This window comes from Oncorhynchus clarkii, chromosome 5, assembly GCF_045791955.1.
Source record: "Oncorhynchus clarkii lewisi isolate Uvic-CL-2024 chromosome 5, UVic_Ocla_1.0, whole genome shotgun sequence".
NCBI classification, from domain to species: Eukaryota; Metazoa; Chordata; class Actinopteri; order Salmoniformes; family Salmonidae; genus Oncorhynchus; species Oncorhynchus clarkii.
Genome location: NC_092151.1, coordinates 50827369 through 51115726, shown reverse-complemented (window position 1 = coordinate 51115726; position 288358 = coordinate 50827369). Strand labels below are relative to the sequence as shown.

Here is a 288358-nt window from a genome sequence, read left to right as displayed (position 1 = left end):
TCCAAACCATGAAATAACACATATGGAATCATGTAATAACAAAAGGTGTTAAACTAATCTAAATATATTTTAGATTCTTCAAAGTAGGCACCCTTTACCTTCATGACAGCTTTGCATACTCTTGGGATTCTCTCAACCAGCTTCATCTGGAATGCTTTTCCAACAATCTTGAAGGAGTTCCCACATATGCTGAGCACTTGTTGGCTGCTTTTCTTTCCCTCTGCGGCCCAACTCATCTCAATCCATCTCAATTGTGTTGAGGTCGGGTGATTGTGGAGGCCAGGTCATCTGATGCAGCACTCCATCACTCTCCTTCTTGGTCAAATAACCCTTACATAGCCTGGAGGTGTGTTTTTGGGTCATTGTCCTGTTGAAAAGCAAATAATAGTTCCACTAAGTGCAAACCAGATGGGATGGCTTATCGCTGCAGAATGCTGTGGTAGCCATGCTGGTTAAGTGTGCCATGAATTCACCCCCACACCATCACATCTCATCCTCCATCTTTCACGGTGGGAACCACATATGCGGAGATCATCCGTTCACCTACTCTGCGTCTCACAAAGACATGGCGGTTGGAACCAATCTCAAATTTGGACTCATCCGACCAAAGGACAGATTTCCACCAGTCCAACATCCATTGTTTGTGTTTCTTGGCCCAAGCAAGTCTTTTCTTCTTATTGGTGTCCTTTAGTAGTGGTTTCTTTGCAGTAATTCAACTATGAAGGCCTGATTCACACAGTCTCCTCTGAATAGTTGACATTGAGATGCATCTGATGCTTGAACTCTGTGAAGCATTTATTTGGGCTGAAATCTGAGGTGCAGTTATTCTAATAAACTTATCCTCTGCAGCAGAGGTAACTCTGGGACTTCCTTTCCTGTGGCGGTCCTCATGGGAGCCAGTTTCATCATAGCGCTTGATGGTTTTTGCGACTGCACTTCAAGGAACTTTCAAAGTTCTTGACATTTTCCGCATTGACTATCCTTCATGTCTTAAAGTAATGATGAACTGTCGTTTCTCTTTGCTAATTTGAGCTGTTCTTGCCATAATATGGACTTGGTCTTTTACCAAATAGGGCTATCTTCTGTATACCACCCCTACCTTGTCACAACGCAACTGTTTGTCTCAAACGCATTAAGAAAGAAAGAAATTCCACAAATTAACTTTTAACAAGGCTAATTTGAAGAATCTCAAATATAAAATATTTTGATTTGTTTAAGTTTTTGGTTACTACATGATCCCATATGTGTTATTTCGTAGTTTTGACATCTTCACTTTTAATTCTACAACGTAAAGAATAAGAAATAGCCTTGAATGAGTAGGTGTGTCAACTTTTGACTGGTACTGTATATATTCTTTAATAGAAACACCATGGTGGCCGCGGTGTAACTTAGAAATAGCCCAAAATCCTGCAACCAATACGTTTTTAAAGTAGCCCGATTTAACAGGAAAACCACGAACATGGCAACAGTGCCGCCCCTCTAGAATTGCATTTTCTCACCAGTAGTGTTTTGCTGGTGACATTGTCAGTGATTTATTTAGAATTCAAGGCACACTTAACCAGCATGGCTACCACAGCATTTTGCAGCGATAAGCCATCCCATCTGGTTTGCGCTTAGTGGGACGATTTGTTTTTCAACAGGACAATGACCCAAAACACACCTCCAGGCTGTGTAAGGGATATTTGACCAAAAATGAGAGTGATGGTGCTGCATCAAATGACCTGGCCTCCACAATCACCTGACCTCAACCCAATTGAGATGGTTTGGGATGAGTTGGACCACAGAGTGAAGAAAAATCAGCCAACAAGTGCTCAGTATATGTGGAAACTACTTTAACACTGTTGTAAAAACATTCCAGGTGAAGCTGTTTGAGGGAATGCCAAGAGTGTGCAAAGCTGTCATCAAGACAAAATTTGTTTAACACTTTTTTGGTTACTACATGATTCCATATGTGTTATTACATAGTTTTGATGTCTTCACTATTATTCTGCAATGTAGAAAATAGTAACAATAAAGAAAAACCCTTGAAACACGACCACGACTGAATAAGATTCACAAAGAAATACAGATTTTTCAAAGGTTTTATGGACAGATTAAATGAGAGTGACTCTTGATGGACCAGATGGATGGGCCCGTGTGTCACGACTTTCACCGAAGTCGGTTCCTCTCCTTGTTCGGGCGGCGTTCGGCGGTCGGCGTCACCGGTCTTCTAGCCATCGTCAATCCACTTTTCATTTTCCATTTGTTTTGTCTTGTTTTCCTACACAGCTGGTTCTCATTTCCCTCATTAAGTGCTGTGTATTTAACCCTCTGTTCCATCCCATGTCTTTGTGTGGAATTGTTTGTTGTAAGTGCTTGTGCACATGTTTCTGGTGCGCGTCGGGTTTTGTACCCATGTTGGGAAATTCTTTATGCCGTTGGATTTGAAATTAAACTGCACTGGCTATTACCTAGTTCTGCTCTCGTGCGTCTGAATTCACGGCCACCAGTTACGCACCCCATTACACCGTGGCATTTGAGAGGCTGTGGTTGCTGCTTCAGCAAAAGTTGATCGTGAACAGATGTTGAAGGAATTTCATTCCTCTGTTTTAATTCCCAATTAAAATTAAACACTCTGTCAATTCATAGGGATTTGTAAGACCCTCATTTTATAGGAATGGACAGAGTCCCGGTCTTAAAGTCAAGTAACAGTCTTTATTTCAAGAGAGTACTGAGTTCATACACATTTTACCACAGGTTATAAACTGAAAATGACATCAGCGTTTTCTAAATGTTCTGTCTCTTCTTGACACTGGTAGAAAGGCCCTATAGCTCTCAAGCCTTCCCTCCTTGCCTAGAGCCAAGGTCAGTCAGGGTAGATAAGCATTCTAGACAGTCTGGAGATAGTACATTCATTTGTACCAAGGAACAGACCGTCATTGTTCTAACTTTTGCCCACGTTCACAGACACACATTATTTTCAGTACTGAGATCAACAATGAAAACTCATACATATACAGTAACATTTAGTATTCTGATTAGTACATGTATAGTAACATAATAGTATTCGGATTAGTCAGTCCTGATTGAAATGTATACATAATTAGTCATCATTGATAAAAATTCCCTTAACAACAGATTAAGAAACTGACAGACTCCATGGATGGAAGGCTCATGGAAGTTTTTGAAAAGAAGGGTGGCTATATTGGTCACTGAATATTTTGGAAAGGCCAAAAATGTTATTTAATTGTCATTTTGTGTTACTTATTTGTTACACTTATTCTAACAATTGAGAATAAACAGTTGGGAGAAATTACTTTTGTAATTTAGTTGCCTAATAATTGTGCACACTAATAGTTGCCTAATAATTATGCACACTTATATATTCCCCTGAGAAAGACAAAACTCACTTTTCCTTTGTTAAACATTCAGGTTTGAGGTTCAATAACATTTGGGATTGACTGAGAGCATTGTGTTTGTTCAACAATAAAATTAATCCTGAGGAATACAATTTGCCTATTAATTGTGCACGCAGTGTAGTTTCTCTTTTATGAGGCAAATCTAGTGGGCATCCATGGTGGGTGTCTTTTAGGTCCCTTTCTAGTTGCTTTGCCGACATTCAGTGGAACCCCCCCATGAGTGTCTTTCAGAACCCGTTTTTAAATGCAGGTTGATGTTTGTTGTCATGAATCTTGCCCTGGAATCAGAAGTGAGCGATTTTCGCTACATGGGCCAGCTGCTAAGTCAAAATTGTATATATCGTATATATATATATATATCGTACTGTATATATCGTGATACACATTTCAAACATGGACAATGCAGGGGCCTCATTTATCAAACATTCACAAATCTGCGTGGGTTAACTTCCACACAAAGTTTGAGATTCATCAATATGAATGTTTAATTGAGAGAGTGCATAAATGCAGGGGTCAGCTTTGGTTATAGTAGTAGGGGGGACATTATCCAGTCGGATAAACACTCCAAACAAGCCTACCTGAAGCCCGGAGGTGTCCGCAGAGTCCTAAAGCACACTGTTGCCTCGTTTTGTAACAGCGAAAGTTGCGCCCCTGCATAAGTGTAACAGCAAAAGTAACAGTGCCCCTGCGTAAATGTATACACAGCCATGACCATGCACATGCATAGTCCAAAGTGGTGTAAGGGAACTGCTTGTCAAGCCTAGAATGGAAAAAATAATGTTGAAAATGTCTGCAATTGTGAGAGCAGTAATTCAATCATTTTCGATTTCATTGTATTTCCATTGTGAATTCATGCAATATATCTTGACGGGCATATCATTTGACCACATCAGTGCATTTTTTTAATGATAATAATCCATATAAAGTACAGTTAGAGGCACGCACGTGGGAAAGTGAAACGGTTGTTGAAATACTATAACATATAATGGGAAATCGAATGAGGTGGATCTTGCTCTGTTGTAAGATTTGGCACATGCTCCATTTGGCAGAGAGCACATTTTTTGAGACAGATGGGACTTATGGGGTGCAGAAAGTACAGTTTGGGTCATCAGATATCGTTTCCCAAAACCAATCTGATGGGATTTTTGCATGGATTTCAGACCTACTTTAAAAAGGCAAACATTCCGGTCCAGTGCTATCCAACCTCATGTATTTGTCAACAGGCACTTTTCAGCTGGGCACTTTTCAGCGGGAGCTTGCAGATCGGCATCTCCCAGCCCTCGATGAGACAATGTTTTGGATCCAATCATCAGCAAAACAAACTGTAACATACAATTTCCATGCACCATCGCACAATGAGTGTAGGTCCCAAGTTTCATGAGCTGAAATACAAGATCCCAGAAATGTTCCATACGCACAAAAAACGTATTTCTCCCAAATTTTGTGCGCATTTCTCCTTTTCCAAGATAATCCATCCACCTAAAGTATATTGTTTTGTCACACAACATAATGCCACAGATGTCTCAAGTTTTGTCAGCAAATGCTGACTGCAGGAATATCCACCAGAGCTGTTACCAGAAAATTGATTGTTTATTTCTCTACCATAAGCTGCCTCCATTGTTTTAGAGAATTTGAGAATATGTCCAACCGGCCTCATAACGCCAGCCCAGGACCTCCATATCCGGCTTCTTCACCTTCACTGACAGCAATTGGCTGTCAGAAACCATCTCAGTGAGCTCATCTGCGTGCTCATCGTCCTCACCAGGGTCTTGACCTTACTGCAGGTAGATGTTGTAATCGACTTCAGTGGGCAAATGCTGACCTTCGATGGCCACTGACATGCTAGAGAAGTGTGCTCTTCACTGATGAATCCTGGTTTCAGCTGTACCAGGCATAGGGCAGACAGAGTGTATGGCATCGTGTGGGCAAGCAGTGTGCTGATGTCAATGTTGTGAACAGTGCCCCATGGTGGTGGTGGGGTTATGGTATGGGCAGGCATAAGCTACGGACAATGAAGACATTTGCATTTTATCGATGGCAATTTGAATGCACAGAGATACCGCGATGAGATCCTAAGGCCCATTGTTGTACCATTAATCTGCTGCCATCACCTCATGTTTCAGCATGATAACACATGGCCCCATGTCGCAAGGATGTGTACACAATTCCTGTAAGCTGAAAATGTCCCAGTTCCTCCATGGCCTGCATACTCACCAGACATATCACCCACTGAGCATGTTTGTGATTCTCTGGATCACCAATATCCAGAAACTTTGCACAGCCATTGAAGAGGAGTTAGACAACATTCCACAGGCCACAATCAACAGCCTGATCATCTCTATGCGAAAGAGATGTGTCGCACTGTGTAAGGCAAATGGTGGTCACACCAGATACTGACTGGTTTTCTGATAAGGTATATGTGACCAACAGTTGCATATCTGTATTCCCAGTCATGTGAAATCTATAGATTAGGGCCTAATGAATTTATTTCAATTGACTGATTTCCTTATATGAATTCTAACTCAGTAAAATATTTGAAATTGTTGCATGTTGCCTTTATATTTGAGGTGGCAGGTAGCCTAGTGGTTAGAGCAATGGGCCAGTAACCGAAAGGTTGCTATATTGAATCCCCGAGCTGACAAGGTAAAAGTCTGTTGTTCTGCCCCTGAACAAGGCACTGTTCCTAGGCTGTCATTGTAAATAATTTTTTTTTTTTTAACTGACTTGCCTGGTTAAATAAACAAATATTTGATCTCCAACCGATGTGCGTATGACACTCATAGTATTTGATAAATCACACTTTTTCTATGCCTATGAACATTTTAAATTCCGTTTGTGTGCGTGTGTATATATATATATATATATATGTTTTTATATATAAGAATAGCCTACGCCAATAGTAGTTTTCCAATCATAAAAGGTGTCATGTAAATTGGCTAAGTAGATGTGTTGTGGTGAACTAGGAAATACTTTATTTCAGTTGTACTGAATGACTGTCAAATAGACAAATCGGCCTTAGTCAGATCAAATTGCAGGATGAAATTGTTCAGTTGAATATATCCATCAGAGGGCGAAATTGTCGTGAAAAATGTTGGTTGCAATGAGGACAAAAAAATCAGTGGCCAATACTAGTTGCAATTGAGATCAGTTTAGCGGGTGATTTTAGTGCGTATTGATGGTTTAACAAAAGTTGATGGTTTAACCAGTTTTTAAAAAAGTTATCTTGCTTTTGCTTTTCGGATAGGATTAAATGCATAAAAATTGAATAAATAGAACGGAAGTCCCCATTCAAGTCAATGATTCATCCGTTCTATAAATGTTATTTCAATGTATTTAATCCTATCCAATAGGCAAAATCCAGATAACCTTTTTTTTAAACTGGGCCCTGCCAATAATCTGATGGCTTTCGATGGTTGCAATTGGCCCTTTATGTTTGACCATGCATCCAGAGATAAATGGGGGAAAGTTGTGTCCTGTCTTCTAAGCAAATGTAACACGAAACCCTGGGGGACAAAATAACTGGAATGAAACATCTCATGAAGAGTAAAAGACAAAAATATTTTTTTCCTTCTCATAACTGGTGATTAAGATCAGATTGTAAAGGACTGAAAATGTTGTGGATTGATAAGGCACTACTTCTATTGTGAACGTTTGTAAAGGAGATCCAACATCAGGTGTAGGTATTCCACTTGATTGTAGTGCATTGTGCTGCTCTATGCCATCTTGTCTGTGGGATATCTGTATTTGGGGTATTGGAAAACTGTAGAATATTGTAAATAATACAGTAACTGTTTCTCTGACAGATTTGGTTTTTAAAATCTATCTATAATTCACATAATAAGTAATAATATGTAAATATTACTGTGTATTGAAGTAGAGTCAGCCGTCATTGGTTCATATTTAAATATCAGTGTCAGCTATTGCGTGCCCATATCCACTAACATTTTAGTGACACTCCTTCAATTATGGACGTTTTAGAAAAGAGTCCAAAATGCGAAGTCTACCAGATCACACAAATCCCCCAAAACAAAATAACATGTAACTTTCAGAACAGAACAATGCAAAAACACCTTTTCACAAAGAACTGACGTGCAATCATGTTTCCGTTATGAAAATAGCTCCCTCGAAGTTTCCCTCTCTGAAGATTTACACAGTGACGGTTCACACTGAATTAGATTGATAAGACCTCCGTTTGGCTGTCAGCAGCAGTAATTCTCGTCTCGAATTAGAAGAGGGAGAACTGTAAAACTAGACACAGCTATTTTCCTGACAAAATATTTTGCTCCCTTTTGCTAATGCAGATCTCATCCAAAGAACAATTATTTCCTGTCACGGCCGCTCTCCCGCTTTGGCGCCCGAGGGTGCCTGACTGCCTTCATAACGCACACCTGTCACCATCGTACGCGCACCTGCACTTCATCACCGGTCACCGTCACGTGCAGCAGTGGATCATTGGACTCACCTGGACTCCTTTAATTTGTTAATTGCCCCTCCTATATCTGTTTGTTTCTTTGGTTAGATCCCTGTGTCAGCGTTGTTGTCATTGTTTGATCCGGTCCAGACGCTGTCCTGTTCCATGTCCGTGGTTAATTAAATGTTCACTCCCTGTACCTGCTTCTCATCTCCAGCATCATTCCTTACAGAATTCTGACACCAAAATAGGTAGCATCAGGGAGGCCTGTTTTTTTGTTGGTGACGTCGGGTCCGTGTGCCGTCGTCAATGGAACCGGGGGGGGGTGCCTCAGCTAGCTCGCCGGGCTTCCATGCCCTAGCTGGCTCTAGATGTTTTTCTTGCCCCGGTGGGCTCGGCAGGCGCCCACCCCACATCATGCTTCGGCCGGCCATCGGTCTCCCAAGCCTCAGCCGGTTCGTCAGGCTCCCACGTCTCAGCGGGATCATCAGGCTCCCATGCCTCAGCCAGTTCGCCAGGCTTTCCACACCCCAGCCGCATTGTGCAGTGCCCATGCCTTGGCCGGCCCTTCAGGCTCGCCCAGGTGGGACGCCTGGTGGCGCCTCTGGGGGGGTACTGTCACGCCCGCTCTCCTGCTCTGCCGCTCGAGGGCGCCATACTGCCTTCATTGCGCAAACCTATCACCATTATTACTCGCACCCACGCTTCATTCCCGGTCACCATAACACGCAGCAGAGCATCATTGGACTCACCTGGACTCCTTATATTTGTTGATTGCCCCTCCTATATCTGTCTGTTTCTTTGGTTAGAGCCATGTGTCAGCATTGTTGTCATTGTGTGTTCCTATCCAGACGCTGTCCTGTCCTGTTCCGTGTCCGTGGTTAATTAAATGTTCACTCCCTGTACCTGCTTCTCGTCCCCTCAACCAGGGGGGAGATGGCAGCTCTGAGAGCTGGCTTCCAAATCATCAGTCAGCAGCTGCAGAGGAGCTCTCTGAGAGCTGGAGGGCAGCAGTGGCATGGTTTTCTTGGCTGGAGGATGGTGGGTGGCAGGAGGACAGAGCCAGTAGTGGGAAATAATGTCGTTGAGTCAGATTGCCTATACCCCTGAGTCTAGTAGGACAACACACTTAAATTGAGGTTTCAATTGTGTTTCTTCCTTTGTCTATTCATCTGCTATTTGTTACACATGTTTGTTTATAATTAAAGATTTTGGAATAGATTTTGGAACAGAATTTTCAGCGATATTTAATATAGAAGGTTCTTTATTCGCATTCCATGCATTTTTTTTCACTTCACAGCACAGGGCTTTCCATAGAGCTTGTATTAAAATTATAAGACAGCTGCATAACCCTTCTTGAGGAAAGACAACAATTAAGATTGGGTAAACATTTCTGAAAAGTGCCACTTTAACATGATCTAATAGGAATAATAAAAGTTGTGCACATTGATCTGCAGCTGCAGGTTACTTGGCCCTTGCAGCTGAGAAGACGTTTCTGGTCAAGTTTCCAGTCCAATCACTTACAGTGGCATGTATTCATGGATACCAAGGGAAGCCAGGCTTCCCAGAAAAAAATGATAAAAAACAACAAAAAAACATAAAATAATGTATCTTTTGTCTCTCTGTGTTTCATGATTTTCCTTCAATTCACAAGAGGCTGGATGTCATTCCTATCAAATCCCATTGAGAGCATTCATCATTGACAGAAAAGTTGAATTGTTGCATGTTGTTGTCCTCCGGTGGCTAGCTTGCTAAAATTGTCCCTTTCCTAAATTAGCCATGGATGGAGATAGGGATTTGAACTTGTGGTTTTACTTAACTCTCTGGCTGGCTAATGATTATAACAGGGATTCTGATCCAACCATTAATTCATACATTGTTGTGCCCCTGACCTGAGACGATGGATGTTCCATAAATAGCTAGAAGTCGAATGCTAATTTTAATTAGCTAATGTTGCCCATGAATGTAAGTTAGGCTAGGATAAAGTATTTTAACCAGGTAACCTAGGACAACAAAAAATAAAAGCGTGTACTGTATGACAGAGTGATAGACCATTTCGTCAACATGAAAGAAAGGAGGATGGCAATTGGCATTGTTCTACAAGTAGGGTGAGTCAACCTGTTTTCTACTTGCACGAACGGGCACGCACATAGAAATCAGAACCATGGACAGCTAAATCATATGTTGCTTACGCTGATTAGGCTAAATTGTTTTGGGCATATTTTAGTTGTCATTTTATTAGACTAAGCAGAGGTGATTTCATCAAATCATGTGGAAATGTTGAAGTTGAAATGGTGCTGGAATAGTGGAGGCAGCTCCAGTTTTCTTTGCGACTTGCAGTAACTCTCTGTGGTTCTAAATCAATAGTTGTTTAGTGGTCCAAAAATTTCAAAAACATTAACTTCCTTGACCATGCTGTAGGTCATGTAACAAACAGTCTTACTGTACATGCAATATGCTTTGTGGACTTAATCTGGAGAAAGGTTGCTATCCGCTTTTGTGATAAAACAGGTGTATAAATAAAATAGGTGTATAAACAATGTCCTTGTACTATACTAATTTAATATGTTTGTTATATACTTGGATTAAATTAGAACATATCATGATGTAAATAAATGTCCTAAATTTGGAGACTTAAAGTAGAAGTTTGCTTTTTTCAATCAAATCTCAATTTTTTTATGTAAGTTGCATGTTATAGAAGGGTACAATTTCCCTTGTTTTTGAGAAACTTACCCCAACAGGAGAGGCTATACGGACACGCTTGGTTCCCAAATGATGACTTATGTTGCACAGCTGAGAGTCGAGACGAATGGAAACAGTTCAGTCAGTCATCCTGATGAACCCTTCCCAGCAAGCTAATTTATGCTGGCTAGCTGGGAGTAACAGCAGCATGGCGCTAGTTAAAAGAAAGTGGTGTTTATTTCGATGGGCGAGGGAAAAAATACTTGTAGTATTGGTCACCATCTGGATGTCACTGTGACATGCCAATTAGCTAACATAACGACAAGCCGCTGTGAATGATCAGTGCAACGGTGTTGTTTCAAGGTGCTTGTTAGCCTCTCTGCTCCTGCCGACAGGTCGACTAGTGGTTTGCCGATCTGAGTTGCTTTCCACTGGGCAGCAGTTGCTTCCCACCACGAAGCTGTATCACATGTCGCCAGTGTCCCATTTGTTCCATACCATTTCATTTTAGGATAACAGCCTACACAAGAAATAACTTGTAATATTGGTATTTTGTACTAGTAACCATCTGGATGTCACCGTGATACAGTATACTCCTTTGCGCTGCAAGCCGGCAACACAACAACACAGCGCAGTGTCCTTCACTGCCGCTTGCCGCAGTAAGGAGAGGGAAGTAGCTAGACAGGGTACCTACTATCAGGCCAGGGTGAGAGCGAAAGCACATTTATTGTAGTGATTTTCCCAGAAAATGTACAGCTATGGCATTAACGTCAACATGTTTCTAAAAAGAAAATGAACAATTATTCCTATACAAATTTAATGATTCTGAACATGCTCCCGGGCCACATCTATAAACTAGCTAGCTGGGAAGGGCTCATCAGGATGACTGACTGAACCAAATCCGTTTGTTGCCACTCGACTCTCGCTGCGCAACATGCAGTATGTCATCAATTTGGGCACCAGGCATGTCCATATAGTCTCTCTCTATCCCAACCAGCAATTTACTTATTTATCCTCGTTGTGCAGTACGGGGCTCTGAAAAAACATTTTTTTTAAATGTTTCATATTGTAATGCAGGTTTTTAGATATTGTACGCATCAGCTGTTTCCCCCTATCCAGCTGTTGCAATATCTGTGTAACCTGCTGCTGCGATACCTGAGAGGTATCGCTCGATTCGCAACAAAATGGAATATAACTTTGCAGATAAAATTTGGAATGACAAAATTACGTGTACAACATCTAAAGACCTGCATCACTATATTGAGAGCTTGTCTGTTTCTAAAATTATTTATTTGTGTGTTTTTGGAGTAGTTGGTCATGTTTTTTCAGAGCCACTGTACTGCACAACGAGGAAGTGTTGATAATGGGATATGTAGGAGGGTGAGCCGGTCAAGGATCGATTCAGACAAGGTGGTAAATTGTATGACAAGTGACAGTTTAATTATGAGTAAAGATATCTGGTACAACGTATACGGGCCCATTTCATTCAGTTCATAAGGAACCAGCAGAAAAGAAGCCCCGCTAACAGTTTGCACATGTCTCATATACAGAACAGAAAGTAGGTTGATTCTAGAAGATCGGGTCTTCGGGTTGGTTCAGGCTGAGGTGTAGTCTTCTTGGATTGGCCCTGTTGGGCCGTCCGTCATCCCTCTGAGTCTTGTCGTGCCGTTCCTTGTCACACAATGTTCAGCTAAAAAAGGAGATTTGGTGTGTGCGCTGGTTTCTGCAAGTCAAGGCTGTCTCTTCCTCCCAATGTGTGGGTGTATGTCTTATCTGTGTGTCCTCGGCAGTTAGTGTGTGTAATGTGTGTGTGCTGTGTGTGTGGGTGTGGGAGCTATCCTGTATGGGACCTAACATGTTTTACTGTGAAAATACGTTGTCTCAGTTATAGCAATGTAATAGCAGTAGGCTGGTCACCTGCATAAGAAATAGCACTTCCTTACAGAAGGGAATCGGTGTTTGGAGTAAGTTTCTCAAAAACAAGTGAAATCACACAAAAAACTTATATAACATGCCATTTACATAAAAAAATTGATTTGGTTGTAAAAAAGCTCAATTCTCTTTTAAAGACCCACCTCTGAGGAAGTTTGGACATATTTGGACATGCACACGGACATTATCAAATAGCTATATTCTTTGTTATCGCTGTTATTTTTTGTTCTCTCTGTTGTCATTTCAGCAAGCTAGCTAGCTATATATCAATGCATTATCTAAATTGCGGCCGCGAATCCGCCATAGAAGTAGAAAGAATATAAGCTCTGGTAATATGGATAGCCTGACTATTAAAGCAATGGCCGAGTTCGTTTTGCATGGCCCGGTGTCCTGGGTGAGTAGAGATTTATTTTTAGGATCGCTGAGGTGAGCCGGCACCATTCTCCCCCAGAGCCTTCTGTTGCACATATGTTTGTGTCTGTCACGTTTCCTGAGTATTCCCCGCATTCCCAGCATAAGGCGCTCGTCGATTCAGGGCCTACCCTGGTTAGCTTGTCATGACCCCACTCTTTCTTGGCCACAGAGGGCTCTCACGGGGTGGTGGCGAGAGTGCTCAGGTAGGTGTTTAGGGGTTTCCGTTGGTGCTACTACGGTGGAGAGTCCAGACCAGGTCTCCACCGTGTGCATTCCCCCTGAAAATGCCGATTTGGCTCTCACCTTCTCCAAAAAGAAGGCGACTCAATTACCACCGCATCGACGGGGCGATTGTGCGATAGATCTCCTGGTAGACGCTGCACTTCCCAGGAGTCATGTGTATCCCCTCTCACAGATGGAGACAGGCTATGGAAACATGTCTCCGTATCCCTGCTTCAGGGGTACATTCGGTCCTCCACTTCACCTGCCTCTTCAAGTTTCTTTTTTGTGAAGAAGGGAGGTCTGCGCCCATCTATTGACTATCGGGGTCTGAATCAGATCACTGTGAGGTATAGTTAGCCGCTACCGCTCATAGCCACAGGGATAGAGTCAACACACAAGGCGCGCTTCTTCACCAAATTAGATCTCAGGAGCGCTTACACCCTGGTGCGTATCCGAGAGGGAGACGAGTGGAAGACGGTTTTCAGTACCACCTCTGGGCACTATGAGTACCTCATCATGCTGTACGGGTTGATGAATGCGCCATCAGTCTTCCAAGCCTTTGCAGACGAGATTTTCAGGGATCTGCACGGGCAGGGTGTAGTGGTGTATATTGATGACATTTTGATATACTCCGCTACACGCGCTGAGCATGTTTTCCTGGTGTGCAGAGTGCTTGGTCGCCTGTTGGAGCATGACCTGTAAGTCAAGGCTGAGAAATGCCTATTCTTCCAACAGTCCGTCTCCTTCCTAGGGTATCGCATTTCCACTACAGGGGTGGAGATGGAGAGTGACCGCATTGCAGCCGTGCGTAATTGGCCGACTCCTACCACGGTAAAAGATGTGCAGCGGTTCTTAGGGTTTGCCAACTACTACCAGAGGTTTATCCGGGGTTTTGGTCAGGTAGCGGATCCAATTACCTCACTGCTGAAAGGGGGTCCGGTGCGGTTGCAGTGGTCAGCTGAGGCGGACAGGGCTTTTAGTCACCTGAGGGCTCTGTTTACCTCGACTCCTGTGTTGGCCCATCCGGATCCCTCTTTGGCGTTCATAGTGGAGGTGGATGCGTCCGAGGCTGGGTAGGAGCTGTGCTCTCTCAGCGCTCGGGTACGCCACCGAAGCTCCGCCCCGTGCCTTCTTCTCGAAGATGCTCAGCCCAGCGGAGCGAAACTATGATGTGGGGGACCGTGAGCTGTTGGCTGTCATCAAGGCCTTGAAGGCCTGGAGACATTGGCTTGAGGGGGCTAGACACCGTTTTCTCATCTGGACCGACCACCGCAATCTGGAGTACATCCGGGCAGCGAGGAGACTGAACCCTCGCCAGGCAAGGTGGGCCATGTTTTTCACCTGTTTTGTGTTTACCCTTTCCTACAGACCAGGCTCCCAGAACGTTAAGGCAGACGCATTGTCCCGGCTGTATGACACAGAGGAGCGGCCCATGGATCCTACTCCCATACTCCCCGCCTCTTGCCTGGTGGCGCCGGTAGTGTGGGAGCTGGACGCGGACATTGAGCAGGCATTACGCGTAGAGCCCGCTCCCCTCCAGTGATTTATTGGGCCCACACGTCACCCTCCTCTGGTCATCCTGGGATCGGTCAGACGGTGCACTGTCTTAGTGGGAAGTACTGGTTGCCCACTTTGGCTAAGGATGTGAGGGTTTATGTTTCCTCCTGCTCGGTGTGCGCCCAGTGTAAGGCTCCTAGGCACCTGCCCAGAGGTAAGTTACAACCTTTACCCATTCCACAGCGGCTGTGGTCGCACCTGTTGGTAGATTTCCTGACCGATCTTCCTCCTTCACAGGGTAACACCTCAATCCTGGTCGTTGTGGATCGTTTTTTAAAGTCCTGTCATCTCCTCCCTTTGCCCGGTCTCCCTACGACCCTACAGACTGCAGAGGCCCTGTTTACACACGTCTTCCGGCACTACGGGGTGCCTGAGGATATAGTGTCTCATCGGGGTCCCCAGTTCACGTCGAGGATCTGGAGGGAGTTCATGGACCGTCTGGGGTTCTCGGTCAGCCTTACCTCAGGTTTTCACCCCGTGAGTAACGGGCAGGTGGGGAGAGTTAACCAGGATGTGGGTAGGTTTCTGAGGTCCTATTGCCAGGACCGGCTGGGGGAGTGGGCAGCGTTAGTGCCCTGGGCAGAGATGGCCCAGAACTCGTTCCACCACTCCTCCACTAACCTTTCTCCCTTCCAGTGTGTATTGGGGTATCAGCCGGTTCTGGCTCCTTGGGATCAGAGTCAGACCGAGGCTCCTGCGGTGGACGACTGCTTCAGCGCGCCTTGCTGTGCCAGAAAGTGAGGCCCCGGTGTTCGCACTGGTGGACCGGGTCTGGCTCTCGACCCAACACCTGCCCCTCCGCCTGCCCTGTTGGATGCTGGGTCCGCGGTTTGTGGGGCCATTTAAAGTCCTGAGGAGAGTGAACGAGGTGTGTTACAGGTTACAGCTTCCACCCAATTACCGCATTAACCCCTCGTTCCATGTGTCTTTTCTCAGACCGGTGGTGGCTGGCCTGCTCCAGGAGTCCGAGGTGTGGGAAGTTCCTCCACCCCTCTGGACATCGAGGGGGCCCCGGCGTACATCATTCGTACCATACTGGATTCGAGACGTCGGGCGAGGGGCCTTCAGTACCTCGTGGACTGTGGGGGGTATGGTCCGGAGGAGAGATGCTGGGTTCCGGTGGAGTGTTGGACGTGTTGGATCCTTCAAATGCTGCGAGACTTCCACTGTCTCCATCTTGATCGCCCTGCGCCTCACCCTTCGGTCGTCCCCGAGGTTGGTGTCAACGCGCGGCTGGAGGCGCGTGTCGAGGGGGGGGGGGGGGGGGGGTACTGTCACGACTTCCGCCGAAGTCGGTCCCTCTCCTTGTTCGGGTGGTGTTTGGCCGTCGACGTCACCGACCTTCTAGCCATCGCAATCACATTTTTCATTGGTTTTGTCTTGTCTTCCTACACACCTGGTTCCATTCCCATCAATTACATGTTGTGTATTTAACCCTCTGTTTCCCCTCATGTCCTTTTCGGTGATTGTTAGATTGTATGTTATGTGCAAGTTATGTTCTCATGTGCGACGGGTTTTATACCCACTTATTATTTTGTATATTTTGGTTGTCGGAGTTATGTGAGCACTTATTAACTTCTTATGGCTGCAATCCCGTTAACGGGAGCGATTTGACAACAGCCAGTCAAAGTGTAGGGCGCCATTTTCAAAACATCAAAAATCTCTTAATTAACATTCCTCAAACATGTATCTCATACCATTTTAAAGCTATTCTCGTTGTTAATCCCACCACAGTGTCCGATTTCAAATATGCTTTACAGCTAAATATATATAGAGTTTACATTGGCACGTTACATTCACTAGTTCCAAAAACATCCAGTGATTTTGCATAGCCACATCATTCAACATAAATACTCATCATAAATGTGGATGATAATACAAGTTATACACATGGAATTATAGATATACCTCTCCTTAATGCAACCGCTGTGTCTGATTTCAAAAAAACTTTACGGAATAAACCAGCTATGCAATAATCTGAGACGGCGCTCAGAAAAATCTGTCACAATAGCCGCCTTGTTGACGTCAACATAAACAACGAATTACATGATAAATATTCCCTTACCTTTGATGATCTACATCAGAAAGCACTCCAGGAATCCCAGGTCCACAAGAAATGTTTGTTTTGTTCGAAAATGTCCGTTATTTATGTCCAAATACCTTGTTAGCGCGTTTGGTATACATATCCAAACGCTCATTCTGGTCAGCGTTATATCGGACAAAAACTTCAAAAAGTTATATTACCGGTCAAAGAAACATTTCAAACTAAGAACAGACTCAATCATTAGGATGTGTTTAACATATAGCTTCAATAACGTTCCAACCGGAGTACTCCTTCTTGTCTTTGTGAGCAATGGAACGCAAGTGACTACCATGAGGAATAAGCATGATCAGAAAATGGCTGACTGCCAGACACCTGACTGATTCTGCTATCATTCACTCCCACAACATCATAGAAGTCTCATTATAATTTCTATTGATGGTTGACATCTAGTGGAACCCCTAGGCAGTGCAACATCATTAATATCTCAAGGGGATTTCATTGGGGACTCTGGTGAATACATACAAAGCTCAGATTTCTCACTTCCTGTTTTGATTTCAAATCAGGATTTTGCCTGCCATATGAGTTCTGTTATACTCACAGACATCATTTTAGAAACTTTAGAGTGTTTTCTATCCAATACTAATAATAATATGCATATACTAGCAACTGAGACTGAGGAGCAGGCCGTTTACTTTAGGCACCTTAATCATCTAAGCTACTCAATACTGCCCCCCAAGTTCGTTCTCCTGCGCCTGACTTCCCTGCCACCAGCACGCACCCATTACAGTATTGATTTTAAGAAAGGCATTGATGTTTATGGTTAGGTACACATTGGTGCAATGACAGTGCTTTTTTCGCGAATGCGCTTGTTAAATTACCCTTTTGGCGAATTAGGCTGTGATTCAATGATAAATTAACAGGCACCGCATCGATTATATGCTACACAGGACAAGCTAGATAAACTAGCAATATTATCAACTATGTTTAGTTAACTAGTGATTATGTTAAGATTGATAGTTTTTTTATAAGATCAGTTTAATGCTAGCTAGCACCTTACCTTGGCTACTTGCTGCACTCGCATAACAGGTAGTCAGCCTGTCACGCAGTCTCCTTGTGGAGTGCAATTTAATTGGTCATAATCGTATGTCCAAAAATGCAGATTACCGATTATGAAAACTTGAAATCGGCCTTAATTAATCGCCATTCCGATTAATCGGTCAACCTTTAAACAGTACCCAGCAACTCTTTTTTTTCTAGATTTACAACTGAAGTCAGCTATGCTGGCCTATGGAGTCCCTTGGGAAACCCAACTACCGAACTATCCAATGATGGGATTTATAAATAAAGGATCTGGACTCACAAAAGGATTTCTATAATATATAAATTACTAAATTACATTTTCTGAGCTGGCTATTAAACAAGTATGGTCCCCAGATCTAAGTGAATCTGAACAACCCTTTATTTTGTATTTTTATTTAACCTTTATTTAACTAGGCAAGTCAGTTATTTACAATGACGGAATAGAGTACAGAAATATATGACCTTGGCATTCCATAATCGGAACCGTCCACTTACACATTTAACGTTTGTCCAAAGACACCAAGGAAAGGTTTTACGATGAAATTGGCCCCAACTACTACAGGAAAAGGTGGGCCGTACAGGCACCCATTAACATCAACATGGCTTTAGTGTAGCGGGTCGTGAGTTTAAAATTCCTTGGTGTCCACATCACCAACTAACTATCATGGTCCAAACACCCAAACACACTAAGACAGTCATGAAGAGGGCATGACAAAACCTTTCCCCCTCAGGAGACTGAAAAGATTTGGCATGGGTCCCTAGATCCTCAAAAAGTTCTACAGCTGCACCATCGAGAGCATCCTGACCGGTTACATTACTGCCTGGTATGGAAACTGCTCGGCATCTGACCGTATAAGGCGTTACAGAGGGTAGTGCGTACGGCCCGATACATCATTGGGGCCAAGCTTCCTGCCATCATGGACCTCTATACCAGGCGGTGTTAGAGGAAGGCCCTAAAAATTGTCAAAGACAACAGCCACCCTAGTCATAGACTGTTCTCTCTGCTACCTTTAGGCAAGCGGTACCAGAGCGCAGTTGTGTAAAATATTTAAGTAAAAATAGTCTAAAGTACTACTTTAGTAGTTTTATGGGGTTTCTGTACTTTACTATTTATATTTTTGACAACTTCACTTTACTTCACTACATTTCTAAAGACAATAATGTACTTTTTACTCCATATGTTTTTCCTGACACCCAAAAGTTCTCATTACATTTTTAATGCTTAGCAGGACAGAAAAACTGTACAATTCATGCACTAATCAAGAGAACATCACTGGTAATCCCTTCTGCCTCTGTTCTGGCAGATTCACAGACTCACGAAACACAAATTCTTCATTTGTAAATTATGTCTGAGTGTTGGAGTGTGCCCCTGGCTATCTGAAAAATGTGTGTAATATAAAGAATTTGAAATTATTTATACTTTTACTTTTGATACTTAAGTATATTCCTATTACATTTACTTATGATACTTAAGTATATTTAAAACCATATACTTTTAGACTTTTACTCAAGTAGTATTGTCACGTTCGGAGTTGACCAAGGCGCAGCGTGAATAGAGTTCCACATATTTTGATAAACTGAAACGCACTGAAGAAAACAAAAAACAACAAACAAACAAACAAACAAACAAACAAACAAACAAACAAACAAACAAACAAACAGTGACGCTACTTGTGTGCACACAGGCACCTAACTGTAGACAAGATCCCACACCAGAAAGTGGGGAAAAGGGCTGCCTAAATACGATCCCCAATCAGAGACAACGATAAACAGCTGTCTCTGGTTGGGAACCATATCATGCCAACATAGAAATACAAGACATAGAATGTACAAAACCCCTAGACATACAAAAACCCTAGACATACAAAACTAGAGTACCCACCCTAGTCACACCCTGACCAAACCAAAATATATAGAAAAACAGAGATATCTAAGGTCAGGGCGTGACAAGTATTTTAATGGGTGACTTTCTCTTTTACTTGACTTTTCTTTTAAGGTATCTTTACTTTTACTCAAGTATGATGATTGGATACTTCTTCCACCACTGCTGGAGCACCAAATCTAGGTCCAAAAGGCTTCTTAACAGCTTCTACCCCCAAGCCATAAGACTCCTGAACAGTTAATCAAATGGCTACCCAGACTATTTGCATTGTCGTTGCCTCCCCCCACCGCTCCCCACCCCTTTTTTACTTTGCTGCTTCTCTCTGTTTATTATCTATGCATAATCACTTTAACTCTAAATACATGTACATATTACCTCAACTTCCTCAACTAACCTGTACCGCTGCAAATTGATTCTGTACCGGTACCCAATGTATTTTACTGCTGCTCTTTATTTGTTATTTTTATTTTTATTTTTTACTTATCTATTTTTTTTTACTTAATACTTATTTTTCTTAAAACTGCATTTTTGGTTAAGGGCTTGTAAGTAAGCATTTCACTGTAAGGTGAACCTGTTGTATTCAGTGTTTGTTGCAAATGCAATTTTATATGATTTGATGAAGAATGCTTTTCCAACAGTCTTGAAGGAGTTCACACATATGCTGAGCACTTGTTGGCTGCTTTTCCTTCACTCTGCGGTCCAACTCATCCCAAACCATCTCAATTGGGTTGAGGTTGGGTGATTGTGGAGGCCAGGTCATCTGATGCAGCACCATCACTCTCCTTCTTGATCAAATAGCCCTTACACAGCCTGGAGGTGTGTTTTGGGTCATTGTCCTGTTGAAAAACAAATGATAGTCCCACTAAGCGCAAACCAGATGGGATGTCGTATCACTGCAGAATGCTGTGGTAGCCATGCTAGTTAAGTGTGCCTTAAATTCTAAATAAATCACAAACAGTGTCACCAGCAAAGCACCCCCACACCATCACACCTCCTCAAAGTTTCACGGTGGGAACCACACATGTGGAGATCATCCGTTCACCTACTCTGCATCTCAAAGACACGGTGGTTGCAACCAAAAATCTCCAATTTGGACTCATTAGACCAAGGGACAGATTTCCACCAGTCCAACATCCATTGTTTGTGTTTCTTGGCCCAAGCAAGTCTTTTCTTCTTATTGGTGTCCTTTAGTAGTGGTTTCTTTGCAACAATTCGAGCAAGAAAGCCTGATTCACGCAGTCTCCTCTGAACAGTTGATGTTGAGATGTGTCTGTTACTTGAACTCTGTGAAGCATTTATTTGGGCTGCAATTTCTGAGGCTCGTAACTCAAATTAACTTATCCTCTGCAGCAGAGGTAACTCTGGGCCTTTCTTTCCTGTGGCAGTCCTCATGAGAGCCAGTTTCATCATAGCGCTTGATGGTTTTTGCGACTGCACCTGTAGAAACTTGAAAAGTTCATGAAATTTTCCGCATTGACTGACCTTCATGTCTTAAAGCATTGATGGACAGTCATTTCTATTTGCTTATTTGAGTTGTTTTTGCCATAATATGGACTTGGTCTTTTCCAAAATCTTCTGTATACCACCCCTATATTGCCCACCTCTAACCCTACCTGATTGGCTCATACGCATTAAGATGGAAAGAAATTCCACAAATGTACTTTTAACAATGCAGACCGGTTAATTGAAATGTATTCCAGGTGACTACCTCATGAAGTTGGTTGAGAGAATTCCAAGAGTGTGCAAAGCTGTCATTAAGGAAAAGGGTGGCTACTTTGAAGAATCGCAAATATAAAATATATTTTGATTTGTTTAACACTTTTTTGGTTACTACATGATTCCATATGTGTTATTTCATTGTTTGATCTCTTCACTATTATTCTACAATGTAAAAAATTGTAAAACATAAAGAAAAACCCTTGTATGAGTAGGTGTATCCAAACTTTTGACTGGTACTGTACATCGTCCTGTTTTGTACGTATTTTAATGTTGTTTTTTTGTTTCAGTTTATACTTCAATTAACATTTAGCCACTGATAGTTAGTTTGAGAAACATTGTTCTTTCACTCAGGCTACCCATGCTTTTCATTATTTTAATTGTCACAATAAAAAGGTGTTAAAAACAATGAGAAACCAAGAAATATGTAAAAATGTTGTGCCTTAGTTCAGTCTAAAAATAATAGCAATTGCACTAATCCAACCATTTATGGGTTATGGGTTTACTCTAACTTGTATTTATGATTTTAAACTAATGGTTGTATAATTGCATATTCATCCAATATTAAATAAAAATATACTGAATTTAGTTGTTGGATTCTACTCTGTCTTTCATGATTCATTCATTGTTTTCAGGCAATTCATTCATAGTTTTGAAGCCGCTGCTTGTTAACCAATTACAATAACCAAATCCTTCAGTTAACCAACTACAATAGACTTATCAAACATATTTTATTTTGAAAGAGCAACAATGTAAGTCACACACATCAATTTTCATTTAAAAGACGTACTAATGATGATACAAAACTCGTCTAAAATAAACATTCACTGTCATTATTTCTGACTGATGATTACTAATATTTTTTTTCTCTCCAGCGCTAGGGTTGCATAAAAACGTGTGTATGACATGAAAAATAACTGATTCATGCGAGACTGGCAGAATAGAAGCCGGTTTGTGGAAACAAAATCATACTGAAATGATGCATTACATTTTTATAAGATTCGAAATATGCAGTCTTTTGACACTGATTTAAATCATAATTTTTCTTCGCCCTTTTCAAGAATCAGCCAATTTGACAACGATGAGCAGTAATTTCACCAGGCACTAACTATATATACCTAACTATGGGTCTTTCGGATGGGGGCTTTCATTATTGAGAAAAACAATTATTTTCAAGAGACAAGTGTCCCTCTTGAGAACAACGGACACTTTTACGGTCCTTTCAAGATTTAGATTTTCCATAAGTTCATTGTTGCTAACAAACGGTACCTGGGTTCTTGGAGTTGAGGGGGAGAATAAAGAACCAAACATGATAACATCTGCCGGTAAGCAGTAACGTTAGCAAATGTGAGCATGGAATACGGGAAAGATGCCGAGTCACATAGCTGGCTACCTATTTTACAAACTTTTCAAGCGAACTAACGTTACCAAACTAACTAGCTAGAAACGGACAAATGTATTCCAAAACATTATTGTTAGTTAGCGTTAGCTAAATTGTTTCCTGACTATAGTCGGCATTAGCTGTTGGACAACAATTTAGCTAACGTTACCTAGCTAGTTGGTTAACGTTAACTAATGTTAGCTGGCTGGCTATCCAAACTTGGCTACCTAAACTCAGCAAAAAAGAAACGTCCTCTCACTGTCAACTGCGTTTATTTTCAGCAAACTTAACATGTGTAAATATTTGTATGAACATACGATTCAATAACTGAGACATAAACTGAACAAGTTCCACAAACATGTGACTTAACATAAATGGAATAATGTGTCCCTCAACAAAGGGGGGGTCAAAATCAATAGTAACAGTCAGTATCTGGTGTGGCCACCAGCTGCATTAAGTACTGCAGTGCATCTCCTCCTCATGAACTGCACCAGATTTGCCAGTTCTTGCTGTAAGATGTTACCCCACTCTTCCACCAAGGCAACTGCAAGTTCTCAGACATTTCTGGGGTAATTGCCCTAGCCCTCACCCTCCGATCCAGCAGGTCCCAGACGTGCTCAGTGGGATTGAGATCCGGGCTCTTCGCTGGCCATGGCAGACCACTGACATTCCTGTCTTGCAGGAAATCACGAGCAGTATGGCTGGTGGCATTGTCATGCTGGAGGGTCATGTCAGGATGAGCCTGCAGGAGGGTACCACATGAGGGAGGAGGATGTCTTCCCTGTAATGCACAGCATTGAGATTGCCTTCAGTGACAACAAGCTCAGTCCGATGATGCTCTGACACCGCCCCAGACGGACCATCCACCTCCAAATTGATCCCGCTCCAGAGTACAGGCCTCGGTGTAACGGTCAATCCTTTGACGATAAACGTGAATCCGACCATCACCGCTGGTGAGACAAAACCGCGACTTGTCAGTGAAGAGCACTTTTTGCCAGTCCTGTCTGGTCCAGGGACGGTGTGTTTGTGCCCATAGGTGACGTTGTTGCTGGTGAGGACCTGCCTTTACAACAGGCCTACACGCCCTCAGTCCAGCCTCTCTCAGCCTATTGAGGACAGTCTGAGCACTGATGGAGTGATTGTGCGTTCCTGGTGTAACTCAGGCATTTATTGTTGCCATCCTGTACCTGTCCCGCAGGTTTGATTTTGTGTTGTGACACGTGGTCTGCCACTGCGAGGATGATCAGCTGTCCGTCCTGTCTCTCTGTAGTGCTGTCCTAGGCGCCTCCTTGCAGCATGCCTAAGGCACGTTCACGCAGATGAGCAAGGACCCTGGTCATCTTTCTTTTGGTGTTTTTCAGATTCAGTAGAAAAGCCTCTTTAGTGTCCTATGTTTTCATAACTGTGACCTTAATTGTCTACCGTCATTAAGCTGTTAGTGTCTTAACGACCGTTCCACAGGTGCATGTTCATTAATTGTTTATAGTTCATTGAACAAGCATGGGGAACAGTGTTTAAACCCTTTACAATGAAGATCTGTGAAGTTATTTGGATTTTTACTAATTATCTTTGAAAGACAGGGTCCTGAAAAAGAGACGTTTCTTTTTTTGCTGTCTTAAACCCTTTAGACACTAGGCCCTCCATGGAATGAATTTGACAGCCCTGTGTTAGAAGAGCTGTCCACATTTACTTTACCTTAGCCAACAAGATGAGTAACGAACAACAAAAGCACTAGCTTATGTCAAGTTACTATCTACCGTAGTACAAAAGTTTAGCTGGCCAACTTGACGTTTTGTGCCAGAAATAAATATTCCAAACAGATCCCTAATTCATACAACCACTGTACAAACTATTAATAACAGCAACGAGGCTGATGCAACAGATCAAAACATATAACTTAAAATGTTGACAAACTATTCCTTCTTCACATAAGCGCAGCAATGCGCACACGGCATTATGTGCAAATATGTGCAAATGTTCCAAAATCAAATTAGCAGGAAAACACCATTCTCAAAAGCCCACCGCAAATACGAGCTGTTGCATGTGACAGAGATGAAAATATCCTTTAGAAATTTAGAAAGAGGGAAGACCTAAAGATGTTACAACTAGCATATGTTGCTAATATGACTAGGATTGTGTCCATGGCTGCTGGACAATGGAAGAAAGTGATTTGAAAATCAATAGAACATGAGATAAATAGCCTACTGGTTTCAATGGCATATGAAGAAGTGTTCATTTAATAATTCACTCAATATCCCTACATTTGGAATTTGGCTAATATACTTTGAACAAGGTAAGACATGCCTCATGAAATGACGAAATAGTTTCAAAATGTTGACTGCATCCGCTCAGATTACACGGTGTGTGATTTTGCGGTTTGAAACAAGCAATGTCCTTTCTCTACTAACTAACAGTGCCTCCAGTAGGCCCATGCAGACGCGTTGGCATGGGTGGGTCTGGGGGGGCACAGGCCCACCCAATCAGATTGAGCAAAAATACTCTGTTGGCCCATCCAAATTTCTGCAGACCCACCCACCAACAAATTTCTGGCTACACCCCTGCAGCTATGTCAACAGAATCCAACCTTTAGAAGTTATTATCCTATATTATATTTGCGAAACATGACTGGCTTTAAGCCGATTTGTAAATTAAGTCTCATTAAAGTTAGGTTACATTTTCTGGTGCCTCCCTCATGTCAGCATCAGTGAAGCTGTAGCCAACATGCATACATCACCTACACTTTGACAGGCAAATGATTTATCAACATTTACATAAAGTTTTTTCATAAAAGAATAGCTAGTGTTTTTCAAATAAATATAATTGGCTATTTTGGTTAATGGGCTTGGTGCCATAGAACATGGCCTTGGTGCCCTGGCAGATTGGGTACCTCTTGAAGGCTAAATTACCTTGTCCCTAAAATCTCGAAATATATGCATGCATACAACGACCGGACATGTTTCATTAAGCACTTAATGGAAAAATGCAACAATAGCAAGCCTATCATCTTAAAGTCAAAAGGCTATAAACTATTATTGAACATGTAATGAAGCAACTAATAAAAACGTCATTTTCAAACATTTTGCCAAAAGGCATTTTGGGGAAAATACCATTCTAAACAGCGCACCTAATAGGAGAAGTTGTGACAGATGAAAATCTCAGTTAGAAACCTAGAAAAGGGGGAATCTAATAGCAACAACTATAATGGGTTGCTAGTACGACTAGGATTGTGACTTTAGCTTTTTGACGACGAAAGATTGAGGGTTGATATGAAAACCAATAGAACAGGAGAGAAATGCTGGTTAATGGCATAAAATAATTGCCTCCAGTACGAAATGTCTCATTATTTGAAGTAAAGTAAAACATTCAGGTTTCAAAGAATTATACTGCCTGAAGCTCACATTGCAAAGTGGTGGATGATGCGGTAGGTAGACTATATATAGCCTATGCACCCGAAAGGTCAATGGGAGGAGCGCTTTAATTGTGAGTTGAGATTGAGAAATAAAAATCTCCTTTGTCGTTGTCATCACCAAAGTTAACACGCGATTGCATTTAGAATTGTTATTTGTTGCGTAATGACTGTGATTATAAAAGTAGGTTCACTCCAGTAGCCTACAAGCTTTAAGAGGAGCTACTCTTGCGCAGTCTGACAGCTGGTAGGCTATTCCTCTCCTCACATTAGGCTCTGTATGCTGTGCGTGTGAAAAAAAAGATGCATGATGACTAACGAACACACACACAGCAATTTCATTACATACAATTATGCAAATGAACCTTTAGACCGATAAGCCTGAACCATCAAATGTATTTGCAGCTAACCGATTAACCATTAACATACTTACATGTTAGGTTGGAGAGGATTGGCTCATTATTCATTTGAAACATTAGCGCACTACAGGCCTTAGAGCCTGAACAACCTTTTCGACTGCTATTGAATAATTTATAAATAGTCAGACCGATTTACTAGCAAGCAATGAAGACTTTTATACAATGCAGGTTCACACATCAAACGGAATCGGAATGGCCGATTAATTAGGGCCGATTTCAAGTGTTCATAACAATCGGAAATCTGTATTTTTGGACACCGATTTGGCAGATATTTTTTTTTTTTTACACCTTTATTTAACTAGGCAAGTCAGTTAAGAACACATTCTTATTTTCAATGACAGCCTAGGAAGGGTGGGTTAACTGCCTTGTTCAGGGGCAGAACGACTGATTTTTACCTTGTCAGCTCAGGGATTCAATCTTGCAACCTTACGGTTAACTAGTCCAATGCTCTAACCACCTGATTACATTGCACTCCACGAGGAGCCTGCCTGTGATGCGAATGCAGTAAGAAGCCAAGGTAAGTTGCTAGCTAGCATTAAAATTATTTTATTAAAAAACAAATCAAACAATCGATCATAATCACTAGTTAAAACCTCTTGCGACGAGCAATCCCGGATCCGGGATCGTAATCATAGCCTCAAACGAATTAGCATAACGCAGCGGACATAAATACCCCTAGAAACTTTTCCTATTCATGAAAATCGCAAATTAAATGAATTAAATATATTCAAACACAAGCTTAGCCTTTTGTTAATAACACTGTCATCTCAGTTTTTCAAAATATGCGTTACAGCCAACGCTAGACAAGCATTTGTGTAAGTTTATCATGGCATAATGCTATGCTAGGCTCTGCTGCAGCAGGCAACATTTTCACGAAAATAAGAAAAGCAACCAAATTAAATCATTTACCTTTGAAGAACTTCGGATGCTTTCACTCAGGAGACTCCCAGTTAGATAGCAAATGTTCCTTTTTTCCAAAAATATTATTTTTGTAGGCGAAATAGCTCTCGTTTGTTCATCATGCTTGGCTGAGAAATCGACCGGAAAATGCTACCACTACAACGCTGAACTTTTTTCAAAATGAACTCCATAATATCGACAGAAACACGGCAAATGTTGTTTAGGATCCATCCTCAAGGTTTTTTAAACATATATATTCGATAATATATCCGTCGAGGCAATTGGTTTCTCATAAGAAGCGATTGGAAAAATGGCTACCTCAGTATTTTACGCAAGATTTTCTGCGGGAGACACCATGTGACCACTTGCTATATATGGTCCCTTACGGCTAATCTTCAATGGAAATGCGTAAAAAGACGTCACAATGCTGTAGACACCTTGGGGAATACGTGGAAAACGTAAGCTCATTCGTAGCTCATGCACAGCCATATAAGGAGTCATTGGCATGAGGCGGTTTAAAAAAATGCGGCACTTCCTGGTTGGATTTGTATCTGGGTTTCGCCTGTAACATCAGTTCTGTGGCACTCACAGACAATATCTTTGCAGTTTTGGAAACGTCAGTGTTTTCTTTCCAAAGCTGTCAATTATATGCATAGTCGAGCATCTTTTCGTGACAAAATATCTTGTTTAAAACGGGAACGTTTTTCATGCAAAAACTTTAATAGCGCCCCCTAATGCATAACTGGTTTTAACTACACATGGTTGATGATATTACTAGTTTATCTAGCGTGTCCTGCTTTGCATATAATTAATGCGGTGCGTATTCGCAAAAAGGACTGTCGTTGCTCCTAACCATAAACAGCAATGCCTTTCTTAAAATCAATACACAGAAGTATATATTTTAAACCTGCATATTTAGCTAAAATAAATCCAGGTTAGCAGGCAATATTAACCAGGTGAAATTGTGTCACTTCTTGCGTTCATTGCATACAGAGTCAGTGTATATGCAACAGTTTGGGCTGCCTGGCTCGTTGCGAACTAATTTGCCAGAATTTTACGTAATTATGACATAACATTTAAGGTTTTGCAATGTAACATGATTATTTAGACTTATGAATTCCACCCGTTAGATAAAATACGGAACAGTTCCGTATTTCACTGAAAGAATAAACGTCTTGTTTTCGAGATGATAGTTTCTGAATTTGACCATATTAATGACCAAAGGCTCGTATTTCTGTGTGTTATTATGTTATAATTAAGTCTATGATTTTATATTTGATAGCGCAGTCTGACTGAGCGATGGTAGGCACCAGCAGGCTCGTAAGCATTCATTCAAACAGCAATTTTGTGCGTTTGACAGCAGCTCTTCGCAATGCTTCAAGCCTTGCGCTGTTTATGACTTCACGCCTATCAACTCCCGAGATTAGGCTGGTGTAACCGATGTGAAATGGCTAGCTAGTTAGCGGGGTGTGCGCTAATAGCGTTTCAAACGTCACTTGCTCTGAGACTTGGAGTAGTTGTTCCCCTTGCTCTGCATGGGTAACGCTGCTTCGAGTGTGGCTGTTGTCGATGTGTTCCTGGTTCGAGCCCAGGTAGGAGCGAGGAGAGGGACGGAAGCTATACTGTTACACAAAGTGCCTATAAGAACATCCAATAGTCATAGGTATATGAAATACAAATGGTATAGAGAGAAACAGTCCTATATTTCCTATAATAACTACAACTAAAGACTCATGTTGGGGCGGCAGGGTAGCCTAGTGGTTAGAGCGTTGGACTAGTAACCGGAAGGTTGCGAGTTCAAACCCCCGAGCCGACAAGGTACAAATCTGTCGTTCTGCCCCTGAACAGGCAGTTAACCCACTGTTCCCAGGCCGTCATTGAAAATAAGAATTTGTTCTTAACTGACTTGCCTGGCTAAATAAAGGTAAAATAAAAAATAAATAAAATGTTAAAAGGAACCACCAGCTTTCATATGTTCTCATGTTCTGAGGAAGGATTTTTTTTTTTTTTTTTTACATTTTACATTTTTTTTATTGCACTTTCTTTTCCAACACTTTGTTTTTGCATTATTTAAACCAAATTGAACATGTTTCATAATTTATTTGAGGCTAAATTTATTTTATTGATGTATTATATTAAGTTAAAATAAGTGTTCATTCAGTATTGTTGTAATTGTCAATATTACAAATAATTAATAAAAAAATAGTCTGGTTAATCGGTATCGGCTTTTTTGGTCCTCCAATAACCGGTGTCGGCGTTGAAAAATCATAAGCGGTCGACCTCTACCAGGAACTTGCAGGTGCCTTGGTGGAAGAGTGGGGTAACATCTCACAGCAAGAACTGGCATTTCTGGTGCAGTCCATGAGGAGGAGCAGGTGGTGGTGGCCACACCAGACACTGACTGTTACTTTTAAATTTTGACCCCCCCTTTGTTCAGGGACACATTATTCCATTTCTGTTAGTCACATGTCTGTGGAACTTGTTCAGTTTGTCTGAGTTGTTGAATCTTATGTTCATACAAATATTTACATTTGTTAAGTTTGCTGAAATCAACACAGTTGACAGTGCGAGGACATTTATTTTTTTGCTGAGTTAGGTAGCCGGGGGAGTTCTTTACTAATTAGTTGACTTATTTCATCAGTCAAGTAAAAGGGATAAGCGAAAACCCGTAGACACTATGCCCGCCATGGAATGAGTTTGACAGATCTTAAATGTGCGCTTCGGAATTCGATAAGAAGTACATGCCCAGTTGCATCCTTACCTGTCTGTCTTCAATTGTACTTCGGCGCTGTGATGCTTGAGAAGGATCCGATCACGTGACTGGCATTGGCTTATAGGAAATTAGATATCTGAGCGAGCCATGTGAGTGAGAGATGGCTTCGGAGCACTGCAATTGGCAGCTAGGAGAAAGGATGTACAGTGCCTTGCGAAAGTATTCGGCTCCCTTGAACTTTGCGACCTTTTGCCACATTTCAGGCTTCAAACATAAAGATATAAAACTGTATTTTTTGTGAAGAATCAACAACAAGTGGGACACAATCATGAAGTGGAATGACATTTATTGGATATTTCAAACTTTTTTAACAAATCAAAAACTGAAAAATTGGGCGTGCAAAATTACTCAGCCCCCTTAAGTTAATACTTTGTAGCGCCACCTTTTGCTGCGATTACAGCTGTAAGTCGCTTGGGGTATGTCTCTATCAGTTTTGCACATCGAGAGACTGACATTTTTTCCCATTCCTCCTTGCAAAACAGCTCGAGCTCAGTAAGGTTGGATGGAGAGCATTTGTGAACAGCAGTTTTCAGTTATTTCCACAGATTCTCGATTGGATTCAGGTCTGGACTTTGACTTGGCCATTCTAACACCTGGATATGTTTATTTTTGAACCATTCCATTGTAGATTTTGCTTTATGTTTTGGATCATTGCCTTGTTGGAAGACAAATCTCCGTCCCAGTCTCAGGTCTTTTGCAGACTCCATCAGGTTTTCTTCCAGAATGGTCCTGTATTTGGCTCCATCCATCTTCCCATCAATTTTAACCATCTTCCCTGTCCCTGCTGAAGAAAAGCAGGCCCAAACCATGATGCTGCCACCACCATGTTTGACAGTGGGGATGGTGTGTTCAGGGTGATTAGCTGTGTTGCTTTTACGCCAAACATAACGTTTTGCATTGTTGCCAAAAAGTTCAATTTTGGTTTCATCTGACCAGAGCACCTTCTTCCACATGTTTGGTGTGTCTCCCAGGTGGTTTGTGGCAAACTTTAAACGACACTTTTTATGGATATCTTTAAGAAATGGCTTTCTTCTTGCCACTCTTCCATAAAGGCCAGATTTGTGCAATATACGACTGATTGTTGTCCTATGGACAGAGTCTCCCACCTCAGCTGTAGATCTCTGCAGTTCATCCAGAGTGATCATGGGCCTCTTGGCTGCATCTCTGATCAGTCTTCTCCTTGTATGAGCTGAAAGTTTAGAGGGACGCCCAATTTTTCAGCTTTTGATTTGTTAAAAAGTTTGAAATATCCAATAAATGTCGTTCCACTTCATGATTGTGTCCCACTTGCTGTTGATTCTTCACAAAAAAATACAGTTTTATATCTTTATGTTTGAAGCCTGAAATGTGGCAAAAGGTCGCAAAGTTCAAGGGGGCCGAATACTTTCGCAAGGCACTGTATAATGATTATGTTCAGCCCAAGGGCATAATGTCCAATTTGGCCGCAAGGCATGGAAATTCAAAGCCCTAAATTGCAGCCCTCCTATCCTCGTGAAGTAGAATAGTAGCCTAGGCTATACAGTGTCGCCCGGCACTACACTTTTATAAATGCCCATGTGGTAACCTACCGTTTGTATAACAGGCAATTTACCGTTAATCACGGTCATTTGGTTACATTAATTTCTGTTAATGCATGTATTAAGTACAGTCATTTACTGTTCTCATTCTCGGGGTGGAAATGTTATTTGCAGAGTTCACAACCTGCTATACTTATGAGAAATACGTTTTGGTTTGTTTCATATCATTTATGTGCTCCTTGTGGGTATATCTGTCCTGTTGATGGAGTGCACGCACCTGAAATGCTGTACACACCACTTGCGTGCGCTGCAAAATAAATGTACACATGTTATTCAATTATTGCACCCACACTGCTTGCGTGCGACAGCGAGCGCCTGCGTGGCCAGGCACTGAAATAGAAGTTGGTTCTATTTGTGACGTTTAAGTCCTGCCTCAAATCTCCTCATTGTTTTTTTAGAAGGATATATGCACGTGCCATCTCCTCCATTGGTTTTTAGGAGCATATAGACACGTTGGTGATTTGAAAGATGAACTGACGTCCATACTCCAGTCGGTTGTACTAATGCACCGTAAAGTTGGTTGGCAACCACCATATAAAGTCCAAAGAAGAAAAAGAAGCCTGTAGGAAGGTTCGGTGTACTGTTTTATCTGTGGGTTAATTGTTGGAGTAGAGGACCTTGTGCATTTCAGGTAAAATAACAACCCAATGTTTATATTCCAGGACAAATTATCTAATTAATATAATTAGTTGAGTTTGTTTTGATATTTCAACCTGTGTGTCCTGATCACTTCTGGTGTGGGTGAACAAAAAAAAGTGCGCGCAATGGCGGACGCATGTGCGTGTCCAGTTTGGTCAGCATGTGAGCATTGAAGAACCTGGCCTTGCAAATGTCAAATGTAGGGATGTGCCCAGTTGGGCTTCTGTCCTTTTTTTCCTTCTTCACCTCACACAGTAAGCCAACAAAGTCAGTTTCTTTTTACTTCCATTTAAATTATAATAGTTCTTCACAATGTTTTAAAAATGTTTCCAACAACCTCCCCCTCGATAATCAGCATTGCTGATCAATAGGCTATGGACATGTTACGTGTATTTGTTTCAATTTTAGTGATGGTCAATTTCATCTTCATATTATAGCATAGCTGTCCCTTTCATGCTTTCCTTGTCAATTCATTATCTTCTAGGCTACATTCGGAAACTCTAAGGTATGCCTAGGTTTTTTAATACGTTTTAAAGAAAAAAATATTTGCTATTGTATCCGACATAGGCTGGTGGCTTTTGATCCTCTCCAACCTGGCATTTCTTAATTTGTTCATTAATATTTATAAGTAATAACTTGAATAATAATAGTAATGAAATGCCATAATGGTAACAAAGTGTAATGGCTTGTTTCAAATAGGTTTTATTAAGAAGCATATCCATGTAAACAAGTGTACAAACAGAATTTTGACCTCCCCTTTTTTGACCTCCCTTATTCTGTTGCCGCAGAGGGAGGAAATGGCTCAGGGATTTCCCCATAATGCCAATGGTGACTTTAAAACAGAGTTTATAGGTTGTGATGGGAGATAACTGATGATGGATCAACAACATTGTAGTTACTCCACAATAGTAACCTAAATGAGAGTGGGAGGAAAAAAGGAAGCCTGTAGAGAATATTCCAAAACATGCATCCTGTTTGCAATAAGGCACTAAAGAATAACTGAAAAAATGTGTCAAAGAAATTACCTTTATGTCCTGAATCCAAAGCCTTATGTTTGGGGCAAATCCAACACAACTCTTCACTGAGTACCACTCTTCATATTTTCAAGCATGGTGGTGGCTTCATTATGTTATCGGTATGCTTGTCATCAAGGACTAGCTTGTCCCGTCATACACAGGAAGACTTAAGGCTGTAATTGCTGCCAAAGGTGCTTTAACAAAGTACTGAGTAAAGGGTCTGAATACTTATGTAAATGTAATATTTATTTGTTAAATCTGAACCTGTTTTTGCTTTGTTATTATGGGGTATTGTGTGTAGATTATTTTTTTCATTTGGTTGGTTTAACATTTTCGAACAAACAAAATTCCTAAACAAAACCACGTGACCATGCAAGTCATTTGTTTATTGGACAAAAATGCTCACGTTAAATCCATTGATGACTATCATCACTTGTGTCCCAATCTTCATATTACTTTCGCTTTGGAAACTGCACAATAGTCGCTCTAACTGCGATGTGAATAGGCTATATTCAGTAGCCTATATCCCCGGGATATAGCTCTGTCTTCCCTAATCTGCATCAGATGCTCTCATAAATGCACCGCAACTCATAATGTTTCAGAGACGGGGCCTAAAACGAACACCCCCCACCACCAAATGCGGTTAGATTTTGGCATTGGCAGGTAAGAATGTTTAATATACCAGCCACGTTGACGGGTGGTCACACTCAGGGCTCTACAGTAAGCATTTCATAAAAATGGTCAAAAGTCAAGTATGAGCACGTGAGTTGTGTAGTTAAATAAATGCTACAGTAACTGTTTTCAAAGTATGTCTGTTAGGGGTGTGCGCGCAACTCAATGTTCCTAATGTTTGGTATATGCAATGAAATTATACAGAATTGCAAGGAATTATACGTTTATAGACTATTTTAATGTATTGTTTTCTCTTTATTCAACCCACCCTCCCTTCATCTACACAATATTTCATGACCCTAAGCCCGCCCATCCCGTGGATTGGGACAAAGGGGACATCGGCTGTGCTGGTACGCACTTGATCAATGAGACACATTTGACATAAGTTCCGAAAGTAACAATTCTCCTACCTAGCAGTTTTTCATGTTCTATTATTAAAAAAGTACCGAAGTTTCGGGATACGGTGCAGCACTAAGTTAGTACTTCGGTAAAATTGACTGAATGCTTCCAGAAACGTTTATTTTGATGATGTACCAGTAGTCACCAAAACTGGTTTGCCCTTCCTACATGTAGTATTTTAGTATTAAGCTAACCCACTGAATGATTCATAACATAAATAATCATATGTGTCTTGGTGAAATGTATTTTTATAACATAAGTGAAATGTCATCACCTAAGCCTGTTTTCACCACGCTGGGCAGAGTGGGTGGACACCCTACTAGTTGTCAACAGTTGTGCCCTGCTCATCTAGCTAGTAGGCAAACTAGATAATGTAAAACAACATGCTGTATAATTTGTTTTCAAAGCCTGGTTAACGTTGCTACCATTTGACCTGTTTGGGCTTCACATGTAGCTGATTTAACTAGCTAGGAAACTATGACAAACGTTAACTAGCTAGGTACACATATGTATCAGGTTTTATCCATGATGTTGAAACTGACTAGCTACATATTCTTTGATTTCAGCTGGAATCATTTCACTCCTGGATGAGGAGGAGCCCCAGCTAAAGGTATCATAAACACAGCTTGTTATCCAGTGAGAATACACCAGGGGTCACCAATCCTGGACCTAGAGTACCTAAAATCCTATTAGACCATGATCTTTACATTTTATTCTAACGTTGGGATTGTTTTGCTTGTAGGAGTTTGCTCTGCACAAGCTGAACTCCATTGTCAATGACTTCTGGGCTGAGATATCAGGATCTGTTGATAAAATGTACGTATTTATTTTTTTTGATAAGGAAATGATGCACAAAGTTGTCAGTTTTATTGGAAGAGACGCATGACAAGGTAAAGTTCTTCATGATAAATGGGTTTATTTCTAAATGATGTTCTCTCCTCACAGCGAAGTCCTGTATGAAGATGAGACGTTTCGGAGCAGGGCGTTTGCTGCCTTGGTGGCTTCTAAAGATGTTCCTGCGGTGCCTGGGCGACCACAAGTACAAGCAGGCCATCGGCATTGCTCTGGAGACGCGGCGCCTGGACATCTTTGAGAAGACCATCCTCGAATCGGTCAGTGGTTCCCCTGGTCGTCTTCTGAAACAATTCTGTTTTGGTTACACAAATTAAGTTTAATTAGACTACTTAATGTAATAAAAAATGATTAGCTTCATGAAAATCCACAGATCATTATCTTTTTGGTTTTGCCTACATTTGAATGGAATGTTGTGGTGTAAATTTATTTCTTCCAGTAACAACTTGCAATCCTAACCCTCTTCCTTTTTTTCGTCTTCAACAGAATGACGTTAGTGGCCTACTGGCCTACAGCTTGAAGGTCTGCATGTCACTGATGCAAATTAAGAAGTTTCGCAATAAGGTACTCCGAGTGCTAGTCAAGCTCTACATGAATCTGGAGAAGCCTGACTTCATCAACGTTTGCCAGGTAACAGGAAGAAAGGACACTTCGATTTGGGCTCAGATTTTTTTGTGTATCCATTCAGCTTCCCACAGTTTGGTGGTAGGATGGTGGTTCTCTGATTTCACCATCTGAAACTAACATCTTGACCCAGTGGAATTAGTCATTCAATGACAAATTACTTTGAAAATTAACATTATCACATGCACACCTTATTGTTAGGGGGGTTTGTGAGAAACTGCACGAGGAAACGAGAAGACAAACACTACAAAGAGAAGACAAACACATAAACCACTTTTATTTGTAGCAATGTTTTGGTCTGAGGTGGGTCTTTATCAGGACAAACAGGTTGCATGTGCCCATACTCACATGTATTGCCAGCAGACTCAGTCGCTTTGAGGCTGACTAGAGATTACCGGTCTTCATTCCCCCACCTAAATCTCTTTTTGTTTTGGTTACTGCAATTCAGGTTTTAGCTGCAAATGTGTTCAATGTCAAATAAATACACTTTACTAATACAAGGAAGTAACCACTTGACCACCATGCATCACACTCAAACTTTGTCTCGCTCCTCCACAGTGCCTGATCTTCCTGGATGACCCACAGGCGGTGAGTGACATCCTGGAGAAGCTGGTGAAGGAAGACAACCTGTTGATGGCCTACCAGATCTGCTTCGACCTGTATGAAAGCGCCAGCCAGCAGTTCCTCTCCTCGGTCATCCAGAACCTGCGCACTGTGGGCACGCCCATCCCTGCCGTGCCCGGCTCTACCAACACGGGCACCGTGCCCACCCTGGACAAAGACAGGTAGGCGAGGTGGAGGGTACAGCCTCAAGGTCTGAAGGGTAGGTAAAGGAAAGAAAAAAAGGTTACGGAAAGATTGAGGGAGCAGGGAAAATGGGTAGAAAATGTAGTAAGATGTGTTAAAATTGAACGTTGGTGTTGGCAGAATATCTTGACATTTCACAGATAATTTACTGTGAAACTAAGTTGATTTTGCCAAGTTTATTCAATCAGGATTGTATTTTATCTTTGAAGTTGCATGGAAGTTATCATATTTTCTCCTTGGTCTCAGTGATGCTATGGAGACGGACGATAAGGCCGGCAGCTCCCCTGCAGGAAAAGCAGCAGACGTGAGTACGAAAGACCCAATGTTACCCCCACCTCTACCAGATGGTTGTCTTTTGCAATTTTAAATGGTTGTTGTCACCCAAAATAATTGGTCAGCCCTGCCTCTGTTTGCATAGAACGATGAGCCAAAGGACCAGAATGCAAAGATGACAAAAATTCTCAGCGGCGAAATGGCCATCGAATTGCATCTACAGTTCCTCATCCGGAACAACAACACAGACCTAATGATTCTCAAGAACACAAAGGTAAAGGATGCCAGTATGAGTATTAGACATACAGTACCAGTCTCAAGTTTGGACATCTACTCACTCAAGGGTTTTTCTTTACTTTTTACTATTTTCTACATTGTAGAATACTGGGGTAGACATCAAAACTATGAAATAACACATGGAATTACGTAGTAGCCAAAAAAGTGTTGAACAAATAAAAATATATTTTAGATGCTTCAAAGTCCAACTCAACCCAAACCATCTCAATTGGGTTGAGGATGGCTGATTGTGGAGGCCAGGTCATCTGATGCAGCCCTCCACCACTCTACTTCTTGGTCAAATAGCCCTTACACAGAATGGAGTTGTGTTGGGTCATTGTCCTGTTAAAAAACAAATGATAGTCCCACTAAGCGCAAACCAGATGGGATGGCGTATCACTGCAGAATGCTGTGGTAGCCATGCTGGTTAAGTGTGCCTTGAATTCTAAATAAATCCGCAACAGTGTCACCAGCAAAGCACCATCACACCACCACCTACATGCTTCACGGTGGGAACCACACTTGCAGAGATCATCAGTTCACCTACTCTGTGTCCGACAAAGACACGCCGGTTGAAACCAAAAATCTCCAATTTGGATTCATCAGACCAAGGGACAGAGTTCCACCGGTTTAATGTCCATTGCTCGTGTTTCTTGGCCCAAGCAAGTCTCATTTTCTTATTGGTGTCCTTTAGTGGTTTCTTTGCAGCAATTCGACCATGAAGGCCTGATTTACATAGTCTCCTCTGAACAGTTGATGTTTAGATGTGTCTGTTACTTGAACTTAGTGAAGCATTTATTTGGGCTGCAATTTCTGATGCTGGTAGCTCTAATGAACTTATCCTCTGCAGCAGAGGTAACTCTGGGTCTTCCTTTCCTGTGGCAGTCCTCATGAGAGCCAGTTTCATCATAGTGCTTGATGTTTTTTGCAGCTGCACTTGAATAAACTCAGTTGTTCAACTTTTCTTCATTGACTGACCTTCATGTCTTAAGTATTGATGGACTATCGTTTCTCTTTGCTTATTTGAGCTGTTCTTGCCATAATATGGACTTGGCCGTTTACCAAATAGGGCTTTCTTCTGTATGCACAACTGATTGGCTCAAACACAATAAGAAGGGAAAGAAATTCCACAAATGTACTTTTAAGAAGGCACACCTGTTAATTGAAATGTATTCCAGGTGACTACCTCATGAAGCTGGTTGAGAGAATGCCAAGAGTGTGCAACACTGTGAAGGCAATGGGTGGCTACTTTTTAGAATCTCAAATATAAAATATATTTTGATTTGTTCAACACTTTTTTTTTTTGTTGCTTACTACATGATTCCATATGTATTATTTCATAGTTTTGATGTCTTCACTATTATTATAATACAATGTAGACAATAGTGAAAATCAAGAAACTCTTGAATGAGTAGGTGTTCACACTTTTGACTGGTACTGTATATATTGGATATATACAGGATTTTTTTTAACCTCTACCTATTCCAGGATGCAGTTCGAAATTCAGTGTGCCACACAGCCACGGTCATAGCCAACTCCTTCATGCATACGGGAACCACAAGTGACCAGTTCCTCAGGTATAGCCACTATGCTTTAACATCAACAGCTATAACATTAACAAATGGAGACTATCATCTTCTGTTTTGCCAGTCCAGTTTTACATTTCTCTTTTATTGTGAGGGTGGTAGTGGGGTACATTTACCTAGTGGTGTGAGGACATAAAGGAACAACGCTGTGTTTAAATGTGTGACGTGATTTTATTCATTATTTTAACAGAGAGAACTTGGAGTGGCTTGCAAGAGCCACCAACTGGGCCAAGTTCACAGCCACTGCCAGTCTTGGCGTCATTCACAAGGTAAACTTTTGCTGAAACAATTTTAACCTAAATGGATATCTGAGACCTCTTTTGGTTTTCTGATTTTTATATAAAGAACCACATTTCACCCACATCTCTGTTTCAGGGCCACGAGAAAGAGGCGCTGCAGTTGATGGCCACATATCTGCCCAAAGACACCTCCCCTGGATCGGCCTACCAGGAGGGAGGTGGCCTGTACGCCCTCGGGCTGATCCACGCCAACCACGGGGGGGACATTATCGACTACCTGCTCAGCCAGCTCAAGAACGCCAGCAACGACGTGAGTGGCAACATGCAGATGCGTGACATTTATTGTGCCCAATTCCAAATCAACCCATAGCCTCCCTACCCCTTTGGTCACTTAGATTTGATCTTGTGTGTAAGCAGTATAGAAATAATTATCCGAAGCCCATCAGAGGGATATCATATCACATTTGAGTTGAATACAAAGTTGTCTTCGTGTCTGTGGTTTGCTTTGTTTACTTCCACAGATTGTCCGTCACGGCGGAGGTCTAGGCCTGGGATTGGCTGCCTTGGGTACGGCCAGGCAGGATGTTTACGACCTGCTCAAGTCTAACCTGTACCAGGATGATGCAGTAACAGGTACATGAACCTGAACAGACAATAGGGAATTCAGTGCTATTCAAGTTTAAATGTAGCCAACTAGCATCTCTATGTAGCCTTTATAGAGTGTAACATGGGATGTCAAATCCCCATCGGTAGTGAATTCAGAAAAACATTTTGATAAGAGTTCAGTGATACTAGAAAAAACAACATAGGAGCACCGTGTTGTCCTATTGTATATCCTATAGGAGCACTGTGTTCTATATGTAGAGGGCAGAGATCATTGCGGCGTGGTCTGCATTTTTCATACAGACAAATATGGAAACAGTCATCTTTCTGTTTTGTATGCGTTCTCCAATATATTGTATTAAAAGCACATTTTTGTTGCACTATTCTCACACACACAAACACTCATCATTCGCTGCTTCAAGTTCAGTAGCCTATACCTCTCCTCTCCTAGTTGGGCATGCAAGATCGTGTGTGACAATAGGCTAAATGTGTGATCTCAATTAAATGCATGGGCAGAGAAGCATGGTACAGTTTCTTTCCAAGGAAATTCACTTTAATACGATTAGGCTACAGTTTACTACAGTATCTTGAAATAAATATTGATAATGGAAAGAAGTGGAGGGCGCTCAACCAACGTGAATTGAGGTGCTATTGATAACCCATTTATTTGACTCTGGCTGCAAATTGTCCTGCTCCTATAAGGTAGGATATAGGCCAGGGGTATTCAACTCTTACCCTACGAGGTCCGCAGCCTGCTGGTTTTCTCTTCCACCTGATAATTCATTGGTTTCCCAGGTATAAGTCAGTCCCTGATTAGAGGGGAACAATTAAAAAAACGCAGTGTGACTGGCTTCGACGTCCAGAGTTTAGTTTGATGGCTATAGTCTGGCTATGCAAAACGTTAGACAAAGTTTCTTCATTTTTGCTGCCTTAAGTTTCAGTAGCCTTCCTCTACTAGTTGGGCATGCGAGATCAGGTGCATATGTGATCTCTATTAAATAAATGATCCAACCCCCCCCAAAAAACAAAACTCCTTATCAATTTGGTGAAAGCCTATGTTCTATCAGTGGGTAAAATAAGTGTTCACCATGATTTAATTTATAAGTGGTCCATCTGTAAAATCAGGAAATCGTGTAGGAATTTAGCTTAGATGTGCTCAGTCTGACCGGTGTACTAAATTATTCAACTCAGTTTCTCCTTCAAGTACCATCTCACAATGCGCCCTGTGTCTGTTGTTGCCATAGCAATGCACCCTGCACTCGCTCTGGGCAGAGAGGAACTGCAAGCTGAACTCTGTGAGATGAACTCTTAAATTGATAGTACAGTTTGTTTAGGCAATTTTACAACTAGCTCCTTCACATGATGATATTGACTTTGGTATTATTGTGTACAGCCATTTTAATCCTCGGGTAGCCTTTTATTTTGTTTAAATATATTTCTGGGATGGAAAACACTTAAGTGTAAACTTAAACGACTAAAACCCAGATATAAAGTATGTAGAAAAGATAATGGACCTATTTAAAAAAAAAAAAAAATATATATATATATATATATATATATATATATCTATATATATCTTTGTGAACTAACAATCACCAAAAGCTAGACTGCGAATTGGCAATTCCAAAAACAATGAATTTAGCAGTATTTTATGTTTGAGCAAAATAACACATTCATGGATAAATTCATAGAATTGCCAATTAGCTTTAAAACTGCTAAATGTTCTCTCAGCTGCATGGAAAAATGTGTAGAATTGCAGGAAACTTGCTTTAAAACTGAAGGAGTTGCAGGAAATTGGCTTAAAAATAGGAACTATCCACCCAAAACCACTCATTCCTTTAATTGACAGTGTTAAATAACACTGAGAACAATATATATATATATATATATTTTTTTTTCTTCTTTAATTTTAGCGTTTATAATAAGGTTGGTTCATGGAAAATTGTTATGGAAATCTGTTTCAGCTCAAGTCGACTCATCTGTAATGCTTTCTCTATGGGCTGGCAACCTAGCAAACGTAGCTACACAGAATAATACCAAAGACAATATCAGCATGCAATGTAGCAAGTTAACTTTAAAATTGCCTAAACAAACTGAAATATCAATTTAAGAGTCTACAATCTCACCATGTTCAACCTGCAGATCGATGTGCCTCAGAGAGGAAGGAGTCTAACGTTCGCAATGGCAGATATACTTTTGAGAAGTTGGGGAAATGTTGCCCATGCTCTGTCAATGGGTTGCGCAGTGCATTCTGGGCAATTCTGGGAAAAGGAGCGCTCTCCTTCAAGGGGTGAAGGGGAGTTTATTGGGCGCTAGCTCAAAAACCCAACATAAGCACGAATTTCGTCAACAAGAAGTACAACATTACAAATCTTTTCAAAGATGTGAGATAGTAAGTTGATTATCTGTAGTATCGTATAGCTTTATAATCGTGACATTACGTACTTTTGAGGAAAATAGGCACGTTTATCGACATATACACTGACTTTGAGAAGGGGATTGTGTGACAATTAGCTTAACGACTACGTGACTCAGCATGACAACTTGAACGCGATTGGTTGATAATCTGCTGCGTGGGGCGTTATACATTTCTTTATTCATTGTATTCCTATCTGCTTTCTATAATATATCTGGCAACAGCACCATGCAAAGCACCCTGGACTAAAAAGGCAGACACAAATAGGAAAAATTAAGTTCAATTACACATTTCTCAAGGTAGGAATATCGCAAAAATATGATGGCTCATTCGAGAGAAGAAATCCTTCTGAGTAAAGACATCGGCCAGTATTGAAATTTGACATGTATGATACATGTTTTTGCGATCTAAAAGTTGTATTCCTGTTATCTTCCAGTGTAGTCAATGACTTCATCATGGTGCTACGTCATACCGGATGGATTTCTGGCTGCTTAAACGCTGTTAACTCAAATACAGATGAAAACATGAAATGACCCAGGGAATTGATAGAACATCACTCAGAGATGCACAAAAACAATATAACATTCAAAATGGGTGAACCTTTCCTTTAAGGTAGGCTAGATTATGGAAAACGTAGCTGAAGTAAAAGCGCAAGTGTCCGTTCTCTTTCCAACTCTGGCTCTTTCAAGCTGTCAAGCCTATTGGCTGATATAGCCCAGTAATACCGATAGCTTAATATAATTGGCCACAGTCCCGCACAGACCTCTACCATCATGCGGTGCTCATGTCTGCGTCTGCCCTCTGTTCCCAGGTGAAGCTGTGGGGCTGGCCCTGGGGCTGGTCATGCTGGGCTCGAAGTCGGCACAGGCCATTGAGGACATGGTGGGCTACGCCCAGGAGACGCAGCACGAGAAGATCCTGCGCGGCCTGGCCGTTGGAATCGCCATGGTCATGTACGGACGCATGGAGGAGGCAGACACGCTCATCGAGAGCCTCTGCAGAGACAAGGTAACAGTCACACGCACACACTCTTCTTCCATTATGCCTGGTGATGATGGGTATATGCATTCTCAGCACTTTGCATTGTAATTTATTCACATTTATTCCTTGACAGTTAACCCTTTTGCCTATTGTTGCCAAATGTGGTTGCTTTTGCTTTTTTCCTGCCCGTATTCATCTGTATCAATTTACTGTGACCATGAATACCTCTCTTGAACTGTACAGCTCTGGAAAAAATTAAGAGACTGCTGGATATTTTTCTTAAATCAGCATCTCTAAATGTATGGCTTCCATTCCAGTGTCTGTTGAATTCCAACACAGGCACACCTCATTCTACTGAATGAGGTACTAATTAGGTGATCATCTGAACCTTATTTAACTAGGAAAAGTATAAAAAACACTGCTGTGGTCATCACTCTCCTCTTGCAATAGGACCAGCTGGATGGCAAAAGCAGTGCTAGTAGTACCTCAAGTAATTGGAATTAAAAATAACAATTGACCATGCCAAAAGAGTTGAAAAGGAATGTTTTGAGTGAGCGAAATAAGGGTTCAATTCTGGCTTTACTGGCAGAGGGATACAGTGAGTGTCAGGTTGCTTCCATCCTTACAATTTCAAAGACGGCGGTTCATAAGGACAAGGTCAAGCAGCAGACATTGGGGACAACAAAGCTACAGACTGGCAGAGGGCGAAAATAACTCCACTGACGGGGATGACCGACAACTCATTTGAATGTCACTCAACAACCGTAGGATGATATCAAGTGACCTACAAAAAGAATGTCAAAAGGCAGCTGGGGTGAAGTGCATGGCGAGGACGGTTCGAAACAGGCTCTTAGGGGCGGGGCTGAAGTCGTGCAAAGCTAGAAAAAAGACCAATGAGAAGAAAAGAGCCAGGCTGAGGTTTGCAAAAGACCATAAGGATTGGACTGTAGTAAGGATTAAGGTCATCTTCTCGGGTCTTCTCGAGTCCAATTTTCAGCTTTGCCAAACACCTGGTTGTCTAATGGTTAGACAGAGACCTGGAGAGGCCTACAAGCCACATTGTCTCGCACCCACTGTGCAATTTTGGAGGATCTGTGATGTTCAGGGGGTGCTTCAGCATGGCTGGAATCGGGCAGATTTGTCTTTGTGAAGGACGCATGAATCAAGCCATGTACAAGGTTGTCCTGAAAGAGAACATGCTTCCTTCTGCTCTGACAATGTTCCCCAACTCTGAGGATTGTTTTTTCCAGCAGGACAATGCCACACAGCCAAGGTGTGGATGGAGAACCACCAGATCAGGACCCTGTCATGACCAACCCTGTCAGGGCCTGAACTCCATTGAAAACCTCTGGAATGTGATCAAGAGGAAGATGGATGGTCACAAGCCATCGAACAAAGCCGAGCTGCTTGAATTTTTGCGCCAGGAGTTGCATAAAGTCACCCAACATCAATGTGAAAGACTGGCGGAGAGCATGCCAAGAAAATCCAGGTTATTCCACCAAATATTGATTTCTGAACTCTTCCTAAGTTAAAACATTATTGTGTTTTAAAAATGAATATGAACTTATTTTCTTTGCATTATTCGAGATCTGACAACACTGCATCTTTTTTTGTTGTTTTGACCATTTTCTGAAAATAAATGCTCTAAATGACTATTTTTATTTGGATTTGGGAGAAATGTTGTCAGTAATTTATAGAATCAAACCAAAATGTTCATTTTACCCAAACACATACCTATAAATAGTAAAACTAGAGAAACTGATCATTTTGCAGTGGTCTCTTCATTTTTTTCCCAATGCTGATGATGCCCTTTTAGTGTAAAAGCTGTTCAATTGAAATAACAGCCTGTTTTGGTGGGTGTCGGCCTGCCCGGTGACGACATCAGACGGTAAATTAGTTAATAGACCAATAAGAGAGTTCCATACCTCTGCCAATAACAGCTAAATTTCAGTTTTCCCCTCCCCATTTAGACCACTCCCTGACAGTTCTACCAAATGCTTGCTTGAGAAATGACTCTTTGCTAAGAAGTTTTTTTTCTTTCTTCTTTTTGGCTATTTTGATTGAAAACGATCACCGTAAGGTTCTTAATTGTTACCCAGAAATGATTTGATATTGAGATGAAAATGTCTGCAATGGACCTTTTAAAAAAAAAAAAAATGTGCTAGATGTCAAATAAGATGTAGATGTTGTTGACCACACATTGTTGCCATGGCTAGACTTACTGCTGCAGACTCGTCTCTTAACTAAGGCTTTGTGTTCTGTCACTGTGTCTGCTCTAGGACCCGATCCTGCGACGCTCCGGAATGTACACAGTGGGCATGGCCTACTGCGGCTCCGGAAACAACAAGGCCATCAGACGTCTGCTGCATGTGGCTGTAAGTATCCTCCTTCCCCTTTCTCACGCAAGACACCGACAACCAGGTAACAGAGCACGCCATGGATAGCCAAGCTATTAAGTATTGTAATTGTGAGGATGGTTATGACAGTGTGTTGGTATACTATATACAAAAGTATGTGGACACCCCTTCAAATTATTGGATTCCAAACTGCCTCTGGAAGCAACTGAGAAAGCCCTTTCCTGTTTCAGCATTACAATGCCCCTGTGCACAAAGCGAGGTCCATACAGAAATGGTTTGGTGTGAAAGAACTTGACTGGCCTGCACAGAGTCCTGACCTAATCCCCATCTAACACCTTTGGGATGAATTGGAACGCCGATTGCGAGACAGGCCTAATCGCCCAACATCGGTGCCCAACTTCACAAATGCTCTTGTGGCTGAATAGAAGCAAGTCCCCGCAGCAATGTTCCAACATCTAGTGGAAAGCCTTCCCAGAAGAGTGGAGGCTGTTATCACAGCAAAGGGGAGACCAACTCCATATTAATGGCCATGATTTTGTAATGAGATGTTTGACGAGCAGATGTCCACATACATTTGGTCATCTAGTGTATATTTTTCACGATAATTAAATCCTTTGGTAGTACAGAAAGCCCAAATAGATTAATTAATGTTATTGTTACTGGGTCAGATGGTTGTTCCTACAGATGGCAGCCTGCATAAGTGAAAGTTGTGATTAAGCTTTGATATGAGCTGTTTATGAACAAAAGTATGGACTTCTCCCAAATCTTTGATATTTTGGCTGATTGGGAGTTTTTCATTTTTGCTTTTGTGCAGCAAAATTATTAGTAGTGGATGTTAAATTATCATCTTGCCCCAACGCATTCTTCCTGCTGTTAATTCATCATTCTCTACCTTTTCAGGTGAGCGACGTGAACGATGATGTCAGAAGGGCAGCGGTGGAATCCATTGGATTCATCATGTTCAGGTAAGGCCTTGGCCCTATACAAACCTGTATACCTCTATGTAATCCCCTTTTTGCCCAGCTGAGGTCCCCCTACTTTCAGCCTCTTAGTCCACTGTGAGTCTCAGCCAAGCGAACTCTGATTAATCAGCCCCTACTTGTATACACATAGATGGCATTCTTCCCATATCCCGGGAATACTTTCCAAATGCGTTTGGAGTATGTCCTCGAATGGGTATTGTTGGCCGTTTATGTAGCCTCCTTCCCCTCATCCCGACCGTTAAAACATCCAAAGCAAACAGTGAGATAGATATCTTCCGCCCAGACCTCAGATTAATAGATGGGGCTTTTCCACTTGTGAATGCCACTGGGGCTGTTACCCACCTTCTGCCCAGAGGTTAATCCATGTTCTCCCGTCAAGTATTAGGTTTTCACATGTCTTCACCACAGCCTGTGGAATTGTCATCTTGCTTGGCTAGAGAGTTAATGTTGTCTGAACACTTGTTTTGGGTTTTAAGTAACCAAGGGCATGCAGTATAGTTAAATTTAAGCCCAGTTGGAGCTCTGGGTTGATCTGTTTTCTTATAAACTGAATTGTTTATGTAAGTGATGGGTGTTAAATGTTTTGAAAGTGTGATTAAGTTTCTGAAATGTGAGAACTTGTTTGATGTTCAAGTTAAATCTATTGAGCATGAAAACCCTTTGAACCACCCTTGTGTTGGTCCGTGCAATGGTTTTCGGTAGTCTTATCCAATAATACTTAATAAATCATGATCAAAGATATGACACATTTTGAAGTGATTTTACTCTTAAAGTATTTCATTGCATCGTTGTAGCTTAGCCTACCTCAAGGAGCTGAAACTATCCCTCACTTTCCTACAGGGTTGGCACTCTTAAGTGATCCCCATGTGATTGGTTTTCATGCGGAATATCAACATGACGTAATGACCAACATCTCCCCTGTCAAATCAAAGACAGAATTTAGATGCACTTTTAGCTGAGAGGTTATAATTACTTCCTGGCTCTCCTTACAGGTAGTTCAGTGTCTGAGGACATTGTTTTTCATGTCGTCCTCTTGAGTCACACATTCTTCTTTTCTGTTTACGGAGACTCATCACTCATTCTCTGACGTGAATTTACCCATCAGGCAGCACTGCAGCATTAAACAGTGCGCTGGGCCAAGTGGAGGAACATGGCGGTCTATTTTAAGCCCAAAAAAGGTTATGCGATATTCCCATGATCAATTGGCTGTTAGATAAACCGTGTGTAAATCCTTCCTGTGTTTAGAGAGCCTCCCGAGCAGCAACAATCCCCCCCCCCCCTCCCCACACACACACACTCCTTTCTCTGTCTTGGGAAGCCAGGATGTGGTGCTCAGAGCCACTGTCTCTGAGTGGGCCTGAAGTCAAAGGTCAGCTCCAAAAGACCATGGGTATATTCTTCCCCATTGGCTGATCTCAGAACTTTCAATGCATATATCTGCAAAGGTTCTGTATGAATCAAATGTGGGCTTATTGCATTACATTTCAATGCAGGGTGGTACACCCTGTGTACTTAATAATATTATTATAGATTTTATGCTATGGACTCCAGAATTAGTTAAACTCACCCAAAAATAATACCCTTTTTGTTTTATTATGTCAATTCCTTCGTTGTTTTTGCTTAGTGACGTCACTTCATTCACTGGTATGGATTTTGTAATGGAGAATTTGTCAAAATGCCCTCTTTTATGGCCACTCCTAAAGTGATCATGACACTAGGCACTTAACTTCAGGATTTGGCCTCCCTGTAGTCGTTGTTTGGGATTATGAACTCCAGAGTTAGCGTGGGGGTTTATGGTGGGATTATTTTGGCTCCCCTATCCATTTAGCGAAATGTCCTTTCATAGGGTAGCCGGAGGCAAAGTCATTAATATTCCTGAGTTACTTTGGTTGATTGGTTGAGCCTTCTTGGATGTGAAGTCACACAGATGCCCTGAAGAGCCATCTGTTTAGTTTGCTTACGGGTATGACCAGTCAGCACCGAACAACTTGGGAAACCCAGCTTCAGCTGAATTAATGAACTGGGAAATAAATGAAAGCCCCACCAGATAGCTACCAATCTATTTTAGTTTCATTGTCCGACCTTTCATAGAGTCCACTAATTGCTATTTGTACCTTCCCACAAACTGTTGGCTAGTATCTTCCCACAAACTGTTGGCACAAACTGTTGATTAGTTGGCTAGTAGCTTACTGGCCTGTCAGTAGCCACTATCTAACGTTAGCTACATTTCAGACAGTAGCTATCCTTCTAAATACGGTGGTCACTGGATAAACTAACTATGAATTGAACATTAACTACCAGTCAAAAGTTTTAGAACACCTACTCATTCAAGGGTTTTTCTTTATTTGTACTATTTTCTACATTGTAGAATAATAGTGACAACATTAAAACTATTAAATGACACATGGAATAATGTAGTAACCAAAAAGTATTAAACAAATCAAAATATATTTGAGATGCTTCAAATAGCCACAATTTGCCTTGATGACCGCTTTGCACACTCTTGGCATTCTCTCAACCGGCTTCACCTGGAATAGTTTTCCAACAGTCTTGAAGGGGTTCCCACATATGCTGAGCACTTGTTGGCTGCTTTTCCTTCACTCTGCGGTCCAACTCATCCCAAACCATCTCAATTTGGTTAAGGTCGGGTATTGTGGAGGCCAAGTCATCTGATGCAGCACACCATCACTCTCCTTCTTGGTAAAATAGCCCTTACACAGCCTGGAGGTGCGTTTGGTCATTGTCCTTTTGAAAAACAAATGATAGTCCCACTAAGTGCAGACCAGATGGGATGGCATATCCCTGCAGAATGCTGTGGTAGCCATACTGGTTAACTGTGCCTTGATTTCTAAATAAATCAGACTGTCACCAGCAAAGTACCATAACACCACCTCCTCCATGCTTTACGGTGGGAAATACACATGACAAGATCATCAGTTCACCCACTTTGCGTCTCACAAAGACACGCCGGTTGGAACCAAAAATCTCCAATTTGGACTCCAGACCAAAGGACAAATTGCTTGTGTTTCTTGGCCCAAGTAAGTCTCTTCTTCTAATTGGTGTCCTTTAGTAGTGGTTTCTTTGCAGCAATTCAACCATGAAGGCCTGATTCATGCAGTCTCCTCTGAACAGTTGATGTTGAGATGTCTGTTTAACTTTTTGAAGCATTTATTTGGGCTGCAATCTGAGGTGCAGTTAACTCTAATGAACTTATCCTCTGCAGCAGCGGTAACTCTGAGTCTTCCATTTTTGTGGCGGTCCTCATGGGAGCCAGTTTCATCATAGTGCTTGATGGTTTTTGCGACTGCACTTGAAGAAACTTTAAAAGTTCTTGACATTTTCCATCTTGACTGACATTCACGTCTTAAATTATTGATGGACTGTCATTTATCTTTGCTTATTTGAGCTGTTCTTGTCATTATATGGACTTGGTGTTTTACCAAATAGCCCTATCTTCTGTATACCACCCCTACCATGTCACAACACAACTGATTGGCTCAAACGCAATAAGAAGGAAAGAAGTTCCACAAATTAACTTTTAACAAGGCACACCTGTTAATTGAAATCTATTCCAGGTGACAACCTCATGAAGCTGGTTGAGAGAATGCCAAGAGTGTGCAAAGCTGTCATCGGGGCAATGGGTGGCCATTTGAAGAATTTGATGATTTAACACTTTTGGTTACTACATGATTCCATATGTGTTATTTCATAGTTTTGATGTCTTCACTATTATTCTACAATGTAGAAAATAGTCAGAATAAACAAAAACCCTTTTGAATGAGTAGGTGTTCTTAAACCTTTGACCAGTAGTGTATTTTGGTGAATACTAACTAGTAGCCAGTTTGTTGTTGCCCATGGTGGAGTCATATCTAACTAGCTGGCTCCTGAAACCTGTTGTCGTGTTCCCCTGCTCAGATGTTGCATGCATCAAATCAAATCAAATCCAATTTTATTTGTCACATACACATGGTTAGCAGATGTTAATGCGAGTGTAGCGAAATGCTTGTGCTTCTAGTTCCGACAATGCAGTAATAACCAACAAGTAATCTAACTAACAATTCCAAAACTACTGTCTTATACACAGTGTAAGGGGATAAAGAATATGTACATAAGGATATATGAATGAGTGATGGTACAGAGCAGCATAGGCAAGATACAGTAGATGATATCGAGTACAGTATATACATATGAGATGAGTATGTAAACAAAGTGGCATAGTTAAAGTGGCTAGTGGTACATGTATTACATAAGGATGCAGTCGATGATATAGAGTACAGTATATACGTATGCATATGAGATGAATAATGTAGGGTAAGTAACATTATATAAGGTAGCGTTGTTTAAAGTGGCTAGTGATATATTTACATCATTTCCTATCAATTCCCATTATTAAAGTGGCTGGAGTGAGTCAGTGTCATTGTCAGTGTGTTGGCAGCAGCCACTCAATGTTAGTGGTGGCTGTTTAACAGTCTGATGGCCTTGAGATAGAAGCTGTTTTTCAGTCTCTCGGTCCCAGCTTTGATGCACCTGTACTGACCTCTCCTTCTGGATGATAGCGGGGTGAACAGGCAGTGGCTCGGGTGGTTGATGTCCTTGATGATCTTTATGGCCTTCCTGTAACATTGGGTGGTGTAGGTGTCCTGGAGGGCAGGTAGTTTGCCCCCGGTGATGCGTTGTGCAGACCTCACTACCCTCTGGAGAGCCTTATGGTTGAGGGCGGAGCAGTTGCCGTACCAGGCTGTGATACAGCCCGACAGGATGCTCTCGATTGTGCATCTGTAGAAGTTTGTGAGTGCTTTTGGTGACAAGCCGAATTTCTTCAGCCTCCTGAGGTTGAAGAGGCGCTGCTGCGCCTTCTTCACGATGCTGTCTGTGTGAGTGGACCAATTCAGTTTGTCTGTGATGTGTATGCCGAGGAACTTAAAACTTGCTACCCTCTCCACTACTGTTCCATCAATGTTTATTCTGGGGGTGTTCCCTCTGCTGTTTCCTGTCCACAATCATCTCCTTAGTTTTGTTGACGTTGAGTGTGAGGTTATTTTCCTGACACCACACTCCGAGGGCCCTCACCTCCTCCCTGTAGGCCGTCTCGTCGTTGTTGGTAATCAAGCCTACCACTGTTGTGTCGTCCGCAAACTTGATGATTGAGTTGGAGGCGTGCGTGGCCACGCAGTCGTGGGTAAACAGGGAGTACAGGAGAGGGCTCAGAACGCACCCTTGTGGGGCCCCAGTGTTGAGGATCAGCGGGGAGGAGATGTTGTTGCCTACCCTCACCACCTGGGGGCGGCCCGTCAGGAAGTCCAGTACCCAGTTGCACAGGGCGGGGTCGAGACCCAGGGTCTCGAGCTTGATGACGAGCTTGGAGGGTACTATGGTGTTGAATGCCGAGCTGTATTCGATGAACAGCATTCTCACATAGGTATTCCTCTTGTCCAGATGGGTTAGGGCAGTGTGCAGTGTGGTTGAGATTGCATCGTCTGTGGACCTATTTGGGCGGTAAGCAAATTGGAGTGGGTCTAGGGTGTCAGGTAGGGTGGAGGTGATATGGTCCTTGACTAGTCTCTCAAAGCACTTCATGATGACGGATGTGAGTGCTACGGGGCGGTAGTCGTTTAGCTCAGTTACCTTAGCTTTCTTGGGAACAGGAACAATGGTGGCCCTCTTGAAGCATGTGGGAACAGCAGACTGGTATAGGGATTGATTGAATATGTCCGTAAACACACCGGCCAGCTGGTCTGCGCATGCTCTGAGGGCGCGGCTGGGGATGCCGTCTGGGCCTGCAGCCTTGCGAGGGTTAACACGTTTAAATGTTTTACTCACCTCGGCTGCAGTGAAGGAGAGACCGCATGTTTTCGTTGCAGGCCGTGTCAGTGGCACTGTATTGTCCTCAAAGCGGGCAAAAAAGTTATTTAGTCTGCCTGGGAGCAAGACATCCTGGTCCGTGACTGGGCTGGATTTCTTCCTGTAGTCCGTGATTGACTGTAGACCCTGCCACATGCCTCTTGTGTCTGAGCCGTTGAATTGAGATTCTACTTTGTCTCTGTACTGACGCTTAGCTTGTTTGATAGCCTTGCGGAGGGAATAGCTGCACTGTTTGTATTCGGTCATGTTACCAGACACCTTGCCCTGATTAAAAGCAGTGGTTCGCGCTTTCAGTTCCACACGAATGCTGCCATCAATCCACGATTTCTGGTTAGGGAATGTTTTAATCGTTGCTATGGGAACGACATCTTCAACGCACGTTCTAATGAACTCGCACACCGAATCAGCGTATTCGTCAATATTGTTATCTGACGCAATACGAAACATGTCCCAGTCCACGTGATGGAAGCAGTCTTGGAGTGTGGAGTCAGCTTGGTCGGACCAGCGTTGGACGGACCTCAGCGTGGGAGCCTCTTGTTTTAGTTTCTGTCTGTAGGCAGGGATCAACAAAATGGAGTCGTGGTCAGCTTTTCCGAAAGGGGGGCGGGGCAGGGCCTTATATGCGTCGCGGAAGTTAGAGTAACAATGATCCAAGGTCTTTCCACCCCTGGTTGCGCAATCGATATGCTGATAAAATTTAGGGAGCCTTGTTTTCAGATTAGCCTTGTTAAAATCCCCAGCTACAATGAATGCAGCCTCCGGATAAATCGTTTCCAGAGAGTTAAATAAAGTTCGTTCAGAGCCATCGATGTGTCTGCTTGGGGGGGGATATATACGGCTGTGATTATAATCGAAGAGAATTCCCTTGGTAGATAATGCGGTCTACATTTGATTGTGAGGAATTCTAAATCAGGTGAACAGAAGGATTTGAGTTCCTGTATGTTTCTTTCATCACACCATGTCACGTTAGCCATAAGGCATACGCCCCCGCCCCTCTTCTTACCAGAAAGATGTTTGTTTCTGTCTGCGCGATGCGTGGAGAAACCCGTTGGCTGCACCGCCTCGGATAGTGTGTCTCCAGTGAGCCATGTTTCCGTGAAGCAAAGAACGTTGCAGTCTCTGATGTCCCTCTGGAATGCTACCCTTGCTCGGATTTCATCAACCTTGTTGTCAAGAGACTGGACATTGGCAAGAAGTATGCTAGGGAGTGGTGCACGGTGTGCCCGTCTCCGGAGTCTGACCAGAAGACCGCCTCGTTTCCCTCTTTTTCGGAGTCGTTTTTTTGGGTCGCTACATGGAATCCACTCCGTTGTCCTGTTTGTAAGGCAGAACACAGACGAAAAACATATTCTTGGTCGTACTGATGGTGAGTTGACGCTGATCTTATATTCAGTAGTTCTTCTCGACTGTATGTAATGAAACCTAAGATGACCTGGGGTACTAATGTAAGAAATAACACGTAAAAAAACAAAAAACTGCATATTTTCCTAGGAACGCGAAGCGAGGCGGCCATCTCTGTCGGCGCCGGAAGTAGCTGCATCAACCAATGTTTGCGTGCCATGTCATGGACTGTCATCGAATGACCGATAGCATTAACTAACATATATGATGTGTTTAGCTGTTACTTAAAATACCTAAGTCTGTGTCCATGCATGAGCTCTTGAGTATACCTAACATTATGGTACAGACACACCAATAGATCTGACTGCCAATAAGGACTTTGCACAGTAGGAGGCCATTTCTTCTCTTGCTAGAACAAAATGTCTCTGCTGTGTACCGACCTGGTACCGACGAACCTGCCGTTTCTACTTAGAAGCTATAGAAGCTGCTGATGTGTACCTTTGGAACATATTTAATAACAAAAAAAAAGTTATACATCTGTTTAATATACACCATCACAATAAATCAATTTATATTAGGCAGGTCTAAAGAAACAATATGATTTTTTTTTTTCTCAGAACAGAATATGAGTTGGCCTATTGTATGTTATCTGGCTATTTGCCGTATGTTCGTTCATTTAGTGGACTAAATATGCTTACGTGCCATTATTTCATATTTTATAGTAAGAACAATATAATTGAACTTTGCTGAAATAAAATAGAAAGGATATTTTTCCCCATTCTGGAGCGAGTGCATATGATGTGTCTGTCATAATTTCAAACAAGTCCTATATGCTAGATTTAGTTATTTGGGAATGATACAAACCGTAGTGTCTTAGAACTCCAAAACAAATATGGGCTGCATGATGCGACTATAAGCTTTTGATGATTTGTCGCAAAAAAGCTTGCACTCTGTTCTTGCCTCAGGCTACACACGCTGTTCTCTCATCAAGTGATCATACTTTCACACATCAGACTATTCTCAACTGAATCTTGTCTTTACTAGTATGTGAAATTTGTTTTGATTTAGAAAAGCCCATACCATTATCAAATTTGCAGTGGAATAAAGACATGTAATCCGTATGCAACTCGAATAGCGAATGAAGACCGCTTTCTCGCAGTTAGTTTTTCAATCATGCCGGGTAGACTACTCCAGTTTTATAGCTGAGCATGTGCTTAATATGAGCAGCTGAGAAATAAATATAGTAGCCGGTAGGATCCTCCTTTTTAGTGGCAACTATCAAAGCTTTGCTTTAACACAGGATTGCAGATAGAAATGTCTGGGTTTATAAGAACCCTTACAGTACATGGCCAAAGTATGTGGACACCTGCTCGTCGTACCCCATTTGCTGCTATAACAGCTTCCACTCTACTGGAAAGGCTTTCCACTACGATGGAACATTGCTGCGGGGACTTGCTTCCATTCAGCCACGAGCATTAGGGCGGTCGTGCACAGATTTTGGGGGCGATTTAAGCCTGGCTCGCAGTCGGCGTTCCAATTAATTCCCATAGGTGTTCGAGGTCGGTTCTCTCAGCAGACCAGTTCATTTCTTCCACACCAATCTCGCCAAACAGTTTCTGTATAGACCTCGCTTTTGCACAGGGGCATTGTCATGCTGAAACAGGAAAGAGCATTCCCTAAACTTTTGCCACAAAATTGGAAGCATAGAGTTGTCTAGAATGTCATTGTATGCTGTAGCGTTAAGATTTCCCTTCACTGGAACTAAGGGGCCTAGCCCGAACCATGAAAAATAGCCTCGGACCATTATTCCTCTTCCACCAATCTTTACAGTTGGCACTATGCATTGGGACAGGTAGCATTCTCCTGGCATCCCCCAAATCCCAGATTAGTCTTGTCGGACTGCCAGATGGTGAAGCGTGATTCATCACTCCAAAGAATGCGTTTCCACTGCTCCAGAGTCCAATGGACTTTACACCACTCTAGCTGCTTGGCATTGGTCATGGTGATCTTAGGTTTGTGTGTGTCTCCTCGGCCATAGAAATCCATTTTGTGAAGCTCCTGACGAATACTTCTTGTTCTGACGTTGCTTCCAGAGGTAGTTTGGAGCTCGTGTGTTGCAATTGAGGACAGAATTTTTTACGCGCTTCAGCACTTGGCGGTCCCATTCTATGAGCTTGCATGGCCAACCACGTCACGAGTGAGCCGTTGTTGCTCCTAGATGTTTTCACTTCACAATTACAGCACTTACAGTTGACCGGGGCAGCTCTAGCAAGGCAGAAATTTGACGAACTTATTTCGTTGGAAAGGTGGCATGCTATGACAGTGCCACGTTGAAAGTCACTGAGGTCTTCCTTGCGGGCCGTTCTACCGGAAATGTTTGGCTATGGAGATTGCATGGCTGTGTGCTCGATTTTATACGGGTTAAACGGGTGTGGCTGAAATGGCCGAATCCACAAATTTGAAGATGTTTCCACATACTTTTGTCCAACCACTGTTTTGAGGAGCATGTATGTAGTCTCTCTGAATGACCATTAATATATTCCGCCCAAGCTTTGTATTCCATGGGCTCTCCAACCCTGTTCCTGCAGCTACCGATAGTAATGTAAGCCGCCCTGCAAAATCAATGAGGCAATAGCGTTGCCTCGGCCTATACGTTCTCTCCCAGACTCATGCTACACTCCAAACATTCTATTCAACCAGCCCATCCAGTATGGATAATAATACAGTCCACACTCAAAAGAGATTACTAGAATTTGTTTACCAAGGACATTTAAAATATTTTATCAGCAACCATCACCCCTGTGTTCCAATGGCACGTTGTGTTAGCTAATCCAAGTTTATAATTTTAAAAGGCTAATTGATCATTAGAAAATCCTTTTGCAATTATGTTAACACAGCTGAAAACTGTTGTGCTTATTAAAGAAGCAGTAAACTGGCCTTCTTTAGACTAGTTGAGTATCTGGAGGATCAGATGTGCTACATGTCCCAGACCTGCTGTTTTCAACTCTCTAGAGACAGCAGGAGCTGTAGAGATACTCTCAATGATCGGCTATGAAAAGCCAACTGACATTTACTCCTGAGGTGCACCCTCGACAACTACCGTGATTATTATTATTTGACCATGCTGGTCATTTATGAACATTTGAACATCTTGGCCATGTTCTGTTATAATCTCCACCCGGCACAGCCAGTAGAGGACTGGCCACCCCTCATAGCCTGGTTCCTCTCTATGTTTCTTCCTAGTTTTTGGCCTTTCTAGGGAGTTTTTCCTAGCCACTGTGCTTCTACACCTGCATTGCTTGCTGTTTGGAGTTTTAGGCTGGGTTTCTGTACAGCACTTTGAGATATCAGCTGATGTAAAAAGGGCTATATAATTTTTTTTGATTTGATCAGCATTTGTGGGTTTGATTACAGGCTCAAAATGGCCAGAAACAAAGAACTTTCTTCTGAAACTTGTCAGTCTATTCATGTTCTGAGAAATTAAGGCTATTCCATGCCAGAAATTGCCAAGAAACTGAAGATCTCGCTGTGTATAACACCCTTCACAGAACAGCCCAAACTGTCTCTAACCAGAATAGAAAGAGTGGGAGGCCCCGGTGCACAACTGAGCAAGAGGACAAGTACATTAGTGTGTCTAGTTTGAGAAACAGACACCTCACAAGTCCTCAACTGGCAGCTTCATTAAATAGTACCCGCAAAACACCAGTCTCCATGCCAACAGTGAAGAGGCGACTCCGGGTTGCAGGCCTTCTATGTTTAGAAGAGAACCAAGAATTTTTCCCAACATTCATGCAATGCACTTTGGGTTTTTAACATTAGCAGGACAAGCCATTCCATCAATGTGTTATCAGACAGCTATACTGAACAAAAATATAAACGCAACAATTTAAAAGATTTTACTGAGTTACAGTTCATAAGGAAATTAGTCACTTTAAATAAATTATGCCCTAATTTAGGGATTTCACATGACTGGGCAGGGGGGCAGCCATGTGTGGGCCTGGTGGGGCACAGGCCCACCTACTTGGGAGGTAGGCCCACCAACTGGGGAGCCAGACCTAGCCAATAAGAATGATTGATTATTTTATTTTTTTCCCCTCAAAAGGGCTTTATTACAGACATAAATACTACTCAGTTTCATCAGCTCTCCGGATGGCTGGTCTCTCCAACGATCCCGGATGTAGAGGTCCTGGGCTGGTGTGGTTACACAGGTTGGACATACCTGCCAAATTCTCTAAAACGATGTTGGAGGCGGCTTATGGTAGAGAAAATAACACTAAATTATCTGGCAACAGCTCTGGTGGACATTCCTGCAGTCAGCATGCCAATTACACACTCCCTCAACTTGAGACATCTGTGGCATTGTGTTGTGTGACAGAACTGCACATTTTCGAGTGTCTTTTTAATATCCCCGGCAGTAGCTGCACCTGTGTAATGATCATGCTGTTCAAGCAGCTTCTTGATATGCCACACCTGTCAGGTGGATGGATTATCTTGGCAAAGGAGAAATGCTCACTACCAGGGATGAGAAGCTTTTTGTGCGTATGGAAAATTTGTGATCTTTATTTCAGCTCATAAAATATGAAACCAACACTTTACATGTTGCGTTTTATATTTTTGTTCAGTATAGATATACAGTGCCTTAGTATTCGTATTCGGCCCCCTTGAACTTTGCGACCTTTTGCCACATTTCAGGCTTCAAACATAAAGATATAAAACTGTATTTTTTTGTGAAGAATCAACAACAAGTGGGACACAATCATGAAGTGGAACGACATTTATTGGATATTTCAAACTTTTTTAACAAATCAAAAACTGAAAAATTGGGCGTGCAAAATTATTCAGCCCCCTTAAGTTAATACTTTGTAGCGCCACCTTTTGCTGCGATTACAGCTGTAAGTCGCTTGGGGTATGTCTCTATCAGTTTTGCACATCGAGAGACTGAAATGTTTTCCCATTCCTCCTTGCAAAACAGCTCGAGCTCAGTGAGGTTGGATGGAGAGCATTTGTGAACAGCAGTTTTCAGTTCTTTCCACAGATTCTCGATTGGATTCAGGTCTGGACTTTGACTTGGCCATTCTAACACCTGGATATGTTTATTTTTGAACCATTCCATTGTAGATTTTGCTTTATGTTTTGGATCATTGTCTTGTTGGAAGACAAATCTCCGTCCCAGTCTCAGGTCTTTTGCAGACTCCATCAGGTTTTCTTCCAGAATGGTCCTGTATTTGGCTCCATCCATCTTCCCATCAATTTTAACCATCTTCCCTGTCCCTGCTGAAGAAAAGCAGGCCCAAACCATGATGCTGGCCCAAGGGTGATGAGCTGTGTTGCTTTTACGCCAAACATAACGTTTTGCATTGTTGCCAAAAAGTTCAATTTTGGTTTCATCTGACCAGAGCACCTTCTTCCACATGTTTGGTGTGTCTCCCAGGTGGCTTGTGGCAAACTTTAAACTACACTTTTTATGGATATCTTTAAGAAATGGCTTTCTTCTTGCCACTCTTCCATAAAGGCCAGATTTGTGCAATATACGACTGATTGTTGTCCTATGGACAGAGTCTCCCACCTCAGCTGTAGATCTCTGCAGTTCATCCAGAGTGATCATGGGCCTCTTGGCTGCATCTCTGATCAGTCTTCTCCTTGTATGAGCTGAAAGTTTAGAGGGACGGCCAGGTCTTGGTAGATTTGCAGTGGTCTGATACTCCTTCCATTTCAATATTATCGCTTGCACAGTGCTCCTTGGGATGTTTAAAGCTTGGGAAATCTTTTTGTATCCAAATCCGGCTTTAAACTTCTTCACAACAGTATCTCGGACCTGCCTGGTGTGTTCCTTGTTCTTCATGATGCTCTCTGCGCTTTTAACGGACCTCTGAGACTATCACAGTGCAGGTGCATTTATACGGAGACTTGATTACACACAGGTGGATTGTATTTATCATCATTAGTAATTTAGGTCAACATTGGATCATTCAGAGATCCTCACTGAACTTCTGGAGAGAGTTTGCTGCACTGAAAGTAAAGGGGCTGAATAATTTTGCACGCCCAATTTTTCATTTTTTGATTTGTTAAAAAAGTTTGAAATTTCCAATAAATGTCGTTCCACTTCATGATTCTGACCTGAACTCAGACCACCTCTTAATTGTATTTTCAGTTCGCTTCAGGATCTCTTTTGAGGGGTCTGAGTTCATACTAGACGTGGCGGTAATACTGTCACCGCAATCGCTCTAGTCTCATCTAGCTATTTTAAAGCGTAATCTACCCCCAGAAATTAAAATCATGAAACTTCTGTCAATTTGCTGAAAGCCTGTGTTTTATCAATGGGTAAAAAAAGAGAACTCCCCATGATTTAACTTCTAAGTGGTCCTTCTGTGAAATTAGGAAATTGTGTAGGAACGCGTCATAGCTACATGGTTCTCATCACTGGAGATGGGGGATAACACACTATCACATTTCATAGCCCTTTGAAAACAATTACCTGCACTCCAGATTGCCAAAAGGCCAATGGGCATACTTGTCTAGAACACATCCATCCGTTTTATATCGTCATGACAAAGTATATATTTCACTTGGATGTGTTCAATTTAAACAATGTACCAAATTATTCAACTCTGTTTGTCCTTCAAATACCACCTCGCAATGCCACCTGTGCCTCTGTGGGAATGGGCCGTTGATGCCATAGCAACATACTCTGATTAATGACAAAAATGTCAATGTAGTATCAAGGGCTTTCTAAAAATTCTAGCTAGCTAGCAACAAAATTAGCACAGCTTGCTAGTTAGCGTACATTAGCTACAGCAGGCACATGCTAAACAAGCTACTGCCATCTTGTGGCCTGGAATATTCTAAAAACTATTCCACTGTAAAATGTCAATTTAACAGCCTTGGCGTTTTATTTGTTTAAATCACTGAACAAAACGGGCGCTTATTAGAGACAGGTTTCTATTTGAGCCTGGCGTCTGTTTCCTTAATGCACACATCTTTTGCTCATTTGCATAGTTAATTGTTTAATTCCAACATTCACCTCCAAGATTTTAAACAATTTCTTAATTATCATTTAGTGTCATTTTTTTTGTCTAAGTATGCCTCCATACAAATTATACATAAAAATGTTTTATTTTACCACTTGAGGGCGATCGGATGATTTCTGGGGGTCTGTACTCCAGAAGTTCTTACTGGCAATAAAAATGTATGATTGCCAGAACTTGGTGTAGTTTTTAAATGCATTGGGGCCTGTAGATTGCCATGCTTCTCTCTATATTCAGCTATTAATAGGCTACATCTAGTTATTAAAAAGCTGTGTAATATAATGTTGCAATGCAAGTCCTTACTATATTCTTTAGAATTGTATTAAATGCATTCATTTTATTCTAAAGTATGTCATTTTGAGACGATTTTTTAGATCCCAAAATAGGACACTGCCCCTTTTTAAGACAAACATTCCAAAATATATCAACTCGCTACAGTAGGCTAGCCAAGACACATGCTAGGTGTCTTTTTGTAGCTTTATTTTAGCAGACTATCAACAGTAGCCAGCATATTGCTAGTACTGTATGTTCACTATTGAAGGTTGTAAATCCCTTTCCCTAAAGTAAAGGAGCTCAGCGAATGGATTAATGACCATTTATTTTGCTCAGGACAGCTCGTGTGTGTGTGTGTGTGCTGTGTAAAGGCCATCGGCTAATAAAACATTTTTTACATTTAATGTGCTGTAGTTGTGACCTGCGGGAACAAGTGGAGCTTCAATGAACGGTCAATCATATTGCTCAAATACAAATGGCTTGACTTTATTGCGTGTAGTCTTCAAGTTACTAGACCAGTGACTGACGAGATCCATCGGGCATAATCAATGTCAGACCCTGTTTATAGCTTCAAAACGTGGCTAAAACAGTAGTTTGAATATCATAGATGGTCAGTCCTTGCATCCATAGCTCTGCCTATGAATTTGAGTGGTTACATTTCTCCAGACCCATCCCTCAGCTTTTTACTGGAACAGGGGTGGGGATAACATTTTTAATGTTTCAACTGCTGATTGCCCCTTTAAGAACTGTAAAAAAAAAAAAAAAGACATACTTTTGGCTTTTCTTATAGCAAAGCACTGTTTTATCAATTTATGAACCAGGAATTTTATGCTAAATACATATCCATCTGTAGGCTATACATTTGTATTTTACAAGCTTCTCATTTGCAAAGGTTTTGTCTTTGTTGCATTTTATATATAATAATCCATTTGGGAAATAGGACCTGTGACTATACAATAAATCTGTTAATATTCATAAAAGCACTTACCAAAAAATTGCGATTAAAATGGGTGGTATTTATAAACTATTTTGTGTGAAGGTGAAGTGTTTGTCCTCTCAATAGGTAAGAATGCCATCTCCTCAATGGAAATTGTCCATAGCAGAGAACTAAATAGCCCAAGGTGACAGGATTAGCATTGGAATATACATTGTATCCACTGAGAGAGTTTCCAGACAGTCATATGTCTTCATTCCTTATGTATTTATCTCTCTGGCGGCTTTCTTAAGAACAGTCCGACCTGACCCTTGTCAGCTTATCTTTTACTGAGGGCAACCACCTCAACACACCTGTTTGATGTCTCATTTTACGCATAATGTTCATCTATCTCTGTACGGAGGACCTCTTATTTGTTTGACAGAAATCTACATATTTTTGTTTCCCCCCTGAGAGCACACTGTTTTCTTGACTAGAAAATAATCCATGTGATGCTCATGGAAGGTAATCCCCTGGGGAGCTCACAACTCAAGCCTTGGGTGCCTCTTACATCTGACTTTCTGGTTCTAATTGTTTCCCTTTTGCTGATTGCATTTTCCGAAAGGCCTACAAGTAACTGACATGCTCTTCGGATTTGCAATCCTCATTCTCGGTAAGGAGCAGAGTGTCCAGTAGAACGCTGCCAGAGGACTGTATTGGTGCTTGCCTTCGGCTCAGTTGACTCTGATAGCACACTGGCCCGATGCCGTTTTTCATTCCCCGCTTCATGAACAGCTTAGAGTTCTCCGCCACAGATGAACGGAAGGAGATCCTTGTTAGATTCCTGCAGCCATGCTGTTCCCTTGTATGGCTGGCTGGCCCATTACTGATGCTGCTGTAGTTAAAGGTGATGTAGCGTGTGAAGGCCTGGCGGAAAGTCTTGTTGAAGAGGGTGTAGACCAGCGGGTTGATACCAGATGACACGTAGCCCACCCACACAAAGATCTCCATCAGACGGCCGATCACATTGACGTTGCAGCTCGCACAAAGCACAGAGGTGATGTTGGTGATAAAGAATGGGCACCACATGACCACAAACAGCAGGAAGACGATGCCCAGCACCTTAGAGGCACGCTGCTCATTGGTCAGGTTTTGCATGGACTTCTTGCCCATGGTGGACATGCGACGGATGGGGATATCTTCATTTGTCATGGGGTTGGTAGGAGCGGTGGGATTTCCTGGCAGTTTCTCAGTTGTGGGAGAGGCCATGGACTGCTCCCTCTGGAAGACTGTGGAAACTGTTGGGCGAGTGAAGCGCTGGGTGACCTTTGACCTGAGCAGAAAAGCTTTCTTGCGCAACACCTGAATGGTGAGCAGGTAGATGACCATCATGATGGTTAAAGGGATGAAAAAAGCTGCCATGGAGCCATACATGATGAACTCTCGGAAGCTGTCTGGTTTCAGTAGGCAGGTGTGGTTGCTGTTAAAGGTGACATTGTTTGGAAGATGGTAGTTTCTCAGCCCCTTGATGGGAATGGGGATTGCGATACCTGTGTAAGAGCGAGAGAGAGAAGTTTGGTTAATCAAATCATCAATGCAAACTTTGCATCCTACTCTTGGTGGTTTGAGATTCAATGTGTTTTGGGAGTAGATGCAGTATCTTCTCACAGCTTAGTTTTCCACTGTGGTCACTTTATGCTGCCTTTTTGTTTTTTGCATTTTATTGTTGACATGAACTCTTCATATCTGCTTTTCCTTTTGATGTTGCAGGCATATAAAACTGTATAAAGCCTCATGCTTTCACAACTGAGGACAGCAGAGGTAGCGCAAAAGGTTAGGAAGAAAAACTGCTTTCTGTGAGTCCTGGAAGTTCTCATTCTTTGCTTAACAATCCAATAAACTAACCATATATCGCCAGCTATAATACAGTGACAATGAACACACACCCTGGACAAAGACACTCTTCCATAGTTGTGGCGTCTAAGTGCTGCCCCTGTAACTCTAAGCAATCTGGTTTTGCTCAGCGAAAGAAAGTAAATGTGTAGAACCTAGCCCTGAGTGAAAAGTAGGGGTGTGCTGTTGTGAAGATGTCCGAACGCTCCATAACTACCACTATTGCCAGGCTAAACTCTGCCAAGTCCTCACACCGCAGTCTCACAAATGCCTCAGCCAGAGGCTGACGATGTTAACGAGCATAGGGGTGTTTAATTTCATTTCCTACTGGAAAGCTAATATTTAACGGATAACAGATAATTTAAAAGCAAACCAGTATGCTTATATACTGAGGGTTCACTGGCCAGTCATCAGTAATACAGACTCGGGCAGTGGACTCTAAAGTAATATCATCAATCAGGAAAATAAAACGATGTTTGTCTCAACTGTCAAACTATCTCTTTGGACTATGGCAAATGACATTTGGGTCTAGGCTTACATTGGGCCAAAAATGGGAAACCAGTTTGAGTCTGGAATTCCCTCGTATGAAATATGCCCTGTGAGAAGAGGATTCCAGTGTTTCAGCTCCATCTGCACCTCATTTATAGTCTAATAATAGGCTAAGAAAATGGATGCAATGATCAGGGGCCCTTTGAGTTCATTAAGGTAGGGGCTATCAATGAGAAGGCTAAGCTATTCTACACACAACAGACCTAAGATTTGATCTGAGATTAATAGCAAAGAGAGAGGGGCAGACAGACCGACAGTCGGAACCGTGCGTATAGGTGATAACATGGTAATCTTTATCTCGCATTGTCTTCTCTTGCAATGCCTCAAATTCAGTCTATTAAAATATATACACTACCAGTCAAAAGTTTTAGAACACCTACTCATAACGGAGTCGCCTCTTCACTGTTCACGTTGAGACTGGTGTTTTGTGGGGGCTATTTAACTTCTTTGGGATAGGGGGCAGCATTTTCACTTTTGGATGAATATCGTGCCCAGAGTAAACTGCCTCCCACTCAGTCCCAGATGCTAATATATGCATATTAGTAGTAGTATTGGATAGAAAACACTCTGGAGTTTCTAAAACAGTTTGAATGTCTGTGAGTATAACAGAATTCATATGGCAGGCAAAAACCTGAGAAAAAAATCCATACAGGAAGTGGGAAATCTGAGGTTTGTAGTTTTTGAACTCACCCCTATTGACTACACAGTGGGATATTGGTAATGTTGCACTTCCTACGGCTTCCACTAGATGTCAACCGTCTTTAGAACATTGTTTCAGGCTTCTACTGTGAAGTGGGAGCGAATGAGAGCTGTTTGACTAAGGGGTCTGGCAGCAGCCTCGTTCTGTCACGCGCGTTCACATGAGAGGTATCTCTCGTTCCATTGCTTTTCTACAGACAATGGAATTCTCCGGTTGGAACATTATTGAACATTTATGATAACATCCTAAAGATTGATTCTATACTTAGTTTGACAAGTTTACTTTTTGAGTAACTTTTTGAACTTTTCGTCCGACTGGATCTGAACGTTCGTTTGGATTTGTTTACCAAACGCCCTAACAAAAGAAGCTATTTGGACATAAATGATGGACATTTTCGAAAAATGTATTAATTATTGTGGAACTGCGATTCCTGGGAGTTCATTCTGATGAAGATCATCAAAATTAAGTGAATATTTATAATGCTATTTCAGACTAATGTTAACTCCGCAACATGGCGGATATTTGATTTGGCTGGTTTGGCATAACACTTGAATTTTCATCAACATTTATAATGATTATTTCTGTGTATTCATGTGGCTCTCTGCAAATCACAGCATGTTTTTGAACTACTGAACATAACACTAATGTAAAATGAGATTTTTGGATATAAATATGCACTTTATCGAACAAAACATACATGTATTGTGTAACATGAAGTCCTATGAGTGTCATCTGATGAAGATCATCAAAGGTTAGTGATTCATTTTCTCTATTTATGCTTTTTGTGACTCGTCTTTGGCTGGAAAAATGGCTGGGTTTTTCTGTGAGTTGGTGGTGACCTAACATAATCGTTTGTGGAGCTTTCGCTGTAAAGCATTTTTGAAATCAGACACTGTGGCTGGATTAACGAGAATTTTATCTTTAAAATGGTGTCTAATACTTGTATGTTTGAGACATTTGATTTGACATTTCTGTTGATTGTTATTTGGCGCCCTGCAATTTCATTGGCTGTTGGCGAGCGGAACGTTCCTAGACAGGTTAATGAAGCTGCCAGTTGAGGACTTGTGAGGCGTCTGTTTCTCAAACTAGACACTCTAATGTACTTGTCCTCTTGCTCAGTTGTGCACCGGGGCCTCCCACTCTTTCTATTCTGGTTAGAGCCAGTTTGTGCTGTTCTGTGAAGGGAGTATAGACAGCTTTGTGTTGATGTAAAATTAATTTCCTTCCTGGAGGAATACTTCAATCTCTTATCATTTTTCATTTTCTGCTTCTTTTGGTCAAGTCTTTCAGGATCATTTACTGGGTTTTCCCACAGGTTACCTTGACTGCTATCACTCACTAGAAAAATTGCAGACTGCTCCTGATCTCAACAGTCAACACAGGACAAAAAAACAGCACTGCTTACCAATGGATATGAGCCACACCACTGCTATCTTGGCCATGGCTTTGGACCTGGACTTATACTGGCTGTGCTGAATGGGTTTTTTGATGGCTATGTAGCGGTCCAGTGAGATGGCACACAGGTGCATGATGGATGCTGTGGAGAACAGGACGTCCAGGAAGAGCCAGATTGGGCAGAGGAACTCCGGAAGAGGCCACCCGGAATCTGAGAAACAGAAAAAATATGGAAAGAATTGGATTGTTAACTGCTCTCATAGGCCAGTACAGAACCATTTGAGATGAAAAGAACACAGTTCTCAAACTTGATTACTGTGGTGCTGAATCTTTTGTTTTCACCTTACATCAGATAAGCCTTATTGAATTTAGATTTCAGTGACTAAGTCATGATGATTTTGTTTTGGATTAAATTGCTATCTATTTGGATTATTCCCATTGAAAACAGGACTACACTGAACAAAAATATAAACACAACATGTAAAGTGTTCGCTCATGAAACATGGGACCGAAATAAGATCCTATAAATTTGCCATGCGCACAAAAAGCAAATTTCTCAAGTGGTGTGTTGAGGAGGATTTCTGTTTATAATAAAGCCCTTTTTTTGTGGGGAAAAACTAATTCTGACTGGGTGGGCCTGGCTACCAAGTGGGTGGGCCTGGCTACCAAGTGGGTGAGCCTTGGAGGGCATGGCTACACCCCTGCCCAGTCATGTGAAATCCATAGATAAGGGTCTAATGAATTTATTTCAACTGACTGATTTCCTTATATGATCTGTAACTCTTCTGTAAAATCTTTGAAATTGTTACATGTTGCGTTTTATATTTTTGTTCAGAAATTGTACTGATATGTCCTCAGCACACCTATTATATTCTAAATAGAGCTTGTGTTGTTGACCCCACCAGCATTGGGGAGATACGCTTCAATAGTGGATTAAAACCAGCTCTGATGTAGTGAATTCTGTTTGTTTATTTTAGTAAAGCATGAATTCACAGCAGAGATGCTTCTCTTTTGACTGTGTATGGAGCTGAAAGCTCTATGCTTTTGATGTAGATGTGTTCAAGCACCCTTCTCTCCAGAACTGTTTATACTGGGTCTCGGATGTGAAATTAGCGAGTAATTGGGCTGGATTATATCCCATTGCACACCAGCATTATAAAAGATCCTGTTGTTGAAAAAGTTGTTGAATGATTTCTTTAGTGTTAACCCTTTAGCTGATTGCTTGTACTTCATAACGCGAGCATTAGTGAATACATCACATTTATTTTTGTATCGAAGTATTACTTCTAATATTGTATCTTCGTATACAATTATAAAATAAATGCGCTTTTGAAGAAATGGTTCTTAAACACAATATTTGAGTGTCCTCCCTTCATGTTTTACATGCACCCTAGGACTGTAATGGACACTCCTTACCCACTTTATTGGGTTCCATGGCACACCATTTCAGGTGCTTTGTTCAGCTTGATGCACGATTTTGCCATTTCTCCTTATTTAATTCTTATATTTTTGTTTATATTTAAATCAACTTTTATAGGGACTTTCTAAGAGTATTTTTGTGGGCCGTTTTGTAATTCCTATCATCTGTCTACTTAACATGGACAAAGAGAAAAACAATTCTCTCTGGGAATAAGCTCATACACTCAACATATTCTATACATGTGGTGATTATTATGTGCATAGACCAGAGTTTTTAAATCTGGCTGCAGGCAAAGTTTCTGAAGATGTACACTGACTAATAATATAAATGCAGCATGCAAAACTGTACAGTTCATATAAGGAAATAAATACATTAGGCCCTAATGTATGGATTTCACATGACTGGGAATATAGATATGCATCTGTTGGTCACAGATACCTTAAAAAAAAGGTAGGGGCGTGGATCAGAAAACCAGTCAGTATCTGGTGTGACCATTTAGCCTCATGCAGCGCGGCACATCTCCTTCTCATAGATTTGATCAGGCTGTTGATTGTGGCCTGTGGTCCCACTCTTGGCTGTGTGAAGTTGCTGGATATTGGCGGGAACTGGAACGTGCCGTTGTACAAGTCAATCCAGAGCATTAACCTTTATTTAACTAGGCAAGTCAGTTAAAAACAATGTTATTTACAATGACGGCCTATCCCGGTCAAACCCAGACGACGCTGGGCCAATTGTGCGCTGCCCTATGGGACTCCCAATCACGGCCAGATGTGATGCAGCCTGGATTTGAACCAGGGACTGTAGTTGCACCTCTTGCACTGAGATGAAGTGCCTTAGACCGCTGTGCCACTCAGGAGCCCATATGTCTGGTGAATATGCAGTCCATGGAAGAATTGCGATATTTTCAGCTTCCAGGAATTGTATACAGATCATTGCGACGTTCTCATAGAAAACAGCTGGTTTCAATTGGGACAAGTTACAAAGGAATGTGCAATTTTGTGCATTATTATGCTGAAACATGAGATGATGGCGGATGATGAATGACACAACAATGGGCCTTAGGATCTCATCACGATATCTCTGTGCATTCAAATTGCCATCAATAAAATGCAATTGTGTTCGTTGTCTGTAGCTTATGCCTGCCCATGCCATAACCCCACCACCACCATGGGGCACTCTGTTCACAATGTTGACATCAGCAAACTGCTCGCCCACACAACGCCATACAAGCTGTCTGCCATCTGCCCGGTTCAGTTGAAACCGGGATTCATCCATGAAGAGCATATCGAAGGGGAGCATTTGCCCACTGAAGTCAGGCAAAAGGTAGGCCATCATTGTAAATAAGTGTTTTGTTCTTAATTGACTTGCCTAGTTAAATAAAGGTTAAAAAACATTAAATTCTCTTGCAACAGCTTTGGTGGACATTCCTGCAGTCAGCATGCTAATTTCCCTCACCTTGAGACATCTGTGGCATTGTGTTGTGACAACTGCACATTTTAGTGGTATTCTATTGTGCCCAGCACAAGGTGCACTTGTGTAATGATCATGCTGTTTAATCAGCTTCTTTAATATGCCACAGGTGGATAGATTATTTTGGCAAAGGAGAAATGCTCACTAACAGGGATGTGCAAAACATTTGAGGGAAATTACCTTTTTTGTGCATATGGAACATTTGTCATGAAGATTTTGTTTCAGATCATGAAACATGAGACCAACACTCTACATGTTGCATTTATATTTTTGTCCATTATATGTGTTGCCAATGCTACAGAGGTGTCCATCCAAGGCCACATTTCTAGGTTAAACTTATAAAGCCATTGCAGTGGACCGGCTACTCTGTGAGAGCGAATACTTTGAAAACCGAGCTACAAACCTCTAGTGTAGGGTGAGGTTATCATTCCAAAGTGGGAGAAAGCCGGTTAGTACTAAAACAAAGCTGAAAATGCTGTCTTATTAAAGGGCTGTCTTTTGAGTATTATTGTCTTAACGATAATTATTATTGCTTACTTTAGAAAATGTCCCCGTTCCAGCAAATACCAGGATATAAACGCTCTGTCCTGCGCCATTGATGTCTGTCAGGCTCTCTGATTACACAAGACATGCACACAGTTCTTAAGGGGCTCCATACTTTATATGGGAATCCTTTTTTCCCTCCCCACTCTGAGTGCATCTGTAAACTCATCCTAAACCTTAAACACTCACCTGCCATCACAATTGTTTTAATTGGTCTTTCTGGACACCCGTGTTAGTGGATTCGGCTATTTAAGCCACACCAGTTGCTGACAGTTGTATAAACTTGAGCACACAGCCATGCAATCTGAATAGCCAAACATTGGTAGTAGAATGACCTTTCAATGTGGCATCGTCATAGGATGCCACCTTTCCAACAAGTCAGTTCGTCAAATTTCTGCCCTGCTAGAGCTGCCTCGGTCAAATGTAAGTGATGGTATTGTGAAGAGGAAGCATCTAGGAGCAACAACGGGTCAGCCACAAAGTGGTAGGCCACACAAGCTCACAGAACGGGACAGCCGAGTGCTGAAGCACTTAAAAATTGTCTGTCTTTGGTTGTAACTCTCACTACTGAGTTCCAAACTTCCTCTGGAAGCAATGTCAGCACAATGACTGTTCATCAGGAGCTTCATGAAATGGGTTTCCATGGCCAAGCAGCCGCACATAAGCCTAAGATCACATTGTCAAGTGTCAGCTGGAGTGGTGTAAAGCTCGCCGCCATTGGAGCAGTGGAAAACTGTTCTCTGGAGTGATGAATCACGCTTCACCATCTGGCAGTCCGACGGACTAACCTGGGTTTGGGGGATGTTACCTGTGCCAACTGTAAAGATTGGTGGAAGAGGAATAATGGTCTGAGGCTGTTTTTCATGGTTCGGGCTAGGCCCCTTAGTTCCAGTGAAGGGAAATCTTAACGCTACAGCATACAATGACCTTCTAGACTATTCTGTGCTTCCAACATTGTGGCAACAGTTTGGGAAAGACCATTTTCTGTTTCACCATGGCAATGCCCCTGTGCACAAAGCAAGGTCCAAAAATAAATGTTTTTTTGAGATTGGTGTGAAAGAACTTGACTGGCCTACATAGAGCCTTGACCTCCACCCCATTGAACACCTTTGGGAAAATTGGAACGCTGAATGCAAGCCGGGCGTAATTGCCCAACATCAGTGCCTGACATCACTAATGCTCTTGCGGCTGAATGGAAGCAAGTCCCCGCAGCAATGTTGTGGAGGCTGATATAGAAGCACAGGGGGTACCAACTCCAAATTTGATTCCCATGATTTTGATATGAGATGGACGACAAGCAAGTGTCTACATACCTTTGGTCATGTAGTGTTGCTAGATACTTTGTTTGACAATGGAGGTCCCACAGATGAAAGCAATTAATTGTAGTTTTTTTGAAGGCTGTAAGAACTTCCAGAGTTTTCTGTTTGCACTGAGGTACTTTAAGGCAGCATTCATTCATAAAAGGTATTGTTCTTGTTTTAAGCTCTCCACTGGAGCACTAATTTGATATTCTGGAGGTGGCTCAAAGCTTTAAATCTAGCATGTTTTGACCCAGGATTCTCCAAACGAATTATGGTTAAGCCTAAATTAAGACAGCTCTGGTTGACTGGGAAATATATATCTATGCCTACCTGTTGTGTGTGGGTAGACTGGGTGAGTCTGGGACCGAGGCATGCCTTCTAAAAGCGTGACCTCTCCCTGAAACAGACAGTATTGAGCTCATTAGTGAAGAAGGGTAATAATGGTCTGTCATCCCCTTGGTTCAGAGGAGCATCGACCATAGTGACACTTGTGGGCTATTTCGTGAAATCTTAATCATCACTCTACTTTTAGAAAAATGTACATAGTTTCTGGAATGTCAGGTCTTGTGACCCAGTTGTCCCAAGGCCCAAACATATTTAAGTAAGCATTTATCTCTGTCCTCAATATAAACACATCTCGTCGTGCTACCTCGCAAACATGGCACTAGGGTAGGCGCCTCCCTGCCCGAATCGTTCAAATAGCTTTTCTTAATGGGTCTCTATGGTTTCCCGAGACTTATTCAGCTGTATATTTAGGTTTACTCTGTAGTGTAGTCAGTTTAAAGTGCACCTTTTTAAGCAGTGCAACCATTACATTTTTCAAGGTGTTGACTGTAAGCCTTAAATTCATCTGCTAGGCAGATGTGGAAAAGGACCTCAGGACTTCTTACAGCTCTTTTAGACATCAATTGTACACTAGCCATGCCCTCTTTCTCAGTAAAATGTTTAATTTTTGAGGAAGGTCTATGATTGGGTTCACCATCTCATTAATATTGGATGTTTGATGCAATAGCTAGGCTAATTGTGATTTAGTCTGGCACTTCCTCCGCAGCCAGGGCTTGGGATGGAGAGGAGATATTTATCCAGCCAGACACAGAAGAAAGTGTTCAACAACCATCTCTACGCTATGTAGTTGTGGTTTATTTGGAGTTTAGAGAGTCTTAGGTTTAATGGCAGTGGTATATTAGCGGTCGCGATACTGTGGTTATATAACATGGGTACAACATGTCGTCTCTGTCCTCTGGTAAATGTCTTGTATTATTTTGATGTGAACAGTTTGCCTTCACACACTGTTCTTAGCGCCGCTGGGCCTGAATGTACACAAGCCTTAACTGGCCCACTGTGTCGAGAGGCTCTAAAGGCTCGGCGTGAAGCACTAAACTCTGTTTATGTGTGTTTATGTCCCCCTGACCCCCCCACTGTGTGCTCGGTCTCCAGCCAGGAGAGAAATGACAGCTGCCTCTGCACAGTCGTACTTTGCATCCATTCCGTACATTCACACATTGACGTACTCTTACACGTGCGTACGTATACTCACACACACACACACACACACAGCCCCCCTCCATCCTCTGAACAAAGGCTACTTCTCTTCAAAAGCCACTAGCTGTTTAGTCTTGGCCCTTTCTGTCAACTATAAACTATGGTCACTGGAGACAATCCATCTGCTCATGTTCTCCAGATTTAGAACTAAGACCCTCGAAAAAGACACAGGGATTGTCTGACATGTTAAGCATGAGGACATGGCTTTGACTTTGTTTATCCCCTCCTTTCCATGTGTCTAGCCCCGAAGACTGCATTAAGATGTGATGGAAGGAAGCAGCTTCCCCCCCTTAGCAGTTTGCCTCATTCCCGCAGTTTGCACGACACATATGGTTCTTATGCAAAGAAAGTGCTTGTTTTTTGAAAGCATGACTTTTCCTTTCAGAAAGGTTGGTTTGTGATTTGGAAAATTGTCTGTGAAAGTCGTGCAGAAATCATGATCATTGGTAGCTGATAGGGTTGTGCTACAGTCGTGATTACATAGCCCAAGGAAGTAGTTTGTTTATTGTCCATTATCTTGTGTTTTTGTCATCTGCTATAATTTGTTTATAGCTGGCGGAGTTTCAGCAGCATCTCTGTTAGTGTCCTATTAAACTCTAGCGCTCTTGAATTATCGTAAATATGCATGCCTATTTTTTTTTTGTTCTGTTAACAAATGAACACAATTCCTTCCATTTTTAGGCAACCTACTGTAATGGCTTTCTGCGTTGCAATGCACATTTATTGAACCGGTGCGCTCAGGTGTTTACCGAGGCTCTCGACTGACAGCAGCTTTATAATGGCAGCTCCATGGGGACTGGGCTATTTAGACCTAATTTATAGGAGCCAAGCTAAGCATACAGTGGGGCAAAAAAGTATTTAGTCAGCCACCAATTGTGCAAGTTCTACCACTTAAAAAGATGAGAGAGGCCTGTAATTTTCATCATAGGTACACTTCAACTATGACAGACAAAATTAGAAAAAAAAGAAAATCACATTGTAGGATTTTTATTGAATTTATTTGCAAATTATGGTGGAAAATAAGTATTTGGTCACCTACAAACAAGCAAGATTTCTGGCTCTCACAGACCTGTAACTTCTTCTTTAAGAGGCTCCTCTGTCCTCCACTCGTTACCTGTGTTAATGGCACCTGTTTGAACTTGTTATCAGTATAAAAGACACCTGTCCACAACCTCAAACAGTCACACTCCAAACTCCACTATGGCCAAGACCAAAGAGCTGTCAAAGGACACCAGAAACAAAATTGTAGACCTGCACCAGGCTGGGAAGACTGAATCTGCAATAAGTAAGCAGCTTGGTTTGAAGAAATCAACTGTGGGAGCAATTATTAGGAAATGGAAGACATACAAGACCACTGATAATCTCCCTCGATCTGGGGCTCCATGCAAGATCTCACCCCGTGGGGTCAAAATGATCACAAGAACGGTGAGCAAAAATCCCCGAACCACACGGGGGGACCTAGTGAATGACCTGCAGAGAACTGGGACCAAAGTAACAAAGCCTACCATCAGTAACACACTTCGCCAGTACATGTCCAGGCCCGTCTGAAGTTTGCTAGAGAGCATTTGGATGATCCAGAAGAAGATTGGGAGAATGTCATATGGTCAGATGAAACCAAAATATAACTTTTTGGTAAAAACTCAACTCGACGTGTTTGGAGGACAAAGTTGCATCCAAAGAACACCATACCTACTGTGAAGCATGGGGGTGGAAACATCATGCTTTGGGGCTGTTTTTCTGCAAAGGGACCAGGACGACTGATCCGTGTAAAGGAAAGAATGAATGGGGCCATGTATCGTGAGATGTTGAGTGAAAACCTCCTTCCATCAGCAAGGGCATTGAAGATGAAACATGGTTGGGTCTTTTAGCATGACAATGATCCCAAACACACAGACCTGGGAAATTAAGGAGTGGCTTCGTAAGAAGCATTTCAAGGTCCTGGAGTGGCCTAGCCAGTCTCCAGATCTCAACCCATTAGAAAATCTTTGGAGGGAGTTGCAAGTCCGCGTTGCCCAGCAACAGCCCCAAAACATCACTGCTCTATAGGAGATCTGCATGGAGGAATGGGCCAAAATACCAGCAACAGTGTGTGAAAACCTTGTGAAGACTTACAGAAAACGTTTGACCTCTGTCATTGCCAACAGAGGGTATATAACAAAGTATTGAGATAAACTTTTGTTATTGACCAAATACTTATTTTCCACCATCATTTGCAAATAAATTCATTAAAAATCCTACAATGTGATTTCCTGGATTTTTTTCTCATTTTGTCTGTCATAGTTGAAGTGTACCTATGATGAAAATTACAGTCCTCTCTCATCTTTTTAAGTGGGAGAACTTGCACAATTGGTGGCTGACTAAATACTTTTTTGCCCCACTGTAAGTACTAGGCCAGCCTTTTCACTTGAATCAGCAATATGTCGCCGTATTGAGGCTGGAAGGGAATCATTCTAAATTAAGATGATGAGACAATCATCGGGTCACAGTTCTATTCACACTTGTAGGACCAGTAGATTTGAGTATAAGCAGTGTCTTGAGTTTCAAGTGAATGTACCAGATCTTTTCTCATGGCAAGACGAACAGGCAGTCATGTTGGGGTGACTTACTGTATAGCACAGTGATGAGGGCGATGGGCATCACCAGGAGTCCCACCAGCAGGTCGGCCACTGCCAGGGACATCAGGAAGTAGTTGGTGGCGTTCTGCAGCTTCCTCTCCAGCGACACGGCCAAGATGACCAGGATGTTGCCCCCGATGGTGGGGATGATAACCATGATGATGAGCAGAGCAGCCCAGTGCAGCTGAGCCCCGGCCACCTCCCCGGCCCCAGAGCCGTTGGTCCCCAGCGGGACCGCATCTGGCTGGGACATCCTGCTGTGGAAGGGATGGCTGACCTGGGCACGGGTCGTGGTTCTGCTCTGGCTGGCTCAGGGGGCTTGGCCAGCATGGTCACAGGGTCCCACAGGCACGGGGGAGGGCAGTGGAGGGCAGCTCAGAGCCAGCACACAGGGCTCATCCTCAGACTCCGCGTACAAACCAAAAGGGCCACGTCACAATCGACAAAGCCCCGCCGCTCCAAAACTGAACAGGTCGCCTTGAGCTTGTTCCAGGCAGTAATCCAAGCACAGGTTGTACCACCACAGTAAAGTGGATGTTAGGTGAAGAGTTGGTTCTCTGACTCGTAGTCGAGGCGCCGGTGTCTTTTGGTTTGTGTACTCCCTAGAACATACCAGTTTCTACTAAAAGTTTTAAAAGGAAACAAAAGTGACAATGTTAAACCCCTTGCTCTAAAGAGGACAATAGTTTCAGTTTGAAGACTTAATGATGATTGACATTTATGGTAACAAATGTTATGTATTTTTCCTGTATATTCACTAGTATTGGGTTCCAGTCCATGGCTAAGCACTTAACCAAGGAAGCAGATATCAGCTGTAATCAGTGCTTGCATTCTTAACTCTGGCATGTTTGTGTGTGTGTGTGTGTGAGTGTGTGTGTGTGTGTTGGTTAAAAAAAATCTACTGCTAATATGTTCGTTCTAGGTCTATTTCTGTAGTTTTCAAACGACTAACTTACAAAACAACTTTTAACCCATAATGTTTAAAACCAATTGCATGTCATTTAAAAAACATCAAACTAATATTAAATTATGCATGGTTTACTTTTGAACATACAATTTAATTCAGCTTTTATTTTTGTTTTCAAATGCGATTTTAATTGGCTTATTTCCTTAATTTCCCTATGTTTATAGGAACTTAAAACTTAGCTTATTTTTGCATATCCTAGTGGCTTTTTTTCCTTTCATATTTCTAGATCAAAGTCATTGTTTCATTGGCAATAATATTACTCTAAATAGATTCATTGCATTCTCTTAATATACATACTTTTCCCAACAATTTATCTTAGAACTTTTAATGTTAATTTGTACATACTCCAAGAGTCTTTTTGAAGTGTAGAAAAATTATTTGACCCTCCTTAGCCTCTAGTCCTCTAGTTGAAGCCGCTCTCTAGAAACAAACTGCTTATCCCTATTTAAGTTGTCACTGTTTTATCATTTGTCTACAACAGTCGGTGCACCTATGTTGATAACAGAAAAGACTTCAGGGTCTTAGCAAAAATAAACAGTTTTTTTTTAAGACGTGAACTGGAATGGTATAGTCCAACGTTAGAATGAACAAAGCTCAGAAGTTCTTACAAATTGTACACTATTTGAACACATTAACAATTTTCTGTAGATTTGCGATTATTTTATTTATTTTAGAATTATGAACAAACAGTAAGTGATTTTACTGAGATTCTCTTTCTTACCTTCAGCTAACGCAGAAGCCTGTGTGTTCTCCTTTAGTTTGTCCAGTTCATTTGCATCGCATTCAGAGCTGCTAAATCCTTACTTTTCAATCCTTGCGCATTGGATGAACAGTGCTGTTCATCACCAAACAACTCAATCCTCAGACTCCTTCAGTGGCAGCTTTTTTTTCTTGTCCCTGCTCACGTTTTAATATACGTAGAACCCCTCAAAAATCATAAAATGTCATAGGCAGCCCTCCCCTTTTGGAAAATAATTGGCTAATATTATCTCACTTCGGTGCATTCCATTCTGAGGAATTTCCTTTATCCCCGCATGTTGGATGAGCCCCTGGTTTGGATTCGCATCACCTACCGTTATCACAGGTTGAAAACATTCAGATGTCCTCTCTCTGTCTCACGCTCTCTGTCGGTCTTTCGCTCTCTCAGGTTCTCTGTCTTGCTCTCTCAGGTTCGCTCCGTCTCTCGCTCTGACGCTGTCTGTCTCTTTCTCTTGTCTCGCTCTTGCTCTCTCTGTCTTTGGTCGACTTGCTATTTCTCACTGTTTCTTCCTCCCACCTCCATGCTTACCCTTGAGTCATGCTAAGGAGAAAATAGATGAATGTCTCAGAGTTGGCCAAATGCCAATGGTTCTGGGAGGTAATTTCCTTCAACACAGTCGTCCTACTGTTTATTTGTCACTTTCTGCTCTCCTCCAGTAGGGACTGGGGATGGAATTTGGAGGAGGAGGGAGTTGTTAGTGATGTCCTATTGAAACTGCATTTTCACTTCTTGAAAATATTTTTGTCTGCCTAGTCTCAAACGTTCATTGACATTTTTATTTTTTATCAAAGATAAAATTATAGAAAAAATTGCCTTATATTAGAAATTGCAGAGCTAACCATTATTGTTAGTATTGATATACATAAACCTAGCATCTCCTTGCATGCTTATTACTTCCACTGCTGTCTCGTTGCATTGCTTTTAAAACCAGATGAAAAGCCATGAAGATGAGTATAAATTTGATGTTCCTGAAGTATACTGTGCTCCTAATGCACCTCAGGTGTCTAGACAGGAGTTGGACCAGACAAGGTATTTTATAAGCTCCCTTTCAGTGCCTGTTTAGCGTCTCAAATCACAGGAGCCAAGAACATTTCATCTCACTCAGATACCAGGCAGATACATTTTTGATAGTGCTCTAATTCATGACCACTGGTGTTAAGGACTGCCCTACCTTCACTGGCCAAGCGATTGCCTTTTAATTTCAGCTAAAGGTCATTCCTGATTCCTGTGTGGATCACTTGGATGCTCCTGATCCTCTGATGTAAGGAGTTGCTGAGAGACTTGCTGCTAGCACCTCAGACATCTGTTCTCCACTTTGCTAGGCCAACACTGCGGATGCTACTAGAAAACATTCTTGAAATAAATGCAATTTGAAGTTTCAGCTTACTTAGATATTCAGACTATGACATGCCCAATTCTTTAGATATCTTCTAGCTATACAGGATAACAATGGACATGTTTTCACTTAGATTTTCAGCCCTTTCAACTCTTGATTAAGTCTGCAGGCATTTCTAATTGGAGTGGGATTGATGGTGCACAAAGAGAACAGCTACAAAAGTTTCTTATGTCTGTTTGTGGAAAGAAACACTACACAGGTGCTTTTCATGGCACATTTTAATCATATGGATTGACAAAGCAAATCAAATCTGCTTTTTGGCATTGCAAAAATGAACTGGTACTGGTTTCATTAACCTTAGTGTTTCCCTGCTTCCTTCATCTACTATGTTTGCCACTTCACTGGCCATCTCTGGAGGCTGAGAGTGGAAGGGACAGGGTGGATTGATCTGGCGCTACTGTGCTTTTTTGTCTTTCCTTTTCTCTAAGCGTCAGACACCGTCTGGACGTCTGGTGAAATTAAACATGAGGTGTGCACTAGGGTTGGTGCGATGTCATTCAAAATAAAGCTGTGCTAGAGAATCACCTATAGACTCTGACTTTCACAATTGTTCCCATTTGAAAGCTGCAACTTTAGGGCAAACACTTATCAAATAAGCCTATTTGGGAAATACTTTTCATAACTTGTCTTAAAGGGATACTTTGGGATTTTGGCAATGAGACCATTTATCTACTCCCCCAGAGTCCGATGAACTCTTGGATACCACTTTTATGCCTGTGTCCAGTATGAAGGAAGTAGGGGGTAGTTTTGTGAGCCAATGCTAATTAGCATTATCGCAATGATTGGAACTCTATGGGTATCTGCTAGCGTGACGACTGTACAATTATTCTATAATGATATTATAAGCCATGGACCTGGTGCAATTGGGTGAATTCTTCTAGAATGACCCGCAATGTTGATATGACCCCATTCTCTTCAAAGATGGCCCCATTCAAAGATGGATGAGACGGGTCAGAGAAAAAAATATTATATTTTTGTTAAGCCTATTTATGTTGTTTGTGTGCAAGGCACAAGACCATGGCTCTGATAGCACTTCCAGTCCGGGGCTTGACATAAACCTTTTTTGCCATTTTGGACAAGTAGGACAGATTCTTTACTTGTCTGAAAGCTGAAGTCGCCACCCCAAAAATAATACTTTAACACCATTGCACAAAATGGTGACTAAAAATGTGTGAAGTACATAGGAGGGATCTGAAAGAATGTTCTGCACTTGCCCATCGTCCCCTAGATGCCCCCCCCCCCCCCCCCCAAAAAAAAAGACTGCTACCTCAAACTTGCATATACGGGCAAGGGAGGAGAGGAATCATGACCCTAACCAGGATTTCATCCAACCTTTTTATGATAGTAAAGTACACGTCGGATAAAAAAAAGTTCTGATGGAAACGCTTTCATGCTCAAATATTGATATAAAAACCATAATATCGAAGTAAACTTGAAGTCATGTGATGCCGTGTGATCCACCCACTACCACTGATTGGGAAAGCATGTTTTCTGTAAGGTTACAGATTAAATAAATTAGGATGAACTTCACAGGGTGATGTTCATTCCCAGTAAATATCGAGGGTCTTATTCTGGTGACATGATAATCGATGCTTGGCTGCCGTATGACTACGAAAATTATCTTTCTTTTGTTCATAATCTCATCATGTAGGATATACTTGCACTGTAACCAACAGCGCATAACCTTTTATCTGCAACAAGAGAAACATCTTTGGTGTGGATTTTAGAATACTTGCACAAAAATCTGTCGCCAATTGGATGGAAACCTAGCTTGTGACATATTTAATGCAGCTAAATCTTTTTGAATAGTCTATTCCACTCTGGTGGAGCTGTGGCACAAAGGCCTAGGCTACTACACATTTCCTATCTGGTTGTATTTGTGTCTGTGTGGAATGAAGCGCGCAGATTGAGCAAGTGACAGTCAGCGAGGCTTGCTGGCTGTGCGGTGATGGGTTGTAGATCATCATGGGCTGCAGAGCAACTGTGCCGTCTTCAACACTGGATAATTATGAACTGATTTGCATGTTTTAATCATTTTAAACTGATTCGCATATTTGCCTCACCCTGCTCTGTCTTTAGGCCTAGGCTACTAAACTCAGCAAAAAAAAGAAACATCCTCTCACTGTCAACTGCGTTTTTTTTCAGAAAACTTGTGTAAATATTTGTATGAACATAACAAGATTCAACAACTGAGACATAAACTGAACAAGTTCCGAACAAGAATAACAGAAATTGAATAATGTGTCCCTGAACAAAGGGGTGGGATCTAAATCAAAAGTAACAGTCAGTATCTGGTGAGGCCACCACCTGCATTAAGTAATGCAGTGCATCTCCTCCTTATGGACTGCACCAGATTTGCCAGTTCTTGCTGTGAGCTGTTACCCCACTCTTCCACCAAGGCACCTGTAGGTTCACGGACATTTCTGGGGGGAATGGCTCTAGCCCTCACCCTCCAATCCAACATGTCCCAGGCGTGCTCAATGGGATTAAGATCCAGGCTCTTTTCTGGCCATGGCAGAACACTGACATTCCTGTCTTGCAGGAAATCACGCACAGAACGAGCAGTATGGCTGGTGGCATTGTCATGCTGGAGGGTCATGTCAGGATGAGCCTGCAGGAAGGGTACCACATGAAGGAGGAGGATGTCTTCCCTGTTACGCACAGCGTGGAGATTGCCTACAATGACGACAAGCTCAGTCCGATGATGCTGTGATACACCGCCCCAGACCATGACAGACCCTCCACCTCCAAATCGATCCCGCTCCAGAGTACAGGCCTCAGTGTAACGCTCATTCCTTCGACAATAAACGCGAATCCAACCATTTCCCCTGGTGAGAAAAAACTGCGACTCATTAGTGAAGAGCACTTTTTGCCAGTCCTGTCTGGTTCAGCGATGGTGGGTTTGTGCCCATATGTGACGTTGTTGCAGATGATGTCTGGTGAGGATCTGCCTTACAACAGGCCTACAAGCCCTCAGTCCAGCCTCTCTCAGCCTATTGCGGACAGTCTGAGCAGAAGATGGAGGGATTGTGCATTCCTGTTGTAAGCCATGCTGTACCTGTCCCGCAGGTGTGATGTTCGGATGTTCCGGTCCTGTGCAGGTGTTGTTACACATAGTCTGCCACTGCAAGGACGATCAGCTGTCCATCCTGTCTCCCTGTAGCGCTGTCTTAGGCGTCTCACAGTACGGACATTGCAATTTATTGCCCTGGCCACATCTGCAGTCCTCATACATCCTTGCAGCATGCCTAAGGCACGTGCACGCAGATGAGCAGGGACCCTGGGCATTTTTCTTTTGGTGTTTTTCAGAGTCGGTAGAAAGGCCTCTTGAGTGTCCTAAGTTTTCTTAACTGTGACCTTAATAGCCTACCGTCTATACGCTGTTAGTGTCTTAACGACTGTTACACAGGTGCATGTTCATTAATTGTTGATGGTTCATTGAACAAGCATGGGAAACAGTGTTTAAACCCTTTACAATGAAGATCTGTGAAGTTATTTGGATTTTTACAAATGATCTTTGACAGGGTCCTGACAAAGGAACTTCTTTTTTAACAAATCAAGTTCGAGTTTATATGCTTTGTAGGTAGGTTGCATATTGCTAGAATAATATAATAATAACAATAATAATAATATTCATATTCATATATTTTTCTCAACTATAGCCTAAGTTTTCATTAGAATCTTTGTTATATTTTTCCATCTTGGTATTGTTTGCTCAATTTTAACTTCTTGTGGCCTAAAATATGTCATTCAAAATACATCTGTGATTGAGAATAGCCTACTCTGATTTACGTAATTATTTACATTTTTAAAAGCTACAATTTTAAGGACATTAAACACCTTTTCTAAGAATAATTTTGGGAAATAAATTACTTCAATGTGTCTCAATGCTTTTATGATATTTCATTTAGGCAAGGAGAGATTTTCTTTCGGCCTCGCATGCATAATTTCTTTCTTATGCTCGACTGTAAGGTTTGTTCATATTTTTATATCTTGCTATTGTTTCTTCTGTCTCATGATTTGGGGTTATTCAAAAACAACAACTTTCTGAACTCTGTTAGATTCATTCATTGTTTGATCATGACGGGGGTGAGAAGGTGATGAAGCGTACTCCATGAGCTGTAACCGAAAAACAACTGGCATTTTAAACGTTTGAGGTGAGGGAGAAAGTGTGGTGGAACAAGTATTGTTAGCATTGTTAAGTATCTTGCTAGCTGGATTGAATTATCCGTTTGCTAGACAGAGAAATGTTGAGCAACGTTAGGCAATTTAACTGATCAAATAATTGAGTTGAAAATTAAAATGAGCTGGTAATAAAGTCCAACAGCAACATCAGATGAGCTAACTTTAGTAACCTAACCAATTCTCTATAGTATTAACTGGTAACATTATATTACTTATATTATATTACTGCCTTTCCTCAAGTTATAACACGTTAGTTGCTTACTGGACCATGGCAATCTGTGTGAAATGTTAACTAGTTAACGAGCTATCTGTGAACTCATCTTTTTCCTCTACAGTATTAGGCTAGACACTACATTTTTAACAATGCTTTTTTCTGATAAAAAATGTGCATCCACCGTGGAGCCCAGTTTTATAATATTACTATATGTCCCAGCTGCCTGCCATAGTTTTGAAGTAATCACAAAAACACAGGCCTTATTTTAGGGAATTTTCCACCCTGCCAGCTCCTATTAGCTCTATTGAGCACCGTGGCACTAACTCGCCTTCCGAACGTTTGATTCCCAGTTTATTGTCCCCAATTTCGTGGTATCCAATTGTTGTAGTAGCTACTATCTTGTCTCATCGCTACAACTCCCTCGGGAGAGACGAAGGTTGAAAGTCAATGCGTCCTCCGATACACAACCCAACCAAGCCGCACTGCTTCTTAACACAGCGCGCATCCAACCCGGAAGCCAGCCGCACCAATGTGTCGGAGGAAACATTGGTGCACCTGGCGACCTTGGTTAGCGCGCACTGCGCCCGCCACAGGAGTCGCTGGTGCGCGATGAGACAAGGACATCCCTACCGACCAAGCCCTTCCTAACCCGGACGACGCTAGGCCAATTGTGCGTCGCCCCACGGACCTCCCGGTCGCGGCGCGAACCCAGGGACTCTAATGGCACAGCTGGCGCTGCAGTACAGCGCCCTTAACCACTGCGCCACCCGGGAGGCCTGGATACCATTTTAAACATGACAATCTCCTCTTTCAAATTATGTAAGGCTGGGCAGTGTGTTCCGTTGTCATCAAACGCTAGCCCCGAAATACCTTTTGCCCTTGGAACGCTGAGTTCCCGCGGTTGTTTTCCTATGGAGAGGCATGCTAGTGTATTTCGTGAAATATCTCGCGATGTGTATATTTAGCTGTTTTTCAAGTCGGACACCATTTTAATCATGATAATCTCCTCTTTCTAATCATGTAAGGCTGGGCAGAGTATCTCGTCGTTAAACGCTAAACCAGAAATAGTCAGAAGTTGCCATTTTATTCCTACTTCCTCATTATGCAGACATAATCACACTTGGCACCATTGAGGTGCGGATGTTTACTTTCTACACAAGTTATTTTTCAGTTTCGTCCTAAGAACAGATTGTAGTGGTAATATAAAAAGGGATAAAAAAAATGTTTGTGCCATTTAGGCGAAATGGAGTTCTAAGCGTCGCTCCAGTCAAAACGGGCTCTGCAAGCTTTTGATTCCATGAATTTGCTTTGGGCTCGCGCTAGTGTTACGTTTTGCCAACGTTCTTTTGCCATTTTCAGCCTTGGGTGAATATTGACTCGTTCTATTTTCCAGCCTAACAGTATGTGGTTATTTTTCAGAATGAGAGAATTAGGTGAAAATTAGGTATTGCTTGTTAAACAGTTAAGTGTAGCTGGAGCCGGGCCTGGCTTAAGCTGGATGCCACTATAGAGGTGAAAGGAACACCACACACTTTCCCTCTTTCTCAATACATTGGATAAAGAGGGGTATCCCAGGTGTGCTCTGCCTGAAAGAGATCAATTATGCCAACAAATGGTATCATGCTCTGCTGGCACATTGTAGAACAGATGTCCACAGCAGGCAGAAAGTGTACAATGTAATAGTGTAGCCCAAAGATATTGCTTTTGTTGTGTTGAACTTGACAGTAACACTTGTGTGAGTGGGAATTATTACATTTTTTTACTCAGTGAATGATATTTTTGCACACATCGATGTCTACTATAGTGGCCACTATAATAGAGCAAAAATAGAATGCCTATTTGTTTCATTCTATTTCTACTTGAGATGGGGTTTTTTTTTTCCTCAAGTGCAATATTTAGATGTGTGTGTGTGTGTGTGTGTGTGTGTGTGTGTGTGTGTGTGTGTGTGTGTGTGTGTGTGTGTGTGTGTGTGTGTGTGTGTGTGTGTGTGTGTGTGTGGTCACAAGTGTTATATTATAAAGACTGTCATGGCTAACTGCAATATTAGTGTATTGTTTTTTTTTTTCTCAAGACTTGTGTCATTTAGTAATGTCTAGGCGAAAATAACATTGGATTGCTTTCTTTACATTTTTTAGCTGAGAGTTAGGTTCACATGAACCACTTATTTTACACACAGAGACTGATCATGTAGATCATATTCTTTGTTTAATTAGTTAACCTGCATTTCCCCCTAGCAGGGATTTTTTGCATGTTTCAGTGCAACAAAAAATGTGTCACCTTTTTGGGCCCGCACCAGTTTGCCTTCTTGATTAAATTGAAAGAGTAGTGTAATAGGCCAGTCATCATATCAAATGGAGAGGAAATTGACTTTGGCTATTGGCCCAGATCATTTGAGAGAGAGAAAAAAAACGACTTATTTACTGACCGCATATTTTGCGCTGCTTTGTTGAAACTCTTCGCTCTCTCTACCTTCTGCTTTGTGTAAATATATTATGTTTATTGAAATAAGCTATAGGAATATGGGCCATTTACTCAATGTCAACCATGCACTGCCACATTACTGGAGTAATTATTTGATATTTATGTGCAATTTTGTATAAAAATATATATATTTTCTAGTTGTCCAGCAATTTATACATTTTTTACTTGCCCCGGACAAGCCTTAATGTCATGCAGTCATTACGCGACTTCTTTCAAACTGCACACAGATACATAAAAATGAGATCATTGGGCTTCATTGCCAAAATCCCGAAGTATCCCTTTATTGCTTTTGATAAGCTATTTTGATTAGTATGTTTTGTATGTTTTGTATGTTCTTCAACAAGTAGGAGGGATGCATACATTTATCTTGTAATAGACTAAGCTTTGATCAACTGTAAAATTTGTTCAAAATACTTAGATTTACTTAGATCTATCTTGCTATTGTTTGTTCTACCTCTCTCATTATTACCTTAGCCCTATCATGTTTTTAAGTTACAGTAACAACCTAAAACTTTCTGAGAGACCGTAGATCACCGTTGGCTAAAATTATTGTTTAATCATGAAGTAGCACCTTGGGAGAAAGCCAGCATGCATAAAAATTGTCATTCATATCAAATGGACAGAAAATACAAAATGGGGCTTTTATAGAGTGTCAGCTATATGGACCAGATCATCTGACATTGAGAGAAAAAAAAAATATATATATTTTCTGACTGGACATTTTACACTGCTTTGGTGAAAATCTTAGCTTTGTCTACATTCTTCTCTTGCATTTGTAAATTGTTTAACATACAGTGCCTTGCGAAAGTATTCGGCCCCCTTGAACTTTGCAACCTTTTGCCACATTTCAGGCTTCAAACATAAATATATAAAACTGTATTTTTTTGTGAAGAATCAACAACAAGTGGGACACAATCATGAAGTGGAACGACATTTATTGGATATTTCAAACTTTTTTAACAAATCAAAAACTGAAAAATTGCAAAATTATTCAGCCCCTTTACTTTCAGTGCAGCAAACTCTCTCCAGAAGTTCAGTGAGGATCTCTGAATGATCCAATGTTGACCTAAATGACTAATGATGATAAATACAATCCACCTGTGTGTAATCAAGTCTCCGTATAAATGCACCTGCACTGTGATAGTCTCAGAGGTCCGTTAAAAGCGCAGAGAGCATCATGAAGAACAAGGAACACACCAGGCAGGTCCAAGATACTGTTGTGAAGAAGTTTAAAGCCGGATTTGGTTACAAAAAGATTTCCCAAGCTTTAAACATCCCAAGGAGCACTGTGCAAGCGATAATATTGAAATGGAAGGAGTATCAGACCACTGCAAATCTACCAAGACCTGGCCGTCCCTCTAAACTTTCAGCTCATACAAGGAGAAGACTGATCAGAGATGCAGCCAAGAGGCCCATGATCACTCTGGATGAACTGCAGAGATCTACAGCTGAGGTGGGAGACTCTGTCCATAGGACAACAATCAGTCGTATATTGCACAAATCTGGCCTTTATGGAAGAGTGGCAAGAAGAAAGCCATTTCTTAAAGATATCCATAAAAAGTGTTGTTTAAAGTTTGCCACAAGCCACCTGGGAGACACACCAAACATGTGGAAGAAGGTGCTCTGGTCAGATGAAACCAAAATTGAACTTTTTGGCAACAATGCAAAACGTTATGTTTGGCGTAAAAGCAACACAGCTCATCACCCTTGGGCCAGCTTAATGGTTTGGGCCTGCTTTTCTTCAGCAGGGACAGGGAAGATGGTTAAAATTGATGGGAAGATGGATGGAGCCAAATACAGGACCATTCTGGAAGAAAACCTGATGGAGTCTGCAAAAGACCTGAGACTGGGACGGAGATTTGTCTTCCAACAAGACAATGATCCAAAACATAAAGCAAATCTACAATGGAATGGTTCAAAAATAAACATATCCAGGTGTTAGAATGGCCAAGTCAAAGTCCAGACCTGAATCCAATCGAGAATCTGTGGAAAGAACTGAAAACTGCTGTTCACAAATGCTCTCCATCCAACCTCACTGAGCTCGAGCTGTTTTGCAAGGAGGAATGGGAAAAAATGTCAGTCTCTCGATGTGCAAAACTGATAGAGACATACCCCAAGCGACTTACAGCTGTAATCGCAGCAAAAGGTGGCGCTACAAAGTATTAACTTAAGGGGGCTGAATCATTTTGCACGCCCAATTTTTCAGTTTTTGATTTGTTAAAAAAGTTTGAAATATCCAATAAATGTCATTCCACTTCATGATTGTGTCCCACTTGTTGTTGATTCTTCACAAAAAAATACATTTATGTTTGAAGCCTGAAATGTGGCAAAAGGTCGCAAAGTTCAAGGGGGCCGAATACTTTCGCAAGTCACTGTATTTATTGATATGCTATGCAGGCTGCAAAGGAATAGGCCACTTTGCATGGCCCTGCTTTGAGCTACCAGGTCATATCTCTACTGCGTGGTGCTAGTCAAGTTGAAATGGGTTATAAAGTGCATCGTCTGTCACATCACAATGTCGTCACCATCGATGATGGCTGTCAATCATCTTCGATATCCGATACTATCGTAAATATCGCTGAACCCTAGTTTGTGCACGCACCCACAGACATATCTTACACTCACGGTCAGAATGTACAGCTAACTCCTGGAGCATTCTGTTTAACTGTTTATGAATGGCTCTAAATGTTTAGTTATTTATCTGCAGTAGCAAAGCGAAAGGCACATTCAACCTCAAGCCATTGCATTGCCACAATGGTCGTAAACCTTACATTTAGAAAGCATTGGATCATTGGCAAGTTCTTATTTTACCACACTCTCATTCATATTTTGTAAACATTAGCTTGATGGATGAGAATTGTGGCATTGACAATTTTGGCACTGGCAGGAATGTTTTGTTTTGCCATACAATAGACTTTACAGGCTACCTGACGACCCTATCCACAAAGCCTGTGTTTGGCTTCACAGGTCTCGCTCTACTCTCTACAAGTTGCGGTTGATCCAAGAATAGATTAGTGGTAGTCATATATGTACCAGAGTAGCATCTCATATCCCTGCTGGCGAAATTGAAAGGCAATCCAGATCTTCTAGAGATTTGCCATTTGTGATCAATGAAAGCCCTGGTTGGCCAGTTGAGATGAGATACTAAATCCAAACAGGCCAGTTGACATTAGGCCGCCGGAATTCACCACTGCATTAATGGTGAAGACTGAATTAATGTCCCTGGGAGGTTTATCGATTTCTGTGCATAGAACCTTCTGGGCTTTATCATTGACACTGAAACAGTGTTTCAGACCCTTTCCGAGTACCCTAAGGTGCTTCATTTAGCGTTTGATTACAGCGACCCAATTCTACTCTGATAAAAGCTGAAGTCAAATCACTCTATTTTTCCTGCTTGTGTGTAATTGTGTGTAAAATCAAGACGGCGCAACTCACAAACATCAACGCATTCTGACGGTTTTCGTGAACTACTCCTATGTTGTTTTCATAAGTCTGTTTTTATAAGTCTAATCAGGCTAAAATATGTTCTGAGTGGGAGCGCAACCATATGAATGTGTACATTGTATTCAGTGTCTGGCAACAGGGATCCATCTTTATTCCTCCTGACCTCTTCACTCCTTCACTCCAATAAGGTTTTGTTTTCTCTGAGAAGCAAAGGACCTCTTCAATTGCAGCAAAGCGTCACATTTCTGGGAGAGAGTGGCAAATGTGACATTTTGTGAGTTAGTGGCATGGGAGTCATCGACGATGATGCCTGTTTTTTGGAGAAAGCTGAGGAGTCTGTTTTATAGAGGATTGGTTTACCTCCTAGCGTTTTTTTTGAGTGAATGACGATTAATACCTGACTGATAGACTCCCAATTACCATTACAAGGAACTGAACCTTTCTGGGAAATCTGAAGACGCATGGTAATCTGATCGGTTTCACTGTTCATGCCGAGGCAATGTTGGTCTTATCAACCTCCTTTCACAGCATAGCAAGCTGTATAACACGCTCAATATGATGTGCTTACCTCATCCCATTGTCAATTATTTGCTCCTCTATGGTTTCAACCATGTCTGTGCCTGAGAGACTCCCTAATTCAAGACATTACAGGCTATATATACCGTAATACATTTCCAACACTGGTATAATAGCACACATTATACTGATTTGAGTGACTTGTACAGTTATGTCATTACTTCAGAGGAAATCCCTCTCTTTCTCAGGCAGTATTATTCCATGCCAGTTGTAATTTATTGCATTCCTTTTTTTGTGACCAAATATGATTCATTAAACATTTAATTTAGCTGACAGGTTTGGCTAACTGTCAGCAGGAATGTTCACTAAAAGATACACTGGAACACACAGTACAGCCTACAATCGACAGCACATTTGTATTTTTTTTTTAAATGTCACTTTAATTTCCCCTCACGTTATGAGTGGTTCAAGGTTGAAAGCCATCCGCAACTTTAGAAGAATTGGGAAAGCTGGAGACTGCTCGCATGTGATGGTTGGCCACCGACTGTTTTTGGCAGATCGTCGTTCATGTGTGTCCTCTAAGACCTACCTGTCTTGTCCTAGCAAGAGCCCCAGCAAGAGTCGAGTAGCCCAGATTTTCCTCTATCTGGTCCCGCTTCATTCCCCTTAGAACAGAGCCCATTAAATTCAATTCACATCTCAAGCGCCTAATTGCAAATGGCCCTTACCCTAACGGCACATTAAGTGCTACGTAAAGATGCAGTTACAAGAGGTTAGGGTCCCAAATCTACATCCCCTGGTCTCTGCCCGTACACCCCACACTGCTCTTACCTCTATATTCTCACCCCATACTCCTAAGGGTCCTAATGTCCCAACCTGAACAGGGAAGGCAGCGGGTTAGGATGGGAGGAGGATTGACCATAATCACCTTGTGTAAATTGTTTAAAGAAACCATCTTGACACAGCTGCCTGGACTTGGGAGAGTTTGTAAAAGGTTTTTGAGTCTTGGTTCAAAACGAACATGTGAGGAGGCTCCTCATAGTGAGACAGTTGGGCCCGTGGAAGCCAGGAAAATGTGATGGGGAAGAAGCCCTGGCAGTTACACGTGAAACACAAGATGGTCGAAGGTAGTGGAGTGGAAGGGTTAGCCAGAATATTCACTTCATTACCCTGGTGGTGTTAGACTTGGTGTAATATTCTGCCAAAATACACTAAGTTGGCAGTTTTCTGCAAAAATCCAATCACCTAAATGAGGGTGTCCTTTATTATTATTTAATAAAAAACATTATTTTATTAACTTTGACTGTTGGGTGGATGTTTGTGTGCTTGTTCTTTTTGTAAGACTAAAAGGGATTTTGACAAAGTGAACGAGTTAAGAGCCTGGCGTCGCCCCTGCTGTACGTCTTAGTTGACTTTGCTCAGTCCTCACTTAAGTAAGCAAAGAAATAACAATTTATACTTAGCAGAGAATTTTTGTTCTCCATTATGCGCTAGACTCATGCCATTATACTTCAAGCCATAGATTTCAATCTAGCAAAATGGTTAAGCACAATGTTTTCCCTTTCCCATGCAGCACACCCAGATAAAATGCATGAGGACTTTGAGAGGTGTCAGGCCTATAAATCACTGCCCCTATTTCACACAGCACACATGCCCCCCAAGTTCCCCCCTCCAACACCGGTTCAGGGTTAGGTTGTGACAATTCCTTATGATGTGCTGTAGCTTTAGCCACCTGTCGCCTATACAATTATTCTATAATGATATTAAAGCCTTGGACCTGGTGCCAATTGGATTAATTCTTATAGAATGACCTGCAATGTTGATAAAACCCCAGTCTCTTCAAAGATGGCTGAGACGGTTCATCATAATAATAATAATGATGATGATTGGTAATGGATTTTTATTAGGCCTATTTACATTGTTTGCAAGGCTCAAGACCGTTGCTCGGATGTTTGATGTAAATAACAATGAGCGTAACTGAATTACAATGTCTTTCTCTCTCTTTGTGTGTACAGGACCCCAGAGCAGTGCCCTAGTGTGGTGTCCCTCCTGTCAGAGAGCTACAACCCCCATGTGCGCTGCGGGGCCGCAATGGCCCTTGGCATCTGCTGTGCCGGGACAGGCAACAAGGTGAGTGCCTCTTCCACCTCATGTACTGTACATCCTTTCCCGACCTCCCTCCCTTCCCACTCTGTGAACAAACTGCACATTCTATTCTCCAGTCCAAAATCAGCCCAGAGGCTTACCTGTAGACACTTAATGCAGCTTCATGGATCTAAAATAAAGGGTCTATGAAGTATTGCGAAAGCTCCTCCTAGCCTACCACAGGGCTGTGTTGTATCCCTCCCACACACAATGAGTGTAGCAAAATAACGGACATCACCGAATACCTGAGGCTAACCGAGACCTCTGCTAGGAACATACGGAGAAGGAACTGCCAGATGTGTCATAATAGCCCGGAGGTAAAGCTGCACTTGGAGCCAAATTTGAAATTGAATACATGGAGCAGGTTGGAAAAAATGTAAATGTATTTTCAGAAGGGCTGTGGTCAACGTTCAAGGAATACATTCAATGTAAACATTACATTGGTAGTGGGGAGCTATTTTATACTTTTTTCACAGATCCATTATTTTCCCATTTGTCTTATCTTACCTTATATTTTTGGCAGCCCTAGTTTGAAGGGGAGAAATGGCAGAGCAGACCGTCATATGACCCTAAATATTTTTGCTACTTGGAATTACAGTTTAAGAGGACCAGTGCTTCTACAGTGAAAAATAAAATCTTACATCTGTGCTTTTGGGAGCAGGTTCTGAAGGTTTGCATTAAAAGAGTGTGTAGGCTACTACATGTGTGGTCTAGGGCTATAAATTGGGCAGCTAGTAGGCTAATTATGTTCTGGCCTGCCGACTAGCTACAAGCTCAGGAAAAAATTGGCTGGAGGCCAAACCTCGTTGCCAACCCTGTTGTATATTGTATTCAATCACCCCCTTCATCACATATTTTCCAAGATGGCGTAGCAGAAAGACGTGTTTGTTTTTGTCCCGTGTAAATATTAAGCTTTTTGGGGGGAGTTTTTTTTTCTTCTTATTTTTCTTATTTCAATCTCTCTTTCAATTTTCGAATTTATTTTTTTATTTTACCTTTATTTAACTAGGCAAGTCAGTTAAAAACAAATTCTTATTTTCAATGACGGCCTAGGAACAGTGGGTTAACTGCCTGTTCAGGGGCCGAACGACAGATTTGTACCGTGTCAGCTCGGGGATTTGAACTTGCAATCTTTCGGCTGCTAGTCCAACGCTCTAACCACTAGGCTACCCTGCCACCCCATTAAATATACCCTCCTCACCCAACATGGTACGGCTCTGCTATTTCTTTTATTTTACCTTTATAACTGGAACCTCGATCAGAAGCTAGCCTTCAGGAGCTAGCCAGCTAATTAGCTACTAGCTATTCAGTCATTGTTAGCCACTGCTAGCAGTCTTTAACACAGACACCAGCCGCTTTAGCCCGGATAATATCGGCCAGTCTGCACAGCGCGATATAATCCCTGAGCATATCGGACGGCTTTTCCCCCCCCACTACATCACCAGATTCCTGCCGCAAGCTCTGGACCATTATTCATTAACACGGTACGGTACACGGTACTTCATTTTGTTTATTAGTCGGCCACAGCCTCGAACTCAGGCCCTGTGTGTAGCTAACTGACCCCCCTCTGCCCATTCATCGCCATTTACCTGTTGTTGTCTTAGCTGTTTACCCATTGTTGTCTTCCAATCAATACCTGATTGCTTTATGCCCCCCTCTAATGTCAATAAGCCTTGTATACTGTTGTTTAGGGTAGCTCTCATTGTTTTGTTTTACTGCGGAGCCCCTAGTCCTGCTCTACATGCCTCGGTTAGCTCCCTTGCCCCACCCCCCACACATGTGGAGACCGCACCTAGCTTAACTGGCACTTACAAAGATGCAGCCTGTCTCATTGTCACTCAATGCCTAGGTTTACCTCCACTGTACTCACACCCTACCATGCCCTTGTCTGTGCATTATTCCATGAATCTATCCTACCATGCCCAGAAGTCTGCTCCTTTTACTCTCTGTTCCGAACGCACTAGACAACCAGTTCTTAAAGCCTTTAGCCCATACCCTTATCCTACTCCTCCTTTGTTCCTCTGGTGATGTAGAGGTTAACCCAGGTTCTGTGTGTCCCCAGGCGCTCTCATTTGTTGACTTCTGTAACTGGAAAAGCCTTGGGTTCATGCATGTTAACATCAGAAGAAGTTTGCTTTATTCACTGCTTTAGCACACTCTGCCAACCCTGATGACCTAGCCGTGTCTGAATCCAGGCTTAGGAAGGCCACCAAAAATTCTGCAATTTCCATTCCCAATTACAACATTTTCCTTCAAGATCGAACTGCTAAAGGGGGAAGAGTTGCAATCTACTGTAGCGATAGCCTGCAGAGTTCTGTCCTACTATCCAGGTCTATGCCCAAACAGTTCTAGCTACTACTTTTAAAAATCCATCTCTCCAGAAATAAGTCTCTCACTGTTGCCACTTGTTATAGACCCCCCTCAGCTCCCAGCTGTGCCCTGGATACCCTATGTGATTGCCCCCCATCTATCGTCAGAGTTTGTACTGTTAGGTGATGCTTAACACCCCGGCCGTCCTACAATCTAAGCTAGATGCCCTCAATCTCTCAAAAATTATCAAGGAACCTACCAGGTACAACCCCAAATCCATAAACATGGGCACCCTCATAGGTATCATCCTGACCAACTTGCCCTCTAAATACACCTCTGTTGTTTTCAACCAGGATCTCAGCGATCACTGCCTCATGGCCTGCGTCCGTTATGGGTCCGGGGTCAAACGACCACCCCTCATCACTGTCAAACGCTCCCTAAAACACTTCTGTGAGCAGGCCTTTCTAATCGACCTGGCCCGGGTATCCTGGAAGGATATTGAACTCATCCCGTCGGTAGAGGATGCCTGGTTGTTCTTCAAAAGTGCCTTCCTCACCATCTTAAATAAGCGCCCGCCCGCCTAGCATCACTACTCTGGACGGTTCTGACTTAGAATATGTGGACAACTATAAATACCTACGTGTTTGGCTAGACTGTAAACTCTCCTTCCAGACTCAAATTAAGCATTTCCAATCTAACGTTAAATCTAGAATCGGCTTCCTATTTCACAACAAAGCCTCCTTCACTCATGCTGCTAAACATACCCTCGTAAAACGGACTATCCTGCCGATCCTTGACTTCGGCGATGTCCTTTACAAAATAGCCTTCAACACTCTACTCAGTAAATTGGATGCAGTCTATCACAGTGCCATCCGTTTTGTCACCAAAGCCCCATATACTACCTATCATTGCAACCTGTATGCTGTCATTGGCTGGTCCTCGCTACATATTCGTCGCCAAACCCATTGGCTCCAGGTCCTCTAAGTCTTTGCTAGGTAAAGCCCCGCCGTATCTCAGCTCACTGGTCACCATGGCAACACCCACCCGTAGCCCGCGCTCCAGCAAGTATATTTCACTGGTCATCCCCAAAGCCAACACCTCCTTTGGCCGCCTTTCCTTCCAGTTCTCTGCTGGCAATGACTGGAACCAATTGCAAAAAACACTGAAGTTGGAGACTTATATCTCCCTCAATAACTTCAAGAGTCAGCTTACCGATCGCTGTACACAGGCCATCTATAAATAGCCCATTCAAACAACTACCTACCGTATCCCCATATTTGTTTTTTGTTTTTTTCTGCTCTTTTGCACACAAGTATTTCTACTTGCACATCCTCATCCTCACATCTATCACTCCAGCGTTAATTGCTAAATTGTAATTACTTTGCCTCTATTGACTTTTTTTATTGCCTTACCTCCTTACTTCGTTTGCACTCACTGTATACCGATTTTCTCTTGTGTTATTGACTGTACGTTTGTTTATCCCATGTGTAACTCTGTTTTTTTGTGTCACTGCTTTGCTTTATCTTGGCCAGGTCGCAGTTGTAAATGAGAAATTGTTCTCAACTGGCCTACCTGATTTAAATTAAGGTGAAATAAAAATAAATTTAAAAAAATTCAGATCATTAAAACATTTGTGGATAAAGTGCTAAACTTGAACTCGTGGATGTCTCGGTGAAGTGAAATTATTTTGTTGCTCACCACTGCGCTCTGAAGAAGAAACAACGATACAATGTAGCCTAACATCGCTCGCAAACTGGACTTATGTGAGATTTGTTTCACTATAGAAGCACTGGTCCTCTTTAATTTTAATTCCAGGTTCATATCAAATATTTCCAGGTGTATCGGATGGTCTCCTCTTCCTATAACAGTCACACCAAGCATAGGGTTGCTATAAGACTGAAATGGGAAAATAATATATCTGTGAAGAAACTATGAAATATTTCCCCAATAACTTCTGATGTATATATTTGCATACGTGTGTGTGTGTGTGTGTGTGTGTGTGTGTGTGTGTGTGTGTGTGTGTGTGTGTGTGTGTGTGTGTGTGTGTGTGTGTGTGTGTGTGTGTGTGTGTGTGTGTGTGTGTGTGTGTGTGTGTGTGTGTGTGTGTGTGTGTGTGTGTGTGTGTGTGTGTGTGTGTGTGTGTACACTGCTCAAAAAAATAAAGGGAACACTTAAACAACACAATGTAAATTCACTTCTGTGAAATCAAACTGTCCACTTAGGAAGCAACACCGATTGACAATAAATTTCACATGCTGTTGTGCAAATGGAATAGACAACAGGTGGAAATTATAGGCATTTAGCAAGGAGTGGTTCTGCAGGTGGAGACCACAGACCACTTCTCAGTTCCTATGCTTCTTGGCTGATGTTTTGGTCACTTTTTAATGCTGGCGGTGCTTTCACTCTAGTGGTAGCATGAGACGGAGTCTACAACCCACACAAGTGGCTCAGGTAGTGCAGCTCATCCAGGATGGCTCATCAATGCGAGCTGTGGCAAGAAGGTTTGCGGTGTCTGTCAGCGTAGTGTCCAGAGCATGGAGGCGCTACCAGGAGACAGGCCAGTACATCAGGAGACGTGGAGGAGGCCGTAGGAGGTCCGCTACCTCCGCCTTTGTGCAAGGAGGAGCACTGCCAGAGCCCTGCAAAATGACCTCCAGCAGGCCACAAATGTGCATGCGTCTGCTCAAACGGTCAGAAACAGACTCCATGAGGGTGGTATGAGGACCCGACGTCCACAGGTGGGGGTTGTGCTTACAGCCCAACACCGTGCAGGACGTTTGGCATTTGCCAGAGAACACCAAGCTTGGCAAATTCGCCAGTGGCGTCCTGTGCTCTTCACAGATGAAAGCAGGTTCACACTGAGCACGTGACAGTCTGGAGACGCCGTGGAGAACGTTCTGCCGCCTGCAACATCCTCCAGCATGTCCGGTTTGGCAGTGGGTCAGTCATGGTGTGGGGTGGCATTTCTTTGGGGGGCCTCACAGCCCTCCATGTGCTCGCCAGAGGTAGCCTGACTGCCATTAGGCACTGAGATGAGATCCTCAGACCCCTTGTGAGACCACATGCTGGTGTGGTTGGCCCTGGGTTCCTCCTAATGAAAGACAATGCTAGACCTCATGTGGCTGGAATGTGTCAGCAGTTCCTGCAAGAGGAAGCCATTGATACTATGCACTGGCCCGCCCGTTCCCCAGACCTGAATCCAATTGAGCACATCTGGGACATCATGTCTCGCTCCATCCACCAATGCCACGTTGCACCACAGACTGTCCAGGAGTTGGCGGATGCTTTAGTCCAGGTCTGGGAGAAGATCCCTCAAAAGACCATCCGCCACCTCATCAGGAGCATGCCCAGGCGTTGTAGGGAGGTGATACAGGCACGTGGAGGCCACACACACTACTGAGCCTCATTTTGACTTGTTTTAAGGACATTACATCAAAGTTGAAACAGCCTGTAGTGTGGTTTTCCACTTTAATTTTGAGTGTGACTCCAAATCCAGACCTCCATGGGTTGATAAATTTGCTCACCGTTCTTGTGATCATTTTGACCCCACGGGGTGAGATCTTGCGTGGAGCCCCAGATCGAGGGAGATTATCAGTGGTCTTGTATGTCTTCCATTTGCTAATAATTGCTCCCACAGTTGATTTCTTCAAACCAAGCTGCTTACCTATTGCAGATTCAGTCTTCCCAGCCTGGTGCAGGTCTACAATTTTGTTTCTGGTGTCCTTTGACAGCTCTTTGGTCTTGGCCATAGTGGAGTTTGGAGTGTGACTGTTTGAGGTTGTGGACAGGTGTCTTTTATACTGATAATAAGTTCAAATAGGTGCCATTAATACAGGTAACGAGTGGAGGTCAGAGGAGCCTCTTAAAGAAGAATTTACTGGTCTGTGAGAGCCAGAAATCTTGCTTGTTTGTAGGTGACCAAATACTTATTTTCCACCATAATTTGCATATAAATTCATTAAAAATCCTACAATGTGATTTTCTGGATTTTTTTTCTAATTTTGTCTGTCATAGTTGAAGTGTACCTATGATGAACATTACAGGCCTCATCTTTTTAAGTGGGAGATCTTGCACACTTGGTGTCTGACTAAATACTTTTTTGCCCACTGTGTGTGTGTGTGTATATATATATATATATATATATATATATATATATATATATATATATATATATATATATATGTATGTATGTATGTGTATGTGTATGTGTATGTGTGTGTGTGTATTACATGAATAGTGACCACATCCCTTCCCGAAAATACATTTAAATGTTGTTTTAATGTGATTTTTTTTAAATTTTCCAACCTGCTCCATGTATTCGATGTATTCCATTTCAAATTTGATCCTCCTTGATGTTTCTACAACTTGATTGGAGTCCACCTGTGGTCATTTTGGAAAGGCACTAACCTGTCTATATAAGGTCCCATAGTTGACAGTGCATGTCAGAGCAAAACCCAAGCCATGAGGTCAAAGGAATTGTCCATAGAACTCCACCATCCCTACGCTGCCAAAAGTGCTTCAACTAAGTACTGAGTTATGTACAGTGCCTTGCGAAAGTATTTGGCCCCTTTGAACTTTGCGACCTTTTGCCACATTTCAGGCTTCAAACATAAAGATATAAAACTGTATTTTTTTGTGAAGAATCAACAACAAGTGGGACACAATCATGAAGTGGAACGACATTTATTGGATATTTCAAACTTTTTTAACAAATCAAAAACTGAAAAATTGGGCGTGCAAAATTATTCAGCCCCCTTAAGTTAATACTTTGTAGCGCCACCTTTTGCTGCGATTACAGCTGTAAGTCGCTTGGGGTATGTCTCTATCAGTTTTGCACATCGAGAGACTGACATTTTTTCCCATTCCTCCTTGCAAAACAGCTCGAGCTCAGTGAGGTTGGATGGAGAGCATTTGTGAACAGCAGTTTTCAGTTCTTTCCACAGATTCTCGATTGGATTCAGGTCTGGACTTTGACTTGGCCATTCTAACACCTGGATATGTTTATTTTTGAACCATTCCATTGTAGATTTTGCTTTATGTTTTGGATCATTGTCTTGTTGGAAGACAAATCTCCGTCCCAGTCTCAGGTCTTTTGCAGACTCCATCAGGTTTTCTTCCAGAATGGTCCTGTATTTGGCTCCATCCATATTCCCATCAATTTTAACCATCTTCCCTGTCCCTGCTGAAGAAAAGCAGGCCCAAACCATGATGCTGCCACCACCATGTTTGACAGTGGGTATGGTGTGTTCAGGGTGATGAGCTGTGTTGCTTTTACGCCAAACATAACGTTTTGCATTGTTGCCAAAAAGTTCAATTTTGGTTTCATCTGACCAGATTTGACATTCTTCCACATGTTTGGTGTGTCTCCCAGGTGGCTTGTGGCAAACTTTTAAACAACACTTTTTATGGATATCTTTAAGAAATGGCTTTCTTCTTGCCACTCTTCCATAAAGGCCAGATTTCTGCAATATACGACTGATTGTTGTCCTATGGACAGAGTCTCCCACCTCAGCTGTAGATCTCTGCAGTTCATCCAGAGTGATCATGGGCCTCTTGGCTGCATCTCTGATCAGTCTTCTCCTTGTATGAGCTGAAAGTTTAGAGGGACGGCCAGGTCTTGGTAGATTTGCAGTGGTCTGATACTCCTTCCATTTCAATATTATCGCTTGCACAGTGCTCCTTGGGATGTTTAAAGCTTGGGAAATATTTTTGTATCCAAATCCGGCTTTAAACTTCTTCACAACAGTATCTCGGACCTGCCTGGTGTGTTCCTTGTTCTTCATGATGCTCTCTGCGCTTTTAACGGACCTCTGAGACTATCACAGTGCAGGTGCATTTATACGGAGACTTGATTATGCACAGGTGGATTGTATTTATCATCATTAGTCATTTAGGTCAACATTGGATCATTCAGAGATCCTCACTGAACTTCTGGAGAGAGTTTGCTGCACTGAAAGTAAAGGGGCTGATTAATTTTGCACGCCCAATTTTTCATTTTTTGATTTGTTAAAAAAGTTTGAAATATCCAATAAATGTTGTTCCACTTCATGATTGTGTCCCACTTGTTGTTGATTCTTCACAAAAAAAATACAGTTTTATATCTTTATGTTTGAAGCCTGAAATATGGCAAAAGGTCGCAGAGTTCAAGGGGGCCGAATACTTTCGCAAGGCACTGTAAATGGAAAACTTCAATTTTTGCAAACATTTCTAGACTTGTTTTTGCTTTCTTATTGCTGTATTGTGTATAGCTTGATGAGGGGGAAAAATTTAATCAATTTTAGAATAAGGCTGTAACGTAACAATGTGGAAAAAGTCAAGGGGTCTGGAAACTTTTCGAATTAACTATGTTCAAGTCTAATAAAAAAAATATAGAAAGGGAATGAATGAGAAATTATACCTTTTGCACAACTCAGGAGGAGTTTGGTTTAATGTTTGGTTGGCATATTGTCACTGGTGGTCAGGGATCTAGGGGAGGGAGAAGAGGCCATCATCTTTGCCCTCGTCTTACCAAAGTAGCAATGACCCTTCAGCACACAAAAAAGGGAATCATGAATGGAAGGGAATTATAAAAGTTCTCAATCATTTTGCAGGTGACAAAAATAGATTTCATTATTGAAAGGTTTTTACTCTAACATTTGAGAACATGTAACGTAATTTCATATCTGATAGTCCATATATGAAAAAATTGTTAATGTGTGACTAAGTAGCAAAGTTACGAACCAGCTAACCTTAGACCAGAGGGGTATCCTACAAAACAAGCTAGATCTACTCAGGGTTTTCTCCATGTGAAGCTTCAGTTAGCTTCACATGAAGCTCCGGCTTCATCCATACAATGACGGTTGATATTGCTCGTCCTCCTGCTGCTAACTCTAGCAGGCATTTAAAACAAGGCTAATCAAACTCCGAACTCTTCATTGAGACAGTGCTGAAACATCAATCCATGGTTGAGTCAGTACCACATTTTCATTTGTGCCGAAATCAAAATAAAAGACAAGTAATCTTGCAAATTCTGCAGGCAACGGTGTGAATTAGGCTTTTAGAAGTGCCATCTTTATTATTTATCGTTAATGCCGTGTTTTGTGTGCTTATCAATGCACAAGTACCTTTTTTCCCCCACTCTTATCGATACTTTTTTATTTATTATGTCATACAAAAGTTTCATTGGGTGAAGTTTAAAATACATTCTGCCATTACTAAATATGTAATGTGAAATATCTTAACATTACTAATTTCTATCACAAAAAAAACATTTGATTAATAAAATATTAAATCAGTCATCTTCAAATGATGGGGACAGTGGCGACCCAGTAATTCAGGGCAGGTAGGACAGTACTAGTGAAAATTTGGAGACTTACTCATTCAAGTTTTTTTTTCTACATTTTCTACATTGAAGACATCAACACTATGAATTAACACATTTGGAATCATGTAGTAACCAAAACAAGTGTTAAACAAATCAAAATATAAAAAATGCCTTGATGATCGCTTTGCATACTCTTGGCATTCTCTCAACCAGCTCCACCTGGAATGATTTCTTGAAGGAGTTCCCACATGTGCTGAGCACTTGTTGGCTGCTTTTCCTTTTATTTTGCGGTCCAACTCATCCCAAACCATCTCAATTGGGTTGAGGTCGGGTGATTGTGGAGGCCAGGTCATCTGATGCAGCACTCCATCCCTCTCCCTCTTGGTCAAATAGCCCTTACACAGCCTGGACATGTTGGGTCATTGTCCTGTTGAAAAACAAGTGAGCGCAAACCAGATGAATGGCGTTTCGCTGTAGAATCGCTGCGGACTTGGTGGTGCGCATGTAATCATTGAATATTGTAAGTGCTTTCATTGTCTGCTTATATACCCCCTTTATTTATCCTACGGTTCTGACTTGGTGAATACTGTAAGAACGGTCCATGTTCTGAATTCTGTCGCTGTACATTTCAAAAGTGCTGAACAAATAGTTATATTGACCACGTCCATCTTAGCTCGCTCATTATTGTCTTAATAAATATTAATGATTGCCTCTTATCAGCTCATCGTTCCCATGCCAAAGTTTGTACATCTCAGTTGTCAGTAGAAACTACATTTGTTTAAGCAAGTCACCTATGTTTTTAAAAAAGGCAGTAAATGAGGCTGAATTAACTGTTTCGCTGACCGACAAGGCTCCGCTGATAGCCAGGTGTAGCGGTGGTGCGTATTCACTCCATGGTGCTGAAAAGAAAGCTTTGCTGTTGGGACAGCTTTACGTTGGCCCTAACAGTTTGTGGGCACCATTTGTCACCGTTGTAGTGCAATTAATGTATTGTTTAGTGTTGTGTAGTGGCTTTGCTGGCATGCATCTAAAAATAAACTGAGGTTTTAGGAATCATATCACAGATAAACCGACACATAAACCTAGTTAGCTAGCTAGTTGTTAAAAATGACTGTATATGGGATCATAACATTACATTTTACTGGTAACATAGCAGTCCTGCAGATATTCTCTCTTCCTGGCTTGCTAGCTACAGCAGCTTCATATCTAATCACTAGTGTACTACTACTGTATCTTAAATACATTTTTAAACCTTTTTTTGTTGTAGCTGGTGGGGGTGCAAAAAATTATGCAGACTGCTGTTTTTGTGATTATACTTTTTCATAATGACAAAGACAAGTTCAAGTTTTATGTCGGACAACAAAAATAGAATGTTCATGATTTAATCCATGCCAAAGATGGTAAGATGAAAGGCAATGTTGATACTGAGGGGTTGGCAAGACTTTGAAATTCCTTACCGCAATCATGACTATGCTGGTTGGCGGAAATAAAAGTACAGGCTTTGTCGCCAGTAATACCTTTCAGATATAAAGAAAAGGTGGCAGGTTTTTGGTTCTGTTTGAAAGGGATATCAGTCAGCAGAGGGTAGGAAAGAGAAGGGTGGGGAGGCTAGCTAAAAGGAGCTGCTCTCTCTCTCCCCGTTTTGCACAACAAGCTCTGTCACAGCCGTTTAAGAAATGCCAGACTCATTTTCAAAGCGTCCTCTGGTCTCGGCCTGTACATCAACAGCCTTTGAGCTCGGGGCGGTGTGAACGATTGTGCAAGAGACTCTTAAATTGGAAACGGCAGGAGGCACAACACGTGTGCCTGTGTAATTTTCAGCGTCTTTCCAGATTTTGTTTGGTGTGCTCTTACACTGGTGATGGTGGCATGGCAGCTAGCGTGACAGTGCGGCGGGTGTGTCAGTACACCTTGGGCATAAAGGTTGTTTATGTAGGCCTACACTGCCGTACTGTTATGGACTGCCCGCCTGCTGTTTTTTTTTCTCAGCACTTTTACTTTGTGCCCCACACACATATGTGGCAATAACGTAAACGCACATGCTCAACTAAACTTTTCTTTCACACCCTCTCTGGGTTATTTCGTTGCATGACATTTTTTATGATTGAAGCCACGCTGTCATTAATTGCGGTGGGCCTGTTTTAATGTGAAGCCACACTGATGTTTTCAAGTGTTCTCGAGACAGGAAGGCGATTCGGTGCAGTTGTGTTAAATCGTGTTCGTCGAGTATGTGCCCCGGTGCCTCACACTCCCAGGTGGGCCACTTACTTTACAGGACTCGTTTTTTAAATATCTTACATGGAATTATAAATGGTAATGTTTTAACCATATAACCCTTCTTAAATCTTTATTATCGAGAAGTGTGGCTAGTGAGTTTTTAACCAGCTAATAGTGGCTCTCACTTCATGTCAGTTCCAAATGTGGGCCTTGGCATGCATATGGGCTTTATCAAAGCCAAAGTGACGTGGCAGCCAAAAGGTCTCCCATATGCAGCTGAAAAACCGGACAACAAAGAATTTAAGTATATTTCATCGAATACGAGTGCTAGATTGTAATGTGGAGGCCCACAAAATAAACTGAACAATGAGTTTGAGTCATAATGGTTTTCGTTGCTTTCCCGGCACAGGTGAACCAGTTCCGGCAGCTCTACTCCAAGGTCATCAATGACAAGCATGATGACGTCATGGCCAAGTTCGGGGCCATCCTGGCCCAGGGCATCCTGGATGCAGGTCAGTGTTTTGTGTTAAGTGTGTGTGTGACTGATATTTGGTTGCAGCGGTGGGATTTCTTCAGAAAACTTGTTGATGTATCTGTTTCAGTCTGCTCTTTAGGGGAAGTGTGTGTGTGTGTGTGTTGGCAATATTTACAAGGGGTCCAGTTCCAGCCGCCCTACTGGGCTTGACCACCCCTGTGTCCTGTGATTTTCCCCAACTTCCTTCTCTGGAAGCGATGATGCTACGATGCATTAGCACCTGGTTGTCCAGCAATGAGAACAGCCACATGACTCTTATTACTGTTAGTCTGACTGTGTGTGCGTGTTCGCCAGGGTTTCCGTTAGCCGTTAGTGCTGAGATTAACCAAAATGTCAATGTTTTTTTTGTGTGGTTATTAAACAACTAAAGTTGGATACACTTTTACGTCTGCTACGTTAAGTTAGATGATATTACACGAGAGAGACCTACACGGCTACATGAGAGGAATGTTCACAATACAACAGGCGAGAGGGATGGAGAAAGTTTGAAAGTATGTCTGATCTACTTTGAAAAACAAGTAAAAATGATTGTCAGCCAGCTCTGCACCGTACTTAGGCAAGCTAGCCTAGCTAAATAGGATGACTAAAGACAGTACAGTATGGGGAAAACAGAGAGAATGTAATGTTAGATGGTTGGCTGGCTAGAGAGTAGAGATCAGATGATGTCTAAGGAATGAACAATTATAAAGTCATCAAATAAAACTAAGTAATATACACAACTGAAATATTTTATTATTTCATAGTAATTTCCTATTTTTCTTTGTGGCCCTGACAGAGATGATGGAATATTTTCAATGTTTTGGCAATTGAATGTTCACTGTTTTTGGCTTTGGAATTTCTATTAAAAAGCTCTAATCATTTTAATGTCATTATTTCATAATGCATTTAATGTTTAAAACAATAATATAAATCGAAAATCGTGATGTTTTAATATTATTGCACCTAAACCGAACCGGCCTAAAAAAGCACATCAGTCGTCACTATTATCCCGCTTTTGGACAGAAAATGAATAAATGAAAAGCCCGATAAATAAAACTGATCTCGGCCAATTGTCCAGGAGAAGAAAAATAGTCCCATTGTAAAATAATGATTTTTAGCCTATTCATTGATGGAAATACCAGTCAATGTAAATACATTTGACCGGTCATGCTTATCGGTCTATAGGTTCATCATTTAGTGGAATTAAATTGGCGGGTGTGTATTTTAGTTAGTCGTTATATTTATCACACAGAATACATATACAGAGCCTATGATGAGCAGAAAACTGTCAGACAGCACCAGCGTTGCTGCTACAGCTTCGTAAACAGCTCATTTGTTGCTGCTGGAGTGAAACGTGTATTTAAAAGCTCAATCATTGAGTAACAATTCTAAATGCAATCGCATTGCTTAAAAGTCAGATCCGACCATAGAAACGGGGAGGCAATTATTTCATAGACTTCCATATGTCATTAAAACCATTAGCCTATTCCTCATGTTCTAGACGGTTTGGCTATTTAGCAACAAAACTGACGCATGCTCAACTATGGGGCAAAACAGACTGTGTTAGCTTAGATGGTTGACTTCATGTAAGCTATATTTCTTCTCCAATGTTTATTGAAAACATAAATACATTTGCAGAATGAGCACTTGCTGTCTCTCAAATACATCGTTGAAGTTGTTGGTTAAGCTAGCGAATTTTTTGCCATATTAGCATTGACATGAAATCAGTCAAAACACCTCAAAACAAGACATGGTATCAAGAGCAAGATGAAACGAGCCACTTATGATTCCCCACATGGCAGTTTCTTGTCATTCTTGCTAGTAATCTGGCCATCCGGTGTCACAACAACACACTGACTTCTGCCCCATGGGAGCGCGCACGTCGTTTTCGTGACGTTGTAAGCTAACCCATCTAATGGTTTTCAAGTCCACTTTCTTTCATTGTCCACTAGCCAAAGGCACAATCCTAGTTATATTAGCAACCCATGCTAGTTGTTGCAACTTAAACTCTCCCCTCTTTCTAAATTTCCAATAGATATTTTGATCTCTGTCACATGAAACTGCTGGCATGTGCGGTGTGCTTTTGACAAGGGTTTTTCCCGCTAATTGCATTATGGAATGAACATTCCCATGTAGCCTACTGCCTTCTGCGCATTGCTGTACGTATAATGTGAAGAAATAGTAGTTAATCAACATTTTAAGCTAAACGTTCTGATCTGTTGCATCATCCTCATTGCTTTAAAATATATACAGTGCATTCAGACCTCTTGACTTTCTCCACATTTTGTTACATTAAAGCCTTATTCTAAAATTGATTTGTTTTTTCCCCTCGTCAATCTACACACTATGTCATAATGACAAAGCAAAAAAAAAACGTTTTTGTGATTTTTTTTGTGTGTGCAAATATATTCCAAATAAAAAAACGATTAGATTTGCATAAGTACTCAAACCTTTTACTCATTACTTTGTTGAAGCACCTTTGGCAGAGATTAAAGCCTCAAGTCTTCTTGGGTATGACGCTACAAGCTTGGCACACCTGTATTTGGGGAGTTTCTCCCATTTCTCTCTGCAGATCCTCTCAAGCTCTGTCAGGTTGGATGGTTATCCTTTTCAAGGTAAAAATTGAGGGGGCTGGTAACTAAATCAACAAAGCCACCAGTTTCACTAAATCACATTGATTTCTCTTAATCCCAGACCAAGGGCCTCGCTAACGTTTCCATTAGTCATTTATGACAATTTTAGCTTAACAAGCTTTTACATGTGAAAAGGGAACAAATGTCAGTAAAACAATGACCTGGCACGGCTAGTATAAGAGAAGAGTGGGTGGTGTTTGCTGTGATTAGGCGGTCAAGGGCTGGGGGTGCAGAGTTAGAATAATAGACTGCCATTGCCCTCTGGGAGACAAATACGGAGAGGAGGATGGAGGGAGTGGGAGGAAGAGGAGTATCAGGATGAAAGAAAAAGCAGGGTGATTGGAATCAGTGTTGGGAGAAGGGGAGGTCCTTCCCCATATAAATAATGTAAAAAGTCCTTTCAAAACAAGTTACTTTGGAGGAATCCTTCGATTTAAAATACATTATTACACTGGAAATGGTTCCAATGTAAAATCAAATCAGACAATAGTGGTTAAATCACGTGCCGCTTCAGACCAGTTTTTTTCTATGTAATTACAGTGATGATGACTTGTGGGTCATTTAATTCCTTTATTTTGACATCTGAAATGGCCCCTCCTAATGCCCGAACAAATGGATTTTGTCGCCAGAGTGACTCACAGATTCGAGTTGTGAGTGTCACACAAGTCTCTTTTAAAATTTAAGACACCTCTGGAAGGAGGGGTATGCTCTGTTTTTATCAACCTATATGGAATTGAATTGTAATTTTCCTTGGGGAGGGGACTTCTTTTCCCAGAGTGTTATGTGATTACTAGCTAGATCAACTACCATTTTTTTTTTGTGGTGGCATAAGGTCCTTTGGCAGTACAGAGCAGAGGGATTTCTTTAGAAAGTTGCCCTGAATAAGCGCATCTTCTACATTATTTTCAAAAAAAAAAAAAAAAAAAAAAAAAAAAACGTTTTGGAGGAGCTTTGAGAACTGAATACATGAGCAGACACTGAAAAGCTTCACATTTAGGGCCGAGATTAAAAGGAGTATAATTCTACGTAATGAATGAGGGAACGTCTGGCGAGACGGAGGGAACGGTTGGGTGTGCGGTTTCTTGCGAGAGCTGCTTTCGAAAGCTAAACCCTCGGTAATGAGCACCAGAGATCATGAAATGGAACCCTAATGGTTTCCGCATGTCACATTTCATATGATTATCCAACCCCACTCATAACTTTGACTAATACTCCACATCCACATCTGAAATCAAAGTGATACACTAGAAGTGAAGTGATGGTTCTTTAGGTGGAAGCTGCCTTTACAGTACTCAACACATAGCTGTCAGCATTGGCCTGACAGTTAAGGGTTGTAGAGGAAGAAGCGATAGCTTCAGTGTGCTATCTGGCTTACGATCCCATATTACGATCTTGTCTGGGCGGTCTAATGCGACAGAAAACAGAGGGGACTTGGGAGTTCTTTATCTTGGCAAGAGAATGGGGGATCCCGGTTTGATCTTGTCTGTTGCTGTAGTGGCACGGATCGGCTAAAAGCATTATGGGAACACAAATATTGCAAAAGACTAACCCCACTGCAGTATGAGTGCAATATAGGCTCCTTTACTCTGACACACACACACACAAACACACACACACACACACACAAACACACACAAAGTGCACATGCACAGCATAATTCTGATAATTCTGATTTACACTTGTTGCCAGTGTTAAATTTGACTAAGTATTCTTCAAAATGAAACAAGGCTTGGTTGTGTATACACCAGGTTGTATACACCCTCACCTGATGTGTATTTAGACAGCATTTAACACATAGAGGGACCTGCTGGTCTCGATCGAGGTAATACACAAGGCCCAATGTTAGCAGTGTGACGTATGCCTTTCTGCTCCAGCCTGTGTTTGGGGTATGCGTATACACATCTGTGAGTGTGTGTGTGTGTCAAGTGTTTGATGTGCAGCTCTCTGGGACCCCACACACAAACACACATGTAGACTGTAGGCTTGCACGCACACACAAAAGCACTCACTTTACCCTTGCGGGCACAACAGGGTTTACAGACGTTTGACCAAAAGCATTTTTATTTCACGGATATTTGAGAAATTTACCGGACCCATATGAGCAACGTGGGCATCCACACAAGGTGCTCAGAATGACAGAAATAGTGCAGATTGTAGATTCCATCAATGTAATTGTCAGCATTATTTCCAATTCCCCATATATTTATGTAAAAGTGATAATTAAATTTGCTAACATTTCGAAAAACCTGTTTTTGCTTTGTGTGTGTGTGGAGATCAGTACTGGACAATTATTTTCCATGGAGGGCCATATTAGAATATATTTTTGCCATCGTGGGCCAGAATCATATTACAGGATTATACATCATGTGTATGACTGTGTTGACAGATATATCTACTGTAAATCACGTCCAGATATGCTACTTTTTAACATGCACAGAAATAAACCACATCCATGTTCTCCTTTTGGTAGGTATTTTCATTATTAAACATGCAATGAACTACACGGAGGGAAAAGTACACTGTGCATTCAGCACCACGGACAGAACTCTTGTTAACAGGTATGCACAAAACACAAAGAGAGCGCTCAACACTACATTTAAACTACTCAATCAGTGTGAGGAGTGAAGTCTCTGATGGGCATTGACTAGAGCAGTGAAGTCCGGTATAGTTTCTGATGTTGCTATGCGCAGGATTGGTGAGAGTCCATAAGAGATGATCTGTGCCTTGACTTGTTATATTTCATCACTGAAAATATCTGTTCACATACATAGGTTGAACCAAACAGTACAAAAATCTTCTGCGCATTACTCCTAATCTTTGGGAAGTTTTGTTCATCGAGAGATGCATAGAACCTCGTCAGTGACATTGTTTTGAATACTTCTCCAATCATTGCATCAGACTGAAGATCGATAAGCTCAAGTTGCAGGTCAGTGGGAGCGTTATCCACATTGAAGGTGAAAGGAGAGGAAACCAACAGCATGTCATTTTCCAACACTTTGAAATACTCAAAACGACTAGAAAACTCAGTTCAAAGCAGCGTTGTATACTTCTCCCGCTTGTCATCTGATAGGGAACAGACTAGAGTTTGACCGATTAATCGGCATTTCCAATTAATTAGGGCCTATTTCAAGTTTTCATAACAATCGGTAATCAGCATTTTTGGATGCCGATTATGGCTGATTATATTGCTGACCACTTGTTACGCGAGTGCAGCAAGGAGCCAAGGTAAGTTGCTAGCTAGCATTAAACTTATCTTATAAAAAACTATCAATCTTCACATAATCACTAGCTAACTACACATGGTTGATGATATTACTAGGTTAACTAGCTTGTCCTGCGTTGCATATAATCAATGCGGGTCCTGTTAAATTATCATTGAATCACAGCCTACTTTGCCAAATGATTTAACAAAAGCGCATTCGCGAAAAAAGCACAATTGTTGCACGAATGTACCTAACCATAAACATCAATGCCTTTCTTAAAATCAATACACTGTAGTATATATTTTTAAACCTGCATATTTAGTTAAAAGAAATCCAGGTTAGCAGTTTGGACCGCCTGGCTCAATGGAAACTAATTTGCCAGAATTTTACATAATTATGACATAACATTGAAGGTTGTGCAATGTAATAGCAATATTTAGACTTATGGATGCCACCCGTTTGATAAAATACGGAACTGTTCCGTATTTGACTGATAGAATTAACATTTTATTTACAAAATGATAGTTTCTTGATGATTTGATGATATTAATGACCAACGGCTTGTATTGCCGTGTTCATTATAATTACGTCTATGATTTGATAGAAGGGTCTGACTGAGCATTGGTAGGCGGCAGCAGGCTCGTAAGCATTCATTCAATCTTTACAGTGTTTGCCAGCAGCTCTTAGCAATGCTTGCTTCACAGCGCTGTTTGGGACTTCAAGCCTATCAACTCCTGAGATTAGGCTGGCAATGTTAAAGTGGCTATTAGAACATACAATAGTCAAAGGCATATGAAATACAAATGGTATAGAAAGAAATAGTCAACGCGTCATAATTCTTATAATAACTACAACCTAAAACTTCTTAACTTAACTGGGAATATTGAACCACCAGCTTTCATATGTTCTGAGCAAGGAACTTAAACGTTAGCTTTTTTTACCTGGCACATATTGCACTTTTATTTTCTTCTCCAACACTTTGTTTTTGCATTATTTAAACTAAATTGAGAATGTTTCATTATTTATTTGAGACTAAATAGATTTTATTTATGTATCATATTAACAGCATTGTTGTAATTGTCTTTATTACAAATGTATATATAAAAATCGGCCAATTAATCGGTATCTGCTTTTTTTGGTCCTCCAATAATCGGTATCGGTGTTGAAAAATCATAATCGGTCGACCTCTAGAACATACTAGTAGTGTTGGAAGTTGGGTGAGATTGTTGACTTCTACTTGGCGGGTCAGGAGGAGTAAGTTTCCCTTGAAGGCTTTGACAAGGCTGTACATCTGATGTGCAAAAAGGCCCTTCCCTTGTAGTTTGGAATTCAGTTCATTCATGGGGGCCATGATGTCCACGGTGAAGGCAAAATCAGCCAACCATTCTTTATCTTGCAACTGAGGGAAATCCACATTTTCCTTTCATTTGCAAAAACTCAGCAATCTCTGACTTCAGGTCCCACACCCTTTTAAGCACCTTCCCCAAACTCAGCCATCTCACATTTGTGTGGCAGGGGAGATCTGCATGACCTGACTGTCTCATCCAACAGTGAGACAAACTGTCTGTGATTTTAAAGATTTTGCTCTTTTGAAGTTTACCACTTTACTGACTGTATCCACAACATGGCTAATTTTCAGAACACATTTACAGAGTAGCACTAAATGAATAATGCAATGCAGGAAAATAATTTTCTTATCTGGGTTCAGCTCAGCTGCTTGATCTTGTATCCTTTTCAAAAGACCAATGTTTTTCCTGTCAAGTTTGGGCACCCATCAGTGGTCACACTGGATAACTTTTCAAAACCTCTTCCAATAAATGTTTCCCTGCGGTTGTGCTCTTCATTGACTGCACTGAAGCAAGCTCCTCTGTAATTTTAAAGTCTGGGGTTATGTCTTGTAAGAATATCAACATCTGCGTCTTGTCACGTGCATCACTGCTCTCATCCAGGGCCAAGGAGAAATATGTGAAATCCTTTACCTTGTCTTTCAACTGTTGTTCCATATTCTCTGCAATGTCCTCAACACGCCGTGTCACTGTTTGTCTTGACAGGGAAACATTTTCAAACCGCTCTTTCTTGTCGGGGCAAGAATTGCTGCAGAGTCAATTAAACATTCTGTAATGATTTCACCTTCAGTGATTGGCTTGCTATGTTTAGCAATTTTGTGGGACAGTACATAGCTAGCTCTCGCAATTCTGTCGTTTGCTGAATGCAGTTTTGTGAAAAGTCCTTGCTGATTTTTCCAACTGAAGAAAGCAACTCTTTCAATGCACTTGCCCTCTGCTCAGAAGACCATATTCCTATATTTTTCTGCATGCTTCATCTGGAAATGTCGGGACAAGTTGTCTTTCAAGACAGCGATGCTCTCTTTGCACATTAAGCACGCAGCTTTCCCTGATACCTCAATAAATAAATATTTCGATGTCCACTCTTGCCTTCAAAATAAATGTCCCACAAGCGGTGGGCCTTAAATCGTTACGCAAAGGCGAGTATTCATTGGGCTTTTAATTTGACTAACATACGTTTTTCAAAACTTTACTATCGCAAATTCTCTATGTGATCTGAGCATGATTCCGTGGCCCGTATTGAATCATGTCACTGACCGTATACTTTCCCCGGGCTGGCCTTTGCCCAGGCTTGGTGTAGATTGATGAGTGGGGGAAAAACTATTAAATCCATTTTAGAATAAGGCTGTGACGTGGAAAAAGTCAAAGGGTCTAAATACTTTCCGAATGCAACTGTAAGCCTGGGACATCAACAATTAAAAGTTGGCATTGGTTGGAGTGACTATAGAATTCTGTATTTGTCCATTTTTGCAAATCACACTACTGTGAAGCGTGGCTCCATAACCGAGGTGCACAAGACACATACTGGGGAAGATTAGGGGAAAGATGTTATAGGAAGGAGATGGTTGGTTGGTAGATTAAACCAATGTCTATGCACCGGGAGTTTCTCCCTGTCTTTCTGTATTGGCTGACGAAGGCCAAGTTTGACTCTTTGGTCCACCAGACACTTAGCGCATTTGGGCGGAAGTGTCTGAGAACGAGATTAGTTTCATTGTATCCCCCTTTTGCACCTAATTCTGTCTGTTTGTCTCTCTATTTCTCTGATTTATGGTTGACTGAAGTGGAAGATCATTGTTGCCAAAGCACAAAGATTATCACAACTGTATTATCACGAATATGTCAAAACTCCCCTTCCTGTGTGTGTGTGTGTGTAGGTGGCCGTAACGTCACCATCTCGCTGCAGTCGAGGACGGGCCACACCCACATGCCATCAGTGGTGGGCCTGCTGGTATTCACCCAGTTCTGGTTCTGGTTCCCCCTTTCCCATTTCCTCTCCCTGGCCTTCACCCCCACCGCCATCATCGGGCTCAACAAGGACCTCAAGGTAAACAACGTGTGTGAGTGGGGTGCATCTGAAGTATACGCATGTACAGTTGAAGTCGGAAGTTTACATATACCTTAGCCAACTACATTTAAACTCAGATTTTCACAATTCCTGACATATAATTCAGTGAGGATCACCCCTTTTTTATTTTAAGAATGTGAAATGTCAGAATAATAGTAGAGAGAATTATTTCTTTCAGCTTTTATTTATTTCATCACATTCCCAGTGGGGCAGAAGTTTACATACAGTACACTCAATTAGTATTTGGTAGCATTGCCTTTAAATTGTTTAACTTGGGTCAAAAGTTTTGGGTAGCCTTCCACAAGCTTCACTCAATATGTTGAGTGAATTTTGGCCCATTCCTCCTGACAGAGCTGGTGTAACTGAGTCAGGTTTGTAAGGCCTCCTTGCTCGCACACGCCTTTTCAGTTCTGCCCACACATTTTCTATAGGATTGAAGTCAGGGCTTTGTGATGGCCACTCCAAAACTTTGACTTTGTTGTTCTTAAGCCATTTTGCCACAACTTTAGAAATTGTCCATTTGGAAGACCCATTTGCGACCAAGCTTTAACTTCCTGACTGATGTCTTGAGATATTGCTTCAATATATCCACATAATTTTACTCCCTCATGATGCCATCTATTTTGTGAAGTGCACCAGTCCCTCCTGCAGCAAAGCACCCCCACAACATGATGCTGCCACCCCCGTGCTTCACGGTTGGGATGGTGTTCTTCGGCTTGCAAGCCTCCCCCGTTTTCCTCCAAACAAAACGATGGTCATTATGGTCAAACAGTTCTATTTTTGTTTCATCAGACCAGAGGACATTTCTCCTATATATAGATGTATAGGTATGTTTACAAATTAGCTATGACAGCCAATGAATGTATAAGCATCTTTTGGGATTTCACCCCCAACCCAAAATTAAATGGTTTTGACTATTTGGAAGTTTTTAGTGAGATTATTTTCTCCTCCAGCTTTGGCCATGCAAAGGCCTCGCAAAGGGATTGCTGTCCTCGTTAAAGACATACCCAAATCTAACAGCCTGTAGCTCAGGCACAGCACCATGCATATTCTTGGTACCATTTGAAAGAAAACACTCAGAAGTTTGTGTAAATGTGAATTGAATGTAGGAGAATAACACACAATAGATCTGTTTTAGATAAAACAATGAAAAAAACATATGTTTTTTTATTTTTGTATCATCTTTAAAATGAACAAGATAAAACAAACATTCAGATAGGATGATGGGGACACTTTCAGTGAAAAATATAAGAGGGCAACAGTACTTGTGCAAAGTTTCAGAATGATAACTTCCAAAATGAGTGCTACATTACATTTATTATGAAGTCACCCAGGTGTCCCACACAAGTAGCCCAAATGTACCCAAGTGGCCAAATTGAAGGTATACATTTTGAAACAAATAACTATATACAAAATACCAAAATGGTATTCTAACACACACCCCCAAAAAATGGAGAGAAAAAAAAGAAGAAAAAAAATATATATACATTTACAAAATAACATGGGTAACTATTTACATACTTTCAATATTTGGATGACACTCAGTCCTCTATCAAATCAAATCTATTTCCCAGCCTAAAACCCCAAACAGCAAGCAATGCAGGTGTAGAAGCACGGTGGCTAGGAAAAACTCCCTAGAGAGGCAAAAACCTAGAGAGGAACCAGGCTATGAGGGGTGGCCAGTCCTCTTCTGGCTCAGCCGGGTGGAGATCACAGTGGTTGTAGAGGTTGCAACAGGACAGCACCTCAAGAGTAAAAATGAACAGTTTAGGGTTCCATAGCCACAGGCAGAACAGTTGAAACTGGAACAGTGGCAAGGGGACTGGGGACAGCAAGGAGTCATCATGCCAGGTAGTCCTGACTCGGGTCGGGTCCTCCGAGAGAGAGAGAGAATTAGAGAGAGCATACTTAAATTCACACAGGACACCAGATAAGACTCCCATTCGGAGTCAGTGTCACTGTGAAAGAAAATGTTCAGTTAGAATAGTTTCACATATGAGCCCTGTATCAACAGGTATAATAAACAGATATATATAGAGAGTTGAAGGTTGTATATATATAATATATTATTCTATTATTATTACCTGCTAGATCTACTGTCTCTTTTATATTATGACATTTCAGCTAGATCTACTGTCTATTATATTATGACAGACCAGCTGTATCTACCGTCTCCATTTCACTTTGGCCATTGATGTGGTCCTGCCCACTCCTCAACAGCCTCAAATAGGCTATTTCGTGTGGGTTGGGGTGGGGCGGCAGACACGCATCTCACATTTCATGACATTAAATGTTTATATATTGCTTCTAAAATAAATAAAAATCACAAATAATATTTTATATTATTAATTTCAAACAAGGGCATTAGCGGTCCAAAACGATGTCCTCTCCAGTTCAAAAAATATTCCTCCTCAATTACTAAATTAAGCGTCCTACAACAATCTCTGTCTCACCGTCCCAATCAATTTATTCTAAAGTTGTGTGTACATCTGTATATCTAGACTTGACTTAGTCGCCATAATGATTGATATATAAACAGCTGAATCTGTGCGTTCACCAAACAATGCAATGCGTAATATGTGTTTCTCCTTCCGGTATGAAAATTCAATAGCGCATGACTCTCTTTACGCTGGAGCTTACTACATGGGTTGGTCTTGCAACACATAAACATGGCGTATTGCCGTGTCCTGCATTGCATATAATCGATGCAGTGCGCATTCGCGAAAAAGGACTGTCGTTGCTTGGAACGTGTACCTAACCATAAACACCAATGCCTTTCTTAAAATCAATACACAGAAGTATATATTTTTAAACCTGCATATTTAGCTAAAAGAAATCCAGGTTAGCAGGCAATATTAACCAGGTGAAATTGTGTCACTTCTCTTGCGTTCATTGCACGCAGAGTCAGGGTATATGCAACAGTTTGGGCCGCCTGGCTCATTGCGAACTAATTTGCCAGGATTTTACCTAATTATGACATAACATTGAAGGTTGTGCAATGTAACAGGAATATTTAGACTTTTGGATGTCACCCGTTAGATAAAATACGGAACGGTTCCGTATTTCACTGAAAGAATAAACGTCTTGTTTTCAAGATTATAGTTTCCGGATTCGACCATATTAATGACCCAAGGCTCGCATTTCTGTGTGTTATTATGTTATAATTAAGTCTATGATTTGATAGAGCAGTCTGACTGAGCGATGGTAGGCACCAGCAGGCTCATAAGCATTCATTCAAACAGCACTTTTGTGTGTTTTGCCAGCAGCTCTGCTGTTTGACTTCAAGCCTATCAACTCCTGAGATTAGGCTGGTGTAACGATGTGATGAGAAATGGCTAGCTAGTTAGCGGGGGTGCGCGCAAATAGCGTTTCAAGCGACACTCGCTCTGAGACTTGGAGTAGTTGTTCCCCTTGCTCTGCATGGGTAATGCTGCTTCGAGGGTGGCTGTTGTCGTTGTGTTCCTGGTTTGAGCCCAGGTAGGAGTGAGGAGAGGTACGGAAGCTATACTGTTACACTGGCAATACTAAAGTGCCTATAAGAACATCCAATGGTCAAAGGTATATGAAATACAAATGGTATAGAGAGAAACAGTCCTATATTTCCTATAATAACTACAACCTAAATCTTCTTACCTGGGAATATTGAAGACTAATGTTAAAAGGAACCACCAGCTTTCATATATTCTCATGTTCTGAGCAAGGAACTTAAACGTTAGCTTTCTTACATGGCACATATTGCACTTTTACTTTCTTCTCCAACACTTAGTTTTTGCAATATTTAAACTAAATTGAACATTTTTCATTATTTATTTGAGGCTAAATTGATTTTCATGTATTATATTAAGTTAAAATAAGTGTTCATTCAGTATTGTTGTAAATGTCATTATTACAAATACATTTAAAAAATTGGCCAATTAATCGGTATCGGCTTTGTTTTGTCCTCCAACAATCGGTATCGGCGTTGAAAAATCATAATGGGTCGACGACCTATAATACAGTTATCTGCAAGGGCCCTCAGTCGAGCAGTGAATTTCAAACACAGATTCAACCACAAAGACCAGGGAGGTTTCCCAATGCCTCGCAAAGAAGGGCACCAAATTGGTAGATGGGTAAAAAAAACATATTGGATATGTTCCCTGTGAGCATGGTGAAGTAAATAATAACACTTTGGATGGTGTATCAAATCACTACTAATACAGGAGGCCTTCCTAACTCAGTTAGTTTAATGGCTGTGATGGGAGAAATCTGAGGATGAATCAACAACATTGTAGTTACTCCACAATACTAACCTAACTGGCAGAATGAAAAGGAAGCCTTTAAATAATACACATATTCCAAAACATGCATCCTGTTTGCAACAAGGCACAAAAGTAAAACTACAAAAAAATTGCCAAAGCAATTCATTTTCTGTGCTGAATAAAAAGTGTTATGTTTGGGGCATATCCAATACAACACTTTACTGAGTACCACTCTCCATATTTTCAAGCATAGTGGTGGCTGCATCATGCTATGCACAATAATGGAAAACAATGAATGTTTTTAGTGCAGGAATTACAGTCTTGACTTAAATCTACTTGGAAACCTATGGCAAGACCTGAAAATGGTTGTCTAGCAATGGTCAACAACCAATTCAACAGAGCTTGAAGAATTTTGAAAAGAATAATGGGAGAATGTTGCACAATCCCAGTATGGAAAGCTCTTAGAGACTTACCCAGAAAGACTCACAGCTGTAATCGGTGACAAAGGACCTTCTACAAATTATTCACTCAGGAGTGTGAATACTTATGTACTGACAATGAGATATTTCTGTATTTCATGTTCAATAAATTTGCAAAAATGTCTGTTTTCACTTTGTCATTATGGGGTATTGTGTGTAGATGAGTTAAAACAAAAATCTATTTAATTTTGAATTCAGGCTGTAAAACCACAAAATGTGGAATAAGTCAAAGGGTATGAATACTTTCAAGGGGTATGAATACTTTCAAGGCACTGTAGACAATGATCCCTCCTGCCTCCACCTGTTCCAGCCTTAGCAGTTGCCCAGATCAGCAGTTGTGCGCCTTAAGGAGAAGACGTTGTTTACCAGCACTCATATTGCGCCACGTCGGCATTCCATGCCAGCCTTTTATCGCAGGTGAAGTCACCCACTGCTTTGACAGCCAGAGAAGCACTTTATGTTCCCCTTCCCTCTCATACTTACCACCCTGCAGAGAACAGAAGTGAGTTATGACATAACAAACTAAATGAAAGCCTCTCTGGTCAGTGGTGGCTCCCTATATGGTGCTGTTTAAGAATTTGACGGGAAATGTTAACACATTAATTTCCTGTGGGCATTATCAATTGACGACAAGAGAGTAGGCGCTATACTATTTTGTTCCTGTGAAATAAATCATTTGTATTATTTACAGCTGACTTTCCATGAAAACGCATTTCAGATACAACGCTCAATGCGCTCGTATACACACACACACACACACACACACACACACACACACACCGTAACTACAATGCTCACCAATAGCTTTTTCATTTTTGTTTAAATGCTGAGTGGTATTCGTATCAATGTGGCCAAAGGAAGAAGGTGGTGTTTTCAGCGTTTCTTGTTGTCAAACCAATCTATGAATAAGTCAAACGGAACATCCCTTTTCAATGAGTGATGGGTCGGACTTTACAATCATTGCTTTTTTTTGGTGTTTGACCACACTCTCCCCCCCTATCCAGATGCCCAAGGTACAATACCGCTCCAACTGTAAGCCCTCCACCTTCACCTACCCTCCGGCCCTGGAGGTGCCCAAGGAGAAAGAGAAGGAGAAGGTGAGAGTTCCCCAACGGCGAAAGGATGTCACATTGTTTTGATCAGTTGAAGTCATATTTGCTGCTACTCTGAATGCTGCCATTCTGAATGAAGTTTCCTCAGCCGAGATCAATTTCTTGGATGGTTTTGTTATTAGTGTCCCTTTTTGAAGTCTTTGTCATCATTTTAATTTCATTGCCATGTTCGCAGTCTGAGACCAAGTTATTTTAGCTGCTCAGTCTAGGGCCTAAATTTGGTTTCATTTTAGAACCGAGGTACAATATAATAACGTAATAAAAAAACGGGGTATTTTGTGGTTCATGCGTTTTTTTGGATCGGCCTCAGTGCCTAAAGTATTGCAATACTCCCTTCATTTAGTCTCTCACTCCCTCTTTCTCCATGAAAGGTGTCTACTGCTGTTCTCTCCATCACAGCCAAAGCTAAGAAGAAGGAAAAGGAGAAGAAGGAGAAAGAGGAGGATAAGATGGAAGTGGTGAGTGTGTGGAAACAAAACCCATCCTTTTACGACGGCGAGACCATTTAGAGACCACATTCTATTTTTATATTATTTTTTAACTTCAAATGAAGTCTTAGTTTCTATGTAGTTGTTTTCAACTATCCTCAAGCAAGAATCCTGTAGCCCCCGTATCAAACAGAGCTCTGCTCATATTGAACAGCCTATTGAGGAACGGTCCGTGTAATTGATAGTGAGGTGCTAATGCTTCACAGACCTGAACCACAGTCTGAGACGTTTTGGGCCCGGTACCAGGGCTCTTTAAAGGGGTAGTTCACTCCAAATCCATAAACTGCTCGATCGATTTCTTACCTCAGAAGTCATTTCCAGGCACATAGACTAAATCAGATCTAATCACATTTTATTGGTCACATACACATGGTTAGTAGATGTTAATGCGAGTGGAGTGAAATGCTTGTGCTTCTAGTTCCGACTACTGCAGAGAAGACCATTTCAAAGGTAAGAAAACGATAAATTAAAATGTGAGTGAACTATCCCTTTAAAGGAGCAGTTATTACAAAATATGAAATGAGGGAACTATCCCTTTAAGGAGCAGCTATTTCTCAGCATTGGCAGGGTCCCACAGCCCCTCTCTCCACTGATGTGACCAACTCACCCATGAAGCACACAGCTGGAATACACCAAACAAATCAAATTGTATTTGTCACATGCTTCATAAACAACAGGCGTAGACTAACTGTGAAATGCTTACTTGCGGGTCCTTTTCCAACAATGTAGAGTAAAAAAATATATATATGTTGGAAAAGGACCCGCAATAGTGAAGACATCAAAATTCTGAAAAAATACATATAGAATAATCTAGTTACCAAAAAAAGTGTTAAACAATGTTTTTTTAAAAACAAAGTAGCCACCCTGTGCCTTGATGACAGCTTTGCACACTCTTGGAATTCTCTCAGCCAGCTTCATGAGGTAGTCACCTGGAATGCATTTTATTTAACAGGTGTGCCTTGTTAAAAGTTAATTTGTGAATTTCTTTCCTTAATATGTTTGAGCAAATCATTTGTGTTCTGACATGGTTGGGGTAGTATGCAGAAGATAGCCCTATTTGTTAAAAGACCAAGTCCATATTATGGCAAGAACGGCTCAAATAAGCAAAGAGAAAAGACAGTCCGGGGCGGCAGGGTAGCCTAGTGGTTAGAGCGTTGGACTAGTAACCGTAAGGTTGCAAGTTCAAACCCCCGAGCCGACAAGGTACAAATTTTTCGTTCTGCCCCTGAACAGGCAGTTAACCCACTGTTCCTAGGCCGTCATTGAAAATAAGAATTTGTTCTTAACTGACTTGCCTGGTTAAATAAGGTAAAATAGGTAAAATAAAAAAAATTAAGACATGAAGATCAGTCAATGCGTAACATTTTAAAAACTGTGGAGTCGCAAAAACCATCAAGTGCTTTGATGAAAAATAGCTCTCATGAGGACCGCCATAGGAAAGAGGATGCAGAGGATAAGTTCAGTAGAGTTAACTGCACCTCAGATTGCAGCCTAGATAAATGCTTCACAGAGTTCAAGCAACAGACACATCTCAATATCAACTGTTCAGAGGAGACTGTGTGATTCAAGCCTTCATGGTCGAATTGCTGCAAAGAAAATACTACAAAAGGACAACAATAATAAGAAGAGACTTGCTTGGGCTAAGAAACACATTAGACCGGTGGAAATCTGTCCCTTGGTCTCATGAGTCCAAATTGGAGATTTTTGGTTCCAACCGCTGTGTCTTTGTGAGACGCAGAGTAGGTGAACGGATGATCTCCGCATTTGTTGTTCCCACCGTGAAGCATGGAGGAGGTGTGATGGTGTGGGGGTGCTTTGCTGGTGACACTGTTGCTGATTTATTTAGAATTCAAGGAACACTTAGGCACACTTAACCTACCACAGCATCCTGCAGCAATATGCCATCCCATCTGGTTTGCGCTTAGTGGGCCTATCATTTGTTTTTCAACAAGACATTGACCCAAAACACACCTCCAGGTTGTGTAAGGGCTATTTGACCAAGAAGGAGAGTGATGGAGTGTTGCATCCGATGACCTGGCCCTCACAATCACCAGACCTCAACCTTGAGAGGGTTTTAGATGAGTTGGACCGCAGAGTGAAGGAAAAGCAGCCAATGTGAGAACTCCTTCAAGACTGTTGGAAAAGCTTCCTCATGAAGCTGGTTGAGAGAATTCCAAGAGAATGCAAAGCTGTCATCAAGGCAAAGCGTGGCTACATTGAAGAATCTCAATATAAAAAATATTTTGGTTAGTTGAACACTTTTTTTTGGTTACTACATGATTCCATATGTGTTATTTCATAGTTTGTCTTCACTATTATTCTACAATGTAGAAAGGAAGCTTTTGAAAGAGTAGGTGTGTCCAAACTTTTGACTGGTACTGTATAAATAAAAAAAATGTGGGTTCACAGTGCAGATCGAACCGAGGTCCCAGTACCGAACGGTACTGATACGTGTACCATTATGCACCAGTATTGCTTTTAGTAGGATGTCGACCACAGGGTATTATCGCCATGTTTGGTTTCATGTCCTCGTTGAGGAATGGCTTTGCGATCTAAAGCGAAGTTGGATCGTCTTATTTTGATTGATTGGGCTTGCTGTCATCAAGGTTAACGAGAAGGGCCTTATGTTGTTTTAGTTTAGCCATTTTCTCACACAAACACTGTATGGGAGTGTTTGTTCTGCAGTAAACACACACACAGACAAACAGGTGTGCTGATACGAGTCGCTGCACCCACTAGCGTCAGACAGTGCAGGGCTTCCTGGTAAGCAGCCGGTTCCACACATGCAATGGTAGAGGCCTGGGCAGGGAACAGATGAGAGGCAGGGATAGGTAACACCGGGAGGGCATACATAGAATGACAGGCCAGGTTCTGATAAGTGCCACAAGGTTTGTTTGTTTATTTTGATCTTTTACAGAAGCATCAGCTACTCTTCCTGGGATCCACAAAAATGCAAAATATGACAAGTAACAAAACACTGATGCACTGATAGACTAGGACAGTCACACAAATGTAAAATAGGATATACAAACAATACAGAAAAACAATTATACAAACAATGCATAAAACAATTGTGTGTGTGTGCATGCATTTGTGTGTGTTCTCAGTCCCTGCCATACCATTAGATATTTAATCTGTTTTTTAAAGGCAATTTTGCTGTTTGCTTGAGTAATTGGAGACGGAAGGAAGTTCCGTACGATCATGGCTCTATATAATACTGTGTGTTGCCGTGAATTCTGTTTGGACTTGGGGACTGTGAAGAGACCCCTGGTGGCATGTATTGTGGGCTATGTGTGGTTGTCTGAGCTGAATGTTCTTTGATTATGTAGACAATCTGGAATATTCAATGCAGTAATATTTCTCATGAAAACTAGCATGAATGTTGTTAGTTCTGTGTGTGCAGTTAAGGGCAAGACGTGCTGCTCTGTTTTGAGCCAGCTGCAACTTTACTAGGTTTTTCCATTGCTGCACTTGACCATATTACCAGACAGTAATCAAAATGGGACAGATCAGAGCCTTAACATTTGGTGCAGTTGATTTGTGTCAACTTTTGATAAGACATATACCTATCCCTTCCCATCTTCACAACAAATTTGTCAATATGACTTGACCAATATAATTGAACATTCAATGTTATATCTAGGAGTTTAGCTTCCTCTATTTGCTCAATGGTTACACCCTTTATGCACAACATGGGCTGTAGCGGTCACAACATTTCTTCAGCCGGTGATGGTCAAGCAAATAACTGTCGGTCTCACTGTAAATTATGTTAATTAACAAACACATTTAGCATCTCCTGGCTTCCACACACAGCCTTCCACACACCGATGTCGACCTTTGAAACATCTACATTTTAAAATATCTAATACATCCATGTAATATAGCCTACCCCTTCACAATAAATCCATTATTTATTTTAGATGGTTCGAGGGAAAAAAAAATTGGTCTATTTCAGAACAGAATAGCATACTCTGAGTTGTCCTTATGTTTTGTCCTGATCTGGCTATGCCATATGGCTGTGGGCTAAACAAGTTAATTTAGCAGACAAGCTTTGCTTAGAATTCTGTGGCATCATTTTTATAGTATGAAGAATACAATTGAACAAAGCTGAATAAAATGGAAACAATATTTTCTCCAAGCGATTTGAGGGAGTGCTCACATGCGGCTATTCTTTTGTTGAGCGGTTAACAAAGAAATAGGTTCTCGTATATGCTTAATTTAGAGTTATTAATGTAACTTTAGTTGTTCTACAAACGTTGGGCTATATGTTTTGATTTTTAATACACTGCAAGGCTGAATGATGCAACTCGAATGATGATTTGAAAAAAGTTGCTTGAAAGGCATGAGCTCTGCTTTGTTTTTTTTGTTCAGGCTTTACACACTTAATCAATCGAATCAAATGTATTTATTACGCCCTTTTTACATCAGCTGATGTCACAAAGTGCTGTACAGAAACCCAGCCTAAAACCCAAAACAGCAAGTAATACAGAAGTAGAAGCACCGTGGCTAGGGAAAACTCCCTAGAAAGGCCGGAACCTAGGAAGACACCTAGAGAGGAACCAGTCTCTGAGACCTCTTCTGGCTGTGCCAGGTGGAGATTATAACAGAAGATGGCCAAGATGTTCAAACGTTCATCGATGACCAGCAGGGTCAGATACTAATAATCACAGTGGTTGTAGAGGGTGCAACAGGTCAGTACCTCAGTAGTAAATGCCAGTTGGCTTTTGAAAGTAAACAGGTCAGGGTTGCATAGCCGCAGGCAGAACAATTGAAACTGGAGCAGCAGCATGACCAGGTGGATTGCGGACAGCAAGGAGTCATCAGGCCAGGTAGTCCTGAGGCATGGTCCTAGGGCTCAGGTCCTCAGAGAGAAGAGAGAGAGAAGGAGAAAGCAAAAGAGAGAGAGAATTAGAGGGAGCATACTTAAATTCACACAGGACACCGGATAAGACAGGAGAAATACTCCAGATATAACAGACTGACCCTAGTCCCCCGACACACAAACTATTTCAGAATAAATACTGGAGGCTGAGACAGGAGCTTAGTCTCTCATTCACAATTTGACAAGCACTTGATAATGCCTCTAATTTCTCGATGGCATCCCCTTTGTGTGGCCTTAATGCACCCCAAAAAAAAATCATGCCTTTTGCGGCCAGTGGCCGTTGTGCCCTTGGGTGCTGCGTTGAGACCTACTCCCTGATTGCTGCGTTGAGACCTACTCCCTGAGTGCTCCGAAGCACCTCTCACTCACTTGGCTCTCTATCATGTGATTGGGTCTTTCTCACAGGCTACAGGTGAAGACAGACAAATCGGGGATGCAACTGCGCTCATCCTTATCTAATTCTGAGGTGCATATTGAAGATATTGGAAGAACTGTCCACATTTACTTTTCGTCAGTCAACAAGATGAGTAGGCCTAATGAACAGCAAAAGCACTAGCCTTTGTCAATCTACTATCCCCCATAGTACAAAAGTTGACCTATTCTGTGTGAGAAATAAATATTACAAACACAGCCTGGGGCAGTTGTGGGATGCGATAGTTACTACTAGCATCAACAAAAACTTTTTTACGCAATGTGGCTGATGCAGAATGTTTAGCTGTAAATGTTGATAAACTATAGGCTATTTCTTCACATTATTGCGCACATGGCAGTAGGCTATAAGCACGAATGTTCCATTAATGGGAAAACACTTATCAAAAGTGACCAAATGCCACTTTGCACGTAATGCTTTTATTATAAAGCTGCATTTTTGTGGTGAAAATTATCTTCACCAAACTTGAAACTCACGTGCTGCTTATGTATGCCAGTTAGGTTCTACACCCCTTGAAAAAGTGGATAAATGTGCTAAATTTTAAGTTATTTGGCCACTTTATCAAAAACATATATAGGCCTATGGGCTAGGTTACATGAGGTTTGTGACTATGATTTGAAAAAGTAAAAAGAAATAGGCTTTGTTTCTTGCCTTATGCTGGGTGTCATTCACAAGTGATAATATATAATTCACATGACATAATAGGCTAATATTGTCACCCATCAGACTATTGTTGATTTAATATTGTCTTTATATATACTAAATAATATGTGTGAAATGTGTTTTGATTTAGAATGGACCATTATCATGCACCTGTCTCGAAACAGGGGCAGTGGGAAAAAATGCATGTCATCTATGCACTTAAATAGGTAATGGAGGACGCTTTCCCGTAGTTCATTTTCATGCCAGCCAGGTAGGCTATACTCCTGTTGTAAAGATAAGCAATGTGCTTAATATTAGGAAAGTTGAGAAATAAATATATTAGGCCTAGCATATAGAAAGCTGTTGGGATCCTTTTTTTCAATTTTTTATTGTCCATCACTCTGTTTTCTCTCACAATTGCATAGCCTATAGAAATGTTGCACAACATGAGCTCATGGTTCTCATGAAGTGTTTGATTAGATTTTCGATTACATTTGCATTGATGTCAGAGTGATTGGAGGGACAATAGAGTGCTGAGTACCAGGCAGTTAGCAAGTTTGGTAGGCTACTAATGACCATCAGCAGCATCAGAGCTTGGAGAAGCCTATTTGCCGTGACTAAGCGGTCACGTGGAATTTGACTGCCTTACATGACTCAGGTGTGGGGGTAATACGGTCACCGCAACAGCCTTATGCACAACTCCAGTTGAGGTTTATCGTCTTGGAGAATAGTTTGAACCAAATAAACTCAGCAAAAAAATAAACATCCCTTTTTGAGGACCCTGTCTTTCAAAGATAATTCGTAAAATTCCAAATAACTTCACAGATCTTCAATGTAAAGGAGTTAAACACTGTTTCCCATGCTTCTTCAATGAACCATCAACAATTAATGAACATGCACCTGTGGACACTAACAGCTTACAGACGGTAGGCCATTAAGGTCACAGTTATGAAAACTTAGGACACTAAAGAGACCTTTCTACTGACTCTGAAAAACACCAAACAGAAGATGCTGCTCATCTGGTCCCTGCTCATCTGCGTGAACGTGCCTTAGGCATGAGGACTGCAGATGTGGCCAGGGCAATAAATTGCAATATCCGTACTGTGAGACGCCTAAGACAGCGCTACAGGGGGACGGGACGGACAGCTGATCGTCCTCGCAGTGGCAAACCACGTGTAACACCACCTGCACAGGATCGGTACATCTGAACATCACACCTGCGGGACAGGTACAGGATGGCAACAACTGCCCGAGTTACATCAGGAACGCACAATCCCTCCATCAGTGCTCAGACTGTCTGCAATAGGCTGAGAGAGGCTGTACTGGGGGCTTGTAGGCATGTTGTAAGGCAGGTCCTCACCAGACATCACCAGCAACAACGTTGCCTATGGGCACAGACCCACCGACGCTGGACCAGATAGGACTGGCAAAAAAAGCTCTTCGCTGACAAGTCGCAGTTTTGTCTCACCAGGGATGATGGTCAGATTCACGTTTATTGTTGAAGGAATGAGAGTTACACCGAGGCCTGTACTCTGGAGCGGGATCGATTTGGAGGTGGAGGGTCCTTCATGGTCTGGTGCAGTTTGTCACAGCGTCATCAGACTTAGCCTGTTTGTCATTGCAGGCAATCTCCACGCTGTGCGTTACAGGGAAGACATCCTCCTCCCTCATGTGATACCTTTCCTGCAGGCTCATCCGGACATGACCCTCCAGCATGACAATGCCACCAGCCATACTGCTTGTTTTGTGGGTGATTTCCTGCAAGACAGGAATGTCAGTGTTCTGCCATGGCCAGCGAAGAGCCCGGATCTCATTTACATTGAGCACGTCTGGGACCTTGAATCGGAGGGTGAGGGCTAGGGCCATTCCCCCCCTGAAATGTCCAGGAACTTGCAGGTGCCTTGGTGAAAGAGTGGGGTAACATCTCACAGCAAGAATGGGCAAATCTGGTGCAGTCCATGAGGAGGAGATGCTTTGCAGTACTTAATGCAGCTGGTGGCCACACCAGATACTGACTGTTACTTTTGATTTTGACTCTCCCCCCCCCTTTGTTCAGGGACACATTATTCCATTTCTGTTAGTCTTGTTCAGAACTTGTTCAGTTTGTCTCAGTTGTTGAATCTTATGTTCCTACAAATATTTACACATGTTACGTTTGCTGAAAATAAATGCAGTTGACAGTGAGAGGACATTTCTGTTTTTTGCTGAGTTTACAATGCTTTAATTTTATATGTATTTAATACCAAGTTATTGTTAATCACCTATGCTGATACTGACTAACTCCTTATTTAGAATTTCAGTGAGCTCACTGTCTGTAGGTGCTGACATGTTGTGTGGATTCATTCTAGCTTTGCGTAAGACCAGTGGCAAATCATTTGTAAAAAATTAAGAGTGCTGTACATATCTGATGTTCGAAGAACTTCAATTGACGAACACTCTCCAACCATGTGATGGCAGGTGATGTAAAGCCAATATTATTAAAGGCTACCCTGAAATCTAACAATACAGCTCCAGCTATCATCTTATTATCCATTTATTTCAACCAATCATCTGTCATCTTAGTCAATGCAGTACAAGTTGAATGCCCTTATCTATATGCATGTTGAAAGTCAATAGTTGTTCTCTGAAACATAGCATTTTGTTTGGTCAAACACAATTCTCTCCATCAGTTTACTAAGAACAGACAGCAAACTGATAGGGTGGCTGTTAGAGCCAGCAACAGGTGCTTTGCTGTTTTTTTGGGGCAGTGAAATTTCTTTAGCTTCCTTCCACACCTGTGGACACACTCCTTTAGATTTTGGTTAAATATATAGCAAATAGGGGTAGCAATACAGCTGTCATCAAGGTTGTTTATACCTGGTGGCTGATCATTATTGATGGATAACAATAGTTTTCCCACCTCTACCACACTAACTGGACCAAAAGAAAGTGTGTCCATTTCAGAGAAACGGAAAGTCACCAACTAAAAAAAGGCAGGCCAAAGAAGCTTGAAGAACTTAATTTTCATGTCGCTCCCCTCACAGGACCTTGTACCATTCAATAACTCAGACCTGACACAGTGTCTTATAGAGGGGGAGTTTGTTGTATTGTTTGGATAGCCGAACAGTGAGATTGTCTTGCGCGGGGCGCTGCAAATAGCCTAACAAATCACTGTCCACCAAGTGCAACAGATAAGGTGTATGTATCACACATCTCAAAATCAACACATCTTCCAGAGTTGAAACTTTTCGGTTGTCGGGAAACGTGTGACATGAAAAGCCCACTTTATTTCGGGGTTACGCTCATTGACATCTATTGTATCATCCAATGCATTTTGTAGTCACTGAGTCATGGGTTTTCCTCCGGAAGAGAGGGGGGAAACGCTAGCATTGTTTGGCATTGTTTGGGTTTGTTTAGCATTGTTTGGGTTTGTTGGACTCTCAGGAGGCTGAGAAGGAGAAGAAAGATGAGGAGAAAGCGAAAGAGAAGAAGAAGGAGCCCGAGCCCAACTTCCAGCTGATGGAAAACCCAGCCAGAGTGATGCCCGCCCAGCTCAAAGTGCTCAACATGCCCGAAACGTGCCGCTACCAGCCCTTCAAACCGGTACGTACTGTTGGTGTGTGTCCAGCAATGAAGCTGTCTTTTTATCAGCCATCTTTTATTTCTATTCAGTCTGAGATTATAACCCCTGGTTGTTTGGTTTTGGACCTTATATCTGACCCCTATGAGTCTTAACGTTGCCGGCATTAAACCACTGAACTCTGGCCCCGCGCAAAGTGTTGACAGGTTTCCACAATAAATAAAATGAGATCTATGCATTATGCAGTCACCCGCACACTTAACGTAATCCCACTCCTATAACACGGAGCATTGTCTGGTTACGTGTAAAATCAACACAAGTCGAGCTAAAACCAATCATCATGGGTTATGACCCATGATGATTGGTTTTAGCTCGACTTGTGTTGATTTTACCATGTGACACAGGTGCCTCTTTGCTCTCGTCGATCTTCTAAAACATTACACATTTTGTTTTTTCTATGCATAGATTAAGAAACAATACTCCCAAGTGGTGCAATGGTCTAAGGCACTGCATCTCAGTGCAAGAGGCTGAACCAGTCCCTGGTTCGAAACCAGGCTGCATCACATCTGGACGTGATTGGGAGTCCTATAGGGTGGTGCACAATTGGCCCTGCGTCGCCGGGGTAGGCCGCCATTGTAAATAAGAATTTGTTCTTGACTGACTTGCCTAGCTAAATAAAGGTTACATTTAAAAAACAAAATACCTCTGTATTGGGAGTATTGTTTCTTAATCTATTGTTGCGGGGTCAGGGTGTGCCTCCGACAGAATGTCCCTCCATATCGTGACTATTTAATTTCACCTGTTCCATAGAAGGCAATCAGGGCACTGTTCCAAAGACCTTGTAGTGTGGTCTGTAAGTAGTTTAGTGTTAGCTTAGCTGCCCAGTGATAATGTAGGCATTAGAATCAAGCCTGTGCATTGCTCACCATGCCAGAAGCTTTAGTGTGGACCTGAAACGCATCATATCTTAAACAACCATATCTATAACACTAATGCACAGTGATAACAAAGCTGCTTGATGTACAGTACAACCACTGCGATGGTAATTTGATAGCTGTGTATGACTGAGGCAACCATCTCCTCAAAATCCTCACAGGCAGACCGAGAGACTGAAAAAATACCTGTTTCTTGCAGCCACGATAAATCCCTTCACTGTTATCCATCACCTCGTCTGTGGATCGTTTTGAGAATTCCTCTCTCACTTCTCGGCTTCAGAGATTTACGTAGACATGAGCCTTCGGTGAAACCTTGTCAAATGTGTCCAATTATTGCATATGCCTGCTAGTCAAGTGTTGACAGTGGAGAGGGTGAGATTTAAACAGTATGACAGTGTTCTCTTGAGTTGAGATTATTGTGGGGCAGGTGGGTGATGTTTGATGGGGTGTACTGATCAGTGGGGAGGCAGACAAGGTGTTGGGTGTTAACACAGCACGACACCCACCGCCCTTGAGATCAAAAAGACGGTCGTCATTGGTCAAACAGCCTATAGTTGCTCATGCCATTGGTCTGTCTTCAGCTGCACACTGGTGGCATCATCATCATGAAAGACACCAGTGAGGAAGATGAGGAGCTGGTGGAGTCCGTCTCTGCCCACGGCCCAAAGATCGAGGAGGAGGAACAGGAGCCAGAGGCCCCTGAGTCCTTTGAGTACATCGATGAGTGAATGCCCTCCGCGTAAAAGGTATGTGTTTTACACCAGTGTTTATCAAATGATGGATCTGGATCCATTGATGGTTCGCAGGTAATTCGTAATGGGTTCTCTCTGAAAGAGTGGGTGCTGGTTAGAAACCGGTCTTGTTGACCAAAAGCTGTAGATGGGTCACATTGCTAAAAATATTTTAGAACCGCAACCCCATTGGATCTGTAGCCTAGTGGCACATACAGTGACCATTCTTCCCCTCAAACTTTCTTTTGCCTGAATATTTAATATTACCTTGTAATTTGCTATACAGAGCAGTGAGGCAGTCTCAGACAGAGTGGCTCTGCCCCATCGCTGGTACAGAGATAGCAGAGAGAGGTAATGGTACAGTGCAGGTCTTTGGGTTTTTGTTACCATGCCTAACTTGGCTCGCACCCATCAGTGCATATGGAATGTAAACAATACTGCCATTTTCCCTGAGGGCAAACCCTCCATCTGTAATGGCAGTAATTGCACAGCAAAGAGTGAGCCGAGATAGATTTTGTCCGTTTTGGCCATCAGCACACTTATGTTTGTCTTGGTCCCAATTACTTCCCATGAAGGCTTGTACAACATGTAAAAATAAAAAAAAAATACAATTAGGGGATTTAGATATTGTCATGCCTTTTGGGATTAGAAATGCTCCTGCTCTGCATGTAAGAGGATTTGAAATACACACCACAGTGGTTATCTTAATGAATTTTCATAATGAAAATCTTTAAATTATCATATTGATAAGCATAATTTAAGGAAAAGAAAGGAAAACAAATCTGAACAAAATACAAACGCAACATGCAACCATTTCAAAGATTTTACTGCGTTACAGTTCATATGAGGAAATCAGTCAATTGAATAGTCAATTCATTAGGCCCTAATCTATGGATTTCACTTGACTGGGAATACAGATATGCATATGTTGATTAGAGGTCGACTGATTAATCGGAATGGCCAATTTCATTTGGGCCGATTTCAAGTTTTCATAACAATCGGTAATCAGCATTTCTGGACACCGATTATGGCCGATTACATTGCGCTCCATGAGGAAACTGCGTGGCAGGCTGACTACCTGTTATGCGAGTGCAGCAAGGAGCCAAGGTAAGGTGCTAGCTAGCATTAAAAGTATCTTATAAAAAAAAAACAATCAATCTTAACATAATCAATATGCAATAACACATGGTTGATGATATTACTAGTTTATCTAGCTTGTCCTGCGTTGCATATAATCGATGCGGTGCCTGTTAATTTATCATTGAATCATAGCCTACTTTGCCAAATGGGTGATTTAACAAGCGCATTCTCAAAAAAAGCACTGTCGTTGCACCAATGTGTGCCTAACCATAAACATCGCCTTTCTTAAAATCAATACACAAGTATATATTTTTTACACCTGCATATTTAGCTAAAAGAAATCCAGGTTAGCAGGCAATATTAAACTAGGGAAATTGTGTCACTTCTCTTGCATTCATTGCGCGCAGAGTCAGGGTATATGCAACAGTTTGGGCCCTGGCTCGTTGCAAACGAATTTGCCAGAATTATACGTAATTATGACATACATTGCACAACCTTCAATGTTAACAGGAATATTTAGACTTATGGATGCCACCCGTTAGATAAAATACGGAACTGTTCTGTATTTCACTGAAAGAATAAACGTTTTGTTTTCAAAACGATAGTTTCTGGATTTTACCATATTAATGACCTAAGGCTCGTATTTCTGTGTGTTATTATGTTATAATTAAGTCTACGATTTGATAGAGCAGTCTGACTGAGCGGTGGCAGGCAGCAGCAGGCTCGTAAGCATTCATTCAAACAGCACTTTTGTGTGTTTGCCAGCAGCTCTTCGCTGTGCTTCAAGCATTGAGCTGTTTATGACTTCAAGCCTATCAACTCCCGAGATTAGGCTGGTGTAACCGATGTGAAATGGCTAGCTAGTTAGCGGGGGTGCGCGCTAATAGCTTTTCAATCGGTGACGTTCTGAGACCTTGAAGTAGTTGTTGCCGTTGCTTTGCATGGGCCTCGGCTTTTGTGGAGTGATGGGTAACAATGCTTCGAGGGTGGCTGTTGTCGATGTGTTCCTGGTTCGAGCCCAGGTAGGGGCGAGGAGAGGGACTGGAAATACTAAAGTGCCTATTAGAACATACAATAGTCAAAGGTATATGAAATACAAATGGTATAGAGAGTAAAATAGAAAAATAGTCGACGCCTCGTAATTCTTATAATAACTACAACCTAAGACTTCTTAACTTAACTGGGAATATTGAACCACCAGCTTTCATATGTTCTCATGTTCTGAGCAAGGAACTTAAACTAGCTTTTTTACCTGGCATATATTGCACTTTTATTTTCTTCTCCAACACTGTTTTTGCATTATTTAAACCAAATTGAACATGTTTCATTATTTATTTGAGGCTAAATGGATTTTATTAATGTATTAAGTTAAAATAAGTGTTCATTCAGTATTGTTCTAATTGTCATTATTACAAAGACATTTTTTTAAAATCTGCCGATTAATCTGTATTGGCTTTTTTTTGGTCCTCCAGTAATCGGTATTGGCATTGAAAAATCATAATTGGTTGACCTCTAATGTTGATCACAGATACCTTTTTTAAAAAAGTAGGGGCTTAGGTCAGAAAACCAGTTAGTATCTGGTGCTACCGTCATTTGGCTCATGCAGCGCGACACACATCTCCTTTTGCATAGTTGTTGTTAGATGTGGCCTGTCCCACTCCTCTTCAATGGCTGTGCGAAGTTGCTGGATATCGGCGGGAACTGGAGCGTGCTGTCATACACGTCAATCCAGAGCATCCCAAACATGCTCAATAGGTGACATGTCTGGTGAGTATGCAGGCCATGGAAGAACTGGGACATTTTCAGCTTCCAGGTATTGTTTACAGATCCTTGAGACATGGGGTCGTGCATTAAGTTTGCCGATGACACAACAGTGGTAGGCCTGATCACCGACAAGGATGCCTATAGGGAGGAGGTCAGAGACCTGGCAGTATGGTGCCAGGATAACAACAACCTCTCCCTCAATCAATGTGATCAAGACAAAGGAGATGATTGGGGACTACAGGAAAAGGACAACCGAGCACGCCCCCATTCTCATCAACTGGGCTGTAGTGGAGCAGGTTGAGAGCTCCAAGTTCCTTGGTGTCCACATCACCAACAAACTATCATGGTCCAAACACACCAAGACAGTCGTGAAGAGGGCACGACAACACATATTCCCCCTCAGGAGACTGAAAAGATTTGGCATGGCCTCAGGAGACTGAAAAGATTTGGCATGGGTCCACAGATACTCAAAAAGTTCTACAGCCGCACCATCGAGAGCATTCTGACTGGTTCTACAACTGCTCGGCCTCCGACCGCAAGGCACTACAGAGGGTACTGCACACGGCACTGGGGCCAAGCTTCCTGCCATACAGTACCTCTATACCAGGCGGTGTCAGAGGAAGGCCCTAAAAATTGTCAGACTCCAGCCACCCTAGTCAGAGACTGTTCTCTCTGCTATCGCACGGCAAGCGGTACCGGAGCGCCAAGTCCAGGTCCAAGAGGCTTCTAAATAAAACAGCTTCTACCCCCAAGCCATAAGACTCCTGAACATCTAATCAAATGGCTACCCAGACTATTTGCATTGTACCCCCACCCCCATTTTTACGCTGCTGCTACTCTGTTTATTATCCATGCATAGTCACTTTACCTCTGCCTGCATGTACATATGACCTGTTACCTCGACTAAAATTGACTCTGTACCAGTACAGTATATAGTCTCGCTACTGTTATTTTATTGTTGCGCCTTAATTATTTTTTATTTACTTCTGTTTATTTTAGTAAATACTTTAACACTTTTCTTAACTGCATTGTTGGTTAAGGGCTTTTATTATTATGCTGAAACATGAGCTGATGGTGGCACAACAATGGGCCTCAGGATCTCATCACGATATCTCTGTGCATTCAAATTTCCATCAATAAAATGCGATTGTTTTCGTTGTCCGTAGCTTTTGCCTGTCCATACCATAACCCCACTGCCACCATGGGGTACTCTCACTCTCACAAAGTTGACATCAGCAAACCGCTTGCCCACACGACGCCATACACATGGTCTTTGGTTGTGAGGCCGGTTGGACGTACTGCCAAATTCTCTAAAACGCCGTTAGCTTATGGTAGAAAAATTAACATCAATTCTCTGGCAACAGACCTGGTGGACATTCCTGCAGTCAACATGCCAATTCCAGACTCCCTCAAATCAAATGTTATTTGTCACATACACGTGTTTAGCAGATGTTATTGCAGGTGTAGTGAAATGCTTGTGCTTCTTGCTCCGACAGTGCAGCAATATCTAACAACTAATATCTAACGATTTCACAACATGTACCCAATACACACAAATCTAAGTAAAGGAATGAAATTAAGAATATATAAATATATGGACAAGCAATGTATGAGCGGCGTGGAATAGAATACAGTATATACATATGAGATGAGTAATGCAAGATATGTAAACATTATTAGGGTGACTAGTGTTCCATTTATTAGTGGCCAATGATTAAGTCTGTGTATGTAGGCAGCAGCCTCTCTGTGCTAGTGATAGGTTATTTAACAGTCTGATGGCCTTGAGATAGAAGCTGATTTTGATGCAGCTTTGATGCACCTGTACTGATCTCGCCTTCTGGATGATAGCGGGGTGAACAGGCAGTGGCTTGGGGGGTTGTCCTTGATGATCTTTTTGGCCTTCCTGTGACATCAGGTGCTGTAGGTGACCTGGATGCAGGGAGCTTTAAGTTCCTGTGACATTATATTGTGTGGCAAAACTGTAAATTTTAAAGTGGCCTTTTTATTGTCCCCAGCACAAGGTGCATCTGTGCAATGATCATGCTGCTGAATCAGGGTTATCTTGGCAGAGGAGAAATGTTCATTAACAGGGATGTAAACAAATTTGTGCACAAAAGTTGAGAGCAATACGATTTTTGTGCGTATGGAAAATTTCTGGAATCTTTTATTTCAGCGCATGGGACCAACACTTTACATGTTGCGTTTATATTGTTCAGTATAAAAAAAAAAAACATTTGACACATTGAATTTGGCATTACTGCTATTAGCCAATAGAAACACATTGCATCACAGATTCACTACATGGAAGAACAGATTGTCCCAAATAAAACAAAATAAATTGTTCTGAAGTGTCTGTCCTATATCTGAGATATAACAAAGATCAGGAAGCTATTTGTATTTATATATATTTATTTAACCCATCTCCATATATACTTACATTCATTTTTAAAAACTGGTACAGGGGACATTCAGACAAGTTTTGTGGGCGTCCTAGAACAAAACAACTGATATGTCTGTGTTCGTGAGAGATTAGTGTGTAACACAAACTGTTCAGACACTACAGACAGAAGTTGGCAGATTGGCTGAACCGACTTCAGAAGAGTCCAGTGATGCTTGTGGGGGTCTTAGAGAGCAAAATGGAGAATACCGTCGTGTTCATGGGAATTCTCATAATAGTTTGTAAGGCCAAACCGTTAGGACGCTTTGACTTTTTCGTGAGAAGACCGGTTTTTGGGACGTCTCATGGTCTGACAAGTCTAGCACTGCCACCTTTTGCCGCAGATGCGGAAGGGTGATATCGGCGGATGTGGTGGATTGAGATGCAGTCCATACCACAACAAAAAACATCTCTAGATTTCCGCAGGGACGGACATTGTAGGAGAAGGGTTAATAAACATTGAAATATAGATAGGCCTAATTACCATAACTTTCTTGTAAAAACAAGCAACGAATTAGGTGTTTTGTGATCAAACGCAGCCTATTCAGGTCGTATCCTTCTAACTGCTCTGGCCTTTCTATTCCACAGGTGGCATTACGAGGCTTCTACAGGAAGAATCTTGACATCCCAGCATGCATTTCTTTGTCCCCCCTCCGTCCCTCTTTTACACGTTCCTGTCCTGGCCAGACAGGGAATGTCCTGTCCTTGTCAGACAGGGAATGTTTTACATTATCTTGTTAAATGGTCTAATTTTCTGTTAGTACAATAAAATTAAAATTAAATATATATATAATGGAGAATGGAGCATGTGTGCTTATTTTTGTTCCTGCATGTGCTGCATGTACATAGCGCAATCCCTCTAATCCTACACATTTAGGCTGGTTTACATTCTCTCAGCAGTTTTTCCTCATCAGCCTGCCATTATTCCGCCCAGTTTAGCTTATTCCTTACCATACCAAGGGCTTGATGATACACACAGTCACATTGAATTTACAAGGACATACTCACCTACGCTTAGACATACAGGTCTAATTAATAAAAATAGACATCACAACTGAGGTTTTTGGCTGCATAATGCAAGCTGTTAACACTTGTTGATGGAAAGACAGCTAACTAAATGAGGCTGTTTCTAATTGAGTTTAAGTGGCACAGGGTATTTCTATTTCCCCAGTTGGTTTTGGTTTTATTTGTTTATATGGAAGACTGTGGAATTCCAGTTGGGGGTATGGAGGCAACGTTTGATATTTAACATGAGAAGCAACTGTTAAGACTTAAAGGTAATTTGTATTTAATGAGTGGCTGCTGTTAAAATGTGCCCTCTTTATTCCATTGCCATCAGGGGAAGAGATGAGTTCTCTCGAAATGTCGCTGGGCAAGAATGAATGAAGCAAGTGTGGAAAGAAATTCCACAAATGAACTTTTAACAAGGCACACGTCTTAATTGAAATGCATTCCAGGTGTCTGCCTCATGAAGCTGGTTGAGAGAATGCCAAGAGTGTGCAAAGCTGTCATCAAGGCAAAGTGTGGCTGGCTACTTTGAAAAATCTAAAATATATTTAGATAACACTTTTTTTTTGGTTACTACATGATTCCTTCCGTATGTGTTATTTCATAGTTTTGATGTCTTCACTATTATTCTACAATGTAGAAAATAGTTTTAAAAAAAGAAAGAAAAACCTGTGAATGAGTAGGTGTCCAAACATGACTGGTACTGTATATTTCACCTAATTTTAATGTTGTCATAAAGAGCACATGCTCACCTTCATAAAAAAAAATGTTTTCACATGAAGAAGGTAAAAAATAAAAAATACAACTAAGTGCCAAATTAACATGGTTGATGATTTAACCTTAAATCACCAATAAATCCACTTGTGACAGGGAATGGAAGCTTGTTGTGTGCAACAGTGGGTGGCAATTGAATGCAAGCTTCACAAAAATATGTAATTGTAAAACCCAGCTAGCACAGTGGATCTGGGCCGATTCAGGCTGAGAGTCATGTGGCTCGAGTCTGGGCTGCCTTCGGCAGTATTACTTATGGCTAGGATGCGGGGATTGAGCTCAGGCCGATTCCAGTGAGAGTTATCTCAGCCCAAATGTACAGTTGAAGTTGGAAGTTTACATACACCTTAGCCAACTACATTTAAACTCTGTTTTTCACAATTCCTGACATTTAATCAGAGTAAAAATTCCCTGTCTTAGGTCAGTTAGGATCACCACTTTATTTTAAGATTGTGAGATGTCAGAATAATTGTAGAGTGCTTTTATTTCTTTCATCACATTCCCAGTGGGTCTGAAGTTTACATCCACTCAATTAGTATTTGGTAGCATTGCCACAAGCTTCCCACAATGAGTTGGGTGAATTTTGGCCCATTCCTCCTGACAGAGCTGGTGTAACTGAGTCAGGTTTGTAGGCTTTTTCAGTTCTGCCCCAAAATCTTCTACAGGATAGAGGTCAAGGCCTTGTGATGGCCACTCCAATAACTTGACTTTGTTGTCCTTAAGTCATTTTGCCACAACTTTGGAAGTATGCTTGGGGTCATTGTCCATTTGGAAGACCCATTTGCGACCAAGCTTTAACTTGCTGACTGATGCCTTGAGATGTTGCTTCAATATATCCGCACAATTTTACTCCCTCACGATGCTGCATATTTTGTGAAATGCACCAGTCCTGCAAAGTCAAGCACCCCCACAAACATGATGTGACCCCCGTGCTTCACGGTTGGGATTATTTTCCTCCAAACATAACGATGGTCATTATTGGTCAGACCAGAAGACATTTCTCCAAAAAGTACAATCTTTGTCCCCATGTGCAGTAAGTCGGTTTGTATGGCAGTTTTGGAGCAGAGGCTTTGCTGGGCATTATATGACGATATAGGACATTCACAGGTACACCTGCAAAAGACTCAAATTATGTCAATTAGCCTATCAGAAGCTTCAGAAGCCATTACATTTTCTGGAACTTTCCAAGCGGTTTAAAGACACAGTCAATTGGAATTGTGATACATTGAATTATAAATAAAATAATCTGAAATAATTTGTATGTAAACAATTGTTGGAAAAATTACTTATGTCATGCACAAAGTAGATGTCCTAACCGACTTGCCAAAACTAGTTTGTTAACAAGAAATTTGTGGAGTGGTTGAAAAACAAGTTTTAATGACTCATACGTAAGTGTATGTAAACTTCCGACTTCAACTGTATATATTACTTGGGGCTCGGGCCAATTGGGGCTACTCTCTGGCAGATGATTACATGGGCTGCTTTATTTAATTAACATTTATTTATTTTCTCATTGTTTCTGTGGTCAAAAAATACAATTAACATTTAAATAAAATTATTTAGGAGTCCTGTGTAGTATTTTTAGTATTTTGATACTTTGTGCAAGGCAATTGATAAGCATTACAAACTTTGTGGATGGAACTTCCAGAGTGGCACAGCGGTCTAAGACACTGCGTCGCTGTGCAAACTGTGCAAACTGCGTCGCAGTGCAGACTGAGTCGCAGTGCAAATGCTGGTTCAAGTTCTGTTCCGGTCGCAACCGGGAGACCCATAAGGCGACGCACAATTGGCCCAGCTTCGTCAGAGTTAGGGGAGGGTTTGGCCGGCTGGGATGTCCTTGTCCCGTCGCGCTGTTGTGACTCCTGTGGCGAGCTAGACTCATGCACGCTGACACGGTCACCAGGTTCTGGGCGCTTCTGGGCTGGTTCCTCATTGCTAGCTTGGCAGGGTTGACGTGATATCGGCTCAGTTTCCCACCAGAAAATGTCAAAGAAGAGTAGAACCAGCTCACCTGCTTTTACACTATGATTTATAGATGTTCAATGTTTCTACTGAGAATAGTTCTGCCGTTATTCCACCATAATCTGCAAATAAATTCATAAAAAATCCTACAATGTAATTTTCTGGATTTTTTTTTCATTTTATCTGTCATAGTTGAAGTGTACCTGTGATGAAAATTACAGGCCTCTCTCATCTTGTTAAGTGGGAGAACTTGCACAATTGGTGGCTGGTTAAATATGTTTTTGAAGGGTAATGAAGGGTTTGTAAACATAAAAGTGGCATAGTTTAAAAGTGGCGAGTGAAATGTTTTACATCAATTTCCATTATTAATGTTGAGTCAGTATGTTGGCAGCAGCCACACAATGTTAGTGGTGGCTGTTTAACAGTCTGATTGCCTTGAGATAGGTGTTATTCAGTCTCTCGGTCCCTGCTTTGATGCACCTGTACTGACCTCGCCTTCTGGATGATAGCGGGGTGAACAGGCAGTGGCTCGGGTGGTTGTTGTCCTTGATGACCTTTATGGCCTTCCTGTGACATCGGATGGTGTAGGTGTCCTGGAGGGCAGGTAGTTTGCCCCCAGTGATGCGTTGTGCAGACCTCACTATCCTCTGGAGCCTTACGGTTGTGGGCGGAGCAGTTGCCGTACCAGGCGGTGATACAGCCCGACAGGATGCTCTTGATTGTGCATCTGTAAAAGTTTGTGAGTGCTTTTGGTGACGAGCCAAATTTCTTCAGCCTCCTGAGGTTGAAGTGGCACTGCTGCGCCTTCTTAACAACGCTGTCTGTGTGGGTGGACCAGTTCAGTTTGTCCGTGATGTATATGCTGAGCTGTAGTCGATTAACAGCATTCTCACACAGTTATTCCTCTTGTCCAGATGGGTTAGGGCAGTGTGGTTGCGATTGCGTCGTCTGTGGACCTATTGGGGCGGTAGGGAAATTGGAGTGGGTCTAGGATGTCAGGTAGGGTGGAGGTGATATGGTCCTTGACTAGTCTCTCAAAGCACTTCATGATGAGAGAAGTGAGTGCTAGAGGTAGTCGTTTAGCTCAGTTACCTTAGCTTTCTTGGGAACAGGAAGCATGTGGGGACAGCAGATTGGGATAAGGATTGATTGAATATGTTTTTCAACCACACCAGCCAGCTGGTGTGCACATGCTCTGAGGACGCGGCTGGGGATGCCGTCTGGGCTTCCAGCCTTCCGATGCTTAACACGTTTAAATGTTTTATGTCTCACATCGGCTGCAGTGAAGGAGAGTCCGCAAGTTTTGCTAGCAGGCCGTGTCAGTGGCACTGTATTGTCCTCAAAGCCAGCAAAGAAGCCTAAGATTACTTGGGGTACCAATGTAAGAAATAACTCGTAAAAAAAACGAAATTACTACTGCATAGGAATGCGGAAGCGAGGTGGCCATCTCTGTTTTACGTTTGAGGCAGACACATTTCATATGCTCAGAATGACAAAATGGATCCCTTTACATAGCCGTTCTCCCCTTGTCTATAGGAGGGACGCACGCGGTTTAAATGGCCCAATTGTTGATTTAGACGTTCACAGATTGACTATCATTAATGTATGTTTGGTAAAGTAATAAAGGTGAAATATTTTAGGTAGATGTTCCTAAAACAGATTATAACTATATATGGACATTTTCTAAAGTATGAAATGCTTGTTTTTTTCTTCTCAGATGTAAATGAACAATTCCAGGTGAAAGCCAAAGGTCATAGCTTTCTAGGGGGTGGGGGGACACTACTACATTAATAAAATATTACCCTATTGCTAGATTGATGACTAAAGCCATAGCGAAACCGTGCAAAACGTCTGTCAGCTCATTGAGGGACGGACGTAAATGCCTCATTAATCACATGTAATGTCATCTTCAGAAATGACAGTCAAAGACCCAATATAACTAGGGCTTTACAATGATTAGAAGTCAGAGCGTACACGGAGGGACATGTCAAAATGCTGAATTTTGATTTATTGAGTTCTAAATTTTAATGGACACTTCATGTAATATAACAGGCTTTTTAAAATGCAATATTGGAGCACAGTTTATACTTAAAATATCAAAGGGATGCAAAAGGCACTCTTTTTGTGGAACGACTGAAATGCATGTTTATTATGGAGGGAATGTTAAGCTTTTGGGAAATGATAATAATGGGCAGTTTTTCTGCATGATATGGAACTCTGGGGATAAAAATATTGGTACTTAAATTTTTATCCATAAAAACTAGTGGAAAAGTCCAGTTGCTACTCGTTAATTTTTTGTAGCTGTCAATTCCCATTAATGAAATGGATTGTCAGTAATATTACAAGTATGTTTTTGGCCCAGATATTGAGTCATGGATGTCTTCATAATAGCCTTTTATTGAGAGTGAGAGTTCCTCATTCCTAAATCTTTACTCATGTGAATCCGGTCTCTATTCTTTTTGAGGTACAGTTGCTATCATCATTCACCATCTTGGAATACACAACTAATGAGATTGTAGATGCCTCCCTTAACTAATGGACTATCGAAAGCCTGTTCTGATGTGAGCTAGTCACATGGGCCAAATTGTGGGTTTGAGGGGTATACCTAACCTCAAACAACACAGGACTCTATAACACCCTGTACTCCCCAACTGACAGGAGGAAATGTTTAGTCACACTATTAGCCTGCCTTCTCTCCACCCTGTTTCCCAAAGATGAGCGGACTGCCAACGTTTCACTTCCCGTATGTCTGTTCTATGCGGGTGGGATATTGTAGATTTATGGGAAAAAAAAGTGGAAAATCATCTCAATTCCTGGAAGAAACTCATACATTTTAAATAGTTAACATTGACTTTAATGTTTATTTCAGCTTTGCTTGTTTTCTTCTTCTTCTGTTTTCATCCTGTCCTTGGCGCTCACTTGTCTGACCAAGTAATTGAACAGAGTAATGACGTGCGCACAAAAACCCTCTCCATCATCACTTAAGTAATCAACCTTTTTATGACCCCAGTATTGCCACATGGAATAATTGTGACTTCATGAACTCTTCCTATAATCTTAACAAGTTCTAAACAAGGAACTTGTCTTTATGAATATATATCCAGAGCAACAATCGGCCTTTTCTAAAATTGGTGGGTTATGGGGCCAAAATCACAACACCATACAAGGCGAAAAAAAAAAATTCTGAGGTTGTGTCCAGCCAGGCCAAGCTGTGAACCCTGGGGAGAAGTTATGGGCAGGCAGTAGACCGGTGCCTACAGTGCCTGTCACCAAACTGACAAACAAATGAGGGCAGGGGAGGAGAAATCGAAGGAAGAGTAGCAATGTGCATACCTTCGCCCGTGTAGTCACCGTCTGCTGGAACATTGGTGAGTAAGTGTCGGTGAAAGGATGGCGGCTCAATAGCATACTCATGTTGTTTAGGCAAACGAGCAGACCCACCAGATCAGCATGGGCCAGTAGTCTTCGGTTCGGAGAGGAGGGTTGTGAAATTGAGTGTGTGGCTATGGAACTGAATGCAGGGTCCCAGCATATTCACTTGACTTAGGTGGTTCATGGGACTGGACAGGGCAGACTGTTTTGACTCCTCTTGACGATGTGACCTGGTTGATGACTTGAGATGGGGTGGTAACTAGAGGGCAGAGTACATCGGACATCATCAAGAAAAACATGAAGAGATGACACATCATGAAGTGATGATAGCACGAAACGGCATGTTCATCATGCTGAGGTTTGTTTGCATGCCTGCATCATCATTTCTTCTGAAGGACTTGGCTAGTGTTCTTCACATGAAAACAAAATCGAGCCATGCATACTTACTTTATCCCCAGTTACAATAAAGTGCAACTGAGTACAGTGCTCTTCTTTAACATGCAGCTTTTTCACTGGAGGTTATGGCCTAGTTTGCATCACAAGAGTGGCTGTGCTCACGCGAGCTAGCTTTCCCTTGTTTATGAAGGTCAGAAAGTATTCAGACCCCTTTACTTTTTTCCACATTTTATGTGAAAGCCTTATTCTAAAACGGATTCAATTTGATTTTTTCGCTCATCAATCTACACACAATTCCACATAATGACAAAGCAAAAAAGAAAAAAAAAGAACCTCAAGCTCTGTCAGGTTGGATGGGAAGCTTCGCTGCACAGCTATTTTCAGATCTCTCCAAGAGATGTTCGATCGGGTTCAAGTTCGATCACTGGCTGGGCCACTCAAGGACAGTCAGACAGGTCCCAAAGCCACTTCTGCGTTGTCTTGGCTGTGTGCTTAGTGTCATTGTCCTGTTCGACTGGGGTGAGGTCCTGAGCACTGTTGAGCAAGTTTTCATCAAGGATCTCTGTACTTTGCTCCGTTCATCTTTCAATCGATCCTGACTAGTCTCCCAGTTCCTGCCACTAAAAACATCCCCACAGCATGACGTTGCCACCACCATCATTTACCGTAGAGGGATTGTGCCAGGTTTCTTCCAGATGTGATGCATTCAGGCCAAATAGTTCAATCTAGGTTTCATCAGACCAGAAAATATAGTTTCTCATGGACTGAGAGTCCTTTAGGTGCCTTTTGGCAAACTCCAAGTGGGCTGTCATGTGCCTTTTTTACTGAGGAGTGGCTTCCGTCTGGCCACTCTACCATAAAGGCCTGATTGGTGGATTGCTGCAAATATGGTTCTCCTTCTGGAAGGTTCTCCCATCTCCACAGAGGAACTCTGGAGCTCTGTCAGAGTGATCATCAGTGTTTTGGTCACCTCCCTGACCAAGGCCCTTCCCCCGATTGCTCAGTTTGGCTAGGCGGTAATCTCTAGGAAAAGTCGGCGGATTCCAGGAGAACGCTACCTGTCCAAATGCATAGTGCCAACTGTAAAGTTCGGTGGAGGAGGAATAATAGTCTAGGATTGTTTTTCATGGTTTGGGCTAGGCCCTTTCCTGTTTCAGCATGACAATGCCCCATGCACAAAGTGAGGTCCATACAGAAATGGTTTGTCAAGATCGGTGTGGGGGCATTGCATTTGACTGGCCTGAACCTTTGGGATGAATTGGAACGCCGACTGCGAGCCAGGCCTAATTGTTCTACATCAGTGCCCAACCTCACGGATGCTCTTGTGGCTGAATGGAAGCAAGTCCCCGCAGCAATGTTCCAACATCTAGTGAAAAGCCTTCGCAGTAGAGTGGAGGCTGTAATAACAGCAAAGGGGGGACCAACTCCATATTAATGCGCATAATTTTAGAATGAGATGTTTGATGAACAGCTGTCCACATACTTCTGGGTATGTAGTGTATCTAAACATAAGCATGAATTCCATACCTCACAGAACAGGTATGAAAACCTCCTGGCCATGATATTACATACTTCCATAAAAGTTGTGGTAAAAGCTGATTGACCCAAAGGAGAGATGTCACTAGGGCTAGACTTGCCAGCCTTCACTCTCTCCAGCTTGGGTTCCCCACCCCTGGCAGAGAGGGGTGTTCTGGGGTCCTCTGAACAGCTGGAGGCCAGACCTGTGATGAGTGGACTCAATTTTCCTAGCTGGAGCAGCCCGCTGGAAAGGCTGACCGCTGGCACCTCACTGGGGTGTGAAGGACAGGCCTCCGGGAAGCCCTCTCTCATAAAAAGTATCCTCTAAACGAGAGGGGCAACAGTGCCGGACAATTCTGGGAACCTAAGACATAAACGGCTGAACTGCCGAATGAAGTAGCTAGTGAGAATAAGAGGAGGGGGTGGAAGGACTGTATAATATTCTACACGTCCTCCACTTTTCATCCCCCCTCAATTGTCAGGGAGTGTGGTGGACGAAGGATTTGCAGTGTGAAAGAATGCCTGCAAACACGATGTCTATTCATCCTGGCCGTCCATTCATTATCAGCATTTAGAAAATACAGGCAGGACTGTTTGGATTCCCCTCACAAGCCCATTCCAAAATATGAAACCCTAGCCATTCTTTCTGAGTGAACTCATGAGCAGTCTACCCGTTAGCGCTGTTTGCTTGTTGAGCTGTGGGTCTCGGGAGTTAGAGGTGAAGAGAACTGAGGCCTACTGCTAATGAGGTGGATACATCAAGGTCTGAGCGGGAGTTGTGTCCTGTCAACCAGTTATTATTACCTGGTCTTGTGACAGTTGGCTTTATCCTGAGGGGTAAGGATCCTCTTTTTTTGCATGTTTGAAGAGCAAAAGTAAGTTTAAGTGTGTGTGTGTATAATCTGCAGTGTTGTATAAAAGGTTCGTTCCATGAAATGAGGCCCTTTTGTGCCTGTTATATTAAATGAAGTGCCCTTTAATATAGACCACATGTAAAATTCAATGAATCTGTTTTTAATATGTATACAAATTTGCTAAAGTGCCAAAATTCTGCATTTTGGCATGTCCCTCTGAAATGTCCCTCTGAAAGATTTTAACCCACTTAAGTTTGTAGCTTTGACAAAATCATTTGCGGGGATTATTATTTGTGATTAGGAAAAAAAAAAAAACTTGATTTTAATATGGTGAAACTATACCTTTTCAATGTTTTTTTTTTTTTTTCAAAAGAAACACTGAACATCTAGTAAAATCAGTGCAAATGCGTTGAGCTGGTTCTACTTTTTTTTGCCATTTTCTGGTGTTTTGAGCCAGATAGCTGTAGTCCCGGGCAGGCTCAGTTTACCGAGGAGACCCTTGGATGTTGTGACTGAGTGAGTGACATTAATGGAGCTTGGCCTCTTTGCGTTTGTGCACATTTCTTTTTTATGGAGAGGAAACGTCTCCAGCAGCGGCCCTCTGCCTCTCTGCAGGGGAGTCGAGCGCAGACTTCTCCAAAAAAAGCCTAGGATCTAGGACCTCTGGCTGGGTACAGACTGGACAGATGGCCTTACCACCACAAACTTTGTCTAGAGCTCGACAGGTACATCTATACAGGCTGAGTCTGCATTATGGTATCATGCTCTTAAATAACAGTTTCCCCAGGATCACAAATTTAGGTTTTGTTTTTTCACAATGTTATTTATTCTTTATTTGAAACTTTATTTTTTTACATACAGTACCAAAGAATGAACTATGAGTAACAGGCCTACACAGCAGATGTAATTCCATTGCCAGTAGCACATACAGTTATGTGACCAGGATAGCAGTACATATTGTGATGTGTTCCAGGAACAGACTAAACACACCATAGCTCATCAGAGGAATAGAGGACTGGATGCCTTACATTTTTGCACAAGGTGAAATAAACAAAGTAATTATTTAAGTGGATAAGCAAGCCATCAGGGATGTACTGCCAAAGTAAAGGAAACTCCAACCGGAAGTGTCTTTAAAATGGCATTGGGCCACCACGAGCCACCAGAACAGCTTCAATGAGCCTTGGCGTAGATCACAGGTGTCAAACTCATTCCACTGAGGACCGAGTGTGTGTGAGTTTTTGCTCCTCCCTTTTACTTGATTGATGAATTAAGGTCACTAATTAGTAAAGAGCTCCCCACACCTGGCTGTCTAGGGCTTAATTGAAAGTAAACACGAGACCCTCCATGGAATGAGTTTGACACCCCAGGCATAGGTTCTACAAGTGTCTGGAACTCTATTGAAGGGATGCGACACCATTCTTCCACGAGAAATTCCATTATTTGGTGTTTTGTTGACGGTGGTGGAAAAGGCTATCTCAGGTGCCGCTCCCATAACATGCTGGCCACACTGCTCGCGTTATAAAATAAATGTGCACGTTATTCAATAATTTAATCCAAATTGCTTGTGTTTCCTCTAAGCCAGGCGCTAAAATAGAACTTGGTTCTATTTTTGACGAGTGACACGCTGCAAGTCCCACCTTTTTAGGAGAACATACCCACGTGGATGATTGACAGATGAATTGAGACCCACACTCCAGTCCAGTTGGTAGTGATAATACAATTTAAAGTTGGTTGCCAACCGCCATATAAAGTCCACAGAAGAAGACTGAAGGAGGAGAGATTACTAGAAACTAACTACGTTTCCCGTTTTATCTGTGCATTAATTGTCAGAGTAGAGAAAACTAAATGGGTCAAAAATCTACAAAGGACCTTGTGAATTTCAGGTAAAATAACAACCCAATGTTTATATCCCAGGACAAATTGGCTAGCTAATTGGCCATGAATGTTTCATGTGTTTCGACCTGTCCCCAAAATATAGTTGGTTCAAAGTTTGTTTTGATATTTCAACCTGCGTGTCCTAGTTGCATCTGGTGTGGAGAGACAAAATCAACAAGCGCGGGATGGCAAACGTGTGCCCGGTCTAGTCAGGCATGACTCCAAACACCCAGAAAAGGCTACTCTTCTTGATGTTAATCTTTACAAATAATCCTGATAAGGTATCAATCAGTCTGGTGTTTTCTGTAAGTGTTTTACGCCCCTGAAAACAGTATTCTCAATTCAACGTTTAAGTGTAATGAGAAAAGACCACGATTTTCCCCAGGAATATGGGTCTCTGGCTCATAGATTAAGAGCATTTCGTAGATCACAGATGAACATTTTTAGGCACCACAAAATAAAGTAATCAATATAACGTTTACACATTACTCTCACAATTCGTACCCTTTGACAGATTTTAACACAATTATATGAATGTTATCAATCTCTATCAACTAATACTGAATGCATATTTTTAACCTTAGATGTTTTAAGATCCTCACATACTATAAACTTACTAATACTTTTTATTAGTCTATTAGTCTACAGGCTATGAATATTTCCTTTAACCTGTCACCTTAGTGATCAGTTTTACAGCCTGTGTTCGTAATGGCTGAAACGACCTGTCCTGATTTGTCATAGATGCTTGCTAAGAAACTTTAATGAGCAAGCCTTCCTTCATGAACTGGCCTCTGTCGAAAGACGCTTGGACCTTCTTTTTTGATATTTTCAGTGTTATTGTTAAACACACCCCCAAAAAGAAAATTAGAATTAAAAACAGGTTCAGCCTCTGGTGATCTTGCAGAGTTACTCCACCTCAAGAATTGCATTTGGCGAAAGGCTCGGCACACGCATATTCAGGCTGACTGGCTTTCGTTCAGGCAAATGAGAAATAAGTGCACTCGGGCTATCTGGAAGGCCAAAGTTAGTTACTTTAAGGTAATGTGGTTCGGTAGAATGCCCCATGGTCTGATTACTATCTCTGAGGGTTTAAGGGTAGTTTGAGGTAGTCAACTCATACAAGTACTTGGGAGTATGGCTAGATTGTACACTGTCCTTCTCAGCACATAATCAAAGCTGCAGGCTAAAGCTAAATCTAGACTTGGTTTCCTCTATTGTAATCACCCCTCTTTCACTGCCAAACGAACCCCCAGATGACCATGCTAGATGACGGAGACGTAATTTATAGATCGGCAGGTAAGGGTGCTCTCGAGCGGCTAGATGTTCTTTACCATTCGGCCATCAGATTTGCCACCAAGGCTCCTTATAGGACACATCACTGCACTCTATACTCCTCTGTAAACTGGTCATCTCTGTATACCCGTCGCAAGACCCACTGGTTGATGCTTACGTATAACACCCTTAGGCCTCACTCCCCCGAGATATCTATTGCAGCCATCATCCTCCACATACAACACCCGTTCTTCAGTTCGCTGCAGCTAGTGACTGGAAACGGATGCAACACTCAAAACCGGCCAGTTTTATGCAATCTCTTTAATCATGGACACTGACAGTTGTGGCTGCTTTGCGCGATTTATTGTCGCTACCTTCTTGCCCTTTGTGTTGTCTGTGCCCAATGTTTGTACCATGTCGTTGTCTTAGGTCTGTCTTTATGGTTTTGTCCTATTTATAATCCCAGCTCCCATCCCCGCAGGAGGCCTTTTGGTAGGCATAATTTTAAATAAGAATGTGTTCTTTACTGACTTGCCTAGTTAAATAAAAAATGAATTAATTGTAGGTTTTCAATTAGGTTGAGAGCTGGATACTGACACACCCTTTAAACCCCCTGTGCTCCTTTGAAACCCCTCTTTCAAAGTCAGCTCTTTTTATAGCCATTCTCACCCAAAAATAATGGGCAACTGGGCATTTTTATACATGACAAAGCATGATGGGATGTTAATTGATTAATTAACTCAGGAAACACGTGTGGGAGCACCTGCTTTCAATATACTTTGTATCCCTAATTTACTCAATTATTTCCTTTATTTTGGCAGTTACCTGTATGTTCACTATGTTGCTGACGTGGTGATCCTTTCTATGTGACATCACTGTACGGACGGCTGGTGAGGCTGAGACGCATGCATTGTTTGTATTCGCCCGCCTTCCATGGAGGAACATAAATCCTTCATGAGGTAAGGAAGAGAAGAGAGTGGGTGACATTTCTCTTGGAAGAGAGTGGGTGACATTTCTCAGAAGGATCCGATAACATCAATGGGATAAAATGAGGACAGGACATTTAATATGGAAGCCAAACTCAATTTTGTGTGTTATAATAAAGTCCTTAATTATTGTTGTTGAAATTCATTAAGACCGGAAAACTGAAAAAAAAATTCACAACGGAAAATGTATTTATAAAATCAAACAAACAATTCAAATTCAGCAATACATTTTCAGTCCACTATTTGCAGTTAATATAATATAGTCCTTAATTACATGGATAGTATACATATGAGCTGTATAGGGAGAGAAAATATAAAAAAACAATTTAAGAAAATGAACAGCATTATTCTGGTACCACTACTTTATATTTAACGTAGGCATATACAAAATCTGTACAAGAGATATCCCATGTTGTATTTAAGTATAGTCCCGTTTATACCTGCACATAACATGTCCTGATCTTGTCCTTATTCTGATTGTGCTCACATTTTTAGACAGGTATAGACAATTTAAATAACAGATCTTCCTGACCACCTCCAGACAGTCAGGGATGAATTGATTGGTTGGATGAAAGCTCAGTGGGCGGGTTTTTACAGGTGAGAGTCAAAGAAATGTTACATCCAGAGGTAGTCAGGAAAATTTGATCACACTCCGTTATTTTAATCGTTTTGGCAGGTATAAAAATGTGGGCATAATTAGAATGTGGAGCTGATACGGACACAGAAAGCATGTTAGCACCAGGTATAAGGGGCTGAAGAGCTCTTCGTAAGCTCTCTGCAATTCCGAAAAGATTGACAGTATGTATCGAGAGAATATTGAGTTGCACCCCCTTTGCCCTCAGAAAAGACTCAATTTGTCGGGGCATGGACTCAAGTTGTCGAAAGCATTCTAGAGGGATACTGGCCCATATTGACTCCGTTGCTTCCCACAGTGGTTAGTTGGTGGACCATTCCTGATACACACTGGACATTTGTGTGTGAAAAACCCAGCAGCATTGCAGGTCTTGACACACTCAAACCGGTGCGCCTGGCACCTACAGTACTACCATACCCCATTCAAAGGCACTTAAATATTTTGTCTTGCCCATTGGCAATCAATGTCAAGGCTTAGAAATCCTTCTGTGGCACTTTCCTGCAGTCTATGACCAAAAGCACCTTTGGCCTCATGGGTGGAATGTTAATTTTTTTCATAATTCGAAACAAAAATCTGGTGTATCTCAAACGTAAAAAGTTATATTTCAGTCTTCTGTGATGTGTATATAAAGTTAAATATTGGGATACAAACACAATTTAATACTTTTAAACTCTGACATGGTACAGGTGTATTTTTTTTAAGTCCATAATCATGAGGTGTATACTTTTGTTTAAGGTGACCATGATTTTGCCCAGTACAGTAAAAGGTTACCGGTCTCCTCCTCTTCATCTACACTGATTGTTTGTAGGTGTTGTTTTTTGCTATCCAATGAGCAGGAGGCAAAAATACTTGAGCTTGAAATATAATAGTGAGCATTTCAGAAACAGCGGGTACTTAAACTCAAACATGAACATACAGAAACGGACAAACACAGGGCCTCCCAAGTGGCGCAGCGGTCTAAGGCAGTGCTAGATGCGTCACTACAGAGCTGGGTTTGCAGCCGGTTGCGACTGAGATGCGGCGCATAATTGGCCCAGCATCGTCCGGGTTAGTGGAGGGTTTGGCCGGTTGGGATGTCCATGTCCCATCGCACTCTAGCAACTCGTTTGGCGGGCCGGGCACATGCACGCTGACTTGTTTCCTCCGACACATTGGTGCGGCTGGCTTCCATGTTCAATCCCAACATGAGATTGAATATGAAATGATACTCTTAAACAACATACGGCTTGTTTTCCCCTACACAACAAAACAAAAACACTACTGACTAGCCCCCAATCCCCTCACAAACAGATAACTAGTCCGGTGTCAAACATGGAGAATCTGACAATACATTTTTACCCCTAAAATCACCCACTATCAATCTTTGCATGTGCCACATTTATGGACTTTTATCGGAAGAGTCACAAACCAGCAACGTGCACTGTACATCGACTCACACTTCAAAGTTTCACTAAACATCAGTGATGACTTAAGACTAGAAAAGTGGGACAGGCAGGATATGTTTACCTGGGGGATGACCATTAACCTTAATGTTTAACATTGTGACAATGAATCTCGCTTGTAGCTTAATATACAATAGATCAATGCTATGAAAACATGCTACCAAAACACCACATTGAAATGTATTTTTTACTCGAGGGTAAAAATGTAGACCATGAAAACCAATAAAAAGCACTATATGACAGACACCTTCGCCATTAAGGTTCTGGAGAAACGGCCTTCTGATACTGGTGCTGAGCACACCCCGTTAGAATTCCAGACCTATCTGCACACTTCCAAGTGGGTCCTCCTGAGTTGTAGCATCTCCCTCCCTCATGGCCTCTGTTGCGAGTCGTACTGCTGGTAGCGGTTCAGCTTCTCTGGGTCGTTTGACGCCATCTGGGAAAAGTCCTGGAAAATGTCTTGGTAGGTTTCATCTCCTGCAAGTACAAAGTAAACTATTACAGTGTAAGTACAAGACTAGCAGAGACTTACAGAGAAGAAAACAAGTTGCTATTGTATAATACAATGCAAGACTGCGGAAGGAAAGTTTGAGAGCTTAAACGGTTGTCACAGACATGCCACAGACATGATACAGGTGAGGGGGTTGAAGAGCGAGGGAAAGAAATATAGATAGTTGTTCATACCTGTTAGTGTCACTGTGGCTCAGTAGAGAGAAAGCGGTGACAGAATGAAAGAAAGAAGCAGCACCACAATGTTTGAGCAGTGTGAAGGCCTGAAGCAATACCAAGATAAGGAGCCCTCTCTTTGCAGTGAATTGTGATGCGGGACAAAATTATCACAAGATTAGTTTTTGTTAGCAACTGTATTGTATTTAAAGTGCAGGATTTATGTACAAAAATACAGCTGTGTTGGCCTCAGCACCCAAAAGAAACAAGAGAACAGAAGAAAGGCACAAACTCCGGGGAGGAGAGAGGAAAAAAGAGAACAAAGAAAAGTGAAGTTAAAGAAAGACTAAGTAACAAGACAGCCTCGTTCCACACTTCAATTGGATCCCTTCGCTACAACACGTTCATACACTTCAGGTTCCTTCACTAACAAAGTGTAAAGTGTCTTTGTAATCAACACTACTGTATTTGCTCCAGACCTTAAGGCAATAATAATCACTCACATCGCATTTTTAAAGCATGACAGAAGTTATATTGAAGAAAACGGTACGTGGACAGTCGTATTCAATCAAGTATCCTTGTTACAGGTCCAATCTATGGTCATACATACATACATAGTGAGAAATTGCCAAACACATTTGAAATGGAGTAGCCTACATTACGTCAAGTCCAAAGAGCAACATGCTGTCACCTAGGCTGCTTTTCAAACGCAACTGTTAGCCCTCAGTATATTCCACTCATTCAGTGAATGGGGGGGGGAATTTGTAAATGCAGTCCACCAGAGGTAATTGCACAAGTTGTTTCCTTACCCTGTCAGACTCACACTGCAAACTCTAGCCTTAAGGCCTTTCCAGACAGTACGATTTTACTCATCTTATGTCATGAGTTTGTCGCCCCCGACAAAGTTTCCAAGTCGTGGGCAAATTCTTAGGTCGTAAACGATTGTCGGACGTCTTGGCTCGTAGGGTCTGCCAATTAAATACCACTACGTGCGGTCGTAGGCTCAGTACAATTTTTTGGGCCTTTATCCTGTAGTGTGGCTGGTGTTACGAGCCGATCCACGGTGACAGACCAATAGGAACACAGCCAGCACTAATGATTAATATAATTGTTCTATTTAAAACATGTACATGCTGTGCATGCGATTTCCCTAACAATCTTGTTTACCTGAAATCAGGCTACCTGATGGGATTTTGATAAATGCACGCAATCGGCAGAAAATCGGCAATCAAAATAAACGTTATACCAACCACAGCGTCCATTTTATTTTTGGAAAGCCTATTTGATTCTGAGTTTGGACATTTAAAGTTGGCATACTTCTAGTTTTTCCCGAACTCAGTTCACTCGCGGAAAAGCAGTGTGCTGGTTCACGCGCAGATCAAATACACCGATGCAGTTGATGTAGCCTACGTCTACTGACGTGGCCAATTTGGTAACATTGCACAGTGTGACGTGATAATCGTCAATAACTGAATCCGACATACAAAGGGCCTTTAAGACAAAACTTTTCAGGAAAAGCGCTATTCATCACAATCATTAAAAACACTTTTTTAACTGATACTCAATCTCCTCAGTGCACACTCACACACACTGGCTAGTCGCAGAGAAGGACTACATGGTACATGAGACCACCATTGACATATATCAGACAACCTGCTCAACATGGCTGACTGGATACACAGTGTAGTCTCTGTATTCTCTCTCAGCTGATATCTATCCCCTTTGGCCAGGGTACAGTAGTACTCAGGGGAGTCTTATATGGACTTCTAGGAGCAGTCTGATGCGTCAATAATGATGAGGTCTGATAAAAGTGCTTTTTGTCCTGTTTAAATGACCCATCTGGCCCGGGGGCATTGCCAAGGGCACAAGAGCGGGGAGATGAAGGATGAAAGAGGGGAGAAGACATTTCATTCATTCATTATTTTCCAACAATACTCGAGTGAGCTTCACACTGTTCTATATTGACATTCTCAGTTAACTTTTTTTTTACCCTCCAATAAGTTTAAGGTAATTATATAATTAGCATGTGGTAAAATGCTGTAAATATGGATACTTTTCTATACTACTGCCCTCTACCATCTTGATATCCCTTGTCTAAACTTAAATTCGCACCCTGAATAGTGTCAGCTAACATTAAGGACAGACAATTAATGTTGTCAAAGGTCAGACAAAGAACAGGATTCCCAGTGGGGGAAAATGTTCAATTTTGACAGGCATCATACCAGGTAGACTAAAAATCAAATCAAAGCTTAATAATTAAAACCGGTGTATAAAATACCACACAATACAAAAAAACTCATACAAGGACGCAAGCACAGAAGCCACAGCACCAGTGTTGTTTTACATTACCGCTTCAGAGAATCTCTCTCAACCTTACTTCCTATTCTGCTTAATACTGTTATGATATAGAAATGTATGTACAATACATAATTTGCAACAATTTGTATGCTAAATATGGATCCAATTGTTGTTTTAAAATAGATTCTTTCCGAACTCAATTTCACAAAAGTAAAATTCATACGTAAAATGTGCCAAGATTGATACTTCATTGTAACGATAAAAATGTCAAACAAGACAAGGTCTTTTACACAGGAGTTTAAGACTCACTGTGGGAAACATACAAGCATGTAACACACTGAAATATTGCATAAGCATATCAGGAATACACATATAAATATTCCCTAAGGTAAATCACTAATAATCACACCTGGTGCATGGCAAGACACTGCTAGCTACTCAACAGTCTGATGGTCAAAAGTCAGGATTATTACCTGATGTGACTGCTATTTGATAGTCATGACAACCTCTGTTGCAAGTTCTCTTTGAAAAGACATTGCAACTAATAAAGACATGGCTGTTTGAAAGTTGGAACGCATCAGACAACAGCCACGACTTCAAAGGAGCAGCGAGTCTTCAGCTGTTCAGTAGTCAAAACACTGGCTTTGACCCCGGTCAAGTAAATAAAAGTCTAGCACCTTTCTCCAGACACAAGATGCAGCTTAGCTTACCACCTGGCTGACCTGAGTCTTCATAGAGGTATTGAACAACAATACAGGTCATCAAATGTCTGCTTATTAAACATATGATGCTACTCCTGTCTGTCTATTGGGGCTCTACTGTCTCTAGGGTTCATCCAGCTGCAGGTTAATAAACTCCTGCATGCACTTCCTGTATTGCATCTCGGTGGGGCTGTTGGTGGAATATTGACCTGACTGCATGTAGGGCCCCTCCGCCTCCCGCATCTCCTCATTCATCTTGGCCAATCGCAACCTGGGAAAAAGGGAGATTTTAACAAAAGTTAAGAGATTGATATGGGAAAAGAACAGTCACTTAATTCTTTTATCTTTTGCCAACCTGTGTACAATACAATTTTAATGATGCAAACACAGAATGTTAGCTTTTATTTAAAGGTTACAGGTATCCATTATACCATTTAAAAAGAAATGCACTATCTACTGTATATATTCTATTAAAAAAGGCCAACAGGCACAACACTCACAATGTGACAATGTCTGCATTGGCAGCGTCCACTGCCATGGATAGTGGCGTTTTCTCTTCAATGTCTGCCGCTTTCTGATTGGCTCCTCGTTTCAGGAATAAACACACTTGTCTGTATTGGAGAAAGAAATTGGAGAAAGAAATTCAAAAGGAACCAATCAATTTTACCCCAACATTAACTAAGATCATAGACTGTCAACTTGGGTCACCACAATTAACCTCAAATACTACCCTGGTCTATTATGGTCAAATATTTTACAAACCGCCTTAGCGGAGGCTTTAATCTAAACCAAAACACAAAAAAAAGGTCAGATGACTGAGATGGAGTCAAAGAAGCAGTATAATTTTATGAAGCCAAGTGAAATCGTCTAGGAATAACAGACTTTTAATGCTAGAGCTGTTTTTTTTGTACAGGCCAGAGCAGAGCAGTCATTGTATGGGTCTTTAATGGGCCTAGTAAAAAAGTGGACAATGTGGTAGTGGTAAGTAGTGTGAGGGGGAGACTGACCCAGTGTGACCCAGGATGGTGGCGTGGTGAAGTGGTCCTCGGCCCTGGGCGTCCTGTTGGTTCACGTTGGCCGCATTTTGGAGAAGGAACTCACAGGTCACCAAAGAGCCCTGGAATAATAGGTATGAAATGCAAATTTACACACGCATACAGGTGACAGATGTTTAGAAAAGGAACAGTCTATTTAACACACACTCCCCATGGCTGACCATATCACCTCCACCCTAGACCCACTCCAATTTGCTTACCGCCCAAATAGGTCCACAGACGGATGCAATCTCAACCACACTGCACACTGCCCTAACCCATCTGGACAAGAGGAATACCTATGTGAGAATGCTGTTCATCGACTACAGCTCAGCATTTAACACCATAGTACCCTCCAAACTCGTCATCAAGCTTGAGACCCTGGGTCTCGACCCCGCCCTGTGCAACTGGGTACTGGACTTCCTGACAGGCCGCCCCCAGGTGGTGAGGGTAGGTAAACAACATCTCCACCCCGCTGATCCTCAACACTGGGGCCCAACAAGGGTGCGTTCTGAGCCTTCTCCTGTACTCCCTGTTCACCCACGACTGCGTGGCCACGCACGCCTCCAACTCAATCATCAAGTTTGCGGACGACACTACAGTGGTAGGCTTGATTACCAACAACGACGAGACGTCCTACAGGGAGGAGGTGAGGGCCCTCGGAGTGTGGTGTCAGGAAAATAACCTCACACTCAACGTCAACAAAACTAAGGATATGATTGTGGACTTCAGGAAACAGCAGAGGGAGCACCCCCCTATCCACATCGATGGGACAGTCGTAAGTTTTAAGTTCCTCGGCGTACACATCACAGACAAACTGAATTGGTCCACCCACACAGACAGTGTTGTGAAGAAGGCGCAGCAGCGCCTCTTCAACCTGAGGAGGCTGAAGAAATTCGGCTTGTCACCAAAAGCACTCACAAACTTCTACAGATGCACAATCGAGAGCATCCTGTCGGGCTGTATCACCGCCTGGTACGGCAACTGCTCCACCCACAACCGTAAGGCTCTCCAGAGGGTAGTGAGGTCTGCACAACGCATCACCGGGCAAACTACCTGCCTCCAGGACACCTACACCACCCGATGTCACAGGAAGGCCATAAAGATCATCAAGGACAACAACCACCCGAGCCACTGCCTGTTCACCCCGCTATCATCCAGAAGGCGAGGTCAGTACAGGTGCAAAGCAGGGACCGAGAGACTGAAAAACAGCTTCTATTCTCAAGGCCATCAAACTGTTAAACAGCCATCACTAACATTGAGTGGCTGCTGCCAACACACTGACTCAACTCCAGCCACTTAAATAACGGGAATTGATGGGAAATGTAAAATATATCACTAGCCACTTTAAACAATGCTACTTAATATAATGTTTACATAGCCTACATTATTCATCTCACATGTATATAAGGTACTCTATATCATCTACTGCATCTTTATGTAATACATGTATCACTAGCCACTTTAAACTATGCCACTTTGTTTACATACCCTACATTACTCATGTCATATGTATGTATATACTGTACTCGATACCATCTACTGCATCTTGCCTATGCCGTTCTGGACCATCACTCATTCATATATCTTTATGTACATATTCTTTATCCCTTTACACTTGTGTCTATAAGGTAGTTTTGGAATTGTTATGTTAGATTACTCGTTGGTTATTACTGCATTGTCGGAACTAGAAGCACAAGCATTTCGCTACACTCGCATTAACATCTACTAACCATGTGTATGTGACAAATACATTTGATTTGATTTTGTCCACAATACTCAAGTATCCTATCCATCCACCTCACCCCCTGCACAGCCATGATGAGGGGGGTCCTCTTATCGTCGTCGGTGTTGACCCAGTTGACCTCAGCTCCATGGGCCAGGGCCTCGGCCATGTCAGGCAGGCTGCGGGCACATGAGGCCCAGTACAGCTGCAGTCCCGGGGAGTACTCCTTGGGCTCCGAGAATATCACCACCTCCTTACAGGGCGACGGAGGGGGCAGGGTGGCAGGCATAGTCATGGGAGGTGCCTCGGCAGCTTCTAGGGGTGGGGTAGAAAAAGGAGAGAGGGAGTAAAAGGGTTATCAAGGTGTAAATTGTTGTTTGTCATGGCAAATCAGGAATATATTTAAATAAAGGAATTTAAATAATGTATGGTGTTCTAGTTTCAATGTGTGCACATGTAGGGCTATTGAACAGCTAGCTATATTTCACAATATGCTGGGTACAAGTGAGACTCATCAGGCTGGTGTGTATGTGTCTTACCTGCTTCAGCCAAGCTGTTCGTGGAGGGGATGGTGGCCAGCATCTCCCTACTCCCATCAGCACTGTTCTGGATGCCACTGTCCGCACTTCTTACTGCGGGGGACCAAACAGTCACAATCACTCACAGTCACTATACAACAGCAGCGCACACACATTCACCAACTTCAACCAAGTGGTTAGAGAATTCAGAGCACTTTGGCCGCCACACCCAGTGAAGCCATTTCCCGGCTGACCCCACAGCCACAATAACCCATAAACAAGTCACTGACCACAACCACGTGATGAGACAACCCTGAGAGGAACACATGGTATACTCCACACCAATACATTCAAGATGACTGCACTATCCATTTAGAGAGTGAGATTGGGGTTGTGTGAGGGGGATGGAATGGGTATTAGTCGACAGCCTGAGCGGTGAGTACAGATGGGTGGAGGGAGCGAAGGAGGGAGGTGGAGAGCGAGACACACAGAGCCGTACTTACTGCTCCTAAGCTTGGCGGAGGTGTCAAAGTAGGAGAAGAGCGAGTCAAGCTCGTCTGGACAGAAGAGAGAGTCACGGCGGGCCTCCAAGCCCTTGGTGGCAGCTAGGCAAGGGCAATGGATGGTGTCGGAGAGTAAAGGGCACGAGGTGGAAGGGTAGGAAGGAAAGAATAAAAGGCAGCGAGGGGGAAGGGGTTAGTCCAGAAGTACAGAGCAGCCGGAAGAGGGTGGGGAAGAGAGGGATTGAAAGGAGAGGATAGAAGCAAGATACAAGCAGTTAGACTACAGGCTAGGCTACCTCAAAGAGAGAGAGCAAAAAAGGGTGAAGATGGGAGAGAAGGTGCCTTCTTTTGTGTGTCCTGAGCATGACATGGTGAGCATGACATGGTGTTGTTCTATTATACTAGTTTGTTTTTGTTTTGGAGGACTGAGAGGGATGGGGTCTTCGCAAGCGTAAAATCAAAGAGGAAGAGGAACAGGTGCTATGATTGGCGTTTTTGTGCTGCACCTTTAAGAGACTGGATCCGGGACTTGTTGACACCTACCTGACTGACTTGAGGCATTGGAGGCGGGCCGGAGTTTGGGCGTGGGTGGGGGCGGCCGGGGAGGCAGGTGCTCCGAACTGCTGCTCAGCCTCTTCTCTTGCTTGGACAGGGACACCACCTTGGAGCGCAGCTCCTCGTCAGACGGGCGCCGCACGAAATGTCTGTCCACGTACTTGGCCCTGATGTAGGCCTCGATCTCCTGCCTGGGGAAAAACATGGGATGCAGAGGGAAAGTGAATTCAACAAACTGAACAAATCTGGCAACCCAGGCAAAGACGGAAAGCAATCGAGAGTGAATTTATAAAATTACACCAATCTGGAAACTCAAGGAAAGAAGGCAGTCTTTGACCAATACTATTGCACACTTGCTACTTATGTGGGACTACCCTTTATTTATTTAATAGAAATATAATGTAATTTTTCTGATGCTTTTATCCAAATCGACTAGCTGTACAGTGTTTATTTAATGAGGTTCATGGAGGAATAATCCACAACTCTAATGTTGCAAGTGCCATGAATTTGCCCTTTAATGTTAATATTCGTCATCATCAATCAATCCAATCAATGGCCAAACCAATGGTTAATGTTAACCATCGCACCCCCCCCCCCCCCCTCCCCTTGTCTCCATGATGGTAGACAGAGAAGTTGCAGTACCGTACCTGGGGTCTGCTGGCCTTGGCTTCCTGGCTCCCAGTTCCTCTCTCCGAGCCTCGTAGATCTGGTTGATGACCCCGTTCCCCAGCTCACACATCAGCTGTGTACCACACACACACAAATAAAGGAATAAAGTTACTCTGTGTCAAAATTAACCAGCACATTCACAGGACAACATGCCACATCTAATGTAAAGTGACATATAAAGTCAGCCATGTAAAATCCTGCCATATAAAAAATCTGTTAAGTCATGACGTTTTGGCTGTGTTTATATAGGTCACCAAATCCAGATTTTCCCCCTCAATAATTGGGCAAAAGATCAGAATTGGGCTGCCTGTGTAAACGCAGCCATAAAGTCATGACGCGAAGTCCGCTGCAATCTGTAACCATTACATTTGAGCATTTATTTGTCACCAATGAATGTAAAAGAGTCTGAGTATGTGAAAGTCTGAAAGAGACACTTAAGTATGTGAGCTGCCTTAAGGCTTCTGCATGCTTCAGTTCAGCTGGCCAAACAAGTGTCCTTGCATACTCCCTTAAAAGAACTTCGCTTGAAAAACAAGAAAAAAAGCAGCAATAGTATTGTTTGTCCATTTTGAGACGCCACAGCCAGTATACACTTCCTCAAAAGTCTGAATTAATCTAAAATGACACTGAAATCTGTCATTCATGCACTTTTACATCTGTTTGGTGCAGTTTATCTCAATTGAATGACAACAAAGACTTTATTGAAGAATCCCTACTGTTGACCAATCACCGGCAAAGGGGCGGGCATAGACAAAAAAGGCCACAAAATGTTGTCATAATATATGAAGGAACTGTTCCGAACTGTTTCGTTTGGGAAGCATGTGGACACCTTTAGGCCCATCTGTTAGGCAAACCCTCCTCCCACTCTCTTTTCTCACCTTGAGTAGTTCCGGTTCCCATGAGTCCAGGGTGAGCGAGCGCACCTTGGAGAAATGGACCCCCAGACTCCTGCAGATGGAGATAGTCTGTTAGCAACTCATACATCAATGATATTGTCTAAAAATAACTAAATGACTCCACACAGCTTCAAAGGCTGTGTTGTTTGCATTACATGCTGGTCCATCGAGGGTGTAATGTGTGCTGTGGCCACAAGGTGGGAGTATACAGTCAGTAAGTCTACAGTCCAAAATGTACTTGGGGCCAAATTTGCCGAGCCTTTGATTTTTTGTATTGTTATTCACATCTAATAAAAAACATTGAACATTTGTACTGTTGTATAGCACCAGTCTAGTACCTTGTTGTATAGTACCTTTATAATACCATGGTAAGATAAGTCCAAAGTATTATCTCAGTGTCATCTTGATGGTACTTCGGTATAGTACGTTGGTGAATACATATGAAGTTTGGTACTTGTATACAGTAGTGCCTTGGTGTGTAGTATTTGCAGTGATAGGAATGTACCTGTGTATTCCGGAGCACTGGATGCAGAGGGTGATGCCCAGGTTGATGCTGGCCCAGCGAGGGTCAGGCTGGCCACAGTCGCAGCAGCAGGCATTGCCCCCAATGACCATGACCCTCTGGAGGGCACTCTCCCCCTTTAGTGACTTCTCTTTGGGCTCGCCGCCTGATTCCAGGCTGCCAGTCGACGTGGAAGACTTCCGGTCCAGCTTCTGGCGTGGAAAGTCGAGTACATGATGTTATACACAAGACACACACTCTCTAGAAGAAGATTACTTTATTGCCTATTGTCACAGACCACATAGATTTGTCAAGCAAGACAGATACGCACAGACACCCGGAGGGGTTGCAGCACACTTGAGGGATATCCTTTATTATTGTTCACATATTTTGTCTATGAGGTATGTCTGATTATTTTCGGCCTGACATTGAGATAATGGATTGATTGCATAAGTTAAGCCAGTGTGTGGTGACTCACCTCAGCGTCCTCTCCCTGCTCCCTGAAGGCAGTGGCGATGCTGTTCTGGACAGCTTTGATCCAGGCCTGCCTCAGCTTCTCAGAGTCCGCCTGCATCATACAGCTCCTGAGAGGGGAGGGACACCAAGAGACATCAGCCTGTTCCCTGGCCTGCTACTGGAGCTCTTCACTATGTGTTGCTGTGTGTGTGTGTGCGTTTGTGTATGTCTCTCTCTCTCTCTCTGTGTGTGCGCATTTCTGAGTTCGAGTCATGTGTCTAGGTACTCTGTGTGCACTTGTATCTATGAATGTATACACACCTAGACTTCTTGCACATTTTGCTGTGTTCCAAAGTGTGATATTTTTGGTCAATGATCTACACAAAATACTCTGTCAAAGTGGATAAAAAAGTAATAACAACAACATTTGGAAAAAATACAATTAAAAATGCCACTAATATATACTGAGTATTCATGAGTATAAGTATTCAACCCCCTGAGTCAATACATGTTAAAATATCCTTTGGCAGTCTTTCTGAGTAAGTCTAACAACTTTGTACACCTGGCTGAAAATTGAGTCAAAACTGTAACTAGGCCACTCAGGAACATTCAATGTCATCCAGGTAAGCAACTCCAGTGTATATTTGGCCTTGTGTTTTTAGGTTATTGTTCTGCTGAAAGGTGAATTTATCTCCCAAGATCTGATGGAAAGCAGACAACAAGGTTTTCATCTAGAATTTTACTTGTGCTTAGCTCTATTCAGTTTCTTTTTATCATAACAACCTCCCTAGTCCTTGCCGATGACAAGTTTTTTCCTTATTAAGGCAGTTTTTGCCTTATTTCAAAACAGGATGCATTTTCTTTTAATATTTGTTATTCTATACAGGCTGCCTTCTTTTCACTGTCAATTATGTTCGTTTTGTGGAGTAACTACAATGTTGTTGACCCATCCTCAACTTGAATAGTAATTGACTCAAGACATTTCAGTTTTTCATTCATTTGTAAAAATGTTGAAAAACATAATTACACTTTGACATTATGGGGTATTGTGTATAGGACAGTGACAAAAGAAAATCTAAATTTTATCCATTTTAAATGCAGGCTGTAACAAAACAAAATGTGGAAGGAGTCAAGGGGGTGTGAATACTTCCTGAAGGCACTGTGAATTCGGAAAGTATTCAGGCCCTTTGACTTTTTCCACATTTTGTTACGTTACAGCCTGATTCTAAAATTGATTCAATAATTTTCCCCCTCATAAATCCACACACAATACCGCATAATGACAAAGGAAAACAAATGTTTTTAGAAATTTTATCAAATTTAAAAAACAATACCACATTCACATAAGTATTCAGACCATTTACTCAGTACTTCGTTGAAGCACCTTTGGCAGTGATTACAGCCTCGAGCCTTCTTGGGTATGACGCTACGTGCTTTGCACACCTGTATTTGTGGAGTTTCTCCCATTCTTCTCAGCAGATTCTCTCAAGCTTTGTCAGGTTGGATGGGGAGCATCTCTGAACAGCTATTTTTAGGTGTCTACGAGATGTTAGATCGGGTTGAAGTCCAGGCTCTGGCTGGGCCGCTCAAGGACATTCAGAGACTTGTCCCGAAGACACTCCTGCGTTTTCTTGGCTGTGTGCTTAGGGTCGCTGTCCTGTTGGAATGTGAACCTTCGCCCCAGTCTGAGGTCCTGAGCGCTCTGGAACAGGTTTTCATCAAGGATCAATCTTGGTTTCACCAGACGAGAGAATCTTGTTTTTCATGGTCAGAGTCCTTTAGGTGCCTTTTGGCAAATGCCAAGTGGGCTGTCATGTGCCTTTTAATGAGGAGTGGCTTCCGTCTGGCAACTCTACCATAAAAGCCTGATTGGTGGAGTGCTGCAAAAGGGCCTGACCAAGGCCCCCCCCGGCGGCAGGCTCTAGGAAGAGTACTGGTGCTTCCAAACATCTTCCATTTAAGAATCATGAAGGCCACTGTGTTATTGGGGACCTTCAATGCTGAAAAAAAAAATGTGTACCCTTCCCCAGATCTATGCCTTGACACAATCCTGTCTCTGAGCTCTACGTAGAATTCCTTCAGCCTCATGGCTTGGTTTTCACTCTGACATGCACTGACAACTGTGGGACCTTATATAGACAGGTGTGCTCCTTTCCAAATCATGTCCAATCAATTGAATTTACCCCAGGTGGATTCCAATCAAGTTGTAGAAACATCTCAACGATGATCAATGGAAACAGAATACACCTGAGCTCAATTTCGAGTCTCATAGCAAAGGGTCTGACTAATTATGTATCTGTTATTTTTTGTTGTTTAACGGGGGATTGTGTGTATATTGATGAGATTTATTTTGTAACATAACAAAATGTGGAAAAATGGAAGAGGTCTGAATACTTTCCAAATGCACTGTATACAGTTGAAGTTGGACGTTTACATGCACCTTTGCCAAATACATTTAAACTCAGTTTTTCACAATTCCTGACTTTTAATCCTAGTAAAAACTCCCTGTTTTAGGTCAGTTAGGATTACCACTTTATTTTAAGAATGTGAAATGTCAGAATAATAGTGGAGAGAAGGATTTATTTAAGCTTTTATTTCTTTCATCACATTCCCAGTGGGTCAGAAGTTTACATACACTCAATTAGTATTTGGTAGCATTGCCTTTAAATTGTTTAATCTGTGTCAAATGTTTCGGGTAGCCTTCCACAAGCTTCCCACAATGAGTTGGGTGAATTCCTCCTGACAGAGCTGGTGAAAGAGCTGGTGAAACTGAGTCAGGTTTGTAGGCCTCCTTGCTCGCACACACTTTTTCAGTTCTGCCCCCAAATGTTCTATAGGATTGAGGTCAGGTCTTTGTGATGTCCACCCCAATATCTTGACTTTGTTGTCCTTAAGTCATTTTGCCACAACTTTGGAAGTATGCTTGGGGTCATTGGCCATTTGGAAGACCTATTTGCAACAAAGCTTTAACTTCCTGACTGATGTCTTGAGATGTTGCTTCAATATAGCCACATAATTTTACCTCCTCATGATGCTATCTATTTTGTGAAGTGCACCAGTCCCTCCTGCAGCAAAGCACCCCCACACAACATGATGCTGCCACCCCTGTGCTTCACGGTTGGGATGGTGATCTTCGGCTTGCAAGCCTCCACCTTTCTCCTCCTAACATAATGATGGTCATTATGGCGAAACAGTTCTATTTTTGTTTCATCAGACCAGAGGACATTTCTCCAAAAAGTATGATCTTTGTCTCCATGTGCAGTAGTCTGGCTTTTTATGGTGGTTTTGGAGCAGTGGCTTCTTCCTTGCTGAGCGGCCTTTCAGGTTATTTTGATTATAGGACTCATTTGACTGTGGATACAGATACTTTTGTACCGGTTTCCTCCAGAATCTTCACAAGGTTCTTTGCTGTTGTTCTGGGATTGAGTTGCACTTTTCGCACCAAAGTACATTTATCTCTAGGAGACAGAACGCGTCTCCTTCCTGAGAGGTTTGACGGGCTGCGTGGTCCCATGGTGTTTATACTTGCATACTATTGTTTGTACAGATGAATGTGGTACCTTCAGGCATTTGGAAATTGCTCCCAAGGATGAACCAGACTTGGAGGTCTACAATTTTTTTTCTGAGGTCTTGGCTGATTTCTTTTGATTTTCCAATGATGTCAAGCAAAGAGGCACTGAGTTTGAAGGTAGGCTTTGAAATACATCCACAGGTACACCTCCAATTGACTCAAATGATGTCAATTAGCTTCAGAAGCCATGACATCATTTTCTGGAATTTTCCATGCTGTTTCAAGGCACAGTCAACTTAGTGTATGTAAACTTCTGACCCACTGGAATTATGATACAGTGAAATAAATGAAATAACCTGTCTGTAAACAATTGTTGGGAAAATTACTTGTGTCATGCACACAATAGATGTCCTAAAAGACTTGCCAAAACTAGGGTTTGTTAACAAGAAATTTGTGTAGTGGTTGAAAAACGAGTTTTAATGACTCCAACCTAAGTGTATGTAAACTTCTGACCTCAACTATATGTGCAATATATTGGGTGTGTGTACTCACTTGGTGGGGGACACCACTTCAAAGCAGAAGCGGCGTTCGATATCCTCACAGTGTTTGACTGTGCATAGCCGCAAGTCCTCCACCACCACTGTGGGATTATCCTGGGAAAGGAAAACACACAGTCTTAGTAAAACGAACACACTACAATGCACAATACACACACACTCAGCGCTCTGACCCACATGCGCAAATGGAAATGCTTCACAACACTGCATAGACTCTGATTTCACATTGTAACCAGCAGCAGAGTGAATTGTTTTCCTCCACATTCCACAAACTTATCATCTGTTAACTGTGCTCCTTATTCAACGCTACTTCAGTACATAAAAAATGTAAGGGGAATATTGGCTGGAAGTGAAACATGTATAGTACCGTTCCAAAGTTTGGTGTCACTTAGAAATGTCCATGTTTTTGAAAAAAAAAAAATGGTCCATTAAAATAACATAAAATTGATGAGAAATGCAGTGTAGACATTGTTAATGTTGTAAATGACTATTGTAGCTGGAAACAGCAGATTTTTTTATGGAATATCTACATAGGCACATTATCACTTGTGTTCCAATGGCACGTTGTGTTAGCTAATCCAAGTTTATAATTTGAAAAGGCTAATTGATCATTAGAAAACTATTTTGTGATTATGTTAGCACAGCTTAAAACTTTGTGCTGATTAAAGAAACAATAAAACGGGCCTTCTTTAGACTAGTTGAGTATCTGTAGCATCAGCATTTGTGGGTTCGATTACAGGCTCAAAATGGCCAGAAACAAATAACTTTTTTCTGAAACTCGTCAGTCTATTCTTGTTAAGAGAAATGACGGCTAATCCATGCGAGAAATTGCCAAGAAACTGAAGATTTTGCACAAGGCTGTGTACTACTCCCATTACAGAACAGTGCAAACTGGCTCTAACCAGAATAGAAAGAGGAGTGGGAGGCCCCGGTGCACAACTGAGCAAGAGGACAAGTACATTAGTGTCTAGTTCGAGAAACAGACGCCTCACAAGTCCTCAACTGGCAGCTTCATTAAATAGTACCTGCAAAACACCAGTCTCAATGTCAACAGTGAAGAAGTGGCTCCGGGATGCTGGCCTTCAGGCAGAGTTGCAAAGAGAAAGCCATATCTCAGACTGGCCAATAAAAATATTAAAATGAGCAAAAGGACATTGGACAGAGGAACTCTGCCTAGAAGGCCAGCATCCCGGAGTCGCCTCTTCCCTGTTGACGTTGAGACTGGTGTTTTGCGGGTACTATTTAATGAAGCTACCAGTTGAGGAAATTTCTAAGTGACCCCAAACCCCAAACTTGAACAGTAGTGTATATTTGATGGTGGGTGGTAATCAAATTGATTTATTTCAATCAATCAAATTGATTTATTAAGCCATTTTTACATCAACCGATGTCAAAGTGCTGTACAGAAACCCAGCCTAAAACTCCAACCAGCATGCAATGCAGATGTAGAAGCACGGTGGCTAGGAAAAACACCCTACGAAGGCCAGAACCTAGGAAGAAACCTAGAGAGGAACCAGGCTCTGAGGGGTGGCCAGTCTTCTTCTGGCTGTGCCGGGTGGAGATTATAACAGAACATGGCCCTATTAAGTGCACTACTTTTGACCAGGGCCTATAGGGAATAGGGTGCCATTTGGGACACTGCTGGAGTCATCGGACTTACCTTGAATTTCTTCTGGTAAACTAACTGATTGTTTTGAATGGAGAACCAGCGCCTGAAAGGAGATCACACCAGCAGTCACGGTCACAGGTAAATGGGTGACACAATTTATTGCATTTATCTCAGAGGCTGAAGGTTGACTTCTGAAATGCATGCAAGCATTCCAACTATTCTCAGTAGTCAGAGAAACAAGTTAGTTAAGAAAGTAAATTGAAATGGTTATAGATTTTATGAAATATAAATATATAGATTATGAAATGGTTTTTAAATCCTGGATTCCTATTCTAGAAAACTATGCTGTTTGTCATGGTTTGACAGAAAATATCGGGGGAAAAGTTGTGTGTGTGGTAACATTTAACTTTGTAACGTTTGAAACCCAATTGTTTGCCTGAGACAAATAGTTGAGTAGATATTACAAGTTATTCTCAAAAGGCATGGTTCCAGAGACCTCCATCTTGCAGTACAGGGAATGGCTTTGGAGGCTACAGGACAATAAAGAGCTGGAGGTCTACTTGCTAACTCCATGCAGCACACAGAGCCATGCGCCAATCAGGCAGCGCTCCCCGTCGTGTCAGTTGACTACGTCACATGTCACTATTGATCGCCATGGAGACGCCGCCTCAGCAGCTTGAATCCCTCCCTCTCACCATCCCTACCTCCCTCCATCCTTCCCACCTGGCTGACTAGGGCCCTGGGCGGATTCATACTAAACAGAGAATTATCACCTCTCCACCCTAATCACCATACAGTTAGAGGACATAAAGATTACTTCTTCCATGCATGTTCTACATACTGGACATGTATTGTGGAGTTTAGTGCACTGGTGAAGCTGTGCTAGGGGACATATCAGCTTGACCAGAAAGAGACAGGGGGGGGGGGGGGGGGTGAAGGGAAAGAGAGAAACGGGGGAGAACGATAAAGAGAGACAAGGGGGAGAAGGAGAGAGAGGGAAAAAAAAGAGGGAATGTCAAAGAATGAGGGAGGAAATAAGAAAGAGCATAATTCCTTGCAGCTGACCTGTTCCATGTCTTGAAGGCATTGCTGGCCCTCTTAAACAGGTAGCCCTCCATCGCGATGCCATTGTCTGCGTCCACATTGTACTCCAGCTTGGTGTCGTCATTCGAGAAGTCCTGCAAGAGAGAGTCAGTCAGGAGGGTCAACAGAAACAGTCTGATCCTGATTCACTGTGGGTGGCCAGTTGAGGACGATGAGTGACTCAGTACTCTGTGCCACTGAGCCACACATCTGGGGTCCAGAACAAGGAGGCCACCTGAGCTAGTTTAATAAGAAATGCCCGTTTTGCTACGTTAACCCGTTGCACTCGTGGGAATTGGCCTACATGTATAGAGCTAAATTGAAATGTCTCTTACATAACAAATATGAAAATGCATCCATGGTAGCAATTGATAGGGAACAGTTTGGAGATAATGGGATTTTTTGTTTTTAACCAAAGGTGAGTACACAACAGTTTACCTGACAAGTCTGGATCCAAATATTACACGGTTCACTTTGTGCATTTTACATTTACTGTACTTTTCATAACATTTGCTGATAACGAAATCTTAACATTCTCTGGATACATTCAGAAGCATGAAAAATGTAGGGGAAGGTGCAGCATAAGACAAAAAAAATTACAAGGGTTTGAGTGAGACGAATAACTGGTGTCTCCAAGTGGCCATAAACCACTTCAAAGTGTGCAGTTTCGAAGCAATTTCAATGCACTTTTATGACAAAGAAATCTTCAACTATAAGGTACTTTTTTGAGCTCTCCGAGCTGTGTCGTTGAGGACCTAGAGCAAGCACACTTGTAGTTATGTATTTTGGAACACAACCCTGCATCCCTGCCATGCACACAATTTCTGTACATTATAAATCATAATCTGGGTAATGTGTGCATGATTTGAAAGCTTGATCTCTTGTCAACATACGATCTTACAGTGTTAGGCTTTCACAAGGTAATTCGGAGAAACAGATCGTAATTTTGGTGTCCATAGAAAGTAGTCATGAGCGGATTCAGGTGCGTGTGTTGAAGCAAATGTCCTTCATAGGCTCATTCTGTTCAGAACCCAGGCTATGACGACATGTCATTTTGTAACAAACAGAGATCATAAATATTGACACTGTATATGACATGAGTTTTATGATTTGGAGATGTGGAGTAGATTTGGACTCATGGGTGTTTGACTTGCTTGTATAGACTGTCATGACGTGGCCCTCTTTGGGTATAGTGAGTGGCTTCCTCCTCTCAATCTCCTACACCCAGGTTCTGTTATCTCAGGTCGTAAATTCCTGGAGGAGACTCTTTCCTCCTGGTCATGCAGAAAGAGACACATAGAGAGAACAAAGGAACTTCTTCGACATCACAGAACTTGAGAACTGAACAATATCCATGTTTTAGAGAATGTGTAAACGGTCGGTGGAGAAGCCAGCTACGACCCGGTCCGTTTTGTTCCATGTTTGTGACCTCATGAAAGACAATACAGCCACATTACCATAACTCTGTTTATACAGGAGCCGACTTGGAATTCTAAGTTGGATGACAAGTAAAAAATATAAAAAATCCCCAGTTGGAGCTCGTTTTTTTTTTCAAGGTCCCTGTTGTCTTGAACGCACCGAACTCTGAGTTCCCTGTTGTTTTGAATGCGGCAATTCCCTAACTCAAGTGTGACGATGGTCCTATGTCCTCCGTCACTTAATCTAAATACATGCTTATATGAATAACCAGACACAGATGATTTACGGTTGATGAGCACATTTATTTATTTATAATAAAGTGGGTTAGCGATGTCCTACTGATTGTTGCTGATCACCAGTAAAATAAGAAATATGTAAAAGAGTTTGGAGCACCGGCAACTGGTTTTGCGTCAAAACCTATTTTTGTGCATCTCCCTGTAAACTGTTACTTTCTTATCACGTAGGCTATGCAATGATCAGAAGTTACCTATATAATGTGATCATGTTTAGCAATTGAAACGTTAACCTGTTTGGGATAGGGGGCAGCATTTTCACGTTTGGATGAAAAGCGTGCCCAGAGTAAAATGCCTGCTACTCAGTCCCAGTTGTTAATATATGCATATTATTAGTAGATTTGGATAGAAAACACTAAAGTTTCTAAAACTGTTTGAATGATGTCTGTGAGTATAACAGAACTCATATGGCAGGCGAAACCCTGAAAAAAATCCAACCAGGAAGTGGGAAATCTGAGGTTTGCAGTTTTTCAACTCTTGGCCTATCGAATACACAGTGTCTATGGGGTCAAATTGCACTTCCTAAGGCTTCCACTAGATGTCAACAGTCTTTAGAACCTTGTTTGATGCTTCTACTGTGAAGGAGGGGGGAATGAGGGCTCTTTGAGTCAGTGGTCTGGCAGAGAGCCACGAGCTGGCCACGCGCGTTCACCGGAGAGTTAGCTTGAGTTCCATTGCATTTCTGAAGACAAAGGAATTCTCCGGTTGGAACATTATTGAAGATTTATGTTAAAAACATCCTAAAGATTGATTCTATCCTCCGTTTGACATGTTTCTACAGATTGTAACGGAACTTGTTGACTTTTCGTCTGCTCCTAGTGGTCGTGCGTCATGAATTTGGATTGGGCTAAACGTGCAAACAAAAAGGAGGTATTTGGACATAAAGATGAACTTTATCGAACAAATCAAACATTTATTGTGGACCTGGGATTCCTGGGAGTGCATTCTGATGAAGATCATCAAAGGTAAGTGAATATTTATAATGCTATTTCTGACTTCTGTTGACTCCAACATGGCGGATATCTGTTTGGCTTGATTTGTTGTCTGAGCGAGGTACTCAGATAATTGCATGGTTTGCTTTTTCCGTAAAGTTTTTTTTAAATCTGACACAGCGGTTGCATTAAGGAGAAGTATATCTTTAATTCTGTGAATAACACTTGTATCTTGTATCAATGTTTATAATGAGTATTTCTGTAAACTGATGTGGCTCTCTGCAAAATCACTGGATGTTTTGGAAGCAAAACATTACTGAACTTAACGCGCCAATGTAAACAGATTTTTGGATATAAAAATGCACTTTATCGAGCAAAACGTACATGTATTGTGTAACATGAAGTCCTATGAGTGTCATCTAATGAAGATCATCAAAGGTTAGTGATTCATTTTATCTATATTTCTGCTTTTTGTGACTCCTCTCTTTGGCTGGAAAAATGGCTGTGTGTGTTTTTGTGACTTGGCTCTGACCTAACATAATCATATGTTGTGCTTTCGCTGTAAAGCCTTTTTGAAATCAGACAGGATGGCTAGATTAACAAGAAGTTTACCTTTCATTTGGTGTATTGCACTTGTTAATGCAAAATATTTTTGAATTTCGCGCGCTGCCTTTTCAGCGGAATATTGTCGAGGGGTGTCGCTAGCGGCATGACACATGACGGTCAAATGGGGTGCTTTCGATCGCACAGTTAATGAATAGTGCGGTAGTAGCTTATTCCGGTGAGACAAACATGTTTATATCCCAGATGGTATTTATGCTCTAAAGCAGGGTTTCCAAAACTTGGTCCGGGGTTAGGGGAAAGTCAAGAGGCAAAACGAGCCAGCTCCTACACTGAACAAAAATAGAAAAGCAACATGTAAAGTGTTGGTCCCATGTTTCATGAGCTGAAATAAAAGAGCCCCAAAATTGTCCACAAAAAGCTTATTTCTCTCAACTTTGGTGCACAGATGTGTTTACATCCCTGTTTGTGAGCCTTTCTCCTTTGCTAAGATAATTCATTCACCTGACAGGTGTGGCATATCGAGAAGTTGATTAATAAGCATGATCATTACACAGGTGCAACTTGTGCTGGGGCCCCCAAAAAAGCCACAATAAAATGTGCCGATTTGTCACAATACAATGTCACAGACGTCTCAAGTTTTGAGTGAGCGTGCATTTGGCATGCTGACTGCAGGAATGTCCACAAGAGGTATTGCCAGTGAATTTAATGTTCATTTCTAAAATAAGGGCAGCATCCCGGAGTGGCCTCTTCACTGTTGACGTTGAGACTGGTGTTTTGCTGGTACTATTTAATGAAGCTGCCAGTTGAGGACTTGTGAGGCGTCTGTTTCTCAAACTAGACACTAATGTACTTGTCCTCTTGCTCAGTTGTGCACCGGGGCCTCCCACTCCTCTTTCTATTCTGGTTAGAGCCCGTTTGCACTGTTCTGTAATGGGAGTAGTACACAGCATTGAACAAGATCTTTCTTGGCAATTTCTCGCATAGAAAAGCCTTCCTTTCTCAGAACAAGAATAGACTGTTGAGTTTCAGAAGAAGTCTTTGTTTCTATCCATTTTGAGCCTTTAACCTATTGAGTGTTGTTTTTGGCTTTTTGGCTAAAAAAACGTACACATTTGAAACTGCCTATTTCTCAGGCCCAGAAACTAGGATATGCATATAATTGTCAGATTAGGATAGAAAACACTCAAAATATTGTTTGTGAGTATAACAGAACTGATATGAAAATCCAACAAAGAAGTGCTGTTTTTCCTGAAAGCTCTCTGTTCCATTGGATGCCTTGCCTCCATTTAAAGGGATATTTGATATGTGTTGCAAAGGATATCCTTTTCCTACGGCTTCCTCAAGGTGTGAAGAGTCTTTAGACATAGTTTCAGGCTTTTATTTTGAAAAATGAGCGAGAAAGAACCCATCGCGTCAGACCGTGAGTTTTTCATGCGCAACTTCCTATGGAAGAAGCTACATTCCGGTTGACATATTATCGATTATATATATTGTAAAAACAACCTGAGGATTGATTATAAACAACATTTAACATCTTTCTACGCACTTTACGGATACTATTTGGAATTTTCGTTTGCGCTTGAGCCTGTGGATTTCTGAACATAACGCGCCAAACAAATGGAGGTATTTTGGATATAAAAATAATCTTTATGGAACAAAAGGAACATTTATTGTGTAACTGGGAGTCTCGTGAGTGCAAACATCCGAAGATCATCAAAGGTAAGCAATTTAATTTATTGCTTTTCTGACTTTCGTGACCAATCTACTTGGCTGCTAGCTGTTTGTAATATTTTGTCTACTGAGAGAGATGTTCTTACATAAATACTTGGTATGCTTTCGCCGAAAAGCTTTATTGAAATCGGAAATGCCAGGTGGATTAACAACAAGCTAAACTGTGTTTTGCTATATTGCACTTGTGATTTCATGAAAATTAAATATTTTTAGTAATTTAATTTGGCGCTCTGCAATTCAGCGGATACCTACCTACCTACCTACCTAGTCAAGGGTTTTTCAAGGGTTTTTCTTTTTATGCCTTGTTAAAAATGAATTTGTAGAATTTATTTTCTTCTTAATGTAGGGTTAGTATACAGAAGATAGCCCTATTTGGTAAAAGACCAAGCCCATATTATGGCAAGAACAGCTCAACTATGCAAAGAGAAATGACAGTCCATCACTAAGACATGAAACAGTCAACCCGGAAAATGTCAAGAACTTTGAAAGTTTCTTCAAGTACAGTCACAAAAACCATGATGAAACTGGCTCTCAAGAGGACCACCACAGGACAGGAAGACCCAGAAGTTACCTCTGCACCTAAGATTGCAGTCCAAATAAATGCTTCACAGAGTTCAAGTAACAGACATCTCAACTGCTCAGAGGAGACTGTGTGAATCAGACCTCATGTTACCATTGCTACAAAGAAACCACTACTAAAAGACACCAATAAGAAGAAGAGACTTGCTTCGGGCAAGAAACACGAGCAATGGACATTAGACCAGTGGTAATCTGTTGTTTGGTCTGAGGAGTCCAAATTTTAGATTTTTGGATCCAAACGCAGTGTCTTTGTGCGACACAGAGCAGGTGAATGGATGATCTCTGCATGTGTGGTTCCCACCGTGAAGTATGGAGGATGAGATGTGATGGTATGGAGGTACTTTGCTGGTGACACCGTCAGTGATTTATTTAGAATTCAAGGCACACTTAACCAGCATGGCTACCACAGAATTCTGCAGCGATACGTCATCCAATCTGGTTTGCTCTTAGTGGGACGATCATTTGTTTTTCAACAGGACAATGGCCCAAAACACAGTGATGGAGTGCTGCATCAGATGACCTGGCCTCCACATTCACCCGACCTCAACCTAATTGAGATGGGTTTTTGTAATTTAACCTTTATTTAACTAGGCAAGTCAGTTAAGAACAAATTCTTATTCACAATGACGGCCTACCGGGGAACAGTGGGATAACTAAATTGTCAACTCAAGGATTCGATCCAGCAACCTTTCGGTTGCAACCAACGCTTTAACCACTAGGCTAACTGCCGTTGTTTGGGATGAGTTGGACCGCAGAGTGAAGGAAAAGCAGTCAAGAGTGCAAATCTGTCATCAAGGCAAAAATCTCAAATATAAAATATATTTTGATTTGTTTAACAATTTTTTGGTTACTTCATGATCCCATACGTGTTACTTCATAGTTTTGATGTCTTCACTATTAGAAAATAGCACAACAACAAAAAACTGGAATGAGTGAGTCCAAACCTTTGACTGGTACAGTACATTCATACAGTAGGGAAGTTAACATACCCTTAGCTTGGGAGTCATTAAAACTCGTTTTTCAACCACTCCACCCTTGTTAACAAACTATAGTTTTGGCAAGTCGGTTAGGACATCTACTTTGTGCATGACACAAGTCAGTCATTTTTACAACAATTGTTCACAGACAGTTTATTTCAATGTATCAAAATTATAGTGGGTCAGAAGTTTGCATACACTAAGTTGTGTCTTTAAACAGCTTGGAAAATTCCAGAAAATTGTGTAGTGGCATTAGAAGCTTCTGATAGGCTAATTGACATCATTTGAGTCAATTGGAGGTGTACCTGTGGATGTATTTCAAGGTCTACCTTCAAACTCAGTGCCTCTTTGCTTGACATCATGGGAAAATCAAAAGAAATCAGCCAAGACCTCAGAAAATAATTGTAGACCTCCACAAGACCTCCTCCATCCTTGGGAGCAATTTCCAAATGCCTGAAGGTACCACGTTCATCTGTACAAACAATAGTACGCACGTATAAAAACCATGGGACCACACAGCCGTCATACCGCTCAGGAAGAAGACGTGCTCTCTTGTCTCCTAGAGATGAACGTACTTTAGTGCAAAAAGTGCAAATCAATCCCAGAGCAACAGCAAAGGACCTTGTGAAGATGCTGGAGGAAACGGGTACAAAAGTATCTATATCCACAGTCAAACGAGTCCTATAATCAAAATAACCCGAAAGGCCGCTCAGCAAGGAAGAAGCCACTGCTCCAAAACCGCCATAAAAATAGCCAGACTACGGTTTGCAACTGCACATGGGTACAAAGATCGTACTGAAGATGCAAAAATAGAACTGTTTGGACAAAATGACCATCGGAGGAAAATGGTGGAGGCTTGCAAGCCGAAGTACACCATCCCAACCGTGAAGCACGGAGGTGGCAGCATCATGTTAAGGCGGGTGTTTGCTGCAGGAGGGACTGGTGCACTTCACAAAATAGATGGCTTCATAAGGAAGGAATATTATGTGGATATATTGAAGCAACATCTCAAGATATTAGTCAGGAAGTTAAAGCTTGGTCGCAAATGGGTCTTCCAAACGGACAATGACCCCAAGCATACTTCCAAAGTTGTGGCAAAATGGCTTAAGGACAACAAAGTCAAGGTTTTGGAGTGGCCATCCCAAAGCCCTGACCTCAATCCTATAGAAAATTTGGGGGCAAAACTGAAAAAGCATGTGCGAGCAAAAAGGCCTTACAGACCTGACTCAGTTACACCAGCTCTGTCAGGAGGAATGGGCCAAAATTCACCCAACTTATTGTGGGAAGCTTGTGGAAGGCTACCCAAAATGTTTGACCCAAGTTAAACAATTTTAAAGGCAATGCTAACAAATACTAATTGAGTGTATGTAAACTTCTGACCCACTGGGAATGTGATGAAAAAATAAATAAATCATTCTCTCTACTATTATTCTGACATTTCACATTCTTAAAATAAAGTGGTGATCCTAACTGACCTAAGACAGGCAATTCTTGCTAGGACTAAATGTCAAGAATTGTGAAAAACTGAGTTTAAATGTATTTGGCTAAGGTGTATGTAAACTTCCAACTTCAACTGTATACAGTGCATTTGGAAAGTATTCAGACCCTTTACTCAGTACTTTTTTGAAGCACCTTTGGCAGCGATTACAGCCTAGAGTTTTCTTGGATATGACGCTACAAGCTTGAAGCACCTACACAGGTATTTCCAGGTCTCACCAGAGATGTTCGATCTGGTTCAAGTACAGGCTCTGGATGGACCACTCAAGGACATGTCCTGTAGGAAGGTGAACCTTTGCCCCAGTCTGAGGGCCTGAGCACTCTGGAGCAGGATTTCATTAAGGATCTCTGATCTTTGCTTTGTTCATCTTTTCCTCGATCTTGACTAGTCTCCCAGTCCCTGACGCAGAAAAACATCCCCACAGCATGATGCTGCCACCACCATGCTTAACCGTAGGGAGGGTGCCAGGTTTCCCCCAGATGTGACACTTTAAAGTCAGGTCAAAAAGTTCAATCTTGGTTTCATCAAACTAGAAAATCTTATTTCTCATGGTCTGAGAGTCTTTAGGTGCCTTTAGGCAAACTCCAAGCTGGCTGTCATGTGCCTTTTACGGAGTGGCTTCCGTCTGGCCACTACCATAATGGCCTGATTGGTGGAGTGCTGAAGAAATGGTTGTCCTTCTGGAAGGTTCTCCCATCTCCACAGAGGAACTCTGGAGCTCTGTCAGTGACCATCAGGTTCTTGGGGACCTCAATGCTGCAGAATGTTTTTGGTAACCTTCCCCAGATCTGTGCCTTGACACAATCCTGTCTCTGAGCTTTACAGACAATTCCTTCGACCTCATGGCTAGGTTTTTGCTCTGACATGTACTGTCAACTGTGGGATCTTATATAGAAAGGTGTGTGCTTTTTCAAATCATGTCCAATCAATTGAATTTACCACAGGTGGATTCCAAGTTATAGAAACATTAAGGATGATCAATGGAAACAGGATGCACATGAGCTCAATTTCGAGTCGCGAAGCAAAGGGTCTGAATACGTATGTAAATAAGGTATATCTGTTTATTTTGAATACATCTGCAAAACATTTTTTTCCTTATTTTTTTTCGCTTTGTCATTAAGGGTCATTATGGGTGTAGACTGCTGAGATTTGCTGTTTTTTTTAATATACATTTTACAATAAGGCTGTTACGTAACAAGATGTGGAAAAAGTAAATGGGTATGAATACTTTCCGAAGGCACTGTACACACACACTGTTCTGTACTCAAGTCATCAGATGTTAATCAAAGAAAGATACTGACAGGGATAGCTACGGCAATCCTTGGATTCAGGAGGCCGGATTATTAAGGGAATAGGGTGACATCACCCTTACTGTCATTTTAATACATCAATGGTAACATGATATTCTCTTACTTAATTTAAATAAGTACTGCCTTTTAACCAACATTGGAAAAGGTGTCTTTGCGGAGGGGCGTGGTTTATATAGCTAGATAGCTACTCGACTATAGGGTTCCAGCAATTATAAAAGTTTACGCTATTCATCTATGGCCTAGACACATATGTCTCCCCTTTCATCCATGTCCATGTAGTTACTGGCTAGCTAGGTCTTCAGCCAGCATGGAACAAAGGGGGGGGTTCATTCAAAACTGCTGCTATGAACCGCATCACAAGAGCCAAACGGGAGATGTATAAAAAAAAAAATACATCATTGATGTAATTTCCATGTTGCTGGACTTGCTTTGTGTATCACCAAATTTGCTTGAGATGATTATACTGAAACACTGCTCATTGCATCCAAGTTTCTTGACATGAGTTTCAAAGAACTGTCAAAGAACTGCGAGCTCATGAATATAAGTTCCCCGCTCAATCAGCCGGTCTTTTCATACTTCCTGGTAGTTAGTCATGGGAGAAAAAAAAGACTTTCTCAATTATTTAGCATTGCTATCCCCCAAAAATATGATGGGTTATATTTTAGTCACTCAAACGGCTATTTTACATGGGAATTAGATTTAAAGATCCCGAACGGTCAAACAAATAAAAATCAGCAATTACATGTGCTTGGGACGGTCGCACCCGAGGCCCTCAAGCTAGCTCCCCTTCTGCAGGGGATACAATCATTTTGACCCTTAGATGTTTTTGTATTTATTTGTTATTACTTGTTCAACAAAATCTTTCTCTGAGCAATTGCATAAGTATAAAATAATATACAAATAAAGTATACAATTGCATACAAATACAGTATTTGTATTTATTTTCTAGTCTTTTTTGCACTTGTTTATCAATGGATCCAAAAATTCCAGACCCCACAGTATATAAAAAAATGAATAGGTTTAGGCTATATAAGGCCCATGCATCCGACAGAGAGAAACAATATTTATGATTCAACATTTTGCGCTGCTTTGGTGGAATTCTCTGCCCCGTTACCCTACATTCCTCTCTTGCATTCCGTATACAACATATTTATTGAAATAGGTTATAGCAAATAGGAAAAAGCTAATTACTCAGAATGTCACTTGTGTGCTGCCCTGCTGTGCGAGATTTTGTTCTTTACTGCGGGGCGGCAGGGTAGCCTAGTGGTTAGAGCATTGGACAAGTAACCGAAAGGTTGCAAGTTCAAATCCCCGAGCTGACAAGGTACAAAATCTGTCGTTCTGCCCCTGAACAGGCCCACTGTTCCTAGGCCGTCATTGAAAATAAGAATTTGTTCTTAACTGACTTGCCTAGTAAAATAAAGGTAAAATAAAAAGTTATCATATCTGTCATATCATTCACCATGAACAATGGCTCTCAATCATCGTCAATAGATGATACTATCGTAATATCACCCAACCATAAAACAATTTACCCTAGTGTGTACACTTAAACTAAGGAATCATTTTGCAATGTTACAGTGTGCAGCCTACTCAAACAGACTCTCTAAGATGTATTTTTAGGCTGTATGTATTATTCAAGGCCTCTGTCCCAGCCCTGGAGAGGAATAAAATAGTTGTTACTTTTGGGCAGGGATAAAAACATGGCATCCCTCTACATACACACCACTAAACCTGTATCCTGTCCACAATACCCACACACAAAGCCATACAACTGTAAAACAGCCATACAGCCAGGACTCAAGACAGACAAGGGACATAGAATCCAATCCCCAACCGGTCAAAGGACAAGGCAATAATCGACTGTGTGGGCAAAACGTGGACCTGTAAAAAGAAAAATAAAAAAAATAATGATCTGACAAGATTGGATAGGTGAAAGCATGGGTTGCATCATATATCAATCCATCCATGTCAGATCGGATATTGCTTCAAGGAACGGAGGTAATAAAGGTGTCAAACAGGAAACAAGTAATGACAACAACCAGAGCTCAGAACTCACATGTAAGCAGACGTCAAACCCATGCTTCTTTAGCCTGATCCCAGATCCAATTGGGCTGTCTTGACAACTGGACCATGAGTGACAAGGAATTGGCAAGACAGCACAAACAGATCTGGGATCAGACCATTGCTTTGTAGTCAGAAGGTAAACCGTGGGAGACATACTTTAGAATGAGAAAAACACATGAATGTACAGCATGACAATGGAATCCCTCATCACTCTAGTTATGCAGGGAAAATAGGAGGGAGTTGGCAGTTGGGGGTCAATGGAAACCAAATAGCAAATGAAAATCAATTATTACATACGGAGGACCTCCACGCACAAAAGCTGCGTCCATCGGGAAAAGGTTCAACCTCTGTCACCTCCTAAAAGAGTAACACCAGAAGACTGAGAAAGGGCTGAGAAACTGAGAAAGAGGAGACAATTGATTCCATGACATACAATTGGAGATAGTTGAACACACACACACACACACACGAGAGCATGACCATGGCACAGAGCCATATGAAGCTAAAAATAAACATGTTTTGCCCCCTTCTTTCAGCGGACTCACCAGATGCCACACATAGTGGAATCTGCTGAAGATCTTCATCTTCATGTCTGTGACAGCAGGTCAGTGTGTTTGTCGGTGTCCCAGTCACCTTGACAATGGCTAGCTAGCGGTAGCTACCTCTGCTGTCCTCCCGCAGCATCTCAAGTGACAGCCCTGTCATACTCGGACTAGCACCCTCTCTCCAAAACAAGCCTCCCCATTACCCTGTGTGTGCGTGTCGGTCCGTTCCTCATCAACACTCGTCACTGCTGCTGGCTGAGTTTGGCACCTCCCCCTTCCGCTGAGGCTGCAGCGGCATGCGAACTCATTGGGATGCGAATGTGTGTGTGTGTAGGTCAATGCTGGCTGGCGCAATGGGTTTAGAATAACAAACCGTACCCCGTGCAGATTAGCTCCAGCATGAAACATTTATACAGCCTCTATTTGAAAGCCATGTACTCTACTTCTCCCAGTGTGTGTGTATGTATATAGACTCATGTTCTCCTGCAGCATGCACAAACCACAAAACCAAAATGAACCCTTTCCAGTTTACAATCCACTGCCTCCTCCTCTGAGAAGCAGAAAAGCTAATACTTTGAGCAAAACTTAGAACCCCCCTCCGTCCAATGGGGACAATCTGTAACACGATGGAGCCCTCTAGAAATGTATTAATAATTCACACAGGTAAGGCATACTAAGCACACTCTAAAAAACGCAGTCATGAGGAAATGAAATGCACATGAGTCTAGGTGAATATTTCAATTGAGCAATTAGCTTGTATGTTATAGATTCAGCCTATCCCAGCTAGAACAACACATTTTTGTAATGTTCTGCAACGTTGCAATTAGACCGATATCAAACTTGCCTCTCACATTCCCTTTGCAATAAGGCATAAAGACTAGACTGTCGCAATATGCTGTATCATAAACACATTAGGTGAATGAATGACTGGTATATAACACAACCGCCATGCATGGAATTCAACAGACACGAGCATACCTGTGACGAGGACTGAGTGGTCCTCCCGGTCACGTCATGTATGTGTCAATAATATATCATGATTACTTCAGACTATCAACATGCAGAAAGAACCGAAAAAGCACAGAACAGGAAAAAGGCTTACCTGCAGAGCAGCCTGGGGAACAGTGGAGAGGTGGAAGAAAAAGAGGAGAGGTTAGAACTGCTGATACATACTGGCAGAAAGAGAAAGAGAGAGGGAGGGAGCGAGACGACATAAAAATAGCATCTAGTAAAGGGGAGGGGGTTGGACAGGGAGGGCGCTGGGATGCAAGACGCACAAGGATGAGCGTAAATTTGCACGGGCTGCGAATGAGAGGGCTCCTGGCTGGAAGTGCTGCTCATGCTGGAGAGCAAGCTGCTGCTTGCCATGTTCCGCTCACACACACAGACAGACATGCACACACTCTCACACAGACACAAAAAAAGGGAGCTGGAAAAAGATTTACATATAGACACAGACTGACAGACATACTAAGAGGCCAGACAGGCAAACAAACTTGGATGTAGATACATACACAGACAACAAATACCAACAAACTCACTCATGTACAAAAACAGGTTCCAGTGAAACTTATCCATTGCGTTTCCTTTTTTTAAATTTGAGATATATGCATTCGAAATGTATTCAGACGCCTTGATGTTATCTACATTTTGTTACGTTACAGCCTTTTTCTAAAATCGATTTAATCATTTTTTTTCTCAGCAATCTATACACAATACCCCATAATGACAAGCCGAAAACTGTTTTTTTAGAAATGTTTGCAAATGTATAAAAAAATCATAATAAATGAAATACCTTATTTACATAAGTATCAAATCAAATTTTATTTGTCACATACACATGGTTAGCAGATGTTAATGCGAGTGTAGCGAAATCCTTGTGCTTCTAGTTCCGACAATGCAGTAATAACCAACAAGTAATCTAGCTAACAATTCCAAAACTACTACCTTATAGACACAAGTGTAAGGGGATAAAGAATATGTACATAAAGATATATGAATGAGTGATGGTACAGAGCAGCATAGGCAAGATACAGTAGATGGTATTGAGTGCAGTATATACATATGAGATGAGTATGTAAACAAAGTGGCATAGTTAAAGTGGCTAGTGATACATGTATTACATAAAGATGCAGTAGATGATATAGAGTACAGTATATACATATACATATGAGATGAATAATGTAGGGTATGTAAACATTATATTAGGTAGCATTGTTTAAAGTGGCTAGTGATATATTTTACATCATTTCCCATCAATTCCCATTATTAAAGTGGCTGGAGTTGAGTCAGTATGTTGGCAGCAGCCACTCAATGTGGCTGTTTAACAGTCTGATGGCCTTGAGATAGAAGCTGTTGCAAAGGGTATCAGACCCTTTGCAAAGCTCAGGTGCATTCTTTTTCCATTGATCACCCTTGAGAATTTTCTACAACGGTCTACACGGTCTCTATAAGGTCCCACAGTTGACAGTGCATGTCAGAGCAAAAACCAAGCCATGAGGTGGAAGGAATAGTCCGTAGAGCACAGAGAAGACAGGACTGTGTCAAGGCACAGGTACAAAAAATGTCTGCAGCATTAAAGGTCCCCGAGAACACATTCTTAAATAAAAGAAGTTAAGAACACCTAAGACTCTTCCTAGAGCTGGCCAAACTGAGCAATCGGGGGAGAAGGGCCTTGGTCAGACAGGTGACCAAGAACCCGATGTTCACTCTGGCAGAGGTCCTCTGTGGAGACGGGAGAACCTCCCAGAAGGTAGCACTCCACCAATCAAGCCTTTATGGTAGAGTGGCCAGAACGATGAACGGAGAAAAGTACAGAGAGATACTTTATGAAAACCTGCTCCAGAGCCAACAGGACAACGACCGTAAGCACACAGCCAAAACAACGCATGAGTGGCTTAGGGACATGTCTCTGAATGTCCTTGAGTGGCCCAGCCAGAGCCCGGACTTGAACCCGATCGACCATCTCTGGAGAGACTTGAAAAAAGGTGTGCAGTATCGCTCCCCATACATCCTGGCAGAGCTCATTATGGGGTATTGTGTCTAGATTAATGAGAAGAAAAAACAATTTAATAAATTTTAGAAAAGGGCAGTAATGTAACAAAATGTGGGAAAAGTCAAGGGGTCTGAATACTTTCCGAAAGAACTGCGGACGGGGCTGCTAAAAATTTGTTTAGGCGTCACCTTGTTATAGCTGGGGCACGTTCAGCAGGACGCAATGTTTTGGTACATTCAGATATAAATATGCTATGTAGAACAAACAAAAATCTCCCTCTGACATGTTGAATAAGGAATAACGTTGGCTCTATTCATGGAATCTTTATCTGCAACGTTAGAGAACGTTTTGCAACTGAACGTGGCCCTGGGAGCCTATATGCAAACATTTGGTAGCAGGGGACTTGAATTGGACTCGACTACATTACTGGGCTTTTAGCTCATTAGTTCCCATTCAAAGTCATTAGCCTCCGTTTGACTTTTGAACATCAATGTGGCTTCGGCGTCTGTGGAACATTGATAATGGCGCGATCGAGTGACGTCTCCCCCTCCATCACTCTTTAATATCTATGTAGGTTTGGGAATTCATGGCCAGATATATCCTCATATTTCTTCTGTTGGGAGAGAATAGGATGTTATGCAGAAAAATGATAGACTAAAAAGATTTCCAAAATGAACACTGCCCAGGAGGAAGAGCAGCTGTGTATTGTCGAGGTTGACCTTGAGTTGGTGGGCCGACATCCAAGCTGAGAAGTTTGCCAGGGTGTAAAGAGAAAAAAGGATAAGGCCTAGAGCCAAACCCTGGGGGACAGCAGTAGTGAGAGCACGTGGTGCAGACACAGATTATTTTCACTCCACCTGGTAGGGACGACCTGCCAGGTATGACGCAATCCAGGATTGTGCAGAACCTGAGACACCCAACCCTGAGAGGATGGAGAGGAGGATCTGATGGTTCACGGCGTCGAAGGGAGCAGTTAGATTTAGTCGCAGATGAGAGAGTCAGCTTTGGCAGAGCGGAGAGCCTCCGTGACACAGAGGAGAGAGGTCTCGGTTGAGTGAGTTGCCTGGTTAGGGTCAAGAAGATAATTCTGAGAGAGATAACGAAAGAGTTGGTCAGAGACAGCATGCTCAAGTGTTTAGGAAAGAAAAGAAAGAAGGGATACAGGTCTGTAGTTTTTTATATCTGGGATGAGTTGAGGGAGATGAAGAATGGGCGAAGGTCTCCAGAGATGGTCTGGAGAAGGGAGGAGGGGATGGGGTCAAGTGGGCAGGTTGTCGAGCAGCCAGACATCACTAGTCACAGGATATCATCTAGAGAGATGAGGGGAGAAAGAGGTCAAGGCGTAGGGTAGTTCTGTGTGAGTGGGATCAGTAGCCTGAGAGAATGAGGGATGGATATTGTTAACCTTTTCTACAAAGTGGTTGACAAAGTCGTCCACAGAGCGGGAGGAGGGAGAAGATGGAGAAAGTGGAAAAAAGCTTTAAATTTAGAGTGATAGAAAGTGGCTTTAGCAGCAGATACAGAGGAAGAGAAGGTACAGAAGGGGGAGTAGAAGGACAGAAGTTTAGTTATCCTCCATTTCCGCCCAGCTTCCCGCAGCCCTGTTCTGTAAGCACACAGTGAGTCACTCAGCCACGGAGCAAGAGGAGAAGGTCGAGCCGGCTGGGAGGAAAGGGGACAGTGGGAGTCGAAGATTGCGGAAAGGGAGGAGAGTACTGTCGAAGAGGCAGAGTCAGGAGACAGGAGGGAGAAGGATTAAGCCAAATGAAAAGAGGATAGGATAGAAGGAGACAGTAGTGGGAGAGAGAGAGCAAAGATTGCGGCGGCGCATGACCATCTAGGTAGGGGCCGAGTGGGAAGGGTTGGAGGAGTAGTGCTCCACATGGAGTGGGGTTGCAGAGAGATTAGAAAGCAAACAGCCTCTTGTGAAGATGAGGTTAAGCATATTGCCTGCCTTGTGAGTGGAAGGGGACTGGGAAAGTGGTCACAAGAGTAAAGGGCAGGGTTCATACACATTTTGACAGATGGAACTTCATGACTTTTCCATGATTTCTCCATTACTTTTATCCCCCCTCCCCTCCTAAAGTAGAATACCTGTTAGGCAACGGTATAAAACACGTGGTCTACCCTCAGTCTGGAGAGGTACTGGGTGTGCAGGCTTTTGATCAAGCTCTGCTCAAACACAGAGCCAGTTTTATCAAGATCCGGTTGAGCAGCTAATTTCTAAAATGTGGTTTGTTAGAGGGGCACTGGAATAAAAGCCTGCACACCCATTAGCTCTCCTGGAGGATGGTTGACCACCCTTGATGTACAACATTGTGACATAACATTACAACCAAATACGTTTTATGCTTTTTGAAATAATTCACTCATTTAATATATCAAAGATCAAATGGATTTTCAGCTGAGGCAAACCCGCACTCGCAAGTGTCGGTGTACATTTTTGGGTCATGGCGAAAACATTTAACTACAAGATATGTTTTGAATTGGCTACCTATTTATTAGTCTGTTCTCTATCATATTGTCCGACTGCCTCTCTCTCCTTGAGCAACAGCCCAATCGTCTCGGCTCACACATGCATGCAGGTGATACTCGCTAACACAGTCGCTAACACAGACGCGCTCATTCCGATTCTGGCTGATATTTTTATTTGATTCATAAAATATTTAAACACAGTACCTAAATAAATTACATGAACTGAAATTATTTAATTTCCATGGACTTTTCCTAAACATTTCTGATTTTATAATTTTTCAAGACTTTTCCAGGCCTGGAAAACACAATTTCAAAATTCCATGACTTTTCCAGGATTTTCATGAAACCCTGAAAAGAGTGCAAAGAAAGAGTTGGAAATAAATTAATTGCAGTAAGGCGTCGGGAGTTTAAAGTGACCCAGTACGATGACTGGTGAGCCATCGTCGGGAATTTAGCTTATCAAGACCTCTCCAAGGACACCTGGTGGCGATAGACAAAAACAATGTTAAGCTTGAGTGGACAAGTAACAGTGACCAGATGGAATTCAAATGAGGAGATACTGGTGAGAGAGAGGAAAAAGAGAAAATCTCCAATTAGGAGAAGTTAGTAGCCCAGTGCCACCACGACCAGATGCTCTCGGATTATGAGCGAACACAGTCAGATGACGAGAGAGCAGCTGGAGTAGCAGTGTTTTCTGGGGTAATCCATGTCTCCATCAGGGCCAAAAAGTGTAGGGACTTAAGGGCAGCCTTAGTGACCACAAATCGGCAGTTCTAAAGGATGCCAGACACTAGGAATTCCACATGGGTTGCAGCCACGGGCTGGGGAGCATCTATAAAAACTACAGGGAGAGTAGCGAGTATCCCTGTCGTTTGGTAAGTGAGCCCCGAAGCGTCCGACCCACTTGAATAAAGCATGGTGTGTGCCTGTGTGTCGGTGACTTATTAAGGTGCCAGACCTAGCCTGTGAGATCTCATCATCAACGCCTGCCCAATGACTCCTCTACTCTTCTAGTGTTACACAACACATTAGTAAGTTGCAGTTCTGTGTTTCATAGCGCTAAATAAACCATTATCAAATCAAATCTAATTTTATTTGTCACATTAATGAAATAATGAAATAATGAATTACCATTCATACTGTTTGCATAGAAATAGAATGGTAAATATAATGATAGCATGTGTATTAGAGTGAGTAGACAGGTACAGAAGTGAATGGGTAAGGGGGTGACAAAATACATCATAGTTTGTCATTAATAATGACTTTTTTTCATTAAAATACATGCTGTACTCATAGAAGTAGACAGATCCTCCATTTCTATGATTAGAGTGAAGAAGGGCAGAAGTGGATGAGTAACTGGGGGTATATTGGTGAGGCTTTCTGAAAATCCCAGTTTCAGGGCTGATCCTTTAATAGAATGGGTTGGAGTGCAATAAGAAAGGCTTTATGGCTGTGGGAAAAGGATCCACCTCAGTCAAATCACTGCTTTAAACCAGAGCTCCCCAAGGCTAGAGACAGGGAGGGTGTGTGTGTGCTCGCTCAAGGATAGCTAGAGCAGGGTTTCCCAAACTCTATCCTGCCAGTGCCAAAGGACATCCAGCCAACTTGGGAAGCATTGGAGTCAACATGGGCCAGCATCCCTTGTGGAATGCTTGTCACCTTTTTGAGTCCTTGTCCCGTTGAATTGAGGCTGTTCTAAAGGTAAAAGTGGTGGTGCAACTCAAGATTTGGAAGGTGTTCTTAATGTTTTGTACACTCAGTGTATAGCGCAAGTGTGCCAAAAAAGGTGAGTCATGTTTCTGTGTGTGTGTTACCTTCTGTTGAATGGTGGAGTGTTTCTGCTCCATGTCCCTCTTCTCTTTGGCTGCATCAACCACCAGCTGGTCCAGCTGAAACACACAGAGCACAGGTTAGGATTGTTTGAAAGCATCAATTGTGTGTGTGCCATATTTTTAAACAGGTTGCAATAGTCTAAAGAATATGACCGTTCCTTATTGGACAAGTTCAGGTAGTCCCCCTCTATTTCAGTCAGATATCTGTACGTTTTGTGCCTAATGACCCCACAATCCCCAGTAGGCCTCTATCCTCTCTAGCTACAGTAAAGGGTTCAAGGCTAGTTTGTAAGGGTTTTTGTGTCTGTAGTTGCTAATGAACTTCCAGTTTCCCCTTCAAATAGAGTTCATATGCAAAATACTTGGTTTATCTGAAGTGGCTTCCTCTACTCATCTGCTGTCCTGAATTTAGCACGGTTCTAAAAACGCATGAAAGCAATATTGCAGTCTGTAGTCTATGCTCTCTTTCAAACTTGGACCATAAAGGTGTCCCTTGGATAAAGAACTGCTCCACTATGAGATGAGCTCTCCTCCTTCAGATTGAGGAACTTGAAGACTGTTTGAGTAGGTCGTTTGATGACCCCAGAGTTTGTTTCCTACATCAGTGTAATTCTAGTCTCCGCTTCAGAGGGTTTTTGGCTGCAAACAGCCTAAATCAGCATCTATGATATCTCATCTCAAGCAAACACTATCTGGTAACAAAGATCATTTGTCGAGAAAGGAACCAGGATGCAGCGAATGTGTGTCTAATGGAACTCCTGTATCATTACAACCTACAGAAATGATCTAACCTAAGGGAACTATGGGACATTACACTTTATTTTACAGTTCTGTTTTAGTCTTGGTATTAACTAAGAAACAACCTATTACTTACAGTAGCTTTAGAGTTTCAATGAACCCCAAAGAATCAAAAAGTAGGTAGTCGATTTGTAATAACCATTTTTCATGCAATGTTTAAGTAAATACTAGGGCTGTAAATTAAAGCATAAACAACCTCACTGATATAACTTATTAAACAACATGCTTATAAATTAATGAATACACTGAGGAGGATTAGCTAACACTCCACAGAATCTATACTCCAATAAACCCTGTACTAAGTAACGTTAAGAAAAATACATACATTAATGGCAATCTGGGGGATTTATTGAAACAAAGAGCACAATTACAGCACAGATTCGCCACAAGTGCAGCATAGCATAGGCCTAATTTCATAATTCATACAAGACAAGCCTACACTATGGAATAAATTATTCTAAGGAGCCTAAATCAGGATCCAACTACACTCACACTAAACCTGGAGTGTTAGGCCAGTAAACGAAAGGTCACTGGTTCGAATCTGCTGTTCCGCCCTTGAGCAAGGCAATTAACCCCCAACAACAACCTCTCTCTGGGCACCGATGATGTGCATATCGATTAAGACAGCCCCCCGTACCTCTGATTCAGAGGGTTGGGTTAAATGCGGAACACACATTTCGGTTGAATGCATTCAGTTGTGCAACTGACTAGGTATCCCTCTTTCCTTTCCCTGCACCCACTACTAAAGCCCATTACTAGATGCCTCTGGAGCTGAGATACATATTTGGGGACAGATTTTGTTTCGTTTTAGCAGAAAGTGGGCGGTTGTCGGAATGGCAGCTGGATTGGATTGGAAATGTTTTCCCCCTCCTCCATAACAACCAGCCCATTAGACTACAGCTTCTAGTGTATTTTAACAGTATTTTGCCTATATCCATAAACACAGAATTACAGTCCCTTCTGGTCATTCTATTTCTATGTGTAGGCTATATCACTGTAACTGGTCCATTCAGAAGTAGGCCTTGTGATTCTGACTCACCCACTGCACGACCACCGACTGACGTGGTCTACAATTCAAATGACTGGTTGTGCATCTTTGTTCCCTTTCACTCTGTCATCATGTAGAAAATCAGTCACTAGTTACAGTGTGCATATTGTTTCTGACATTTGACTGATGAATAGTCATGGTAAATTAATTTATTCATTTCTGAGTGTATAAATAAATACATTTCGTTATTCAACCTAGGCTAAAAGCATCTTGGAAAGACAATCGCTTCAATCTTTCAGTTCCTGATATGAAAAGTCCAGTCACTGAAACCCCTAAATTGTTTAGGAAACACATTCCATACATGTTTCATGTAAAGAGAGAAAGGGTAAGTATTGCATGCATGTGACCAATAGGGCCTGACCTATAGGTGGGGCGGCAGGAAGCCTAGTGGTTAGTGTTGGACTAGTAACCGAAAGGTTGCAAGATCGAATCCCCGAGCTGACAAGGTAAAAATCTGTCCTTCTGCCCCTGAATAATGCAGTTAACCCACTTTTCTTATGCCAGCATTGAAAATAAGAATTTTGTTCTTAAATGACTTGCCTAGTTACATAAATAAAATAAAATGTATATATTTTTTAATTGCCTAACATAATCACATCAATAAATAGGTTAAAACAAACTCTGAACACAGTAATGTCGACAGCAACATTTATGGGGAGGATGTGAAAAATAAACTTGAAATGGGGGAATGTTTACTGGTTGCTCAGGAGGGAAAAGGGAAGTCATATCTGTGGAAGACATTTGATATAAGTGTGGAAACTACTGGAGATCAAGAAAAATGAAGGTATAGGAGCAGGTGTTGCATGAGTATTATGTGTGCCAAACAGATCCTGTTAGATTACAATATATTATTTTTTTCTGACCATTTGGAACAATAAGTTCCCACAGTTGACAGTGCATGTCAGATCAAAAACCAAGCCATGAGGTTGAAGGAATTGTCCATAGAGGTCCGAGACAGGATTGTGTTGAGGCACAGATCTGGGGAAGGGTACCAAAATATTTCTGCAGAACACAGTGGCCTCCATCATTCTTAAATGGAAGAAGTTTAGAACCACCAACACTCTTCCTAGAGCTGGCCGCCCAAACAAACTGAGCAATCGGGGGAGAAGGGCCTTGGTCATTCAAGCTCTGTCACTGACAGAGCTTCAGAGGTCCTCTGTGGAGATGGGAGAACGTTTCAGAAGGACAACCATCTCTGCAGCACTCCACCAATCAGACCTTTATGGTAGAGTGGCCAGACGGAAGCCACTCCTCCTTAAGAGGTACATGACAGCCCATTTGGAGTTTGCCAAAATCCACCTAAAGGACTCTCAGACCATGAGAAATAAGATTCTCTGGTGTGAGGAAATCAAGATTGACCTCTTTGGCCTGAATGCCAAGCGTCACTTCTGGAGGAAACCTGGCACCATCCCTACGGTGAAGCATGGTGGTGGCAGCACAATGCTGTGGGGATGTTTTCTGACTGGACTGGGAGACTAGTCAGAATCGAGGGAAAGCACTGAGATCCTTGATGAAAACCTACGCCAGAGCGCTCAGAACCTTAGACTGGGGCGAAGATTCACCTTCCAACAGGACAACAATCCTAAGCACACAGCCTAGACAAAACAGTGTGAATTTAGGACAAGTCTATGAATGTCCTTGATTGGCCCAGCCAGAGCTTGAACCTGATAGCTGATAGCTGTGCAGCAACAACCTGATCAGCCTTGAGAGGATCTGCAGAGAAGAATGGGAGAAACTCCGCAAATGCAGGTGTGTCAAGCTTGTAGCATGATACCCAAGAAGACTCAAGGCTGTAATCACTGGCAAAGGTGCTTCAACAAAGTACTGAGTAAGGGTCTGAATAATTATGTAAATGTGATATCAGTTTTTATACATTTTTTACATTTGCAAACATTTCTAAAAAACAGTTTTTGCTTTGTCATTATGGGGTATTGTGTAGATTGATGAGGGGAAAATCTATTTAATACATTTTAGAATAAGGCTGTAACGTAACAAAATGTGGAAACAATCAAGGCGTCTGGATACTTTCCGAATGCACTGTAAATGGATGATTTATAAAGCCAGGCACATTTAACAGTTAGGCTATTATTTACAGACCTAATTAAGTTGAGGTTTGCTCACTCCTCAATTGTCTAAGACAATTAGGCTGTCTTATTCACACGGGACTAGTATCACTAGAGAACGTTGGTTACGTAATTATTATCCCAGATTGTCCGTTATTTCTGAGGACAATTCAGACGCGGTTCGTTTCTTTCAAAATGCCCAACAAGTCCAGCACTGTACGTAGGCACTTCATATATAGGCTATGCGCAGCACTTTATCAGTTATTGTTTTCTTGCTCAAACCGTGAGCAACACCTGTCAAACTCAGACATTTCTCTCAATATACAGGGATGTCGATTTGCACGGGACTAGTATTATGAGAAGACCTTGGAGCTCACTGCTGGTGCCTTCAACGCATTGTTTTCAATCCCAATATGCTGGTTAATTTTGCTATTATGCACATAGCAACATAGGGAAAGGCTCCAATTGCAAGGCGCACTGAAGATTATGTTTCAGAACTGCGGTCAGTGACCATATCCAACGTGGGGGAAAGCGCATGTTATAAAATAATATTACATTTATTAGTGTTGCGCCATTATTTTTACATAATATAACCAAATACAATTTCAGTATCACATGTCTTAGAGGGGCGGACTGTGTCATCCGCAATGGATTAGTCCACTGAGATAGGCGCGAATCAATCTTGTGCATCATGATTTTTGTGTTGTTGAAAATTGCGACTGCTCGACTAAAGAAATCTTGCTCGACCAACAGCCTATCGACCAAACAATCAGCCAGTCAACTAAGTGGGGTCAGCCATAATACATGTCAAATACTTCAGCTTTACTTGATTTGCTTAGTACAACGGAACTAACGGCATTAGTCTTAAAAGTGCTAAAGCCTTGTCAATCGTCCTATCTTTCTATCAATATCAAACTGATAATGTTGTCGTTAAGCTCAGCCCTGTTGGTAGCTCCTCCACACCGCTCTCTCCTTCACTAATAAGCCTACGTTCTGAGTCCCAGGGTGGGAATACCCTGTCATTCCTCTTCCAGCTTCCTCATTCCCACTGCTCTACTAAGATAATAATCATCACAGGAGCAGCAGATAGGTCAACGTTTCCCCTGTTTAAACTAGGGCTGGGTGGTATACCGTATTTTACGATATACCAGTATTGATGCACAGACCGGTTTTGGTTTTTACTTTACCTTCTATAACAGTATTTGAATGTTTAGTTTGTTAACCTCTTTAGGGTATGTGGGACGCTAGCGTCGCATCTGGCCAACATCCAGTGAGCGCCAAATTTAAATACAGAAATGCTCATTATAAAAATTCAGAAAACAAAACATATTTTACATAGGTTTAAAGATTGACTTCTTGTTAATCCAACCACAGTGTCAGATTTATAAAATGCTTTATAAAATGCTTTTCAGCGAAAGCATACCTAGCCCAGAACATACCTAGCCCAGAACATAGCCCAGTTGACAAATTATTACAAAGAGTAACCAGCCAAGCAGAAGCGTTACAAAACTCAGAAATATAGATAACATTTATTAATTAATTGATGATCTTCATATAGTGGCACTCAGAAGACATTCATTTACTCAATACATTTTCCTTTTGTTCGATAAAGTCTCTTTATATCCAAAAACCTTCATTTTCTTTGCGCGTTTTCTTCAGTAATCCACAGGCTCAAACCCAGTCAAAACAGGCAGACCAAAAAAATAAAAATTGTATCCGCAAAGTTCATAGAAACATGTCAAAAGATTTTTATATTCCATCCTCAGGTTGTTTTAGCCTAAATTATCTATATTATTTCAACCGGACAATAACGTTGTCAATATAAAAGGTAAACAAGAAATGCACTCTCTCGGGATTGCGCATGAAAAAGCTCTGTGACACGTCAGGGTCCACTCATTCAGACTGGTCTTACTCCCTCATTTATAAGAATACAAGCCTGAAACAATTTCTAAAGACGGTTAAAGAAGGCATAGGAACTGCAAATTGTGTCCTAAGTTAATGGATACTGTAATGGCATTGAATAGAAAACTACAAAACCCCCCCAAAAAATACTTCCTGAGTGGATTTTTCTCAGGTTTTCACCTGCCAAATCAGTTTTGTTATACTCAGACACTATTTTAACAGTTTTGGAAACTTTAGAGTGTTTTCTATCCAAATCTACCAGTTATATGCATATCATATCTTCTGGGCCCGAGTAGCAGGCGGTTTAATTTGGGCATGCTTTTCATCCAAAATTCCGAATGCTGCCCCCTACCCTAGAGATGTTAAATGTGATTTGCCGTGTGTAAAGTCAATTTTTATAGTTTACTTCACTACTTGAGTCATCTCTCTCCGCTCTCGCCATGCCGCTTTCCACACAGACCTAGTCTCGCTCCGTCACTCAAGGAGTGCATTTGTTGTTCCTCGACCACGCGACATTTGCGTTCAGTCTTCATAGTCAATGCAGCACATGCAACAATGTTGATGACAACGATGCTACTTTAAATGTGCTTCTTAATATAAATTTACTAGCATTCTATCATTACACTATTTGTTTGTTTTCCTTACATCTGCAAACAGCTAATTTGTCTTTTATTAGCAAGTTGGGACTAAATTTTGATAGCCGCTAAAGCTAATCTCTAGTTAGCTGGCTAGCTAGCTAATAAATGTACCGAGTCAGAGCAAACGTAATTAGCTACACAGCCAGATAATACCAGTGATGGTATAAATCAGCATGTTGTTTGTGCAACAGTATCTTCTAAATCAAAGAGGAATATGCGAAGCATGAATATGTTAGCTACATGAAGTAGCTAAGAGAAAACATTCAACGTAGCCAAAGATTATAGTGTCCTCTAGGAAACACTTTGGATCCTACCCTGTCACAATAACTCCTCCCTGGCATTTTCATTCGGTGTCATGTCAAAAAACACTATTTAAAGTGCCCACTATTATATTATAACTATAGAATTAGAATAATCATTATATTTCCATGATTCCAACAGTTCACCCAAGTGTTTTGCTCTAAATCAATTGCAACATTTGGTTAAAAATAAAGGCTAAATTGTTTGCCCATATCATGCAGCCCTACGTGGCAGTGTGGAAATGATCTCAAATGAGTGCAGGAAATGTAGAAATGTATGAAAATGCAGGAAATCATTTTTAGTTTGAAGTTGAACTGAACAGTATAAAACAATAAGAATGGAGAAAGACCCATTGAAATCACTTAGAATGTTTGTGTTGCCACCCTGGGGTCACGCACTACTCACAAAACATAAAATGCTGTCAAACCGTCAATATGTGATATGATACTTTGGCCATTTCGCCAAACCCTGATGGGGGGGGTGATCGATAGTTACATATTATTTTTGGATGATATTACATCGATATTTCACTCCATATTTCACCCCACCTAGTGCCAATTATTAACATTTGCTACAGTGGGTAGCGTTAGCTAGTGCTAGTTGTCTGTGCCTGAGCCGAAACTCCAGTTTGTTTTATCCAAAAGCATGTTCTCCATCTTCTTTTTAAATAGTGAGCCAATAACTCTTCAGTACTTTTTTTTGCCTGACTGATCAAAACTTGTTTTCTCATGCTTTCTCTTCAGCAGACATATAGTGAGCAATATCAAATTGCAATACATACAGTATCGGCACCTAAGGATCATGATAGTATCGCATCAGGTCAGCGCTACCAGTGACCATGACACACACAATGAAAGTGCATCATCACTGGCCACAGGCCTAGTGTTGATTGGCTCCACCTAGTGCCACTGAACTAAACTAGGGCACATTTTTGAACATGTGTGCACCCAGCAAAAATAATGGACAACAGTTTGGTTTGTGGGCCGAAGCAATTACTTTTCACCCTAGTTCAACTCCTTGGCAGGGAGGAAAAGCGTTGCCTGGCATGGCTTTACCTTTCTGTATAGAGAGTAAGAGCTTGATGATAAGCTGCCAAGTTGAATCAGGTGTGTTAGCGCTGAGGGGACAGTGGTTTTCAAACATCTCCTCGGGGAACCCCCCCAGAGCTAGCATACCTGATTCAACTTGGCAACTTATCATCATCAAGCCCTTAACTAGGTGAATTGTAAAACATCTGGGGATCCCCGAGAAGAGGTTTAAGAACCACTATGCGTTCGGATGGGCCAGGTGGAGATACAGTTACAGTTTAATGGGAGTAAATGGGATAAAGGCCTACCTGTCCCCCCAGCTGTTTCATGAGAGGTTGTAGTTCACTGAAGAGGTCGTAACCCTGGTGGAAGAAGGTCAGGTGGGCGTACATGAAGGACAGCATCTACGGACAGGAACATACCAATCTAAGACGTCGTACACGAGGCAAAAGACATGGGAACAACAGTTAAGTTCATATGGTTATTTTCATAGAAAACAATATTTACCGATTTGAGGATTTCCGATCTTCTCTTAGACTGGAGTACATTGATCTGTGTGGGTAGAAAGAAAAGCTCACAGTTAGATTGGGTCACCAGTGTGTGTGTGAGCGCATGTGTATATGAGAAAAAGAGAGCACTGTACTAGTGAAATGATCAAATACTCCTCCTAGTTCACACCAATGAACTTCAAATGCATTTAAAGTTAATTGGTTCCCATTAAATGGGCATCATGAATAATGTATAATTAGCCAGAACTACATCACTATAGATGTTGTAGGAACTGGATAGGTAGAAGCAGGCCGTAGGAATGGGATAGGTGTATTGCATCTACTCAATTCTACTCTCCTCGCTTCTACTAATGCTTTTACTTTCTTTCATAAATCTGCAAAAGCGGAATGGTTTGAGACCAGTGGAAGGTTTTTTTCAGGCTGGGCAGTTGAGAGGACATTGAGCAACTTAAAATAACTGTGTCCATGTCAATTGATAAACATCTAAATGTCCCATTATAGCTGCTAAGGAAGGTGTTGTTGACATGCTGAGGACTCTCCATGTGGAAAATAACAACATATTAAAATGTGGAACTTCAATGGAATGCCCCTTTAAAATCAGCCTTGCTTTCCGGGCTTATAGATTTTCGGAGCAAGCGAGCTCGATACCGCACTACCTCTTCAAGGGGAAGACTTTGATAAATTATTGGGCAGCCCTTGCAGAACACTGCTGTTATTGTAAAACGTGCATGCTAGTATGGTTGCAAAGGGTCGGACACTTTCCAGGAAATTTTCCATGGGGAGTTAAGCCCTGGAATTTGGGGAAATTTGCTTAAATTCAACAAATTTGTGGGATACACAAGGCAATTCTAAGTCTTGTGGCATATTTTGGTTAAAATATCCCCAATTCAATGGAATTGCAACCCCCTGCATGCATTCTTCCATCATATGTGAAGTGCACTCTTCCATCACATGTACAGCTGATTCTCAAGATCTTGCACACTAATGAGATGTTATTGAGCCCACACTACTTGTTTGAGCCAAGCACATGCTTTCTGGTAAGTTTTGATTACAATATTTGGAAAGGTGAATATATTTTATATGAAATACATGAGTTTTTGTTAACTAGTAAACAGCAGCCTACAGCAAAACCTGTTTCAAATAATGTTTTACTTGTTAATCATTTCTGCTAGATTTACAACCATGTGGGGTTTAGCTTGCTTGAGCCTGCTAACTGAAGAGTGTTTTTTTAATCTTACAAAGGAGTTGTTTAATCTAACTGCTTAACTATTTATCTGTGCATGGAATTGTATTTAGGTTTTTTTTTTTTTTTAAATTCTAATCTTTACAGGAAAATGCCAGGGGCACTATCTGATGTGAGACATTTCGCTGCAGCTAATGAAGGAAAAGCTGTGTACATTTGCAAATACTGTGCCAAATAATATGTGAAGAATGCAACAAAGATGAAGAATCATCTGGCCAAGTGCATAAAGTTCCCTCAGCGCTCACAACAAACAACCTCTGACAAAAGGCTCTCCTCTACTTCAATTCGAGGTGAAAATGATGAATCAGACACCATAACGATAGCAACAGCTCATGGTCCTCCTGGAATCAGAAGATTTTTTGACTCAATGGAGAAATGTAGTCAAAGAAATGCTGACCTCTGATGCTCACAGTCAATGTGTATTGGAAGAGATCTCTGAATGTTCTTCACCCAGCATACACCTCTCCAACCAGACATGCTTTATCTACTCATTTGCTGGATACAGAGTTCAACAGAGTTCAAGTGAATCATAGAGAAAGCAGACTGTATTGCAATCATCTCTGATGGGTGGTCAAATGTTCGTGGGCAAGGAATAATTAACAACATAATCTCCAGCTGTCAACCAGTATTCTACAAGAGCACAGACACAAGGGACAACAGATACACCGGTCTCTACATTGCAGATGAGTTGAAGGCAGTCATCAATGACCTTGGACCACAGAAGGTATTTTCACTGGTGCAGACAATGCTGCGAACATGAAGGCTGCTTGGTCTAAAGTGTAGGAGTCCTACCCTCACATCACACCCATTGGCTGTGCTGCTCATGCATTGAATCTACTTCCCAAGAACATCATGGCACTGAAAACAATGGATACACTCTACAAGAGAGCCAAGGAAATGGTTAGGTATGTGAAGGGTCATCAAGTTATAGCAGAAATCTACCTCACCAAGCAAAGTGAGAAGAATACGAGCACCACATTGAAGCTGCCCAGCAACACCCGTTGGGGTAGTGTTGTCATCATGTTTGACAGTCTCCTGGAGGGGAAGGAGTCTCTCCAAGAAATGGCCATATATCACAGTCTGCCAATATGGACAGCGCCATCAAGAGGATCCTCCTGGATTATGTATTTTGGGAGAGCGTGGTAAGCAGCCTGAAACTCCTGAAACCTATAGCAGTAGCCATTGCAGATTGAGGAAGACAATGCCATCCTGGCTGATGTTCAGACTCTGCTTGCAGATGTAAGAGAAGAAATCCGTACTGCCCTGCCCACTTAACTGTTGCTACATGCAGAGGAAACTGCAGTTCTGAAATACATCAAAAAGTGTGAAGACTTCTGCCTGAAGCCCATACACGCTGCAGCGTACATGTTGGACCCCAAGTATGCTGGCAAAAGCATCCTGTCTGGTGCAGAGATCAACAAGACCTATGGTGTCATCACTACCTTTTGGCCTGGATGAAGGTAAGGTTCTTGGCAGTCTGGCGAAGTACACTTCCAAGCAAAGGCTTTGGGATGGAGATGCAATATGGCAGTTGTGCCAACATATCTCATCAGCCACCTGGTGGAAGGGACTTTGTGGATCTGAGGCGCTTTCCCCCGTTGCCTCCATCATCCTTCAAATCCCACCAACATCAGCCCACTCAGAACGCAACTGGTCCTTGTTTGGGAACACACACACCAAAGCACGCAACAGGCTGACCAATATAAGGGTTGGAAAATTGGTGGCCAACCGGGCAAATTTTAGGCTTTTTGAGCCTGACAACGAGCCATCCTCAACAAGGTTGGAAAGTGACAGTGAAGATGAGGCCTCAGAGTCTGATGTTCAAGAGGTGGACATTGAGGAGGTCCAGGGAGAAAACATGGAAGCCTGAGAGGAAGACAACCAAAGCTTTAGTTTCTAGACTATCATTTTACAGATGTACAGTGGGGAGGAGAACAAGTATTTGATACACTGCCGATTTTGCAGGATTTCCTACTTACAAAGCATGTAGAGGTCTGTAATTGTTTATCATAGGTACACTTCAACTGTGAGAGACGGAATCTAAAACAAAAATCCAGAAAATCACGTTGTATGATTTTTAAGTAATTCATTTGCATTTTATTACATGACTTAAGTATTTGATACATTAGAAAAGCAGAACTTAATATTTGGTACAGAAACCTTTGTTTGCAATTACAGAGATCATACGTTTCCTGTAGTTCTTTACCAGGTTTGCACACACTGCAGCAGGGATTTTGGCCCACTCCTCCATACAGACCTTCTCCAGATCCTTCAGGTTTCGGGGCTGTCGCTGGGCAATACGGACTTTCAGCTCCCTCCAAAGATGTTCTATTGGGTTCAGGTCTGGAGACTGGCTAGGCCACTCCAGGACCTTGAGATGCTTCTTACGGAGCCACTCCTTAGTTGCCCTGGCTGTGTGTTTCGGGTCGTTGTCATGCTGGAAGACCCAGCCATGACCCATCTTCAATGCTCTTACTGAGGGAAGGAGGTTGTTGGCCAAGATCTCACGATACATGGCCCCATCCATCCTCCCCTCAATACGGTGCAGTCGTCCTGTCCCCTTTGCAGAAAAGCATCCCCAAAGAATGATGTTTCCACCTCCATGCTTCACGGTTGGGATGGTGTTCTTGGGGTTGTACTCATCCTTCTTACTCCAAACACGGCGAGTGGGGTTTAGACCAAAATGCTCTATTTTTGTCTCATCAGACCACATGACCTTCTCCCATTCCTCCTCTGGATCATCCAGATGGTCATTGGCAAACTTCAGACAGGCCTGGACATGCGCTGGCTTGAGCAGGGGTGCCTTGTGTGCGCTGCAGGATTTTAATCCATGACGGCGTAGTGTTACTAATGGTTTTCTTTGAGACTGTGGTCCCAGCTCTCTTCAGGTCATTGACCAGTTCCTGCCGTGTAGTTCTGGGCTGATCCCTCACCTTCCTCATGATCATTGATGCCCCACAAGGTGAGATCTTGCATGGAGCCCCAAACAGAGGCTGATTGACCGTCATCTTGAACTTCTTCCATTTTCTAATAACTGCGCCAACAGTTGTTGCCTTCTCACCAAGCTGCTTGCCTATTGTCCTATAGCCCATCCCAGCCTTGTGCAGGTATACAATTTTATCCCTGATGTCCTTACACAGCTCTCTGGTCTTGGCCATTGTGGAGAGGTTGGAGTCTGTTTGATTGAGTGTGTGGACAGGTGTCTTTTATACAGGTAACGAGTTCAAACAGGTGCAGTTAATACAGGTAATGAGTGGAGAACAGGAGGGCTTCTTAAAGAAAAACGAACAGGTCTGTGAGAGCCAGAATTCTTACTGGTTGGTAGGTGATCAAATACTTATGTCATGCAATAAAATGCAAATGAATTACTTAAAAATCATACAATGTGATTTTCTGGATTCTTGTTTTAGATTCCGTCTCTCACAGTTGAAGTGTACCTATGATAAAAATGACAGACCTCTACATGCTTTGTAAGTAGGAAAACCTGCAAAATCGGCAGTGTGTCAAATACTTGTTCTCCCCACTGTATGTTGAACACTTTTTGTGAGATGCAATGGATCATTGGGGATCATTCCATATTCCCTTTCTTTTGTTGTTCAGTGAAATCATCCCATGTGATGAATCATCTCATTTAATTAAAGTTAAATTCGCAACATTTTTCTTTCTTCTATTGGAAGTATTTAATCATTTGCAATCATGTATACTTATGATAGGGTAAAATGTGTATGTTTCTGTCTCCATATGATATGGTAAATATATCCAATGCAAAAAATCTACATTTAAACGGTATTAATATTAATTTGCATATATTTCTGTTAATTCCCATATATTCCTGTTAATTCCCACAGAAAGTTTCCACCTATGAATATTCCCCAAAATGTGCAACCCTATGTGCTAGTAAATGCAGTCCACTTCCCCATTCACAGCAACACTATGAAACCCAAGCTATAGCTAATGCTAAGCTGCCTGGCCCCCTTATCAGCCGACATGGCCCATTCATCATCATTGCAGCCCAGGAGAAGACGAGGCAATGAAGGTACGGCTGTATACATGACTACTCTCCAATGTGAAAGGTCAGCTTAGCAATCGGGGGAACATAGCACAAACTGTAGAGCCATGTGGGTTTGACAAGCTAGGAACATCAGAATAGTATGAAAGAAAGGCCTATAACACTTTGTATCTATCAGAAGAAAAAAAGACTGAGGCTCCGTGAACATTTCTGTTCGTGTTGGACCTGTAGACGGAATATACCCAAGTGTTAAGCCTCTATTCAGGGTCTGTATGGCATTGTACGGACATAATTGATAGCTGGCCTTACTTTCAGGCTACAGCTTTCATCAAAGATGCTTAAAGAAGTTTAACATTGGAATGGGGGGTAAACTCACCCTTGTGCCAGACCACTCACCATACGTAAAATGCTGCTGAACAATAGTGGTCACCAACCCTAGTCCTGGAGAGTACGGTCTAGTGTTTCAGACTAACACTGTCACACCTGATTAAATCAATCAACTGCTCAGCAAAATCTTGATTAGCTGAACCAAGTTTTAGAGCAGGGCTGAAACAAAAACATTCACACCGATGTTGCTTTCCACGACCGTGGTTGGTGAACCTCAGTCTGTGTTTAATTCTTCATAGAAGGATAAAGTTATCCCTAAGAAATTGATCTGAGGTCAGTTTAAGGATGTTAACACTCTGAAGGTTAAGTTAAGGATTTCTAAAGTAAGCTGATCCTGGATCTGTACCTGAAGGACATAGTCGAGGACGATGTGGCGGAAGCACTTGCGTGTGGCCGTCAGGATGTTGGTGGCCTCCTCCACCTCGTGCTGCTTGTTGCGTGGCACCTGGGCATTCTTAGTCAGCGCCGCCTCCTTTTCCTCGCTCACCTTGTCAAACTGCTTCTTGGACTCTTTGAACTTACGTAGGTCCCTAAGGGCGGGAGGTGAAACATAAGAAACAGGTATGATAATGAGGAAGTCACACCTCTGCTAAATCTTTGTCAATCTAATAAAAATGTTTTTTTTAAAACTTCAAATCCAGGAGTATAGATAGACCTTTCTCTCGAAGGCATTCAATTGTTTCTTTGTAGTCATGTTTTGGTTGTATGAGTTGTATAGAGAAGGTTTTGTGGTTTTACACGGTTTGAAAAACAACCAGAGCAAGTGGCTACAATCGCATAATCGCCCAAATACCGGTAAGCAAGAAGGATCCCATTTCTGATTTTCGGCTTTGTGAGTGGCTTCCTCCAAACATTGAACAAACAATCTAGCTAATGTCAATCATTAGAGGAAATAGTCTATCATCTATTTAAAGGTCTTCTCAGTTTATTAGGTGTATGACTAAAGGGAAGCAATTGCCCTAAAAATCAAATTTCCCTCACAAATGTGTCTACAAAAGGCTTTGGGGGTGATTTGTAACCAGCAGTATCATTTGACAAAGCAATTAACGACTATTTGGAAATTTGCCTCACATGCACCCTGACAAAGCTTGAATCATTTGCTAGTGTTCGCAATGTGAATTGTACATTTAGAATGAATTGGCACAGATATGAGGACACTATTTACTCCAAACGGAGGGACAAAGGACACAGCTTAAACTCAAGTGCCCACATCTTGTTCTTTGGCTTGTACTGTTTGAGTGAAATAAAGACACCTTTGGACCACAGAAGGAGGAGTGAGTAATTGTTTGGGAACATGGTTTTGAGCTCTTCATTTATAGGGCAGAATGCTGATGTAGGAGTTTAGCCCTTGTGTGGTGTGGGCAAAGGCAGCGGGCTAATCCTGCATAATGAAACAAATGAGGTTTCCCTGCAGGCTTAAACTCTTACATAAACTGTCTGGGAAAATGTGGGTGCATTAGCTAATAGATTAGGAAACATTTAGAAGCTGTACTTTTACACACCCTTTAATACTGAGCAAATAATATAGTATTCCACAATGCGTTGCAGACCGTGTGTCATCCCATCCTTTATCGTATCGGATACACTGCTGCCGATCGCCTCATACATATTCATGTACTGTTTGTGTGACTGAGATTCCTCCTTGTGCTATTGTGCTGTGTGAATTTATTTATGTAATTTCCTTCCTTAGTTATTTTAGTCCTAGACCATGATCTATCACAAATAATTTGAATGTTGAATAGAGACACTGTCCATTGTTATTGTGTAAAATAAGAATACAACTAGCAGTAATATGAGGAGGGAGCATTCATTTCGACCTACTTACTCCTTCACAAAAGTTAGAAGCTGGGTCTTGACTGATCGCTGGGCCTGGTCAAACAAAATCTATAAGCAGAGAAACATGACTGATTAGTACTTTATGCAACCGGGTAACAGTCACAAGCTTTTCACATTTTAATTATTACAAGCTGAAGTGTGTATGAAACAAATTTCTTTACAGGGAATGGTGTGTGTGTTCTGCAAGTTAGCACCTCTAACCAGGGTGTGTACCTTTACTTTAAAGGTGGGCTCACAAAACACGTAAAAAAATCAGCATAGATCGGGCTGACTTTGTACCTTTCAGGAGTACTTTTTTACTGCACACCAGCACAACAGCCTACTGGTTTCAGCTCAATAATGACATTCTGTGTTGCTGTGTTCATTCTCACTAGTTAGAGGCCACAGACTCATAAAACTTCTACCGCCTTCAAACAGACAGCCAGCAAAATTAGCAGCAGAGACATCGAAGATGAAGCCCTCATGGTGTTAAGCCCCCCCCCCCCCCCCCCCCCCCTTGGGTTGTGCCGTGGCGGAGATCTTTGTGGGCTATACTCAGCCTTGTCTCAGGATGGTAGGCTGGTGGTTGAATATATCCCTCTAGTGGTGTGGGGGCTGTGCTTTGGCAAAGTGGGTGGGGTTATATCCTTCCTATTTGGCCCTGTCCGGGGGTGTCCTCGGATGGGGCCACAGTGTCTCCTGACCCCTCCTGTCTCAGCCTCCAGTATTTATGCTGCAGTAGTTTATGTGTCGGGGGGCTAGGGTCAGTTTGTTATATCTGGAGTACTTCTCCTGTCCTATTCGGTGTCCTGTGTGAATTTAAGTGTGCCCTCTCTAATTCTCTCTTTCTTTCTCTCTCCCGGAGGACCTGAGCCCTAGGACCATGCCTCAGGACTACCCTGACATGATGACTCCTTGCTGTCCCCAGTCCACCTGGCCGTGCTGCTGCTCCAGTTTCAACTGTTCTGCCTTATTATTATTGGACCACGCTGGTCATTTATGAACATTGGAACATCTTGGCCATGTTCTGTTATAATCTCCACCCGGCACAGCCACCCACATAGCCTGGTTCCTCTCTAGGTTTCTTCCTAGGTTTTGGCCTTTCTAGGGAGTTTTTCCTAGCCACAGTGCTTCTACACCTGCATTGCTTGCTGTTTGGGGTTTTAGCCTGGGTTTCTGTACAGCACTTTAATATATCAGCTGATGTACAAAGGGCTATATAAATACATTTGATTTGATTTAAGCCTGCTGATGCAGGGCCAGACAATATGACAAACAGATTCGGCTCTGTGCTTTAAGGATCATGTGCTCGGGTTAGCGCTGAATGGTAAACTATAACCATCAGTCAGCTGATCTCACTGCAGTCTCCAGTGTTGAGTCACAGTCTTAGATCTGTGGCCCTCAGGGGTTTAGGGAGTATAGAGAGGAAGAAGGACACTAAGACGGGACTAGGGAGGTCTCTCCAGTGATGAGTCACGGTCTCAGACTTTATGGCAGGGGTATTCAACTCTTACCCTATGAGGTTCAGAGCCTGCTGGTGTTATGTTCTTCCTGTTCTAATTGCACTCACCTGGTGTCCAATGTCGATATTAGTCCCTGATTAGAGGGGAACAATTAAAAAATGCAGTGGAACTGGCTTCGAGGTCCAGAGTTGAGTTTGAGGGCTCTAGAGTTTAGGAAGCATAGTTTTTTTTAATGTATTACTATTATTTATTTATTTATTTATTTATTCAGGGAAAACCCATTGATCCCATGATCACAACAACACAACAACCAATATAATGTAAAACAAAACAGCAATCAATACAAAACACAAAATGACAGTTACAGTCCTCAGCTACTAGGTCCTCAATTAAAACACCCTAAACTGCCTGAGTAGCACCTGAACATCTAATTGTAATGAGTTTTGCAAGTTGTTCCAGCAGTGAAGCGCATTAAAACTAAAAGTGGTTTTACCCGAGGAACCTCAAGGGGTAACCAACCCTGTGAACGGGATTGGTAACTGATTTTTCATACTTCAACAACGAAGTTAGGTAACTCGGAAACAAAAAGGGAATAGTGAAGTGATCTATGGGACGTTAAATGAGGACCAGCCAACCTTCTGACACAGGATGCAGTGATGAGTATTCAAAATGTCACCTGTGAAAAAGCGAAGGGTGCTATGGTAGACGGCATCCAAAGGTTTAAGAGTAGTGGCTGCTGCATTCTGGTAATGGTGTCACCATAGTCAAGTACTGGCAGAAAATTGACTGTACAATCTGCTTCCTGCTGTTTAGGGATGTAAGATGTATGTAAAAAAAATCTTTGTCAATCCAAAAGCTCTGATATTTATCGGCGGGAACCTGATCGATGGGAGAACCATTAAATTAATAAATACAGTGGGGCAAAAAAGTATTTAGTCAGCCACCAAGTTGTTGTTGATCATTGCTAGACCGCCATTTTCAAGTTTTGCCATAGATTTTCAAGCCAATTTAACCTGTTGGATCTCTAGGGGCGCTATTTTATTTTTGGATAAAAAACGTTCCCGTTTTAAGCGCGATATTTTGTCACGAAAAGATGCTCGACTATGCATATTCTTGACAGTTTTTGAAAGAATCTGCAAAGATATTGTCTGTAAGTGCCCCAGAACTCATTCTACAGGCGAAACCAAGATGATGCGTCAAGCAGGAAATGAGCAGAATCTCTGAAGCTCTGTTTTCCATTGTCTCCTTATATGGCTGTGATTGCGCAAGGAATGAGCCTACACTTTCTGTCGTTTCCCCAAGGTGTTAGCAGCATTGTGACGTATTTGTAGGCATATCATTGGAAGATTGACCATAAGAGACTACATTTTCCAAGTGTCCACCTGGTGTCCTGCGTGGAATTCGGTGCGCAAACGCCAGCTGCTTGTACTTTTCCATTTGATTGAGGGGAGAAACCATGCTTCCACGAACGATATATCATTGAAGAGATATGTGAAAAACACCTTGAGGATTGATTCTAAACAACGTTTGCCATGTTTTCAGTCGATATTATGGAGTTAATTTGGAAAAAAGTTCGCGTTTTGAGGACTGAATTTTCGTTTTTTTTTTGGTAGCCAAATGTGATGTAGAAAACGGAGCTATTTCGAATTCACAAAGAATCTTTTTTGGAAAAACTGAGCATCTGCTATCTAACTGAGAGTTTCCTCATTGAAAACATCCGAAGTTCTTCAAAGGTAAATGATTTTATTTGAAGGCTTTTATGTTTTTGTTGAAATCTTGCGTGCTGGATGCTAACGCTAATGCTAACGCTGAATGCTACGCTAGCTAGCCACTTTCACACAAATGATTGTTTTCCTATGGTTGAGAAGCATATTTTGAAAATCTGAGATGACAGTGTTGTTTACAAAAGGCTAAGCTTGAGAGATGGCATATTTATTTCATTTGCGATTTTCATGAATAGTTAACGCTGCGTTATGGTAATGAGCTTAGGTCTGTAAATAGAATCCCGGATCCGGGTTTGGTCGACACTGTAACTAGGCCACTCAGGAACATTCAATGACGTCTTGGTAAGCAACTGCAGTGTATATTTAGCCTTGTGTTTTAGGCTATTGTCCTGCTGAAAGGTGAATATGTCTCCCAGTTTCTGTTGGAAAGCAGACTGAACCAAGTTTTCCTCTAGGAGTTTGACTGTGCTTAGCGCTATTCCGTTTCTTTTTACCCCCCCCAAAAAACATTCTAGCCCTTGCCGATGAGGAGTATACCCATAACATGATGCAGCCATCACCGTGCTTGAAAATATTAAGAGTGGTACTCAGTTATGTATTGTGTTGGATTTGCCCAAAATATTTTTATTCTTGACAAAAAGTTCATTTCTTTGCCATTTTTTTGCAGTATTATTTTAGTGCCTTATTGCAAACAGGATCCATGTTAAGTCATAATTGTATTCTGTACAGGCTTCCTTCTTTTCACTATGTCGTTTATGCTAGTATTGTGGAGTAACAAATGTTGTTGATCCATCCTCAGTTTTCTATCACAGCCATTTTTTTTTTATTTTTTTTTTTACCTTTATTTAGCCAGGCAAGTCAGTTAAGAACAAATTCTTATTTTCAATGACGGCCTGGGAACAGTGGGTTAACTGCCTGTTCAGGGGCAGAACGACAGATTTGTACCTTGTCAGCTCGGGGGTTTGAACTCGCAACCTTCCGGTTACTAGTCCAATGCTCTAACCACTAGGCTACCCTGCCGCCCCATTAAACTCCAACTGTTTTAAAATCACCCTTGGCCTCATGGTTAAATCCCTGAGCATTTTCCTTCCTCTCCGGCAACTGAGTTAGGAAGGACGCCTGTATCTTTGTCATGATTGGGTGTATTGATACACCATCCAAAGTGTAATAATTGCACCATGCTCAAAGGGATATTCAATGTCTGCCTTTTTTACCCATCTACCAATTAGGTGCCCTTCTTTGTGAACCATTGGAAAACCTCCCAGGTCTTTGTGGGTGGAATCTGTGCTTGACATTCACTGCTCGACTGAGGGACCTTACACATAATTGTATGTGTGGGGAACAGGGTAATTTAAAAATCATGTTAAACACTATTATTGCACACAGAGTGAGTCCATGCAACTTATTACGTGACTTGTTAAGTCCATTTTTACTCCTGAAATAATTTAGGCTTGCCATAACAAAAGGGTTGAATACTTATTGACTCAAGACATCTCAGCTTTAAATTGTTATTAATTTGTAAACATTTCTAAAAACATACTTCCACTTTGACATTATGGGTTATTGTTAGTAGATCAGTGACAAAATCTCAATGTAATCCACTTTAAATTCAGGCTGTAAAAAGATACTGTATAGCACACCAAGTTCTGTTTCACATCAAATGTCGCCTTACCGTGTGATAGTTGATCATCTCCTGCAGACTCTCGGCAAACTTTGTGAGACTGGACTGTGGGGAGTGTAAAACAGAGATAAAGTAAATAAATATGTACAGACACATGGGATAGAACAGTTATATGTAAATCATTGGTCTCAGAGTAAAATGTATTATCCATAAATTATACACCTATCCATCAATGTAAAATAGTCCTATTGTATGAACTAGTCCCACCATCTCAGCCACACGACAGGGTATAATAAATACTGAATTCCAGACTAGTAAAACCTACTAACAGTAACTGAGGTATGTGTATGAGGAAATGCTCTAGTGCAGGGATCTTCAACCTTTTCTTGCCCAGGGACCCCCATGTTAGACGTTAAGAATTTTCACATCTTGTCTTATCTGATAAATGATAATGGCAAGGAGAAGTAAATCAACATTTTAAAATGAACAGATTTGGTAGATAGTTTCATTATTTTGGCCTACCCACATAATTGGAACATAGCCTATTAGCTAGAAAAATTTATATTCAAACATATTGACGCTAAATGCAGCCGTTTAACTGGTTAAACAAAGGTGAGCTATTTGTTGGCAAAAATGTATGGCCACGCCAAGAAAGCTTTGTCGTGCCCTGTACTTATGGGTGCTTTTTCAAAGCCTGTGTCATAGACTTCAATGAGTATAACTTGCTCAATATTAGGAGTTTAGAAATAAAGTTGACATCATTAGAAAGAAGACAATTCTAAAAAATATATTTATATACTTTTTTTTGCAGACCCTGGTTGAATACCCTGCTCGTGTGCTGCTATGCCGCTTTAGCCATTTGAGCAACAATGGTACCTTCAGGGAGAATTTTTCAACAATAAGGACATTCTTTCAGAAAAATGCACTGTGGCTGAACTTCAGACCCAGGAAGTAAAGGAAATATACAAAGGAGCGGAAATGCAGGCCACTCAACGCAAAAATGTGTGTGAGAAAATAACAGAGGAGCCCCACAAGCCCACAACGGTTTTCTAACAGTAGAAGCGGTCAGTTTTGACTTGCGAGGCTCAAGCTAGGTTACTGTAGCTCTTTTACCTCGATGACGTCATCTTTGGTGGAGCTTGCAGCGAGCTCGCGGATTCCATTGACAAACTGTTTATTGGCAGTGTTGTAGGCCTTGCCGGCATCGATCATCCCGATGCATAGCTTCACCAGCTAGAGAGGAGAGAGAGAGGGATGACAGAAGTGAGTAATGGATGAAATAGTGCTTACTTTCCATGCCATCCCTTTAGGACACTGTTCAGTGTTCTATCACTAGAAATGTGTTCCTGACAAAAGATAGCAGTTTGATACATAAACAAAACAATTCAGAGGTTTGAAAATGAAACAGCTGTTTGCTTGTGCAAACATATCTTCATCAGAAAGTAGCTACCAGTAATTAGACTAACAAGCAACCCTCTACATTTAGCCTTTTTTTTTGACTCATTGCGGGCAGACATAATTCAATGTTAAGTAATCCCACAAACACACGCTGGACTTTATTCATGCACTCCCACACAAGAGTAAGCAAGGAAGCGGAGAGGCTAAATGTTCCGCTATGGTCTGTCTGATAGCTTTAGTGCTTACGAGAAACAGCCTCACTCCATGACATGGTCTATGACCAAAAGCGAGAGCCTTTAGTAGAGATTCTGTAGTTTAAGGTGAAATTGGACCGGTTTATATGCCTAATTTTAAGGACACTTGTGATACCTTTGCTTAGTTAGCATTTCCCCCCTGAAGAAAGCTGCTCACTTCCCTTACTGCAATCATTGACTGCTGCTCACAAATAGGGTCGCTACGTTACCACCACACCTGCAGTCATATTCCACCTGACCGTTGAGTCACGGTAACTAGGCTTCTCCAAAACCGAGCTCTGATGCCGCTGATGGTCATTAGTAGCCTACCCAACTTGCTAACGGCCAGTTGCTAATGGCCTGGTGCTCAGTGCTCCATTGTCCCTCTAATCACTCTGAAATCAATGCAAATTAAATCGAAATTCAAACACTTCATGAGAACCTTGGCATTTAGAGTTCGAGCGGAATATGGGGTAACCTTATTGGTCCGCAGGTCTACAAAAGGGGGACCGCCAATTGCCCATCCCTGATTTGGACAATATCACCATAGTAAATTATCGTAATGAGGGGATGTTATTGTCTGAAGTTTATTTACTTTACATCCAAGGGGAAATGTGCTTCAAGAGACTTAATATTGGCCCAATAAAGAATGTGTTGTTTTAATAATCAACTTGGCTGTGTGGGGAGCTTTCTCTATCTCAATGGCAAGGCTTAGTTTCTAAGAAAAGACTGAACTTTAGCCTCCTATTCAAGGCACCCTCCACCCCCCCACCCTGCTGTCACACCAAACCCATCTGGAGCAGATCCTTCCACTACAACGCAACAGGGAAGTGACACCAGGGTATGGAATGAGTCAGATACATGATGACCAAAGGGTGGGAGACTAGAACAATGCAGTGGCAATCACAGGAGATCCAGGATCAGTGAGTGAACTTGCAAAAAATAAGTTCCATAAATAAATTCTACCAACAAACCATTGAAATACTCCAGTAACTGGCTGCAGGGTCTTTATAGACCTACCAGTGGGATTTCTTCACACCTCTCTTATGTACATACCTTCACAGTTTGAGACTCTCACCGCATCACTCGGTGTGATCTCGTACTGATATCAGGCCAGTTATAGGGGACCGAGACACAGGGTTTTTATAAACAGGGAGTGGTTCATAATGCAAACAATAGGATTTCCATCATCTTTGCTCCAAACTAGGGTTGGGCAGTATCCGAATGTTTATATCGTCGTACTGTCCTTCTCTCATCCCAGGACTTATGGTAGTACCGTATTAGTACACAAGGAGCCGCTAAAAACACAAAACAACTCCTTATTGATTTGGCCACTTAATTAGCAAATTAAACCAAATACACAGCTGGACTATTTAAAAATAAACAGTGAGTGAACTTGCAAAAAATAAGTTCCATAAATAAATTGGCTCAACTGTTCTGAGGAACTACGGTAAGCTTTATAATGTAAAATAAAGTAACAGGTCAAATGAAGTATGCAATCAGATTTATCTCTTAACATATTGCCCAAGTTGACTAAGTAGGCTAGCAACAAATATTCTAACATATAAAAAAAACTTCAAATAAATAGTTTTGAAAAACCATCCTGTGGCTATTTCTAAATACCCCTGTATGTGTGGTATACTGCACAAGCCTACTCCAAACCCAAAACTGGACCCTACTCACCTTGTCAAGTTTGGACTCCAGTTCCCCGACATCCCCCTCCACCTCCTCTACAGTGGCCCTATGAGGAGAAAAACAATACATTTCAGTCACTCTACTGGCAGAAGGGGCTGCTACATTTCAATAGATAAAACAGTCGATGGCAAACAAGCTACAAGGGAAATGAACAGTCGATTGCTTTGCACTGGAAGGTGAGTCAGACTGAAATGAGCATTCCACGTGAGGGTGGGGCAATGCGTAGGACCAACGAAGAAAGGAAGCGAAAAGCAGAGGAAAAAGGGAAGCCATTTAATCCACCTACAGTGCCTTGCGAAAGTATTCGGCCCCCTTGAACTTTGCGACCTTTTGCCACATTTCAGGCTTCAAACATTAAGATATAAAACTGTATTTTTTTGTGAAGAATCAACAACAAGTGGGACACAATCATGAAGTGGAACGACATTTATTGGATATTTCAAACTTTTTAACAAATCAAAAACTGAAAAATTGGGCGTGCAAAATTATTCAGCCCCCTTAAGTTAATACTTTGTAGCGCCACCTTTTGCTGCCATTACAGCTGTAAGTCGCTTGGGGTATGTCTCTATCAGTTTTGCACATCGAGAGACTGAAATTTTTTCCCATTCCTCCTTGCAAAACAGCTCGAGCTCAGTGAGGTTGGATGGAGAGCATTTGTCAACAGCAGTTTTCAGTTCTTTCCACAGATTCTCGATTGGATTCAGGTCTGGACTTTGACTTGGCCATTCTAACACCTGGATATGTTTTTTTGAACCATTCCATTGTAGATTTTGCTTTATGTTTTGGATCATTGTCTTGTTGGAAGACAAATCTCCGTCCCAGTCTCAGGTCTTTTGCAGACTCCATCCGGTTTTCTTCCAGAATGGTCCTGTATTTGGCTCCATCCATCTTCCCATCAATTTTAACCATCTTCCCTGTCCCTGCTGAAGAAAAGCAGGCCCAAACCATGATGCTGCCACCACCATGTTTGACAGTGGGCATGGTGTGTTCAGGGTGATGAGCTGTGTTGCTTTTACGCCAAACATAACGTTTTGCATTGTTGCCAAAAAGTTCAATTTTGGTTTCATCTGACCAGAGCACCTTCTTCCACATGTTTGGTGTGTCTCCCAGGTGGCTTGTGAAGAATCAACAACAAGTGGGACAAGAATCAACAACAAGTGGGACACAATCATGAAGTGGAACGACATTTATTGGATATTTCAAACTTTTTTAACAAATCAAAAACTGAAAAATTGGGCGTGCAAAATTATTCAGCCCCTTTACTTTCAGTGCAGCAAACTCTCTCCAGAAGTTCAGTGAGGATCTCTGAATGATCCAATGTTGACCTAAATGATTAATGATGATAAATACAATCCACCTGTGTGTAATCAAGTCTCCGTATAAATGCACCTGCACTGTGATAGTCTCAGAGGTCCGTTAAAAGCGCAGAGAGCATCATGAAGAACAAGGAACACACCAGGCAGGTCCGAGATACTGTTGTGAAGAAGTTTAAAGCCGGATTTGGATACAAAAAGATTTCCAAAGCTTTAAACATCCCAAGGAGCACTGTGCAAGCGATAATATTGAAATGGAAGGAGTATCAGACCACTGCAAATCTACCAAGACCTGGCCGTCCCTCTAAACTTTCAGCTCGTACAAGGAGAAGACTGATCAGAGATGCAGCCAAGAGGCCCATGATCACTCTGGATGAACTGCAGAGATCTACAGCTGAGGTGGGAGACTCTGTCCATAGGACAACAATCAGTCGTATATTGCACAAATCTGGCCTTTATGGAAGAGTGGCAAGAAGAAAGCCATTTCTTAAAGATATTCATAAAAAGTGTCGTTTAAAGTTTGCCACAAGCCACCTGGGAGACACACCAAACATGTGGAAGAAGGTGCTCTGGTCAGATGAAACCAAAATTGAACTTTTTGGCAACAATGCAAAACGTTATGTTTGGCGTAAAAGCAACACAGCTCATCACCCTGAACACACCATGCCCACTGTCAAACATGGTGGTGGCAGCATCATGGTTTGGGCCTGCTTTTCTTCAGCAGGGACAGGGAAGATGGTTAAAATTGATGGGAAGATGGATGGAGCCAAATACAGGACCATTCTGGAAGAAAACCGGATGGAGTCTGCAAAAGACCTGAGACTGGGACGGAGATTTGTCTTCCAACAAGACAATGATCCAAAACATAAAGCAAAATCTACAATGGAATGGTTCAAAAAAACATATCCAGGTGTTAGAATGGCCAAGTCAAAGTCCAGACCTGAATCCAATCGAGAATCTGTGGAAAGAACTGAAAACTGCTGTTGACAAATGCTCTCCATCCAACCTCACTGAGCTCGAGCTGTTTTGCAAGGAGGAATGGGAAAAAATTTCAGTCTCTCGATGTGCAAAACTGATAGAGACATACCCCAAGCGACTTACAGCTGTAATGGCAGCAAAAGGTGGCGCTACAAAGTATTAACTTAAGGGGGCTGAATAATTTTGCACGCCCAATTTTTCAGTTTTTGATTTGTTAAAAAGTTTGAAATATCCAATAAATGTCGTTCCACTTCATGATTGTGTCCCACTTGTTGTTGATTCTTCACAAAAAAATACAGTTTTATATCTTTATGTTTGAAGCCTGAAATGTGGCAAAAGGTCGCAAAGTTCAAGGAGGCCGAATACTTTCGCAAGTCCAAATATACACAACCGTTCCAAAGTTTTGTCTCACTTAGAAATGTCATTGTTTTTGAAAGAAAAGCAACATTTTTGTCCATTAAAATAACATGATATGGATCAGAAATATGGGGTAGACATTGTTAATGATGGAAATGACTACTGTAGCTGGAAACGGCAGATTTTTTCAAATGGAATATCTACATAGGCGTACAGAGGCCCATTATCAGCAACCATCACTCCTGTGTTCCAATGGCACATTTTGTTAGCTAATCCAAGTAAATCATTTAAGGGCTAATTGATCATTTGAAAACCTTTTTCAAGTATGTTAGCACAGTTTAAAATAAATAAAACGTTTTTAGACTAGTTGAGTATCTGGAGCATCAGCATTTGTGTGTTCGATTACAGGCTCAAAACGGCCAAAAACAAAGAACTTTCTTCTGAAACTTGTCAGTCTATTCTTGTTCTGAGAAATGAAGGCTATTCCATGTGAAAAATTGCCAAGAAACTGAAGATTTCGTACAATGCCGGGTACTACTCCTAACCAGAATAGAAAGAGTTGTGGGAAGCCCCGGTGCACAACTGAGCAAGAGGACAGAAGACATTACTAGTGTCTAGTTTGAGAAACAGATGCCTCACAAGTCATCAACTGGCAGCTTCATGGTGACAGGGGGCAGTATTTTCACGTCGGGATGAAATGCATGCCCAAATTAAACTGCCTGCTACTCATCCCCAGAAGATAAGATATGTATATTATTTGGATAGAAAACACTCTGAAGTTTCTAAAACTGTTTGAATCATGTCTGTGAGTATAACAGAACTTATGTAGCAGGCGAAACCCAGAGGAAAAACCATTCATATTTTATTTTTTATTTTTTTGGAGGTCACTCTCTTTTCAATGGGATTTCATTGGGAATCCAGATTTCTAAGGGACCTTCTTGCAGTTCGTACCGCTTCCCCTGGATGTCACCAGTCTTTAAAAATTGGTTGAGGTTTTTCCTTTGTGTAATGAAGAAGTAGCCCTGTTCAAAACGAGGGTCACTTCAAGTGTACTGTTAGATAGAGGCGCGTGACCAGAAAGGTAGCGTCTTCTAGCGTTTTCTTCCTGTATTGAACACAGATCATCCCATCTTCAATTTTATCGATTATTTACTTTTTTAAAATACGTAAAATTGTATTACAAAAGTAGTTTGAAATGTTTTGTTTTTTTACAGGTAACTTTTAAGATATTTTGTAGTCAAGTTGCGCAAGTTTGAACCGGTGTTTTTCTGGATCAAATGCGCCAAATAAATGGACATTTTGGAAATATATCAACGAAATTAATCGAACAAAAAGGACCATTTGTGATGTTTATGGGACATATTGGAGTGCCAACAAAAGAAGCTCGTCAAAGACATGATTTATATGTTTATTTCTGCGGTTTGTGTCGCGCCTGCAGGGTTGAAATTAGTTTTCACTTTTTGTTTACGGAGCTGCTACTCTTAGATAATAGCATCGTTTGCTTTCGCCGAAAAGCCTTTTTGAAATCTGACATGTTGGCTGGATTCACAACACATGCAGCTTTAAATTGGTATCTTACATGTGTGATTTCATGAAAGTTAGATTTTTATAGTAATTTATTTGAATTTGGCGCTTTGCATTTTCACTGGCTTTTGGCCAGGTGGGAAGCTAGCGTCCCACATATCCCAGAGAGGTTAAATAGTACCCGCAAAACACCAGTCTCAATGTCCACAGTGAAGAGGCGACTCGGGGATGCTGGCCTTCTAGAGAGTTGCAAATAAAGTTGGCTTTTTATTTGCAACTCTGAATTTCCATCTATGAGACTGGCCAATAAAAAGAAAAGATTAAGGTGGGCAGAAGTACATAGACACTGGACAGAGGAAGATTGGAAAAAAGTGTTATGGACAGACGAATCTAAGTTTGAGGTGTTCGGATCACAAAGAAGAACATTCGTGAGACAGAAATAATGAAAAGATGCTGGAGGAGTGCTTGACGCCATCTGTCAAGCATTGTGGAGGCAATGTGATGGTCTGGGGGTTCTTTGGTGGTGGTAAAGTGGGAGATTTGTACAGGGTAAAAGGGATCTTGAAGAAGGAAGGCTATCACTCCATTTTGCAATGCCATGCCATACCTTGTGGACGGCGCTTAATTGGAGCCAATTTCCTTCTACAACAGGACAATGACCGAAAGCACAGCTCCAAACTATGCAATAACTATTTAGGGAAGAAGCTGTCAGCTGGTATTCTGTCTATAATGGAGTGGCCAGCACATTCACCGAATCTCAACCCTATTGAGCTGTTGTGGGAGCAGCTTGACCGTATGGTATGTAAGATGTGCCCATCAAGCCAATCCAATTTGTGGGAGGTGCATCAGGAAGCATGCGGTGAAATCTCTTCAGATTACCTCAACAAATTGACAACTAGAATGCCAAAAGGTCTGCAAGGCAGTAATTGCTGCAAATGGAGGATTCTTTGATGAAAGCAAAGTTTGAAGGACACAATTATTATTTCAATTCAAAATAATTATTTATAACCTTGTCAACGTCTTGACTATATTTCCGATTCATTTTGCAACTCATTTCACGTATGTTTTAATGGAAAACAATGACATTTCTAAGTGAGCCCAAACCTTTGAACGGTTGGTTGTATGTGTGTGGATAGATAGAGAGATGGAGAGAGAATTTTGACTTTATCCTCATTTTGTTAACCTATAGCCTTATTCCAAAATTGATAAAATGGTTTCCCCCCTCAATCCACACACAACACCCCATAACAACATTGCAGATTTATAAAAAAATATATATAAAAAAAGTATCACATATACAAAGGTATTCAGACCCTTTACTCAGCACTTTATTGAAGCAACTTTGGCAGCGATCATAGCCTCAAGACTTTTTGGGTATGACGCCACAAGCTTGGCCCACCTGTATATGGGGAGTATATCCAATTTTTTTCAGTAGATCCTCTCAAGCTCTGTCAGGTTGTATGGGGAGCGTCGCTGCACAGCTATTTTCAGGTCTCTTCAGATATGTTAGATCGGGTTCAAGTCCGGGCTCTGGCTGGGCCACTCAAGGAAATTCAGAGACTTGACCTGAAGCCACTCCGGTGTTGTCTTGGCTATGGGCTTACGGTCGTTGTCCTGGTTCTGAGTGCTCTGGAGCAAGTTTTCATCAAGGAGCTCTCTGTACTTTGCTCCGTTCAGCTTTCCCTCGATCCTGACTAGCCTCCCAGTCCCTGCCGCTGAAAAACATCCCCACAGCATGATGCTGCCACCACCACCATGCTTCACTGTAAGGATGGTGCCAGGTTTCCTCCAGATGTGACACTTCACATTGAGGCCAAGGAGTTCAATCTTGGTTTCATCAGACCAGGGAATCTTGTTTCTCATTGCCAGAGTCTTTAGGTGCCTTTTGGCAAACTCCAAGCGGGCTGTCATGTGCCTTTTACTGAGGAGTGGCTTCAATAAAAGCCTTATTGGTGGAGTCCTACAGCGATGGTTGTCTTTCTGGAAGGTTCTCCCATCTACACAGAGGAACTCTAGAGCTCTATCGGAGTGGCCATCAAGGTCTTGGTCACCTCCCTGACCAAGGTCTTTCTCCCCCAATTGCTCAGTTTGGCCGGGTAGCCAGCTCTAGGAAGAGTCTTGGTGGCTCCAAACTTCTTCAATTTAAGAAAGATGGAAGCCACTGTGTTCATGGGGACCTTCAATGCTGCAAAAATGTTTTGGAACAATTCCCCAGATCTGTGCCTTGACACAATGCTGTCTCAGAGCTCTACGGACAATTCCTTTGACCTCACGGCATGGTTTTTCCTCTGAGATGCACTGTCAGCTGTGGGACCTTATATAGGCAGGTGTGATCCTTTCCAAATCACGTCCAATCAATTGAATTTACCACAGGTAGACTCCAATTAAGTTGTAGAAACATCTCAAGGATGATCAATGGAAACAGGGTGCACCTGAGCTCAATTTCGAGTCTCATAGCCAAGGTTCGGAATAATTATGTAAATAAGGCAACTTTTTTATATTTTTAATCCATTTGCACACAAAAAAGTAAAACCGGTTATCATTTTATCATTATGGGGTATCGTGTGTGTTTTTTAAAAATGTGATCCATTTTACAATAAGGCTGTAACATAACAAAATGTGGAAAAGGGAATTGGTCTGAAAACTTTCTGAATGCACTGTGTGTGTGCGCGCGCGTGTGTGTGTTTGTGTGTGTGGTGTGTACATATACACATGAAGTCGAAAGCTTACCGTAGCCAAATATATTTAAACTCAGTTTTTCACAATTCCTTACATTTAATCAGAGTAAAAATTCCCTGTCCATGGTCAGTTAGGATGACCACTTCATTTTAAGAATGTGAAATGTCAGAATAATAGTAGAGATAATGATTTATTTCAGCTTTTATTTCTTTCATCACATTCCCAGTGGATCAAAAATGTATATAGTCAATTAGTATTCGGTAGCATTGCCTTTAAATTGTTCAACTTGGGTCAAACGTGTCAGGTAGCCTTCCACAAGCTTCCCACAATGAATTGGGTGAATTTTGGCCATTTCCTCCTGACAGAGCTTGTGTAAGGTTTGTAGGCCTCCTTGCTCGCACACGCTTCTTTAATTTCTGCCCACAAATGTTCTATAGGATTGAGGTCAGGGCTTTGTGACGGCCACTCCAATACCTTGACTTTGTTGTCCTTAAGCCATTTTGCCACAACTTTGGAAGTATGCTTTTGGAAGTATCCATTTGGAAGACCCATTTATGACCAAGCTTTAACTTCCTGACTGATGCCTTGAGATGTTGATTCAATATATCCACATAATTTTCCTCCCTCATTATGCCATCTATTTTGTGAAGTGCACCAGTCCCTCCTGCAGCAAAGCACCCCCACACAACATGATGCTGCCAACCCGTGCTTCACGGTTGGGATGGTGTTCTTCGGCTTGCAAGCCTCCCCCTTTTTCCTCCAAACATAACGATGGTCATTATGGCCGAACAGTTCTATTTTTGTTCATTAGACCAGAGGACATTTCTCCAAAATGTACGATCTTTGTCCCCATGTGCAGCTGCAAACCGTAGTCTGGCTTTTTTATTGAGGTTTTGGAGCAGTGGCTTCGTCCTTGCTGAGCGGTCTTTCAGGTTAAATCGATATAGGACTCGTTTTACTGTGGATATAGATACTTTTGTACTCGTTTCCTCCATCTTCACAAGGTCCTTTGTTGTCATTTTCCCCATGATGTCAGGCAACGAGGCACTGAGTTGGAAGGTAGGCCTTGAAATACATTCACAGGTACACCTCCAATTGAGTCAAATAATGTAAATTAGCCTATCAGAAGCTTCTAAAGCCATGACATCATTTTGGGGAATTTCCCAAGCTGTTTAAAAGGCACAGTCAACTTAGTGTATGTAAACTTCTGACCCACTGGAATTGTGATACAGTGAATTATGAGTGAAATAATCTGTCTGCAAGCAATTGTTGGAAAAATGACTTGTGTCATGCACAAAGTAGATGTCCTTACCAAAACCAGGGTTTGTTAACAAGAAATTTGTGGAGTGGTTGAAAAGCTAGTTTTAATGACACCAACCTAAGTGTATGTAAACTTCCCTACTTCAACTGTACCTCTGCTGCAAAGGATAAGTTAGAGTTACAAGCCTCAAATTGCAGCCCAAATAAATGCTTCACAGAGTTCAAGTAACATACACATCTCAACTGTTCAGAGGAGATTACATGAATCAGGCCTTTATTGTCGAATTGCTGCAAAGGAACCACTACTAAAGGACACCAATAAGAAGAAGAGACTTGCTTAGGCCAAGAAACACAAGCAATGGTCATTAGACCGGTGGAAATCTGCCCTTTCGTCTGGAGTCCAAATTTTAGATTTTTGGTTCTAACCGTCATGTCTTAGTAGGTGAACGGATGATGTGGTTCCCAACATGAAGCATGGAGGAAAAGGTGTGATGGTGCTTTGCTGGTGACACTGTCTTGATTTATTTAAAATTCCAGGCACACTTAACCAGCATGGCTAGCACAGCATTCTGCAGCGATACGCCATCCCATCTGGTTTGCGCTTAGTGGGACTATCATTTATTTTTCAGCAGGACAATGACCCAACACACTCCCAGACTGTGTAAGTGCTATTTGACCAAGATGGAGAGCGACGGAGTGCTGCATCAGATGACCTGGCCTCCACAATTGCCCGACCTCAACCCAACAGATGGTTTGGGATGAGTTGGACCGCAGAGTGAAGGAAAAGCAGCCAACATATGAGGGAACTCCTTCAAGACAGTTTGAAAAGCATTCCAGGTGAAGCTGGTTGAGAGAATGCCAAGATTGTGCAAGCTGTCATCAACGCAACAGGTGGCTACTTTGAAGAATCTTGTTTAACACTTTTTTGGTTACTTCATGATTGCATATGTGTTATTCCATAGTTGATGTCATCACTATTATTCTACAATGTATAAAACATTAAAAATAAAGAAAAATCCTTGAATGAGTAGGTGTATATAAACTTTTGACATTTCCAGGATGGAAACACACTTTCCGTGTAAAATGAAATGTCAAAAACCAGCATGTAGAAAATATAAATGGGCCTGTATACTGTTTACATAATATTATCTTTGCAAACTATCAATCACCAAAATAAAAGCTAGACAGTCAGGAAAAATCAAAAACTCCCAAAACAATGAATTTAGTATTATTGATTTTGTTATTTTGATTGAGCAAAATAGCATAGCATTAGACATGGCAAAATGCATAGAATTGCAGGAAACTAGCTTTTAAACTGCAGAAATGTCTCTCAGCTCAATGGAGAAATGTGTATGGTTGCAGGAAATTGCCTTAAATTCACAGATTTTGCTACACCTCCAAGATGGGGTTATCTAAAACGTTCTCTAAAATTCAGCTGGGCTGACCGCACCCATACCACCTAAGCCCCTTTTTGATACAGAAAAAACCCTGCACACACACGCGGCCAGATTGAGAGATTCCACAACGCCACGGGCCTATATCTGGCATTTTGCTAGAATAAACATGACACAGCTTGGCCTTCCTGGGAACAATATACTTGGAGCAGAATGCCACAGGAGAGGAAACGGAAACTGGAATGACAGCATCTCAAGGTTCTATTAAGAACAGTAGCGTCGCTTGAGAATCTCCATTAGACGGACAAACTTGAGCCCTTTTGGGAACAGCAGTAGCTCAGAACAGCAGACCAATAGCTCAGAATTATGCACAATGCTGTCCAGCACTATTCGTTGCATATTGGGGACATGTTCTTGAAAGAAATTGGAGACCATTGCGACAGAACACTGATAAATCCCTCACAAATGCATTTGCTTGAGATGTTAGCACTTTGGCCTCACAATATCTACATTTGAACAGATAGTAGAATGGACACAGTACAAGCTTAGCTCGTTGCAGTGTGGTACCAATCTATTTGCAAGAGAATAAAGGCAGATCTTGTCTGGTGAAGGTGATCTCTCCTTATACAGTAAAAAGACCCCCCCCCCCCCCCCGGACACAAGGTGGGAGCAATTAATTATCAGGTAGAACAGAAAACCAGAAGGCTCCAGACCTCGAAGGGTAGGAGTTGAAAACCCTGATATAAGGTCACAAGTTAACAACATAAAGAGGACCAAGCATAGGAGTAATTTGAGGAATCACTTTCAATCTATTCTGGAGTTCCATATTAAACTATGGTACCCAGCAAGCCTCTCCTTAATATCAAGGGAATGATCTCAAAAATACACATGGTTAGCAGATGTTAATGCGAGTGTTGCAAAATGCTTCTGCTTCTAGTTCCGAACATGCAGTAATATCTAATAAGCAATTTAACAACAACTACCTTATACACACACAGGTGTAAAGGAATGAAAAATAATATGTACATATAAATATATGGATGAGCGTTGGCCGAACGGCATAGGCAAGATGCAGTAGATGGTATAGAGTACAGTACATACATATGAGTAATGTAGAGTATGTAAACATTATATAAAGTGGCATTGTTTAACTTCTTGCTCCTACTTGAGACGCAGACGTCTCAAGTAGGCACCTGGAAATGCAAATGCGCTACGCTAAATGCTAAATGTACTCGTTAAAACTCAAACGTTCATTAAAATACACATGCAGGGTATTGTGCAAAGCTACACTCGTTGTGAATCTAGCCAACAAGTCAGATTTTTAAAATGCTTTTCGGGGAAAGCATGAGAAGCTATTATCTGATAGCATGCAACACCCCAAAATGCCTGAAGGCGACGTAAACAAAAGAATTAGCGTAGCCGGCGCTACACAAAAACGCAGAAATAAAATATAAAACATTCATTACCTTTGATGATATTCTTTGTTGGCACTCCTATATGTCCCATAAACATCACAAATTGGTCTTTTTCCCGATTAAATCTGTCCATGAATGCCCAAAATATCCATTTGTATAGCCTGTCTGCATCAGGAAAAAAGCTATCTTCCAACACGCAACGTCATGTTTAAAAATTATATAAGTTGCCTATATTCTTTGACAAAACACTTCAACCTACTTTTATAACCCAACTTTAGGTATTTGTAAACGTTAATAAGCGATCAAATTGATCACTGGGCGATCTGTATTCAATAGCAGCTACTCAAGAAAACAGTGTCCATTTTTCAATCTTCCAAAATCGATTGAGGTAGGCTGGATGGAATGACGGATCTATTGGTAATGTCTCAAAGGATTTTTGTCAATGAAAATGACGTTTTTGGCGACATCGTGTGGAAGCTGTAGGAATTGCATTCGTCTCCATATTAATGGTTTCCTTTAAACAATACATGAAAGGGGCGCATGGATACTTTTTTCAGCTTTCAGTGACCAGTTTTTCTTGCGCTTTTCGATGAAACACACGCTCTGTTATAGTCACAGCCGTGATTTAACCAGTTTTAGAAACTTCAGAGTGTTTTCTATCCACACATACTAATCATATGCATATACTATATTCCTGGCATGAGTAGCAGGACGCTGAAATGTTGCGCGATTTTTAACAGAATGTTCGAAAAAGGAGGGGGTAGGATGAAGAGGTTAAAGTGACTAGTGATACACTTATTACATCCAATTTGTAATGATTATTGGCTAGAGATTTGAGTCAGTATGATCTCCGGCCGTTATGCAGGTTGCAGCACAGCCAAAGTGCTGACTGTATGCTCAAGCAACCTTGAGTTCAGACACTCCTTCTTGGCTGCTGCTGGCCAGACAAACCTGGCCGTATGTCTGGTCAAGGTATTATCCCAGATGGCATACTGAGTCCTGAGATAACAAGGTGGGGTTAAAAAGGTGGCAGAACATAGACATTCTGCAATGCAGCCTAGTATCAGAATCGTTAAGGCCTAAACTACTGATGTAATTAGGCACAAAGCCTATGGCATGAAAATAGAGTGAAAAGAACATGGGTTACTGAGTGCAGAATTTCAGTCCCGGCCTGGGTTTTTCCACAGTACTACGAACACATACAGCAGTGAAAGCTTATCTTGTTCTCTCCACACATCCTAGCTATGGTTCCTCATCGGGACAATGAGGCACCGATAGGAATCAGTGACCGTCTGAATAAGCGATTGGGGAATAAGGGATTATTCCCCCGGGGTCGTTTTAGTTCAATGTGCTGCCATTGGGATTGTATGGCGCACCCAGCATAATCAAATGAAGATAGTGGTGCAGGAGTGGGGGGGGTGGGATTACAGTGACACCCAGGGTGGACCAGGCGGGATGGTCCATCCAAACCCCCTCTGGCTGTTTCTATGGCTGTCATGTCCCGCACAGCACCGCTATGCCACAACATCTGGCCACGGAGTGAGAATAACGAGATGCAAGCATGTCTCTGTCGACTCGTCCCAAATTGAAAGGATGCGTGGAAGAGCCTGCTCCCCTTGAATATTTTAGGGTATTTTTTCCATCTCACTGAAATTGTGCGTGTGCCTGTCTTATTGTGTCTGGCTGTGTGTTTCTGAAAGACATGCACAGATAGACAGCAATGACACCAAGTAGTCATAGAATGGAACTATGTTAAAAATATATTTTATGGCTACTGGCCCCCCCCAAAAAATGGAGCCAAACAACTATTTTATGCATCTACACCAAACTCTAAATATAACACAAACAGTCAAGAGTTGTACAAGCCTCTTTACAGATGCATGCATCCTCACAGTCAGAGCTTTCGAAATTAGTTTCTCTCATAAGGAGCTGGCTGAGTCCAAAGAGCTATGATTGAGTTGTCACGTCACCCACCCTGAATAATTAAGGCTCCATTCCTTTGTTGTTTGCTTTACAATAATTCTGCTGGCAGTTATGGCTTGACATGGGCTGCCACTGTTGACTTCTTCCACAATGCATTATAGACGATATCAAATATGATGGTAGACTACACATTCCAGCTGAAGCCATAGATTCTATCCCACCTACCAAAAATACTAGTTAGGGCCCTGGTCAAAAGTAGTGCATTAAATAAGGAATATGGTGCCCGTAGGAGGAGGGAGAGCAGTGGCCTATTTTTGCACGCCCAATTTTTCAGTTTTTGATTTGTTAAAAAAGTGAAAAAAAGTGAAATATCCAATAAATGTCGTTCCACTTCATGATTGTGTCCCACTTGTTGTTGATTCTTCACAAAAAAATACAGTTTTATATCTTTATGTTTGAAGCCTGAAATGTGGCAAAAGGTCGCATAGTTCAGGGGGCCGAATACTTTCGCAAGGCACTGTATATATATTTTTTTACACCTTTATTTAATCTTAATTTAACTAGGCCTGTCAGTTAAGAACACATTCTTATTTTCAATGACGGCCTAGGAACGGTGGGTTAACTGCCTTGTTCAGAGGCAGAACGACAGATTTTTACCTTGTCAGCTCGGGGGATTCAATTTTGCAACCTTACAACTAGTCCAACGCTCTAACCACCTGATTACATTGCACTCCACAAGGAGACTGCTTGTTACGCGAATGCAGTAAGCCAAGGTAAACTTATCTTGTAAAAAACAATCAATCATAATCACTAGTTAACTACACATGGTTGATGAAATTACTAGTTAATCTAGCGTGTCCTGCGTTGCATATAATCGATGTGGTGCGTATCGTTGCTCCAATGTGTACCTAACCATAAACATCAACGCCTTTCTTGAAATCAATACACAGAAGTATATATTTTTAAACCTGCATATTTAGCTAAAAGAAATCCAGGTTAGCAGGCAATATTAACCAGGTGAAATTGTGTCACTTCTCTTGCGTTCATTGCACGCAGAGTCAGGGTATATGCAACAGTTTGGGCCACCTAACTTGCCAGAATTTTACGTAATTATGACATAATCGGTCGACCTCTAGTTAGCACTATTGATAATGCATTGCCAACCATCTTCTGATAGAAAGAAAGGCTTTCCCAAAAACCTTTAATTCATGCTGAACAAAAATCTAAAATGCAACATTGTTCATGAGCTGAAAAAAAAAGATCCCAGAAATGTTCCATAAAAAAAAGCTTTTTTTTTTAAAGTAGTGAAAGCAAAAGTAGTTAGTGAGACATTCTCCATATACATAATCCATATACCTGACAGGTGTGACATATCAAGAAGCTGATTAAATAGCATGATCATTACACAGGTGCACCTTGTGCCAGGGACAATAAAAGGCACCTCTAAAATGTGCAGTTTTGTCACACAACGGAACAGATGTCTCAAGTTTTAAGCGAGAGTGCAATTGGCATGCTGACTGCAGAAATGTCCACCAGAGATGTTGCCAGAAAATTAAATGTTAATTTAATGTATCTTAAGCAGTCTCCAACGTCGTTTTTTAGAATTTGGCAGGACGTCCAACCGGCCTCACAACCGCAGACCACGTGTAACCACGCCAACCCAGGACCTCCACATCCAGCTTCTTTACCTGCAGGGTCAGACCAGCCACCAGGACAGCTGATGAAACTGTGGGAATGCATGCACAACTGAAGAATTTCTGCACAACCTGTCAGAAACCATCTCATGGAAGCTCATCCACTGGCACGTTGGGGAAGTGTGCTCGTCATAGATGAATCCCAATTTCAACTCTACTGGGTAGATGGCAGTGTCATGTTGGCGAGCGGTTTGCAGATGTCAATGTTGTGAACAGAGTGCCTCATGTTGGCTGTGTGGTTATGGTATGGGGCGGTATAAGCTACAGACAACGAACACAATTGCATTTTATCAATTGCAATTTGAATGCACAGAGATATCGTGACGAGATCCACAGACCCATAGTCGTGCCATTCAACCACGCCATCACCTCATGTTTCAACATGATAATGCACGGCCCCATGTCGCAAGGACCTGTACACAATTCCTGGAAGCTGAAAATGTTCCAGTTCTTCCATGGCCTGCATACCCACCAGACATGTCACCCATACAGCAGTTTTGGGATGCTCTGGATCAACGTGTGCGACAGCGTGTTCCAGTTCCCGCCAATATCCAGCAACATGACACATCCATTGAAGAAGTGTAGGACAACATTCCACAGGTTACAATCAACAGCCTGATAAACTCAATGCGAATGAGATACAGTGCCTTCGGAAAGTATTCAGACCCCTTTACTTTTTCCACATTTTGTTAGTTTACAGCCTTATTCTGAAAGTGATTAAATAGGTTTTTTTCCTCATCAATCTACACACAATACCCCATAATGACAGCGATTACAACCTCAAGTTTTATTGGGTATAACGCTACAAGCTTGGCACATCTGTATTTGGGGAGTTTCTCCAACTCTTCTCTGCAGATCCTCTCAAGATCAGTGAGGTTGGATGGGGAGCGTTGCTGCACAGCTATTTTCAGGTCTCTCCAGAGATGTTTTATCGGGTTCAAGTCCGGGCTCTGGCTGGGCCACTCAAGGACATTGAGACTTGTCCTGAAGCCACTCCTGTGTTGTCTTGGATGTGTGATTGGGGTCATTGTCCTGTTGGAAAGTGAACCTTAACCCCAGTCTGAGGTCCTGAATGCTCTGGAGCAGGTTTTCATCAAAGATCTCTGTACTCCACTCCGTTTATCCTTGCCTCGATCCTGACTGGTTTCCCAGTCCCTGCTGCTGAAAAACATCCTGACAGCATGAGCTGCCAAAACCATGCGTCACCGTAGGGATGGTGCCTGGTTTCCTCCAGACGTAACGCTTGCCACTCAGGCCAAAGAATGCAACGGTTTAATCAGACCAGAGAATCTTGTTCCTCATGGTCAGAGTCTTTAGGTGCCTTTTGGCAAACTCCAAGTGGGCTGTCATGTGCCTTTTACTGAGGAGTGGCTTTCGTCTGGCCACGCTAACATAAAAGGCCCGATTGGTGGAGTGCTGCAGAGATGGTTGTCCTTCTGGAAGGTTCTTCAATCTCCACAGAGGAACTCTAGAGCTCTGTCAGAGTGACCATCTTTTCCCCCAATTGCTCAGTGTGGCCGGACGGCCAGAGTCTTGGTGGTTCCAAACTTCTTCAATTTAAGAAAGATGGAAGCCACTGTGTTCTTGGGGATCTTCAATGCTGCAGATTTTTTTTGGTACACTTCCCGAGATCAGTGCCTCAACACAATCCTGTCTCGGAGCTCTACGGACAAGTCCTTCGATCTCATGGCTTGGTTTTTGCCTTGACATCCCAAAAAAAATATATATATGTGTATATATACATATACACTGCATTTCAACCCTGCCACAAAAGGACCAGCTGACATGTCAGTAATTATCTTGTTAACACAGGTGTGAGTGTTGACGAGGACAAGGCTAGAGATCACTCTGTCATGCTGATTGAGTTTGAATAACAGACTGGAAGCTTCAAAAGGAGGGTTGTGTTTGGAATCCTTGTTCTTCCTCTGTCAAACATGGTTACCTGCAAGGAAACACATGCCGTCATCATTGCTTTGCACAAAAAGGGCTTCACAGGCAAGGATATTGCTGCCAGTAGGATTGTACCTAAATCAACCATTTATCAGATCATCAAGAACTTTAAGGAGAGCGGTTCAATTGTTGTGAAGAAGGCTTCAGGGCGCCCAAGAAAGTCCAGCAAGCGCCAGGACTATCTCCTAAAGTTGATTCAGTTGCAGGATCGGGGCACCACTAGTACAGAGCTTGCTCAGGAATGGCAGCAGGCAGGTGTGAGTGCATCTGCACGCACAGTGAGGCGAAGACTTGGAGGATGGTCTGGTGTCAAGAAGGGCAGCAAAGAAGCCACTTCTCTCCAGGAGAAACATCAGGGACAGCCTGATATTCTGCAAAAGGTACAGGGATTGGACTGCTGAGGACTGGGGTAAAGTGATTTTCTCTGATGAATCCCCTTTCCGATTGTTTGGGGCATCCGGGAAAAAAGCCTGTCCGGAGAAGACAAGGTGAGCGCTACCATCAGTCCTGTGTCATGCCAACAGTAAAGCAACCTGAGACCATTCATGTGTGGGGTTGCTTCTCAGCCAAGAGAGTGGGATCTCTCACAATTTTGCCTAAGAACACAGTCATGAATAAACAATGGTACCAACACATCCCCCCCCCCCGGGAGCAACTTCTCCCAACCATCCAGGAACAGTTTGGTGACGAACAATGCCTTTTCCAGCATGATGGAGCACCTTGCCATAAGGCAAAAGTGATAACTAAGTGGCTCGGGGAACAAAACATTGATATTTTAGGATAGGGGGCAGCATTTTCACTTTTGGATGAATAGTATGCCCAGAGTGAACTGCCTCCTACTCTGTCCCAGATGCTAATATTTGCATATTATTAGCAGTATTGGATAGAAAACACTGAAGTTTCTAAAACTGTTTGAATGATGTCTGTGAGTATAACAGAACTCATATGGCATGCGAAAACCTGAGAAAAATCCAACCAGGAAGTGGGAATTCTGAGGTTTGTAGTTTTTCAAAGCTTGGCCTACCGAATACACATTGAGATATGGATAAAGTTGCACTTCCTACGGCTTCCACTAGATGTCAGTCTTTTGTAACTTGAATGAGGATTCTACTATAAAGGAGAGGCTCATGAGACCTCTTTGAGTCAGTGGTCTGGCAGAGAGCCTTGGTCTCATGACGCGCGCTCCCAACAGAGTTAGCTCGTGTTTAAGTGCTTTTATGAAGACAAAGGAATTCTCCGGTTGGAACATTATTGATGTTTTATGTTAAAAACATCCTAACAATTGATTCCATACAGTCCTTTAGAAACATGTCAAACGATGTAACGGAACTGTGAGTTTTTGTCTGGATGAAGTGCCTGCACCTCATGAAGATGGATTACTGGGCTGAACACGCTCACAACAAGTGGCTATTTGGACATAGATTTTTCCATAAAGTTCCATAATTTGTCATTTATTGACAAACTGGGATTCCTGGGAGTGCCTTCTGATGAAGATCAAAGGTAAGTGAATATTTATGGTGTTTCTAACTGTTGATTCCAAAATGGCGGATAATCCTCTAGCTGTTTTGTGTTCTGAGCGCCGTACTCAAGACTATGCTTTTTCCGTAAAGTTTTTTTTTAATCTGACACCGCGGTTGCATTAAGGAGAAGTCTCTTTAATTCTGTGAATAACACTAGTATCTTTTATCAATGTTTATTATGAGTATTTCTGCAAAAATCACTGGATGTTTTGGAATCAAAACATTACTTCACGTAAGGCGCCAATGTAAACTGAGATATAAATATGCACATTATCGAACAAAACATACATGTATTGTGTAACATGATGTCCTATGAGTGTCATCTGATGAAGATCAAAGGTTAGTGATTAATTTGATCTATATTTCTGCTTTTTGTGACTCCTATCTTTGGCTGGAAAAATGGCTGTGTGTTTTTTCGACTTGGCGGTGATCTAACATAATCATGTTGTGCTTTAGCTGTAAAGCATTTTTGAAATCGGACACAATCCTCAAGATGCGGGTGGACAAACAAAAACCCACAAATTCTGACAAACTCCAAGCATTGATTATGCAAGAATGGGCTGTCATCAGTCAGGATGTGGCCCTGAAGTTAATTGACAGCATGCCAGGGCGGATTGCAGAGGTCTTGAAAAAGAAGGGTCAACGCTGCAAATATTGACTCGTTGCATCAAATTTATGTAATTGTCAATAAAATCCTGACACTTATGAAATGCTTGTAATTATACTTCAGTATTCCACTGTAACATCTGACAAAAATATCCAAAGACACCGAAGCAGCAAACTTTGTGGAAATTAATATGCGTCAGTCTCAAAACTTTTGGCCATGACTGTAGATTGATGAGGTTTTAAAAAATATATACATTTTAGAATAAGGCTGTAATGTAACAAATGTGGAAAAAATCAAGGGGTCTGAATACTTTCCGAAGGCACAGTATGTCACGCTGCATGAAGTAAATGGTGATCACACTTGATACTGACTGGTTCTGATCCTGAATCTGTGAACAACAGATGCGTATCTGTGTTCCCAGTCATATGGCAAGCCATAGATTAGGCCCTAATTCATTTATTTCAAATGACTGATTTCCTTAAATGAACTGGAACTCAGTAAAATCTTTGAAATTGTTGCATGTTGCATGTATATTTTTGTTTCGTGTAGATGTAAACTACAAATTAGCCTATGCCTACCTGGAAGAATGATATCATGATTATCTGCATCAATCCAGTGGCCATTTGTTTTACAAACTCTGCAATCACAAGAGCACTACGGAAACATTGCTAACCAAAACAACGGTTTCTTGCTGGTGCACACTTGCATTAAAAGGGTAACTAAATCAAAATTACTGTCTAGGCAGCCACAGACAAATGCCATTTCATTGACTTAAAAAAGGTTAAGTTGAATGGCTATGCCTCCTGGAAAATATCAATGGGAGACATGGGCATTGGCCTAAATTACAAAAAATGAAAACTGCGATGACAACAAGCAAAGTAGCCTGCGCTTGGCCACAACTAACGATATTTAGGCCTGATAAATTTAGTCTTAAGGCCAAAGACTGTAAAAATAATCTCATTTGTAAGTAGTCAAGGTTAGTAGTCATTGGTGATCTGTTCTAGTCAATTCCTTTAAAAACAAATCCCAATAGCTGCCATCTAACCCAAATGTAAATGAATTGGTCCACTTTCAAGCTCTGTCTAGCCACGAGAATGTGAAAGTTTTCTTTTAATATGAAACTCTGGAGGGAGAACTTGTGAAAGTGCTGACGGATGATAAAATAGAAGGGATTCTGGCTAACGAAATCTAGGACGTTGCCTCACAGCCTTCGAGAATGCACAGTGTATATCTGTATAATGAGCAGAGAGCAAGAGTCACACTAATGAGGGAAGTTCACAGAGACAAAGGCATCACTTTAGACCAGGAATTCAGTGACACGTCAAGGAAATAACAGTTCTAACTATTACAACTCAGTGGCTGGGTATTCCCTGTCTTAGGTCAGTTATGATCACCACTTCATTTTAAGAATGTGAAATGTCAGAATAATAGGAGAGAGATTGGTTTATTTAAGCTTTTATTTCTTTCATCACATTCCCAGTGGGTCAGAAGTTTACATACACTCAATTAGTATTTGGTATCATTGCCTTTAAATTGTTTAACTTGGGTCAAACATTTCAGGTAGCCTTTCACAATAGCTTCCCACAATAAGTTGGGTGAATTTTGGCCCATTCCTCCTGACAGAGCTGGTGTAACTGAGTCAGGTTTGTAGGCCTTCTTGCTCGCACACGCTTTTTCAGTTCTGCCCACAAATGTTCTATAGGATTGAGGTCAGGGCTTTGTGATGGCCACTCCAATACCTTGACTTTGTTGTCCAAGACGTTTTGCCACAACTTTGGAAGTATGCTTGGGGTCATTGTTCATTTGGAAAACCCATTTGCGACCAAGCTTTAACTTGATGTCTGATGTCTTGAAATGTTGCTGCAATATATCCACATAATTTTCCTCCCTCATTATGCCATCTATTTTGTGAAGTGCACCAGTCCCTCCTGCAGCAAAGCACTCCCACAACATGATGCTGCCACTCCCGTGCTTCACGGTTGGGATGGTGTTCTTCGGCGTGCAAGCCTCCACCTTTTTCCTCCGAACAAAACGATGGTCATTATACAATTTTTTTTTTAAACGGGGCTAAAGATTTGAGTGAGGTATTTCTCGCCTGAGTAATCTCGTTTCACTGCCAAACATAAAATTAAACCATCTAGTGTCCACGAAATAACAACAATGTCAAATACAGGTAGCCTAGTTAAATAATTAACATCCACTCACATTAACCGGTACCCTCTCGCAGGAATTCCACTAACGGTCCGCATGTAGCAAAATGTACCTGCTGCTCATGTTGGTATCTGTACTGATGGCGCAAAAGCCATGACAGAGAGACATCGTGGAGTGGTAACACGCATGCGAGCAGTTGCTCCCGACGCCACTTGGGTACACTGTAGCATCCACCGAGAGCCTCTTGCTGCCAAGGGAATACCTGACAGCTTGAAAGACGTTTTGGACACTACAGTGAAAATGGTTAACTTTGTTAAAGCAACTCGTGTATTTTCTGCACTATGCAATGATATGGGCACGTAACGCTTTTACAACGCTGGTTATCAAGGGGCAAATTATTGACAAGTTTTTTTTTCATTGAGAGACTAGCTTAAAGTTCTCTTTACTGACCACAATTTTCACTTGTCTGACAGCTTGCATGATGACTAGTTTCTCACACGACTGGCCTATCTGGGTGATGTTTTTTCTCTCCTGAATGATCTGAATCTAGGATTACAGGGACTCTCTGCAACGATATTCGATGTGCGGGACAAAATTGAGGCTATGATTAAGAAGTTGGAGCTCTTCTCTGGCTGCATTAACAAGGACAATGCTCAGGTATTTCCATAATTGTATGATTTTATGTGTGCAAATGAATGAAGCTTACAGACAATGTCAAACGTGATATAGCAAAGCACCTGAGTGAGTTGGGTGAGCAATTACTTTCCCGAAACGGATGAAACAAACTGGATTCGTTATCCCTTTCATGCCCTGCCTCCAGTCCACTTACCGATATCTGAACAAGAGAGCCTCATTGAAATTGCAACATGCGGTTCTGTGAAAATGTAATTTAAATCAGAAGCCACTGCCAGATTTCTGGATTGGGCAGCGCTCAGAGTATCCTGCCTTGGCAAATCATACGGTTAAGACAATGATGCACCCACGTAGTTATGCGAGAGTGGATTCTCGGCAATAACGAGCATGAAAACTCAATACAGGCACAGACTGTGTGTGGAAAATGATTTAAGACAGACTCTCCAATACAACCCGGCATTGCAGAGTTATGTGCACCCTTTCAAGCACACCCTTCTCATTAACCTGTGGTGAGTTATTCAACATTTTAGATGGATAAATAAATTATCATTATTGTATTATCATTTGTGCCCTGAGCTCTTTGTCACTTCCCACGAGCCGGATTGTGACAAAAACTGACTCAAATCAAATTCAAATCAAATAATATTAGTCACATGCGCCGAATACAACAGGTACAGTGAAATGCTTACTTACGAGCCCCTAATCAACAAGTGCAAATAAATCCGATAACAACCGCAAAGGACCTTGTGAAGATGCAGGAGGAAACAGGTACAAAAGTATCTATATCCACAGTAAAACGAGTCCTATATCGACATAAGCTGAAAGGCCGCTCAGCAAGGAAGAAGCCACTGCTCCAAAACCGCCATAAAAAAGCCAGACTACAGTTTACAACTGCACATGGGACAAAGATCATACTTTTTGGAGAAATGTCCTCTGGTCTGATGAAACAAAAATAGAACTGCTTACTTTTGTATATATAGTGTACTTCAGTCTGATATTGCCATCATTGAAGTTGTTTGTGGCGACGTCAAAATGAGGGGTGTTGTACAAAACAAAGTGATCAGTGATTAGATCATTTCTAACCGATCAGAGTATCAAAGCTAGAGGTCGTCCGATTATGATTTTTCAACGCCGATACCGATTTAAAAAATACTCCAAAACATACATCCTGTTTGCCACAAGGCACTAATGTAACAAGGCACTAATGTAACAAGGCACTAATGTAATAAATATTTAACGAAGAAATGAACTTTTTGTCCTGAATACAATGTGTTATGTTTGTGGCAAATCCAACACAACGGAGTACCACTTCATCTTTTCAAGCATGGTGGTGGCTGCATAGTGTTATGGGTATGCTTGTCATCGGCAATGACTGGGGAGTTTTACTGGATACAAAGAAATGGAGCTAAGCTCAGGTAAAATCCTATAGGCAAACCTGGTTCAGTCTGCTTTGCAACAGACAGAGACAAATTCACATTTCAGCAAGGCAATAGCCTAAAACACAAGGCCAAATCTACACTGGAGCTGCTTACCAAGACTGCATTGAACGTTCCTGAGTGGCCTAGTAACAGTTTTGACTTAAATATGCTTGAACATCTATGTCAAGACTTGAAAATGGCTGTCTAGCAATGATCAACAACCAACTTTACAGAGCTTGAAAAATAATAAAAATGGACAAATATTGCAAAATTCTAGTGTGCAAAGCTCAGAGACATACACAGTACCAATTAAAAGTTTGGACACACCTACTCATTCAAGGGTTTTCTTTATTTTTACTAATTTCTACATTGTAGAATAATAGTGAAGACATCAAAAATATGAAATAACACATATGGAATCATATCGTAACCAATACAGTGTTAACTCCAAATATATTATATATTTGAGATTCTTCAAATTAGCCACCCTTTGACTTGATGACAGCTTTGGAAACTCTTGGCATTCTCTCAACCAGCTTCATGTGGTAGTCACCTGGAATGTAATTTCAATTAACACGTGTGCCATTGTTAAAAGTACATTTGTGGAATTTCTTTCCTTCTTAATGCATTTGAGTCAATCAGTTGTGTTGTGACAAGGTAGGGGTGGCATACAGATGATAGCCCTATTTGGTAAAAGACCAAGTCCATATTATGGAAAGAACAGCTCAAACAAGCAAAGAGAAACAGCAGTCCATCATTACTTGAAGACATGAAGGTCAGTCAATCTAGAAAATGTCAAGAACTTTGAAGGTTTCTTCAAGTGCAGTCGAAAAACCATCAAGCGCTATGATGAAACTGGTTCTCATGAAGAGCACCACAGGAAAGGAAGATCCAGAGTTGCCTCTGCTGCAGAGGATAAGTTAATTAGTTACCAGCCTCAGAAATTGAAGCCCAAATTAATGCGTCAGAGTTCAAGCAACAGACACATCTCAACATCAACTGTTCAGAGGAGACTGTGTGAATCAGCCCTTCGTGGTCAATTGCTGCAAAGAAACCACTACTAAAGGACACCAATAATAAGAAGAGACTTGCTTATTTAGACTTGCTTGGGCAAAGAAACACGAGTAATGGACATTAGACCGGTGGAAATCTGTCCAGATTTGACATTTTTAGTTCCAACTGCGGTGTCTGTGAGACGCAGAGGAGATGATCGGATATTCTTTGCATGTTTGGTAGAATGAAAGAAAAGAGCAAGATTTTACTGAGCCTTGAGATGAGAGAACACTTGGAGGTTGTTTAAGTTCCTGCAGTACTGATAGTGGCGTTAGAGCAACAAAACTAACAAGAACACTTGATTTGCTTCTGTGTCAAAAGTTAACTGTGAGAGGGCAAAATGGAACAACAGCAATAATAGCAACGCAATGACGTTTTTGCTGACCAAAATCTATAGGCTACTGAATCTCTATACTGTAGCAGACGCCATGACACCGGAGGGAGACTTTAGGATTGACAGAGGAGGGTGAAGGAAACGTCTAGGCTACCCATTTACCATGCAAATCATGTTCATGCTCCTTGCCAATCAGGATCTTCCCAGCGACATTTCCTGAATACTTCCAAACAACACTGAAAGACCAAAAACAAGCTCAAGAACATTTACAGGCATGAAAATGTATTCGATATTTCACTCTGAGCAAGACCCCATTGGTGATACAGGCTTGTTAATCATATCCACTAAAACTGAGAAGAGCATAAAGGAACCATGTGAAATATAGCCTAGACAAAAGGATATCCAATCGTAACAATGCATTGGTAAAGTTACAGATACAGGTCTGTAGAGCTAGACATCCTTTAAATAGGAGCCGCATGAAAGGAAACTATGCAACAAGATTGGTGCTGAATAATGAAATTGGACGCACACAAAATAATTGTTGATTAGTAAGGATCCTTGCAACAGACTGATTACTGTGGTTTTAACTTGCTTAAGCTGGTCTTAATAGTTGTACTGCATTTCATAATGGCTTCAAAATGTCCAGCTTCCATCCCTGCAACACGAGAACTCACGCTGATGGGTGATGAACGCAACACTAGGGAGATAGCGGTGTCCTGTTTTCCTCTCAAAGGGATCTTGGACAAAATACAGGTATCAGTCTCTCGCGATCTAAAAATAAAGACATCTAGCTAACAAAAAGGCACACAGGGAGTCATCTGAAGAGGTAATAGGGTCCAAATATACTACCATTTCGCAATCCACGCCAGGGAGAAAGGAAATAAGGGTTGTCCCTGACTAAAACAAATCTTGGCTTAACAAAAGTCAGCTGCTCTTTCGACCAATCAGTTGGTCGAAATGTTATGTATTTTTCCATATACAGACACACCTTGTGTTTTAATAAAATCAACTATATGCATTGAGCTTGTCTGATGCTTTAAGTGCACCGGTTGATGAAATAAGACACAAATGACTCAAGAGGGAGCTAGTGATCAAGATAACCAGAAATAGAAGAAAAACCTGACCATCCTCTTCCTGCTGGCTTTTGCAGATTCTGACATTTCTCTCCTGAAGTTGCAGGTAATAGGCCACACAAGGAGTCGGCAACCTTTCACATGTGGAATGCCAATTTATCTTACCATGTCTACCAATCTGCATGCTAGTTATGGTTTTCATATGCACATTTTTTGTGGAACAGTTTAATTTCACTTATAATGACATCTTCGTATCTCCGAATTCTGAAATAACTATCTAAATGAAAATTATACATAACTAAAAAGTTACTTTAATTGCCATGGCCAACTATATGAAAATAGCCTAGATAAAGCCAACAAATAAAAACATTGGAGCCTGCAGGTAGAAAATATGCTGATAATCTAAATATCCTATAAATCACATGGGCTATGACTGGCCTGTGCAATGAACTTGAAACATTGCATCAACTATCAACTTGGGTCTGACCCAAAGTGCTAGCTCATCAGGTAGGCCTATTTTATGACGGGAGAGAGCTGGAAAGATGTTTCGGGATTGGTGTCCCTTCCACAGGACGGTTGAGCTAACGTAAGCTAATGCGATTAGCATGAGGATCTAAGTAACAAGAAAATTAACAAGAAAAATTAATGATATTGGCAGAAAGCTAAAATTATTGTTAATCTAAATGCACTGTCCAATTTATAGTAGCAGTGAAATAATACCATGCTATTGTTTGAGGAGAGTGCACAATTTTGAACATGAAAAGTTATTCATAAACACATTAGGCACATTTGGGCAGTCTTCATACAACATTTTGAAAATAAATACAATGTTTCAATGGAACAGTTTAAAATGTTGCACATACACTGCTCCCATCTTGTAGCCAAAATCTAAATTGAACCTGGGCTGGAATAATACATTATGGTCTTTCCCTTGCTTTTCAAAGAAGGTACAAAAAAATAACGGTTGTTTTTTTCTTTGTATTATCTTTTACCAGATCTATTGTGTTATATTCTCTTACATCCCTTTCACATTTCCACAAACTTCAAAGTGTTTACTTTCAAATGGTACCAAGAATATGCATATCCTTGTTCAGGGCCTTAGCTACAGACAGTTAGATTTGGGTATGTCATTTTAGGCGAAAATTGAAACAAACAGGCAGATCCTTAAGAGAAAAAAATACTTAATTTGCTTGCAGAGATGAAGAAAACATTACTTTGAGAAGCTCCACAGCTCATTAGTGCTGGTGCGTTAAGCCAAACAGAAATAATATCAGATACGCAAATGAGCGCATTCATATGAGCGCATTCATATGCCTACATTTGCCCGCAGGACAGGTGGCCTATAGGCCTACTTTGCGTAATTAGGTGCGTGTCCATACTCAACATTGACAGGAGCGCTCCAGACAAAAGACTCGTAAATGGAATGAAAAACTAAAACATGTTTTTTACAAGTGTAGCACAGGTTGTACGCTCTGCAAACAACTTGTCCACACCGACAACAGTAAGAGACTAAAATAATATATTGAATGATTTAACAGAAATTAACATAATCAATCAAACATTGTAAATTACAAATTATAGGAATTAACAGTAAATGTCATGGGGAATTGATAGACATGAACAATCAAATGCAAACAATACGCAGTGAAGTTATGAAACAATGAATATTCACAAATTGGAAGTTATGAAACAATGAATATTCACAAATTGGTGGGAGAGTGCGCATTCTGGAGAGAGACATGCATTTTAGCCACAATCCCATTCTTCCCCGCAGCCTCCGCAATGGATTAGTTCTCTGAGATGGGCACGAATCAGACGGGTGTCTCGTGTGCCATAACAAAAAATTATATTTGCTACTGCTCGACTAACAAAAACCTTGGTCGACCAACAGCCTATCGACCAAATAATCAACCAGTCCACTAATTGGGATCAGCCCTACAGGAAAGGGACTGACAGGCAAAACCAGCACCCTCGCTGACCTTTTCTTTGTAAGAGCTTAGACTCTTCTGGGTCGTTCCATATGAATTCAATCACTTTTTGACCACACCCCTCTTGATTTGACAACAACCCTTTTAATTTGACCAAAACCTTCCATACTTGTTTGCCCATGGAAGAAGTGGACAGAAACTGATTGCAAAAACATTCAGGAGATAGAGGTGCTAAAAGTTAACCCATTTTGTGTACCCCACCACGAGACATCCATGTCTTCGTCACTGAAAAACAACAGTTGAATTATGCCATTTGAAAGCTTACAAACAGGGGTTTTAATCTATTCCATAATTTATTGATTTTTTACCTTTAAAAACACCCACAAGAGCAGAAATTAATTTATTTTCAGCTGAAAGATGATGCCCATAGTTCACCCATGATGTTGCACAACGGTTTAAATCATTAAGTCATCGTTTTAGTCAAAGTATGATATATTTGGGGTTGAAGTGGGAAAGCCGAATTTGTAACTTCTGATATTTTCCGTGCGTTTCCCTTAAGATATGACGTGCTAATACTTTTTAGTCTACGCTTATTTTCCGGACTGGGTTTTATTTGATTGTTACCACCCACCAGCATGGCATTGTTAAATAAATCAGAAACACCTGAAAAGCTTTCCAGGTGAAGCTGGTTGAGAGAAATGCCAAGAGAGTGTGCAAAGCTGTCAAAGGCAAAGGGTGGCTACTTTGAAGAATCTCAAATATAAAATACTTTTGACTGGTAATGTATGTGAAAATGAAACAGACTGAAATCTTCAGGGAATGGAAACATTGGTCAATTGGTATCAAGGGACGTAATGTGTGCCAGGAAAACCATTACCAGCCTGTACCATTGACACCAAGCAGGATGGGACCATGGACTAAGGCTGCTTACGCCAAATGATGACTCTGCCATCACCATGACGCTACAGGAATCGGGATTCGTTGGACCAGGCAATGGTTTTCCACTCAATTGTCCTGTATTGGTGATCGCGTACCCACTGGAGCCTGCTGCTTCTTGTTTTTAGCTGATAGAAGTGGAACCCGGTGTGGTCATCTTCCACAATAGTCCATCCGTGATGAGGACTAACAAGTTGTGCACTCCGAGATGCCGCTCTACACACCATGTTTGTACTGCCCTTTTATTTCTCTGTTTGTGGCCCGCCGGTTAGCTTGCACGATTCTTGCCATTCTCCCTCGACCTCTCATCAATGAGCTGTTTTCGCCCACAGGACTGCCGCTGACTGGATGTTTTTTGTTTGTCGCACCATTCCGGGTAAACCCGAGACACTGTTGTGCGTGTAAAGCCCAGGTGGCAGACCGTTTCTGAGCTACTGGAACCGGTACGCCTGGCACCAACGATCATACCACACTCAGTCGCTTAGGTCCCTCGTTTTGCCCATTTAACGTTCAATCGAACATTAACAGAATGCGTCAATGCTCGTCTGACTGCTTTAAATAACAAGACACTCACTGTCTGTAGGAGTGAACCATTTTCGTGAACAGGGTGGTGTAATAAACTGGCCACGGAGTATATAAAACACAAGAAAATCATGTTGAGTGCACTGGACATTTAAATTGGACAACTTTTAATAAAAGTTTGACAACCCTTTGACAACGTTTTCAAATGATAAACTGTTGATAAACGGTTGTCTAATGGTATAGTGGGTTATGCAAAATGGGTCAACTTCGAGCACCGCCATCTCCTGAATGTTTTGTCATTCAGTTCCAAAAAGTAACTTTCTCAACCCTTCTAGCATGGTGAAACATGTATGGAAGGTTTCGATCAAGTCAAAAGGGGCTGCAGTCAAAAAGTGATAGATTAAGGGTTGTTCATTTGATTGCTAAGATTTCCCTTTCAGAAGAGGCCAGACAGAACAATTCTGGTTTAGAAGCAACAGCACATGTTTAACCTTGTAGCGCTTTATTGCAGAATGAAAAAGCAAGAATACAGGCAAGAATTGAGAAATAAACTTTCTCTGTGTTTAGTGCAGTTTGGGTGTGAGTGAGAAGCTATATTCAGACTTGTGTGGTATGAGGGAGACTGAAACAGGCCCATGAATACACATTTCAGACTGGCCTGGGAAAACTACATCAATAACAGAAGGCCTAGAGGTAGAAGCAGCCTCAAGGCGCAGGTCAAAGGCAATGTTTGGTTAAGGCTCCTCTAGTTTAGATTCAGTTGACTAGGTGTGAAATACTGATCCTGGACATTTCCCACCATGTTCATACAAAACTACTGTGGAGTCACACTGGCTGGCACGTAATCATCCTTACAGTGCATTCCATAGGAGGCTGGTGGGATGAGCTATAGGAGGAAAGGGTCACTGTAATGGCTGGAATGGAATAAATGGAACAATATCAAATATAGAAACCACATTTGACTCCGTTCCATGAATTCCATTCCAGCAATTACAATGAGCCCGTCCTACAATAGATCCTCCAACCAGCCGCCACTGGTGAGTTTGGAAGTATTCAGACCCCTTCACTTTTTCACCATTTTGTTACGTTACAGCTTTATTCTAAACTGGATTAGAATGTTATTTTTTTTCTCATCTACACACAATACCCCATAAATGACAAAGAAAAAACAGGTTTAGAAATTATTGCGATAAAAAAAAAATATCACATTTAAATAAGTATTCAGACCGTTTACTCAGTAATTTGTTGAAGCCGCCTTGGCAGCAATTAAAGCTTTGAGTATTCTTGGGTGTGACGCTCTACAAGCTTGGCACACTTGTATTTGGAGCGTTTCTCCCATCCTTCTCTGCAAGCTGTCCATGCTCTGTCAAGTTGCTGCACAGCTATTTGCAGGTCTCTCCAGAGATGTTTGATCGGGTTCAAGTCCGGGCTCTGGCTGGGCCACTCGAGGACATTCAGAGACTTGTCCTGAAGCCCCTCCTGTGTTGTCTTGGCTGTGTGCTTAGGGTAGTTGTCTTGTTGGAAGGTGAACCGTCACCCCAGTCTGAGGTCCTGAGCGCTCTAGACAGGTTTTCATCAAGGATCTCTGTACTTTGTTCTGTTCACCTTTGCCTCAATCCTGACTAGTCTCCCGGTCCCTGCTGCTGAAAAACATCCTCACAGCATGATGCTGCCACCACCATGCTTCACCGTAGGAATGGTATTGGCCAGGTGATGAGCGGTGCCTGGTTTTCCAGACCTGACGCTTGGCACTCAGGCCAAAGAGTTCAACCTTGGTTTCATCAGACTAGAAAATCTTGTTTCTCATGGTTTAAGAGGCCTTCAGGTGCCTTTTGGCAAAACTCCAAGTGGGCTGTCATGTGCCTTTTACTGACAGGTGTGTCTCTTTCCAAATCATGTCCAATCAATTGAATTTACCACAGGTGGACTACAATCCAGTTGTAGAATCATCAAGGATGATCAATGGAAACAGGATGCATCAGAGCTCAATTTCGAGTCTCATAGCAAAGGGTATGAATACATAAGGTAAATAAGGTATCAGTTTATGAATTTGCTTACATTTCTAAAAACCCATTTTTGATTTGGCATTAGTGTGTAGATTAAAATTGATTAAATAAAAATAATTCTCAGAGTAAGGCTGTAACGCAACAAAATGTGGATAAAGTCAAGGGGTTGGAATACTCCAAATGCACTGTATATACTTGAAATTGGACACCTGTTACAGTGCTATTTGGGTTAATTGGATTCGTTCTGGCATTTTTTATTTATTTTTTTGTGTACTTGTTTGACATTTTACTGCATTGTTAGGAGCCAGTAACAAACATTTTGCTGCACCAGCTATAACATCTGCTAAACTGTGTACGCAACCAATAAACATCGGTTTGATAGTCATGATGAATAGCCTACTGGATAGACTGTTTACATTCAGCCATCCTACTTTCCTATGTCCACACCACAAAGACTCGGACTGAATCAAATGGCCATAATGAAGGTAGACCTACAACGAGTGTACAAACCATTAGGAACACTGACTCATTGAGGGTTTCCAAAGAAAGGCTCTGGCTACTTAAGTTGAGTTTTGTTGGCTGTTTGCCAAGAGGGAGTTGTGTGTTATCCTTAGAGTGGGAGTGAGGTAGTTCAAAAGTTTAGGCCTAGTCACACACACACACAATGGCCTCCCATGTGGGGACCGACACAGTGAATCTGAGGCACCAATCTGAGTAGTACTTCAAAACATCTCCCAAATCAAATGCCGTGTTGCCCAGCCTCTGCCTGACAACTTGTAAGGACATCAATTTCCTGTAGGATCTTACGAGCCGAGAGTGGGGTTTAAGGGGCAAATTATGATATTCATACTTCTCGATGGCGCTCAATAGAAAAGTGCAGGACTAGGCCGAGCCCCTGTGCCGTGGCGTATATCCTGTCATTGTTAGAGTGGGGATGTGTTGATAGGGGGAGGGGGGGGTCCCACAAGGGTAAAAAAACAACATTAACAGTACCAGTCAAATGTTTGGACAAACCTACTCAATCAAGGGTTGTTGTTTTTTTTAAATAGTAGAATAATAGTGAAGATATCAAAAATATGAAAACAAATATGGAATCATGTAGTGATGAAAAAAGTGTTAAACAAATAAAAATATATTTTATATTTGAGATTCTTCAAAGTAGCCACCCATTGACTTGATGACAGCTTTGCAAACTCTTGGCATTCTCTCAACCAGCTTCATGAGGTAGTCACCTGGAATGCATTTCAATTAACAGGTGCCTTGTTAAAAGTTCATTTGTGGAATTTCTTTCCTTCTTAATGTGCTTGAGCCAATCAGTTGTGTTGTGACAAGGTAGGGGTGGTATACAGAGGATAGCCCTATTTGGAAAAAGACCAAGTCCATATTATGCCAAGAACAGCTCAAATAAGCCAATAGAAATAACAGTCCATCATAACTTTAAGACATGAAGGTCAGTCAATCAGGAAAATGTCAAGAACTTTGAAAGTGTCTTCAAGTGCAGTCACAAAAACCATCAAGCGCTATGATAAACCTGCTTTCATGAAGACCCAAAGTTACCTCTACTGCAGAGGATAAGTTAATTAGTTACCAGCCTCAGAAATTTCAGCCCCAAAAAATGCTTCACAGAGTAACAGACTCATCAACATCAACTGTTCAGAAGAGACTGCGTGAAATCAGGCCTTCATGGTACAATTGCTGCAAAGAAACCACTAATAAAGGACACCAATAAGAAGAGACTTGCTTAGGCCAAGAAACACAAGAAATTAACTTTTGGTTGTTTGGTCTGATGAGTTCAAATTTGAGATTTTTGGTTCTAACCGGTGTCTTTGTGAGACGCAGAGTAGGTGAACGGATGATCTTCACGTGTGGCTCCCACCATGAAGCATGGAGGACTTGGTGTGATGGTGCTTTGCTGGTGACGGAGTTATTGCGAGTCTATTTGCAATGTGTTTACACAGTGGGAAATGCATTGGTATTTTCTTTTCACTATGATCAGCTTGTCAAAAATTTTAGGGATAAACTTGAAACCACTAATGGCGTGAAATTATTGGACAACAGTTGGGATTGTCCATTTTACTTTGACCTGTCCTATTTTTAGGATATGTTGCTTTGTTAACATGACAGCTCATTTTTTGGGGGGGATTGAGGAGCCATTTAGGTTAGGCTATTTGATCTGAGAAACCTGCATTATGTAAAAAGTGTCTGCGTCATTACATTGCCATTCATTTTATCTCCAGCCTGTATGCTACAGAAAAGACTACATACTCTTTCTACCATTTCCTATATCTGCTACATGATTTATGATAGATCATTTTTTACTGAACGTTGGTGGAGTGCTGCAGAGATGCATCTCTCCAACAGCACCTTGGAGGCATGCTGGGAACGGACAAGCAAAATATTTTGCGCCCCTGCCTTTGACAAAGTGGGCACTGCTTATCAAAGGGTGGCATCAGCACTCAACTAAAAAGCCCATATGCCACTGGTTGAGAGAAATTGTCATTGTTTTTGGGCAGATTTACGTGAGGTTGTGTGTGCTGGAGGTGCGCCTTGGTCAATTTAGCTCGGAAAATGCCACACTTGTCAATCGCCTAATCATGCCTAATAAGCGGGCAAGCCGTGCTTATAGCATATCATATTCACATTAATAAATTGGTTATAAACTCTAAACACTAACATGTGACAGCAAAATGGATGTAACCTTTCGGTTACAAGTCCAACGCTCTAACCACTAGGCTACCCTGCCGCCCCAGGATTACAATATAATTTTTCTGACCGTTTGGAACAATGTAAACCTTAAATAAAATATAAGCGTGCCAGAAAGTCTTGTAATAAATGTTTTTACAGCAAAGACTAAAAACAGTCACGCTCATTTGTAAATGCAACTCCCAAAATTAAACAGTTATTATATTGTTTCAGCAAATTATTCAAGGCTCGCTTTATTTCATTTTAAAATAAAAATACTTGATTGCATTTCAAATCATGAATGACTCGTGTGATGACATTAATTAATTAATAATTGATTGATTCACTATAGAAGTATAGGTTATTATAATAAATATAATTTCAGACCACTTGGAACAGTGTAAACACCAAATAAATGATAAATAATACTAGAGGCTGTTCTAATGAGAAAAAAAGTGTAAAGCCTTTATGACAGCAAAGCAAAAGATTAAAAACAGGCGAATTTGTGAAATTATTTACTTGATGTTGTTGTGTGTTAACGAAATCAGTAGGCTATTAAACAAACACTCAAACAGGAAACAGAAGCAGGATATGTCTTATTTCTGTAGATATATTGATGATTCATAAAGCCAGGCACATTTAACAGTTAGGCTATTGATTATAGGCCTAATTAAGTTCAGGTTTCTTCTTTCATCACTTTTCTTAAGACAATAAGGCACGGGCTGTTTTCTCATCTCATTCTGCTGCTGCCTTAGTTCTCAACCCCAATATGCTGCTTAACGTTTTGATTATGGACATAGCAACACAGTCTAGGAAAAAACGCCAATTCAACAGCGCACTGATCCGTTTCAGAACTGTGGACAGCAACCGCTATCCAGCACATTTGTTACAAAATACTATAATTTTTGTTATGTAATATAACCATTTACAATTTCAGTAGCACATCTTAGACTGATGGACTGTGCCATCCCCACAGCCTCCACAATGGATCAGGCCACTCAGCGCAAATCAGACAAGTATCTTGTTAACCATGATATTTTGTTTTGCTACTGCGCAACTAAAAGAAATCCCGATCGACCAAACAATCGACCAGTCGACGTAATTGGGAACACCACAAGCGTGATTCAGTTACAGTAACTAGGGAGCCAGTTCAAGAGTGAAACTATGTGTATGTTAGTGCTTCACAATGGACCATAGATGCTCAATGTACATAAGGTAGAAAACAAAACAATTCTGCAACAAAACAAAAATCACAATACTTCAAGCCAATACAAAATAGTTTAAGCAGATCAAACATTCAAAGATCGCTTGTATAGACTACCATGTCCTCTGACCCCACCCAGAACTCTCCGATGAGGATTCCACCTCTTGTAATAGTGTAATAGGCTGACAGACGTCTCAAGAAATCTGCTCAACTGTAGGCTATATCCAGAGGCACACCCAAAAGTCAGTCATATCCACATAAACCGCCACCTTGATGACACCCTTTTTAAAAGATGAATAAGCTACTGTACTCAGTAGTGTCCCAGCTGCTCATTCTTATAAAAAAATATGTTGTGTGTGTTCATTGCTAATGGTATCCCGTAAAGTCACGAGGGAATCGTAGATTAGGCTAAGGCTATATTGGGTGTGCAAATGAGATCACCTGAAGACTTTCTTGTTGACAACCTGAAAAGATAACTGCAGTTAGTCCAGCAACTAGCCCACCATTAACGTTCTTTAACTAAAATGGAATTATCTGGCACTGTCCTCTGCATTATCAAGGCTAGTGATGAGGTGCCAGCTGTGGGGTCGTCAATGAGGCAGAACAAATTGCTACCACTATCGAGTGGCCTATGACATCATGTAGGTGGCGCACTGCCAAGCTTGGTTTCTGAATGACTTTCAATTACACCGCATGTTAACAGGGTAAAGAGGAGAGAGAGAACATAAAAGGACAATCCATGCTAAATGAAAGACAAGCTCCTCACAAGTGCTTGATAGAGGCCGAAATGAATGGGTGCAAAACCAAACAGTCACAAAAATTACTTAAATTCTCAACCATTTTTACTGTGCTTTTTATTTCTTTAAAGCCTTAAATGTGGTTCAAAGTCAGTCATAACTGACACATTGTCTAGTCTAGGCCCGGCCCAACTGTCATTGCCACTGTACTGTGGGTGAAGGGGGACAACTTTAATAATGACTTCGTAGGAAAGTTACGTTGTGTTTAGCCTAATCTGTAAAGCAGATAAGAACCAAATTCCACAGCTCAGAGAAAAGATGACTTATGATAGGCCTACTCTTCAGGGAATAGCAAGTTGCATATTTGAAGAGGAGCCAGTATAACTGCAGTGAAAAGCTTTCAGTGAGCAATAGGCTGCTAGAGTTGATATTTCAGCAATCTCATAGCGTAATGCAAATTACAGTAGGTCTACAGAATCAGCAGAATTTGCATCCGAGTCCCAGACCAGTCGTTGAAAACAGGTTTCAGGGCTACATGATAACTTTTGCTACATCTAAAAAGAGACCTTAGAGGGAATGTGGGGTGTAGCCTACCGACTTGAGGAAAAAAACATCCCACATTTGGGGGCTCCACATTCACTGGCACAGAGTTGAAAGCACACACACAAATGGAAACAGATGTCAAGAGACAGTTATTCCTCGCTGGTCTGCATCCGTTTTCATCTATTACTCTCCAGCTCTCTCTGTGTCCTCTTCTCTGCCAATTCAAAGACAAAGGAAAAATGAGAGTGATGCAATGGTGGTCAAAGTGGAAAGAATGTATGTTGTTTAAGGATCTATGGTAAATCCTTAATCACAATGAACCCCAGCGGTGCTGAGGTTAAGGGCTAATGGAAACGATAACCCTCCGTAGAAACCTGGTGGAAAGATAATCACTGTAGGTAATGATTGTTTGTGGGTCAGTGAGGGAGTGTAGGCATGATTCACAGATGATTCACAGTCATATAATATAGCCTAGTTTGCCTAAGAGAAAGATAGGGCAAGGATTTTAAATCAAAAGTCTTGTGAAGGAGTCAAACGAAAGCACAGGTGCCACCACCACGACGAGTGCCAACCAGAGTTTGTGCCAGTCATCGTTCCACGCTCAGCTGATTGGAAGGCTTTTGTTCATCCCACAAGCTGATCATTGATGAAAAAAGAAAGCCTCTTTCCAAGTTTATTGCAAACAACTTTCTAACATCTGCTCCTCATTTTGTTAGAATAATGTTCAGAGCAGGAGGGAGGGAGGGGGGACAGAGGAGAGGGTTGACCCTTTCCCAAAGCTTGGAAAGCCCAACCTTGACTGAATAGGATGAAATAACACTTAATTTGAGCAAAGTTAACGTTAGGCAATAGGGCAAGAGAGTATGCATTGGGAAAAAAGCAAAAAAATGAGACGACATCAGGTGTCAATCAATCCCTTTAATAGCTGCATGGCAGGCAAGGCACACATGTACATCTTCTTCGAAGCAAGCACAGTGCATTAGCCTATATTACAGAGATATCAATTGTCAACTGCCTATATCTTTCAAGAACAATGAGATCAATGACAACACTGTTGAAAACCTAGAACCAAGCTGCAATGTTAGCTAAAACTTTCTACTTTATTGTGGCCAGTTGAGGCATCTCTCTGAATGTTTATCTTGATATTGCCTCGTTGGCACTTGGCATGACAACATCCCATCCCATGACCCAAGTCAAAGAAAATATGGGCTTGTGATACTGAGGTGACAATGCAGGTACAACTGGGAGTTGACCCTGACAGTGGAAATTAATAGGACAATCATTTTCACTTAGCCCAACGAAGCTCGCTGTCACGTATACAGTTAACATTAAGTACAGTTATCTTAACAGTAGGCCATTACATTGAAGCTTGCAAGATTAGTACTCGGCCAGTGATTGTACCGGTTATAGCAGCACATGAACTTCTGGAGAGAGTTTGCTGCACTGAAAGTAAAGGGGCTGAATAATTTTGCATGCCCAATTTTTCAGTTTTTGATTTGTTAAAAAAAGTTTGAAATATCCAATAAATGTCGTTCCACTTCATGATTGTGTCCCACTTGTTGTTGATTCTTCACAAAAAAATACAGTTTTATATCTTTATGTTTGAAGCCTGAAATGTGGCAAAAGGTCGCAAAGTTCAAAGGGGCCGAATACTTTCGCAAGGCACTGTACTGGCTTAAGCAGGGGGACACGTCTGGCACTGCAGGATTTGAGTCCCTGGCGGCGTAGTGTGTTACTGATGGTAGGCTTTGTTACTTTGGTCCCATCTCTTTGCAGGTCATTCACTAGGTCCCCCCGTGTGGATTTTTGCTCACCGTTCTTGTGATCATTTTGACCCCTCGGGGAGAGATCTTGCGTAAGCCCCAGATCGAGGGAGATTATTAGTGGTCTTGTATGTCTTCCATTTCCTAATAATTACTCCCACAGTTGATTTCTTCAAAACAAGCTGCTTACCTATTGCAGATTCAGTCTTCCCAGCCTGGTGCAGGTCTAAAATGTTGTTTCTGGTGTCCTTTGACAGCTCTTTGGTCTTGGCCATAGTGGAGTTTGGAGTGTGACTGTTTGAGGTTGTGGACAGGTGTCTTTTATACTGATAACAAGTTCAAACAGGTGCCATTAATACAGGTAACGAGTGAAGAAGTTACAGGTCTGTGAGAGCCAGAAATCTTGCTTGTTTGTAGGTGACCAAATACTTATTTTCCACCATAATTTGCAAATAAATTCATTAAAAATCCTACAATGTGATTTTCTGGATTTTTTTTCTCATTTTGTCTGTCATAGTTGAAGTGTACCTATGATGAAAATTACAGGCCTCTCATCTTTTTAAGTGGGAGACCTTGCACAATTAGTGGCTGACTAAATACTTTTTTGCCCCACTGTATGATTGAAAGAACTAGTTAGTTCCAAAGATGGTTAGAGCTAAAGCCTCGACTGCATGCTGATTGGCCTCAGAATTCACTGTCAACATTCAGAAGTTACACTACAAACAATTTTACCAGGTTCCTGTGAAGGAATTGACAGTTCACCACAACATACCCAAGAGTTTCCTTTTTAGCAAGGGGTAGTCTGTGTTCAATTTCATTGTGTATTAGAAACACAGTTTGAGATCATTGTGAAGGGATTTCGATTGTGGTTGAATAGGGCTTCCCTATTCCAAAAATTTTTTGTCCAAGGTTGCAACAGTAACCAAGGGGGGCGGGGCTTAGCGGAAGGTCAATTGTGAGGCCAATAAGCGTGAAACTCCTGAAAAAGTATACTGGAATTCTAAACCTATTAAAACCTCTTAAGAATCTAACCCTTTTTTTCAATTTTCACCTAACATCATACACCCAAATCTAACTGCCGGTAGATCAGGACATGAAGCCAAGGATGTGCCTATTCTTGATACCATTTGAAAAGAAACACTTCGAAGTTTGTGGAAACGTGAAATTAATGCAGGAAAATATAGCACATTAGAAATGGTAATAGACAATCCAAAGAAAAAAAACATGCTTTTTTTGTACCATCTTTGAAACACAAGAGTAAGGCCATAATGTATTATTCCAGCCCAGGCACAATTTAGATTTTGGCCACTACATGGCAGCAGTGTATGTGCAACGTTTTAGACTGATCCAATGAAGCATTTTATTTCTGTTCAAAATGCAATATCAAGACTGCCCAAATGTGCCTAATTGGTTTATTAAAAACGTTAAATTCATAACTGTGTACTCTCAAACAATAGCATGGTATTCTTTCACTGTAACAGCTACTGTAAATTGGACAGTGCAGTTAGATTACCAAGAATTTAAGCTTTCTGCCAATATCAGATATGTCGATGTCCTGGGAAATGTTCTTGTTACTTAGAACCTCACGCTTATCCCCATTAGCCTACTTTAGCTCAACCGTCCCGGCGGGGGACCCACGGATCCTGTAGAGGTTTTCACATTAATTTGAATGCTGAATGGGATTGAAAAATAAAATATTGTCACTAACAAAGTCTGAAGTGTTTATTATTATTATTATTATTCAGTTAACCAGGCAGGTACTGTCAAGATTCAAAATAGATGTGTCTTGTCAAATTGAAAATTAAAACTAGTAATTTATTGTATTTGCACCAAGATAGTTTCAGACAGATCTTGGGACCGCATTTTTTTTTTTTTTTTAAATACCGTACATAGAACAGAATGAACAGAACATAAGTCTCTTAGACTTGCTTTCACTAACAATACATGTGTTTACATTTGGTGGGTTTGCTCAAAAAGTTACTTATTGCAGCTTTAAAATTGGTGAATGCATACATTTGGTTATCCAAAGCTCATCCTAAAATGCCTGCGAAGCCTTAAAAAGCTAAGCATTTTGGTTTAAATGTGTATAAACTTCTGTTTTGTATGCTGTGTAAAAAAAAATATATATGACCAGGTGTTCGCGACATGCGAGACAAGATGGAATCCATGTGTAAGATGTTATTTTTTTTTTTTTTTACCTTTAACTAGGCTAGTCAGTTAAAATTATTATTTTCAATTACGGCCTAGGAACATTGCCTTGTTCAGTGGCAGAACGACAGATATTTACCTTGAGGTGGTAGCGTCAAACGATTACGGAGGTCGTTTTGGACTGGGAACACATGCTGCTAGCAGGTACCGTCATAAAACCATGACTTGTCGTGTGGGAACAAAGATGAGGTCACTTAGCCTACCTGAATCTTGGAGAGTCTTTCAGACATTCCTCGAATTCCACCGTTATCTTCATTTTCTTTAACAAGTAAAAACAGGGGTTAAAAGCAGTTGCTGTATACCCTGGACTTGGCTACCCGCTACTAGCTAACGCTAGCTGGGCTATCAATCCACAAGACCTCGGCTATCTAGCCTGTATGGCTGGCTAGCTAATAATTGGCTCGCGACAAATGTAACCATAAACAAGTAAAATAAATACTTAAATATAAAACGTTAGACCAAAAATTGAATATTTTAGTCAAATTCAAAATGAAAAACACTTCAATAGCTAGGCGATAGAAACGCCTCCCACTGGCTCCTTTCACACAAAACAGTACAAACTGAATCGACATATTATATAATCGTGTCAAGACAAGTGCTACTGCTTCCCGGTCCATGAAAAACGCACGTGAGTGATACTTGAAACAACCAACGAGAACGCTTTCTTCAGGATTAGAGGCTGGACTTTGTTTTTTTTCCCGCATGTACTCTACTCCTACGAGAACTTGATTTAGCCAATATAGAAAATTTAACAATTAGTGATGAGGATTAGTGGTACACACACACACACAGTGCATATTCAGCTTTCAATTAAATATATGTATTCTACCCTTAATTGCTGTATCTGCCAATATATTATTATGCAAATGACACAACTAGAGAATATGAAGCCAGAGAACTAGAAACCTTTACACTCAGCAGTTCCCCTTATATTATTACAGTCAACATGAAAGTTAGATTTATTGTAGACTACTGCTATCTAGTGGCCACACAGAAGTACTGGGCATTTCTGCAAAAGGTACCTGGTTCAAAAACAGAGTAAATAATAAACAAAGGGCCAAAGTTCCACATTAAACAAGACAAAAAACAAAAACAAATGGGTCCATAAAACATTTTAATGTGAGACAAAAATAAAACACTTATAATTAAGAACATGCACATTTAAGAGCTAAAAAAAAAACAAGTCCCCATTATTTGGGGACAGATAAATGATCATGTGAGACAAAATCTTAGTCCACTGTCCCTAGTAAAGAAAGGGAAAGCGGCTGGAATACCTAGTCAGTTCAACTGAATGCATTCAACTGAAATGTGTCAAGAAAACATGGTAAAAATTAAGCTAAACAACAAATAGGCAGGGGAATCCAAGCTGTTGAACTGCACAGGTAAAATTGAGCGTAGCCTATTCACTTAGACATGTACATAAATACATTATATAGGCACATATGCCTTGTAATATCGACCAATAGTTAGTATCATACAAGTTGTTTTTTTACAAAAAGCTAGTCATAAGTTAAGATAATTACTCAAATTAACTTGTTGGTTTTTGTCAATAAATCTTTCCTTAACATGATAAAAAATATCTAAAAAACAAAGTGGGAACAGTCATGCAGTGTATCAGTCAGTATTTCCTGTGGGTGTTGTATTTTCCAAAAGGATCCAGTAGTGAGCTTTTGAGATTGTAAGGACAGAATCCAATGGATAGACTCTTATGGCCATTTAGACAGGTGAAACGAAAGGGCTCAAGTCTAGTTCTGAGAAGAAAAGATGAAACCATCTCTACATGTCCTGATAAAACAATATATTTTTTCTTATGTGCCTATAAAAAGAAAAGAGAAACTTAGTCATCATGGGAGGACTGTGGTTCTCAAAAGTTCACATGTAGATCAAGGTGCTATGATTCAAAATCCATCATACACAATAGCTAACTGTCTTGGTTGTCCAGATATCACTCATTTTATCAGCAAGGTAGCAGGTCGCAAAAACGAAAATGGGGATAATTGTTCCTAATCAAGGACATGCTACAATACCATACAGTTAATACAAAATGTCAGTGAGCATCATATCAACTACAGTACATATCCCAGAAAACCTGCCGTTCAACCTACACACCCCCAGTCCTATTGATATTGTATTGGACACAATCCTGGGGTGTATTCCTTAGTGGACACCGTAGCAAAAATCTTTTGTTATTGGACAAGTGCAGATTAATCCCTTGCCATTTTAGCTGTTTGGTTCCTAGCAAATACACCGCTGCTTATCAGTAGTACAAACCTTCTCTGGGGTTCATTTCCCCAATGCTATCCCTCATTAGCTTAGTGAGCAAATGTCGCATTAGTGCTGATGGCCACAAGGCTTTAGTAGCCATGCTTAATACAGCTGGGTTCCATAAGTATAATGGCAAACCTGACCATCTGCATATCAATTTTGACATGCAGTAGTCCTGTGTGAAATGACCTCATTTCTGTCATCACAAGGCAATACATAATAAATGAATATCATTTTATTGCATGAGAATACATAGGTTTAGCTGTCAATGTCAGTACATTAGCCACCATATTAAGATAATGGTACGTTTTGGAAACATATCTATTCCTATTAGTCAGTGCACATGCGTCTGTACCAAATCCTATAGTGGGCGTAAATATGTGTAGGACTGAGTCGAATGCTGGTCACCTTAGATATCGAGATGCCCTGTGGGCTGGTTAAAAATGCAGTCTGCCGTTCCTATATCCATTCCAGATAACACCAAATCCAAGATTGGAACGGAGGAGGAAATTGCGAAAAAAAGGTTTCAGATTTCTCCAATGAAGGTTCTGGTGGTAGTTAAAACAAATTAAAAATTAAAACAAAAACAGGTATGGGGACAGAAGGAACAAGACAAAAATCAAGAGACCAAAATCCTCCTACCTCCCTACCATCGTCAGCAAAAAATTCCACCACTTTCATTCAATGAGAAATCCAATGGGTGCTGCTGTTCTTTCTGACAGCATTCGACCAGGTGCTCAGGAGGAGCCGGGACAAAGAGATGGACAGAGAGCGAGCGAGCGAGCAAGGCAGGAGTCCTCACTGATAATAACAGTCTTTAGGTCTCAGTTCCTTGAGGTCTGGTTCCTTTGAGGCAATGACAACTTTTTGTGAGGGACTCTTGGCAATGAAGAGAAGCAACCAGCAGGGTCAAAATGCTTTGCATTTCAGTGTTACTGGGAAATATACACACGCATGAACAGGGGTTGTTTGAGGGAAGATTGTGAAGCGGTGTCCGTCTGCTCTATGGCCCGGCACTGTGTGGCTAAGTGTCTCTTAAATGTGTCAGAAGCCGAGACAGGCTGGGGACAGGAGAGGTGGCACGTCCTCCTCTAGGAATCCAGAGCTGTAATCCAAAGAGAGCCATGTGAGTGAAATCACCTTAAGTGTTCATTAATACGACATCAAATCTAACAGAGAAACAACAGGTGAAACGTCTTATAGGAGTGGGAACAGCTCTCATTTCAGACTGTTCTATCAACAACTTTGCTGAGTCCAGTTTTAAGACTTTCAACATTATCCACAGTTTACCACACCAATCCCTTGCTGAGGACTGTTTGACCTCTGACATTTGGATGGCCTACTAAATCAGGGCCCAGTAACCTTCTGTGTGGAGCTTACACTTATCTAACCCTCCAAGTATCAACTTGACTTTATGCTTAAATGTCTTCTTAAGCCATTTACTTTGTTTTTATTCTTATCTTATATTTCTTATTGTCACATTGTCAAGAAGGAACCTGCAAGTAAGCATTTAGTTGGAGTGTATCCTGTACATACAACTAGTAAAAACTTGAAAGCTGAACATTAAATATAAGGGAAATACCTAGTTAGTTGTGCATCTGAATGCATTCAACTGAAATGTGTCTTCCGCATTTAACCCAACCCCTCTGAATCAGGGAGGTGCAGAGGGCTGCCTTAATTGACATCCACGTCTTCGGCGCCAGGGAACAGTTGGTTAACTGCCTTGCTCAGGGGTAGAACGACATATTTTTAACTTGTCAGCTCTGGGATTTGATCCAGCCATTGTGCACATGCTTGGCGATATGATGGGGCGAATGGCCAATTGAGGCTCGCTATAGCTTCCAGCCCGTGCCGAATTGGCTGTTGATACCCATCAATACCTAGCATGCTGTCGGCTTGCTGCTCAAAAAAAAAAAAAAAATCCCAGTGTCGATGACCAACCGTTGGTGAATCAAGCATTTTATCGGCATCAATGGATTTAACTGGTGAGAGCTCCTGATTTTATTTTTCTGATTAGTCACCATGGGAAATGCCCTGCCATTATAGGATTTCTGAGTTATTTCCATTTCTCTTACCGTCTTGCGGCGAGTCTACGTTGATGTCCTCCGTTTCGTCTCTCATCTCTTCGTCCTTGTCCACTTCTTCCGCCAATTCGTTAGCTATGAGTTGCCTGGCCATCCTGATGTTGAGGCCCTCGTTGTAATGCATCTTCCTAATCATTTGAAACTGCTTCTTTTTCGCTGAGGGGGAGATAGTGAGTATGAGTGAGAGAGAAAGCTAGAGAAAGACAGAGAGAAGATCGTATGTGGTGCAGAGGGAGGCTAGGAGAGCCACAACTCAGACGTGTAAACATCACGATTCCTCCGTGTGGAGGAAATAGAGCGATAGAGCTACATTAGGGGAGGCTCAGATGGAGTGTTCAAAAGCTAAAAGGAGGGTTTCAGTTCAAAGAGAAGGGAGAGAGTTAACACGCTCATCCTCAAATGGTGCTTCAAGGACGAATACGTCAAACTATTTTTATGAGGATCCTGGCTGAACAGTTCCAGTAGAATCTAATCTACTTTCAAGGACATGGTTCAGAAATGAAAAACTTAAAAAAATATATATTAATAATAATTGCTTTCCAATTCAAGGGCATATAGCATCAAACTACTACACAGAGATTTTCAAAGCGGACTTGCAGACGCACACAGTGCTGTAAGAGGCAGGCAACTACTACTAGACATCAAGGTCACTGCAATCAATTCCCCTGTTTGTTCCAAGCACACATTTTATCCAACTAATTTTAAAGTAAAGTTATGTCTGATCAAAACTAAAGGCAACACCATTCAGGTAGAATTCTAAACCAACTCCATTCCGGTGCTTGCAGCATAAATAAAATAGGGGGCTGTGCATATTTACTGAGAGTTGGTCAACTGGAAAAAGGATTGAAGCAAAGGGTCTGTCCTGCGTGCTAGCCTTCAAGGGTACCACTATACTGGTAGATTCACACTGGAGGGAATAACTACTTCAAATTCAGGTCACTCATGCTTTTACAAATCTTTTAAAAAATGATCTAATATTAAATACATTTTATATAAGTTGATGGCCCATCTAACTCTAATGAATAGTATGGGTGAGTGCTTTTTACCAGGTCTCATACCCTATACACACAAAAGTATGTGGACACCCCTTCAAATTAGAGGATTTATCCATTTCAGCCACACTCGCTGCTGACAGATGTATAAAATCAAGCACACAGCCATGCAATCCATAGCAAAAACATTGGCAGTAGAATGGTTTTATAGGATGCCACCTTCCCAACAAGTCAGTTTGTCAAATTTCTGCCCTGCTAGAGGTGACCCAGTCACCTGAAGTTATTGTGAAGTGGAAACGTCTTGGAGCAACAACAGCTCAGCTGCGAAGTGGTAGGCCACACAAGCTCACAAAACAACTGCCGAGTGCTGAAGCGCATAAAAATTCTGTCTGTCCTCAGTTGCAACACCCACTACTGAGTTCAAAACTGCCTCTGGAAGCAACGTCAGAACTGTTCTTCAGGAGCTTCATGAAATGGGTTTCCATGGCTGAGCAGCCACACACAAACCTAAGATCACCATGCACAATGCCAAGCGTCGGCTGGAGAGTTAAAGCTCGCCGCCATTGGACTCTGGAGCAGTGGAAACGCGGTCTCTGTAGTTATGAAACACGCTTCACCATCTGGCAGTCCGATGGACGAATCTGGGTTTGGCGGATGCCAGAAGAACACTACCTGCCCAAATGCATAGTCCCAACTGTAAAGTTTGGTAAAGGAGGAATAATGTTCTGGAGCTGTTTTTCAAGGTTCAGGCTAGGCCCCTTAGTTCCAGTGAAGGGAAATGTTAACGCTACAGCATACAATGACATTCTCGACAATTCTGTGTTTCCAACTTTGTGGCAACAGTTTGAGGAAGGTCCTTTCCTGTTTCAGCATGACAATGCCCCCATGCACAAAGCGAGGTCCATACAAAAATGGTTTGTCGAGATCGATGTGGAAGAACTTGACTAGTCTGCACAGATCCCTGACCTCAACCCCATCGAACACCTTTGGGATGAATTGGAACAGACTGCGAGCCAGGCCTAATCTCCCAACATCAGTGCCCAACCTCACTAATGCTCATGGCTGAATGGAAGCAAGTCCCTGCAGAAATGTTCCAACATCTAGTGTAAAGCCTTCCCAGAAGAGTGGAGGCTGTTATAGCAGCAAAGAGGGGAGCAACTCCATATTAATGCCCATGATTTTGTAATGAGATGTTCGATGAGCAGTTGTCCACATACTTTTGGTAATGTAGTGTATACAAGGTTGCTATTACAGGTGCAAAAAAGCACCATATTTGCAATGTTCTATGGTATTGAACATTCTATTAAAGTTATGACGTGTCTGTCTGGACACCTAGTAAAGCAACCTACATGGTGATGACATCGACATCAACGTACCACACACGTTTCAGTATTTTGGAAGAATTTATATTTTCGGCTCTTGCTTCTCCCTGTACTGCAGAGATAAAAATGTGGGAAAGGGCTGAGGGAGACGTGTGGGTCTGGAGCCAAAATGGACCAGAGTCAACTGGAACAGTCTCCGGGAGTGAGCTCCGTTTGAACCATTGGCCGTGCTGAGCTGTGAGAATCCATTATTAGAGCACACAGGGCTTGACATGACAACACATGGAGAGGTCAGGGAAATGTCAGGGCCAGACACCCAATGGGAATAGAGACATGGTGGGGATGAGAGGAGGTCGACAAAGAGGGGGAAGAGGGAGACAGCCCACCTTGATCCTCTGGGGTTAGTTCATCTTCCTCTTCTTCACTACTCTCCTCCTCTCTCATGAAGCGCGGTTCCTTTCCCTCTGCTGCTGCCAATCTGGGGGGGGGGGGGGGGGGGGGAGAGAAAGTGAACCGAGCGAAGGAGCAATAGAAAGTGAGTGATTCAGTTTACATCTCTACTGTAAACTCAACTGGTTCGAAGATCAACAGAGGGCTCCTTAGAGCGAAATGCCATCTAGGCCTATACTCCATGTTAACGGCGGGACATCAAATGCCCTTGACCTCAAATAGTTCAAATCCAGATAATATACAAAGAGTACATTCTGTTATACAGTATATCAGTAGGCCCAGATCACTGCATAACTTCCCTCCTCTTATAGCAGGGGTGGGAAACATAGGCATTCAATCTGACCCGGGGGAGGTTTGAGTAAAAAAACTAGATAGAAAATGTAGAAATTATAATGGACCTATAAGTTTAAAAATAACTGCCCTTTCTCTGGTGGGCAAATTGCTATTGACAAACAAATTGTCCAGAAAATCTCTCAGCCCTCCGCTTAAATTTGAAATTCTGATGTGGCCCTCGATAAGTGTCAGAACCTTCCAAACCTTTGAGGAAGAATATCCTCCTCTCTCCCAGACCTATCCAGTCAGTGATGTTGACTTACTTTGTGGCCAGGTCGTCCACGTTGGGCACGTTGCCCTCTGAGTCGCTGTGCGCCCCTTCGTCCTCCACCATCCTGAGGAAGAGGGAGAGAGAAAAAGAGAATGAGTGAGGTAAAGTGAGAGGGGGAGGGAGAGAAGGACAGAACAGTGTCACAGGGGTGACCTATGCAGCGGCCTTGGCAGATTGCAGGGGGGGGTCATAACCCAGACAGGGCTAGGGCCCTATGAAACCTTAATATTTTCACCCAAATTCAATTTTTCTGAATTCTGTGATTTCCGATTTACACTAATTTTATTATCAGAAAGAGTGTCTAATAATGTGAATTAATAAAAAGTCAACCATTTAATAAGATATAACAGTACATTTGTAATGAAGCAACACAACATTGCACTATTTTTTATCAAGGCAAGTGTTTCATTATAAATGAAATCTATAGTATGTTGACAGAATTTGCAAAACAGCTTATCGCCTGACTCATAATAGTCCCTTGGGTATTGCTCTGCTCTGAATTTTGGGGTTAGGGTCAAAAAAATAAATAATAATTGAGGACTTTGCCCTCTCAGACAGCCTCTTCGACATGTTTCTCAAAGTGACAGCCAAGTTGTGAGTTGACGTATGGGTCCCACGCACGACCGACCCCCTCTCAAAATACCCCAATCGAAAACTGAATTATTTCTTTAGGCCTACTTCTCTGTAATTTTACAATTATGAAATCGTTTAGGTTCCTACAATAATTACGACTACATATATACATATACATAATCTTTCAGACAAAATATGGAAAATTCTGCAATATTCCACGTTTTACAGTTGATTCCATTTTTATTACCAAATTCTGCGATTCCATCCGTGTTTTCCACATCACGGAAATCTTAGAGCCCTACAAGGGCAGAAACTCATTCCACCCGCTGAACCTGCACTGCCACACTGCTTCATGGGAACTGAGGTCTCTAATCTAAAGTGAACATATTATGTACAAAAATTATCAATCCAGAGTCATCTCTTTTCATACTCACACTAGTCATGTTCACACTGCACTTAGCCTGGGGTTAAAACGCCCAGTGCAGTCAAAAACGTGATTTTCCTGTACTTTATATACATTTCCACACTACGCGGTTGGAATAATACTGTGCAATTGTTAAAATTAGGATTATGCCCTTTTAGTGGAAAAGTGGTTTGAAAAGACTGCCTGACAATTAAGTCCGTTTTGGTGGGGTGGCGTTTTGGCCTGTCTGGTGATATAAGACCAATAAGAAAGAGTTCCAAACCTCTCTGCCAACAACAGTTTTCAGTTTTCCCCTCCCAGCAAAATTCTTGCTTGAAAAATTGCTCTTTGCTAAGAACCCATTTTTGTTTCTTTTTGACCATTTCAACTGAAAACAAATCACAATAAAGGTACTTAATTGTTACCCAGATATTGAGATGAAAATGGCTGCATTGGACATTTAAACTCTCTAAATGGTTAAATTTATTAAAATAGATGCCATTGTGGCAATAATTTGTGAGTACTATCATCCTTAACTGAAATGTTGAATTATTTTGACATATTAAATAATTTTATATTGTGCCAATTTCCCTAATGTGGACAGTTGGGCCAGTCACCGAAAGGTAGCAGGTTTGAATACCCGGACAGACAAGGTGAAAATGCCCCCTGAACAAAGCACTTAACCCTAATGTGCTCAAGAGGTGCCGTACTACTATGGCTGACCCTGTAAAACAACACATTTCACTGCACCTATCTGGTGTGTGACAATTAAAAACAATTTGTTATTGCACCACAAAGTGGCTTTACACATTCCTTTTACCTCAGATTGGTGATGTGAATATAAAAGTCAGCCTGTAACATTGCCCCTTACACCATGCCCAAACCAGATGCACCTTGTGAGCGAGCGTTGCAAAATAAATTTACACATACATGTTATTCAATCATTGCGCCAACGAGTGTCTGTGTTGCCAGGCGCTAAAATAGAAGTGGGTTCTATTTGTGACGCAGAACACGCTGCAAGTCCTGCCGCTCCCATCTCATCATTGGTTTTTAGAAGCATAAACCCACGTACCATCTTCTCATTGGTTTTTAGGAACATATACCCAAGTGGGTGATTGAAAGATGAACAGAAGTCAATTATGGTAATGCACCTTATTATGAACGTTAGTTACCAAATCACCATATAAAGTCCAAAGAAGAAAAAGAAGCATGAAAGGAGGAGAGATGACTAAACCCGATTCGGTTGACGGTTTTATGTGGATTAATTGTCGGAGTAGAGGACCTTGTACATTTCAGGTAAAATAACAACTCAATGTTTATATCCCAGGACAAATTAGCTAGCAACAGCAAGCTAGCTAGCTCGCTAAATAGGACAAATTAGCTAGCAACTGCAAGCTAGCTAGCTAAATTGCCATAAATGTTTAATGTTTTCAAACTGTCCCCAAATTAATAGAATTGGTTCAGAATATGTTTTGATATTTCAACCCTCATGTCGTGATCGCGTTTCGTGTGGGGGGACAAAATTAATTTGTGCGCGTCCGGTTCGGGAATGGTGTCAGTGTCATTCAAACATACTTTTTGTTTTGTTTTATCTTTGACCGTCATTTCCCTCCCCCAGCAACTCCACTCCCACTTGTCTCCAATTCCACATTCCAACCCCTCAGCCCATCCCACTTTTCTACACACCATACACCTTTAAACTATGTTGTGATGTATAACATACAATTTGAATCTAATCTAATACAATCCACAGATTGCGAGTTGAAGATAATTACTAACACTCTTAGTAAAAGTATTTGACTGACCGGGTCTCTCCGGATCTCCCGACAATACTATTTCTAGGGTCAATTTTAGATCAAAGTTATGCATTTTTCAGCCATTCCAGAACCTGAGACCAGAAACAGGCTACCTGAGGGCAATACCAAAACAAATGGTCTATTGATTCTGTATCCTCACAACAGAGCTGTGATGATTGTGTGCCTGCAGAGCTGTGATGACTGTATGGCCCAAATATTCAAAATGTATGCAACAATTTTAGCTGAAAAGCACAGTCTTGAATCTTGATCAACTCATACCATGGAATCGGTACATCAAAAATCTCTTACCAACTATTTTGCAATCTGTATGGCACAGCTGTCAACATCCTGGTCCTCAAATTAAACTGGTATACTTCCCTATTTTTTATTCCTCTGCCAGTTTTGATCCTTTATATTATACCTCCTCCCACTGCCACCTGCTGCCTCTATTTTTGGGGTAATGCTGTAATCAATTGATTGTAATCTTGGATTGAGCAGACCTTCCCGGACAATTCTATATAAGACATAACTCTACCATTCCAATTTATAATACCCTTTAAAAACAAAATACTATTTTCAAACACTTTCACATCAATACAGGTATTTTATCAACCAGCACACTTGAGTTCATCCATAATATTTTTTGTAATATTTATTCTCTTTTCAGGGGGATGAAATTGAAATTGTAGCCAGCTCGTTTGGAAAAGAGATACACTTTGAAAAATGCTTAATTTATCTGCACAAAAAGCAAAAAGGCCATTTTGAAACACTGGATGAGCTTTTCTTGGTAATCTACTTAAGAACCATTTAGGGTTCAAGTAAAACTTGTCTAAGTGAAGCATTTAGAGAGACGTTTAGTGCTTTTATATTTAAATCATCTCAACCTGCCCAGTTCATATTCATTTTACATATATATAAAAGCACACTTTATCATGTCTGGTTTAGTATCTAATATGATTTGAAAAAACGAATCACCAGGAATAGGCAGCGCCATAAGTGAGTGAGTAAACTGAGATTTGACTAAGTAGTTAATCAGGTAAGTTTTCCATAAATAGACAGGCAAACATGGACACCTTTGTTTTTAAGCCTTGGCTTTCTAATCTTCTGTTGTTATTTGACCTGATTTTAAAAGCTAGCATTTCAATGGCCGTTACAAATACATATAGTGACAGCGGACACCCTTGTTTAACTCCTTATAACAATTCAAAACTAGAAGTAGCCTCTATTTACTATTTTACACCTGGGGTTGCTATATATTACTTATACCCATTTTATAAAGAGACTCACCAAAATTGAAAAAATAATCCAGGCATTTATAAATAAAATTCAGTCTTACTTTATCAAAGGCCTTTTTTTAAATCCGCTATAAATACCAGGCCTGGCTTTTTAGATGTTTTGTGTTGTTCTAGATTATCTCCAATGTATCGTCCATGTAAAAAAAAACTTTCGATCAGGATGAACAATAACTGGTAAAAACCTTTTTAATTCTGAGTGCTATGCAGCTTGTATTTTTCGCTAGCCAATACTCCCGGTCGGTATTCAAGAGCATGTTGTGTCTTAACCGATGGTGGGCACAACACTAAAACCTCAGATGCTGTAAAATAGAGTCGAAGCTACAACATATGAGGATCCAGAGACAGCAGCGGGGTCAAACTGTTCGAACTCAGTTCCTACATTTTAAACCAGTTGCCATGATAAGTGTTTTGTTGTTGTGCACTGTCTTTTTTTGTTGTAACAGCTACTGTAAATTGGACAATAATTGGACAATAACAATAATTTAAGCTTTCTGCCCACATAAGACATGTCTATGTCCCGGGAATTGGCTGTTTACAACGTCATTCTAGTCACATTATCGCAATTTGAGCAACAGCTGCCCCGGTTTAAGGACACTGAGCCGTAGAGCTAAAAAAAATGTCAATTTGTTTTATTAGAAAACTTTTTCTCAACTGTTTATCTTTTCCAGTGATGAGGACAAAGATTTCTCATGGTATGGTGGTATATGCAAAACAGGTGAACACCTTTATCTCTTGAATGGTTTTGGCATTCAGGTCCAAAAAGTAACATTGAGTACTTCTACAATGGGCAAATATTTATGGAAGGTTTCATTCAAAGGGGTGCTGTCAAAAAGTGATTGAATTCAAATTCAGCCTCGTCTCAGGATGGTAAGTTGGTGGTTGAAGATATCCCTCTAGTGGTGTGGGGGCTGTGCTTTGGCAAAGTGGGTGGGGTTATATCCTTCCTGTTTGGCCCTGTCCGGGGGTGTCCTCGGATGGGGCCACAGTGTCTCCTGACCCCTCCTGTCTCAGCCTCCAGTATTTATGCTGCAGTAGTTTATGTGTAGGGGGGCTAAGGTCAGTTTGTTATATCTGGAGTACTTCTCCTGTCCTATTCGGTGTCCTGTGTGAATCTAAGTGTGCGTTCTCTAATTCTCTCCTTCTCTCTTTCTTTCTCTCTCTCTCTCAGAGGACCTGAGCCCTAGGACCATGACCCAGGACTACCTGACATGATGACTCCTTGCTGTCCCCAGTCCACCTGGCCGTGCTGCTGCTCCAGTTTCAACTGTTCTGCCTTATTATTATTATTATTATTATTATTCGACCATGCTGGTCATTTATGAACATTTGAACATCTTGGCCATGTTCTGTTATAATCTCCACCCGGCACAGCCAGAAGAGGACTGGCCACCCCACATAGCCTGGTTCCTCTCTAGGTTTCTTCCTAGGTTTTGACCTTTCTAGGGAGTTTTTCCTAACCACCGTGCTTCTACACCTGCATTGCTTGCTGTTTGGGGTTTTAGGCTGGGTTTCTGTACAGCACTTTGAGATATCAGCTGATGTACGAAGGGCTATATAAATACATTTGATTTGAAATGGATTTACCCTCTAACATGAATCCAAAACACTTTTCGGCACAGTTCTATCTGTTCCCAATACTGGGAAGCAATTTTTGCAGTCTCTGGGTAACTATGTCCTTACCTGTTCATGAGAATGAATGGAGCAACTCACCTGTTGTAGGGTGTGCTAGGCTCATCGATCTTCATCATCCCGTAGTCCTTGTCTGCCGGGTGGTACGTTGCCAGTATGTTCATCTCATCCCATTTCTGTGACTTCTTCCTGAAAGAATGGGACCAGAGAGGAGAGCTCAGGGTGGCATTTAAAACCAACCAAAGATATTACACTAGAGACCTGTCACATTTAATATAGGACTCCACTGTGCCCCAGTTCTCACTCCCGTTGTGTATTTTGGAAACAAACATGGCAATTAAATAATAACGGTCTCATTCCCTGCAATTGAATTAGTAATTGTTCGGAAATTTACGATGGCCTTGTACAGAGGTGGTTCACATCACCTTCAGGATAATGCTGAGGGTGACTGAATGAGTGGGTGTGTGGAGGAAGTGCTTTTCCTTCAGGTGTGAATGAGGTCAGGAGACTAGTCTATTCTGACACTGAACTCAAGGTACATTTTTGGGGAAAGAACAAGAAGAAGTTGTGGCCCTAGGAGAAGGTAGAAGTTGGCACTACCCGAACATACAGGGTCAGACATTTAATTCCCTTAATGGTTAAGGTTAGGACTAAGCAACTAAGGGTAGTGTATTCTGACCCTAGATCTGTGGTTAAAGGTAACTTCTTCCTCGAATGTACTTTCCGAGGTACAAATTGTAGGCTCTCTGGGATTCTGGTTGGAGTCCTCTTTATCATCACAGTCTGGACTCAGAGACTGTGCCAAATACAGCCGTTAAATTGTCTCTGCTGGCGCTCCCCTCTTCTGTCATAAAGCAGCCTTGCGGGCGTGTTAATGGAGGGAGAGGCCTTCCATCATGAGCGAGAAAGGCAGGGGGGAGAGGGCAATAAATCTACTACCTGCTGCAGTAATCCTGTAGAGCTTCCCCTAGCTGCTAACTCACACAGACACCTCTCCCACATGCGCACACAGGTTCTCAATAAGTCAGGCGCACAGCAGGCAGTTTGACTGTGTCGATGGCACTGGGGACATGCCCTGTCCTGCTGTGTCTCAGACTAACATGTCAAATCATTGGATATGGCACATATGCATACTGCTCAGTTAGGCTATTGTACCTCAGCAAGCCGGACTCTAAAAGGGGATACCTAGTTAGTTGTACAACAACGCATTCAACTGAAATGTGTCTTCCGCATTTAACCCAACCCCTCTGAATCAGAGAGGTGCTGGGGCCTGCTATAAATCAACATTCATGTCTTTGGCGCCCGGGGAACAGTGGGTTAACTGCCTTGCTCAGGGGCAGAGCGACAGATTTTTACCTTGTCAGCTCGTTGATTCAATCCAGCAACCTTTCGGTTACTAGTCCAACACTCTAACCACTAGGCTAAGCAATGTTTCATAATATGTAGGCCTATATCCCATGGGATGCATGACAGGAAAAACACTTTCACTACACAATAGATTGTCAGACTTATCAGATCTATATCTGGGTGATTACAGCAGTATGGGTGTTACATTTGCACTCAAAATCACAACTTTGACATACAAAATAGAAACAAAACGTTTGATGTGTATTGTACCACTTGGGGGGAGTGTATACCCCAAAAAGGGGACTTCTACATATGGGCATGTTGGAGAAATAAAGCTTAAAATGGACAGATGTTATGGATGTTTCATGACATGGGCAAACTTTTTGGGGGAAACTGAACATGTGACTCGTTTCAGGAAAACAGGCATATGTCGTGCGTCATTGCTTCACAGGAGCACCATTTGAACGTAAACTTTTTTTAAATTTGTATCTAAATGCATTTTTGGGCAGAAATGCCTTCTGGAAAATGTGAACATGTGCCTTAAGAACAAACTTGTATGCCGTCTGTAAATATGAATAAAATTGTTAAATAACGAGCCTAGTTGGTTTAGCCATGGAAAAAGTCAGCAACCTTCTCGCTAACCATGATTGGCTGAGATAATGAGTGGGCTGGATATGCCGAGAGATGAGTTCGGATTCATCTGCCATGTAGCACACGTCGGTCTATAATAGGAGCTGGTCAGTATGTTTAGGTAATCCTCTCTAAGGCTGCTTTTTTGAAAGATATCACATAGTAGAACTGCATAAGTGTTGCTCTCCACTTTCAGGAGGACCGAGTTTTGAAATCAGTGGAATTAGAGTATGAGTATGATAATTCTGCCGTTTGATTGCAAATATGCAGACGAAAATGTGCAGTCGAAAAGAGAACACTGGTGTTGTATAAAACACTTTTATCCAGATTATATCTTCAAACTAAGGGCAACCATGAAATCTGTGACAGAGGGAGAAGCATCCATCCATGTAAAACAGGTAAGAGAGTCTAGCTAGCTACATTTTCAGATATTACATGTTTCTAAACGTCAGTTAGTGTACCGTTAGCTAGCTAACGTTAGCTGGGTGACTAGCTAACATTAGGTGTATGATCTGTGTAGTAATATTATTCGTATCTCAGCGCTATTTGCATTGCTAGTTATAGCCTAATATTAGCTAGCTAACATTGAACCTGGTTGGTTAGCTACCTGCAGATTCATGCAAGGTATTAACAATATGAGTTGTGATTAATTATTTTGCTAGACGTAAATAGACGTAGCTGGTAAATTCGCTCTGGCTAGCTACTCCGATTTCAGAGCCCTCTCGTCCGAGTGTGCCGGAGCGCAGAATAACTAACGAATTTACAAATGCTCAACACCCAGTGTTGGCCAGTGTCAGTAAACGTTGCCAAAAAAAAGGGTAATTCAAAATTATTGCCAGCAGCACAGTTGCAGTCACCAACACTCTGGATAACATAAAAACAGCCTAACCAGCTCTGCTAGGGCGAGTAAAATGGTCAGCGTGAGCTGTTCTCTCATTTGTGTCTGGATGTAGCTATCAAGCTAGCCAATGTTAGCTTAGGTGCTTGACTGTTGTTAGGTCAGAGCGCTCGGATCAACCCTACGTTTCAGCCAGAGCATCCAGTGTGCACTTCGAGAGCGAAACGCTCTGAATTTACAAACAGACAATCTGACAACGCTCTGATTTTACAAACGCCCAGAGCACACTCTGGCATTCCAGATGAAAAATGTACGAACACAACCGTAGTATAAACCAGCCTTTAGTCTTGGAATCTTTGGTTGTTTAGTACATAGCCTGACATGTAAAGCCTTAAAGAGATGGGTGGGGCTAAAGCTTAGGAGGGTGTGAACGATGCTGAACGGGTGTAGACAAAGAAGAGCTCTCCAGTAGGTACCAAAACATTCAAGGGCCATTTTCTCAAACATTTACATGTAACAAATATGAAATACAAAACAATTGTGAAATTGAATTAAACAATGTATGTTGATGATAATATGATGTACAATATTAAATGATGTTTCTATATGATAACAACCTAATATATTTTATATGCCATAAAAAAACAAGTTTAAGTTTCACAAATTCATTTTAATTAACTTAATCATTATGACACACCTCACTATTGTCATTGGTTGCACTAATTGCACTGTTTGTCTTCATAACCTGGTTCAAGTAATCATGACATTACCCTGAGAAAGGCACAGTGATGCCGAAACATAGGTATATACCCATTCAATTGATGGGAGTTTATACATGATGTGCAACTTTATTTTGATATTTCATTTAACTATCTATCATAAGCAGGGTTCCAGACCGCGACCATTTAGTCACATTTTGCAACCCTTTAACTTGGCTGTGCGATTTACATGTTTTACCCGTTGCACTTGTGCAAGCTGCACATTCTACCTGGTCAATTCCGAGCCCATTGGGGAATTCCAGCAATGTGACAACTAATAAAAAAATACAACTAGCACAGCTCAAAAACCACACGGAATCTGGCAAAAATTACTTTATCACTCTTTGAGGACAACTCATAGAAGACAGCCAGCTACATTTAAGTGTTGCATTTTCATTGAAGCTGGTCGCCAATGCAGTAAGTGTAATTCACTAAAGTGAATTTCACTAAAATGATTTTTCAACGCAGATACCGATTACTGGAGGACCAAAAAAAGCAGATACCGATTAATCGGCTGATTGTTTTTATATAAAAACAATAATAATGACAATTACAACAATACTGAATGAACACTTATTTTAACTTAATATAATACATCAATAAAATAAATGTAGTCTCAAATAAATAATGAAACCTGTTAAATTTGGTTTAAATAATGCAAAAACAAAGTGTTGGAGGATAAAGTAAAAGTGCAATATTTGCCATGTAAAAAAGCTAACGTTTAAGTTCCTTGCTCAGAACATATGAAAGCTGGTGGTTCCTTTTAACATGAGTCTTCAATATTCCCAGGTAAGACATTTTAGATTGTAGTTATTATAGGAATTATAGGACTCTCGCTCTCTATGCCATGTGTATTTCATATACCTTTAACTATTGGATGTTCTTATAGGCACTATAGTATTGCCAGCCTAATCTCAGGAGTTGATAGGCTTGAAGTCAAACAGTGCAATGCTTGAAGCACAGCGAAGAGCTGCTGGCAAATGCAGGAAAGTGCTGTTTGAATGAATGCTTACGAGCCTGCAGCTGCCATCCACTACTCAGTAAGAACGCTCTATCAAATATCATCTAATTTTAGTCATTGTCAATTTAGCACAAGGTTCATTAGGCTGTAACAACAAAAAAACAGCATTCAGAATGAATTTTCGTAGTGTGACCTGATAACTATTATGAACATTTTGCCGAAACCGATTGTGAACACAAATATGTAACTGATACTAGTGGGGGGATAACACATTGACAAATAATTTTGTTTGGGTGTAGGGTGGGTCAGATTTAGACTGTCATCTTGTCTTCAGGAGACTATTTTAAAATCAGGTCTTTCACAATAGCTGATGGGAATTGTTCTAATGACTAGGCCTATCTCCTACAATGGGCAAAAAACAAATATTGACTAATGCATCTTACCTCAAATATCCTGTTATGTCATTTTAGCATTGTGCACAAGCTGCTACGCATAAATGCCTTGTCTATGTAAGATGATAGCCACGTTTTGCAAATCAGCCTCAACCACCTATAGATTGATATTAATTTGATTATTCTTGAATGTGGGGTAATTTGCCACATTAACATATTCAAACCACCAGTAGTTGAGAAAAACAGATCAGGGGTTGGTGGCCAAAACTCTTGAAGAACCACCATCTAGGCAGAATTTTCTACAGTCTTAATTTATAGGGATAGTTCACCCAAATAAATTACATATTTACATGTTATGAACAAGGAGTGACTGTAATTCATCCTATGGTTAGCCACTGCCACCAACCATTAATATGACCATATTCTAACCAAAAAAACGATGTAATTCAATGACCCCCATTGAACATACTCTAAATGTCATGCCCAAATAGTAAACACAAACCAAGTCGTCAGAGTTTTGAGTGTGTATAGACGGGTTGGTTGTTTAACAACAAAACCAACCCATGCTCAACTATGGGGCAAAACAGACAGGGTTGGCTTAGATTGTTGACATGTATACTATACTTAATCTACAATGTTTATTGAAAACAAATACATTTGCACAATGAGCACTTGTCTCAAATACATAGTTACAGTTGTTAGTTAGAGATTTTTTAAAATGTTTTAAAAAATCAAGAACAAGATTTTTTTTTAAACTAGCTGAGCCAAATCACCTACAATTCCCCACATGGCAGCTTCTTGTCATTTTTGCTAGCTATCTGGCCATCAAGAAACACAACAACACATGGGCTTCTGCACCATTGAAGCGTGCGCATCGTTTGTGACTGTCAGCTAACCCATCTATTCAACTTTAAAAGAATCCTGCTGACCTGTGATTTAAAAAATATGGAATATTCCACCCTGGACATAAGCCATGTGAAAATTAGCTTTAAAAACAGTTTAATAACCGGGCGCTCTAGAAAGAGCTCCTGCAGCAGCCTATTCATTCAACTCCCCTATTCTAAATAGGGACGTAGTTTTTTTGCTGGTAAAAATGGCTGTGCCAAATGCCAACTGCAGGTCAACCAGCCCATTCACCAACCTTTAACAAGTTGCCTGATGACAGACACATTTACACTTGTTTACAGGTCAGAAGCCGGATAAGATTTTAGATACTTTAGCATTTTCTCAGCTGATAAGCAGACATTGGGCTTGTTGCTAACTATCTAACGTATTGGGCAAAATAACTAGTAAATTGGTTAGCAAATATTAACTGGCACGGTAACGTTAGCCAACTAACGTTGTAACAGCCATAGAAAGAACGAGACGAAGAAATCAGAAAAGCAAGCATGACAACTTACTAGCTAACTGGCTAATTATGTGCAACCCCTGGAACATTGCTGACGACGTTTACAAGTCTATACCGTTTTTAGTCAGTCAGGGCAGCACCCAAGCCTAACAAACTGGAATAGCTAACTTAGCTAACCTTAGATACCTAATCTGACTGTCCGTGTCAAGACTGTAAGCTAGCTAACTGACTATATACTCACTGTGGGTCATCCTCCAGAAGTCCAAGCGCCGCTTGTTCTGAAGTCTCTACTGGTACTTCTTCGGACGGGCCCACTTTGATGCCTGTCCCGCTGTTCTTGTTCTTCAGAATACCTTTTATCAGCCGGGAAGCTGCCATTCCACATGCGCTAGGTCACTGGCGGGGTCGTCAATGTTCAAAACTGGCTGGTACGCGCAGCACCTCTATTTAGTAAACTTTGCTTTTATGATTCAAAAAGCAGAACCCGACAAAGCTGCAACTCCGCCTGCACTTCAAACTCCTGGTTAACTTGTAAACACACGCTATAGCTGTGATAGCTGAAACTATTGAAACTACTGGCATGTCCCAGACTCCGCCGGTGCGCTTTTTTGTCTGTGTGTGGCCACTGGCGGTAAAAAATATATATATATATATATATATATATATATATAATTATTTTTTAAATAAAAAAAGCATCTGTCGCCGAAACTTCTTATTTTGTAATCATCGCGAGAATATATGGAAATACACTAGTATCAAAGTTCATGGACATTCAGATAAGATACATGTCTCGACCCAGCCATAACAATGGGAGTCGTTGTCCACAAAGCGGCACCGCGGGCTGTCTAGCTCCCGCCTATCCTTTCTTTGGATTGGTGGATACATCTCATTATTGTAATACATTTTTGAATATTTGATTAGGGTTGTCAACCTCCTCACCTCTTATGTCATGAATAGACAACTCCGATATAAAGTGTTTTTTTCTCAAAATTGTCGGGATGTCACGTGCACTACGTTTTATAGGCTCATCACTATGAGACAATTTGCAAATTCTAAAATCAATCTCTCTTTCTCGCTCTCTCTCTCTATATATATACTGTAATGACCTGACTAGATCATAAAGGAACAATTGTCCAGACAGAGGATGGAGTTTACGAATTGACGGTTTATTAAACCAACTTTACACAGGCAACTGTTTGGCCAATCGTGACCTTCTCTTGTAAGAGAGAGAGAACAAAGGCTAAACCTTGTCTTAACTTCCAATGCTCCATCCCCCTGCCCAATCCCCCTCTACGCCACTCCGCCAACCGCCAGGACGCCAGGCATCAGAACATTCCAGGCATTCCCGTGATTGGCAGATAGCAGGTTGATTGGCATGTCGGACCCTGCGAACACTGGGTACTAAGTACAACACAACCACCTACTAGCCTAACACATAACACACAAGCTGTCTGTGCGGGTTGCTACAATACATATAAACATAAAAAAATAATGAAACTTGCTTGCTAAAATATTATATATATATATATATATACAGTGGGGCAAAAAAAAATATTTAGTCAGCCACCAATTGTGCAAGTTCTCCCACTTGAAAAGATGAGAGAGGCCTGTAATTTTCATCATGCTGGAACATGCTTAACACCCCAGCCATCCTACAATCTAAACTTGATGCCCTCAATCTCACACAAATTATCAATGAACCTACCAGGTACCTCCCCAAAGCCTTAAACACGGGCACCCTCATAGATATCATCCTAACCAACTTCCCCTCTAAATACACCTCTGCTGTCTTCAACCAAGATCTCAGCGATCACTGCCTCATTGCCTGCATCCGTAATGGGTCAGCGGTCAAACGACCTCCTCTCATCACTGTAAAACGCTCCCTGAAACACTTCAGCGAGCAGGCCTTTCTAATCGACCTGGCCGGGGTATCCTGGAAGGATATTGACCTCATCCCGTCAGTAGAGGATGCCTGGATATTTTTAAAAAATGCCTTCCTAACCATCTTAAATAAACATGCCCCATTCAAGAAATTTAGAACCAGGAACAGATATAGCCCTTGGTTCTCCCCAGACCTGACTGCCCTTAACCAACACAAAAACATCCTATGGCGTTCTGCATTAGCATCGAACAGCCCCTGTGATATGCAGCTGTTCAGGGAAGCTAGAAACCATTATACACAGGCAGTTAGAAAAGCCAAGGCTAGCTTTTTCAAGCAGAAATTTGCTTCTTGCAACACTAACTCAAAAAAGTTCTGGGACACTGTAAAGTCCATGGAGAATAAGAACACCTCCTCCCAGCTGCCCACTGCACTGAAGATAGGAAACACTGTCACCACTGATAAATCCACCATAATTTAACATTTCAATGCTTTCCACCTGGCTACTCCTACCCCTGTCAACAGCACTGCACCCCCAACAGCAACTCGCCCAAGCCTTCCCCATTTCTCCTTCTCCCAAATCCATTCAGCTGATGTTCTGAAAGAGCTGCAAAATCTGGACCCCTACAAATCAGCCGGGCTAGACAATCTGGACCCTTTCTTTCTAAAATTATCTGCCGAAATTGTTGCCACCCCTATTACTAGCCTGTTCAACCTCTCTTTCGTGTCGTCTGAGATTCCCAAAGATTGGAAAGCAGCTGCGGTCATCCCCCTCTTCAAAGGGGGGGACACTCTTGACCCAAACTGCTACAGACCTATATCTATCCTACCATGCCTTTCTAAGGTCTTCGAAAGCCAAGTCAACAAACAGATTACCGACCATTTTGAATCTCACCATACCTTCTCTGCTATGCAATCTGGTTTCAGAGCTGGTCATGGGTGCACCTCAGCCACGCTCAAGGTCCTAAACGATATCTTAACCGCCATCGATAAGAAACATTACTGTGCAGCCGTATTCATTGATCTGGCCAAGGCTTTCGACTCTGTCAATCACCACATCCTCATCGGCAGACTCAACAGCCTTGGTTTCTCAAATGATTGCCTCGCCTGGTTCACCAACTACTTCTCTGATAGAGTTCAGTGTGTCAAATCGGAGGGTCTGTTGTCCGGACCTCTGGCAGTCTCTGGGGGTGCCACAGGGTTCAATTCTTGGACCGACTCTCTTCTCTGTATACATCAATGAGGTCGCTCTTGCTGCTGGTGAGTCTCTGATCCACCTCTACGCAGACGACACCATTCTGTATACTTCCGGCCCTTCTTTGGACACTGTGTTAACAACCCTCCAGGCAAGCTTCAATGCCATACAACTCTCCTTCCGTGGCCTCCAATTGCTCTTAAATACAAGTAAAACTAAATGCATGCTCTTCAACCGATCGCTACCTGCACCTACCCGCCTGTCCAACATCACTACTCTGGACGGCTCTGACTTAGAATACGTGGACAACTACAAATACTTAGGTGTCTGGTTAGACTGTAAACTCTCCTTCCAGACCCATATCAAACATCTCCAATCCAAAGTTAAATCTAGAATTGGCTTCCTATTTCGCAACAAAGCATCCTTCACTCATGCTGCCAAACATACCCTTGTAAAACTGACCATCCTACCAATCCTCGACTTTGGCGATGTAATTTACAAAATAGCCTCCAATACCCTACTCAACAAATTGGATGCAGTCTATCACAGTGCAATCCGTTTTGTCACCAAAGCCCCATATACTACCCACCATTGCGACCTGTACACTCTCGTTGGCTGGCCCTCGCTTCATACTCGTCGCCAAACCCACTGGCTCCATGTCATCTACAAGACCCTGCTAGGTAAAGTCCCCCCTTATCTCAGCTCGCTGGTCACCATAGCATCTCCCACCTGTAGCACACGCTCCAGCAGGTATATCTCTCTAGTCACCCCCAAAACCAATTCTTTCTTTGGCCGCCTCTCTTTCCAGTTCTCTGCTGCCAATGACTGGAACGAACTACAAAAATCTCTGAAACTGGAAACACTTATCTCCCTCACTAGCTTTAAGCACCAACTGTCAGAGCAGCTCACAGATTACTGCACCTGTACATAGCCCACCTATAATTTAGCCCTATCAACTACCTCTTTCCCAACTGTATTTTATTTATTTATTTATTTTGCTCCTTTGCACCCCATTATTTTTATTTCTACTTTGCACATTCTTCCATTGCAAAACTACCATTCCAGTGTTTTACTTGCTATATTGTATTTACCTTGCCACCATGGCCTTTTTGCCTTTACCTCCCTTCTCACCTCATTTGCTCACATTGTATATAGACTTGTTTATACTTTATTATTGACTGTATGTTTGTTTTACTCCATGTGTAACTCTGTGTTGTTGTATCTGTCGAACTGCTTTGCTTTATCTTGGCCAGGTCGCAATTGTAAATGAGAACTTGTTCTCAACTTGCCTACCTGGTTAAATAAAGGTAAAATAAATAAATAGGTACACTTCAACTATGACAGACAAAATGAGAGAGAAAAATTCCAGAAATTCACATTGTAGGATTTTTAATGAATTTATTTGCAAATTATGGTGGAAAATAAGTATTTGGTCAATATCAAAAGTTTATCTCAATACTTTGTTATATACCCTTTGTTGGCAATGACAGAGGTCAAACGTTTTCTGTAAGTCTTCACAAGGTTTTCACACACTGTTGCTGGTATTTTGGCCCATTCCTCCATGCAGATCTCCTCTAGAGCAGTGATGTTTTGGGGCTGTTGCTGGGCAACACGGACTTTCAACTCCCTCCAAAGATTTTCTATGGGGTTGAGATCTGGAGACTGGCTAGGCCACTCCAGGACCTTGAAATGCTTCTTACGAAGCCACTCCTTTGTTGCCCGGGCGTGTGTATGGGATCATTGTCATGCTGTAAGTCCCAGCCACGTTTCATCTTCAATGCCCTTGCTGATGGAAGGAGGTTTTCACTTAAAATCTCACGATACATGGCCATTCATTCTTTCCTTTACACGGATCAGTCGCCCTGGTCCCTTTGCAGAAAAACAGCCCCAAAGCATGATGTTTCCACCCCCATGCTTCACAGTAGGTATGGTGTTCTTTGGATGCAACTCAGCATTCTTTGTCCTCCAAACACGACGAGTTGAGTTTTTACCTAAAAGTTATATTTTGGTTTCATCTGACCATATGACATTCTCTCAATCTTCTTCTGGATCATCCAAATGCTCTCTAGCAAACTTCAGACGGGCCTGGACATGTACTGGCTTAAGCAAGGGGACACGTCTGGCATTGCAGGATTTGAGTCCCTGGCAGCGTAGTGTGTTACTGATGGTAGGCTTTGTTAATTTGGTCCCAGCTCTCTGCAGGTCATTCACTAGGTCCCCCCGTGTGGTTCTGGGATTTTTGCTCACTGTTCTTGTGATCATTTTGACCCCACGGGGTGAGATCTTGCGTGGAGCCCCAGATCGAGGGAGATTATCAGTGGTCTTGTATGTCTTCCATTTCCTAATAATTGCTCCCACAGTTGATTTCTTCAAACCAAGCTGCTTACCTATTGCAGATTCCGTCAATTTTGTTTCTGGTGTCCTTTGACAGCTCTTTGGTCTTGGCCATAGTGGAGTTTGGAGTGTGACTGTTTGAGGTTGTGGACAGGTGTCTTTTATACTGATAACAAGTTCAATCAGGTGCTATTAATACAGGTAACGAGTGGAGGACAGAGGAGCCTCTTAAAGAAGAATGTACAGGTCTGTGAGAGCCAGAAATCTTGCTTGTTTGTAGGTGAACAAATACTTATTTTCCACCATAATTTGCAAATTAATTAATTAAAAATCCTACAACGTGATTTTCTGGATTGTTTTTTCTCATTTGTCTGTCATAGTTGAAGTGTACCTATGATGAAAATTACAGGCCTCTCTCATCTTTTTAAGTGGGAGAACTTGCACAATTGGTGGCTGACTAAATACTTTTTTTGCCCCACTGTATATATATAATATTTTAGCAAACAAGTTTCATTATTTTTTCTGACATGCCGAAAATGCAGACACTTTGCAGCCATCAGAGTTTGACATGTGACTACAGTTTGCATTGATTTGTGGGTCATATCAACTCCGCAAGTTAAATCAAGGGTTGAGGGGGCAATGTTTGTGATTTGGACCGTCCCTTAAGTTGGCAATCAAACTGCATCTGGTTTCGGGACTGGGATTCCCCCGAATCCCCAAGGGAAAGTGGCTAGCACAAGCGCTGAGGGGGTACAAATAACCTGTTTGGACTGCAGTCCGATTTTCTGCCTGCCTCTCTCTTCCTCTCTGGCAGTATGAAGATAAGCAGAAACTGCGGGCCTGTTTGAGTGGTAAGGCTGAAAGTAGAGGAGTGAAGTCAGGGAGGTCCATCTACTAGGCTACAGCCGAAAGTCGGACGCAGGTGTTTTTTTTTTTAACAGCAAGGCACAGTGCAACATGTCAGTGTTGCCATTGTTTATAGACGTTTTTCTTTGTAATGTCGAAATAAACATGTCTCCAACCCCCATATCACGCACTCAAACTTTAAATATGTGTGTACATTACTATCAATTTGGGAGAGAGAGACTCAAATTTCACATTCATTTGTACATAATACATATCCACTGTATAGGACCATGCCTCAGAATTACTTGGCCTGACAACTCCTGGCTGTCCTTGTCTCCAGTCCAACTGGCCGTGCTGCTGATCCAGTTTCTGCTGCTCTGCCTTCGGCAAAATGGAACCCTCACCTGCTACCCTGTCCCAGACCTGCTGTTTTCTCTCTCTCTCTCTCTCTCTCTCTCTCTCTCTCTCTCTCTCTCTCTCTCTCTCTCTCTCTCTCTCTCTCTCTCTCTCTCTCTCTCTCTCTCTCTCTCTCTCTCTCTCTCTCTCTCTCTCTCTCTCTCTCTCTCTCTCTCTCTCTCTCTCTCTCTCTCTCTCTCTCTCTCTCTCTCTCTCTCTCTCTCTCTCTCTCTCTCTCCTGCTGTCGCGACCTCTGAATGCTCAGCTATGAAAAGCCAACGGACATTTACTCCTGAGGTGCTGACCTTTTTCACCATCTATAACCACTGTTGTTGTTATTAGCCCTGCTGGTTATCTATGAACGTTTGAACATCTTGAAGAACGTTCTGGCCTATTCTTATAATCTCCACCCGGCACAGACAGAAGAAGATTGGCCACCCCTCAGAGCCTGGTTCCTCTCTAGGTTTCTTCCTAGGTTCCAGCCTTTCTAGGGAGTTTTTCCAAGCCACTGTGCTTCTATGTCTGCATTGCCCAAAACTGATGTCTCTCAAACACAGTATTCCACTGTGGTGCGCAGTAGTTTTCAAACGCTTTCATTGCCTCTGTCAGTTTCTTGTTTTCCGAATCGGCATATGAAATCTCCATCATGTTATCGATCTCCAGCAGCACTCCAATGCAGTGTAGCAAAACTGCTATTTACCTAACCTCCGACATGTAATTTAGCCCACTGACTAAGTAGTACAGGTTCAGTCTTTGTATCCATTTCTGCCAATTTTCTGAACGGTTTCCATTCAATAACAACGGTGATGGTGATGTAAACGACTGCACTGCTGCTAATCCCAAACTCGATTGCTAATGACAAGAAAGTATTTTCATTCACTCATGTCCAAAAAGCGTTAGCACTTAGTATGCTAACTAGCCACTTGTCGTAGTAGTCTGATGGGAAGGTCAACATCCTCACTCATGCAGCTAACCTTAGCACTGGAATGTTCTCTCTTTGTTCTTTGATAGATGATAATGTCTGATTACAGTCACTCTTCTGCCACTTCTGCCACCATGTTGTGCTCTTAAAAGCAAATGTATTTGCCAATAGAGACTGAAGTGATATAGACAGGTTAGCTGACAACGTGACGAAAACAATGTGCATGCTTCAATGGGGCAGAAGTATGTGTGTTGCTGTGATTCTGGATGCCCAGATAGCTAGCAACAATGACAGGAAGCTGCCATGGTGGCTCGTTTCAGCTACTTTTATCTTGTTCTTGATACCATATCTTGTTTTGAGTTGTTTTGACTGATGTCACTTCTAATGTTAATATGCCTAAAATTTGCTAGCTAGCTAACCAACAACTGTAACGATGTATTTAAGAGACAACAAGTGCTCATTTTGCAAATGTATGTTTTCAATAAACAAACATTGGAGAGGAAATGTAGTTTACATGTTGTCAACAATCTAAGCCAACCCCATCTGTTTTGCCCCATAGTTGCATTTATGCATTTGCCAAATAACAGCCTATTTAAAAAAGGGTTTGGTTTGTGAGACTGCTTTGAAATAAATATGAATTACTAAAGCATTACTAAAATATCATGTTTGGGAGCAGAACAATAGAGAGTGGACATCCCCTTTTTATCATTATTTTAGCCAGCTCCCATTAATATTTTGGATGTGGGTTAAAGCTTCTATAGTCTACCTTAATATTATATGCCCACCGGAAGCAATTATGGTGCCTTTTAACTGTATTTAGACATAGCCTATTTATCTGTTTTGAGCCATAGTTGCACACGTTAACTCTTTATATCAATACTGAAGCATGGTAAAATAACAGGGTGCATGCAGGCACACTAAAAACTACAAGACAGCTGCTATGTTGCTCATTTGCATATCTACTTGATCTTCAACCTCGAGTGATACTGATCAGCTGTTAAACATAAGGGAGTTATGGACTAACATTAAAGTTGTATAGTTCCATATACTACAGACATAGTCCCTTTTAAAACAGTCCTGATAGTAGAAATCTGGTAGTCTAACGTGAATGATGCCAAGTGTTGAGCGTTCTGAGCAACCTCCACTTCTTCACCCCCAATTGACCTCCTCCTAGAAGAAACCCATTCAAATGTGACCGGTAGGGATTCGCGAACCCCCGTGTCCTGCTTCTCGCCACAAGATGGGATTCGAACACTAATACTTGCCCAACTGAATAAAAGCTGGCAAAGTTATCACACATATATGACCATGTCTTGAAGGAGATAGTCAAGGGAGAATTTAGCTTAATTAATTGTATTTCATGACAGAAAACATGACCATGCTAGTTTAAAGGTGGGATATGTGCGTATGGTCAAATGTGGTACATACATGGACATACATCTTCTGAATTTAGGTCACATAGGCTATGTACATAAAACAGAGAACAAAACTGAACACATAGGCCTATAGCCCTGTTGCAGGCTTCTGACTTGAGGTGAAGTGTGGCTGTGATCTAACATGCATAGAAAATAATATGGAAACATGTTTATTGAAAATAGCTTTGTTTTGTTTTAGACTTTGTTTTGAATGTGATACTCACACCTTTATGATTACATAAATAATGACATGCATACTTTGAGGCAGACTTTATTATACATTTTAATTGGCCTACAAATGCATGTGTGTGTGTGTATGTGCTCTTAACATGATATTGCCAGAAGGATGAAAATAATAAGTATGATGTGATTTAAATTTGTATCAATCCTTTTAAATTCTCCGATGTATTTTTTTTTAACCAATTTTTGTTTTTTGGAGAAAAAATATTGGTTTTGACTGTAGGTTTAAGGGGGTGAGTGGGGCTTTCCTTGCTGCTCTGATTCCTTTCCCCGTAGATCATTGTAATAATCCCTGCAGTACAAATTAACCATACTCTGACTAAACTGTAACAAGTAGACCTTATAGACTTCTTCAGTGTATTTGGGGAACCCATGGGGAACTCTGGATTCACATTACCATACATTTCAGTTTTTTATTTTTAATACATTTGCAAAAATTCTAAAAACCTGTTTTTGCTTTGTCATTATGGGGTATTGTGTGTAGATTGATGAGGGGAAAAAACTATGTAATCCATTTTAGAATAAGGCTGTAACGTAACAAAATGTAGAAAAGTGAAGGGGTCTGAATACTTTCCTAATGCATTGTATAAAGTGCCTTCAGAAAGTATTCACACCTCTTGACTTTTTCCACATCTTCTTGTGCTACAGCCTAATTTTGTGTCAGTTGCCTACACACAATACCCCATAATGTCAAAGTGGAATTATGTTTTTAGAGTCTTTTACAAATTAATTAAAAATGAAAAGCTGAAATGTAATCAATAAGTCAATAAGTATTTAAAACCTCTTACTTCTACCCCCTCCTTTTTCGAAAATTCTGTTAAAAATCGCGCAACTTTTCAGCGTCCTGCTACTCATGCCAGGAATATAGTATATGCATATGATTAGTATGTGGATAGAAAACACTCTGAAGTTTCTAAAACTGGTTAAATCACGGCTGTGACTATAACAGATAGTGTGTTTCATTGAAAAACGCAAGAAAAACTGCTCTCTGAAAGCTAAAAATAATTTCCATAAGTCACTTCCACGAGTTGTTAAAAGAGGACAAAATTTAATATCGACCTGCATGCAATTCATACAAATTCCACACGATGTCGCCATTGTCGTCATTTTCAATTGAATTAATTGTTGGAAAATCCATCTATCTGGCATCCGTTTCTTCCAGTCTTCACCCGGATGTTGTTAATGAAGACATTGGCAGCCATTGATTTGCAAGCGAGGAGCTATTGAATATACATCGCCCTGTAATCATTTTGATAGATTATAAACGTTTACTAATACCTAAAGTTGGATTACAAAAGGATTTCGAAGTGTTTTGTGAAAGTTTATCGTCAACTTTTTTAATTTAAAAAAATTACGCAGCGTTTAAAAACGATGTTTTTTTCTGAATGACACAGCTTCCATACAAAGCTATTTTGGGTATATATGGACCGATTTAAACGAAAAAAAGACCCAATAGTGATGTTTATGGGGCATATAGGAGTGCCAAGAAAGAAGCTCGTCAAAGGTAATGAATGTTTTATATTTTATTTCTGCGTTTTGTGCTGCGTCGGATAAGCAGAGTCTTTGTTTACGTCGCATTCAGGGATTTTCAGGTGGTGCATGCTATCAGATAATACCTTCTCATGCTTTCGCCGAAAAGCATTTTAAAAATCTGACTTGCTGGCTAGGTTCACAACGAGTGTAGCTTTAATTCAATACCCTGCTTGTGAATTTTGATCAAGGTTTGAGTTGTAACGAGTACATTTAGCATTTAGCGTAGCGCATTTGCATTTCCAGGTGTCTACTTGAGACATCTGCGTCTCAAGTATAGTCAAGATAACACCTTTGTTATGGCATGCCTAAATAAGTTCTCATCTCTGTACCACACATTATCTGTAAGGTAACTGAGGAGGACCAAAATGCAGCGTGGTAAGTGTTCATCATATTTTAATTTTAAAAAATGAACACTACACAAAATAACAACGAAGAGAAAACGAAACAGTTCTGCCAGGTGAACAGACACTAAACAGAAATTAAACACCCACAACCAAAATGGGGAAAACAGGCTACCTAAGTATGATTCTCAATCAGAGACCACGAACGACACCTGCGTCTGATTGAGAACCATACTAGGCCAAACACATAGAAATATAACAACATAGAAAAAAAAACATAGACTACCCACCCCAACTCACGCCCTGACCAACCTGACACAAAGATATAAAAAAGGAACTAAGGTCAGAACGTGACAAGCTCTTTGTCCACTGATCTACGGATGGTTGTCGGCATGGTTGTATGCTCTGCAAAAACACATTCACGTTTTTAGGACACAATTATTGATTTTATTACACAGTATGCCTACACATTGATAGACTATATATATATATTTTTAAAGAAAATGCACTGATACCAAAATACCTTTAGTTTTGGTGATCCTTTCAGCTCTGCCTCATTTTCAAGTCCTCTGGAACGGGTAGCACCAAAATAAATAAATAAATAAAAAGACCTACAACACCTAGGGTAGGTGTGAGCAAAATTGCGAGATTATGTTATAATACTTTTATTGTATCAAATGGATGTTTTAAGCAACAGAATAGAGGGTTCTTATAACTATTGTGTGTGTGTTCATCTGAGGATGGGCCTCTGGGAGATAACACTGACAGGAGGTTTACGATGTCTTTTGGGTGATAAAACCTAAAGAGACCGCATTCCAGAGCATGAGTTAATGTTTCTGTTCTATATGGTACCGGGGAGAGATGACCCCAGGGCCAGAACTTGGTCTCTACACAAAGAGTACTGTTTTTACTGCTGTGAATTATAAGTATCTTTCATACAAATCTTAACCTTGTGACCCATTCTATACATCAGTTGCTTGTCATGTAGGTTGAAAGGGGTGTATCTTGGCTATAAAATACCTTTATACTATTGTCTCGGGACTCTCAACGAATCATCAGAGGGGGATTTGTCGACCAGCCATCATCATCGTAGAGCACTCAATCGATTCAGTTTATGTGTGTGTTGTATTGACCTGCTCCCTTATTAATAAGGATTTAGTTTAAGTATAACTCTGACTTATGTGACAAGTTTGTCTCTTCTCATTTGATAGTAAAGAAATTAACCACCACATAGGCCTACAGTATATCTACAAATATTTTTTTCAACTCTACATGTAGGTCTTCTGATTTAAACCCAATCTAACTTGTTTGGCATCAACTGAAAACATTAATCTATGACGATACAATTCTCCACCTACCCTCATTCTTGGCAAGAGTCTATTGTCCTGCTAATAGCCCATAATGGGTGGATGGATGGTTTATTTTGTATTCCAATGTATTGAACAAATGTATTAATTATAGTAATTTACCATTCTCGGACTGGAAACGTTGTTTGCAGAGTTCACAATCTCATTTTCAAGTCCTTGTTTAAAAAATAATGATATTTTGGAGATTATTTCATTTTCAAATAACTGAAAGTGAGCGGTTGTAATCTGAATAAAAGGAAAAAGTCTATTGTCCTGCTATTCTTGAAACATTGTTTGCAGAATTCACAGCCTGCTACGCTTGTTTTCTCTCCCTATATTTAGAGGGAGAGAAACCAAAATCCTACTGCCCGGCCAAACCCTTCCCTAACCCAGACAATGCTGAGTCAATTGTGCGTCGCCTCTAGGGTCTCCCGGTCGCGGCCGTTACAGGTGTCGAACCAGCAACTGCAGCAACGCAGTTTGCACTGGATGCGTTTGCACTCCCATCCACAAAGTTTTTAATGCTGATCAATTGCCTTGCACAAAGTATCAAAACACTAAAATACACTTAAACAGGACTCTTAAAGAATTTAATGTTAATGTTAATTTAATTTTTTGATCACAGAAACAATGAGAAAATATGAAGAAAAAAAAAATAATGAAATGTTAATTATATAAAGCAGCCCTTGTAATCATCTGCCAGAGAGCAGCCACAATAGTCCCGAACCCCAGGTAATAGATTTGGGCCAGATAACTCACACCGGAATCGGCCAGGGCCCGATCATCATCAAGAGATATGCCGGACCCTATGTTGGAGAGGTGATTTTGGGACCACACCACAACACCACTTCCATTTATTCCCATAGTAATTTGTTATGGTTTTCATTGCAAATGAGGGCCAAGACGCCAGCAGAGTAAGTAGACCTTTATGTTGTAAAATAAAGGTTAAATAAAAATAAATAAAACCTACAACACTTTTAACAGCACATTACTCAACACTAGTGAGACTCATGTCGCCTACGGTAGGCCTGCAGCATATCTAAAAATTAATTAAAGAAATTTTAAAAGAAAATAAAAAAAAGTGATGAGTCAAAAGTGTTAGTGCAATAAATGTCAATGTGGATATTTGGTTAACTAGTCTTATGGTTTTGGGGTAGAAGCTGTTCAGGGTCCTATTGGTTCCTGACTTGGTGCATCGGTACCTCTTGCCGTGTGGTAGCATATAGAACAGTCCATGATTTGGGTGGATAGTCTTTGACAATCTTTAGGGCCTTCTACTGACACCGCCTGGTATAGAGGTCCTAGATGGCAGGAGTAGTCGACAATCAGCTCCTTTGTCTTGCTGACGTTGAGGTAGAAGTTGTTGTCCTGGCACCACATTGCCAGGTCACTGATCTCCTCCCTATAGGTTGTGTCATCGTTGTCGATGATCTGGCCTACCACCGTCGTGTTGTCAGCAAACTTAATGGTGCTGGAGTCATGTGCAGCCTCGCAGTCGTTGGTGTTGATTTGATCCATGACCAGCCTTGCAAAGCATTTATGGCAACAGATGTGAGTGCTATGATGCGATAGTTATTTAGACAGGTTACCTTGGCGTTCTTGGCCATAGGGATTATGGTGGTCTGATTGAGACATGTAAGTATTACAGACTGGGTCAGAGAGAGGTTGAAAATGCCGGTGAAGACATTTGCCAGCTGGTCAGCGGATGCTCTATGTGTCCTGGTAATCTGTCTGGCCTCATGGCCTTGTGAATGTTCACCTGTTTAAAGATCTTACTCACAAAGGCTACGGAGAGCGAGATCACAGAGTTGTCCAAAACAGCTGGTTCTCTCATACATGGTTCAGTGTTGCTTGCCTTGAAGCAAGTGTAACAGACGTACAGTATATCGTACTCTCCTTGCGTTATGTTTTCTCCAAATAAATCACATCAGCCAGTGGTCCCAGTTGAGCATCATTTATTTCTGTTGCTGTTGTTAAATGGGAAACAGCACGTTAGTTGTGCAGGGCTTAACGATATTGATGGCTGTCGATGGCAAAATCGCTTGCATCACATTTTCATACTGGGTGTCAAAATACAATACAAAATATAACATGTGTAAAGCAAATCAAATCAAATTAAATTGTATTTATCAAATTTTATTTTTGTCACATACACATGGTTAGCAGATGTTAATGCGAGTGTAGCGAAATGCTACAAATTGGAATCAGCATATTAGTTGTGCAGGGCTTAATGATATTGATGGCTGTCGATGGCAACATCTGTAGCATGAAGACAACTGTGTTAGCAGTGGGCTGATGTGACCATTACATCGGTGTATGCTAGCTAACACACTTATTTACAGCAATCATATGCCAAAGCACATCCCAGAAAGCCCCTCAATCCCTAACAGATACCATATACCCACACATGTATAAATCAGAAACGTACAGCAAACTTGTACACATTGTAAAATAGAAAATAGAAAACAGTATTCAGAACGTGACCTACCCTTTGCATCACATTTTCATACTGGGAAGACCTGACATTCGCGATCTCCCCCTATCTGCAAGCGGGGCCAATCACAACACACCTTATTGTCATCACAGTTGAACCAACCAATTAGAATGCTTGAACATTAAATACACATTTCTTTAGAGGCAAGTGGAAACATAACCAACCCTGTTACCTAAGCATAGAAGGCATTTAGCTCATCTAGTAGGCTCATGTCCCTGGGGCAGTTTGTGGCTGGGTTTCCCTTTGTAATCTGTGATAGTTTGCTAGCTCTGCCACATCCGAGGTGTTAGAGTCAGTGTAATAGGATTTGATATCTTCCTGTATTGAGGTTTTGCTTGTTTGATGGCTGGTCGGAGGTAACGGGATTTCTTATAAGCGTCCGGATTAGTGTCCCGCTCCGTGAATTAAAAAAAAAAAAAATGGTGCCGTCTGGTTTGCTTAATATGAGCAATTTGAAATTATTTATACGTTTACTTTGACTTTTGATACTTAAGTATATTTAAAACCAAATATTTTTAGATTTTACTCAACCAATATTTTACTGGGTGACTTTTAATTTCACTTGAGTAATTTCCTATTAACATATCTTTACTTTTGCTCATGAATGACAATTGGGTACTTCTCCCACCACTACCTTATGGCAAAATTGAGATTTCCGCCTAAATAATTATTTATTTGCATAGTTCATAGTTTTTGCATAATGCTGCATAGTTCTGGAACTCACCGTACTGGTAAAAATATTTATAAATTGCCGAGGTGTTCTCACCTTCGAGGACACAAGCTCATGTACATAGTACAAATACAATTATGAAAATATAAAAAAATCACAATTATTTTCCTATTCAACAAAAGTGGGGGAATGGGTCATGAAATGACTAAAAATGATATTTAAATATAGTAGCAATCAAATTATAAATGACTTACTATAAGATTTCACCTTTCATTTTACTGTAAAATAAATATGAGCATATTTAGTAACAGTACAAATTTGGCCAAATTTCATTTTAACTGACGACAAAACATTTTCTCCCAAGCATCCTCTAAGCGACGCAGAGACACAATTTGCATGTTTGCAGACTCATTACAACTTCAGCTTTACACACAGGGTTATTGTGTCCCTCTGTGACCAAGAGAAAGTGGTAGTTTTTCAATTCTATAAAATTATTTAGTATTTTTTCATGTTGAGAACTCTAAATCCGGCTGAGAATATCACAGCAAGATGAAACCACGATTGATGGATTCACTAGACTGTCCCCTTTAATATGCTATCCCAGTCTGGGCTTTGTCACTCAGAAATCGATTATTTGTCTGAATAGGCCAGAAAAGGTTACACATCACTCCTTATGCAAATGTGGAGTGTGAAACCTGACACTTCAAGTCATCTCCACTGACAGAGTGGTAGCGGAAAGCAGACAGATGGGGCTTTCTAGCACTATAAGGCACTGGACCCTGCAACATTCACAAAGCGTTTTGTACACCAAAATGTCAGTTCGAACCTAAATAGGGGACTTATTATGTAAGAAATGAGGCTTCTGAAAGTACTAAAACCCATCATCAGAAACGTGGACTAACCTGTCTAAGGCTAAACATTATATGGCATTTTCTCTGGGTGTGCAGCCGCAGTG

At 41.5% G+C, this 288358-nt stretch overlaps 3 protein-coding genes and 1 pseudogene across 7 annotated transcripts; 1 reads left to right on the top strand and 3 right to left on the bottom strand.

The window, feature by feature from the left end:
• The first annotated feature begins 22483 nt into the window (after nucleotides 1-22483).
• LOC139409707 (26S proteasome non-ATPase regulatory subunit 1-like) lies at nucleotides 22484-136652 on the top strand (annotated as a pseudogene).
• On the bottom strand, nucleotides 61484-77565 carry LOC139410069 (5-hydroxytryptamine receptor 2B-like). 2 transcript variants are annotated; one of them, XM_071155506.1, is made up of 4 exons: nucleotides 77400-77565; nucleotides 75351-75981; nucleotides 66479-66679; nucleotides 61484-63481 (listed from the first exon to the last, which is right to left on the bottom strand). In XM_071155506.1, exons 2-4 carry the CDS (start codon nucleotides 75610-75612, stop codon nucleotides 62559-62561), a joined length of 1386 nt encoding a protein of 461 aa, XP_071011607.1. In that variant the 5' UTR covers nucleotides 75613-75981; nucleotides 77400-77565; the 3' UTR covers nucleotides 61484-62558. The 2 variants fall into 2 exon arrangements, with proteins under 2 accessions (XP_071011607.1, XP_071011605.1); XM_071155504.1 differs by having other exon boundaries at nucleotides 77048-77423.
• Nucleotides 136653-150014: 13362 nt separating the features above from the next.
• Nucleotides 150015-252742, bottom strand: LOC139408969 (ArfGAP with coiled-coil, ankyrin repeat and PH domains 2a). 4 transcript variants are annotated; one of them, XM_071153502.1, is made up of 24 exons: nucleotides 252309-252690; nucleotides 212289-212346; nucleotides 210088-210207; nucleotides 209026-209079; nucleotides 204177-204235; nucleotides 202698-202881; nucleotides 196711-196755; nucleotides 196512-196607; nucleotides 188409-188483; nucleotides 169192-169304; nucleotides 168178-168229; nucleotides 166513-166613; nucleotides 162472-162577; nucleotides 161997-162205; nucleotides 161474-161543; nucleotides 160574-160668; nucleotides 159915-160117; nucleotides 159372-159473; nucleotides 158890-158982; nucleotides 158430-158665; nucleotides 156598-156707; nucleotides 156091-156201; nucleotides 155800-155861; nucleotides 150015-152402 (listed from the first exon to the last, which is right to left on the bottom strand). In XM_071153502.1, exons 1-24 carry the CDS (start codon nucleotides 252359-252361, stop codon nucleotides 152296-152298), a joined length of 2514 nt encoding a protein of 837 aa, XP_071009603.1. In that variant the 5' UTR covers nucleotides 252362-252690; the 3' UTR covers nucleotides 150015-152295. The 4 variants fall into 4 exon arrangements, with proteins under 4 accessions (XP_071009603.1, XP_071009604.1, XP_071009605.1 ...); XM_071153503.1 differs by having other exon boundaries at nucleotides 161997-162202; XM_071153504.1 differs by lacking the exon at nucleotides 159372-159473 and having other exon boundaries at nucleotides 252309-252742.
• Nucleotides 252743-253206: 464 nt separating this feature from the next.
• Nucleotides 253207-272628, bottom strand: LOC139408968 (protein phosphatase inhibitor 2-like). Its single transcript, XM_071153501.1, has 6 exons — nucleotides 272034-272628; nucleotides 265600-265707; nucleotides 259815-259886; nucleotides 259155-259246; nucleotides 256446-256610; nucleotides 253207-255475 (listed from the first exon to the last, which is right to left on the bottom strand). Exons 1-6 carry the CDS (start codon nucleotides 272168-272170, stop codon nucleotides 255462-255464), a joined length of 588 nt encoding a protein of 195 aa, XP_071009602.1. The 5' UTR covers nucleotides 272171-272628; the 3' UTR covers nucleotides 253207-255461.
• Nucleotides 272629-288358: the final 15730 nt, after the last annotated feature.

What these genes read in the sequence shown, in the direction of transcription:
- LOC139410069 (XM_071155506.1), bottom strand. Translation starts at nt 75,612, where the DNA reads ATGTCCCAGCCAGATGCGGTCCCGCTGGGGACCAACGGCTCTGGGGCC. An exon ending in CCTCATCACTGTGCTATACA is followed by an intron (nt 66,680 to 75,350) that starts GTAAGTCACCCC and finishes TCTGTTTCTCAG; the next exon opens with ATTCCGGGTGGCCTCTTCCG. An exon ending in GGTGTGGCTCATATCCATTG is followed by an intron (nt 63,482 to 66,478) that starts GTAAGCAGTGCT and finishes GCTCTTACACAG; the next exon opens with GTATCGCAATCCCCATTCCC.
- LOC139408968 (XM_071153501.1), bottom strand. Translation starts at nt 272,170, where the DNA reads ATGGCAGCTTCCCGGCTGATAAAAGGTATTCTGAAGAACAAGAACAGC. An exon ending in CTTCTGGAGGATGACCCACA is followed by an intron (nt 265,708 to 272,033) that starts GTGAGTATATAG and finishes CCATTCTTTCAG; the next exon opens with GAAGAAGTCACAGAAATGGG. An exon ending in CCTAGCACACCCTACAACAG is followed by an intron (nt 259,887 to 265,599) that starts GTGAGTTGCTCC and finishes CCTCTTCCTCAG; the next exon opens with GATGGTGGAGGACGAAGGGG.
- LOC139408969 (XM_071153502.1), bottom strand. Translation starts at nt 252,361, where the DNA reads ATGAAGATAACGGTGGAATTCGAGGAATGTCTGAAAGACTCTCCAAGA. An exon ending in TTTACCAGAAGAAATTCAAG is followed by an intron (nt 166,614 to 168,177) that starts GTAAGTCCGATG and finishes TTCCTTTCCCAG; the next exon opens with GATAATCCCACAGTGGTGGT. An exon ending in CCAAGGCCAGCAGACCCCAG is followed by an intron (nt 160,118 to 160,573) that starts GTACGGTACTGC and finishes GTTTTTCCCCAG; the next exon opens with GCAGGAGATCGAGGCCTACA.